The sequence below is a fragment of the Sebastes fasciatus genome, chromosome 17 (assembly GCF_043250625.1).
Source record: "Sebastes fasciatus isolate fSebFas1 chromosome 17, fSebFas1.pri, whole genome shotgun sequence".
Classification (NCBI taxonomy): Eukaryota; Metazoa; Chordata; class Actinopteri; order Perciformes; family Sebastidae; genus Sebastes; species Sebastes fasciatus.
Window position 1 is genome coordinate 9,732,410 of NC_133811.1, and position 288,358 is coordinate 10,020,767.

A 288,358-nucleotide genomic window follows, 5' to 3' on the forward strand; every position below is an offset into this window, starting at 1 on the left:
CTAACTTTTGAGTTCTCTAACCTTCCATGCAGCACTATTATTGGTTCAAATGTATTTATGACCAAATACCTGCAGAAATAATGACTTTCCCATCAGCTATACTTTGTGTTTAGTGCTAATTAGCAAATGTTAGCATGCTAACACGCTGAACTGAAATGGTGAACACGGCGAACATTCTTAGGGCTGCAACTAACGATTATTGTCATTGCTGTTTAAGCTGTCGATTAATCGATTAGTTGTTTGGTCTATAAAATGTCATAAAATTATGAAAAATGTCGATCAGTGTTTCCCAAAGCCCAAGATGACATCCTCAAATGTCGTCCACAACTCAAAGATATTCAGTTTACTGTCGTAGAGGAGTAAAGAAACCAGAAAATATTCACATTTAAGATGCTGGAATCAGAGAATTTCAGCTTTTTTTTTATCATTCAAACTGACAGATCATCAAAACAGCTGGCAATTAATTTAATAGTTGACAACTAAATGATTACTCTATTACTCGTTGCAGCTCTAAACATTAGAACTGCTAAGCTTAGCATTTAGCTCAAAGCACCATTGTGGACTGAGTACAACCTCAGAGAGCTGATAGCATGGCTGTGGACCCTCAGTGATGTCTGAAAACAAGTAAATACAAATGATATCTTAACCTTTTTTCAAATACAAATCAACTTGTAAAAAATATATGTTTTTTCTTTTTAAATTAGTGTTGGTGTCTTGAAAGAACACAAAATAAAGCAGAATACCACCCTGAACGCATGAAAAAAAATTATAAATGAATTGCAGGAAATTCTTGCAATATATTGATTTATATTAGAAACAGGTTAAAATTATCTCACCATACTGTAATTTTTTAAAAGTTGTTTAAAGAAAGAGCCTAAGAGATGATAACAGATACAGACAGTATTACAAGATAAGATGAGGATTGTCGGTGTACAGTAACCCAGAGTGCAAAAAAAACCCTGTGCTGTCTTTCACTCGGTTGATAATGACAGATGACTCATGGGTCACATATCTTCACAGTGTAATTACACATGAGATGCAAGCGCACACGCACGCACACACACACACCGTCACACGCACACACACTATCATTCTACAGACACAGTTGCGAAGTAATGTGAGTCCTCATTCATCTGCCCAAGTCGTTTAGGGTAATAGAGCTTAATGGAGTATATTAACCCTGTCCAGCTTGTGTGTGTGTGTTCATGCACGTGCACAGGGAAAGGGGAAACCTGCCAACTGTTTATCTGCAAGGGACACACACACGCTCTCACACACACACACTGGGGGGAGTAGAGATCTGGTTTCCCACTGTCACAGATGCTTACCCGCCTCTCCATTAGTGATGTGATTGGAGTGGACATAGAAAACCAGCAGCTTCGTTCCCACAGGGGCAATCTGAGGAAATTATTGCCCCGCTGCTCTCCGGGGAATGTCAGCGCTCCGGCGAGAAGCACTTAATCGACTGCTATCACATGCAACTCTCTGTCAACTGCATAGCATGAGTTTCTGAGCATATTTTGCTGTGGATTAATACTTTGTGAAATAGCGTGTGATGATATGTGATCAGTCACGGCACACAGTGAGCGGCTCGCGGGAGCTGCAGGGATCTCTCCGGATGCGGAATCAGGAGATCTGACGCTCAGCGGCGTTTACTGGGAAAGTGACAGAGAGATAATCACTGGAGAATGAAGATTGATACGATAGTGAAGATCTTCAGTCTGTGCTACAAGGAGAAAATCATTATGTAATCTATAAAGAGCATTATAGTATTTAATCAGGGGTTGTCTGCCCTGATGCAAATGCTAGGAATGTGACAAATATGCTGATTAAGACGTAGCAAAGGACATTGAAACAAAAGGGTGTTAACTCAGTTGGGTATAGGAGGGTGGACTCTGCTGGTGGCCAAAAGTCCTGGGAGGTCCAGTGACAGACGTAACATGACAACCACACCCAAGTGTGTGCATGCAGACAAGCAGATCTACTGTACTGACTTTGGTTAGCCACAAAACTGCGGGTGACCTTTTCACCCCGGTCAATAACAACTGCAAGTTGAGCCCACTGCGCCCTCAGGCTAACACCACCACACACACACACACCATCCAAACAACGATGAGGTTGTAGTTCCCTAAACCACCAGAGGATGGCACCTGAGGTCTAAGCAGTGGTAGTGAAGTGGTCATGTGAAACAGGGGGGAACATTTACCTCTTTCATGGTATTCCCCAATCTAACAATCTTAAATGGACACTGGTGTGATGATCTGAGATTAAAGGTGGTCTCCAGTTTTCTAGGATTTTCAAGAAATATTCATTGTAACTTCCATTTGGCTCATTGAAGTTCTGTCATGAGGAAATAAAAACTATTATTCTTAACCAAAGAAGTAACTCAAAGTACAAAGATGTAAGTATGACTCAGCCCTCTGCAGACCCAGGGCCCTCTTTAACTAAATTAACCTACTTCAAGGTTTCATCACCTTGATACTTCAGGACTTTTCCTAATTTATGAGAATTGCTCATGAACATGATTTTGACGGCGTGTTTTAGACAGTGGTGGAAGAAGTACTCTTTTACTTAAGTAATAGTAGCAATAGCCACAGTGCAGAAATACTCAGTTACAAGTAAAAGTCACGCATTCAGAATTTTACTCAATAAAAGTACAAAAGTATTGGCATCAAAATACATTTAAACCACCAGAAGTGAAAGCACTCGCTGTGCAGAATGGCCCATTTCAGAATAATGTATGGGATCATAATTATTGATGTTGCAGCTGGTGAAGGTGGAGCTCATTTCATTTACTTCAGATACTGCCGGGGTAGCTTGTTAATTCCCCTCCTGGGATCAATAAAGTCTTATCTTAAAGGTGCTAAATTATATATTGAAAGTATTAATATAGCATCAAATGACTATTTGCTATGTAAAGATATAGAGGGGTAATGTCTCCCTGAGCAGAGAATGAAGTCTCTCTCCCTCTGTGTGTGTTGTAATCCAAGCTTCTCCGTGCTTTGTTGACATCACCAGGCTGGCCACGCGTGCTTTTAGTGCATGTTCACGAGCGTGCCCCATTGGCTAGTTCACAGCCGCCGCTCTGCACTGCTCTCATACAACTGTTACAGTTGATAACGCCGTCCCGACTGATGGCGTCGTCTTGGAAACGTAGCACCTACCCTCTGGTTCCCCCTCAGGCTAACACTGTTAGCTCTGTCAACACCATTACCGTTGTTTGCACCGTTAGCTGCGAGCCGCCGGCAAGTTGAGAGCCGTGCGGAGGCAATAGAAATGCTCCCAATCTCGCATTTAGCACCTTTAACCTGTAATATTACATCCTAATTTTTTTTTTTTATTATATTTTTTTATTATTACCCTGAATCTGCAAAGTAAAGCCTGATTTATGCATGCCGCATCCGCGAGGGTCGCGAGTGTCCGCACGGCAAAAGTGTCATCACACCATCAGACACGGCACGGGGGTTACGTGTGGCAGGTTTTCACCCGTCCGTGCACATCCAGATTTTTCTAACTACGCGGACGTGGATGGGGAGAGAAAATGGAGAACTTTGAGGCGCTTTGAGAATGCCGGTTTGCTGCGAGGAGAAACCCGTTATATCCAATGTTTCCTCATCGGCTCATGCCCGTGAGACTGTGCGGAAAGCATAACCGAAGCTTAACTAAAGTTATCAATTAACATTTTATAAATAAATATAGTGCTGTAAAAAGTACAATATTTGCCTATGAGATGTAGTGGAGCAGAAATTGAACTTATATTCAATGCCATATCAATTTAAAAGGTGATAATATGTCAATGTTGTGTTCATAGCTTGTTTCCACTACCCCCCAGGTGGCCTGTTATTGTGGATTTGAAGTGAAAAAAAAATGTGATTTTGCAATTGTTATTATTTTTACACTTACTGTACAGCAATTGTAAAACCAATGAGTCAGAAAACGGGTAAAAGATGAGTTATAGGAGCAAAGAAAGAATCTAAATAAACAGAAATCAAATGAACAGATAGGGTAACGGACAGAAGATCAGTGAGAGAGTTAAGATAGGTTCAAAGTGTTTGTTAAAGGCTCTATCGGTCCCGGTGGACTGAGGCTTGAAGAGCTGAATAATGTATGTCCGCTCCCGGAGTAATGAAGTGGAAGTGATAGGGAAGAATACAGCTGGCCTCCCAGGGCTCAACGCAAACTGTACACACTCTTAAGAGCTGCCTGTAGCCTAAACCCGTCTCCCTCTCTGCCTCCGTCTGTCTCCGTCCACTTCCTTCACACACACACACACACACACACACACACACACACACACACACACACACACACACACACACACTTACACGCACGCACCGCACAGCGGCTAAGAGGGTTAGCTTGTCTCTGTTCCCGTATTCCTACATCATTGATGAGGAAGACCAGGGCATTTATAGTATCCCATTCAGCAGCTCCAGATCCTCCATGAGGCTCTTATTAGACAGGAGCTGGAGGATGCAGCGGATAGCATGGCCGCTGCTCGGTGGTCAGACAGGTACTCGGCGTCGGCAGCCTTGTTTGTGGATCAGGTCGAGCCTAGTTTGCACTTGTACTCGGTAGGTGCTATTGTGCTTAACAAGAGGCAGCCCACTGTAGGCCGTGTCATGTGGTGAAAAGAAAGGGCTATTTTCTTTCCTCATGATCCATTTATTGCCCGTCCTCCTCTTTCTTTCTCACAGAGCAGAGGCTTGAAAAAAAAGGTGGAAAAGTTACCTCGTGTTACCCCTGTGTTCATGTGTCTGATGGTAGAACACTGTGAGCGCAGGAAGTCTTGCATGGAAACCACTTTCCTCCCCATCACTTCACCTTAAGATAACAGTTCTAACAAAGATTCAGAAAAGAGATCCCAGACCACACAAATACTACCTGAATAACTTTCTTATGTCTTGTTGTTGTGAGTTTTATAAAGATGATGTTGAAGACATAATTTGACATTTGGGGAAATACTTTTATTGGCGTTTTTGTCAAGAGTTGGATGGGAAGATTGATACCACTCTCATATTTGTCCAGTTAATATCAGGCTATACAGCCAGAGGCCAAGTAGCTTAGCTTGAAATAAAGACTGGAAACAGGGGGAAACGGCCAACCTGGCTCTGCCCAACCGTAACAAAATCTACCTACAAGCACCTCTAAAGTTCATTAATTAACACTTGTGTGTTTAATCAGTACAAAAACAAAGTATAAAAAAGACAAATTGTGGTTTTACGAGAGTGTTGTCTCTCAGGTTGCCAGGCAGCCAGCGGAGAAGTCACTATGCCCGGCTAAGAAATAGTCCTAAATTCACCTAATTCCCTGTTCACGTCATTTCATTCAAACTATTACGAACAGCCAAGTGGAGAAAACTGTTCACATAAGCCTCCGACTTATTATTATGTTATTCTCAGTCAGCGATATCTTGAATTCCTGACAAACTGAAATTTCAATATCTCCAATTGGAGAGAAAATCACAGTGGTGTCAACAAACTGGCGGCAAAGATGCCATCGCTGGCAGTTTCATTTAAATAAAATCTAATATCAACACTAATGCAATTCATTCAACTCATTTATAAGGACCTATAGGCTACACAGTTTGTTTCACTTGATAATAACCAAATAAGCAACATCGCATAGGTAGTTAATTTATGCTCTTTAAATAATGTAAAGTCTAAATCATAAACAGAAGTGGACGTAATCAGCGTGACGTCACCCATTGGTTTGTGATTTGCCGTTTTTGAAGCCTCGAATTTGGCAATCTTGTTTTTTGGCCTTCACCATCTTGTTTTTTTGCAACCAAAAGTGACACGAGAGGGTGGTGCTAAGTACAACCGAACGCTGAATAAGATATTTTTAGGCGACCAAAAAGGTTATTATTAGCTTTCATGAACTGAAAACACACTGTGAAAGAGTTAAAGTTGTAAGACGAAAACACGTACAACACCCAGACCGGACAACGCCGTGGTAGCGACCTGTCAATCACAAGGTAGCCACGCCCTAAAGCATCCCCTGCTTTATGGTCTATTTGAATCTAAATGGGACCATAATTTACTCAATGAACATCATGCTGTATTGAAGAAGACTTGAAACTAGCGATTGAAACCATAAACTCATGTTTACAATGTTTACTGAGGTAATAAATCAAGTGAGAAGTAGACTCATTTTCTCATAGACTTCTTTTTGCAACCAGAGGAGTCGCCCCCTGCTGGCTATTGGAAATAATGCAAGTTTAAGGCACTTCTTCACTTTTCAGACAACAGAGTTGCCCACTGGTTGGAATAATGGGACGTTTTGTTGTTCTTCCCATTCTGCTGACATCACAAATAGTCATTTTTACATTTCTGTTTTTTTAGGGGTTAAACAAACATTTAAATTAGTGTGCTTTAAGAGGTCCTCGTAGAAGGGTTTTGTCACCTTTGGATAGAGCCAGGGTAGCTGATTCCCACTGTCTGTCTGTTTCCTCCAGTCTGTATGCTAACCTAAGCAAACCAACTGCTGCCTATGGCTTCATATTGAACTAACAGAAACAAGAGTGAAGAAGAAAGTAAATGTAGTTTCCAAAAATGTCAACCTTTTCCTTTAATCACTATTTTTTTTGTAACCAGGAGACCATACATGGGACCATTTCCTCTCCACTCTGACAAAGAAACAATAACGTCATGTTTTCACTCAAGTTGTTAGAAGCATTCTCACTCCATTGTTGGCCCTTCAGCACCATCCGCTGATATATTTTTTTTTCAAGGTGGAATAGCTTAAACCAAGACGAAGGCTCAAAAAGCATCTACATGTTAAACAGTGATTAAAATTGCATAGATTTCAGACTTTAAGGTAGAAAAATATTCAAATGCGGCGCACCGTGATTGAAAGAACTTGTGATTGGAGTTGTTTGGCTCTCTCTCCCAAACACTTTGTGCAACGCCTAGCCCTCCTCCTCCTCTCACATTAACATGCTTCTATCATTAACCCTCACGCCCCACCTACTGCATAATAGCTCGAGCTGTGTGCAGGAAGGAGAGAAGAAGAATGTGTTTCCTTTCTCTTTTTTTCATTCTCTTTCTTGAGGAGCATCTTGAATGAATGATTGATGTTAGGGGAGCGAGATCAGAAAGATATAATCACGGTCTAACGAACGCAGAGCCTTAAGAAATATATACTGGAGGAATGCCATAAATTTATAAACACACCATATATTAATATAGAAGTAGTCAATTGAATATTCAAAAAGAGGGAAATAACATAATCCAAGCCCCTCCATGTGTAATGCATGCACCGAGAAGGTAACAAAAGCTCGGAACTTTACCGGCCTCTCCGTAGTCTGCTCTTTCATCTATACAATATAAGTTATTTTCCCATGCATGAACTATATGAAACCAAGATTAAACACAGTCGTGTTCATTGTCACTGGCTAAACAAATTGCCATTCTCTGTGAGTGACATGTGTTTTGTGTGAAGACGTGCAACGCCGGCGTGGGGAGATAACTTCATTTCCGAGCTTTGAGCACAGATGAGGGAGAGACAGTTAGTCCGTGTTCAGTATATGAGCACCTTTCACGGGACAAATGGAATGTCAATCAAGCGGCGGTACACAGATGCCTTCTCCCCGGTGGGGCCCGGGATGCTTTCTGGTGATGCAGCTCTGTTGTTCCAGGCCTACTCTGGGTGCACTGGGAATATTTTGTCCTTTTACCCCTCCACATCCCCTCGCTCCATTCCAGATCCCCTGACTATTAGCGATTCCTTCTGCTCCCCAAGTTCGCCTCTTTAGGCTTACAGTAGGCTCTTTTCCACATTCATCTCTTCATGTGTGGTTTCTCGCACGCAAAGTTTCTTATCCAACTCTCCTTTTGTCTTTTATTTCTCCCCATAACCTCCAATGGATTTCCCATTTTAATTCTCCCCTCCATTTCCACCAATATAAGGGACTGTACAAAAATGATTAGCATGGGGAAGGGTGATGATTCTTATATTTAATTTTTATAAAAAAATAAATACCCTCCTTAACATAATCAACATTTACTTAGGACCCTCCACTTGACCTAGAATAATGTCAAAGGGCTGCTAATCAAACAGTCATAACAACGACAGAAGGAGTGAACCGGGAAAAGGCGACAACTCTGTCCCAACCCGTCTCCTAGAAATGATGTTTATATACAACTTATTTGCAAAAGCAAATATGTTTTTTAAGGAAACGTAATGCCGACCGGATTACATCTTCTATTAACATAATGAGGAATTATTACTGACTAACTATCAGGAAAGTCGAGCAAAAAGTTTCACTGACAAAGTATTTCATTTGTTTGCTGCCAAACTATCCAAGCTTGCAATAATACAATATCCACTTTTAGTGATTAAAGCATTATTAAACCTTTTATAGTTATGTTGAGACACTCACAGCTCTTGGTTAACGTTAGAAAAAGACAGCCCATTCTCATTCCCAGGGTATAAAATAATGACGCTTTGTCATGGCCGGCGGCATTTGGTACCGCCGCAAAAAAAAAAACTTTAGCGCCGGTATGAAATGCACCGGGCGTTCCATTAAATACAATGTAAACCCATCTGTGGCAACAGTAAAAACACTCCGGTAAAGTGCGCTGGGAGTGTGGTGATGTAGTTTAAAGAGCAAAAAGACACACACCGGACAGGCGGGAGGGGAGGTGGATGGGTCCAACAAACACAAGGCTTTCATCCAGGAGACCGCTCTTCGTGTCCCTGTGTCACGTTAAAAGCTGCTGTCTGTTCGTGTCCCATGTTCATAACGTTCAGTGTCATTTTCACTGTACAAATGTAGTAGTTTTTAGCCCAACCATGTAGTTCTTTTCTAAACCTAACTTAGTGGGTTTGTTGCCTAAAATAAAGTGACGCCAAGGGTAACCATCGTGGTTATCATGCGGAAAATAAAGTGACGCCAAGGGGTGCGACAAAGCGGCGGTATGTGACGAGTTGGGATGACTAAAAAATGCTTTCACTGACTAAACCAGGACCAAAAGGAACACTTTGCACATCTATTTCTTGAGACAGGTGTGTAGGGGGACGAGTCGAAAGTTGCAAAACAAACTCCCACACATTGTCTAACTTGCTTAATGTTTCGGTGCTAGACCTTCATCAGGCAAAATCTGCTGCCGTTGCAGCTGACTGAAACAAACCACATACCGTAGTCTGGATGCAAACTCCACACTCATGGTGGCAAAGTCCTGCGTTTAAAAGTAGTGCCTCATTCACAACATTATCTAGCCAGCAATTACAAACTGTCACCACAATCTAATTGAGAAAACAATTTAGTACGCCGTCAAATATCGGACCGTCGGTCAAGTCAGGTGCATGATGCTTGAGGCACATGGCCGGTGTGCTGGCTTCCAAACCACGCAGTCAAATATCTACGAGAGCCATGTTTGCGATATAACTATTTGAGCAATACCATAAATATATAAAAGTAAAACAAATATAGAGGGATGAGAAAAAAAAAGTTCTCTCAATAAATACAAACTAACCTCCCTTCACCGAAAAAAGCCTCTTCCTTCTCTGGAAGAGGCTAATAACTTAATAATCTAATAATTTAATAATTATTTAATAATAATTTTCCTCTAATCATTTTCATACAGTCCCTAACTCCTCTCCTCCCTCTCTATTATCATTAAACCCCTAAAAATATTCACTTCTGCCCCTTTTTCCACAAACATATCCAATTATTTTTAACACCACAAACTCTTCTTACATTTCCCCCCATCCCTTTTTCCCACTTGCCCTATACTCTTCATCCTCCCCTTCTTAAGGGTGGATTGAGAGGAAATGAGAGAAATGTTTCCACTTCACTAGGACGGCTTAAGACTTTGTTATTAAAAACATGACAAGCCATTCAGTTTGGTAAAGGTGCTTACTCAAGGGAACGCACAGAGAGTGTTTATTCTTTGATTAATTTGCTTGGAGGAGACCTGAAATTTCCCCACTCATGAATATGTGGATGACAGGGAGATTTCTCCATGGTGACAAGTTATCTAAACTACAGGGCAAAACGATTATGCTAATATCAGGTTGTAGTCATCAATCATCTCGTGTCAATGTGGTGTCAAGGCATCACGTTCCTGATCCCCCCCTCTGGCCATAGAGCTGTGTGTGAGTGTAGGAGTGTGTGTGTGTGTGTGTGTATGCAGCTGTGTGTTTACTTGGAAAGGAGAATTGATCACATTCTCATTACGCCTGGGGACTGTCGGTGGGGTTGCTCTTTGCGCATGCGTGGAGCTGAAAGAAACCTGGGAGGGAATTAATTAGGTGAGTTTCTTCATCTTGATATGAACACCGGTGCTACACCCACACACACACACACGCACAGTCCGGACTGAGTGACGTCAGAGAAGACGCGCCTTAAAACCAAAGAGCGCATCACAGGGAGATGCATGGTTTGATCACACACACTCACATACACACACACACACACACTTTCGCTTTGGATTGTAAGACAGCAGCAGCAGGGATACTGTAGAAGCTCCAGCAGCTCGGTGCATGAGGTGGAACTGGAGGAGGACGCCAAGAAGTTACTTTTTTAAAGACTGTTAAATCGTGGTGCGTAAAATGAAAGTGGTGCGTAAATGTCTGCGCGGTAGATGATATCCATGTTTGTTTTTTGAACAAAAACTGAAAAAGTTGTCTGGAAAAACAGCTGTGAACTAGTTAGTGTCAGAGTGCAAAAGTCTACCCTTGGTTGGCACGGATGCTGTTGGCTGCTTTTGATCTGATTTGAGCCATGGCTTACTCTCAACTGGGATACTCCTACTCCACCCCACCGCAGGTATACACTCACTATTTTTTATTAACATGTTTTTTGTCATTAAAGTTATTGTAGAAAATAATGCACAAACAAAATGTGACAGTTGCTTGGCAGTATTTGTTCTCTATGCATTTTTTACAACGTTTTTTTTCTCACTTATGTAAGATATATAAGAGACTTTACACTTACTTTACACTATACATCCTATATATGCCACTTTATAGACTGCACATATGCACATATTACATTTATTTACACTATACATCCTATATATACCACTTTATAGACTGCACATATGCACATATTACATTTATTTATTGCACATACTACATTTATTTATTGACGGACTGCACACACTATATATTTTCACCCATTCACTCTGTATCTTTTATATCTCTATTATTGTTTTTATCATTTTTGTATACCTTTACCTCTCCTGTTTTTCACTCTGTTTGCTGATGTTTGCTGATGTTTGCTGATGTTTGCTGATGTTGCTGCTTTGACACCTGAATTTCCCTCTGGGGATTAATACAGGTTCATCTTATCTTATCTTAATAAAAGAAACACTAAAGAAAAACCACACTTGAAGAACTAAACTTGTACTGTTAGACTGTTTTTTGTTGCACTACTTACAACACTTTTACACTTCTTTAAAACACCTTTCATTCTCGCCGATAATGTAATATGGGACAAGTAAGGTTAATTTTTTTTTTTTTTTTTACAATTTTTTCTTGCCAAAGTTTCTGATGACCTCCAGCTCTCTGGCCGGTTGTCTGGAGTCGGGTACGCCTCCGTCTCACCCGGTCACACTGCGCTCTCCAGGCCACCAGCTCACCTCTTCCACCGGCATTGGAGTCTACAGCGGAACTTATCCAAAGAGCCAAGGTTACTATAACACCTGCTCCAGCGACGCCACCGCTCTCTACCCCAGAGTGAGTTCCACACTTCACTTCTACTTCATTATCACCATCATTTTGCCTTTATTTAAAAAAATGCATAATTGTGCATACTGATATTGGGAGGAAAGAAAGGTTGAAAAAGAGACCCTGTAATTTTTTTTTAAGATTTTCTAGAATGATGTGGAAATATTATTCTTAAAAAAATAAATAAAAGTAAACAAGGTAAAATCAGGCTAAAGTCACTTTTATTATAAGACTTAATCAATGTAAAATGTTTTGATTAAGCATATGAATGACATTTGAAAACACATTTTTTTTAGGATAGCATTCCTATAAGTAGAAGGGTATAAATATATGTATGTACACATCCGTTTCTGGACGCATGTGTACATTTATACACATTTATGTATATTTTTTTATGAACTTGTCCTACCATTTTACCACTTCTATTATTATTGATATGTTCTGTGATGTTCTGTTTTAACAGTTACCATATCTTTTACTTTATTTATCTGCTTTTATTGTCTTGTGAAGCACTTTGTAACATCTGTTTTGAGAAGCGCTATATAAATAAATGTATAATTATATATTTATATCTTTTATTTGCCAATATTTTCAGGGGCCACTAGATCCCAAAGACGGAGCTGCATCTGTGGGGACATCTCAGACTCCTGCCTACTATCCCTATGAATACGCATTTGGACAATATCCATATGACAGATATGGGTAAGTTAAAAGTTATTGCCCTTCAATTACACCATATTTTCCTCAATTCAAAACTGTAATATCTTCACTCCACTTAGGACTGCAGACTCTCTGATGAAAATATATTCCCAGTGTCTGTAGCTCGTTTGTGGTGACCTCATAGTCTTTTAATGTCTTGGCATCTTTACAAGTAGTACAATGTATTTTATGGTATGGGCTCTCTCCCAAGACATCATTAATATATGATTTAAAGTCAATCGTTAGTCATAAATGAGGGAGGCCTTTCTTTATAGCAAAAGTAATTTATGTATTTTTGGTATATGACATAGCTAAATATGATTTGGATCGTCACCATTTGGCTCAGGTATTCCTGCTCTGACGGCGCTTCCCGTCGTAAAAATGCCACCCGAGAGACCACGAGCACCCTGAAGGCTTGGCTGCAGGAACACCAGAAGAATCCCTACCCCACAAAGGGAGAGAAGATAATGCTCGCCATCATCACCAGGATGACCCTTACACAGGTATAGCTCTTAGTCAAATATTATAGATTTAAAGGGCAAAATTTACTTTAGCCCGATAATCTTGTTTTCCCATCAATCCGTTTCCAGTAGTAGTGTTAATTGATTTTCCCTGTGTTTGCTTTACTTATTTCACACTTCCTCATACTTTTGCTCCTTCCTTCCCTGTCTTTTCTTCACTCCTGTCCTATCCATATGGTTTTACGATCCTCTCTGACCTGCATTCCCTCCCTCCCTCCCTCAGGTGTCTACATGGTTTGCCAATGCACGCAGGAGGCTGAAGAAGGAGAACAAGGTGACGTGGTCACCGCGGGCTTGTAAGAGCTCTGACGATCGGGGCTGTGATGATGACAGTGACGAAGCTGAGAAGCCACTTAAAAATGACAAAGACCTTCCTGGTAAGTATCGGGCCTAAACCGGTCAGCGCTTTTAGCTTGTTTTGCTTAAAATTAACCAGCATGCATAGACTCAGTGTTATCTGTATGATTCATTATTGCAGATCAACAGTGTGCAGACCTGCAGAGTGACCTTGAGGACTTCGACCTGCTGGAGTCAGATGGTTCCGACTGTGAACCGAAGCCACAGTTTCTAACTGAGGACAATGACGCAAACACAGACCTCCCACACGGGCATCTCACACACAACCCAGACCCGCTGCACGGAAAAGAGAGATTGTCTCCAGACTGCCCCAAACTCACGCCGGTCCAACAGCAAAACCACACCTTCTATCCTAATTCAGACCCTCGAAGCACAGACAGCAAGCCGAAAATTTGGTCCATCGCTCACACCGCTGTGTCTCTGCAGCCAGAGTACCCTCCCTGCATGCTGTCGTCGACCGGGTCCTCCTCTCCTGGGTATCCATCAAATATGGCGCTAACCAAGGCAGACAGGGAACAGGAGTCGCCAGTCGCCACGCTCAGAGAATGGGTGGATGGAGTTTTCCATGGTCCTCCTTTCCAACAACTGCCCAAACCAGCAGAGGTGTGGAAAGGCTTAAATGATGCCGTGGTAGACAGCAGACAGTCCTTTGAACTTGTTCGGTCTACGTCATCGTTGTAGTCCAACCAACGCATCGTCAACGGAATATAATAAGACTGCTGGACTTAAAAGAAAAAGTCTATATTTTGTTGTTGTGACTTGACCAATTGACCGTTCGCAAAGCGCCAACCCCCTTAGTTACTGTTGCTACGCCTATCAAGCTTTCCATTCTCGCACAGCACATATGCAGTTTACAATGATAACAGTGGCACTCAAAAATTATTTTTTGTAATTGTAAATTTTTGTAAACAATGGGTCCTTGATTCCAGACAGAAGTAGACAAATTCAGGCTTCTCTTATCTAGCCAACAACCATTCATTTTGACGTCCAAAATGACAACTGTTGGTGGCAGATTTCATTAGCTGCTTCCAATTTAAGCTAATGTTAACGCCATATTACGTAGAAAACCTAGCCGACTTTCTAATGTTTCTTGCAAAAGGGGTCTTAAAGGGGACCTACTGTGCTTTCTCCCTTCCCTTTAGTGTGTTATATATTATTTTGTGCATGTAAAAGGTCTGCAAAGTTACAAAGCCCAAACTCCACGCCAAAAGGAGTTACTCTTCCCCACAGAAACACTGCTCCTGAACTGCCTGAAACGCCTCGCTTGAAGTCCCGCCTTTTTTCCATAATGTGGTGATGTCACCAAGTAACACATTTGCGTAGTTTGGCACACCCTCAAATAAAGCTGGTTAGAGCAGAGCTGGAGCGGAGTCCGAAGAGTTTGGTTCGGTTGACCAATCACAACAGTGGGCCAGCTGACCAATCAGAAAAATACAAGTACGAACCTGAAAATAAGCATAATAGGTCCATTTTAATTGTGCACTTGTTGGTTACATATGTGATACTGTGCTAAAAGACTGAGGCTAAAGCATCATGTCACGGGCAAAAAGTGTGCATATCCCGATCAGTCGATGATCCATATAGAAGACATGCAGGCTTTTAGAATGAGGACTAGCCAATGCATCTGGCAAATGTAACGCTATCTCAGGTAACATTGCTGGAGTGTAAACCTCCCCAAATCCAGTAAAGAGCTGCTAACGTTAGCCAAAATGGATGGATGTACTAGTCGTGTAACGAAACATTGTAACCGCACAAATAATGTAGTTAACGCTAGTCAACGTATTCTCATACAACGGTTTGTATGATATCTTATGAAAAAGTTAGTTAGGTTTAGAAAAAGATCGATTTGGTTAAGTTTAGGCAACAAAACTACTTAGTTAGGTTTAGGAAAAGATCAAGGTTTGGCTTCAAATAACTCCGGAAGTGGTATTACTTAAGTACTGAACTTAATTGACAAATACATGAATGTTGAATTCTGGTTTCACACGAATGCTGGTCTATTGGGTGAAAGTCCGATATTGTTTTGACTCGCCCATCCACGCCGACCTCCTACCTATGGGCGTTTGCCACTATTTATATTTCCTGGTTCACGATTACGATAATTACACACAAATTGATTTTGTGGGATATTCACAAATTACAGTGCTTTACTTTTCATAGGTATAGCTACGAACGGCGTATGAGCAGCCTGCGCTAGTAAATGGTGTGCTCCTTGGCTTTGGAAGTAATGCTTGGTAACTGCGGGTAGTGAGCTAGTTAGCCAGACATTCTAATGATCGCAGCTTACGTTAGAGCAAACAAACATTGTTTAATCTATTTCTTAAACTTTTGCTCTGGTGTTTTTGATTTTGGAAAAGTTCGTAAAACACGACACCACCCTCTTTAAAGGCAGTGTATCGCTCTTACTGCGGCCCCATGTACATGTGGAGAAATCCAAAGTTTGACAGACCTGGTTTGCCCCAGTTACGGTTGCTAAGCTATGATTGGACGATTGTTGTTCGGGGTTGGGGTTTTGCGAACGGTCAATTAACAATGTATGATCCTATTTTGGCATTTTGACAGGCCCTAACTCTCTTTCAACTCACAAACTCTCATGGGCCCATCAATGGTCAAAAATGTCTTCGAGCTTCGTGTCACCACACACGTTCCTGCAGCAAGGTTGTTCACACACATGAAAAATATACAATATTGTACACTTGCACTATAGCCTGCACATGCACTGAGTCACAAAAATAAAAGGTGTATTCCGTAGAATGGCAAAGTTCTCTGATTGTACCTTTACATTAACTGTGTGGTATCAGTTAAGATGATGTAAATCCTGTTCGTGAATAGTGGAATATACCTCCGCAGGCTTTGGATATGTGTGTGTGTGTGTGCAAGTGTTTGTGTGCATGTGTGTGTGTTTTGAGGGAGCGAAAGGGGGGAAGTGGGCGGTATTCAGCCGTGACTAATGGAAACACACAGAGGAGGGTGCTGCTAAATTGTTAAATCGATGCCACTTCCACCTCGGCTCCAGATATAGCTGCAATCAGCGATGCGTCCCTTTTCATTAGGCGGCTTTTGACTTTGTCAACCTGGGACTGCAAGAAAATCCGCCACGCGCAAAATGCTTCATAAAAGGTCTTAAGTAATTTTAAGTAAGTGTCACATCTTTATCCACTTCGGTGAGTATTTGATACAACCAATAAAAAGAAACGTCGTTGAACTAAACGGAGCATCATTAGGCCTAAATGTTTGATACAAAATACATTTCCATCAAATACAGCCATTCAAAACTTCAATTATTAAAGAAAACTTCTCAAATTTAGCACTGAAAAACATTTAACACTTCCTATAACAAAGCATAACAAGAAACAGTGAGAAGTTGTTGTTTTTCTTCACCCCCCATCTTTCTGCTCCTGTTTTCGATTTAGGAACAGTGATAAAGTATTTATCAGAACAGAGGAGGGATCTTCCTGGGCTTTGTATGGAATTAACCATTTCGGATTAAATAATTCAGGATGAATTCAACCGAGAATTTCATTCTGTTTCTGCCTCATAAATAAGTAAGATTTAGGATGATAAATAATGACATCTGACTTCTTATTTCTGTAAAGTTTTCTTTCTTCCACTCCGCTGTCCGACAGGATCTCATTGTGGTTGGCTGCTGCAAATATATTTTTTTTATGTTTTTGCTCAGGTTCTTTCTCCTTTTTTTTTGATATCTAGGTTTAATGTACTAGATATTATACAATTTAGTTTGCTTTTTAAAAATCTTGAGGTGGATTTGACAACAAAGGAGGAGGTGGTGGTGGTGTCATGAAGGATATAGAATGGCAGTCAGATAAGAGGTCGACCCGGCGCTGAGTGGGGTTAAGAGATATGAGTTCTCACCTCTAGCTGGTTGAGACATGAGTCGTCTCTTGGGTGCAGAGCACTGGGGGAACTGCAGAAGTACATACAGAATACATACTGTATATACACAGCAATTTAATATTGAGCATAAATCCCACCTGACTTTGATTCAGAAAGTTTAAAAAAAAGGGCCACATCCACTTGTTTTCAGTGTTAACTAAGATTTATTTTGGAATTCCTTTTCTGTTTTTTCAAAATAATGGCATTTGTTTCAAGAGAATCCCAAATCTGTAAGGCTGTTTTGTACAATAATGCGAGCAATTTTCATTTAAAAGTTTTTCATTTAATCAATAATCAACTAAAATGATTTGTTTAGATTTCCATTTCCAAGTCAGCGCAAGCTTAAAAATTTACTTTAAAACTTCAATAACAGATTTTTTGGCCACTCCGGGGCAGCTGAAACAAGCTGTGACCGCAACACTATCATATTTTAAGTTGATTTGGTGAACTAGAAGTTTCCTATTTACACATGGAGCATCATTGTCATTAATTTGAAGCCATGCTTCAGGTCCAATATTCATTCTCTGTTTTTAGTCACAACTAACTGGCTCTTTATCTGCTAAATGCTCCATATGTTTATGTGTTAAGTGTAGAAATGGTGGTGTGAACTTTAAAATGAATGATAATGTTTAAACAAGTAGAATTATGAAGCAAAATACTGTCAAAACTTAAAATTCGATCTTTCTGGCTGGTAATTTACATTGTTTCCTTGTGAGATTTCCCCTCATCCTCCACTGAGCTATCACACGTTTTCCCCCCTTTACTCCTCCAGCACATCACCCATCTTCTCTTCTTCCTCTTTTCTTTCCCTATAACCCCACATCTCATTCTCATTCCCCATCCTCCATATCCCCCCCTCCCTCCTTCCCTCCACTCGTCTCACCTCACCTCTGTCTGCTCTCGACACACAAGCGAGCCACTCAACAGCCCGTCTGACACGAAGGCCTGCTCCCTGGGCCATATAATGTGATTAAGCCTCAGTGTGGTGCTGTACAGGTCGGGGACTGTTAGAGCCACTGTTTACTTGTCTGGCTCATACCACCGGCAGTTATTTGGCCTTTTTGTGTCTTATGGGAGAACTGAGTGGGGGTGATAGGCAAAAGACTTTTTTTCTCCACTCAGAAAAGTAATGTTTTTCTTGAATTAGTTGCTCATACGATTCACTCTGTGGCCTCTTTTTTTTTTTTTTTTCTGAATCACCTCTACTTTTAAAATTTCAGATGGAATATCTGCACAGGAAGTATTGACAACTTCAAATTACTCTGCACCCTCTGTCTGACACCTATTTCCTTTCAACACTGTCTGTGCCTCTGTCGCGTACTCAAACACACACACACCCTGGCATACATATACACACAGTTCTAAGTCTCTTGCGTCTTGTCACACACACTTTGGTTTCCCGGGGCTATCAAAGTGCTGAGTGCAAACTCTCTCCTCCAAAAACTGTCACATGTCGCCAGAGGTGTCTCGCTCCCCGCGGTAACCCTCTGAGCTCCTGGCACAAGTACAAGTCATTATTTCCATGGTAAAGGTCAGAAGCTCTGTCACCTGACTCTAAAGTGGAGCTGAGTGGAGTTGCCCCGAGACAATGGCCAAAGGTCAGTTTTCTGTTTTGCCTCTCATACAGTAAGTGTGGATATGAAGAGGACGGGCTGCTCCCAGATCTGCCTACGAGCCCCTTTTGGTCACAGTGGCTTCTAGACATGCAGGTTCAGATAATTGGCTGCAGGGAGCTTCATAATGAGCCTGAGGGTCTGTAATATGACACATCTTCAAGGCGGAATATTTTAATAGGGCAATTACAGCGACGAGGAGGATGTTTTGCGTGGAGTGAGTGATTGTTGTGGAGGGGCGCTGTGTGTGTTAAGGAATTCAATGGCATTTAACTCCATTATCTATTGTGTGGCTCAGCAGTGAGGAGATTTTCAATATGATTACAGTCTTATTTGAGCTTATCTTGGTCTGACCCAACAGTGCGAGGTCACATTATGCCTAAGAGTTGTATTTGCAATTATTACTTAATATTATGCTGAAAGAAAGTGGATAACTGACTGTAGCCATAAACCCCCCTGTGGTGATTTGACAGTTTAAGGTTGAAACGATGAATGAGTCTTTGCGCAAATTGGTTGAATCCAACTTCATAATCTGGAGTTACTTGACGTATATGATGTTAAAGGATATTTTATTATGCCGGCTGGTGCATTTAAGAGCGGTGAATAATTAAACAGTGCGGTTAAATCCAGCACAAAAACACAGCGCTGTTTAATTCAGCACAATTCATATGCTCAGTTTCATCTGAAGATTTTGCCCCCGGCAATGCCTCTAACTCAACCAACCACTCAGACTTACCAACCGCAAGACCAACCAGTCAGCTCTCTGACACTGACCCGGCTCGCCTGCCTCATTTTAACAATACACCTCTCTCCCCTTCAATCATCCAAAGTGGTCTGACTATAGATGAGGTTAACTACAGCATAAGCCTCACTTCCAGGAGTCACCGGGGCCAATTATATCAGCCTGACTACTCTTCCCAACCTGAGCTCTACGGTGTGGAAAATGCAGTTCCACTGGCTGCATCACTGGGGACAGAACAGGCTAGTGCTGTCTGGAGCCTGAGCCAAGCGCGGGCCAATTTGGCATGCAGAGGTCTATGGAGAATAAGCCCGATGAAATATATATATGATCTTCTTCAAACATGTATTGTTCCGCGCTACTGTGTCTTATCAGGCTGGCTCCCTTCTGATGTCCTCCAGGCTTGGCAGCGCGAGACTCTACATCGCAGATTGTGTGGGGCCGATGCACAAGGAATGCTAAGGTTGGGCTCTTTACGGTAAACAGTAGAGATGAGACATAGCTTTCCTGCTTGTTGATAAAGGAGCGTTAAAAGCACTGCAATCACACAGAATCAGTTATTCATGTCCTCCAAGACGCAGGAAAGAAAATAAATCCTATACTCATGCAGATTACAACGGAGCACATTTTTAAGGTGCAGTGCAACTTTCATCAGCTCTGATTATAGTTCAGACGTAATACAGTTTTATTGCACAAAACCCTTTATATAAAGAAATAGTTTTGGTTTGTGCAATATAAAAAAAATGTCTAAAACTTGGCATTTGTTTCTGTACATAACTGCCTCTCTGTCTTTGTACTAGCAGACCAAACACATCTGCAGGACACTGCTGACCTCTGCCTGTCACAGGAGGAACTACATTCAGCAATATAATGAAACCAGTATCCCAAAGTTACACTACTAAACAAGATATTCCCTTAAAAAGATGGATGCATAGTGCACGTACAGTACTATGTAGTTATAAACTACAGATGTGTTGCAACATTGATTTCCAACAGTCTTCATTAAGAAGAATGCACTCTCATACAGACAGTCAGACAACATATAATTTATTAACCAATATGGCAATTTATACAGAGAAGCAGAGACAGGGGAAAAGTTTCAGTGATGATGAATCTGCTTGAACTGTAATCCACAGTAGCCACACGTGCCCACTTTTGTCTCTTTATCCTGGAGAAAGAGAGACAAAAAATGACAGTTAGTATCTATAATTTGGGACATTTGCATAATCTGCTGTAAAGATGATTATAGGAATACTCAAACAAACAGAACTATCATATAAAAAACATTTTCAACACATCTTGTTTCCTTAATCTCTGTATTGGCATTTTCTGAGAGTAATACGGCTTGGATTCAAGGGGGTTCATGCATTTGACTGGATCTTGTAACTGGATCTCAAGTATCCCAATTAAATAAATACAAGTAAACCTAAGGAGGATGTGCCACAGTAAGCCACATAAACACTTTAATTTGATTCACAGTACTAACCAAAGTATTGGCTGCTGGTAAAGAAATGGTAAATAGCCCATATGACACACAATGACCTATAAAAGCACTGGTTGGATTTATCAGATTTTGTCAAAATGGACAAAATGGACAAAATGGACCACTTCAAATTAGGCTCTTACCAGGTTGATGTAGACCTTGGGATGACCCAGGGCTCCTCCACCTCCATCACAGGACACCACTCTGGCCGCAATGTCAGTCACTGGCTCCTCTGCCACCAGTTTGATGGCAAAGTTCGTATTCACCTTGACACAAAGAGTGTGATTTCTGTCATTACTGGCTGCGTAAAACTAGGTTTATATGCCACACAAAGGCTTAAGAAACATTACACACAGTGAGATTGTATTGGTGTGCATAACTGATGTTTTGATTATGATAGCTATCCAGCCAGTCATTGTGCTGGCATAAACCCAGTTATTAAATGGGTAGTGAGTAGTGAGCATGGAAAGTTTTCAATATATAATGATTTTAAAAAATGTGTGCTTCATTGAATATGTGTGGTAATGTGTACTAGTTTGAGCATATGGTGACAAGGGGAACAGAATTAAATTTGAGATTAAAGGTCCCATATCGTGCCCATTTTCAAGTTCATACTTGTATTTTGTGTTTCTACTAGAACATGTTTACATGCTGTAATGTTCAAAAAACCCTTTATTTTCCTCATACCGTCTGCCTGAATATACCTGTATTTACCCTCCGTCTGAAACGCTCCGTTTTAGTGCATTTCAACGGAATTGCAACTGAATTGCGTTGCTAGGCAACAGCTGGGGTCCATGTTTACTTCCTGTCAGCTGATGTCATTCACATACACTGCAACAGGAAATAAACTGGGACACATTTAGAATGTTTACGTTACGAACCGTGTAATGGTCTAAATATTGTATATTGGTGACATCACAAATGGACAGAAATCCTAAAGGCTTGTTTCAAACGCACAATTTCTGAACACGGGCTGTTTGTATTTCTCCGTATATTGGGAGTTTTGATAGTTTAACAGTATTTATATAGCACTTAAACCTGCTTTATAATATAAATGACATGACAATTTTACTTTTTACAATATGGGACCTTTAAGATATTTGACAAGATTTAAGGTATTGGCAGTCTCGTTTCATATTTCTAACGTTACTATACCTCCAACAACAAACCTAGATTTGGTCAGAGGTTACATATAAATGAGCTGCTGTCTGAGCTTTATTACGCTTGTCTGTCAGTCACTTCTTACCTCTTTCTGTCTGCCAACGAATCGGGCTCTCCTGGGATCATTTTCATCATACACCTGAGAGGAAAAACACTCATGTTATGAACTGGAGTAAAAGGCAACAGTTAGCGCATAACGTTAATCCTTTTTTTGCTACTGCCCAGCCAACATGGTTATTTGGGCCCCACGTGGGTTATGCTGGGGGTACCTGGGTACCAAGTGGGTACCAAGTGGGTATGGGCCCAAAATGGGCATCTTATCTGGGGCCCACTTGGATCAACTAAGTAGGTCCCACATGAGCTCCCCAAGTGGGTTCTAGGTGGGTCACTAATGGGGAAATTAGTGCATGGGCTCAGAATGGTCAACTAAGTTGGTCCCACATGGGCCCCCCATGTGGGCTACCTGTGTGGGTCCTAGTTGGGTCACTAATGGGTAATTAGTGCATGGGGCCAACATGGAAACTGTGGACAAACCCACTTACAACCCATCTTTCAGGCCATGTAGTTCCCACATAGAACTTAAACCTGGGGCCGAGATGGGTTTTGGTTTATGTTGCCCAGATGGGGCCCATATAACACCCAGTGTACTCCTGCAGGAAACCCACAAGGGCAATTGTTTATGGAACCCATGGACAATCCCATATAGGGCCCATTTTCAGCCCATTTACTACCCACATGGGCCCCACATACAGATGTTGGCTGGGTGATTTGGAGGTCTGTTTTGGGGCTCTACAAACAAAAACATCTGTTGACACACTGGATATCAGCCGTGATCCAGTCATCCTGGATGGCTGTCCGATAATGGACCTAGTAGCGTTAGCTGCACTGATGCAAGGCTAAGCTAAAAAGCTTTAAGGACGCTGACGTAAGAATCAAAGAGAGAAACAACACTTGTTAAGCTTTACCTGTCCGGTGTGAGTAATGGCCTCGCCGGTACTGGACACCTCTACGCTGTAGCGGTGAGCAGGTACAGCAGAAAGCCTCAGAGGTGAAACCAGCAGCTTAGCATGTTTACTGAAGGACAGAACTCTACCCGCTGCGGCCGCCATGGTTACTACTGACTGTTACCCAAGGTGCCTTGCAGGGTAAGGATGGGAATTTCGGCTCTTTTTAGTGAGCCAGATCATTTGGCTCAGCTCACCAAGACGAGCCGGATCTTTAAGCTCCCAAACGGCTCTTAATTTTACCACTTATGCCTTTTATAATTCAGCCAAATTTAGCTTTAGCTGTTTTGACCTATGATTAGTAAGTGTGCACATATATCACTTAAATTATTCAATATAATTATACTAAACCTTATAATTCCCAGAATACCATAATTTGACATGCTGCTTCGTTTCCGACTGTCACTCATCTTGTCTGCTATTCGCGCACCACACTCCTCTCTCTCTTTCTCTCCTGCTCTGTACCTGTAGATCGTCAGCGCGCCATGCACCCCCGCTCCTCCCTGCTTGATGGTATGATCCTCGTCTGTCATCACCTGATTGATCGCATGGACGTCATTAACACAACATTCACTTCTCTGGCGCGGAGAAGATCGTCATATCATTCTGCCTTGAATTAATAATAATTAACGTCTCTCGGACGGGAGCCGGCTCTTATCGTCACTTAAAAGAGCCGGCTCTTTGAACCGGCTCGTTCGGGACGACACATTACTTTGCAGGGAGCAATTTTGTATTTTAATAATACCCTGAATTTTGCCTGTCAGGTTCAAAACACTTTTATATTGTGCTTTTCATATGTCTTCATAGACTTCAAATTCAGGTTTATATTATATAATATAACAAGTAAGACTACGCCATTTGGGATTTTGGCTCTGGCGAGATTTGGCCAAGCCAGAGGAGGGAAACTGACTAACTGACAGGCTAAACTGAGGGCAGGGAAATACACAATACACTATCGCAAACCGGAAGCAGTTACATGATCCTCACAAGCAAGAACAACATCACGGTCGCAACAAAACGCGACATTCAGGGACTTTCTCCCTGTTTTAAACCTCCAAGGGACTCCTTAAAGGTTTGTTTACGTTCTTTGATTTTATGATGAGACTGTATCATGTCGGGGGACTGATATGTGGGCTATTTTTATGTCTGGCTTTGGTGTTAGCAGGTCAACTCTATGACATGCTCGTCCTCTTTAGCACAGCTGTCCTACAGTGGTGAAAACTGTTAGATATGTCACACAGGTGCATTCAAGGCACCATGTATATTTGCATTAAGTTGCTCAATGTTTTAGGAATCTGGCAGTGTAGCCTACATATGATGTCGATTTTTAAGATTCATAGAGTAAGGCTATGTGGTCAAGCACTAAATGGTTTAGGGCCAAAATACATTTCTGATCTTCTGCTATGTTCTGAACCTTCCAGACCTCTCAGGTCATCTGGATCAGGTCTGCTTATTGTCCTCAGAGTCACAACTAAACAGCAGAAGCAGCGTTCAGTTTTTATGCACCAAATATTTAAAACAAGCTCCCAGGAACCTGCAGGACCAACTCCAACTCTGAGGTCTTTTAAATCAAAGCTTAAAACTTTCCTGTTTGCTGCTGCTGCCTTTTATTAAACCAGTTAATGATCTTCTACTGCACTATAACTTTTACTCTTGTGTGTTATATTCTATTTTAGCTTCTATCCTATAGTTTTTATTTTTGAGCTTGTTTTTATTTTCTAATCTTTTTAATGTTTTTATAACTGTTTTAATTAATGTTCTTTTGCACTTTGTCGCAATATTCTTGAATGTTTATGTAAAGCACTTTGAATTGCTCTGTTGCTGAAATGTGCTATACAGATAAAGCTGCCTTGCCTTGCCTAAATATTGACTCTACAGTATTGACACCTAGGGTATTCGTATTGATAATGGGTATGATTACTTTTGCTTTTATGAAATAGTTATCTTGTGGTAAATTATAGTTTGGGAAAAAAATAATATTTTGAATGTGATGGGAAAGCAAGTAAGGGATTCATTGTTTTTCTCTTTCTCTAAAATAAGTTATTTGAGAGTCCATAAAAAGACAACACTTAAAGCACATCACAACATGACATTAACCAAACCCCAGAATAATAATAATGCAGTTTTATGTCTGTTACTGTAATTACATATGAATGACCTCTCTTTGTCTCCCTCTGCAGCCTTTGTGACACCATGGCATCCCTCCTCTTGAAGCACCTGGCTTCCTCCCTGACCCGCCAAGTGGCCCAGATGAGCCGGTTAAATCTGAGCCTCTCCTCACCAGCAGCTAGCGCCTATAGATGTCTCTGCACCCTCACCACAGCTCCCCGCACACTGCTCCTGTCATCACCCAGAGTCAGCTCCATCCAGCTCCCCTCGTCTTCTGGCTCCTCTGCTCAGTGCGGACCACCTCTGTTGGGACAGTGCCAGCATCTTCCCTGTATCCAGCCCTCTGCGGGGATGAAAACCAAGTCTGCCCTGAAGAGGCGCTGCAAAGACTGTTTCATGGTTCGACGCAGGGGGCGTTTGTTTGTGTTCTGCAAGACAAATCCGAGACACAAGCAGAGGCAGGGTTAAAAAGTTGAATGATTATTGAGAAGATTGCTTTGAGATCGTGGAAATTTAGCAGAACTGTGATGCAAAAATAAATTGTTTGGCTGAAGAATGTGCATAGGTTTTTTCCATTCCTATATTCTGTTTCCCTTTTAACAGCAATGGCCCAAATTACATCATTCTTTCACAGTGAAGAAACTGAATTGTAGCTTTCTGTTAACCATCAGATTCTTTAACTTATACAACATTTGAACATGGCTAATATAAGATTAGTTTAAATTAACCTTCCAAAATTCTTGTAATACCTTTCTCTTAGTAAATAAATAAAGGCATAGTCAGTAAAGCTTTGAAATTACAGATGTATTTACAAATATTAAGAGTTTGACTTGAACTGGGAAAAAAATGCATCCATCAGTTTCTTGTCTTTGGACCATTGCACATTTAAATTATTAGTCATTGTTTAATTTTAACACATTAAAACTATCATAATTTTCATACACAGCAACACATTACACAGTAGTCATCTGATTATAGCCAAAAAATCATTCAGCAAGTTTGTCCCTCAGTTATCTAAACCATTAGAGTAATTATATTTGGATATTGGATCTAATATTTTATCACACAAACATTAGCCTATTTTATGTCAGATTCCTTTCCATCGTTCTTCCACACGAGGGAGCCAAAGTCTATGCTAAATGAATACAGGATCTAACCTGCCATATAATACCCTCAGTCACTTTGACTTCCTTTTTCTAACCACTGTAACCTATTGTAAGTTGTCCATATCACACTGTGGTTCCTACAGATCTTTTATCAGTGTTTTGACAATATTGACTCAAAAACTACAGAATTGTATGTCGAAAATTGCCTGTTATCAGGCTTACATAGTTTTGAGGTCATGTCAGAAACTAGTTGCTTATCCTAAAATCTATGGCCGCCTTTTCTATCATTGTATTATGACTGAAAGACAGAGAAAGCCCAATGCACACAAAGGTATTGACAGGCTGTAACATTCAACCTGTGCAGGCATGAAAAGCTGACTGGGTTGAAAGGTGTTTGGCAACAAACACCGAGCCTACGACTGCCACCCTGCTTGAATAGTTGTCCTAAAGGTTAATATTTAGTGATGGAGGAACAACAAAACACCTGCCTGTGTGCACTTATACTATATTATTGTATCTGTTTGTATGATCAATTTCAAGAGAGCGCACAGACAAACTGTGGCTCCAAAGATGTCGCCCTACATGCAGAAGAGATAGTGAAATATCGTAATGAAGTGCATCAGTATGTAGGATTATTCCTTTGAAAGAAATGCACCAGAGCTGACTTCCTATGACTGTAGATCAGTGAGCAACTAGTTTATATTTGCAGGTGCACAATAGAGGTTTACAATGCCAAAATAAGCACATAGATTTTTGGTGATAAACCAGTCAGCACCATGGTACAATGTAGATTGACCATCTGCAGCTTTGAGATACAACAAAGTCGTTCTAAATGAGCAGTTGCTGTTCTGCTGATCTAAAAATAAAAGACACTGTGCAGAAATTGATGGGTGGATCAAATGTAGAACTCAACTTCAAATGCATGTTGAATCTCTCTGAAGGCAAATCACCCAAAACATCTCAAACACACATTCCACAGACAGTCACAGTTCTTATCTTCTTATTAGTGTGTGTGTGTGTGTGTGTGATTGTCGCTTAGATGACTGACTAAACATTTCAAATGTCCACCCCTCTTCAAAGGGTTCGTGTTGTTATAAAAGTATTTATAGTTGTATTTGTAATGAGCTAAACTAGTTCATTTTATTATTAGATTGTACTGGATTGGGCCCTTACTTTCATAAGGGAACCTATGTGACAGGGACGTGTGCGTGGGTGCGTGCATGCTCCACCAGGTTTTCAGATTTGGTCTTTGCTTTCAAAATAAAAGCTTGAACACGATGCTGCTAACAGTATTTCGTAATGTCTGAGTGTAGGCCTACCTGTAGTTTTAATGTATATTTCAGAATACAACACAAATCTTTCAATTCCAAATTTTGGAGAAATGTTATCACAAATTTTAAAGTTTAGGCAAATATGGTATTTGTAAACATGCTCAACGATACTTTAGAGCATTATAGACTTTAAATCAAGAGGTGCTTTCACAAACTTGCATGCATCTTTTCAAATGATTGTTTTTGCCTTTTATTCCACCGTATGTGGAACATATTTGGGCAAATAGGAGCAAATATGATTAAAAGAAGGTATTTTTATACAACGGTCACTATATCCTGACAGTAGTGCATGAGACAGGTAATCTGAAAAAAACATGTGCCTCTGTGTCCTCCAGTGCTCCTAATGGCATCTGCAAGATTTCACAGACTGGAGGAAATTAACTTGAGATCTCCAATCAAACGGTCAAACTAGGCAGCGCTGATCAAATATGAATCAATATTCTGTTACTGTAATGCCTATTTCTCACCCTCAAATGTTTTCAGAATTATCTTGTAGTGTACTGTTTAACTGTAAATTGAGAACATTTTTGACCCAGCAACCATGTTGAGATCATTTGAGGGAGATACCAAGCACCGCCCACCAGCCGGAGCACAGCCAATAGGAACGCTCAATAGGAACGCTCTCTGTGAAATGACCTGTGATTGGCCAAAGTCTCCCGTCACAGGCTACATTTTTTAAAGGTTCCATATTATGCTCATTTTTAGAATTATATTTGTATTTTGTGTTTCTAATAGAACATGTTTACATACTGTAATGTTAAAAAAAAACTTTATTTTCATCATACTTTCGACCTGAATATGCCTGTATTTACCCTCTGTCTTAAACACTCCGTTTTAGCGCATTGCGATGGAATTGCGACGGAATTGCAACAGAATTGCTTTGCTGGGCAACAGCTTGGGTCCATGTGTATTTCCTGTCAGCTGATGACATTCACATATGCTGCAACCAGGAATAAACTGGGACACATTTAGAATGTTTATATTGTAATGTCTAAATATTGTATATTTGTGACATCACGAATGGACAGAAATCCTGACAGCTTGTTTCAAATGCAGAGTTTCTGAATACGGGCTGTGTGTACTTCCCTGTGGATTGAGCATTTCGATATTTTCACAGTATTTATATAGGGCTTAAGCCTGCTTTATAATAAATAAAAGTGAAAATCTCACTTTTTTTAATAATATGGGACCTTTAAAGCCTGAAGAGCTTTAAAAGGAGGGGGGGTGCAGAAGTCTAGTTTTCTCTCAAAGCACTTAAATTACAATATGCTGAAATGTTATTATTTGATGCTAAAACATTGTGCCTTTTGCAGGTTTAATGCCTGCCACAAAAACAAGAGCTTTATTTTGAACACAACCGGAAGTCGTTACATCTGGCTACCTTGCTTAGTGAGCCCAGCCCTCCTCCTCCTCCGCCCAGCAGGCAGCACCAGTCTCTCCTCTAGTCAGAGGAGGGTAGACTAAAAAAAACTGTAGTCGGAGGAGGGCAGACTAAAAAGTGAAGAGGATACTCTCCTAGGGCTAAAAACAACGAGCTCAAACTAACATTACGGGACGTTTTGTACTCCACTTTTCGACATTTGCAGGTGTAAGTTGCGCTCGTCAGCCATGAAGTCCTCCAGCAGTCGTCCCTCCAGAGTGAGTAGAAACCCCTTCGTCCACGACCTGAAACTCACCATGACAGAGAAAATCAAGGTAAGACTATTAAGAAAACGAATGAGTGATGATTATCATCCTTCAGTCATCTGATGCTGCTGTCTAAGTGCCTTGTTTATGTTGTTGTCTTCTGTATTTACTAACTCAACTTTACCCTCCACCACCTTGATTGGGCTGACAGACACTTTTTAGGATATCCTGTTTTTGTGGGCAAGTTTACTATCTAGTGATATCATTTGTAAACTTTGTTTTATAAAAAGAAAACACTGGAAAGAAGTTCTTTAAACTTAGAGGAGAAATGTATCTAGGAAATGTAGTTCTAAAAGGTTTTCCTGGTTGTAGTCAGATATAATGGATTATGTATATATATATGTATATATATATATATATATATGTATATGTATATATATATGTATTTATATATAGATGTATGTATATATATGTATGTATATATAGATATGTATGTTTATGTATATGTATATATATGTATATATGTATATGTGTATATATATATATATATATATATATATGTAAATATTATGTCAAATATTTAATACTCTTATCAACATGGGAGTGGATAAATATGCTTGCATAATGCAAATGTATGTATATATTTATTACTGGAAATCAATTAACAACACAAAACAATGACAAATATTGTCCAGAAACCCTCACAGGTACTGCATTTAGCATAAAAAATATGCTCAAATCATAACATGGCAAACTGCAGCCCAACAGGCAACAACAGCTGTCAGTGTGTCAGTGTGCTGACTTGACTATGACTTGACCAAAACTGCATGTGATTATCATAAAGTGGGCATGTCTGTAAAGGGGAGACTCGTGGGTACCCATAGAAGCCATTTACATTCACATATCTTGAGATCAGAGGTCGAGGAACCCCTTTGAAAATGTCCGTGCCAGTTTTTCCTCGCCAAAATTTAGTGCAAGTATAGTGCGTTATTTCGCCTCCTTTCCGACAAGGTAGTATGACATGGTTGGCACCAATGGATTCCTTAGGTCCTTTCGTTTCATATGATGCCAGTATCTTCACACTAGCTTTAAAACTGATCCCGCTACAACCTAAAAATGGGTTGGGTTGGTAGTATCCACAGAGATAAGAGCAACACATGTGCAGCCTTAGTTTTAGCTCAGATTTAGGACACATAGTTTTCATGCGTATCATTTTTGGTCATCAATCTGCCCCACATCTAGCTTCATTATACGTGTTATCTGAGACTTGTTTTGTCACTTGACTTCTCTCACATTCTCCCTCTGTCAATCTAAACTTACCTGTTTCTAGCTATTTCTTTTGACTCTCATTTAAGGCGTGCACACAGTGTTTACACTGGGGTGTTAGCACAGCCGACAGCTAAGTTTCATGTGTACTCAGATAGTCCTCATTAGAATGGATCAGTTTCCAGGATAGTATAGCAAGAGTGGCTAATGGTTTCGGTTAGGTTAAAGTCAAGGTTAGGATCTGTCCGGTTAGAGTTGCTCCATCCTAAGACTGATACTTAAATACAGTGGTAGCACATTTAGGCTAAAGAAGAGCCCACACCTCGTTGAAGCATGGTATGTGCTCTAGGCCAAACATGAGCGTGGAAGTGTGGAAGCAAATAAGACTGATGAGTATTTGAATTTGAACAACCACTGCGTACTTATTATTGAAATTTAAACACTGCTGAATTCATAGCATTGAAATATTTTACTTTGAAAACAATGTGTCTGACTTAATTTATCCTGAGGTCAACTCCTTTTCTTAAAATTAAAACATTTTGATTTGCAATTTCATAAGCTGAATTTGAATATGCTGTACAGTATGTTTTTCAATGTTCACAAACTCAGATTATAAAATACAAGTTTCAGAATTAAAAAAAAAAATATTCAGGTTCACAGTTTTTTCCTCACCAAAGTTTAGCGTAATTTTGTAGCGTTATTTAGCGATCTTCCCGACAAGCTATAACATGACAGAATAGCGGCCGGGCACACCTGAGTTTAAAGGGGGTACATTTCAATATTAAGTATTCAGTGGCTGTTAAAATTCAAATACTTCTGTCTTTTATTTGCTTCCACATGGAGGTGGTATGTGAGTTACGCTGCTGGTTTTGATACAGATGGACAGCTGTGGCTACATCCTAAATCAACCTTTGAAATCAATGGTTTCTCACTGCTGGAGGAGGGCAGTCTGACTGAAATGCCTCTTCATCAATCAACCAATGGATCAATGGGTTCTCATGCTTAGTGATTTGTGGGGACTGCAACTAAACAAGCAATTTCATCTAGTTTTATGTAAATATCCATTTTTCAATGTGTGTTTGTTTTGAAGGCGGGGTTAACTCTAACGTATTTTCAATTGTTCTCTTGTCATTCTTCCTAAAGAAATCCCCTGAAACAAGTTACACTGAAAAAAAGGTATCAAAGATGTGTTTTTCTGTATTTTTTGCAGTCACACAAGCAGACAAGAGGAGGAAGTTTACTCCCTCTGCACTACCCCATCAGGTTGATCGGTTTCCCCATAGCTCCAGGGCCCAGAGATGCCTGCTTTCATTCAGAGCAAAACACACAAAGCAAGGCTCAGGATATTGGCCTTTATGTGGGCACCGCCTATTTCCAACAATCACGTTCCGCTGAGTAAAGTGGTAAACCCCTCTTGCCTTTTTGATTTTCCATGCTTTCAAACCACGCTTTTAAGCTTGTGAAGACCTTCTAAACACTTCAGTTTATCTAGCTGAATGCTGTAACTACACTTTCCCCCCCAGTGTTGTTCTTGTTGAAAGAAAGTCTTTATTAGTACATGGCAGTTTTTCTATCGGAGCTTGGAAACAGTTGTGTGTCTGCGCCAAATGACAGCAGCAGTCTAGTGAATGTAAGCTGGACCATGCGTGTGTCTCTCTGTGTCTGGTTCACACCTCCCAATGCCTGCTTTTTAATGTGGCAGCGAGGTGTGTTTTTCCACTTCACACACACGTGAGGACCGAGTCGTGTGCACGCACACACACACAGTCTCCATGTAAACAAACACGAGCTCTACCTGAACAAAAACGTTACTTCCTACGCAGATGCCAAAGGCTTTAGATCAATACAACTGCATGACATGGTGTTTTTCTCTGTGGATGTCAGCTTTTGAATCTGTCTGTCATGTTGAGACAACACATGCTGCTTGATGCATCAGCACATCCTGCCCCCAACCCCCCCTGGCACTTGGTCTTCCTGAATATGTTTTCTCTAACTTCCAGCAAACATGATCAGCAGCTCTGTAGACCAACTAGGTCAGCAAGTGAAACAGACAGGCGGACAGCTGAGTCACACATTGCTGAATGGTGAACATCATGCAAACATGGCTGCCAACTCTCCAGCTCTCGCCAGTTTGCAGACAAAAAATACCTGCGACATTCGATAGAGCTGCAATGTCCAGAGACTGTATTGGGGCCCTTCTCAAATCTTAAATAATTCTCGATAAATTACAGATATTTTGGGCTCGTTCAGTATTAAAACCTCATCTACTGGTGCATCTATAAAGTGCTGCAGGAATGAGTCCTAAAACCCAGAAATGAGTTAACATTTTAGAACTTCCGGTTCCCTTGTCTCGAAGTCAATATGTTTTTTGAATGGGTTTTTTAGTTAGATGCTTGAAATAAGGTCTGTGGAGATTTTAATGTTTTGTTCTACGACATAAAATACATCAGAAAATATCCCGACCGTGAATTTTGAAGCTTTTAAATGTCTTAAAAAAGGGCGGTTGCTAACAAGTGGCTAAATGAGACTATACTAAACGTCATCACGCCAACTCGTCCGCCTTTACAGCTTCCGTTACTCGCGTTCATGTGACCGCTGTGTAGTTTGTCTAATAGCCTAACGTTAGCTTTTTACTTCTGGCGATTGCATTGCATGCTTCAGAAATCGTAAAAGTGGTGTTTATTTGTGAAGATTATCTTGCGTGTAAGTATCATAAACGTTTGATTGCCACAAAGTTTCTTTTCTCCAATAATCCAAAAACCAAATGAAACAAATCCCATTGGCTTTTTTTTCTCAAGAGAACCAGTGCAATGCTAACTTCCTGGTTGACCTACATAAATATGTCATCTCTGCAGCACTCTATTGGTTGTTGTAGATAATAGTGTCAGCTAGATTCCTTTACAAACATATTTTTAAAAATCTATAGTATAAAGAGTAGAGTGTAAAGATATTGCAAATTTCACCAGCACACATTTTTTTCTGTTTGACTTATATAATAGGTGTGACACATTCTTCTGCTTTTTGACTGGGTGGACTGCATGCTTGTCTTCTCTACTCGCTGCCTGACACGCAGCCCAAACCTGTACACCGCCCAACAACATGACAAACAGGTTGAGAGCTTCCTGGGCACCCACGTGGAAATCAGAGCACACTTCCCTTGGCTCATTGAAAACAATTAACCCAGAGCAATTAGCATCCACTGCAGGGTGTATAATAGAGCACTTAAAGGTGTGCTGGGCCACATTGCACAGGGGAGTTGTGTGTTGTGCGGCGTGGCTATGGAAAACTATGCAATAGTGCAGTCAGTCAGTGTCAGTGCAGGTCTGGAAATAATAACAATCAAAATTGTTGAACCAATACATAAAATAGTACAGCATATAATAAGATAATATGGTTTTATGTTACATTTTCAGCCTGTAAAAGAAAGAACCTAGTACTGCTGTACTCATCCAAACGTTAAGTGGCATCATCCCCTATCAAGTACTGATCCAATACCAGTGTTTAATTAATAAGCTGTATGCCTCACTGTGTGGAAGTGAATGGGATCCGTCTTTTATGTGTAAGGCAACATCAGGCCTGACGTAAACATTGCTTTCCTAACTTTGTAGAACAAAATGTAACAAATAAATACATAGATCTAAATTTACTGAATTGTTATTTGTTCTTAAATAAATACAATAAATCCAGCAACTTAGTAAAAAAATATTCAAAATTAACAGGAATTACAATTCAAGTGGAAACCTTATTAATTAAACAACAAATTGGTAAAAACTTAAACAGCAATATAAAATATAAACATAGAATTGAATTGAATAGATCGGCCACGTTGTCACTGATCCAGCTACAGTACATGTGTCAGTGTCGGCCCGATATCCGATCCAGTATCGGTGCATCCATAGTCTGTGGTTGGCTGCGCTTTGTTTGTGCGGACTGAAAAACTGTATCTCGACAGCTTTTGCATGGTTGTGTCTAAAAGGGATCCTGGAAATTGCGAAATCTGATCTGAGAGCTGTAAAAACTTGCAAAAGCTCTTGCGAGACTCGCTGCCCAACGACCTATCCTAACCTTAACTATTCAAAGTCAATGCCTAACCTTAACCATCTTGCGAGAGCTTCCCCAATTTGCTGTTTCCCTTCTTGACACAACCCTGTTGCATGGATTGCCATGGGACTTTGTACAGAGGATGAATTGTACCAACTTTGGTGATCCCCTGACTTCCCCCCCGGCACCACCATGAGGTTGATATATATGGTTCAGAGTAGTGAAATATCTTGACAACTATTTGAAGGATTGCCATGAAATCTGGTACAAATATTCAAGTTCCTAAGAGGATAAATCATTGGTGGTGCTCTGACCTTTCTCTTCTAGCACCACCAACATGTCAAAGTCTTCACTTATTCAGTGAAATATCTCAACATCTTGATGGATTAGCACCAAATTGTTTTCCAGTCTTGTTTCCTAGACAATATATTCTACTGTCTTTGGCGATCTTCAGGCTTTCTCTGTAGTGCTATTGAGGTTGACATTTCTGTTATTTATTGAAATACCTCAACAACTGCTGGATGGATTGCCGTGACATTCTTGGTCGCCATGATGACGAACTGTAAAAACTTTGATCCCCTGGCTTTTCATCTAGCACCATCATCAGGTCAACATTTCATATTTTCGCTTCATGACCAAATACCTGCAAAACTGATAACATTAATATCAGCAAGGAGAGAATAAACATGCACATTCTCAAAATTGTTTGTGGTGCTGGGAGTAGATCCCCTCCAATATGTACTTTTTCCAAAAAAAAATGACTTGTTCCCGCACACACTTTTCTTTGCTTTATTCATCAACGTTTCGGTCAACAAGGACCTTCATCAGGACATTAACAAACGTTAATATCAGCCTCAGCTGAATTATGTGTTTCGTGCTAATTAGCAAATATTATGGTAGATGGTGAACCTTATACCTGCTAAACTTGTTTGCAGCCTGACAGAACTGCAGGCTTTACAGTCTTGTTTTCTCAGTATGTTAATGTACCCAGCTACTATCTGTTCTCTTTAGTGTTAAGAGATACTGTAGCGTTTTCTAACCTGCACTTTAGAGATCACTTGTCAGTCAGGGTGTTTTTCTATTGGTGAGTTTTTGTAGGCGGTGCATACAGCATGTTTGTTCGGTTCAGTCAGGTATTTCAAATAAGGTTTAAGGTTTAAGAAATATCTAGATTATGTAACATAATTGAGCCATGTGTACATGCAGGAAGTGTGTGTTTAGAAAGTGGAAGTGCCCAGCTGGAGGATGGGCTGAGTGACTCTATGTCTTAATGGCCCATGACAGCTTAGTGTTGCCATACATACAGAAGGTGTGTGTTTGTGTATATGTATGAGGAGACAATGGGGCCATCGCGGCTTAAGATTCTCCTGAATATTTTAACAGAACGGCCTAACAAATCACTGAACTTCACCCTCAGGTCGAAAGACATTCGCCGCTATTTGGTCTGCACAACCATTAGGAGCCGACAAAGGGACGTTTTCTTTGTGCCTTTGTAGCTTTTCTGATTTTACACTTACAGTTCTTAAGTAAATACTCTTAAGGTGAAATGGTGTTGACGATCTGGTGACTTTTCATCATAATTAATCATTAACTACCCTGTGGAGACCCAAAATGTTCAATATCAAATTAATAGATTATATATTAAGAAATAGATAATGGCACAAATATGTTATTATTATTATTATTGTGAAATGGTCTTTTATCTGCGATTGGCTCTTGCTTTCGTCTAAATGAGTGAACAGCTAACAGCATCTCTACCTCTGGTTTGTTTGTCTGGATGAACAGACAAAGACTTTGTGATGAAAATTTGTATTGTGGAAAAAAATGGTAAAAGTTAGCAGAAAGTAACATTGTTAAATGAAAACAGACTTTGGAAGATGGACATTTAAAAATATAAACTGATGGAATGAAATAAAAACGAAGAAGAAGTAGGATGAAATAAAGTTTAATAATAATGCTCAGCTGAGTCTTAAAAATGTATTGATTTATTTAAAAATGTCATAGTTATATTAATTAACCACAAACATCGGTGGGTTCATTGACTCTGGGTAGAAGTATTCTTGCTTATGACGTATCTTTTCTCACTATATTCTTTGTACACTACAAACCAATAGAGGGGCATTCCAGCTATTTAGCATTATAGTGGCATTAAAGGGGAACGCCACTGATTTTCAAAAACTTATGTCACACACTGCTTGTGTGGCATAAGTTGTTTAAAACACGTTTCATGTTTCAGAGGGAGCTGCGTGAAACCTGATAAGTTGGGTCAAGTGATGTCACTTCACCCAACTGTCAGTGGTTGAGTTGCATTGTGGGTAATTTAGGTGCCAGATTAAGCTCCAAAGCCAAGCTCCAAAAATAATTCAATACAATACAGTTCCCAAAAGTGCAACTCAATAGCGCCTTTTGTTAGACCTGCCCTACCTAGTAAATACCCACATTTTGCAAATCCTACGCCCAAGGTTTGTAACACAGGCTTTCTGTTAAAAAAGTCACAAACCAAATGTATTTATATTCTCTCACATCTAAGAAAGTTATCTTCATAGCCACAGAAAACAATATAAAACAGTTAGGCTGAGTAAGTACTCCTTGTGACAACCATGCGTAAAAACCGGTGGAGTGGCACTTTAATGCACTGTGTCCAATCTTGCACAAAAGAGGAGGCTTTTGAGGGCTAAAATATAAGGAGTAGAGTAACAAATGATTGCACTCAGAGAATAACACTTTGAAGATACATGTTATATTAGAGGGAGGATGTGCGCTACAAGGGAGCCCAGCACTGCAGAAGCGTATTTTTACAGCGAATATCAAATCATCAGAGGAGGATGAGCCGGTGCTGTCATAAAACACTAGAAATTGCTCCCCTCTACCCCGCCCCAGCTCATTCTTATGCCACCTCCTGAGAAAATGTCAGCGGATCCTCCCAGATGGATTCGTTAAGCTCTGATGATGAGTGCACTGTGCGCCAGGCATTGGGGGTGGGAAGGCAAGGAGAGGCGTTAGAGCATCATAAATCTCCCCCATACTGTTTATTTATTAATACCGCCCTGCAGTGTGCACCTGGGCTCCTCCGTCGAGAGAAGCAGACAGGGAAGACGGGACAGGAGGGGAGGGGGGTTAGATATGATTCCCCAGAGTGGTCACAAAAAGCACATCAATGCAAAGTAGGAGGAAAACAGTCGAAGGGAGAGCAGCATGATAAATGAAGGTGCAGCTGAGCAAATAGACACGGGGAGTGAAAGATTGATGGATGGATGGCTGGATGGATGGATAGTTGAGGAGAGGGAAATCCTCCGGGATCGGTGATTACTGTAAGGGCAGGCCGGCAGGTTGATGAGGGAGTGCGATGAAAGTGCGGAAGATCGAACAGAGGTCGGACAAGGGGGAGGAGGAGGCTTAGAATGTCATAGTCTGAATTTACACTGGAGGCCGTGACTTTGTGACCCTGTTGGTACGTATACACACACTCTCCTATTACACAGTAAGAGAAAAGGTATGACAGGTCAGTCAGCTGATTTCTTCCGGGGCACTCTGGCTTCAATGATCTGTATTTCGGTGACGAGACTTAAACTGTATGACCGAAGGTTGAACTTATCATACACTGTTTGCAAAGTCGCCTTATCTTTTTTCCCACCTTACTATTTATACAGCGAAACCTCACTGGTGTTGTGCAAAAGCAAAAGCCCCTGTCTGATAATACCAAACGGTCAGCAGACACTAACATTTCTGAACAAATAATGTATTATTTGCAGCTTGAGATGTATCGTCCTTCTAGAAAAGGGTCCCTGACAAGTTCTTACATTTGACCAACTATTTGATGGTCCTCACAAAAAAACATACACAGAAAGAACCATGACAAATAGCTAATGAAAACAATAATACAATTAACAACACATTAATTCATAATTATTAGGGCTGTCAATCGATTAAAATATTTAATTGCATGATTGGAGAGCCTTTTCCACTCTCCAATATCAACCTTTCCCATTATTTAAAGGTAAAAGATGGGACCTAGTAGTGTTAAGACACACAATATCAGGGTAAACCAATATAGGTATAGCGAATCAGTTAGTTATTTTCTTTAAATGCAAAGAACAATTATGTTTGGACTTAAAGAGCAGTGGTTCCCAAGCTTTTTCACGTCAAGGACCGCTAAATTAGACCCCCGTTTGATAAGATTTTGTCCCAGGGTTTCCCATCGGATAGGATTTTTGCTTTATAGATGTTTTATTAAAGAAAGTGTATGAAACCCATGACCAAAATAGTCATACATTCTGTCATTGTGTTACTTATTGATGGAATTATAGTGAAAATAAATGATAAACTCCCCTTTTTGCTGGGGACCCCCTGGAACTCCCTCAAGGACCCCTGGGGGTCCCCGGACACAAACAGCGCGACAGTGCAAACTACGGCGAAAGAGCTGACTGAGATAGCAGTGTTTACCTGAAGGGTAACTGGAGGGTGCGGGCTACGCTTCAGTGACATCGCCGTCGGTCAGGACGCAGAGCAGCGCCTGTCAGCTAGCCAGTTCGGGCACATTCACATGCACTAAAAACACCTGCAGCCAGCCTGGCTATGAAAACAAAGATCGGAGAAGCTCCTATTACAACACACACACACACAGAGGGAGAGCGACTTCATTCTCTGCTCAGGTAGACATTACTCCTCTATATCTTAGGCAATAGTTGCTTGATGCTATATTAATGCTCTGGATATTGAATTTAGCACATTTAAACTCCTCGTCCAGGGGCTTTAGGGGCAGCTGGAGCTTGGTGTTATTTGCGTAAAGGTTTAATGATGTAGTATTGATAAATAAATATTTATATATCGGATATATAAGCATGTGAACTCCAGGGGTTCCTAACCAGGATCGTGTGATAAGAGCATGACTGTTGTTCCTTCCTGAAGACACATGTGGAATGTGGTTTTCCTCCTCTTGACCCTGTTGGACAGGGTGCAGGCATATTGTTCTGCCGTATAGGAATCTACACTATGTTAAATGACAGTTGGCTGTAAAGCTATAGGAGTGTCGAGCGACGGAGCAGTGAATGACGGGTTGTGAAAGGGCAGTGGAATGACAACAATGTGACCGCTCATATCTCTCCATCTCTATTCTCTCTCTCTCTCTCTTCAGATAGGACTGATGTCAGTCACAGTGTTTCCAGTGCGGTTGCTACTGGTTTCCTTCCTCATGCTACTGGCGTGGCCCTTCGCCTTCACTGCCTCCCTGGGACGTTCTGATTTTGTCATGGAGCCACAGTCGTGGTGGAGGAGGTGTGTGTGTGTGTGGTAAAGTGTTAAAGTGCTACTAAGACATACAGGACTACACAGAAATGTGTGAGAATTCCGGCATCCTGTAAATAGCATTATGATAAACAGATCCAAACAAACAAGCCCTTTGATAACCACAGTCTTGTGTTAGGGCTGAGCGACTTTGAAAAAATATCTTATAGTGATTAGATCTGACTGATATTGCAATTGAAAGATCATTTTATTCTTAATTTCATTGAAAAACCAAAAAAAATGATTATGTGATTTTCACGGGGATCTGTGCCAGACAAAGACATTTTCTTAAGTCTGTAGAATATGATGTGTAAGCCAGGACATCTCTGCAGCATGACAATATTTCTTTTAAAATGGTATTTTGACATTCGCCTTTCACAAATATTGCACCTCCTGCGATCTGAAAATTACAGAAGGCCATATTGCTATTTCGATAAAATGTTTACTTAATTGTACAGCCCAATCTGCTGATTGTTTATTGGTGAAAATTATGTATATGTCTGTTTATTTAATTTCATGAGCATACAGTGTCCATAGGAGCTATATAAACATATTTAAAGTGAGAATGATCAGATTAAAGCAACAGCATTAACATGTCAATTTTGGAGATATTGTATAATAAAACAGAAATAGATATTTTGGCACCGGTAAGCCTAAAACATTGTTTTCATGCTGAAATTGATTTTTTAAATTGTTAACTTTCATTACGATAATGTGACTACACTTTGCATCAACTGTCTATGTGTCCTTTATCAGATTCATAGACCTGAGTCTACGTGTGATCATGCGGGCCATGTGGTTTTGCGGAGGTTTCCATTGGATCAAGGTGATAGGGGAACGGGCGCCGCCCTCTGAAGCTCCCATCCTCACCATGGGACCACACTCCTCCTACTTTGATGCCATCCCAGTCACCATGACCATGTGCTCCATGGTCGCCAAACTAGAGAGCAGGAGCATTCCCGTCTGGGGCAGTGAGTAATACACTTCTTCCATCACCTTTTTGACCCTTAGATTTACCGAAAGAAATTTTCTGTGCTATAATAACATAAAACATATTTTCCAGTTAATGCAAACTGCTGGTACATGGTTTAAAATGCTGTTTGGAAGTTACCAGACTGTAATATGAAAAGAGTGTAAAGCCAGACAAACTTTGAACTACCCAAATTAAAAAAAAATGTATGCTCATGTTGAACTTCTGAATTACTGTATTATGTTGAATAAATACATTAAAACAGAGAATTTGCTTTAGTTTTGCTTTAAGTTGATAAGTCTGGTTTAAAATATTTTGAATTAAATAATGAACAACAGTAGTTTCAAATCTGATGAATCTGAAATATAAAATCCTCTTTATTTAGATTCAACTTTCTGAGACAGACAAAAACTACGCTGTGTCCCGGATGCAGACACATGTTTTAGTAATATTTTACTGCATTTAAGCATGAGGGTGCTGCAGATAACTATAGGACTACCACTAGGTGCCTGCGTAGAGAATGAGTCCTATAACTCGGGTCTGTGCTCAGAATGATGCTCTCTGAGAAATGAATTAAAAAAATATTGAAAATCAAATAATCAATTTAATATACCGGCATATAAATAATACAGTGACAGATTTAAATGTTAAAATGTTGAATGTTAAAAAAAACTTTTTAGAAATACTATTTGCAGCACATGCACTCTAGTTTGAAACATCAACTTTTGGAAGCATTGGAACAAAACATCAGGCTGGAAATTTGTGTAAACCCAATTTGCTCTTAATTAAAAACAAAAAGGAGAGATATTTTTGTGAAAATCTGTAAAAGAATTCTTATTAAAACCATGATCCTTTCGTGTGCATAATTCCTCCCTTTCTTTTTACCTGCTCAACATGCATCTCTGTGGCTCCATTAGCTTGTCTTCTAGTTGGAAAGTTCTGATGATGAACTTAAACATTTGTTCTGACATACATCCTAAATCTTTGTCTTCACCCTCGTCCTCCCAGCTCTGATCAGCTTCATCCGGCCGGTGTTTGTGTTTCGCTCGGATCAGGACTCCAGAAGAAAAACAGTAGAGGAGATCAAGCGGAGAGCCCAGTCTGGAGGGGAGTGGCCTCAGGTAACATACATGAAGCTGCACTTAAAGCCATATGTACACACAGAGAAACAACTGATTTAACTTCAGCTCACATGAATCAAGGGCAATTTAAAATAACGATTAAGAGCCAGATACATCTGTTTTTGTGTGTGTGTGTGTACCTTAATGTGTGTTTATTTGTTCCAGATCATGATATTCCCAGAGGGGACGTGCACCAACAGGTCGGGGCTCATCTTATTCAAGGCTGGTATGTGTTCAGTCCCCTTTCTGGCCTCATGAAACCAGGTGGAAGGTAGCCGTGTGTGTGTGTTTCCTCTTAACTTTAAAAGACCAGTGTGTAGCATTTAGCAGGATCTATTGGCCGAAATGGAATATAATATTAATAACTATGTTTTTATTAGTGTATAATCGACTGAGTCGTTATGTTTTCGTTACCTTAGAATGAGCCGTTTATATCTAAATAGGGAGCGGGTCCTCTTCACGGAGCAGGCCGCCATGTTTTATACAGTAGCCCAGAACGGACAAACCACTGTTAACTTTTCCTGCTTAGGCCGGTGTCGATAACATTACTCGCTCAGGAGTTAACCCTCGCTGTCACTCCACTCAGCCGCTTTGAAACAAGACACGGGAATCCTCTGTTGGTCTTGAGGAGCTGCAGCATTTATTTCTCCACAAACTGCAACTTCCACTGTACATTCACTTGATATTCTCAAAGCTAAACTAACTCTGTCCTCTGCTCCACTCTGCTCACTTGTTTGCTCAACACATTTTATTATATCAGAGCTGCTTGGGTGGACTCTAAGGACTAAGGAACAGCAGGTAGCAGGCAAAAGTTTCCCACGTCGGACAATTATCAACACACAGCACACTTAATCCACACTTGATGCACACTTCTAATTCAGCTTCAAAAGCAGTATTCAGAGCTAAGTGTATCCCTCAATTCAGCGCGGCCTGTTGTCCCAGAAATAATTGCGATAAACGTTTTTATTATTGTAATTTTAAGACCATTTTATGCCACTGATATGTAGCATAAAAATGCAACACCCTTTCAAAGAGCAATGAACTTTTAATTCTTAACAATATTCAGACATTGGAATTGAAATGTGAAAAAAAGACATTTAAATATTCTAAATAAATAAAACATAAATAAAATAAAATGGCACAAACAAAACAATAAACAATAGACTCTGGCTCTATTAACAAAAATGCCTGTGCAATGCCCACGCTGTTGGTGAACTTCTTATGTAAATAAACATGGGAAAGGTTTAACGGAATATCTTTATTAATCAAGCGTGTCCTAGTGAACTTTAGTAAACTTTCACATGCTTGCGGTTTTAACAGGCACTTGGCCACTGTGGCATATACTAGTAATACATCACACAAGTATGTGGCGGTACTGAGTGTGGCAGCTGCCCATTCTCTGGTGCTTGCTGTTGTTTACCTTTTCCCTGGTGCTTTTTTGGTGGAATTGCTGAGTGATTGGAGAGTCATTCAGTTCACCTGTTGCGCAGGGTGTGGGGAAATGATAATTGAGAGCAGCTTGGTGCATTCCCCTCTTGGCCAATCAGGGTGTAACGACGCCCTTGCTGTAGGGCTTAAAAGAGGAGGGAAACTGCACACTCAGGGTCTTTCCCATTAGTGCTTTTATACGGCTTGACTCCTCGACTCCTCGGCTCCTCGACTCCTCGGCTCCTCGACTCGCGTCTTAGTCCCGCCCCCGGGAGATGCGAGCGGAGGAGGCGAGGAAAAGACTCGAGGAGAGAGGAAACGAGTAAATATGTTTTTAGAAACATGAGATGTCGTTTCCTCTGAAGCGTCACGTGAAGCGACGTCCGTTTCTGATGACAGCAGCAGCTGATAACAGCTGGATCAGCTGTCAGTTGGCTTCAACAGCTGTTTATGTCTGAACTGATCTAATAGTAATAAAGAAACAGAGTTATCAGAGCAGCAGTGTTTCCTCTCTGTAGCCTGTTACCTGTTTAACAAACACCTGCACATGAATAACAGCTGCAGTCTGTATTTCTACTGTGGACTGAGTCCTGCTTAGAGGACCAGGAACCATCTCTACTGTGGACTGAGTCCTGCTTAGAGGACCAGGAACCATCTCTACTGGCACAATATCTTTATATTATTTATTCATTATTAGCGTCTGTATTAATTTATATTCTGACAGTATTAGTTATGTTATGTATTAGTCTGAATGTTTGAGGGGAAAGTGAAATGATATAACTCATATCAAACCCGACGCTCAGGAATTATCAGTTTCACATGTGACTGAATGGAAATGAGGATAAATGATGTAAAAGGTGTAAAAGACAGACTCTCCTTCTCTCTCTGACTTTAACTGTATCCATAATAAAAGTGAATGAGTGAAATAACAGATCATCAAAAGAAAACTCTTTCTAATAAATGAAGAAAGTTATTTTAAGTCTCTTCATTGTCAGCTTTTATAAACCCCTCTCAGTGTCAGACTCCTTCAGTGACGGTGTGTGAAGCAGATATACTGCAGGTCCTTCTGCTGCTGGAACACTTCACCATCAACATGATCCGTTTGTTGTTCACACCTACAGTTAACAAAGATTATAACTAGACGGTGAATCAGAAGACAACTAAAATATAAAACTGTTAATCTGTGATCCGTCTTCACTCTGGTATGAAACTCTAGTGATGTTGATGTATCTGATCAGTCTGATCGGGCGCAGCGTCCAATCAATAACTGATATCCAATAAGGGGGCGTGTCGGTCGGTGATAAACTTCCGTGCAGGAAACACTGGAGGATGCACTGGTGTATCCTCGCTCATAGCTCCTCCAGCAAGCCTCCTCGCTCCTCGCTCCTCGATGCGCATTTTATGAATTGGGACGTCCTTCAAGATGGAGGACTGAGATCGATTTCCGGGTCACAGCCGGAGGATCGAGGAGCGAGGAGTCGAGGAGGCGAAAAATGCTGAAATGAGATGCAGCTTCAGTGTCATTTTGATCTATTGATCGTTATCAGCCAAGCCAGAAACTCTGGTCTGTTTTAGGCCCTTTTGATATTCTGTGCTCTTTGTGTTTTGCTTATTGAGAGTGTTGACCATCCTAGTTGGGGAAACAAAATAAATACCCTTCAATTAGGTTACCTGCACTAGGATGTTTAGGTGCTATTTGTGCAAGGATCTGGCTTGCCTCACGATAGCCTAGCGCCTGCAGGCTGTATTTTGTTATTCTATTTTTTTTGTTGATTTTCACTGAAACACCTTTACACCTATTTTTTTTTAGTCTATTTCATTCGGGGAAACTTTAAAGGAGGGTAAAAGGAAAAATAAAACCAATATTTCAGTTTCCTTAATTGTTTGTTATTCTAGAGGCATTTGTTCATTATTATTATTATTATTATTATTATTAAGGAGGCATTTTATTTTATATTATTATGTGGATGGGAACTGGTTTCAGTCTTCTGCCTGATTCCCCCAGACTTTAGTTGATCAGGCAGAAGACTGAAAACGAGTTCCCATCCACATAATAATATAAAATAAAATGCCTCCTTAATAATAATAATAATGAACAAATGCCTCTACAATAAGAAACAATTAAGGAAACTGAAATATTGTTTTTATTTTTCCTTTTACTCTCCTTTAAAGTTTCCCCGAATAAAATGGGTATAAAGGGTTTCAGTGAAAATCAACAAATGAATAGAATAATAAAATACAGCCTGCAGGCGCTAGGCTATCATGAGGCGAGCCAGATCCTTGCACAATAAGCACCTAAACATCCAAATGCAGGTAACATAATTGAAGGGTATTTATTTTGTTTCCCCAACTAGGATAGTCAACACTCTCAATAAGCAAAACACAAAGAGCACAGAATATCAAAAGGGCCTAAAACAGACCAGAGTTTCTGGCTTGGCTGATAACATCTGTTGCAATTAGTGAAGGAGAGATCAGAATGACACTGGGTGTGCAGTCGTCACACTGGGTGTGCAGTCGTCACACCCTGATTGGCCAAGAGGGGAATGCACCAAGCTGCTCTCAACTATCATTTAAGAGCCAGTCCCCACACCCTGTGCAACAGGTTAACTGAATAACCCTCTAATCACTCAGCAACTCAACCAAAAAAACACCAGGGAAAAGGTAAACAACAGCAAGCACCAGAGAATGGGCGACTGCCACAAGCAGACACTTGATTACTTGCGAATACTGCACCCTGGAGCTTTATTCTTATTCAACCTACACATAACTCCAGAGGTGTTTTTATGTATTTACTTACAGGTGATGAGCAGAACAATATTAATACATAGCCATTATTCAATGGGTTAGGAAGGAAACCAACTTCTTTTTTGTCCAGTGGCTCAAGTTGTTAATAATAGGGCTGTCCCGAATAATATTTTTTGGTCTCCGAAGCTTCGGTGAGAAATATTCAACGGTATTCAAAGCTTCGCGGCATGTTCTTCTGTCTGTCTGTCTGTCTCCATCTCCCCCGTTTCAGTGCCCGGGACAGTGACGCTGCCGCACTACTGCGCACACACACACCTCGACATACAACAAATAGCGATATCCGCCTGGGAATAACTCATAATAATTAATGATGAATATGAATAATGTATAATGATGTGGGATTATTCATTATTTCATGAGCTATATGAGTGGTTCCCAAGCCTTTTCTACAGGGGCCCCCTTTTGTAGATAAAAAATATTTTCAGGCCCCTCCCCCCAGGCCAGTGCAGAACCAGGCATCATTAATATTTAGCCTCGCTGCGTCTTCCCTTTTATAACTCTGGGGCCCCCTTGGGGGTCCCGCCTCTATATTGAGATGTATACATTATTAGTACATACTTATGTTAACAAAAACAAAAAGAAAATAACCCAAAGCATTCGAAAACTGATTTGGAGGTCGATTACCATGGCAACGGTCGAAGCATCGAAGTATTCGGGTCAGTCCTAGTAAGGATATACTAAAAATTATTACATAATTATACATAATAAATTATTATGAGCTACCTGAAGTCAAAATGAGGGTTGTTGTTCTCCAGAGTAGCTGATACAATCATATTCCAAACCACAGCTCAGAAGAGTATTTGAATGTGGTTCTTGGTAACATCCAGCCGAGGGTGCGCCTGTCTGTTAATAGAGAGCCTTTGTGGGATCCCTTTGTTCAGTATTAATTTAATTCCGTGTGCCTGGAGTTGACTGCATAGCTGCCAACTCCAGGTGTAGCTGTCTGGACAAGTTCATTTTCTGTTGGCCAAGCAGGTTTGGGTTTCAGTGTCTTGCTTAGGGACACCTCAGCAGGACACAGAACTGTTGCACCCATGTTTTGGGGGCTTGTTTTTCTGCTCACATCCCGTTTGTGTTATGCTGTCAGCCATTGTTCCCTGCCTGCTCTGTCTAATCCCCTTTCTTCCAGTCTGTAATTCTGTCATTCCCAGTAAGCCCTGTTGGTCACACTCTGTCCTGCATTGGTTGTGTGTGTGTGTGTGTGTGTCTGTGTGTTTGTCCAGCGTGATCTGTCTGTTGTGTGTTAGCAGTCCTCTCTGGATGTGTCTCCTCTAGTTATGTCTCTTCACTGGCTCCCAGCGCAACAGAGCGACAGTGTTTGCGTGTTTGTGTGTGTGTGACTGTGTGTTTTTATTGTGCATGGTGCCACCTGTGCAGATACCTCCAGTACTTTTGTCGTTTTCAAAAGGCCTTTTTCATAGAGCTGTCACTTTCATGTTCTTCCTCCACTCCCTGTGTGTCCCCTTACTATAGTCACATTATTCAGTGGGTGTAGACAGTGATCACTCTTTCACAGTCTCATGTGCAGCTACACCAATATGTGGGGCCAATATTGTTCTGTTAAAAAATAGATATCAGCCAGTCATCCGTTTTTTTTCAGTTTGATGATGGAGGTTTCTCGTTGACTATAGCTGCTCTATTTTACATGTTTTTCTATCACTCCACCACCTTCACAGGTGTTGTGTTAAAGCGGTAGTGAAACCAGCTTCTCCCTGCCTTAAGGACCTATTAATTATATGCATATTTACACATATTTAAGCTAGGTGTTAAATGATTATTTTGCAGCAGCTTTCTGGCTGTCCAATCATAATTCATTTTACTTTACTTGTAATTTCATTTTTTAATTAACTTTTACAAAATGTGTCATGTAGTTTTAATAACATTACATCTTGTTGCACTGCCCCCAAGTGGCCAGAAAAAAAACAACAATTAAGCCTTTAATGTGTAAGCCTTAGATCCTCTTTACACCTGGCATTAAAATGCGTCTCGTATCCAGATTGTATCTAGATATGATTTAACCTGATTACCTTTAAACCTGGTATTAATATGTGTCTCCTGTGTCCACATTGACCCCCTTAACACCTGGCATTGAAGTGCATTTTAGGTGATCAGATTGCAATCGGATGGTGCTCGACAACATGAAAGTACAGGTGTAAATCCACATTGAGGACAGATTGTGATCCGATCGGACAAACCACCTCCAGGGACGCATCGTGACCACATTGAACAAGAGTGTAAATGCAATCACATCCACATATAACAACTACGTGGGCGGAAATACGGCTGTACCGGTCAACCCTGGTAGTATTCTGCAGCGAATATTCGAAGCTTCGGCCTGGTGTGTGTATGTGTAGGGGGCAGGACTCAACCTGCAGCACGCTCCCAGCTCTCATCCAGTCACTGGACCGCCATGACCAGAGAGATCATCGCCACCGCTCTGTGTGTACACAGTGTCTCCTCTCCTCATCCCTCTGTGTGTGCGAGTGTAGACGTACCTCAAAGTCATGTTTACGGGCCCTTTCCTCCTAAATGACGGCGTTTTGAGGTGTATTACGCACCTTCTCTCCAGCAGTACCCCGACTGTAAGCCCGTGCACTGTGAAGCCTTCCTCTCCGGCCTTTCAGACAGAGCAATCAGTCTCAATCGGAACTCAATGTGGACACTGTAATCAGTTTAAATCATATCTAGATACAATCTGGATATGAGACACATTTTAATGCCAGGTGTAAAGGAGGTGAGTGAGAACCAATTGGAAACTGATTGCTCTGTCTGAAAGGGCTGAGAGGAAGCCCCTGGAGGCTACATTGCTCACGGGTTTGCAGCCGGGCACTGCCGGACAGGTGGTGTGTAATGCGTGAGAACAACAGGCTCAAAACGCCGCCGTTTAGGGGGAGAGGGCCCGCAAACATGACTTTGAGGTACGACTACACTCGCGCACACAGGGACAGGATGAGGAGAGGAGACGCTGAGCGCACACAGAGTGGTGGTAGTGATCTCTCTGAGCTCACTGCACACCCGACAGAAGCTCTGAATATTCGCTGTTGATTACTACCGAAGCTGTGGTACTCGGGACAGCCGTAGCATTACGTATTTCCGCCCACGTAGTTGTTGTATGTGGACTGCAAACGCAATTGCATTTACACTTGTGTTCAATTTGGTCACAATGCGTCCCTGACCACCTCCAGTTGTTGTTTGACCGATCGGATCAAAATCCATCCTCAATGCATTTCTGGTACATTTACACCTGTACTCTCATGTGGTCAAGCACTATCCGATTGCAATCCGACCACCCTGAACACATTTTAATGCGAGGTGTAAACGGGGTCTTACTCTCATTAGTAATATCCGTATCCCATTTTCTATCTATTCAAAGCTCACACAGTTGCTTGAATAGGACTCCGTCCAATAATAAATACTGTATGCAGCTTCCATCAGCTCGTCTGTCATCAGCAAGACATTAAAGAATCTCAATAGAGAGCTTGTCTGCCCGGGCTGGAGGTTATCCTGAGGTAGAGAGCTTAGTTGTCACTCATCTAAACCAGTACACGACTCAGCCCAGTACGTTTTTCTGTCTCTTTGTTGCGTTCGTCAGTTAAAATCTGTTGCCAAAAAAATGTAGTATTTGGATCATTTCATTTTTTGCTAATAATGGATGTAGTATTTGAATAAAACATTTCCTTTTTCTCTTCTGTTGTCGTCTCACCACCTCCCACCTATCTTGTCTTTCTCAGGTGCTTTCATTCCAGGACTCCCAGTGCAGCCTGTGGTGCTGCGCTACCCAAACAAACTGGTAAACACACTTTCTTTTCATCTTTTTGACACCTGCTTCATACCTGTAACCGTGGATATAGTTCAAGTTTAGAGCCTGACTCCAGCTGTACATACACCATGTACACAAACCTACACATACTGACACACCTGGCTGTGATGTAATGGTTTCATTCCCCCCAAGTTAGTGTGTGTACTCTTCTTGTGTTGAATGACTTCTAGTAGGATGATATTTCATCCCCTTCTTTCTCTCTTAGTATCTCTCTCTCTCTCACTCACACACACACACACACACACACACACACTACACACACAGGTGTCATGTCTCTCTCTCAGCACCTCTCCTCATTTTCTCATGAATTATGCAGTTCTTATTACCTAGTTTTTCTTGTCTGTTTCCCCAAAAAGCTTTTGTCACTGTTTCCCTTTGTGCTGAGTTTAGTCACTGTGCTGACTTCAGTGACAACGTGGCAGTACAAGGCAGTTAAGTGAGGCACAGAAAACCTGAATAACGGTCCTTATTTCAAACCCAGCAGAAGAAGTGTTTCCATTCCATCTGTTTCCATCTGTTCATTTAGCTGTGGAGAAAACGTTGCAACTGGAAAATGGAAACACCGGTTAATAATCCAGCCACGAACGTATCACACAGAATACTGATTGTTAGCGAGCCAAATCAAAAGCATTGCATAATGTTTTTGGACTCACGATGGACAGTTTTTTTAAAAGTAGCAAAATCTGTCTTTTTTTTTTTTTTACTGCACACATTCTTCTTCCTTGTCAAATCCTGGTGCCTGCATTACCCATAATGCAACTCAACTGCTGACGGTTAGGTTGACGATTCAAGTATGTTATACTAAGAGCGACTAATGTACCATCAATCAACTGGCCTCAAGTAGTGATGAGGAGAAGGTTGCAAAGAGGTCAGTTAAAGCAGCAGTAAGTAAAAATGGAGCAAATATGAGTAAAAAAAAGTTATTTTTATAAAACGGTCACTATATCCTGACAGTAGTGCATGAGACAGGTAATCTGAAAAAAAAATCATGTGCCTCTGTGTCCTCCGGTGTCCTCCGGTGCTCCTAATGGCATCTGAGCAGCTGTCAATCACTCGAAAACCCCGATCAAACGGTCAAACTAGGCAGCGCTGATCAAATATGAATCAATATTCTGTTACTGTAATGCCTATTTCTCGCCTCGAATGTTTTCAGAAACATCTTGTTGAGGAAATACCAAGCACCGCCCACCAGCCAGAGCAAACTTTCTCATTTTACAGCTAAACAGTACTCTTCAAGATGTTTCTGAAAACATTTTACAACAAGTTTTTCTTCAAGAACTCAAGGTAACGCATGGTGAGTAATTGATATACAAGTGGTCATTTTGTGGGTGAAGTATTCCTTTAAGTAATGTAGAACTGCAGCACTCAAACAGTCAAAGTGTAATTTGAAATACTGGCTAAAAAGTGTTGCAGCATTATCAGAACAAATCAGTATGTCAGTATTAAGGCCTTAATCAGCAGTATTATTATAAAGTGTGTTGGGTCTTCAGCCTTCCTCAGAACCCACAGACACACAACTGAGGAAAATAACAATCAGCAGTTCCAGGAAGTTAGAGAAGTTGTAGGAAATTGACCTTGTCTTGAGCCATTTCCTCTTTCTCCGCCCTCTCCACAGGATACTATTACATGGACGTGGAAAGGTCCCGGAGCGTAAGTGTTTGTCTTTGTCTCACACACCTACGCTCTTACATACAGCACTAACACACACACACACACACACACACACACACACACACACACACACACAGCTTCTACTGCCCTCAGCTAAGTATGTAGTTAAAACACCAGTGACCTCTTTTCCATTAAGAATGAACACGGTAAGACGCTGTAGGGAAAACCTCCATTATCTCCCGTCTTGTCTCCATCCATTATATTATTTTCTCTTCCTGATCTCGTCATGTATAGACAAAGCCAACTCTTCTGTGTTCCAGGTTCAAAATCCTGTGGCTCACTCTGTGCCACCCTCACAATCCCATGGAGATAGAGGTGAGTGGTTTAGTAAACCAGAAGTCAGTAAAACTTTATTTACTTTTTCATCACAGTATCTTCAATCTTCTTTCCAAACTGAGAGAAATATTCACTTAAAATATGTAATGAATGTGATTTTCTGTTATTCCATATTTATTATATCATATAGCGGATCAGTACACAGTTTAGTGACAAAACAACTGCATTAAAGGTGCAGTGTGTAACATTTGGTGACATCTAGTGGTGTGGTTGCAGATTGCAACCAACTGAGTACCCCTCCGCTCACTCCTCCCTTTCTTAGACTGCGGTAACGTGAGCCGCCGAGTGCAAAACCGTGGTAACGCTGTTTGCCTCGGTCAGTGGCCGTCCTTACTATGATAACAGAACTTTAGGAGCAACGGAAGTCAGACGGCGGCCCAAGCCCCCAAGAAGTGTGCCAGGCGTTGAAGCATTTTTTTTTTAGTGGCCAAACGGTGGAATTACGTCTTCCAGGTCCGTCACGTGATGTCATTGGGCCCGAAAATACTTTTTTCCCATAGACTTAGATTGGAAAAGCGACGTCTGTAACTCAGTGGATCATTTTTTTTTAGGTAAATCAACTTCCCAGTATGAACACTTGAATAGCCCTTATTTAAATCATTAGGTCCTGAAAGTTATAAAATGCACTAATAGCCGAATCCACAGTTATTTCCCTTCCTCCGTTCATGTGAATGAGCCCCAGACCGAGGCTGGAGCGAGGGCTGGGAGGCGGGGTTAAAGGAAATGCTACTGCGCCTGCTCTATGGGCCCAATGGATGCGGAAGATCACCGGATGATCTGGGTACTTTATCACCCGGCAGTCGAGCCATTTTGGCTTCATGCACCACTGAGCAACTCTCAAACGGAAGCCCGCCTCCAACACTGTATCCAGTTTTATTTTTACATCCATGGCGGTACCACAGTTTTGCACTCTGCGGCTCACGTTACCGCGGTTTCACAAGCGTGTCGGAGAACTACGTTGGTCTTCAGGTAACATAAACCTGGACTCCGTGAGGAGGACCTGCTACCTGTTTAGATATGAAGGGCTCATTCTCAAAACACAATGATCCTTAGTTTCAGGTGATTATACACTAATGAAAACACAGTTATGAATATTATATTCCTTTTCTGCTAATAGATCCCCCCCGAAATGTTACACAATGTTCCTTTAAGTTGACATTCTCTCTCTCTCTGTAGTACTTGCCTGTTTACACTCCATCAGACGAGGAGAAGGAAAACCCTGCCCTGTTTGCCAACAATGTCAGAAAGCTCATGGCAAAGTAAGTGTGTGTTTGCATAAGTGTCTTTGATCAGCGTTTGATCATCCGCACATGCTTGTTTTGGATGTTAACAACACCAGTGTGAAGTTCCTCGTAAACCTTACCCTCCGTCCTGATAGGGCGCTGGAGGTGCCGCTCATAGACCTGTCCTTTGACGACTGTGAGATCAGCCTATCGCGGGGCCCGCTGGGCATATGTGACTACAGCAGCCTGCTCGAGTTCCACAAGCTGGTGTGCCGCTTGGGGTGAGTGAAGGGAGACTGGACCGACTGGTCGGACTGGGTGGAGGGTGGTTGGAAGAAACAAATGAAGAAAGCTTTGGCATTCTATAGCACATATGTTCTGCCAAGACTGAATATGTAAAGAAAATGCACAGACATTAGTTCTCTGCAATCAGGATTTATATCCAGGGGAGCCATTCAAATAGGGAAATGATCAGATATGTGTAAGCACATCATGTTATTATGTTGTTAATTAGAGAAGATATGAGTGGTGTAAAGATAAAGATCCGACAGGTTTTTTGATTAGAGAATATTTATAAAATCATCTGTTATTGTGTTTTTCTCATTTGAGCACACAAATGTTAAAGATACCCAAGGGGAATCCTTTTTTTCACTTTCTTTCCTAATTAGCTCTAATGTGGGAGCAATTATCTCATTAGAAATAAGCTGTATTAGTACTAGATGGGTAGGATGCATGACCATTCTTTTGATTATATATATACTGAATCTTTATAGTGAGTTTTATGATTCTGTCTGAAACATATGACTCACTTCATCATGTTTATGAAAACATAGAGACACTTTTCACCAGCTTTCGCTCTTCCACATGTATGTATTAGGGCTGGGCGATATATCGATAATGTATCGATATCATGATATGAGACTCGATATTATCTTTTTGATATCGTAATATTTTGTCTTTTCCTTATTTTACAGTAAAGTGATGTAATTTTCTGAACTTACCAGACTGTTCTAGCTGTTCTATTATTTGCCTTCACCTCCTTAGTCATTATATCCACCTGAATGGTAATTATTTATCTCAGTAAATATTTTGTAAAAGCACCAATGGTCAACCCTACAATAATGTCGCAATATCAATATCGCGGTATTTGGTAAAAAATATAGTGATATTTGACTTTCTCAATATCGCCCGGCCCTATTATGTATTGCTTTGGAATTAAAATAATTGAACATGTTCCTAAAATAATAAGCTATTGTGTCAGTGTATAGTTATCATTATTATAAGTAAAGTAGAAAATGACGTTCTTGCAACTTGTGGCCCTTCATTAGTTAATATTTATTTTGAAAGGGCTTTTATGATAGGTACAAAAGCCAATCAAGGAATCTGTCGAGTTGTGATAAGACAACATCTTGATAGAAGGAAAATAAAGTCTTGCAGATAAATCTTTGATAGTTTGTACATTTAAAAAAAAGTAGAATATATAAACAAGTTCAAGGCAGAGGGTAATAGTAGGCCAAACTGAGACAAGTCCAAGCCAAAATACTGTAGGTTTAAAACTGACAGACCCATGTGAGCCTGGGTGTGAGGGCTGTAAACTGAACAGACAATAGAAAATGAATGCATTACTCACACTTTTTTCTTTTACATATTTATCTGCTTTAATCTTTCAGATGTTATTGAAAGGTATGTGGGTTTTTTTTGCAGGTGAAGATGACAAACCTTGTTTCCATATATGTCACACATGTGGTTAACAGTATGACTAACTTTGTATTTTCTCTGGTCCACTGTGTATTACCAGGCTGAGAGCAGGAAGGACAGAAGAAGGGCTGGAGGAGCAGGCCAGAAGAGTCATGAAGCTGCAGGGAGAAAGGCTGAGTTTGGAGGATTTTGCTCAGTTCCTCAACCTGCCAGTTACAGACACACTCACACAAGTCCACAGCCTCTTTGACCAGGTAAACACAGACATATTCAAAGTACAATATAGTTATTTAAAACAATTTAAAAAAGAATGAAGGCAATTATGTATAATAATAGACAGTGAGATCACTGGTCAAATTCTCTGATTCCAGCTTCTTAAATGTGAATATTACACCTCTAAGACAATAAACTGAATATCTTTGAGTTGTGGACAAAACAAGAAATTCAAGGACGTCATCTTGGGCTTTGGGAAACACTGATCAACATTTTTCACCATTTCTGACATTTTATAGACCAAACAACTAATCCATTAATCGAGAAACCAATCGACACATTAATCAACAATAAAGATAATCGTAAGTTGCAGCCTTATTGTATAGCAAGATGTTCCAAACATTGGGAGTTCTAATAAAAAATACGTAGTCATGTTTAGTTACCAGCCATATCTGTTAAAAGACGTTTATATGGAGCTGGAGGCCAGACCTCGCTGTGTGGTACAATTTAGCAGTTTAAAGATCCTAAAATCATAAAGAAGTTTCAAATATAGAAAAAGAAATATCACTTGGCAAAATATATTATGCAGAAATGGAAAAAAACGATCCACTCCCATCCCCAAAAGTGTAATTCATATACAATTTACTTAATATAGCTGGTGGATGAGTTCATAACCAACAACTGCGATGGGACAAATCTTTTGTTTTCTTTCATGAGAGGGTTCAATATGATGGGAATATAACCGTAAGATGATATTCATAATAGCTAAATTATTTGGGCTGATGGTATAAATGACTTCTTGCAACACTTTGGTAAAGTCATTCCAGTTTTTAGAAATCCCACTTACATCTGAGATGTTTTCTACTCTTGCATCCTGGACAGGTTTATGATAACTTCAGTGTCCAGTCTGGAATTTATTCATTTTCAGTTCTTGTTTGGCCTTCTTACGTACTGTTTTTAGATCTTGTGTGTATGATCATATAAACAGGGTAGATTTTTAAATGATCGATTCTCTACCTCTTTCTTAAAAGAGAGCTTCAGTGTTTAGCGACGACACAGCGCCACTGATCAAAGCACCCAAAGGTCTAAACTGCTGCTTTTACTTTCCTATCTTACGGGTGACATACTGCAGGTTTCATGTGTGTGAACTGGTCTGATTGATCAGCTCCCCCTTGTGGAGAATAGGAAGCCTGCTAAATGTCCTTATGTTTAAATATGTGTGATTGGGAGCTTTGCATTTATACACAACCAAGCTAACTTTAACTTTTGGGTGAAAATGTGTTTTAAAAATGCAAGAAGTTCTTTGTTCAGTTAAATATTCATGATTTAAAGCTATAGATGCACATTTTCATAAAGGATTATATTTGTCCCTTTGCTACTTCTCCTTAATAAGATCATTTTGTTCCCAGCATGGAGACGGACAGATAGACATCAGACTCTATGTTATTGCTCTATCTACCGTTCATCGACCTTCAAAGTCAATGGAGACCCTCAAATTGGCCTTTAAGGTGAGCACATTTACCTCTAAATCTGGTTTGATTTAGGTTTTGTTGATGTCATTGCACTAAATATATATGTTATTGCACAGATGTATGAGAGCGAGGAGGACGGGGACGTCCTAGAGGACGATATCGCCGCCATCTTGGAAATAATGTTGGGAGTGAAAAAGGTGGAACTTCAAGGTCTTTTTTTATCGCTCGACAGACCTGACACGGGGAAGATGACATATGGTGAGACTCAGCTTTTTGTCTTTCTACTTCACTCAAATGAATTATGATACCTTTTGTACATATGAGACCACCGTGGAGATGATTGACAGAATCTATGAGTGTGTGTCCCCGCTTCTTCTTCACCATCACATTTGATTTCTTCTTGGCTTTACTGAAGAGGATGAGTACCGTCTGTTGTTGATTTTCCCGAGTTCTTTACATCCACCATCTGCCTCTTCTAGAAACTGTCAAAGCCTCTCCGTACACTTTCTCTTTCTTTTTTTGTCCAATAAAGCAAATTTCTCCTTTTTAACATAAAACAAATCCAGCAGATTTCCCCATCTGCATATAATGTAAAATGCAGTATACAGATGAATGGAAGCTGGTCTGGAATCATCATAGTAATTGTACTAATGCTTCTAAAGAAAAAACTACTAACATATTGATGTTAAAATGCTACACATCAGTCCTTTAATTTAACATAAAAGCTTTATTCCCATCCCCTCTTTACCAAACAAATAAAAAAAAAGATATCAGACATTATAATAATGTAGAAGACCTCATATTCACTGACTATTAAAAACATTCAACACTTTTTATATGTTCCAGATGAACTTCATCATTTTATAGAGCAGCACCCACGCTTCGTCCAGGACTACCTCGATTTTGAAAACCATCCGCGCCAATTCTCCTCCTTCGGCCGACCTAAGAGCTGCAACGGCCAGAGCCACAACAAAGACCAATAAAGAATGGACTATAATGCAAACACTCTATTGACCCTCTCTATCCGATGTGACGGCATCTCCAAATGCGGCAGCTTTCCTGCCACCTCTGTGCCTTTTTAAGTGCAGGTAGAGTATGAAAGTTGTTAGGAACGGTGAGGATGCATCAGTGCAGCACAGATCACTTATCTCAGTTCCGCTCTGAACTTTTTTTTTGCCTTCCTATGCATTTTTGTCCTCATTATGATACAAAGAAACATGTTTTTGTTTTTTTGCTCTGCAGATGTATTATTTATTTTTACATTTATTTTCTTATGTATGACGTACATATATTTAAGAAATTAGTTGATAAAAAGAAGGGTATTTTTTTTATGGATCTCAGGCAAATGGACACTAGCACACTGCCCTATCCTGCTGCTCTTCATATACATAGAAGGGTAAAAAAGGATCAGGATATGCATCATGCTGCCATTCTATAAGACAGATAAAACACCAAACTATTTAACAAATACCAAAAAAATCTGCCACGTAATCCAGAGAAATCATGATTTATTTAAAGCTGCTATGTCACTGCCATAGATATATATATATATATATATTTAAGATCATTTACAACCCTTTGCAAAAAAGGGGTTGACAGCTGACAAGGACCAGGAAGTGACTTATTATATGAAGACCAATCAAATCATCCAGCTCTGTTATTTTTTTTGTTTTTTTAAATGGTAACATGATGAGTAATGTTATGCCTATTATTATTTTTAATGTCCATACTGTTCTCCAAAAAATAGTTTTTCTCCACCTTCAAGGAAAATCATGTTTTTGTTTGAAAGAAAAACATTTGAGAGGAGGATAGTTTAGAGAAGGAAACCCTTCCTTTAAACCTCTGACGGATAGATATTACACATACTGCATCTTCATTTTTCCTTAGACTGCATTTTTTCCGCTGGTTTAAATATCGATCTCGGATGGTTTACAACTGGACTGACACATTTTGTAGCCTACCTTATGGCTGTAATGTTCCTGTGAAGTGTCATTTCACAATAAGAGTCTTAAATGCAGAAATCAACGCTCCTTGACTTTATTTTACAAATAAAAGAAATTAAAAAATCAGTTTTGTTTTGTTGTTACCTGCTGTCTTAATCCACTAGATGGAGCTCTGCTTTCACACATTCACTTCAAGATGGTTTGACTTTTGGACTTCCTTTAAAAGTCAATCGTTCTCAAATTTCATAAAGCCCTTTTTGCTATTTTGTATTTTATTATATTATTTATAACTTTATTTACTTACTCAGCTGATTATGTATTCAAGTTTTTCTGCTCCCCTTTAATCAGTTTTCTTTCGGACTATACCTCCCTGCTTTCATAATGGTTGATCTATTCTGAGTCCACATGGTGGTGCTAGCTCCTTAAGCTATACACACCAGAGAGCCCATGCACCGCTGCCCACCTGATGGACAGGAAAAGCATTACCTCATCCCTTCCTTTTCATTCCTTCAGGTAAAAATAGACAGATTAAGCCCAGGCTTTGATGAGAGAAACCTACAGAGGAGGTGTGGAAGCAGGGAGAGAGGGATAGGGATGGAGGAGAGAGACTAAATGGATCGTTCTGCTCCAAATCCAATTCCTAATAGCTGGAGGGAGGGTGGGTGGGAGGAGGGAGAAGAAAACAGTCAAAGAAAGAGGAGAGGCAGAGGGGGAGTGGAGATATCACGTCTAACAATTAAGACCTGCCTTCGGGGTCTAAAGAAGAAGCTTTGTTGAGAACATATAAATTGCTCATTGAGCAGTGAATCTCTGCAGTCTCTCTCAGATACTCCTGCCTCAAAGGAATCTGCCATAAAAGACAGCAGCCACAGCCCGCAGCCCACCACATAGCAGGGCTGGAATCGGTCCACAGTATTTGGGGATGCATCTCCAGCCGTCATCCTGGCCGAGCAAAATCCCCCCTACAGTAAACACAAACCTGGATCTAATCCCAGTGACTGTAGTTGAGGAAACATCACAGTACATCCACTAGAGATCCCTTGCGGTTACTGTACTTTGCAGGGTCAAAGATCCAGCTGGGCTAACAGTTGTTTTATTTATTTTTGTTGTACAGGCCAAGTGGATGAGCCTCTTGATAGAACTATGCCTGGCAATTAGCCTGTTTGCTTTTCTCTGAGCCAGGTTGTGGAGGTCTGCACTGGCAGTTATATATTTAGAATCAAAGTTTTATGATGTGTTTAAAGGGGACCTTTTATGCTTTTGTGGTTTTCCTCTTTCCTTTAGTGTGTTACATAGTTTTTTTTGTACATGTAGAAGGTCTGCAAAGTCATAAAGCCCAAAGTGTACGCTAAAGGGAGTTACTCTTCCTCACAGAAACACTGCTCCCAAACTGACCGAAACGCCTTGCTTGAAGTCCCGCCTTTTCTTCCGTAACACCGTGATGTCACCAAGTAACACATTTCCATAATAACTGCCTATAGCAGCTAGTTTGGCACACACTCAAACAAAGCTAGTTCGAGAGGAGCTGGAGCGGAGTCCGAAGAGTTTGGTTCAGTTGACCAATCACAACAGCGGGCCAGCTGACCAATCAGAGCAGACTGGGCTTTTCGGAAGGGGAGGGTCAGGAGCTGAAACAGTATGTTTCAGGCAGAGGTGCTGCCGAGATCCCAGCTGACACAGGGGGGCGAAGGCGGGGTACAAGGAGAATTCTCGTGAAATCTTAATATCCGTATACTCTGGCTCGAATAAATACGGGCATCCATTGAATTCAAGGACCTCGTCCACATTGTCGAAATCATCTAAATATTCAACCATGACATTGCAAATCTTTTAGATAACACTAAGCTACACTTTCTGTACTCCAACACAACAAACTCTGACCGACCCGCACTCGCGTTTCCACCTTGGATGTATTCAACTATTCTACTGTTGTCTTCCAGCAACACGTCACCTCGCCAGATTTCAGAACAAGACTTTTCCTTGAGCGAGACTCTTTCCATAACGTCAGACACATATGATAACAATCAGAGCATGTAATGGCAAAACAAGCACTTTTAGTGGACGTGAATGACAGTGCCAGCTTGCCCCTATAGCACAATATTGCAGCCCCATTAGCAGCTGCCGTCTACACCGCTCGCCCTCAATACTGGAATAATTTCAGAAATTGTCGTCCCCATTAGTCACTTAGACACAAAATCATTGGAAAATAGGGTCTGGTTTGACAAACCCCAAAGTTACCCATTAAATGAAGATAATCTCCCCTTTAATTGACCCAGTAACTGTATCTATGTTTAATTCCTGTTCAGCTGTCATTAATCAATTAAACTGCATTTCAGTGGGTTTGAGCTGTGACCTGATTCTGCTTAACTATTCACTGCTAGTGTGAAATGTATTTTGGGTGGAGTGATTGATGACACATCTGAGCAAACATGCCTCCTGCCACTCAGCTTCATGTTGTGGTATCATCATGCTCATCAGCCCACTGAGTTCACTGACAAATATAGTACATTTAATCATCACTGGGGAAATTCAGTTTTTTTTTACTATGGCACCGCTAGTTTACAGTCAGTCTCCCTGTTCAGAAAATAAGTCAGTTGGAAATAAAATAAAGTATTAAACAAGTGTGAAAGATGAATTCATTGATTTATTTATATTCCTTCTATTATTTACAAGGAAATGACAATTTTAATGGGGATTGAAAGGCCGTGTCAGACTGAAAGACAGTGTTCCCATCAGGAAAGAAATGCCCTTGAGGTGAATTTTCATTTAAAATCATATGTAGTGATTACAAATTGGGGTGAGTACTTATACAGCAAATTCCACCTTGTTGTCTCTCAATGCCCATTTCACCTCGTTAAAGAAGTTGTTGTCCAGCATGTTTCAGCTGATAATAAACCACTGGCGAATTTACTGATTGTGCAGCCGGACAAAATCCTGATGAGGCGTAAGTTCCCCTCTTGTGTTGTCCTTAACCAGCTGGGCGGACCATCTTAGTCTAGCGTGTTACCATGTTAACATCTGCTAATTAAACACAAAACACATCCCACCAAACTAAACCACTTTATTTGGCAAATTAAAAGGATGAAAAATCAGAGAATCATCAAAGTTGCTCAAATTGATCCTGCTGTGGGCAACATGTACCAAAATTTCATGACGATAAGTTTAATACTGCATTCGCATGGATACTTTACCGCTTTACTATTGTAGGTGAGCCCTCTCACATTGACCGGTTAACACAGTCTTCCTGAGCGGTGTTGTTAATGACTTTGGTGAGCGCAAGGCCCCTATAGGATGAACTTGGTGAGTACAGGTTTTTCTTTGTTATTATGGAGTGGGATCAGGGATTTAAAGGAACATGTGTGTGACATTTAGGGGGATCTATTGGCAGAAATAGAATATTAATATGTAATATTAAGTATGCTTTCTTTAGTGTATAATCACCTGAAAGAAGATAAGAATTGTGCCATACACCATGTTTCTACAATCTGCAACCTCAGATGACCTTAGACTAGACGTCGCCAGATTTTACACACTGGACCTTTAAATCTATAGCATTATAATTGTTACCTCTTACTGTATATGTTGAAAGATGCACACTTGAGTCATTACAATTGTTGAGAAATATGTCTGGACCGACCAACAGACTGATAAACTGATGACTTTGCCGTCCCAGAGTTAAAAAACACCTTTCACCCAGAAGAGGTGCAGCGTACTGACTCTACTGAAGAAGGTAGGATGCCACTCCTCCTCCTCCTCATCTGTTTATCTCCATCTCCTCTTTTTCTCAATGATACATGACTACATTTAATGAATTACTCAACATTGTGGCTTCTATGTGATTGGCTGGTTGGTTTCAACTCACTTTGTTCTGGTTGGGTGTTTTAGAGCAGCACGACATCTGTGGGCTGTCTGTGGAGGTTTCACACTCTTCCTGTGTTTTTATTTGACTACACTCCTCTTTCTCCCTCACGAGGGTTTTTCGTGCACTGCCTGCTCCAAAAACAGAGTGATGTAGGTGTTGAAGGAGGGATCCACGCTTGTATCAGATTCTTCTGAGTCACTTTCCATGTTTTCATGGTTTCCAACCTGCTCAATTTTGAGCAATCCCTCCTCCATGTTATATCCAAACATGTTTTTTTCTTTTCTTGTGATAGTGTCAGAGGCAAGAAACTAAAAAAAAAGTTTCACAGGCTGCTTTTCTAGAGAACTTCATGTTCTACATTTTCATTCCCATTAAAAGCTTTTTCGAACAAGCTGGCAATGCTCAATAAGTGGGTTTGAAATTCAAAAAATGACCTATGTTGACAAGCAGCCAACCCTTTCACCTCCCATCCAAAACATATCCAAGTAAAAAGCTGTTGAATATGGATGCATGCATGTGCCTGCTCTCTGAGTGCTGCATATTGATGGTCAGTGTGTTGAACCCTTAGAATATTGCCATATAAGTATAATTCATCCTTTATGTTTTTTCCTCTGTGTTGCATACATGTGGCATTGAAACATGCACATGATCAAGGGACCCTCACCATAAAAAACACGCTGCGCTGTGTGAAGTCCATTAGCCACCGGGGAGGAAATGCTTGTACTCCCGAGATGGAGAGATGTAAAGAGATCGAAATTGTGGCTGAAAGGTTCAAGGCGAGTACCAAGAAAATAAATCAGAACTTGGCTGATGCGATTGTCAGTGTGCAAACAGGATGTAGAGCCTATCGGGTAGAACCGCCTGTCAGCAGCATCAGAGAGCAGCCTCCAGCATCTTCCCATACAAGAGAAAAACACTATAGGACAAGGACAATTACAGTGATGACGAATGTTGTGAATGGAGATGGGATACTACAGGGCCTGGATATAAACACTTTGAGTGAGGGTGCTTAAGAAGCATTCCTGTTTTTCATGTTTTCATCCATTTGCTACAAATCATGAATGCTATTTTTCAAACCATGTTCTAGTGCTTCAGATTTGTCCTATACCTTCAAGGCAGTCTTTGCAAGAAAAACAACATGGCAACGTTCAAAATGCCAAACTCGAGGCTTCAAAACGGCAGTCCACAAACCAATGGGTGACGTCACGGTGACTATGTTCATTTCTTATATACAGTCTATGATCCCGACTAATTCACATTTGAAATTTGGTCTGGCGGTGTCATGCCTGTGTGTCTTTGGGATTGACTCAAACTAAACGACATGGAAGGAACATGTCACTGACAGTGTAGCTTATTGACGCGCCTTTAAGACTTCTTTTTGTTTTTGACAACAACGGATCTCTGTGGCACAGAGAAATAAGCTTTATCAGGCTTTGGATACACAGAAATTAGTTGTTGGTAGAATCAATTCATTGTTGATTTTGACCGCTGAGGGGTATTACCGTCACGCATTGTTTTACAAACCAGGCTTTACCTCCGTCTGAGTAAAGGACAATATTTTTTTTGGTCCATTTAACACAACCTATAGACTGTTTTACTGGCTGTTAGGAGATGTGATGTTCAAATGTGGAAGCAGTATCAAAATGGGTGAGTTACATGATATGGCTGACTTAAAGGGACTATTTGTAACTTTCAGAATTGCTTGTTAACAGCGATACCTGCGGCCTTTAAGTCAACAAAAGTCAGCGTCGGGCTCGCGCTTGCTCGCTCTAAATAGACATGAACGAGCACCGCTCAAAACAGTGAGGCGACACACGTCAGCTAAAACCACAATATCACTCTATATTTCACCTGCTTGGCAGTAATGTTAGCTGACCAGACGAAGGTCTCTCCATGAATCAATGTTGATACTAGTGTTGGCTTTTCCTGCTTCAGCCCAGGAGGCTGAAGCAGCGGGGCTCCGCAGCGAGTAACGTTGTCTTCTCCGACTGCGCCCGGAGGGAACAGTGGAGACACCAGCACCCGGTTGGAGACGACAACGTTTCTCGCTGCGGAGCCCCGTCACTTCACAAGACAACCTCTGTTGGTCTGGAGGAGCTGCAGCAGTTATTTCTGCACAAACGTCACTAGATATTCTCAGAGCTAAACTAACTATCCTGCAGTGTGTAGTGAGCGCGCATGAACGCGAGGTTGAGCGAGAACGCGCGCGTTGTGTGAGTGAAGGCAGGCAGGCAGCTGAGCAGAGGAGTAGTCTGAACAGCGTAGCCACACGCGAGCGCGCATGGGATCCCGAACCGGTAGATTTATACGTGTAAAAAGTTACAGTCCCTTTAAGAAAACCTTTTTCTTGCTTTTATAGGTAGCTCTTCGCATCATGCTGTCTTATATTCAGTTGTTTTTTTTATCAGTTTTGTATTGACCTGACATAACTGTAAATGTCCTTCTGGTGTTGAATATTATAACAGGTATGAAGGTTTTGTAAAAGCTGATTAGAAAGCGGATTCAGTGCTAATTTATCATATCCAGTTAGCGGCATCCTATTCCCAACCCGGTTGCCAAATGGACAGGTCGTCATTTTGCCTGCAGCAGGCTGTCAGAGGGACTGAGGCCCTGTGTGTGGCGGAATATGTTAGTGTGTGTGAGCGTCCATCCTGCCTTCAGCATCAGTCCTTTTCACTGCAGCCATAATTACCACTGTCTGAGGGTAACCAACAGTGGCGGATCTCATTATGCCATGATATGGGTCGCGTCTGCATATACAGGCACACATACACTGCCTATTTACATATGAATGCATCCAGTTTTTGCACACACACCCACCAGCAGGCACACACTCATCTATCCACCCACACACAAACACAGCATTTACATATAAAAGCGTTAATGTGCGACACACACGTTACATAGTACACACACACAGCAGCCTATTCATACATGCACCTCACACATATGGGCTACTCATAAATTTAGACACTTCCGTCAGAAGGCCCTCGCCAGCCGACAGGGATATGAACCCAATATAGCATCCCAGAGATAAGCCAGTGACTCTGGAAGCAGAACTAATATTATTTGCACGGTGTCGAACGTTTATCTGGCGCCGCCTGCAAAGTGATGGTTCGGTGTCACTTTTGTTTAATAATGATGTGCCAATAGTAATATGCCTGCTGGCTGGAAACCTATTACAGTTCAAAAGATTATCCAAATACAATCTAATTTGGAATATTGCATTTTGACAGCCTGTGACTGCAGGAGGTGGGATGGTAATGCGATACTTTCTTTCCTTTTTAAAAATTCCAATTAACATTTTTAATGCTTAACAAACCAATGGTGACTGCAAATATGCAGAGGTGTTTGACTGTGCCAAATCTCCTGATGGGTTTCAGACAAAGGAGAGTGGAAAAATAACTTTTACACAATGCAAACTTTTGATTAGGTGAGTGCCGTGTTCGGGCTCTCCTGTCAGTTGACTTTAAATTGACATTGTGAAGAAAAGATAATCTTTAAATGTACTGTAGGAGAGGAAACACTGTCACACCGTTATACCCTATAAACACAAAAATACTTATTTTACATTCATCATTCTTATCAGGGATGACAGAGCTGCCTTCTGTTGTCACATTAAGTGGAGCAGTCTTACATACTACCTACTTTAATATCACATAGATTTACATACGCAGCCTGTAAATGAGTATTGCGCAAATACTGCTTATCGAGGAGGAAATTAGCTTAGAGTAACTGGACATTTACTGGAGATCTATGCTTATTACACAACACATTTGTCTTTTTCAATGATCACCTAAAATGTTACTTACCACCAATATCACTTTATTAAGATCCGTCTTTGCATACCTTGATTTTAGCTTCCTTATTATTACCTTCCTCTCATAAATACTTAACCAAGATAGATCAACACAGTACAGGAAATTGTTGAAAAAAGGGGAAGACTTTTTCTAGTTATTAAAATTAAGTTATTAAAATTGAAATTAAGGTCCACCTCAGATCATCTGACATTGTTATATCATCAATATCTAATGTTTAATGTATTCTTGGAGTTATTTTGTGATGAAGTGTTTTAATTTACTTTTTTCTTTTTTTTTTTTACTTCCCCTCCACTCAGTTAGTGATTTCCTGCTTTTCAATGAATGACTTTTGGCATATTAATATCACAGCAGAAGAATTACCGTCTGAGGTTTCATCTGACTTTTGGAAGGTTTTAAGATCTTGAGCTTTTAATTTTTAATTTTCAGTACCCTTAACTTTGTCCTTTCTGTCTCGTTTCTTATTACATCATGTAGCTGTGTAAGATGTCTTATGAAATAAAAGTGCAGTGGTGAACACTTGGTAGAAATGTGAGCTGTTAATTTATGCACAGATTGTTCACAGGTTTGTTGTTGATAGTATATAACATCTGTATGAAACAAACAAACAAACAAAAAGTAATGGATTGACTGAATTTTAATTACATAAACACAAATCAGTGAAACTATAAAAGTATTTAAAAGAAACATTAACACTTTCAACATTTTAAACATTTTAGCACTGCTGCCTCACAGCAAAAGGGTTGCAGGTTCAAATCTGGCTTGGGGCCCTTCTTTGTGGAGTTGTGAAGTTGCGAATTGGATAAGCGGATAAGTGGAAGTTGTGAATAGGATAAGAGGTTACAAATATTGTATAGATGGATGATGTTTCCCTAAACTTAACCAAGTTGTTTTTGCACCTAAACCTTATCCATAGTGAGATAAGATCAGAAAGCAGTTATAACAGACAAACAATGTTGTCCTGCCGATATTGGGAGTCAGATCCGAAAATGCTTATATGTGTCGTTCTGGAAGGCATGGACAAATTACTTATTTTGTCATTTCATTTGGAGGACTTGTTGCACAATGACAATGCTAACATGCTGATGTTTAGCAGATATAATGTTTACCATGTTAACCATTTTAGTTTAGCATGTAAGCATGCTAACATTTGCTAATTAGCACTACAACACAAAGTACAGTTGAGGCTGATGGGGGGAGTATTGGACCAATTCAAATTTTGTCCTGATGATGGCGCCACATGAAAAAGTCAGGGGATCTTCGTAGTTCTAATTCATCCTGATGCGGACATAAATGTGTATACCAAATTTCATGGCAGTCCCTCAAATAGCTTTTGCAATATTTCACTCAAAACCAACCATGAACGTCAACCTTGTGGTGGTGCTAGAGGAAAAAGTCAGGAGTTTGCCAAAATCATTAGCATTCATCCTCTGAGCATCGTGGATATCCATGCAAAATTTCATGGCAATCCATCCAATAGTTTAGTTTAGATATTTAAAGGTTCCGGTGTGTAGGATCTGGCGGCATCTATAGCGGTGAGGTTGCAGATTGCAACCGACTGAAGCTTCTCCCGTGTGCCAAGCCCTTTTGGAGAGCTACAGTGGCCGATGCAAAAACGTGAATGGCCCTCTCTAGATCCAGTTGTTGTAAGAGTATAGCGTAGATCATTTGGAGCAGAGCCAGTGCTTAGATTGTGTGTGTATGTGGGAAGTGAGTGGTGAAGCAAGAGAGAGAGAGCGACAGATGAGTAAAGTTAAGCAGGAAAACTCAAACAGAGTTTGGTTTGTCCGTTCTGGGCTACTGTTGAAACATGGCGGTGCAAACATGGCGAACTCCGTAATGAGGACCCACTCCCTATGTAGATATAAAGGACTCATACTAAGGTAACGGAATCACAATGATTCTTATTATGAGTTGATTATACACTAAAGAAAACATACTTATTGATATTATATTCCATTTCTGCCAATAGATCCCCTTAATTGTTACACCAACATCCCTTGAGCTATGCCAAGTTCATTAAACATTTTTAACTTTAAAAATAACTACAATGATGATTAGGGTTTAACACATGTCAGTGTAACAGAACGTAGGTTGATAACTAATCAATATTAATTCACTCTAAATTAAGTTCATTTTGGTTTGATTTCATTGCATTGGTCAGGTTTCTTAATGAGGATTTACTCTATGAACAAGTTTAATAATCAGTCGTTTTATAGTTGAAATTTTCCACTCAATTTCTTTAAAGTGAGCTTCACTCTTCATTTGTAAATCAACGGTCTGATTGGAAGATATAATATCAGCTATAAATATCTTCTTAGCAGATTCTCTTTTTTTCTGTTTGCTGTGGGAGGATGTGCTTTGTGTAATGAGACTTTTGGCTGATGAAACAGGGTGTTGGTCTGCCCACCACATCTTGTTTCATCTTCAGAGCCTCTAACATCAACGAAGCAAAGGCTGATTGGTTTCGGGATGTAGAGAACTTCATCTTGAATGCACGTATAGAGTACATCTGAGGGCTGATATGGGCCTAAAATGGTACATGTTGTACCAGAATGCTAGAGTGCAAAACTGTAAGGACTCGTATAGTCCTCCATATCACTATGCTTTCTGTCAAGTTCCTGCAGTAGCTATGTGGCCTGCAGTTGAGTATTTCATGGTGATGGACTGTATATTGCGCTGCTCGGATAAGAACTTGGCCATCACAAATGCTTTAGATTGAGTTGTGCTTGCGGAGGGAAATAACATCTCTTCATGTCTCGATGTGGGAGACATCAGCATGGTCAACCATAACCATTTCTAGAATTTTGATGAGCTCATTGGCAATGTGATTGCCTGCTGTTGCTTCACTTGTAACGTAGCAATGTGCACGTTTAGCACTTTTAAAGGAAAATGCTAATTTCAGCCTGAAGGCATGTAATGACAAATGAGAGTGATAGAGCGACTGCTATCCCTGCCTCTCTTCTCTTATGGCATTTTTTTTCCCCTCTGTAGCAAATGACTCATATTCCCTGTCCAGCTCTTATGTTCGTCACAACGGTCACATCTGTCTGACGTTGGCTTATAAAGAATTCTTGTTTTTAAAACATCTTTATCAAATTCAATGAAATTTCAATATACTTTTGTGTTTGTTTAAAGGGTTTAAGACCATTTAAATTGCACCAAATGTGGATGGTTACTCCTTGGCTGCTCAGCAAATGAATCAAAGCTGCACAGGATTTTCAGGGAGGCACATAAAATACCCCCCGAGAGCTACACACATGAGCAGATACATGAGCAGATACAGAACACTGAGATATCAGAGACACATAAATGCACAAGGCAACAGATGTCATTGTAAGTATGGTAATAAGCAGAGAGGGGAGGAGGCGGGAGGGTGGAGATAAGAGAGAGAGAGAGAGAGTAACAGCAGCGAGTAGCAGGTAGGAGCAGGCAGTGTAAACAGAAACAGCAGCAGCAGCATGAATGACTGTCAGGTGATAAACACCACCTCATCGACTTGTAAGAATGAGATTGCTGATTGAAAGAATCTGCCTGAGTTAACTCTGTGCTCCTCTTGTGTAGCACGGCAATTAGGGAATTCCCAAAATATAATCTGATTTCTGCAGGCATGTGCAAAGGAGTGAGCAGTGGTGTAAATATCGACGGTGCGCTGGGGCCCAGAAGCTGTCAGGGGCCCAAAAAATCACCTTCCTACACCGTGTCCACACTGAATCCATAATATGCATTTCTGTTACGTCATGTAAACAAACCACGTAGGCTACCTATCAACTGTGCACTTGAGATCAGACTGGAGACGTAACCACTTATCTTCCTTTGTTTGTTCTTTTTAAACTGAGAACACATATTTAATATTGTGATATTTACTGGAAACTTTCAGCTCTCTCGCGATCTCCCTCCAACCAGCTGCCACCTTATTTAGGTTTTTGCAGTGAAATGAGAAGGTATTGTATAGAAAACTCCTCATTTCAACTTCACCAATCAGCCGATCCCGGTCCATTGAGGCGATTTCAAGGCAGGTATGGGAGTTGCATAGTGAGCCTCTCCTTGGTGGCATTGCAATTGTCTGGAGTGGTTGTGTGTCCGCACGAGCGAGCGCTTGTGTTTGGGGTGAGGGCCCAAGAAAAAAAATTTGCACCGGGGCCAATCCCAATTCTGTTATGCTGCTGGGAGTGAGCATGGAGAGTTTTGGTTGATGACAAACATTCCGCTTTGTTTGGCTGCTTGTCATCACCTGTTGCCACTCCTGTTTGTCCTGGCTCTGTTTGTATCTCTGTGTATGCACAATGTGCAATCCACTATTATCTATATGATCGTCAAACACTACTGAATCCAGGCTCAAAACACACGTTTACTCTCCAGAGTTTGAATTTTCCTGATGTGGCTGATTTTGGACTCTTATGCCTATGTGTTGTTTATTTGTGCCTATGAGTTGTGTGCAATGATGTTTATGTCGGTGTTTCTTTTCTGTGTGATTTTAGGTACCTGATCTGGTCTGTTCAGCACTTTGGTCAACATTGGTTGTTTTTGAATATGCTTTATAAACACATTTGATTGATTGATTGATTGATTGTAAGAGTCTAAGCAAATATTTCAGTTTTGAACTTGTTTAGTGCTAATTAGTGATTAGCCAGTTCTAAAACTAGGACAGTGAATATGGGAAATAGAGTTGTTCCAATACCGATACTAGTATCATAAACGCGTCCGACTCTGCCCAAAATTTTGGATCGGGTATCGGCGAGTACGCCGGTCTATGCACCGATCCGATACCATCATTTATTTACCCAGGAAAAAATCAATTCTTTTTTGCCACTCCAAAACAATAGCCTTCACTGTGCTGTCGCCCTGGATGTACCATGACTGCTACTGGCAACTACTGTTTTAGAGCAGCGAAGAAGAAATGATTGCAGGTAGTTTTTCACAGCTGTTAAATAATTATAATAATAATGACTATATATTTTTCTATCACGCTGGTATCGGATTGGGACTCGATATCGGCCAATACCGCAAGTTGGGAAGGTGTTGGGAAGGAAAAAAATGGTATTGGAACATCTCTAATGGGAAACCTACTTGTTAAACATCCGCATGTTTGTATTGTCATCAAGAGCGTGTTAGTATTCTGACATTAGGATATTGTCATTATGTGGCATTTTCCCTTTAAGTAGCGTTTCAGAGTTAGCTTGGCTGTGGACTCTACGTCTTGTGTTTGAGCAGCATCTCTGTGTAAGACTTGGAACGTATTTTAGACCCTGTAAGCAAAGCATGCATAAAATGAACAAACCCCTTAGTAATTTTTGAGCATGCCTATAATCATAAACACACCTCTTACTTGAATCATAACATGAGCTGTGACCGCACTGTTGGTGTAAAATTGATTCTCAAAACACACTTTGGTGCAAAATAGCAGCTTTTTTATTCTACCTGTTGATTTTTTTTTCCTGCCACCCGCCTCCATTGAGTCTTTCTTGTAAATATGTCAACATGGTGTCATATCATCTGCATTGCCATCTGTGGGAATAGGAAAAATGCAACACCAAACAAAATTAAGCCAACACAGCTGTTATTTACACAGTGTTTAAGCTTTCGTTCTCCTTAAAAATCTGTTTGCAACACATTTTGCCTCCATGACCTTCAACAGAGAATATTGAAATGAAATGCACATTAGCTATTGTAGCTCATAATATGATTTTCTTATTTATTTATGTTTTTATTTTATTATTGCATACTGGTGATGCATGGTTTCGTCTTGTTTTCTGTCTTTTTTCTCAGCTTTTATAACAATCTTGTATCTCAGTCAAGCTTTCAAGGGAAAATAATGATTCAATAAAAAATATAGATTGATTTATTTTTTCCAGATGACTGCCAACAGACCTGTTTTTGTCCAAAGAGTACCCAACCCCACACACTGGCTGAGAGACATTCCAGCTTCCTATCTGTTTTCCACAGCAGATGAGATGTTACAGTGTCATATCAGTGCAGCAGACTCCCAGGCACCCAGGAGATACAGCACCCTCGCACACACACAAACGCACACACTGGGATGGATGGGTCTGCCAATCAGCCGAGCAGACTGCGGCCCAATCCTCGGCTGTGTGGTTCTCTCCCACAACAGTGTGACTCACACTTCGAGCTTTGCAGTCAGTGGAGCGTATACCAGCCTCCATCTTCACAGGAAATGCTGCCACCGCTTCCACTTTTCTATCTCATTATGGACTTACATACAGTTGCTAATAAACCCAGCATGCACAAATCAGCCGTGCAAACATTCACTCAAAGTGTGCGAGGAGCATGTTGACAACACGGACAGAAAATAGTCCCTGTGATGGCACTGACCCTATGCAGGCATGATGTGTTAATGATTTTGCCACAGGAAGAAAGAAAAAAATTACACAATTATTGTTTTTTAAGGATGTTTTATAAGGGTGAGCTTTAATAAAAAAAATTGTTTAATTTACAATCCAAAATTTATTTTTCCCGGCAAAGGTCACAGGAACCTCCAAGACAGAGCTTGAAAATAAACAAAAATGCAATATGTGATAAAAGGCCATCATCAGCTCGATATAGGATGATATGGATATCAATCCAAAAGTAACGTACTTTTCGAACAAACATCAGCTGGCCAATAAACACAGCATATAGCTGCACGTGCTGCAAAACAAATATGATTCTAAAGGACAAGTTGTGATCTAGAGTAAGTGTGTGTATGAATACACTGTCTCTATTAGCAAATGTTAGGTGTCCCTCCTGTTGGTGTGCGACTAGTGAGACAAGATGAGATGAGTCACTCTCACAGCTGTGACTCCTCTCCACAAAGTAACACAATGTACTCATTCAGACAGAGCACAGTCCTGTACCCACAGCTACAACTCACACGCCAGATCTCACAGGCAAATTATATGACTACATGTTGTACTGTATATATATATATATATATAGTGCAATCTCTTTTAGATACGCTACATGTGCTGCTCTCTACATCATTCTTTGTTAGCAAAACATTGGCAAAATACTTCAGTTATGAAAGCCAGAGCTTTAAAATGTCACTGTTTCAGGATTTGAGAAAAATTAGTTGGCTTTACATAGCATGTACTGAGAAGTTTTAGTTTTGTTTGGCCCAAATTCTAGATTTTTTTTTTTTTTTTTTTTTTTAAAAAGGAACTTTTAATTGCATCTCAATTTTTGTAATAATGTTAACATTGTCAGTGTGAGCATGTGAGCATGCTGACGTTGACATTTAGTTCAAAGTGCTGTGTTCTTACGTAGAACAAAGCCTATTAGCATACTGGCTGTAGACTATTAGGGCCCTATTTAAACATTCTATAGCGCATAGTCTAAAGTGCATGGCGCAAATGCGTTCAACTCTAATTTTAGGCGGCACATAATCTGGGTGCAAAGTAAGGCGCAAGGGGCAAAGAGGTTGTATTTAGTCTCTTAATTAATCATAGGTGTGTTTTGGGCTTAACAGGAATTAAACCAATTAGTGTCATGTGCCATTCCCTTTAAAAACTAGGTGTGCATTACTATTTAAAAGGCTGATTAGGCAAATTGGAGAAGTGAGCCATTTTATGCTGAGAAACTGGATCTGCTCATGCGTGAAGTGAAAGTGCACGAGCAGATGTATGTGGTCCTTGACCGGTGGACCCTCTGCCACCACCATCTCCCAATCCTCTATCGCCTCAACAACTCCATTTGAATGGATATGAACAAATGTAACGAACACTAATACAGGCGGGACAGGTTATCGGTGTTTCCACATATATATTGTGTAGAAAAAAGTCATAAAAAGTCATAGATTAGTATGCCCAAAAAAGACATAAAAAAGTACTACAATGATTTGTCAAAAAAAGGCATAGTATAGTATGTCGAAAAAAAGTCATAAAAAGGTAATAGTATAGTATGTCAAAAAAAGTCATAAAAGAGTCATAGTATACTATGACTTTTTTTCATGAATTTTATCGAAATACTATACTATGACTTTTTTCATGAAATTTTTCAACATACGACTATGACTTCTTCTCAGCAGGAAACCGATGGATTGCCTACTCCGGGTAGGGAATGAGTCCTTACCCCAAGGGAAGGAGTTCAAGTACCTCGGGGTCTTGTTCGTGAGGGGCTATGGAGCGTGAGATTGGTCGGAGAATCGGAGCAGCGGGGGCAGTATTGCATTCGCTTTACCGCACCGTTGGTACGAAAAGAGAGCTGAGCCGGAAGGCAAAGCTCTCGATCTGCCAGTCAATCTTCGTTCCTACTCTCACCTATGGTCATGAGGGTTGGGTCATGACCGAAAGAACGAGATCACAGGTAAAAGCGGCCGAAATGGGTTTCCTCAGGAGGGTGGCTGGCGTCTCCCTTAGAGATAGGGTGAGAAGCTCAGTCATCCGTGAAGGACTCGAAGTAGAGCCCTCTGCTCCTTTGCGTCGAAAGGAGCCAGTTGAGGTGGTTCGGGCATCTAGTAAGGATGCCCCCTGGGCGCCTCCCTTGGCAGGTGTTCCAGGCACGACCAGCTGGGAGGAGACCACGGGGAAGACCCAGAACTAGGTGGAGAGATTATATCTCCACTCTGGCCTGGGAACGCCTCGGGATCCCCCAGCCAGAGCTGGTTAATGTTGCCCGGGAAAGGGAAGTTTGGGGTCCCCTGCTTGGGCTGTTGCCCCCGCGACCCGATCCCGGATAAGCGGTTGAAGATGGATGGATGGATACTATGACTTCTTTTCATGAAATTTATCAACAAACTATACAATGACTTTTTTTCCACGAACTTTTTCAACATACTATAGTATGACTTTAAAATTTTTCGACATACTATACTATGACTTCTTTTCATGCAATTTTTCGACATACTATACTATGACTTTTTTTCATTAAATTTATCGACATACTATACTTTGACTTTTTTTTCACTATAATTATCAACATACTATACTATGACTTCTTTCATAAAATTCATCGACATACTATACTATGACTTTTTTTCAAGTAGCTGAAAAGATGCTAAAAGCAGCTGAAAGCTGAAAAAGACTGTTATTCCTCAGTGGGTGCAGCACTACATATAAACCTTTCACCTTTTCATTACAAAGAACCATTTGATTGAGCATAAATATCAAAGATATCCGTTACAGTAGATTTCAAATAGGTTTATATTCTTGCCACAGTGGACCAGGTTGATTAAATGGAACCAAACACTAACAAAGTCTAGAGTTTACAAGTTTACAAGTCACAAGTTTATTTGGGTCATTTGTTTTACGCCAGTGACACTTGATTCTCATTTTATTCCATTATCTTCATCATAGCCAAAAACACAATAAAACAACGAAACATCAATAATAACATCGAGTGAAATCACTGCAGTTGATCAATCAGGACATCATGATTATTCTATTTTTCCTTTCTTTCTAACATGCACTCTCTATTATTCAAGCTATTTTGACAAAACTGGAGGACCTAATCAAAAAGGTGGCCTCTAAGGTGCCAGTGCAAATTCCTCTCACCGCCGCTTCACCACTCACTGTGTATGCCTGTAAACAAAAAATCTGATTGGTGTGAAAATAAAGAGAGGGGAAGTGCCGGGCCAATCAGAAAAGAGTCTTTGTTCGGGTTTGAAAATGGAGCACTTGAAGCCCAACTGTTGCCTGGCGACACATTGCAAGCAATTACAGAGCCAGATTACAGTGGGGAGAAAATAGGTGATATTGTCAATGGAGCATGAATTTGTGTGTGGGCGTGTGGGTGAGAGGATGAGTGAAAGTGCATGTGGCTGCACATGTGTTGAATACAGCGGGCTGAGCATTAGTGGAGATACAGTCTGTGGAAATTTAGATACAGAATTGTTGAATGATTCTTTTCATCCTAAACCTTCTTCTGCATGTGGGCAGCTTTCTAAATATAACCCCAATATCAATATCAATACCAATATCACCACCTTGTCTAACTACGTGGAAAGCTGGTAGCACTACTATTTAAAAAAAAAAAAATGTATAAAACATATTGAGCAAAAATACGACAAACACTATCAAGTGGGAGGTAAAAACAGCATTCTCTACCATCAGTCAGTGGGATTCTGCTCTCTTTGAGCGTTGAGGTGGACTCTGTATTTTTAAAATAACACTAGTGCACTGAACAAACACAGTCTATGGTCAACAACTATATCCCGGTCCTGTAATACAAGGTGTTCCAGAAAGCCTCAAGGTCTCTGGTTGAAGTCTTAGGGCCTCGCCTATACATTTTAATTTGGATCTATCAAAAAAAATCTATGGACTACAGGTAGGCAGATCAATTTGTGCTTTAAATGTCAAACAGGTGTTTAAAGCACCCTGTCTATGCCCGTCTAGCTGGCGACTATTAACTTGCTAACCAGCAAATTTTTGTGATGGCCAAACGGTGGAATTACGACTTTCACGTGATGCCATTTGGCCTAAAAAGACTTTTTCCCATTGACTGAGATTGGGAAATACACGTCTGTAACTTGGCGGTTCATTTTATCTTTTTTTAGGTAAATCAATTTCCCAGTACGAACTATGGCTAAATCACTATGTCCTAAAAGATGTAAAATACACTAATAGCCAAGTTATTTCCCTTCCTCCGTTCATGTGAATGAGCCCCAGACCGAGGGTTGGGAGGCGGGGTTAAAGGAAACCCTACTGCGCCTATGGGCCCAATGGATGTCGATATTGCCGGAAGATCCGGATACTTTATCACTCGGCAGTCAAGCCATTTTTGCTTAATGCGCTACAGACCAACTTTCATAGGAATCTATGAACCGTCTCATAACTGTCTGCACCATTCCTCTTTTGTGGAGCAGTTTATACTCTAACAGGAGGATTAAATAAAGGTAGATGGTGCAATAAGCCACGATAACTTCCTCTATTTTGGAGTCTCCGGCTCTCCATCCCCTCAGAGGTCAGTATTGTCAAGACAGCTTGCTATAAGTCAATGGTGTAAATTTGCGCGTGAAAGCTGAACTCAACACAGAACATTTGAACAGATTAATTCTACCTCCTTTGATCGCGGCAATTTTGCCTTTTTAAATCCTGGTGTGTCCAGATCTTTATGTATAACTGTAATATCCAGGTCACAAAACAGAACTCCAATTTCCATGCTAAAATGACACTTGGTTGGTTCAACAACAATAATAAGAGCAGGTAAATAAGGCCCTGGACTAGAACAAAAGCCTGCACATCATGTAGCTCAGCAGGGATCTTCTTTAAGAAGTGCACTGCACATTTTCCACTTTCGACAGTGTGACGGGTATCTTCCCCTCCTCTATACCTGGCGGCTTAGTGACCACATCCACAGGATCCCTAAATCCCCTCCACTTTGACCCCGACTCTCCTCTCCGTTCCCCTTCCCCCGGTCTGTGGAAAAGCCTCTCCTTCAAGTTGGCCCTGGGGAGGATCCAAACGACAACCCCCATCGCCGCCAGGGCCGAGCCCAGGCAAGAGAGCCCGATCCCGGCCGCGGTGCTGAGGTGCAACCCCCTGTTGAAACTGACGGCCTGGCTGTCCACGAAGAACAGGTCCCCCTCTCCGAACGACTCAATTTTATGGGGAGTGGAGCAACCAACTGACAGGCTGGCAATACCTGCAGTCAGGATCAAGAGACCCACGACCAAGGACACCTGGAGAGACAGTGAGACAGAAAGCAAAACCAAAAGTGGAAATATGTGCAGCCCTGGTCTTGTTTTTTTCTATAGGTGGCCTTATTTGCTCAGTGCTCTTCACTCCTTGTTAGGAAAGGTCATTTTGTTGTGTGTGATGCTAAAAAAATCTAAATTGGCAAATGGGCAGGGGGCTTACATGCAATCCTTCACCTTTACAAATACCACCACACCACTGGTTGCACTTCATCATGCAGAGACAGACCAAAATGCACTGTTTGCACAATATGTGTATAACAGAAAGAGTTTTTTAGAGTTATTACACTGGTGAAGAACAGGCGACACCATGTGTCACAGACAGATGAGGCACATCTCTGTCTGCAGTGCTCTCCAGACCAACGGTGGGGCTCACAGTGACAAGGACAGCAGTGAATGGGGAATTTGGCAGTCTAATCTTGAGCCGCTTTCTCACAATATCCAAGGAAACAGTGTCGGGAGTACACCACGGTCACGTAGCCGCTTCATAATTTGGTCATGAACAATAATCTCCTGCCATTTCTTGGATTTGTCTGACGATTTCGGTGTCTGCCCTTTACTGACAGAAGCTCCTGAATCTCGTTGTTTCTCCAGTTACACATTTTTGTTGGCGTTTTCATGTAAATAGCCCTTCTTCTTCTTCACCTTCGGATGTTTGTTTTTCTTCAAATTTCACGCCAAGGCTATTGAATGGAGGCGGGGACACGCTGTGTGTTCAAATACCCATAATAACATACTATTTAGTATGCCAGAAAAAAGATTTAGTATGTCCCAATACATAGCATGTCAAATGCAGTATGTCAAAAATACCAGGATGTCCTAGTACATCTGGTCGCATTGTGCAGTATGCAAGCCAGCATGCTTTTCTGGCTATTCTGACCCAAAATCCTCTTTGCAGCGGATATATGAGCAAGAGGGTCAAAGTTTAAGGCAAAATGTTATGACGATAAGTAGTACGTCCCAATTGTATGCATACTGCATGCAACAGTACATACTTTGTAAGGGCAGGGTAAGTACTAAAAGTATGCGATCTGGAACATAGCCATGGTCTTGAGCTATGGGGTATGACACGTGCAGTGTGACTGGAGCAGAGCCAGCTATAGTGAGCCTTTTATAGAAGTGCACACCAGATATTACTGAACATGTGTTGTACCATAATGATATGACGCAATATGGCGCTCCGACATCTCCTCTTTTAACCCTCCTTGTTTCATGCCAGCCATGATAGAAACGTCATCGACACGCCCACTCGCTTGCTTGCTTGCTGTGGATTCTCCGGACAATCATCAGTTCCGGCTCAGTCGGACATTACACAGACTTTTTCCTAGAGAGCTGGCAGGGTAAAGTCTGTTTAATATGATTTCGACCTTTTCTATAACTGGATCTTTGTGTATTGTGACAAGCACTAAAGGCTTTTACAATCACAGTAAGCCTCAAAATAGCATGTTATTGATTGATGTAGAGCAAAGAGAAGGCCAAAAAAGATGATTATTTACGACAATTTAAAAAAAAAAAAAACATGCTGTACCCAGTAAGGGTAACGGGAAACAGAGCTGCATAAAGAAATACACTTATGGGACATCACCCACTGACTATACTATATCAGTGAACAGTTTCATACTTAATAGGATGAGTAAACTTTCTATGAACAATGAGGGCACCTGACCCTCCGTCTCTCCGGGGAATTCTGCATGCAAGTAGCATGCATCACTTCCTGTTTGCCTTTAGGATTTCTCATGGGATGCGACAGATGCTAATTGTGGATTTAATCTCTATTGTGTTATATCAATTAGTGACTGATATTTATTTATACATGACATATCAGAATATAGGACTGATTAAGGGAAATACACAATAGGTTTCACTACCAAATAATGCAAGAAATGTCAGAGAGGCTGAGCACTGAAAACACGAGTGAGGTGTTTTAAAGACCAAGGAACAGAGATTACAGGAAGGAGTAATGTAAACAGATGGGAGAGCGTAGTTGCTCTACCTTCAGTATGTAGGGCTATGTATTGGAAGGAATCTGGAGATACGATACGTATCATGATACAGAGGTTACGATTCAATATATTGCGATATATTGCGATACTGTAAGCAAGGCGGTGTAATGCGATTTTTAATCTAATTTTAGGAAAACTGTCATAGTGTAAAGAACACACCACCATGTGCATAAAAACGGAGTAAAAAAAGTTTATGCAATCAGAACAGTAGGATCTGCATTTGCATTTATCACAGTCAGGGTAACATCAACATCATAGCACTACTATACAGTATCATAAAAAACTGAATATTGCGATACTTAATATTTTTTTGATATTTTCTTACACCCCTACCTTCCAGACTGCTGAGTTCCACCACAGGGTTGACCTCTGGCTCTGGACGAACCCCGGATCCTCTGGGTCTCTCTCCCACATGGAGGACGAGCACTCTTCATAGAAGTGGTGCAGATAGGAACGAACCCCAAACTGAAGACAGCTAGAACCCGCCTGGATGGAAGGATGTTGCGCACAAAAGGGACCAAATTACATGACATATCAGATGTCCTCTGGTCTGTACATCTGCTTAAAATAGAGTTTTATTTCTTGTTTATATTTAGTTGTTTGCCAGCTCAGCTGTGATCCTAATTTCTAGTTTGCAGTCATTTTTGTTTTATAAAGTTATTGATTTCGGCGCCATTAGAAGCCAATTAACATTTTATGTCAACACTTGTGTTGTTTTTGTTTGCTGCAACTTTGTTGGTAAATTGCCTGCAGCCTGTTTTCTATCATTTCAATTGTGCATTTAACAATAAACGGCTACTGTACGCCTGATACCACCGGCTCATGTTGCTTCCCTTACCCCTAGACCTTACTGGGACGTAACAGTTGATCCCAAGACTCTTTTAGCTGTAATAAAAATCAAATAAATGTAGATCATCACCCAGGGGAACTCGGCTCACCTCACTCCCGGAGGATTCTCCTCCTGAGCCGGAGACACAGGCCTCAGAGCACAGCGCCATCACACCTCGTACACCTATACAGTGAAAAGACACAGATACATACTGTAAGTAATACATATTCAGAGTCCTGGACACATTGATATGTGTGCATGTCAGATAGGCTGTTGTAACACAAACACTGTCTATCTGCTGAATATGGATTTCCCTCAATAAAAGCCCGCCATCCCTTCAGAGGCTGGTTATAAATCTTGGCCTGCGTCGTCAGGTTGCCCCAGTTATTGTTGCTGCATGTGAACGATTGACGGCTACCGTGGCCCTGAGGTGGCTCTATTACCACCCACGGATGAGTCACACGGATGCAAGTGCGTGCACGCTCTATTCTTCCTCATACGCATATGCACACATGTCCCTCTGTTGTTATTCTCCCGAAGGCAGTTTGATTGATTTCTTTCATTCTCTGCCTTCAAACGCCTTCTCTCAGCGGCTACACACGGCTGATCTCAGTCTATACTGTACAGTGAGTTTAACCCGACTGCAATTTCAAACATAACCCTGAAAAATGAGTCAGTAATCACCAAAGGAGAACATCCTGCTCAGGTAATGTTTTTACCCTCCTCTATATACGGCCCAAATCTCGAACCTGACAGGATGAGCTTTTACCAAACTCTGTCCAATTAAATAAGCTTTTTGTGAGTCCGTGTGATTTGTGTTTACAAATCGTAAATAGAAATGTGGAGATGTAAGCAAAACTAATACGAAAACATGAGAAAGTAAACTTTGTATGCCGACAAAAGAACCTGTGTGTGATTGCACCACGTTGAAGAAAAAGCTTATTCAAACAGACCGAATATCCAAACTCTTTCATTCCAGTACCTGATGCAATTTGTGCTTTTTACCTTATCGAGTGAAGCTTTTAGAAATAGCATTTACAAAGTCGTCTAAAAAGATTTCTGAATGTGGCATCCAATTTATTTTTGTTAGGATTAGATTTTCCTTATAAGTCGATCCGACCTTTTCTGGGTTTATTCATGGTGAATGTCAACACAATTAAAAGAGTGAATTCACAAGAAAAGGAGGTAAGAAAAAGTCCATAACATCATTTCAATGGAAAACTTCATGCGACTCCAGCGGTGGAGAGTAACTAAATAAATTTACTTGAATTTAGGATTCCACATTAAAAACACAAGATCAGTTCATAACATGTAATACATGTCAAAGATTAAACCATTAAACCACACACACAACAATTGTTTTTGCATTAAATTTAAAGTTATAAAAGTCAATCCATCATCTGCAACCGCTTAGCCCTTTAGGGGTCGAGGCGGGACTGGAGCCAATCCCAGCTGGCAGGGTACACCCTGGACAGGTCGCCAGCCTAACGCAGGGCTGACACATAGAGAAAGACAACCAATCACACTCACATTCACACCTACTGGCAATTTAGAGTCAACAATGAACCTAACCTGCATGTCTTTGGACTGTGGGAGGAAGCCGGAGAAAACCCACGCTAACAACATGCAAACTCCACACAGAAGGGCCCCAAAGCCGGATTCGTCCCTGTGATCCTCTTGCTGTGAGGCGCCAGTGCTAACCACTGCACCACCTTGCAGCAAGTTATAAAAGTTACAAAACAAAACAAAAAAAAAGGTGTTACCACCAATCCCGATCTCCCCTACTACTGATTCATTTATTTTTCAAATGAATTTTCAGATTTTTGATGATCATAAAACACATCAAACTTAGTCTAAGCTTTGCTTGCTCCCTATCCTATCACTGACACAGTAACACAGATGTTTGTTCTCTTTAACCAGAGCGCTGTCCATGGTGCTAGTTCAGTTTGCCCCAACTTTCCCCCTGACTGACTCAAAGACAGAGTTAAGTTCACATACTGCAGAGCCCCGTTTAAAAATGCAAATCTAGCATTTTATTTCTCTTATTTCACTTTTGATTTCTATATATAGCTTACTGTTAATGTTGTATTTTGATCACATTCTTTCACAGCAGGCAGAATCAAAAGGCATGGTGGTCATTTCAACTCAGCACAGACTGAAACTAACAGCCAGCAACCAGTGAGTCATCGCGGCCATGCAGCAGCCTCAGTTCATGTCACTCTTTATCTCCATCGCACTTCATCTACAGCTGTTCTTACGTTTTCTACGCACCGGCAGCCTCCTCTTTTCACACTAACCGAGTTTAGAACCACGGACGGACTCAGCTCTTACCCCCTGCGGCCGGAGTGCTCGCTCTTCTCACTGGGGATCCATGTGCTGTCGGACCGCTGGAGCTCCAACCAACGCAGCTTCTGATGGGAATCAGCTGAACATGAATCACACTGAGCATGCGTGCAAGTGGAGGGAAAAAAACAGTGTAAACACTAGATCAGGGGTCAGCAACCTTTACCATCAAAAGAAGCATTTTAGGCCCAAAAAGAAATAAAAAATCTGTCTGGAGCCACAAAACATTTGAGCATTGTGATGTATTAGGGCCACATTGAGGGAAGAAAATGGAGATTTCCAGAATTAAGTCATAATATTATGAGAAAAAAGTCGTAATATTATGAGAATAAAGTCATAACTTTACCAGAAAAAAAGTTTTAATATTACGAGAATAAAGTCGTAATATTATGAGAATAAAGTCATAGGTTTACAAGAAGAAAAAGAAAATAACACATAAAATTACTTCTCTATAATATTATGACTTTATTCCCATAATATTACGACTTTTTTTTCTCGAAAACCTCTGACTTTATTCTCGTAATATCCGATTTATTTTTTTTCCCTCAATGTGGAACCATCGTACCATAGACCTACAACAATGATAAATAAAAATGGAAAGGTAAACAAATCATTTTCAATTTTCCATTTTTAAAAATCCACAGGGAGCCACTGGAGAGGGGTTAAAGAGCCGCATGTGGCTCCGGAGGTGCAGGTTGCTTAGAGACCCCTGACCTAGATGATATAGATGTGTCTGTTAACCCAGGGCTTCTCAACCTTTTGCAACTTGAGGCCCACGTCTGATTGTTAAAGTAATTCCGAGGACCACCTTCCCAAAATAAATAACAAACTGGGCTATAAATATGTGTCCACTGTCAGGTGTAATGTAATATTCAGCTTACCCTCACCCGTCACTGCCATCCATTATGAATCCAAAGTATTCAGGGTCATATTACCTCACCAACATGCTTTGGAGCTTTTACTGGTGCAGGGTTGTCTCCAACATCACTTTTCATTTAAAAAATGCTCCATTTTTGTGTCACTGCATCTGAGACATATATGTATGTAAAGGGGAGACTCGTGGGTACCCATAGAACCCATTTTCAGTCACATATCTTGAGGTCAGAGGTCAAGGGGTCAACCCCTTTGAAAATGACTGTGCCAGTTTTTCCTCGCCAAAATTTAGCGTAACTTAAGTGTTTTTATAGCCTCCTTCCCGAAAAGCTAGCATGGCATGGTTGGGACTGATGGATTCATTAGGATTTTTAGTTCCATATCATTCCAGTATCCTTCCTCTAGCTTTAAAACCCGCCCGCTACAACCTCTGAAAAACATTTTTAGTTGGATTTTAAAGAGGTTAATCTAACCATTTGTCAGTACCTCCGCGGCCCACTAGGTGGTGCTCTGAGGCCCACCAGTGGGCCGCGGCCCAGTGGTTGAGAATAGCTTTGTTAACCTATAACCTGGGTCTTTATCACACAGATGGTTCAAAGCGTTTCGTCCATATAGTTAGTAAGCAGCGGTGGAATGTACATTTACTCAAGTACTGTACTGAAGTACAATATTAAGGTATTTGTACTTTACTTAAGTAGCCCATCTTAACTTTAAGCAACTTTATACTTCTCCTCCACCACGTCAGATCGAAATATTTTACATTTCGCTCCACTATATTTATTCGACACTAATAGTTATGCCACTTTTTTACATTAAAGGGAAAGTGTGTAAGATTTGGCAGCCTTTGGTGTGGTTGCAGCTGCACTCGATTTGACTGTTAATCGGGCCATTAAATAGACATTTTCAGTCACAATAAGCACCATAGATGTGGGTCATTAGGGGCCTACTATGCCTACTATGTTGTAAAAGTGAAACTTAAAAGTTCTAACACGTTGTAAAACTGAATGAAATGTCACCTTTTGAACTCAAACAAAAAGACTTATTTAGGTTTAGGCAATAAAACTACAACCTCTTTAGGTTTAAGCAAAAAAAAAAAAAGTTAAGTTTTGGAAAAAATATTGTGTTTTGGGTTAAAATAACTACGCAATTGCTACACACATTGTTGGTTTCACACAGGATGAGCATTCAGTTTACCTGGCTGAAAGCCCTTTGTTACACTTTTACTTATAATGCAGTGTTTTGTAGTAGACCCCTACTGACCCACATCTATGGGGCTTGTAGCGATCGATAATGCCTATTTAATAGCCTGACAACACTCTAAGCGGCTGGCGGATTGCAACCAACTGAGTACCCCTCCGCTCACTCCTCCTTTCCATGACTGCAGTAACGTGAGCCGCCGAGTGCAAAACCGTGGTAACGCTGTTCACCTCACTCAGAGGCCATCTTTACCATAATAACATTACTTTGGGAGCAACGGAAGTCAGACGGCAGCCGGCGGTACCACAGTTTTGCACTCTGTGACTCACGTTACCGCAGTTTCACAAGCGCGTCGGAGAACTATGGTGAAGGGCTCATCCTAAGCTAATGAAAACACACTGATTCTTAGTTTCAGGTGATTTTACACTAATGAAAACAGTTATAAATATTATAATCCATCTCTGCTAATAGATCCCCCAAAATGTTACAAACTGTTCCTTTAAAAAAACAAAAAACATATGATATGCTTATATGTTATGATGCAATACTATATTAGTTATCTACCTAGTAGTATGCAAGGTATACAAAGTAAACTCCTCTTATATGCATTTGTTAGTGAGAAAAACTGAATAATATTATATTCTACAATAATAAAACATTATGAAAGGAAAAAATTCTGCATAACGAGTACTTTTACTTTTGATACTTTAAGTACATTCTGCTGATAATACTTCTGTAACGTACTTTTATTTAAGTACCATTTTGAATTCAGGACTTTTACTTATAATAGAGTATTTTATACTGTGGTAATTCTATTTTCACTGAAGTTTTACTTGAGTACTTCTTCAGAAGTTCTAATGAGGTTTGTCACTTTTAATTCAACCCACTGACTTCTAGTAGCATCCGCACTATAAGTGAATCAACCAGATAGCACACAATTTATTCTTTGGAAATATAGGTGGGTGCTCCAGAGTGAGTCAAGAGCAATCACAGCAACACTTTATAATGCTATAGGAAATAAAAAAACAGGAAATATGTGTCTATATACCACAGGAGATTAAAGCATTAGCCACTCAACTCATGGAGTCACTACCCGCCTAAAGGAATATTTAGCGGTATTATATGAAAGCCAGATTAAGACTGCCTATATATTTATAACCGCTCTGATAGTCTAGGTCTAGCACTGTTATTCAGCTGGGATGAGCTGTTTGAAACTTCCCCCTTTGGCACATTCTGCACCTGTCTAGATATTATCCCTTTGAAGTTTGTTTAGTCCGAAGGGCTTTTGGTGTTTGGCCACAGTTGCTTTTAAATTGGTTCAAACTTTTTCTTGAGTGACCTCGTCTTCAACCCTTGTCTTCTGCAAACTACCTCTAAGTAGCAAGTCAGACAGCAATTTTTTTCCAACGTCCCCCAATGTCCATAAAGAAATTGTTTTCTGGGTTTGGTGTAAAAAGAACTAGACCGGCTTGGGCAGAGCCCCCAACCTCCAACCCACCCAACACCTTTGGGATGAACTGGAAAGCCAATTGTGAGGCAGGCCTTATCGCCAAACATCAGTAGCTGACCTCACGGTTGTTTGATGGGAGCAAATCCCCGCAGCCAGGTTCTAAAGTCTTGTGGAAACCCTTCCAAGAAAAATTGAAGCTGTTAAAGGGCCACTCTACCAATTTTACAATCAAAAGTGAGTTCACTCATCACTGGTAATCCTGATCATCCTGTGAAAACAGTTGCATAATGTAGTGGTGTAATGATTCAACAAGCCCATGGTTTGCTTTGTATTTGGGACACAGTTTTGGTTCAGATGTTTTGCACTTTGGGGAGAAGAAAACTTAACCATTTGTAATGTGTTTGAACTCCAAAATATATAAATTGATTGATTGGTTGATTGGTTGATTGAATGGTTGGTTGATTGGTTGATTGGTTGGTTGGTTGGTTGGTTGGTTGGTCGGTCGGTTGGTTGGTTGTAAGGAATGACATTTCTATATTATATGAAGCCAAAACACTGATTTTATTCATGAAATAAGGCAGGCTACTAAATGGTCAAATCGGCCTATGTTCAGATAATTGCCTCTTCTATGTCTCTGGCACCTCATCAAATAATTAGGAGGCCTGTATTTAATAGTGGTGCAACGGATCAACAAGCCCACAGTTCGCTTTGTACATTCATTGAACGGTTAATAATTTTTTCGGTTTGGTTTTGCATCCCGAGTGTAATGTCTTCTGCTGCTCTGGAGAGAGCTTTTTTTAAAGTCTGAGGAAATGTCATGGTTATCTTGGCTTGAAAACAAATTTAGGTGTGGCACTTAAAAGAGTTGATAGAAGCATTTATTGGGTGGATGAAATGAAATTATACTATTGGTTGCATCACAGTAAATGTGTTTTGGAGCCTGAGTTTATTAGGTTCCACAACTTTATGAAAGTGCAACAGTAAATCCCTGGAGTAACCTTTTAAATCAGCATATTAATGCCTATGGTTTTAAATGCTCAAAAGTCATATATAGGTGTGATGTTTATGTCCACTTTGTGTAGGGGATTGTCACAGTTACATCCTTCTAGATGTCATCATAGCGTATTAAAAGTGATTTGAGTCAACCTATCCATCTATAAATCTGAATTAGCAGACATTACATGTGGAGGGCCACAGGGTTCTCATTTTATTCAATGGATTTTTTTATGTGTCCATCGAGCTACGTTATTCTTACCTTGATTTTTTTCTGTTGTTGTTCGTTTCTATATTTTTGCTTTTGTTGTATTTGTATGTGCATTTCATTACCAATTCAGTTTGAACAGAAATGCTATAATGGTTTTCATTTTGAAGGTAAGTTTTTGTCTGAAAAGCATAAAAAAGGGCTCGCACAGCAGATGGAGAACTCTTTTATAGAGTTCTTAATGACAAAAAAAAATGCACAGACGTTTCATCTATGTGCAACCGTCCTTCAGTTTCATGGTTGAGTCCTTTCAACTTTTTACCACCAAGGAGATAAATATTGGAAGGTAAGGTAAGTTTTTGTACAACTCTGGAGTCTCTAAACTGTCCATCAAACGCCAATCTGACAGGATAGTCTCCTTAAATTGAGTGCTGCATTCAGCAGCTGTCAATGGCTGATAATGCCTCCGGGAATGCAAACTAAAGAAGCGTTTCTGCCTCTGTAAGCGGTACCTCTCATTAAAGGCAGGCTCCCTTCAAGGCATGGTCCATCTCTGAAATAATGTTAAAAGAAACAACCTCACACACACACACACACACACACACACACATAGTCAGATATGTGCCAATATGTGTTCTGTAAATATTTCAGTGTTTCCTGAAGATGCATTATTTATGCAGACTGTCATAACAGATCCCAAATGAAAAGAAAACAAATACTGTCATTTTCACATATTTATCCGATCCGATTTGCTACCAGGCAGAATAAGTTTGTGTGTGTGTGTGTGTGTGTGTGTGTGTGTGTGTGTGTGTGTGTGTGTGTGTGTGTGTATGGGGGTAGTGGTTCATCATATTTGTTATTTGGACACAGTATGGTAAGCCATAAAAGGCAGGATAAGACTGTTTCCAAGGTGCCCTTGTGAAAGAAAGACATGGAAAACTGGTTGTGTTTGTCGTCCATACACACACACACACACACACACACACACACACATACACATACACACACATACGTATACACACACACAGGTTTTTGTATGACCAAGCTGTGCTCTATCAGAGAGAGAAAGAAATTTCCATGGTTACGAGTCCAGCAAGGTCAGACACAGGAAGTGAGTGCTAGGTGTTGATTGGCTGTTAGATAATTACACTTCCCTTTAAGATGATGTGCAAACAGGATTTTTTTTTTTTCATCTACTCTATTTAGAGGCTGTTGTAAAGCATTATCAGTCATTTCAGCTGCATGCCTGGCTGCCCTTATTACTTCCCTTTATTCACCAGCTTGGGAGGGTTATCCTTTGGTGTGATAAATTATGCATTGTGCTTGTCTGGTATCTTAAAAATAACCCGTGCATCAACCCACACCAGCCTATAAAGCCACTGTCAATACCGCGGAACATCCGAGGCATCATGTTAATTAGTTGTGAAAAGCCTTTCATTTATTGGCTTGTCAAATAGAAAGGGTAAAGCGTTTTCAAAAAGCCACAATATTTAGGTTGGTTGACTGGGAAAGACAGTTTCAGTGTTTTATTTTCTGCATCTGTCTAATCTTTGTCAGGGTGGTAGGGATGGTGGCCGCTATCCCAGCATGCACCGGGAGACACTTTATGACAAGTTAGCAGTTCAGTGGAATGCTAATAGAGATATAAAGAGACATTCAAACTCAAGGACAAATTTCCAGTCCACCTCATTTTCTTCTTCACCCTTCTGCCTTGAAGCCTTTGCTTCACAGTTATACATTTGAACGCATCAAATGTTATTCTTAGAACTCAACGCAATAGTTTGCCTTTCAGGGAAATACACTTACTCAGTTTCTTTTTCTTTATAACTATTTTTCCAAGACGTGAGCCACCATCGTGAAATATAACCAAGGTAGACATAGAAATAAACAAAAAAAAGGATAAAAGGACACACAATAAAACAAACAAATAAGAATAAATAATTAAACAAACCAACTCAGTTTCTTGCTGAGAGTTTCATGAGAATATTGATATTCTCATGTAGGTACAGTAAATTGCTGCCAGCATACCGTTTGCTTAGCTTAGCATAAAGAATGGAAACGTGGGGAAACAGCTAGCCTGGCTGTGTCTAAAGGTAACAAAATCTGCCTACCAGCACTTGTTTCTTTAATCTGCACAAAAGCGTAAAACCAACAATTTCAATTGTTTCAACAAATTTCAACAATTTTTCATGTCGGCAAACTGTTGTTTTTACACTTTGAGCTACCTGGTTCACCCTGTTGCCAGCCAGAGTGGTACCGATCTTTGCATCTAATTCTCGGCAAGAAAGCAAATTAGTGTATTACCCAAAATGTCAAACTACTTAATTTAAATTCCCTCCCTCTTTGCGTCTTTCTCTCTGCCCATCTCAAACACATGTGTTTTGTGAGCTCACATTTTTACAGCTTGTTAAAAGTCTACCAATTTTCCTTTTCTTCTCTATATCTCAAACCCAGACATACCTTATGGATTCACAAAAGACATATTAAACCTCAAAATCATTCCGTCCTTCTATCTCAAACGCAGGCGGGCTTTGACTTATCTTTTAATTGCACTAAAGGCTTGTTAACTCAAATTCCCTCTCTTTTCTCCCTTGTGTCATATCTCTCTTAAATTCAAGCATACAGTCAGGATACATCACTCTATCTCAAATACAGGCATACCTTTATAATTGCATAATTAAAAGCTGGTTAAATTCACTCTGCTGCTCTCTATCTCTTTCTTTAAAGCAAGGTATTGGAGGCACACAGTTATGGATGCATCAAAGCTGTGTTAAAAACCTCATATCTTTTGTTATCTTCAATGTAGCTGTGCTTTTAGTAAGCACACATTTTAATTGCACAATAAAGCCCCTGTAAAGCACAAATTTACTCTCCCTCTGTATGTTATATGGAGCGGAGCTGCTGCTGCACCGCTGCAGGCAGGGTGATGGCAGTGCACAGTTCAGAAGGTCACTGGATGTGTTTGTGGGTGCGGGGCCGTGGAATGGCTACGTTACATCACGCAGAGCGTCAGATAATGGCACATTAACATGAATAATGCATCCCATGTTGACAAGCGGAGGGGAACACACAGAGTCTAAATATTCTATAAGGAGAAGAATTCATAGAATAGAATAGCACTTTGGGAACTAATGGGCCGTCAGGTGTCACATCCTATGATGAAGAGGCAGAGGAGTGCGTGCACGTGTGAACGTGTTGATGTGCGCCTGCATGACGGTACTGCTCGTTATTGCTCAATACGGGTTATAAAATCGTGTCTCAAAAAACCTTTTTATTAAATGTATTCTCATTTTGGGCTTTATGCTTCTCACTTGTGCTTGTCAGGAGGGAAAAAATCTGTTTTGGAAAATATTGTAAGTAGTGCATGCGCAGTATTCACTGTAATTAGATTGCCAGTCGAGTCTGGAGGAGACATAAGGCAAAAATAAAGCTGTCACAATATGTCCATACTGGTGCAAAACTTAGACAGTTACTTCTATTGAAATATGTTTTTTGACTGTGGCTGATTGATTTGTTTGTCTGTGGTGGAATACCAATTTAGATGTTTTACTTATAGGCACTCCATTATAAGTAAAAGTCTTGCATTAGGTGCTATTTAGTAATACAATAATAGTAATACGAAATGTTCTTAAAGTATCATTCAGGCAGAATGAGTGGTTGTAATATACTGTATCATAATGTTGGATTATTATTACAGATATATTATTGTGTATAAGCAGCATTTTTTAGGGATATTAAGGCTGTTGACTATATTATTGTCAACAAATCCCATTAAAAGACCAAAACCAACAATGCATTAGTTAGGCTCTCGCTACTTTCTGACTTCCCTACCTTGTCTGTGGCACTCAAGGCCAATGCCCATTGGTTCCTACTGAAGATGTAAATCTTAAAAAAGGTCACAAATACATTGACTATTTTTAAAAAAGTAATTTCCTGCTGGGCACTGTATTTTCCAGCAAACATTAGTCAAACAGGAGTAAATTCAACATTTATTGGGGACTATTTTCAGATGCAGATTACTACACATTTGGTCCTCTAGGGAGTATTTGTGGCGGCAGGACGATGTATGCGGGATTGAGTCAAAATAAGAACAGTAACTGTGTTCGTGGTAAGGACGGAAAAATGTCACACAGTGCAACGGTGTGGCTCATATTGATGACATTCATGGACAAGAATGGAGCTTTATAGAGGAATATGTTAAATCTGGCATTGGCTATACAGACACAATACTTGATAGTAGGATCAGCTCATTATTGACTAACTCTACTGCATCGTATTTATGAGGACCATATATATAATAAATACAATCTACAAAGCAGCCAATAACTATTGCTACCAAATAGATGTAGTAAATTAAAGGTACAATATTTGCCTCTGAAATTGAGTAAAAAAATAAAGTATAGCAGAAAATGGAAATGCTCACGTAAAGTACTTCAAGTACCTCAAAAATGTACGCAGTGTGTAGGATTTGGCGACATCTAGCGGTGAGTTTGCAGATTGCAACGTGGCAACGTGGCAACGTGAAAACGTGAAAACGTGAAAACGTGAAAACGCGAAAACGTGAAAACATGATTGGCCCTATCTAGAGCCCGTGTTTGGTTTTCCCATTACGGGCTACTGTAAAAACATGGCAGCCGGCTCCGTAAAGAGGACCCACTCCCTATGTAGATATAAACGGCTCATTCTAAGCTAAAGGAAATGCTTATTATTATTATATGCTCTTATTTTCAGGTGATTATACACACATAGAAAACATAGTTATTAAAGGTTATATTGATAATATTTTGAAGGATACGAATAATCCTTAAAAAATAATACATCCACAGAATTTTGAGCAAAGGTCACAAATAAAAGTAGGGCTTTTTTTTCGAAAAACTTATTATGGTTGAGAATTAATCATTTAAAATATTATTTGAGAAGTCCAAAATTAATGTTTTGTTTATCTCTATGGAAGATATTTGACATTCGGTGCCCACTTCCGACAAGGCTTGTGAGCCAATGTTGCGAAATGACTTTTACTCTACCATGAAAGATTCATCACTTGACATGACTGTCTGTCTGAATCTCACTCTACTAGACCCTAAAATATCCCAAACTGGCAACCATTTGTTGTGAAGCGAATGCAATGGAACGGGGGAGGGATAATGCAACATCTAGGGGCTGAATGCTATCAAATTTAAATTTAATATCCCATTTCTGCCAATAGATCCCCCTAAATGTTACACACTGTTCCTTTAAATGCAGTACTTGAGTAAATGTATTTAGTTACATGTTTCAATCATATCTATGGCAAATACAAAGAGTTAGCAGGCCAGCATATCACCCACCAAATCTTTACATCATTTGTGACATTTCTACGCTACATACTGATTTCAGTAGTCACCAACGTGATTTGAAATTATAGGATAAAATCATCATTATTAACTATTCATGTTTCAGCTGCAGGGGAAATTGTTTTACATATCCCGTTAGATTCTATATGTTACAGGATGAAACATACTAAAACCTGCTTCCATTAAGCCCTGAAGCATGGCTCCTCTTCATCTTTCGCCCCAAGAGGATAAATTTCATCATTCATCTACCGATTATCATTTTAATGCACTATATTACGTATTCAGATGTGAGGCCTATATCCTGGGAGCAAACCCACTTACGTAATCCTGCTAAGGATTGAGCTCTATCTGTCTATCTATCTGATTCGATCTACAGTATTACACAGCTCACGTCTCATCTCTCACATCTCAGACAGACTGACCCACTTCTCTTCCCTTTACCCGGAACAGACTGCGCCTGGAGGGAAGGCTAGCCACGACATAAGGCCGCTGCAGAGCTGACTGGTTCAGGGGTCCATCTCAATGGGCTCCTTTGCCTCCCCGTCTTCCCTCAAGTCATTACAGCGGCGGAGAGCAGACAGAGGGAATGGATGGGTTTCATTCCAACGCGGCGCTTCCACTTGTCTGATCATTCAAGGTCATATCGAGCAGATCAATAAGACTACACTGATGTATGGGGAAGTGGATAACGTGTGTGTGTGTGTGTGTACGTGTGTCTGGAGGAGGGGGTTCACAGACACACACCTGCACAGGGTCAGACACAGTGTGTTATCTCAGTTCCCAAATCTGGCACTAGATGTCAGTGGAATGCAGCCCAGGGCTTTTTTTGTTCACTTGAGTTTATCAATGCAAGATCCTTTGTTTCTTTAGTCTTCACACAGTAGAATAACAGCATACATATTTGAAGCCATATGATGTGTTTATCTATTAAAGATCTCACATGTAGCTGCTTCAGTTAAAACTTGAGGACACCAATGATTTCTGCGAGGTAATGTCAAGAAAAATGCCAATGGGATGTGTCAAATTCTCAAGTTTCTTTTTACCCTATAGTAGAATAAAAACATACATACATCAGACTAATTTATTCATTTCATATGAGGTAATGTATTTCCTGTTCTAAGAAGCAAATGCCAAATGTGTTTATGCAAGAAAAAAATCCCTTGTGTTTTATGCTGTCATACTAATAGAGTTTAAAGTTCAATCGTCATGTTTGTCATTATTGGAAGCATCTGTTTTCCTCCTGCGACGGCACAACTACATAAATATTTAAAAGTCACATAACGTCTTTATACCCTCCATACGGCTCCTTCAAAGATACCTTGAATGCACCAGTGGTTTCCATGAGGCTAAGTGTGTCATCAATATGAAACTTTCATTTAAGATGGTGTCTGCTGTCACATTACGAGACATCAAATTCTCAGAATATAGATCCACGGGTTTCGGTGTAATCACATTACAACGGTAGAATATGATATGTTGGGGGCGAGGAATCATTATCATATCAATAACGCCATTTATCATTGATAATTAGATAGCTGCCTGTATGTCATTCCAAACTGGCACATATAAATTCTACCCTACATCGCCCCCCACCTCGCTCCCCAAGAAGTCATTAATGTATCCTAGTGTAATATTATCACATGGCTACATCCCCCTTCTCTATCTAATCTAATTCATCAGTCTAATAGGTCATAATTAATTGCTCCATTATTAATCGAGTGATGTCATACCTACATGCCTGAGGGTGAAATGAACTGTCTGTCACCAGGAACGCCGCCTTTGAGCGTGTGTCTGCTGGATGTGGCGATCATAGTTTGAGCTTTTTGCCTGACGCGCAGCTCATCAGACTCGACCATCTACAGATCAAATTTATCACTGTTCGGCGTGACCGTGTGATTACTGCTGATTACCTCGGGTCAAAAGGTTCAAACATCATTGAGGAGGATATTACACCGCAGTGGGACATGAATATTTAACTGTCTCATTCTGGTGATGCTCTCTCTTTGGCTAACTTGAGCCAGAGGAGATGATGATTAGCCTCGCAGACAGGGCTAACGACCTAGGATGGATTGGAGTGGATGGCCATTGAATATGCCAATGACATGGAGTGGACAGACTCATTCATGTAAAGAAGAAGTCAGGCGAGGAAGCTGGAGGAGAGGGCTGCAGCCCGCTAATTAAACCCGATTTTTTTATGAAATTAAAACCCATTTGTGATACAATTTATGGTCTGCATTTTTTTCTGCAATACCCATTCAATGTGTTTACATTCAGTAATTACCACTCTAAACAGTTGTTTTCATTGTTAGTGGAGGAGTCTACCATAACCACCATAGACTTTAAATAAAAAGTAGATGTAGTCACTGTGACAACACCCATTGGTTTTGGGACTGCCGTTTTGAAGCCTCGATTTCGACATTTTGGCCATCGCCATCTTGGTTATTTGCAACCAGAAGTGACAAGAGAGGGTGGAGCTAAGTACAACCAAACGCTGAATACATTTTTAGGTGACCAAAAAGGTTATAATCAACTGTCATGAACTGAAAACACACTGTGAAAGGGTTAAGGTTCTAAGACGAAAACACGGACAACTCCCAGACCAGACAACGCCGTGGTAGCGACCTGTCAATCACAAGGTAGCCATGCCCTAAAGCATACCCTGCTTTATGGTCTATTTGACTCTAAATGGGACCATAATTTACTAAATGAACATCATGCTGTATTGAAGAAGACTTGAACCTAGCGATTGAGAGCATAAACTCATGTTTATAATGTGTACTGAGGTAATAAATCAAGTGAGAAGTAGGCTCATTTTCTCATAGACTTCTATACAATCAGACTTCTTTTTGCAACCAGAGGAGTCGCCCCCTGCTGGCTGTTAGAAAGAATGCAAGTTTAAGGCACTTCAGCATTGGCTTCACTTCTTAGACCCGGAGGTTGCCCACTTATTCCCACATTGGATTCCAATTGCCTTCTCATGAGAAGGGAATCACAAGAAAATGCAGCACGTAATCCAGTGCTACTTTTAGTAATCTCATTTCATGTTAGCCTGCTTGCTGTGTTTTCTTCCCCCTGAATTTTGGGACCTGTGGTATTAAACCAACCACGGGTGTTGCCAAATCAACCAGGACTGAAATTGTAAGGGTTATAACTTGAATGTTTGTTTCCCCAAAAATATCTCAATGGGAAGAAGTTCTAAGAAACATTACACTTTTACGCAATCTCATTTGTTTTTTTCCATTTCCCAAAAACTGTTTCATATCTGCAAATTCCCCCGTATTTCCTCAAATGATGATTCAACACCAGCAGTGGTTGAGATTATAGCTCATCACAACATTTCAAAGTATATTACAGCAACTTTTGGCAAAGCACTTGGCTTTGCTGTGGGACTGGAGAGACGCAAACCCGGCCAAAACAAATACACACATCTGCATCATGAAAACACGCTGTTGGGAGAAGTTTAGACTGATGTGAGGCGTGCTTTAGCCCAGTAAAAGCTACCTCAGAGAGATGTATGTGTTCGGGACATATAAATGCGCACACAAACAGAAATGCATATTTTAACCACCCTGCCAGTGCTGGCACTGTATCATTGTCAACCATCTGCCCCTTTGTTTCAAGCAGCATTGTAACCTTTCCCAGAGAGTGTGTGTGTGTGTGTGTGTGTGTGTGTGTGTGTGTGTGTGTGCGTGTGTGTGTGTATTTCTGTGAGTCGGCGTGTGTTATCACTGGCGTGCACACATGCTTGTATATCCAGTGTGTGTTCTGGCTGCCAAACGTCCATTTGGTCGGGGAGCATTGCCAAGGTGAGGTGGAGGTCAATTCTACACAGCTGAATCATTGAACAGCACTGAGCTGAGTGGCTGCCAAGGCTGGCAAAGCAACGCATAACACAATGTCATCATCTGGGTACAAAAAAAAATCTCAGTGAGGACTGTGCTTCTATAAATGCTGGGGGTGAGTAAAGATTCACACCATTTCACGCCTTTAATTTCATTTTACATAAATTTAGCTTATTTACTTTTGGGGGGTTTTGGTTCAATATGGATTAAAAAAAGATATTTCCTTGTCTGTTTTCACACAGAGTTGTCGGTCAAGGCAGATTTTTTTTGTTTTGTTTTTTTCTGTGTGGGGCCAAAGATGCTCAGTCCCCACTGAGCGTTCCTGCTTTCATCCTTGGATCTGATCAATAATGGATGGAACTCCCACAGCCTCGCAGGCAGGGATAGCTTGGAGAAAAAAAAAACTTGGAAAAACCAGCCACAATTCTGCCAGCCCCGGAGCGTCGCGCCGGAGACAGGGCCGCGCTTGGCCGCCAATTAGCACCAGCATTTTACAGTCACTTGCTGGGTGTGACTGTTTGGAGGCACGCTCAAAGACACACACACACACACACAAGCACGCACACACTGACAGCCACCTCTGGAGAGCCGCTGACCTACTCCCCTAACCACTTTATTGATCTGTGGGCCAAAGATGTGAAAGCCTATTGAGGTCATCATTAATGATTCATCATATCCAGAAAATGTCAAATGTGGCTTGGGAGCGTAAACATGAATGCGTCAGATGTTATGGACTCATAAACATGTGAGAGCTTTGAAGGAATCCTCCATGCATCTATATGAATCATACATGTGAGAAGAGAGGATACCGAGTATAGAGACGGCTATCAGATAGCTGTGATGCAACCATTTCATCACCATTTGCTCTGATGCTGTCACTCACTCCTCTCAGGACTCACACATACAGAGCTATATGTTATTCTGAATAATCTTCCACTTGGCCCTGTCTCTGTCTTCTGTGAACGTTGGCCCTCCGGCGTCGTGCAAAGGATGGGGAATCAATGGGACCGATATAAGAACAGTATGTGCATGCGTGTAAAAGTATGCGACCTTTGCTTATTTGATGCTTTTAGTCTGTGTTGTTGTCCTTTGATAAATATTCTAGCACACAGACATGTATATATACAATGCATTAGCTATTCCACCGAGACCCACACGCATGCATGATATCCCACAGGGATAGATTGAATGTAGCAGCCTTGCACTCTGAGACATGCAATCGCTGTGGATTTTCAGACCTTTCTTGCAGCCATTTATTCACCAAATACACTTAAGTAACAAATAAACTTGGATGCCTCTACGGCCTTGCGGTGTGAGGGTTCCCTGCCGTTCTTGGAATGATGTGATAAACTTCACAGTTGTTTTCCTACTGGACCGCTCGTGGAGGTTCTGTAATTTGGGGCCCTCCCTCCATGGCCTCGCAGACAGGGGCTCCCGAGTCCAGCACAGAGGTCCATTCAAAAGTTAGGATTTATGGGTTGGGCCGAGCACAGGCCGGCCTTGTGTGGGAGCCCCAGACAACACCCGAGCAGGGGACATAAATTTTACTTTATGAGGGGAACTCGCTCAGCTCTAAAAAGAAAAAAACAAAACTTGAATGTCCATTTAATGCAGAGCATGATTATGCCCTTTTAATATTCCTCTTTCTCACTTCTTACACATCTCTTTTGAATTCATTGTATGCATCAAAATCTCATCAAAAACAGATGAGTTTTAAGACATAAAGTTATATTAGACTGCAGTTTTGAGATATGGAGCATCAACTATTTGCTACAGCAGCAGACAAAATGGTTAGGTTATGTTTAAAGGTGCTAAATGCAAGATTGGGAGCATTTCTATTGCCTCCACATGGCTCTCAACATGGCAACAGCTGAGCCAGTGGCTCACAGCTAACAGCGCTAACAGTGAAAACAATGGCAATAGTGCTGACAGAGCTAAAAGTGTTTACCTGGGGGGGGACCGGAGGGTGGGTGCTGCGCTACCGCAACTGCGCCGTCGGTGCTATCAACTGTAACCGCCATATGAGAGCAGTGCAGAGCGAATGCCATGAGCTAGCCAGTGGGGCACGCTCACATGCACCAACATGCACTAAAAAGGCACATGCGGCCAGCCCGTCTATGTCAACAAAGCACAGAGAAGCTCGGATTACAACACACACAGAGGCATTACTCCACTATATCTTTGCATAGCAAATAGTTGATTGAATAGTTCAAATAGTTGTTTGCTGCTAAATTGATGCTCTGAATATCATATAGAGCACCTTTAAATAAAAACAGACCCAATAATACCACAAACTAACATTCAAACATTGTGCGTGTCGATAAAATATATTGTATGTGGACTCATTTTTATCATTTATGATATCATTATTGATATCATTTATGCTAAATAGAGATTAAAACTGCAATTCAAAGCTCACACACAAAAGATATCCCCTCCAGACATGTTTTAAGACACAAAAATATTGTGATTTGAATAATAAACTGTGTCTGATTATCTCACATAAAACTTAAAATGATCTACTCCTTCATTGGAAAAATGCTTACATTATGAAAGTGCAAATATGTTTCATGTTAAACTTTAAAAGGTTTTGTTTTGTTTTAGCACAAGGCCGACGTGTCTTTTAGTCGGTTTCATACTGTTCCACAGTTGCTGGTGGTAAGTTGCAAAGAAGTTTCATTTTACAATCCAGTGTTTGTTATGTCTCAGGGAGATTGCAGGTTTCCACATCACACTTGTGTTATGTCACACTGTGATGTCACAAATCCTGCTCGTAGATAGACGTGTTAGACTGAGATTTAAGGTGAGAAACTTTCCTCCATCAGCAGATGAATGTGTAAAAACAGCCTTCCAATGTCAAAGTCTGCACATACGTCATTCTGAACGGCGAAGCTCAAACATCCAAGTCGAGCAAAACATATTTCTGAGTGGATCGGGGACACAGTAATACTATACTACAGGGACTGTAGGATGTGACATGCAGTGCAAAGAGACAGTGCGAGTCATTCACCAGACATTAGCAGACCCCTTCCCTGTAATTTCGTCCCTTTCTCTCCTCGCCACTCCACAGTGTGAGCTCTTATTAGAGCGGGCCCATATCTCTAACTGAACAATGACTTCATGTCTCTGCAGTTAATTATCTGTCTGATCCATACCATAGAGGAGAATGAATGAACTCCAACACTGTGTTCCATACATAGGCCGCACTAATGTTCTTTCCATATAGGAAGGCACAGGCAGAGTCACGAGACAGAGCTATTAGACCAATGTAATGAGTTTACGTATGAGTAATGGCCGCACACTTACTCGCACAGAGAGCTGTTTCTAAATCAGTTCCTCTCCTGATCCGACCACAGCAAATCTTGTGACTAATTTCGCAGGTTGGGGAATGATCTCCGGCGAGTAACTCCTGCATACAGATTGGGTGTGTTGTACCGTGTTTGCAGGTATAATCAATGCACGCTGTACAAAAAAAAGCAGTCATGTACACCACTACTGTACGGTATATAAATCCGAAGAGGCTGCAGTGAGATCTCCTGTCTGTGTCTGATCTAATACTTGTACACTCTATTGGCCTGAAATGCCGTAATGGCCCCAGCTGTGATGCAGTGTATGTGCTGGTCCTGCATCAGTGCTTTTAAACACCTCAGCCATCATTCTGCAGCACTGGTGTTTATTTAAATGGATTTGGCCTGCTTAGGCTGTAAAGAGAGGGGGCATAAAACACTGAGGGCTAGTGAATTACCGGCAATAAAGCTGCGAGCCGAGCCCGTTGACGGAGCTAAGCCGAGGTGGGCCAAACTAGGCCATGCAGGACCACCAAATCCCAGAGCTTGCCTCTAACAACTGCCTGAATTCTTGCTAATTGTCTCTCCTTGTCATCCCTGTTTACTCAAGCCTCACCACTCTCCCTGCCATAATGGATTCAGGGGCCTGACAAGCCATGTTTGATTGATTTCTCTCCCTGACCACTCAGTGGAAGGACTCCTGGCCGCGTGCCAGCTGTACAGTCGACCGTCCCTGGTGTGTGTGTGTGTGTGTGTGTCTGCGCTAGCACACACAGCTTGATGTGTGCGTGCACAGATGGAGCCACTATAGCATAACCGCCACACTATAACTCTACAGTAGGATACTGCGGTGCACAGCGCTCTGCCCGGAGGGTGTCATTAACATTTAGAAACAGCCCCGGCATCAGTCACAATGTCTCTGCTTAGGTGTGTTTAACCTTTCTATATGGGGGGATACAGCAGCCAGAACAGAGGGGATTTAACAAAGAAATAGACCTGCTAGAATGGAGACAAGTATTAAAATGTAAAGCAAAGTTTACCAGAGGGCACTACAAAAAGGAAACAGCACATTTCCATATATATGTTTTGGGTGCGTGTATGACTCTGAAAGTCGAAGCAAAGTCACACGAGTTTGATTGATGTCCTGTAAGATTGGGAAAAGTTATCAAATTGAAACTTTTCGGTTCTATTGAGTCTGACTCTGTGCCGTTTCAGGTTTTTATGTGTGTCAGGGCTGAGCAGTTCCCATGATGGATGTGCAGGGCTGTCATCTCCGGATCGCCTCAGTTAAGATGATAGATCCGAGCCGGCAACGAGGTCGATTAAAGTTCACGGCTCCGGAGTTATCTCGCCTTGTGCTTTCCCTCAAGTCAGACATTCTGCGCTGATGACGACGACGGCGAGCCTACTGGTGTTTACTCAAGTCTTACTGAAGGACGGGCATGCGTCCAGTTGGCACGACGTGGCCAAGAGCTGATGGTTTAAATCAGTGTTTCTGTTGAACATCTGCAGGAGATGGCTGAGTGTTTGTAAGAGAGAGAAAGAGAGAAAAGGCCATTCTCATTATCGCTGAATAACTAAGCATGCCCTGGCCTGCCAATTATGGAGTGTGACTGTCAAAGTTGTTAACATGTCTATGCGCAGATGTTGTGCCAAATCACTTATATTGATATTGAGTAAATCTACTTATTGTATTTGGCTTTCAGGTAACATTTAGCTTCATGTCCAATCATTAGAAGCAGCTATATAATTAGATTCCTTATAGCACATTTTCACAGATCAGCATGTGATTTTTGACTCCGCTTATGTCTAATATGCCTCAAAATGTCATAAAATGACAGTGTTTTGTGGCTCAGAGTGTGCATCACAATTAAAGAGCACTACAAACAGCACGACATATGCTGCATATGATCTAAACCCAGTAATCTAATGGTAAATTATGAAGCACGGTTAAATAAAAGGGGAGCATTAGCCATAGCTGTCAGCTTACTCTGATTGATAGACCGCACCAGTGGTGGCAGACAGGGTGAAGTATTGAGTGTGGGAAGCTGTGTGTGTGTGTGTATGAGTGTGTGTGTGTGTGTGTGTGTGTAATTGCAGGCGGACGTGTATTACAACTATTATCAGAGACGTAAATCACTTCATGAGGTAAGCTTACATTATGATGAATGTAATGCAGCGTACTGTTCAGTATGTCAAACACAGGAAGGTGTTGTATATAAAATTCTAATTAGGGCCTAATCCTTCCATGTGTCTAATGATATAAACGGATATATATCAGAGTGCAGTAGAGAGTGATTTCTGAGCTAAGTCCTCAGTTATGAATAGACGCTCTGATACTGTACCTAGTTTAGAACAGGCTTAAAGTAAAGCCCATTAAGAAAAGACCCCAGATTAGCTGCTTTCCTTAATTTGGAATGCGTTGGGAACAAGACCATTAAATGACAGATTATAAGGTTTCATTTTGAGTTTGCATTTTTGAGTCAAAGCCACATGGAAGCAGCCTAAAATTGGAAATATATATTCTGAGATTGTCAGGTTTGAGTGTGAAATGTGAAGTGGATATTGGTAGGCCTATACCTTAGGGTGCTTTCACAAGCCATAGTCCGTTTGGCCAGTCCAAATCACAGAGAAATTGAGTTTGTTTTCTATTTAGTCTGGTTCGGTTTCACAGTGCACAAATTAAAGCGAATAAAAACATAAATTTTCTGAGGTGTGTGTACGAAGGAGCGAATTATTTTTTTTCGTCTTGAGAGCTGCGACTTCTATGCAGGGAATCGAGTACTTTGATATATTGTTGTCTAAGCTTTTTCACTTTGACTCGGCATTGATCTACTGTGCACATGAATCCCTTCTCCTCCAGTTTATCTCGAATGCCTTTATAAACGTCTCTATTTTTGTGGGACTTTATTTAGCATATTCTATATGTTCTCTTCGGCCCAGATTTCAAGCAAACACCTCTACCTGCGTCCAGCACACGCGTTTTGGTTCCCTTGGAAACGGTCCGAGACCGCCTGTGAGAGGTTGTTTTGGTCCGCACCAGAGTATGATTACTACATTCACAACTGCCAAAACGAACCACACCAGAGTTTGATTAAAACGGACTAAATGTTGGCTGGTGAAAGCACAGTCCGTTCTCATTCCCAGGGTGTAAAATAACAACGCTTTGTCACGTCCCTCAGCATGTCATACCAACGCACAAGGCACGTACCTTCAGTGCCTGTAAGAGACACACCAGGCGTTTCGTTAACTACAATGTAAACCCATCCGTGGCAATATTAAATGCTCAGAGAAAGTGCACCGGGAGTGTTGTGACATAGTTTAAAGAGTGAAAGAGACACACAGTGCGGGTGGGAGGGGAGGTGGATGGGTCCAACAAACACAAGGCTTCCATCCAGGAGACCGCTGTTCATGTCCCATGTGTTAAGTTTCACTTTCACTTTACGATCAGCTGTTCATTCGTGTCCCGTGCTCACAACGTTAAGATTCATTTTCACTTTACAAACGTAGTAATTTTATAAGCCCAACCACGATGGTTTAAACCTAAGCAAGTGTTTTTGTTTGAATTCACAACATTTAACACGTGTTTACTGCGACCGTAAAGTGACGCCAAGGGGTCTGACAAAGCGTCAGTATGTGATGAGTTGGGATGAGAGCGTGTTGGACAGTGACAGTGACTTTTGGTCAGAGCCAGGCTAGCTTTTATACTCTGCTTCCAGTCTTTATGCTGAGCTAAGCTTCGCGCCTCATGGCTCTAGCTCTGTTCCCAACACAGAGGCATGAGAACGGTATCAATCCTCCTCATCTATTACTCTCAGAATGAACATGAATAAGCGTGTTTCCCAAAATGCAAAACTGTTCCTGTTACTGAGAGCTAATCAGCGTTCCGGTAAGAACAAAGATGATGTGATTGAAATGATATGAGATATAATGATCTCATGATTTAAAATCATCCTATTAGTCAGACTGAGTGAGGAACAGGACAGGCTGTGGTCCACATCTAAGAGGGAAGCATCATCCCTCTGAGACAGAAAATTCTCGGTATGGAGTACAAATATAACACGATAAGAGTAAATGTATGGCTTCCCTAACTATAAACTGCTTTTTACCTTTAAGTAAAGATAGATATTTTCTAAACCATTTCGAGTTCACAGACAACCAGCAGGTTTCAAAACCAGCCTTGACACCTCTTCTCTCTCTTTTTACTGTCTTCAAAGCCGGACCCAGTCTGGCTGGGTCTGGTGGTCCAGTTCCCACACTGGCTGCAGAGGAAAAGGAGAGGTGGGGAGACCTCCACTCCAAAAACAAATCAAAGAATGAGAACAAGGACACTTGGATGTAAAGGGAAGAGCAAACACCTGGAGCCTGAGCCTGTCCAAATGGACCTGGAGAGGAAACACAGGAACATTTAGGTCTGACAGGAAGAGGAGCATGATGAAGAAGAAAGAGAGCTGGCAGATTGAGGTACTGGCCTCTGCAATCTATCACTGTGAATCTAATGGTTGCTTTACTGCCATTGCCAGCACTACAAAACATGAGTTTTTTGTATGATGTGGTTAAAAATAAGAATCCCTTTTCTCTGCAGTGTGAATTCAATCAAAATAAAGGATATTTTTTCTGTCATAAATGGTCCTCTTTTTTTATTGATTTTGCCGCGCTGACATTTGAGATGACTGCAACAAACTTGAAGCTGTACTCGAGGCCACTAGAGGATCACGTTCTACCGCTTTAAATGGATATTTCCCATGTGGATTGCTAGTCTTTTATGACTTAGTTTCAACTGAACAACAACAACTCTCAGCATGTCGCAAGTTAAAAAGTGCATTTTATCCGCACACACACCAAGAGGATGCTGAACACAGCAGTCAAAGCCCAGCCTGAGATTCTTCATGATGTGCTCAAAGAAAAGAAGTATAAACACAATGAGATGCACACGGCAGTTTGAAGAGCCAAACCAAGACAGGCGGTCCCGAGGGGTTTGATTACAAATGCTGCGAGCTTTTTCGCCATCACAAACAAACAAGAAGCGGTTCAAAGAGGGAGTCTAATTCAAAGTAAAACAAGACACCAACTTTCATCTTCGGGGAGCCTTCATCAGCATTTTGATGAGTAAAAAGGTAAATGCTTTGGTTCTGAGAGCAGTAATGCTACAAAAGTCCTCTGTTCCTAAATTCACTTTTTTTTCTTGCTTTGACATAACAGATCAATTGTGCTAATTGAGGCTGGTGAAAAACTCTGGATCGAAACTTGCTGTTTGTTTAAAAATGACAAACACATTGCATTAAATCCATATGTATGACTAATAAATCAACAGGTTCTCATCCCAACTCGTCACTTTGTCACGCCCCAAGGTGTCACTTTAGGATTAGGCAACACAACCATTAGGTTTAGGAAAGAACTACATGGTTGGGCTTAAAACTACTACGTTTGTACAGTGAAAAATGACACTGAATGTTGTGAACACGGGACACGGACAAACAGACGATTGTAACTAGGGCTATCAAAGTTAACGCAATAATAACGCGTTAATGCAAATTTATTTTAATGACACCAATTTCTTTAACGTATTAACGCAAACGATCTTTCGGAGGTTGTAGCGGACTCAGTTTTAAAGCTACAGTGAAGGTGGCATCATATTAAACTAGAAAACCCAAGGAATCCATTGGTACCAACCGTGTCATTTAGCTTTGAGGCTTAATAATGTTCCAAACTTGCGCTAAATTTTGGCGAGGAAAAACTGGCATGGCCATATTCAAAGGGGTCCCTTGACCTCTGACCTCCAGATATGTGAATGAAAATGGGTTCTATGGGTAGCCACAAGTCTCCCCTTTACAGACATGCCCACTTTATGATAATCACATGCAGTTTGGGGCAAGTCATAGTCAAGTCAGCACACTGACACACTGACAGCTGTTGTTGTCTGTTGGGCTGCAGTTTGCCATGTTGTGATTTGAGCATATTTTGTATGCTAAATGCAGTACCTGTGAGGGTTTCTGGACAATATTTGTCATTGTTTTGTGTTGTTAATTGATTTCCAATAATAAATATATACATACATTTGCGTAAAGCAGCATATTTGCCCACTCCCATGTTGATAAGAGTATTGAATACTTGACAAATCTCCCTTTAAGGTACATTTTGAACAGATAAAAAATGTGCGATGAATTTGCAATTAATCGCCATTAACTATGTACAATCATGCGATTAATCACGATTAAATATTTTAATCGATTGACAGCCCTAATTGTAACGTGACACACACGGGACACAAACAGCAGTCTCCTGGATGAAAGCCTTGTGTTTGTTGGACCCATCCACCTCCTCTCCTGCCCTCCTGGTGTCTGTCTTTTCAGTCTTTAAACAACATCACCACACTCCAGGTGCACTTTCTTGGAGCGTTCACTGTTGCCGCGTTCACTGTTGCCGCGGATTGGTTTAATGGAACGCCCGGTGCGTTTCATACTGGCGCTAAAGGGAGCCGTGTGCGGCGGTATCAGATGCCAACGGCCGTGACAATGCCTCGGTATTTAATGCCCTGGGAATGAGAACGTCCTGAATAAATGCAACCGCATGTGACTGTGTATGTGTGACCTCTGCACCGAGACAACTCTGATTATTCCTGGAAATGGAGTAAATGGGAATAATTTCCTCTTTGATGAGCTTTTGCTTGAATCTGTCAGACGCCTGCCTTCATGCTTCTGCAAGATAGAAAGATGACATCATTTTTGGGCGCGCGCACACACACACACACACACACACGCACACGCGTGCTAAAAGGTGAATGCGTTGAGATCTCTCAGATATATTCAGGTCAAACGCTCTTGAAATATTCACTGCCTGTCTGAGCCTCACTGTTTTGAATTACTTGTATGGTAATTTTCGGAGAAACTATACATTTAAAAGAGCCCATTTCTATGGCTATGAAGAGATACGGGCGGTTTAGGTCAGAATTGCTCGTGCACCCATTTTTTTTCCCATCAAACACCCACCGAGTGAGCCATTCAAATCTATACAGCCTCGCCTGCTTCTCTATTCAGTGCTCATTTAGCGATAGAAAGATGGGAGGAGATGAAGGCAGCCGTCAGACCAGCCAAATGGTGTGGGCTGGCAAAATCACACTACAGTATATCCAAAAGGAGGTAGATCATTTGAAAGAATATTGCAGCTGCAACTTAAACCTGGAGCCGAGCCAGCAGCCAAAAGACTTGAATTTCACTCTTAATCTGTTACTCGCTCTCTTTCTCCCTCCTACCAACACATTTTTTCCCTCTCCTTTCCAATCTCACTCACTCTCCCACCTCATCATCTAATCCAGCCTGAGGGTAGAGGAGTGTGTGTGTGTGTGTGTGTGTGTGAAAGATGAGCCGGTCTTAGCCTCGCTCTAACCCCTAGCTCCCTACACGCACACACACCCCTCAAACGTGCGCTCATATATACAAATACGAGTCTGTCAGTGCACATGCATTTATTGCTGCGTCCACCTACACAGAAACCACCATCCTGACTCACACATTGACATATTGATACACATAAACACACACACACACACACACACACACACACACACACACAGCTGGCCTGGCTGGCTAGGTGAGGGTACGCTTCGCCTGTGATTAGAAGGGCAGGGGTTATGATCTAGGCGCAGAGGTGCGACGCTGCATGTATTATACATTGAACAATGAATCTTTGGAGAAAAATGGTAATCCAAACACAGATGAAATATTCATGGCGCATGGCTGTGTGGTTCACCTCTTTTCGCTCTTTAACCAGATAAGATCCATGCGGGGTTAAAGCAGAGGTAAATGAGACAGGGAGAGGAGGGGAGATAGTGCAGAGAGCAGAGGAAGAAGGAGAAGTAATGTAGTGAAGCATGAAATCATGGCTGGCTTGTGTAATTTAGCTCTGGGATGGAGCTCACTGGCTGGAATTTCATTCCCCTTAGGCCTGCTTTTAACACACACTTCTGCACACACACACAAGTGCACCTACATAAAAAACACAAACAAATATATTGCAAATAATTATACGTGCTGTATTCCACTTATCTTCGCAAGGCCTTTTCAATCTGTTCATCTCTCCTTGGGAAACATTGCTCACACATTTCTTTACGCTTCTTTTTACCCGCTCATCCTCTATACTGTGCTACATTGATTATTGTTGCACTCAACAAAGAAAAATGCGCCTTTTCCCTCTTCTTCTGCCTGTCAGAGTCTGACAGACAAGTCTATTGTGTCCGTCATAAAGAAGGCTACCTGCTTCTATCGCCTCGGCCACAATAGACGGTTTTCCTCTCCATCCGCTGTCCTGGTTTGCAGCAAACTGTAAAAAAAAAAAAGAAGTAGTTGTTTAGGGTTTTACAGGACTCGATGGATGTCTAGTAAAAGAAACGCAAACTGATCAAGCGGAAAGCGCGGCAGGAATTCAGGTTTCAAGGTAGATGAGTTCCACCAGAGAGAGACGGCTGGTAAACCTTCATATCAGGCAGGGTCAGGAGGTGGTACATGTGTGAGTGTGTATGTGTGTGTGTTTGTGTGTGTGTGATGTATCTTGGCATATTCAGAGGGATAGGGTGTAATGCATGGGGTCGGCCTCCATCCATAACATTTACGTGAACTGCAGAGATCTGATATTTTGCTGCCATGCTGATGCGGATAAGCATGACAGCATGGCAGTAAAATATTACTATATTGCTGTGGACACATATATACGGAAGCCCTGAAAAGCAAGTAGGGATTTTTTTTTTCTGGTGATCCATTTTCTAAGTCTGATCTAAATCATTTTCTCTCCTGTGTTTATGACTTAAAAACAGGTGGAAAAAACATGTTTTGCCAGGATAATCTTTCTAAGTTCCTTTTTTTTTGTCAGTGAAACAGGTGAAAAACATGTTTTCATCCCCCTGTTTTCCCTAAGAGGCAAAGAAAAAAAAAGGAACTTAGAAAAATCAGCCTGAAAAAGTTTTTTTTGTTCACCTGTGTTCCCTAAGAGGCAAAAAAAACTAAGTAAAATCTGCCTAAAAAAAAGGAAAGAAAAAAATGTACTTGTTTTTAGACAGGAAAAAAATGTACTTATGATCAGATTTTTTTTTACCTGTTTGACAGACAAAAAAATAAGAATGTAGAAAGATTATCCTGACAAAAACATGTTTTCCACCAGTCCTTAAGTCATAAACACAGAAGAAAAAATAATTTAGATCAGACTTTGAAAATGGATCACCAGAAAAAAAACAATTCTCGCTTGCTTTTCAGGGCTTCCGTACCCACACACACACACACACACACACACACAGGCCCTCTAAAAAGAAATATTTATTCACATGTGCTCGCAAACACACACAACGACCGTCATCCCGCACAGACACAGCATCTATAAAACACCCTATTAGGCCTCATCCCATCATATCTGAGCCCAACTCATCACTGACCGCACACTATAAAACTTTTAACACACCTTGGTGTGCGTGAACACACTCCACCGTGTCATTACAGCGGCTCTAATAGGGTTGTGCGTCGTGTGTCGGCTCCTCTGGGTTTATTTGCTCGGTGTTTCCTCTGCAGATGGAAGCTTTACAAGCCCAGGAGCCTGTTATTGGCCTCCTGTCACTGTCCCAGTGAGCTGTGTTAAATCTATAACCAGCTGACAGCTGAGTAGATATTGGAGGACTCTCCAGAAACAATGGCACAGCGAGAGAAACACTGTTGCTATCACTCGGGGGGGTGTAGAAAAAAGACAAGGCTTTACAAGCTACTCAGCGGACAATGCTGATGATGATTATTATCGCGAGCTGGTTTGCTGCTGTGCTGCGCTGATAGATACCTGGTGTGTGTGTGTTTCCGTGGAAGTCAATTCTTCTGTTTGTTTGTCAAGAAACCGACCACAATGCTTACAACAATGTGACCTGACTAACATCACACTTACGAACATACTTTTCACCCTACACGTTAGCCTCTGCATCACAATTAATGTATGCATGTTTCCTGCAACACACAATGAGCACAGATGCATTAGCGGTCGGGGCCCCGTGCACATTACAGAGGATAATTGCCTTTGCATATTTCCTCATGTGCCTGACTAGCAGTGGATTGGATTGGAGCGCCAGTTGCAGAGCCATTAATAGAAATTAAGTGCCAGCGAGAGCTACTGGAGAGAGACCAGTGGAGCCGGAATGGAGTTTATGTGAAAGATAAATACATTTCTACAGAAGAGTGCCTCCGTTTATTGGTTGGGAAATGCACTGTGATATGATAGAGGGGCAACAAATGAGTATGGAATGGGACGATATGGCTGAGAGAAAGGAGAGTGTTGTGGAATTAGAGGCCTGACTTGAATGGGAAATGCCGCAAATAAAATTAGGTTGCAGCTCGAGTTTTTATTTTGTGATTAGAGTGGTGAGTTGAGAAAGATCAAACTGGTACACTTAGATTTGTCATCAACACTGTAATTTACCAACAAGCAACTGTAAAATAAATCAGAGCCCATGCTGCCATCCAGTCACTCCGGGTTGCTCCCTCTGTTCTGCGAACGCCGACGAGTTATTATCCGTCATCCCTCGAGTGTCTCTCCCTCTTGGCTGGCTGGTGTCAGACAGATTACATACTCATCACACACACGCGTGCAAGTGCACACGCATGCACACACATTCACTTGAGCTAATAAGAATTCAACCTCATCCCGGGCTGTCTAATGGGCCTAATAACAGAGAGTCACTGGGGGCCTCGCGCGTGTCAGGCAGATTACAGGACGCACTTGGACTAGACGGACAGGTCCTTGGCAGCGACACACCCACACTGACACGTGCAAAACACACACAAGCTCTCATCCTTCACTCGAGAGGTGCAACCTACTCCCTCGCCACTAGGAGGCAAGGGTGAGCTTTGCCAAACGGAGACAGAGAACCACTGAAGCTCCTCATAACAGGCTGAAATGTAGGATCTCCAATTACACACATGACTTGTCCCATTGTCGTGTTGTTCTACTGAGCAACAGATCATGTTATGCATACTTACTGTATATTAGCCTCTATTGTCAGCACATTGTTCTAATAAAGTTTCATTATTAAACTGTTCTGTGGGTTCCTGATTATTCTTGATGCTCTTTCCCTAAAAAGCATGGATGGACTACTGAATGGGCCTACCAAGCTGCACGCTTGATTATTTCCTTCATATTGCAGCTGCACAGCATACTGATGATAGAGTAACATTGCATGCAATTACAGTCACATTGGTCAAACTATTTTAAACATTTTGACAACTTTGCTTAAAGAAAATAGAATCTGCATCTCAGATGGTTTCCTATAATATTCGGTATAGTTTGCTGCTATTTAGTAAACTACCTGTGAAGACGTGTGTCAGAGTGGAGCTGCTGCCACAGCCTCTCTTCATCTCAAGTGTGAATTAAATACTGAAGTTCATCTGCAGTTTTCAATCAACAGCAGCACCTGAGAGCTCTGGTTCACCTGCAAAATGTTGCTGAAAGAGACACAAAATTACTACAAATCGACACAAACCAAGCATAAAGAGACTCAAAAACGTCTATATAGAGATACTATCTAGACTATAGATGGATACAAAGGTACTAAAAAGACACAAAAAACAACTACAAAGAGACACAAAGCAACTTAAGAGAGACACAAAACGACTAAAAACGCAAAACAACTTCAACAACAGAAAATAACTACAACAAAGGCACAAAGAATGGCTATAAAGAGACGCAAAATTTGTACAAATAGACATAAAGGTACTAAAAACAAACAAAAAACAACTACAAAGACACACAATTAACTGAAAAGAGACGCAAAACGACTAAAAAGATGCAAAACAACTTAAAAAGCACAAAAAACTACAACACCGCATGCAGAATGGCCAAAAAGAGATGCAAAACGACCAAAAACAAACACAAAGGTACTAAGAAGAGAAAAAAACAACTACAAAAAGACACAAAACAACTTAAAAGATGCAAAAGGATTATAAGAATACACAATCGATTAAAAAGACGCAAAACAACTTAAAAAACACAAAAAACTACAACAACGACATGCAGAATGGCTAAAAGGAGATGCAAAATGACCAAAAAGAGACACAAAACAGCTAAAAAGAGAGAAAATTACTACAAATCGATACAAAGCAGGTCACAAAATGACTATAGAGAGATGCAAAATGACTAAAAACAGACAACAGTACTAAAAAGAGTCAAAAAACAACTACAAAGAGACACAAAACAACTATAGAGACACAAGATGACTATATAAAGAGACACAAAACAACTACAGAGACACAAAATGATCACAATGGCTGCCTCATTTGTAGTTGTTTTGTGTCTTTCAGCCTGGGTGTCTGTAGGAGATGGGGGGCCTTCTACGTGTTGCTCAGGGAATCATTGTCTCATAATGCATCCATGCTAAAAAACAAAGAGAAAATGCCATTAAACACATATGAGCCCAATGTCAAACATAGACGCGCAGCAGCTCATTTGATCAAACACAAAGTCCGAGCCACAGGGGACTGAATTACGATTGCCATTCTGGGGGCTTTGAGCTCCGAGGCTGATCCCATGTCAAGAAGAAGCCAGGGGAGACTTTCACGTGTCGGCTTAGACGGGGAGAATAGAGAAAGGCTACCGGGTCTGCGTCTGAACTCTACCTGAACTCCAAATAACTTTCCCTGTAGTCATTTAAAGTCATCGAGGGAGTGAGAACGGGGGGGGTGGAGGGTTTGGGCTGAGGAAGGGACAGACAACAGAGAGAATAGATGAGGGAAGAGTGGCAAAGATGTGACAGGGTGAACAAATGTGCATCATTCCAATAGGACTGAGGTACGAGAGAGAGGACAAGCAGAGGACGAGAGAGAGAGCCATGGGAGGAATAAGCACACAAGCCTTCCTTGAAATACTCCTCCGGCTCTCTTTCTTCCTGGGCTTGACCCTCTATAATTCAAGATTTTGGCATAAAAGTGCAACTCAACAAGTCTCTTCTTCTCAGTCTGTATGTGCTCTATTGATCCGCGGAATCTAACACATATGGATTTCGACATGCGCTCATATGATTTCCCACTTGCACTATTATTATTAATATATATTGATTCAATCCCACTCAATATGAATAATTGAACCCAACTAATCGACTTCACCTGTGAAGAATTGGGGAAGTGGAGATGTCAGGTTGGGACTGGAAGGTTGTCGGGTCAAATCCAGGGATCAGAAGGGAAAATGGTTGTTGTTGGAATTAAATAAGTAAAGCGCTCTACTTCTTCAACAACATATATGGGAGAGGGAGAGCTTTGGAATTGGAGGTTAACAGAAATAGAGTTAAAGGAACAATTTGGTGTACTACAACTTGGGTCTTATTTTGATACTTTTGGCCATAATTTCTACTACTACTCACTAAGTAATTGCTGAGATCTGAAAACAGGGTGATATTGCACTTCCTACAACCCGATCTCACGGAAAGGCGTATAAATAGCACAACATTACAAGGACATTTCATGTGTCATGTGATTGTATTTCAGGCTTTTCGCTAAAAATAAGTACGGAAAACACAACACAAACGTCAATAACGTAAATTACAAAACAAGACACCGATCTCGAAACACTAGTCTCACGGTAGAACGTCCTGTGTTTGTTGGACCCATCCACCATCTCATTTTTAATTCTTCGTCACTAGCTCTGAGCGTAGCATATTGACGTGGATGCGTTTACATTGCAGTCAGTACAGACTACATGGCGTACAAATGACACGCCAAAAGGAAAAAAACGGCGTTCTCATTGCGCGCTAAATACCTTGCGCATTATCATGTCATTCATGCACCTTTTTGGTGCGACCGGGCTGCTTCCCCGGAGTACCTGGGAATTATGTTAACTGATTCTGTATTGCAAGATTTATTCCACTTCCAATGCCAATGTTCAATGTCAATGCAAGAGGTAGTGTGCCCTTTATGTAGCAAGATGCTAAGTAAGGGTGTGGAGGGCTTAGACTGGAGTGTGCTAGACCTGCAACTAACATTCCCCCTTTTATTTACCGTAACCACGATCTTTCCCTGATCTTAACCATACAATAGTTGCCATGTGCAGATATAGGGTTTAGTAGAATTATCCCCTGGCTGGCGATAGGGTTACATTGTTACAGCAAAGTGTAACATGGCAAAAAAAAAACATGAGTGGTAATCTGACTGCTTATGTTTCTCTTTTTTTGGTGATGTTGCCACCTTCCCAGATATCATCAATTGACCTGGTGAGTAAGATGGACTGCAAAAATAAGACCTAGTACAGGATTATCCTTTCAAGGCCCTCTTCAGAAACATTTGAAGACCTTTAAAAAAATACTCTGCTTTGAATAATATTGTGTGACTGATGGTGTTTCCACAAAATCTAACAAAGGATTATTAAAAGCACATCTTCTCTTTCTTCCTCATTGGAAAATCCAGAATCGTTAGGATATCGGCATATTCATACATGCAGTATGTTTCATTTCAAAAGGGCTGCCGTTGACGTCTAATCCTTCATTACAAGTCCATTCACAGTGAATGTGTGTTTGGTTGAATATTGGACCACGATTGGCTTCCAGACTAGTTGCGATATCACAAAATCCTCCACGTACGTACATGTGTTAAACTTAAAGGTCCAGTGTGTAGGATCTGGCGGTATCTAGCGGTGAGGTGAGGAGATAACAACCAACTAAAGCCTCTCTCGTGTGCCAAGCATGTGGGAGAGCTATGGCCGCCGATGCGAAAACGTGAAAACTAGAGCCATTTGGAGCAGAGTCAGTGAGTAGACTCTGTGTGTACGTGGGACATGAGTTGTGAAGTAAGAGAGAGAGAGCGGCGGCAACGGGAGCGAGTAACGTTATCGACTTCAGCCCAAGCAGGAAAAGTTAAGTTTGTTTTGTCCTTGACCAGCTCCCTATGTAGATATAGGCGGCTCATTTTAATGTAACGAAAACACAACGATGCTTATTTTCAGTTGATTATACACTAAAGAAGTTATACTTATCAATATTTGATTCCATTTCTGCCAATATAGATCCCCCTTAATGTTACACACTGGTCCTTTAAGGTTTAAGGTGAGCGCAGAGAAACTTTCCTCCTTCAGCAGACGAATGTGAAAACAGCCTTCTGGTGTCAAACTCTGCACAGCGAAGGTCAAACATCCAAGTGATGTAACAATAAGCAAAACTCGTTTTTAAGTGGAGGGGGACTTTAAGAGGGCTCTTAACCCCAACTGCTGCAATACTCTGAAAGACAACATGGTGCTGAGCCTGGATGCATACAATCAGAAAAAAAAAAAAAAAAAGATATTGATGAAGGCCAAAATCTTCATCACATTTTGTCCACATCTCAAAATAAATATTGCAAAAAAGCATCCCTGCTGTTGAGTCTGACTCCCCTCTGTCAAGATAGACATTTCATACGAGCCGTCTCCCTTCTCCCTACAACACCCCCCAACCACCCACTCATCCACTTACAGCACCACCCCGCCCACGCCTTGCACCCCCCCACCCCACCCCATCCTGTTAGTAAGCTTGGACATGCTTCCCAGCCCGCTGCCCACACATTTCTCAGCTCCTCTTCATTTTGGACACTCATACATTTATGGAGTGATTCGGTGCAGCTCTCCCTCCAAGGCATCCAGGATTACTGCACATACTGAGCTGTGGCGAGCTGAAGGGGGGAGGGGGGTCTGGGGTGTGGAGGGCGTGAGTGAGGGGTTGGGGGGCGGTCAGTGGAAAGAGGGGAGGACAGGGGGATCTTTAAGTGAGGGATAAAAAGACAAATGGAAGGCCGGCAGTGGAGTGATTTCCAAAACATGAAAGAAAAATGATAAGAGAGAAGATTGTTTTTGGCCAATACAGGAACACTTTATTTGTCCCATAGAGTATGTGTGTGTGTGAGAGAGTCTTCAGTATATAGGCATCCCTATAGTATGTGTGTGGTTACGTGTGTGTGTGTGTGTGGGTGAGCCTTGTTTGGGATGTCACCAGTAATTTAAGGCCCTCTTTTGGTGCAACACCCACTTTTCTCTTGTGATAAAACACTGTCTATATCACCTGTGAGCCTGTGCTCTCTCCTTGTGTGTGCACGTGTGTGTGTGTGTGTGAGCGAGAGAGAGGGTGTGTGTGTTGTACTCTAATTAGCACCTAAACACACAGGAGAGTGCTGAAGCCAGACAGCAGATAAATCAGACGAGGCTATAAGATCGTAACACACTAACAGAAGATATCAGCTGCACCGCAGCTTTAACACACTTGATAAATTGACAATACAGCGGCACGCTATAAGCAGCTGGCTCCTTTCCCAATTCCAAAGCATTGGATTGTAGAGTTCAATTTTGTGTTTGCACTGCAGCTTTCTTTGTCCCAACTACAAAGATGCAATAAGTAATGAGACATGCACCAGGAAAGTTTTTTTTTCTTTCCACATTCATTTGCTAAAACATGCCCACTGCATTTCTATATGTTTCCCTCCAATTACCAGCATTACTCAAAGTCAGAGCCTCTCCCAGCACATTTTTCATCTTTCACTTTCCTCACTCTCATTCATTAATTTGAATATCGCGATCCCGACCGAGCGGTTCCAGGCAAACACAGCGGTGGCGGCGGAAATGAGCGTGCTCCCTGATGTGTGTTGTTTCCCCTCTTTTCTCTCTCTGTCTTTGTGCGTCTCCTTGCCTCTCTGCCGCTCTAAGCACTGCGGGCGTGAAGGAGACACATCCAGCATGGTCTGGCACTGGTGTGTCCCCGCCCCAGGGGAGTCTGGGAGAATGAGTCCCAGTGGTGGTTTGTTTAAATGCTAGAGGGAGTGTTTGCCCCGGACTAGCCTCTCTCCCACTAATGGATATGTCTGCGTTATTGATAGTAGGACTGCAGGAAAAAAATGTGTATAAGCTTTTTTATGCATTCATTATACTGTAGCCATGACGTCTCATTGCTCTTTGCAGGTGAGATCTTTGTGTTGGAGCAAACAGTTGTGGCATAAAAGAGTTCTGATCTGCATTACAGTTACATATTTATGAAAAATAAACCCATAAGATCAGTCTCAAACTGAAAGTTGGGTTACACCAGAGGAGAGTTTCAAATCCCCTTTAAGACTGACCAAATGTAACTGAATAAAACAGTAGTTTCAGGTATGACCACTGGCAGGAAATTGTATACATAAACAGGAAAAGACAAAGAGTTATGTTATAGTGTGATCCCAGAGCCTCAGCCTCTACATTACCACCACACCAGCCACTAAAAGGAGGACATTAAAGCGGCTCTAATCAATAGATTTGTGTTATCAATGAATAAACTATTAGATATAATGTGAAAAGGGTGGCTCGTAGTGACAAACCCACAGAGAATTATTAGGCCAACTCGTAGTTCCCCTCAGCTCTATATGGGACGTTTAAGCATCTCAATGTATTCTCATGCAACTGTTCATATGATATCTTTGCAAGAAGTTATTCAACCTTTTCCGTTGGTTTTTCTACAAATGTCCATCAACACGTGTCAATTTCCTAAGTTACACGCATTCAGTCTTTTCAAAATAAACTTTGTTTTCACAGCAAACAACTTCCTTAGGTTTACGCAATAAAATTATTTAGTTAGGCTTAGGAAAAGATCAACTTGGTTAGGGATTACGCAACAAAACTACTTAGTTAGGTTTAGGAAAAGATGGTGGCCTAAAATAACTCCGGATGTGACGTTACTTAAGAACGTAACTTATATGACAAATACATCAATGTTGACTTCTGGTTTTACACGGGACACAAATCCCCAGGGCGAAAGTCGGGTATTTTTAGACTCAACCATCCCCCCCCCGACCTCCTCCGCACTCTTAATATTTACTGGTTCACGATTATGTGGATTACACACAAATTGATTTTGTGGGATATACATGATTTACGGTGCATTACTTTTCATAGGTATATAGCTACAAACAGTGTTATGAGACCAGCCTGAGCATCTTTAGCATCCATAAACGCTGCCAACAAAGTATCTCTGCCATCCGCAAACTACTGGCTCTTTCAGTCAAACCCCACCTCCTACTCCTTCCGTATCGTAGCCTCATTGAACCCATCCTCCTGTACTGTGCCACCACCATGCTTACCCTCACCAATAGAAACGAGTTCCTGAAAATCACCAACATATCCTCTAAAATAATTGGCCTCCCCACTCCCAACCTACCAGCCACCATCTCTCCACGTTTCACCCTCCTCCCCTCTGGTCACAGATATACTGTAGACAACTCCTCTGGAATAAAGACACAGCTTTGAGAGGAGTTTTGTGGCATCAGCGATTAACCAGCCTGGGCACACTGTGTTACAGTCTTGTCTTGTGTTATGTTGATTTGATGTTCTTGTTGTTTATACCCTGTCTCTGAGTGTTCTGGGTGTCTTATTGTGTATGGACTGTGAAAACAAGAAGAGGACAAGAATGAATCAGAATCTTTTAGCTCATTGTTTTGGTTTTACTCTTCGCAATGTTACTGTTTTGGTCGACACAGACCACAGCAAAAACACTGATAAACCCATTGTAAGCTATGTGTCCAATGCTAAACAACAGAGAAAGTTAGCAGCTAGCTAGTGAACATAGTGAAGCATTTAGCAGCTAAAGAGACAGATATTTCCCTCAGGAGTTTGTGGAGACCAAAACAGAGCTAAAAGCAAGGTGAATATCCGACTTACATTCACCAAGAGGCCAGAAACATGACTCCAAATCAATGTTACTCTGTCTGTAAGATGTTTAAATACAAAAAAAAATTAAATAAACTTTATAAGGTCAATGTTGTGTTTACAGATTGATGTGCTGCCCCCAAGTGGCTAAAACAAATGAATGAATACAGGTTTAAAGGGGAATATCACCTAAATTAAGAATCCCAATATGTTGTGCCCATGGCCTCGTAAAGTTCAATTAATATCTGTGAACACAAGCTACTTTCTCTTTAAAGCCAAAAACCAGAGAAGTAAGTCTCAAACTTGTGATGTCAGAGGGTATAAAGTGTGGAGCTGCTCCATATAGACGATGTATGGGAGACTGATTTTGTGAACCCACAGGATATGTTTGTTTTCTTTTTCACACCCAAATGAGCTTTATTCTACTGTAGTGCTCTCAGTTGTGAAACAGAAAATGTTCCCATATACTCAGAAAACATTCCCCTGGGTGCTCTCAGTGTCATCTAGAACATCTCTCCCCATTCATTGTCTATGGAGCAGCTGAAGTTTGAGTTTTATCACTCTAGTTTTGGGATTTGTGAGATAGTTGGTTATGTTTACTAATATTTTTTGGAGTGTCTTAGACCATAGGAATACCATTTATGAATTTTGAAAATGGGTGTAGTTCCCCTTTAAATTTACTAATACATCTACTGAAAATCAAACAATTACTTGCAAATTGGGTCACACACATTTACCAGACATCTACAGGTTTGTGGTGCATTCATGCGCTGGGGGGAAACTCCTGGCATTTGGACTATCAAGACAGCTGTGAAACTGTGATGCATTAATGTGTTATATTGTCACACCCACAGGACAAACTATAAAAAAACATATGTTGAAAAAAAAAAGATGTAATGTGGCATTGGCTGCTTCACTTTTTAGGTATTATACAGTAAGTTAGGCTATAGCAGAAAATGTTCTTTTTCTGACATGAAAGTACAGATGATCCAACCAGTGTGTCAATTTGTACACGGCAATAAAATAACAAAAGTGTCTAAAAGCAATGTGTTTACAGCTGAAGTTGAAAGCTGAAAGTGTCCTTTAACAAGTGTTACAGTGACACATTTCTTCTTGTTAATGCTGTCAGACTGTTTGTTTCCCCACTACGCTGCTGTAAATGCATGCTTTTCACTGTACTGTACCTGACATTTATGTTGAACAGCCTTTATCTCTCCTGTCTGTATAGTTCAAACCACTTTCATCTCTCTGGTTTCATAGTGGTAATAGGCAAGATAAAGAAAGCACAATGAGAGAGAGAGAGAGAGAGAGAGAGAGTGAGAAAGAAAGAGAGAACATCCTGTGAGTGAGAGTTTACCCAAGAACAATGCTGTCTGCTCTTAGCTGAGGCTGTCTGCAGGAGACATTATGTCATGTGTTACGCCTGCGAAGGCGAGAAACTGTTGTAGTCAATATCTCGCTGCGTGCATCTCGCTCTCCTTTTCTCTCTCTCTCTCTCTCTCTCTCTCTCTCTCATTGTGAGCGAAGAACCTGAGGACTTGTGGATGTAGTTGCGGGCTGACACAATACACATTCACATGGACCTCCTCAGCGGCAGCGGCAGCTCCCGCTCGCTACTGGCAAGGTTAGCTCTGTTTATAAAACCATCAATTACACATATTTAATTTAGTAAGAGAAGAAACGCCGCCACACTGACTGAATCCAGACCGAGTGTCCCCCTGAGCACTGGGATAAATAGAGCAAGGGAATAGGAGGAGGAGGAGAGAGGGCGGGAGAGAGTGAGAGAGATATAGAGAGAGAGACAGACTTCATTAATTCTGTCGTCCATCTAATTGGAGCCCTGTTGGACCCTACAGCTAAAATGAAGTCCGAAACGAGTTCTAATGAGAAAAAAAGACGCGAGGGGGGGAAAAAAGTTGGAGCTACTCATATCTAGAGAACAACCTTGGGCAAAATCAAGACTTCATGTACAATACAGACCCTTGGGATGCCCTCAACTCCCTCGGCTGGACGCTGATTAAAATTGGACGGTATTCATTCTAAATAATGAGACCACAGGCCTACCTGGACTTTCTAATCTGACAAACGGATGTTGTGAAGCCGAAATGAAATTCGCCATCACGCTGCGATTTGCATCAAAGGTCGACAAGCTAAAAAATGTTGTGCACTTCAGCACAGGAAATTATGTTCAACATATTTTTACATACCGGGACTGTTGGAGACGCTTCAACCCTGATGAAGTGTCCTTAAGCGAGGAACTTATAGGCAGCATCTTCATGGTTCTTCACCTGACACTGAAGCTCCTGTGGATGAGAGTAAGAGAAAAGAGCATTCACCTGGTATGCCCTTTATATGAGAATGAACTAGAGATGAAGGTACATCATATCATATCATATGAAACTAGAAAAAACATTTCCACCCAAGAAATCCATTGGTACCAACCATGTCATGTTAGCTTGTTGGGAAGGAGGCTAAACAAATTTTGGCGTGGAAAAACTGGCATGGCCAATTTCAAAGGGGCCCTTGACCTCTGACCTCAAGATATGTGAATGTAAAATGGGTTTTATGGGTACCCACGAGTCTCCCCTTTACAGACATGCCCACTTTATGATAATCACAGGCAGTTTGGGGCAAAAACCATGCAGTTTTTTTAATGCAGTATAAATGTGTTATTTTCCCCTTTCTTAAAAATGATGTTTGAATATTTCTGTATACTGGGATCCCTAAACAATATTGGAATTACATAAAATTTGGTATCACTGTAAAGCTGAGACTCTTGTGGATCCAATGAGCCCAGCTGTATTCATGTGTGATGATGTTAGTCCCCATAGTAGCCATTTCATTTTATTGAGACCATTTTTTGGAACTTGACGTCACTGTATAAAATGACCTGTGGTGACCTCTAGGATAATCACAGCCTCATGAAACTTTACAGCCACAAACTGCAGACCTAAGGCATTCAGAGGATAGATGGCTTTCCTAGGTAGATTGTCAATAAGGGGGTTTCTGAGCAGATCCAGAAAAGAAATGCTCACGATATAATCGCCAAAAAAATGTAATTCTAGCAGAAATCTAGAAATGTCAAACGTTTTTTATATCAAATCACTGCCTGGCTTTTTCTATGGTGTTCCTCAAGGTTTTGGTGGATGTTTTGGAGAAAAACAGAAAAAGTGGTAGTAAAAAAAAGGTTAAATTTAGCACCTAATCTGTGTAACAAATGGTATCAACCCAAAAACTTCCAAGACATAATAGAGCATGGGAATGGCCATCATATACTTCTATCATAATGTTCTAAACTCTTATTCACGTTTACAATCTATTTTAAGTAATTATTAATTCATGTTTATTTCTGATTTATGACAAGAAGAACTTGACACACATTGCAGAGCTGCATCTCAAATTAATCTTCAGGTTCCCAGCTTTCAGATGATATACACCACTACTATGTGACGTCTGTTGACCTGCTACCTCCCCCTAAAGTCCCAATGTACCACCCTAAAATAGACAAAAATAGGTCTGTTGTGGGTCTCAGATGGTTGAGATAAGTATTTGCAGATCTATTCTACTGCAATTGTTGTGACATAAGATAAAGCTAAGCAAAAAGGCTGAAAAACATGCATTTTGGGGTAATTACATCCCCCTGGATGCATATCAGAGCCCCACCCCAAAGTCCCAGTCATAACAAATGTGGCATCATTGGCGACTCTGGCTGTAATGGCATCAGTGCATTAACTCCTTGTCTTTCATTATGGCTGTGATCAAAACCAAAAGCCAGACCACAAATTAGAGGAAACGGAGCTGAACAAGAACAACAAGCACAGCCAAATAAAGAAAGAGAACTGTGTGAAGGAGATGAGAGGAGATTACAGTACAATAGAGCAGGGCTGAAGTTTGGGTAGAGCAGAGTATAATAAAGAAGAGTAGAGTTAGGTAGAGAGTAGTAGAGGAGAGTAAAGAGAAGTCAAATAGAATTGAGTATAGGAAAGAGTACAGTAAAGCAAAGAGGAGAAATGGAGTTGGCTAAAGAAGGGTGAAGCTGAGAAGAGAAGAGTTGATTTGAGTACAGAGGAGTAGAGTGAAGTACTCTAGAAGTTAAGACAAACAGAATATGGTAAAGCAGAGTAGCGGGTGGTGAAGTATAGTGAGTACCATAGAGAGCAGAATAAAAAAGTAAAGGAATGTACAAAGGAATAGAATAAAATATAGGACAGGAGAGGAAAGTAAAGAAGAGGAGAAGAGTATGGTAAAGATGAATCAAGAAGAGGAGAGTAAGAGTTAAGTCAAACACAGAGGACTAAAGTACAGTAGAGTAGACAGAGGCAGAGTAAAGTACAGAGGAATAGAGTAGAGTGAAGCACAGTAGAATAAGGGTTGAGTAGAGCTGAGTACAGCAGAAAGGAGTTAAGTACAGTACAGAGGAGTATTGGGCTGTAGAGTAGAGAGGAGTAGAGTATAAAGGAGTAATGAATAGAGTAGAGAAGGACAAAGTGTCAGTAGAGTGTAGAAGGGTAGATTATACAGTATAGGGATGAGTAGAGAAAAGTAGAGTAGGGAGCAGTGGAGCAGAGTACAGTATAATAGAAAAGAGTCACACATAGAACAGTGTAGAGTATAGGAAGGAGTACAGCAGGACATATTAAAGTAGCAAGGAGTAAAGTACAGAGCTGAGAGCATAATATAGTGGAGTTTGGAGTAGAGTAGATCAGTAGAACAGGGAGGAGTAAAGTACAGTAAAGTAGAAGTCGAGTAAAGAGAAATAGAACAGTGTAGAGTGGGTAGGAGTAGAGCAGAAAATAATAGGTTTTATCATCTATTCACATGGTAGATCACTGAAAGAAGGTATAAAACAGCACGACAGCGGCCTCTAGTGACTGTAGAAATTATAGAGCAAAAGCGGAAGTCGAGAGCTGTAGTGTGGACGGTGTGAAACTCTATAAGGGTGGAGGCTGGGGATGATGGATGGGACACAAAACACAGGGTTTTCACCCAAGACCGAAGTTTGCATCCCCTGTGAAACCAATGACGTGTAGTTGTCTTTGTGTTCAAAATACAATGTTTTCCCCTAAACTACCTTTTTGTTTATGTTCAAAAGGTCACGTTTCATTCAGTTTTTACAACGTGTCACTTTTAAGTTTTACTTTCACTTTTACAACGTAGTAGGCCCCTATTGACCCACAACTATGGTGCTTATAGCGACTGATAACACCTATTTAATGGCCTGATAACAGTCAAATCAGGTGCATAAAGTAAGGAAGAGAAGAGCACTATACAGTGGAGATGAGTAAAGTACACAGCAGTAGATTCCAGTAGAGTACAGTAGAGTACAGTAGAGTACAGTGCAGCAGATCTCAGTACAGAAGCCATGCTGAGCATCACATCAGAAGCAGGCTGCACTGTGTGAATGTGCTGAGTGCAGGCTGCTGTACAAACTGTGTCTTGTACAGGATGTTCAGTTCATTTGTTTGTGTGATGTGACGGCAGGGTGGAGTGAGGTCTGGCTTCTGCTGACTGTCTGCATGCTACCGGCACACATGGGAACCGTCCTCCACGCCAAAAGCACCAAGTCTGAGCTCTCATACGTAGTTAGTCTAATCGAATTGATCGCTCGGTGTCGCCTCATGTCCATCTAAAGCCTCATTCACACACACACAATGTCCCGAGCTGTACGTCTCCGTCCCAGGAAAAGACATGCTGTTCAGTGGCATTCCTACAGCAATCCAATTAGGTTTGATTTCAATTCAATTACTGGACTGTTAGGGGAGTAGAGTGGGGATCCATTGGATGAACTTTACTTGGGAATTCCATTACTACTGAGAAAGTCATTCAAGTCCATAATCTGGATGGGAATAGGGTAGTAGACGAGAGAAAGGCTGATATTAACCCTCACTATATTGCTCAGAATGAAGTGGAGTAGTAACCGCCTAGAGTCGGCTGTCTGACGCAGTTGCGCTGCTCGTCAAACAGGGAAATCATTAAGGCTCCGGTTCAACAGAAAACTGCAGAGCCTCACACAGGAAGACATCTGCTACATGTGAGACCACAAACAGCAAACTGTCAACAACTATCTATCCCCACAACCTCCCTCACTGTGTGTGTTTCTGTGTGCGCACGTGCAGTTCTGCACATGTGTGTATGTGTGTGTGTGTGTGTGTGCAGCTCTGTGACTGCAAGAACAACAGATAAGCATTAACGCATCTCGGTGGCAGCGTGTGCAGCCATAAATTACCACCTCCTGAAGATAAGAAGCCGCTATCACTTCAAACCCACTGCAAAAAATGTCCATCGCAAAAAGCTGTTTTGTCTCATGTTTAATATTAAAATCTTATTTTTTTGTGGGAAAGATTATTAAAACACTTTTATTGTATGGGTTTGCTATTTCTTCATAATTCCCTTGGAAGTTCTCTGGAATCTACTTTTGGTACTGATTAAAGGGAAAATAGAGACACAGTGAGTGGAGTTTATCAGCAAGTTGTTCATTTCCAGAGGAATTTCCTTCGAAGAACTACTTCCAAATAAACCATAGACTGTTTATAAGAAGTGGACTTAGTCACCGTGACGTCACCCATTGGTTTGTGGACTGCCGTTTTGAAGCCTTGAGTTTTGGCCATTTTGGTCGTCGCCATCTTGGTTATTTGCAACCAAACGTGACACTAGAGGGTGGAGCTAAGTACAACCGAACACTGACACGACCAAAAAGGTTATAATTAACTTTCATGAACTGAAAACACACTGTGAAAGGGTTAAGGGTTAACGTTTTAAGACGAAAACACAGACAACTCCCAGACCGGAAAACACCGTGGTAGCGACCTGTCAATCACGAGGTAGCCACGCCCTGAAGCATACCCTGCTTTAAGGTCTATTAGACTCTAAATGGGACCATAATTTACTAAATGAACATCATGCTGTATTGAAGAAGACTTGAAACTAGCGATTGAGACCATAAACTCATGTTTACAATGTTTACTGAGGTAATAAATCAAGTGATAAGTAGGCTCATTTTCTCATTGACTTCTATACAATCTAACTTCTTTTTGCAACCAGAGGAGTCGCCCCCTGCTGGCTGTTAGAAAGAATGCAAGTTTAAAGCACTTCAGCATTGGCTTCACTTTTCAGTCCTGAAGTAGACCCAAATATATATTGTCCATTTATCATTTATTTGTTTAAATTTCACATTTTTGTATGTTCAGCTGATCTAATGTGCACTGACTGAAAGACTTTCTTGGTTACACTTGAAGTTCAAAGAAGAAAATTGGAATTAAAATTGGAAATTGAGCACATTTTACCTCTAATTTGTGCCAAACTATATAGAAACTTGAAACTGGAAATTATTAAGATACACAAAAAAAGAGTAACCAAAAATCTTCCCATAAGGGGAAAACATATGTTTCCAATGCAAATTCAATTTTCAAAATGCAAGTCAATTACCTAAGCCGAATCAGGTAGAAATTTTGACATGCATGATGAAAAAAAATCAAAGCTAAAAATCAAGATGGAAGAAAAAGTAGTTTTTTTGTTTTTTTTCACGAAGTTACAGATTTAAGAGTCAACCGTTGACTAAATGACTTGTTTAGGTGGATATTCTTTGCAGTACGCAGGATGGTAATATACCTTGGAGCATAAAGGAAGTTCCCAGACAGGGGGGCAGACAGTTTCTGTCACAGATAAGAGCTGATTTAGATCTAAGACAATGGGCTGTTTATGGCACCGTATCTATATCCAGAAGAGGAACAATGACTTCACTAACTTTTTTAATATCACGCTTTTAAAAAAAACTAAAAAAAACAGGATATTGTTTGTGTGCACAAACAGCAGCTCCAAACCCATCTTTATTCTCCCCGAATCTTCCTTTTCATCTCATGCACAAACACGGACACACAAAACCCCCCTATTGAGGGCTCTTATATTTGAGTTTATCCATTACCCGTATCCATCAGCATCAATCACTCACCCCGTAACTGCTCCCCGTCCACAGACACACACAGGCACACAGACAGCAAAACTCAGACACACTTCACTGCCGGCGAATAGACTATCAGTGTGGTTTTTACTGGCGTGTCTGAGGCGCTGACACCTCTGCGCTTGGTCTATTGATTTTGTTGTCTTATCCTAATGAGCCTTGCGTCATCCATCACTGCTCCGCTGGTAGCACTCAGGATAGCTGGGAGGACTGAATTAAGGAGGGACGGGGACTATCACCTTGCCACTGGGTATATATCAATGAGAGTTTCCTGAATACCATTTCTGAAAGGCATCAACAGTAATAAAAAAAACGTGCTGCACATCTGTTTGAGCTATGTGATGTGAGGGCTTTGGAATAGGATAAGTGCAGTCTGACATGATTTCAGGCCCCTCGGCTGATGACTTCTGACCCCTGCAGGCTCTTGCCTTTAACACTTGCTTTCTTGTGTCATGAAAGTGCTTTCAGGTTGTGTTTGCGTGCAGATATGAGTGTGTATGTTGTGCAATCTCGAGTGCAGGTGTTGACTAAAGTGATGATGGGGATGTTAGAAGGCAGCCATAGCACCCATTACTTACTTACACCTTTTCGGAGTACAGACTGGAGATGAAACACTTCCACGCCCTGTAGCTCCTCTACTCCATCCATCCATCCGTTCATCCACTCAGCCGTTATGGAGGTTGTCCCCCTGCTTTAAGTCATCTCTGTGACTCCAAATGGTGTTTTGATATTGCCTCTCCACCCTGCGTCTAAAACTAGTCAGCCTCTATCATCATCCGTGTGAGTGAAGGATACAATCCGCTCAGTTGTAGGTCTTTATCTTAGTGATCCACAAAAATCTAGACCACTGCACTGTGTTCAATAGAGTAGTTGTATTTCATGATCCCAGAGCCCAGATATATACAGAAACTCTCAATATACATACTGTATAAGATACAGCTTGTGTCATTTGTCCTATATCATCTTCCATGTCCTGCGTCTTATATCCATTACTCTATAACCTTAATGTGATTTACTTCATCCTTCTTTCTGTCCCACATCCTACAAACTTCCTGTGGTACATTCAACATCTTATATGTACAATATACCTACTACACTTGAACATCTTGTCCTGCATCCTGTATCCTGAACATTTGCATGGGCAAATCACACTATCTAAACTTCTGTATCTTATATCCTTCTTTCCTTTTTTTCTGTTATCCTACATCATGTATTGAAGATCATGTTTTCTACACTGTTCAATAGAGATCCTAATGCACATTCTTCATCCTACTGTAATGCCTCATTTCAGTTTGATGCATCCGTGAGGGTCGCGAGTGTCACACCAGCAGATATGGCCCTTTGCGGGGGGGGTTACTTACGGCCAACGTTCTCATATCAACACGTCACCTACTGACACTTTGTCAGGACCCCTTGGCGTCACTTTCTAAGGTCGCACTACATGAATTCAATCAAAAACACTTGCTTAGGATTAGGCACCTAAATCATTTAGCTAGCATTGGGGAAAACGTCATGGTTTGGCTTAAATTTACTACGTTTGAAAAGTGAAAGTGAAACTTAACGCACGGGACACAAACAGCAGTCTCCTGGATGAAAGCTGGACTCATCCACCTCTCCGCCCACCTGTCCGGTGTGTGTCTTTTCGCTCTTTAAAATATGTCACCACACTTCCGGAGCACTTTCTCTGAGCATTTAATATTGATGCGGAGGGTTTACATTGCAGTTATTCTGCAGAGGTATTTGCCCCCGTTGTAATGAGAACAGACTAGTACTGCAGGTTTTCGCCTGTCCATGCACATCCTACATTTTCTAACTACGCGGATGCAGATTGGCGGAAAAGATGGAGAACTTTGAGGAGCTTTGAGAATGTCGGTTTGCGGATTCCGTGTCAGCTCAAGTCCGTGCAATCACCCTTGCGAAAACTATAACCAAGGCTTAATTCCGCTACATCTTAAATAAATGCACTATTATTGTGTCAAATACATTCCACATCCTGCATCCTACATCTTATGTTCCAACTTATCCTATCTTCTGCTTCATAAATGTTTTACAAATCCCTCATCAAATGTCTTATATCATACATCCTACATGTTACATTATATATCCTTCCATTGCCTTGCATCTTACAATACCACCTACATCATACATCTAACATTGTGCGTCACTTCTTGCCCTGTGTCCTGCATCCTATGTCTTACATCCTACATAGATCTTATATTCTATTTCCTCCTCTCTACATCCAATTTCCTCTACTTTTAAGTTCTTTGTCCATATTATCCTTTCTGCCCCCAACATCTGAAGATCTTTGAGCCTACATCTTCATGTCGTTCATTTTACACTCCACATGCTACCTATTACATCCTGTGTTTTACATTATATGCTAAAAGATGTCATACATCCTACATCTGCTGACAGTCAGTAGGCCTATGTGTAGGATGTGGGCAATTTTTAGAACGTAGAATTGGATGCAGATGTCTTTGAGTGGCTCTTCCCATCAATACACACACTATCACTCAAAGCTGCAAATGTTCTCCAAAAAAGAACCAATCCTCAACGAGAACATAACTGCGTGGGGTGTTAAAGTTGAACCCAACAAAGACCAAAAATACCCTGTCCTCAGGGGGGCACTTTGGTGAAAATGACTGGTCTAATCTTATTAAAACGGAGTGTTGCCACTATTTACTGGTGTTAAAGAGGATAAGCTACTTACAGAGTGGAGCGGTGGGGAATGAAGTGAAACTCTGTTGTTAGAGTATCTCTCAATGTCACTCACCGCACATACTGTTCATCTCCATGCCATGCTAGCACATCACACACCAACACAAGCCAAATACTATAGTTTACAGTGTGTATAAAAAGATTACGCGCAGGCTGTGCTGTCATGTGACTCCAGTTCGCCACAAAAACAGTTTGTGACTTTCCCGTATCATTAGCAGGCGGGGCTTCACGCGCCCTGAGGCTAACACACATGCAAATGCCAACACACACATTCAAGGAACACAAAGCGCATGCATGCACAAACACTTGCTTTCACACACACACACACACATACGGGCACCAAAGAAGCCAGCAGGCTTTGGGAGCCATGCCCTGACCTCTGGTTCCCAGTCAAAGGGGTGCTGTTCACCAGTATACAACAGCGGCACTGATCCCCTGTGTTCCTCTTGTAAATTTTGCTCTTTCTCCTCGGGGCTCAGAAGAGCCCTGTGTTGTTTTGTGAAAAGGAGGAGGAGGAGGAGGAGAACAGAGATATGAAGCCACTGTCTGTGTGTGTGACCGCTAAATCGCTGTGTCTGCATGAAGGCTGGGATTGTGCATGTGCGTCTTTGTGTGTGTGTGTGTGTGTGTGACCCTCTACAGTACATATAAAAAGAGCGGAGAACAAGGGACCTTTAGTCTGGGATGAAAACATAGACCAATGTTACAGGCCAAATAAGATTAACTGGTCTAATGGACACACTTATTTTCATTATTCTGCATCGTTGCTGCAGCCCGGAGAGAACAGGCTCGCTACTACTACTAGCAGCCCCGCGGCGACGATGTCCCGATAAAGGAGTCTTCACTCCATCCACTTCTAATTTCCAAGACTTCATTCATCCTCTCATTTGGCCATATTAAAATGTTACCTCGACAGGATTTTCCATCTGTCTTGGCAATTTATTCATTTAAAGTACGCACAAAAGCTACTTATATGATTCGTGACAGTACGCTTTGCTTGCGATGTGTCCATGAAATTTAATACAATCCCTTCCTTATTACAGATCCGGAATGCAGATCTGTGCAATTCAGCTTAATGAGTATAAATAAATCAGTGATATTGAGGGCGGAGCCACTCGCGTATACCCCTCCTCCCCCTCTTTAATCTAGCCCTCCTCATTAACACAGGCGTAAATATGTAAATGAGATGAGACAGCATGGAAATATACAAGCCTATTACACAATTAACATGACTGCTTGATTAAGTAATATAAAGGCTTTATAATATCGCCATGCACGCGTGTATATATGCTCGCACATTAAAGCTCATTTATTGGGTGTCATTACCTTCACTGCAACCACATCCACTTACAGTTTTTCTATTTCAGATTTTTTTTTTGGTTTAGATAATCAATGATCTATAGTTCAACCTTGAACCCAACACAAAGCCCCGAATCCAGATGTCACATATCCCGCAGCCAGATGACCTGTGTGATGCAAGCCCATTGAGATTAACAACGTAACGTTACAACTAATCCCATTCTCCTGCTGATTACCTAAGAGCCAGATACCATCTAAATCTGCTCAATAATTGCAATGCAGATGATGATCAAGCGAGATGGAGAGAGAGTGACAGTGAACGCTATCGCCAGTTTGACATGATTACAGCACCGGCCTCGAGGGAGCCATATCTTGATTTAGATTAAACCGCGCTCGTCAAACGGAAAGCACCCGTCTTTAATACGGCAGTATATCAGCCGTCGTATAAAAATCGGAGGTTCCATCAAGTCCATGAACGGTCCATGGGGGGGTTGATTAAATGAAGGAAGACGGAATGAGGAAAAAAAAATTTATATACAGCGTTGATCAGAGAGAGAACGTGAAATGACACCCAGCTAATATTTTGACGCTGAGAATAAGTTGATACGACAGCATACAACAGGAAAAAATGGACCTGAAAAACTGGGTAAATATGGCACCACAAGGGACCACATCAGCAGTCATCCATAGCTGTGTGTGCATCATTTCAAAACATCAAAATGTAAATGTATGACTATGATCAACTCAAAACAAAGACTTTATAAAGGGTTAGTTGCCCCAAACTTTCCCTAGTGGTATTTAGACACACAGATCGGGTAGTTTTCTGGCCAATTACTTTTTATATAATTGGGAGGAGACAACTAGTTTTGGGCAGCTCGACATAATTTGGGCCACTTTTTTGGATCGATGAAAAGTTGTAGATACAGTCAGTGAATCGAGTCAACACGTTCTCATCTCGACTCATCACATACTGTTGTCCTGTTGTCAGGACCCCTTGGCGTCACTTTCTATCGCACTGGATAACCCAGCGCATCAAACTATGACACTCCACTATGGTCGCAGTGCACACGTGGTTAACATTGTGAATTCAAACAAAAACACTTGCTTAGGTTTAGGCAACAAAACATCGTGGTTGGGCTTAAAACTATTATGTTTGTAAAGTGAAAGTTAAACTTAACATTGTGAACACAAAGACAAACACGTTGTTGGTTTCACACGGGACACGAACAGCGGTCTCCTGGATGAAGGACCTGTGTTTGTTGGACCCATGCACCATCCCTCCCTCCTGCCCTATGTGTTTTTTTTGCTCTTTAAACTTTGTCACCACACTCCCCGAGTACTTTCTCTGAGCGTTTAATATTGACAAGGATGGGTTTACATTGTAGTTACTTGAAATCCTGGTGCTAAAGGGTGCTTTATGTGTTGGTATTATACGCCAAAAGGCGTGACAAAGTGTCAAGTATTTGCAACACGTTCTCACTCCCAACTCATCAAATACCGCCACTTGGTCAGCGCCCCTCGGCATCGGAGACTGACGGACAGGTTACTTTTGGATATACCAGGGGTATTCATAATCATAGTGTTCTCTCAAAATGAACTTCCGTTTTCACAGGAAGTTAGGTTTAGGCAAATTAGGTTGAGGACCATTTCCAGTTGGCGGTATTTGACGGGTTGGGAGTGGGACCGGGCTGGTATTTGACACCCTGGGAAATTTTTGGGGGGTGAACTGACCCTTTAAAATGGGTTTTACTACGTCACAAAACTGAAAATTCTGTACTCATTGGGGTTGACGTTGAACTTGCATAAGCCAGACTGGTCTTTGCCACCACCAAACGCTGCGATCTGACATGTGACAAGTGAGACTGACGAGGAAACACTGAAGGAGACGCAACACCGAGGGAGATAGTTGACAGAAAACATCACCACACAGTGGGTTTTTTCTCCTCAAGGGATGCCTGCGCAGTGGAACGACTTCATGAAAGAAAGAGATGGATGATGATCACATGAAAATGTTCTTTCACATGCAACACATTAGCAGCGCGTCCACAGAGAAGCAACTGTGACCCGCATGAGAAATTCTTGCCGTCAGTAAACAATGCTGTGTACTGTGTGTAAAAAAGAACTTTGCTGTTTAAATGGAGGAAACTGAACACATACTGTATGTCTCGCACAATGATAACGGGCCTGAAGATTGGAATTAGCCTGGGACAGAGTGTATGTGTAAGTACCAGTGTATGTGCTGGTGGCATGAGACCACCTACACAACCCAGACAACAGCCGTATTAAGAGAGAGAGAGAGACGCTTTTCCATCTCTCCTTCAACATCCATCTTTCTCTCTTTTCTCTCTGTATCTTGCACTCTTTTTCTCTCTGAAGAAAAAAAAAAATCTGTCAGGCAATCAATATAGTGATGAGGGCTGTTGTTGTGAGGCCTGATATACTACACGCACACCAACACAAGAGTAATGACTACTATCCACGGGCACTGTAACAGTCATGAATTATACTTTATTGGCTGCACTTCGTCAGATATATGACTCTCCTGCCTCCTCGTATGTATTCTTCGGCTGACAAGATTTGATACATGCACGGGTGCACATGCACACACACACACACATACATACAGGTAAAACACACTGATCACAGATATTTCTATAAACTTCTCAACCATGACCCGAGGCACTCCGCCAGCTCACAAAAAAAACACACACACAGATGAAAGCTTCAGAAATAACAGAACAAGACATTTTCAAATCAATACTTGTGTCTATTTTTTTTTCCATCTTGAATAGTGCTTGATGACCCACGGCATTAGAGCAGACTGCGAGGCGCGTCGGGCGACGTGCTCAATACGCCGAGCGGCATGAACAATGCCGGGGCTGATTGTAAGAGCCTGCACGCACCTGGGGGGGTTAATAAATGGGATTGTTCTGTGTTGTATTTTCTCTTTACTCATTTATGTTCAGCTAGGTGGAGGTCAGACGTAGTGTCCCTGAAGCCATACAGTAGGGTGTGTGTTTCCAGCTAGATGAAACTCAGCGGCCTTGACCAGAGAACACAGAGAACAGTGTGAATACACATTCTCTGCTTCACTGACTAAATCAATCTTTAATACACCGTGCTGCTGCTTTCTAAGAAATGCTAAGAAATAGAGAAACCATGGACCATGTGGCACATACATGTACAATACGTGTGTGTGTGTGTGTGCCCACGTGTGGATGTGTGCTTATGTTCATAATAAATTAATAACACAATACACCGTATAAATGTTAAAGCATGCTGTTTTATAGCAGGTTCAAAGGTTGAATCCGACTCACACTTGCCAAAGAAAGTTACAGTTACAGCAGCCAGGTCAGCAGCATGAAAAATACACACACACACACACACACACTCTCACTGCGACTCACTCACACATGAACAAACACCTGGCTGCAGAGGCTGTGGATACTCAAGCCCACAGAGAGTATATAAGAAGTGGACGTATAGTCACCAACACGTTCTCAAACTCAAAATTCCTGTGAAAACGGGAGTTTATTTTGAAAGGACACTAAGCATGTAATGAGCGTATATTGACACACAATGTGTTGGTATATAAGAAGTGGACCGTTACGTCATCCATTGGTTTGTGGACTGCCGTTTTGAAGCCTCGAGTTCAGCATTTTGGCTGTTGCCATGTTGGTTTTTGGCTGGCACCCGCTTCACTTTTCAGACCTGGAGGTTTCCCACTGCTCACATGCAGTCCACATGCTCCGCGATCGCACAAAGCACCTCAACTCCGCACAGCTTGAATACCCGAGCAGCCAGTTCATTCATTTCGCACTGCTTTGGCTGAGAGAGTTGGCTAACGACATGACAGAGGAGCTCCATGCAAATAGCCAACATCTGTCACAGCGCGAGCTCCACTCCATATATTTATTTGCTGATCCTACTTAATATTTCTGCATATTACTGGCTGTTTGTTGGAGGCGGACAGTGATGCATGTTCCTGCATGACGCCGTACAAAAGAAAGCAATCTCCTGCAACCCTCACATCCACCGCCGCCGCTGCTTCTTCTAAATGCATATTTTGTGCTGGCTTTGCAGCCCTGCTGAAGGTCAGAGGAAAAGTAAGGCCCCCTTTATTGTGGAAATAGGAGAAACACATTTGGTGGAGTTAATGTGCGCTGCATTTATCACCGACACAATAAGGAGGGCTAGATAATATATCTCATGCAATGTGGAAGGAATACATTACATGGAGGTGTTGTGATGGCTGAATCTGGGTGTTATCTGTGGGGGTTATTTAGGTTTATCTTGTATCACGGTGACATTCAGATTGTGAATATCCAAGGTGCCCGCTGACTTAGTTTAAACTCATTTCACCATGTAAATGCATACATGTATATACACTAAAACTTTAATAACTCAGATGCCTCTCTCTTATCTTTAAAATAGGAGCCAGTCCGATATGAAATCCTCCTGAGACAACCTATTTGGCATTTAGCTGTCAGTACCTCATCACCTTACTCCGCCGTCTTCCCCAACCTCTTCTTTTTTTTTTACCGAATGTGGGGGTGGGGTCAAACGTCGACATGGCTGTTTTTTTCCCGTCTCTGATCCAGTGTCAGCCTTCAGAAATGATCCCTCACCGACACGGGGCTGTCTCAGGTGCCCCCAGCGCTGACTGGCAGCCCTTGGAAGTGGAGAACTGCTTTAGCCCGGCGTTCAGTCAGACTGCCTGCTCGCTGACACATTCAGACAGATACATCACTGAGGGCCAATGACAGCTCGTTATTGCTAGAGATGATAGAAGCTCACCATGGGGATTTGTATCAAAGCAGGAATGTTTGTGTGTGTGTGTGTGTGCATGCATAGAGGCATTAGATGAGAGAGGGGAAGACACAGGGTATGAGGACTGCTAGCAGTTTTTCTATCCTGAATATGAAGGGAAAGGATCCCTATTTTTGAGCTGGAAAGAATTCAGAAAACATCCAACCAGCTTTTAAACTCAAAGACATCATTCTTCAATTCTAATTTGTTTTTTAGGATTGGAGTTAAGTTTCTATCTCTGTCAATTTGAAGTTCATGGCTTCAAAAATTGTATTTGCCTAATAGTGGAAACTACTAAAAATTGAATTACTTGTTCCTTGTCCGATCACTTCTGTGGACATGTGTTCATATCTAATAAAGGACAATCGAATCAGCAGATGGGTGAAAACAGACCCACATGGGTACAAATAAACCACAAGAGAAGATGTTGAACATTTTAAAGTTAAATGCATCAATCTGGTGCTATTTTAGAGCAAAATTAAGAGGCTTGATCTATGAAGAATTTTGTGCTCTAGTAAACATTTTAATCATAAACACATTGGTTGTATTTCTCCGGTTTCCTCTCACAGCCCAAAGACATGCAGGTTTGGTTAATTGTTGGCTCTAAATTGCCCGTAGGTGTGAATGTGAGCGTGAACGGTTGTCTGTCTCTATGTGATAGACTGGCGACCTGTCCAGGGTGTACCCCGCCTTCGCCCAATGTCTGCTGGGATTGGCTCCAGCCTCCTACTCGCAACCCTGAATAGGATAAGCGATTACAGATAATGGATGGATGGATGGATGGACATTGGTTCATATGAATGCTGATGACACGGCAAAACAGTTACACCTACAAAGCATGGGAAACGAGACAGGGTGCTTGTTTAAGATGGGTCGAGTGGGTTTCCGGCATCGCTGCAGACCGCCCCGGTTCACAGTCAGCTGGGGAAAAGGGAGCCCCGTCCCTCCCCGCAGGGACAGAGGGCCCAGCGATAATTAGATAAATCCACGGCTCCGGGAAGCGGCGAGCTTCGGGTGAGGGGAGCTGTAAAGATCGCGGACAGAGCCGCGAGCCACTTTCACCCCAGGGCCTCTGCGAGCCGAAATACAGTCGGTCGTGGCGCACCACTGCAGAGGAAATGCACCCGGCCAAGGGCCAGCCAACCCACCATTGAGAGGTGTAATAATATTTTTGGTTCATTATGAAACTGGGGCGGGACAAACTAGACAATGGGGGGCTGCCACAGTCTAGAGGTAATTAATGGGAAACACTGCTGTATGTCATCAGTGAAGCCAATTTACTGATTAGATTTGTAGAATGCATAAAAGGCACTATAATCTACATTTTTTTATATCAACAATATGAAAAAAGTTGTTTGTATTCAGGAATCCACAGAGAATTATCACCACCTCTGCAGTTCCCCTCAGCTCTACAGAGCTTTTCAGTGTTTTTTTAACTCATTGTGTTGGTTTTCTGGTACAACTTTACTGTTTTGGTTCACTCTCACCTCTCTCATAGCGTCATTTTCAGTCACAACAGGCAGCCGTTTTCACTGCACACTACCAGCTGGTGGACATAATGGAGCATTTAGCAGCTAAAGAGACAAATAGTTTTGGTGGAGACCAGAAACAGAGCTAAAAGAGAGTTACATTTGCCAGGTGGCCAGAAAGACACATGTGTGACCGTGCCCTCACAAGGTGATAATATGTCAATGTTGTGTTCACAAATTGTTTCCACTGCCCACATCGCCAAATAATCAGTTTAGGGAATAGTCTGACATTTTATATTTGTTTACCAAGAGTTAAATGTGAGGATTGATCAGTGGTATTGATCTTCTCCTCTAACTCTCCTAAAGTCCTAAAAGTCAAACTATTCCTTTAATCACTTTATGTCGTCTGCTTTACAGAAGGTGCGTGTACACCCTCGCCATATAACCTGACCTAACAGAACATACTATATGGGGAACTTTTATCAATACTCGTTAGAGTGTCTCGTCAGTGTAAATGTATTTTCATGCCTCGGTATGATTGTCTGTATGAGGTGTGTCTGTAACCAACTCACATCTTCAGTTCTACTTTCCTCAATTTGTTGACTTCATCTCTACATGATGTACAGTCTGCTGTATAATTCAGTGTGTGTGTGTGTGTTTGTGTGGGACGCATCATCATCCTCATCATGCCATAAAACAGTCAATCCCGGCTACAATCAGCCCTTTTCATGCGAGGGCCGGGGCAAAATGAAGCCTTCATGCTCAGACAGTGAGGGCTATTGATCCCGGCTATGTAATCTGAAATGTCTTCTGTGTTATTATTTCTCTTGTACTCTGTGACCCAGATAGAGCATGAAATGAGGGAGTGTGTCTTAGGGGATGATGGGCCTCTTTTTATATCTGACCTCTGTTATGCAACACAGGTTATTCAACATGCTAGGGCAGGCCAAGGGGAGGGTTACACCCTGGAGTGAGTGTGTGTGTGTGTGTGTGTGTGCTGTTGTGTTTGTGCGACTGCTAGTGTGTGTTCGTCAAAATTTGCTTTTTCCTGTGTCGCTTTTTTTTCTTTTTCTTTTAAGAATCATTTGTGCTTACCAGTTTAGGATCAAAAGTGGTGAACAGCAGAGGACAGCGGAGGAGGAGGAGTGGTGAGTCATGTTCTATCTGAATCTGTGATACATATATAACCACTGTGAGAGAGAGAGAGAGAGAGAGAGAGAGATAGAGAGAGAGAGAGCCCTGCTGTTAGATTGAGTGAATGATGTGATAGTAACCAGATCCTCCATGGATTAGCCTCTCCCTCTCTCTATAATAACTTCTGCTGCTCTCGGCACAGCCAGACCAAAGCTCAGACTCAGTGGTGACTGGCATTGTGTCAGAGACATGCTGCAAGAATATAACAACTTTATCATATTCAGATTACATCTCATTTTCATAAATACATGTTCAGTCTCCAGTTCCTATTTTTACAATAACGATTTAATGGAGCAGTGTGTAGAATTTAGTGGCATCTAGCGGTGAGAATGCAGATTGCAAACAACTGAATACCCCTCCGCTCACTCTTCCCTTTAAAGCGTGTCAGAGAACTACGGTGGCCTTTAGGTAAGATAAAGATTCTACAGGGCTACTGTAGAAACATGGCCTACTTCGTGAAGAGGACCCACTCAAATATGAAGAGCTCATTCTAATTCCTAATGTATACTTCTGCGGAAAAGCTTGCGCAGAGCTTCATCAGAGCCCCAGAGTTGGTTTGCAGAGCTCGCAGAGAGACGCAGTGACGCGCCTTGTTAAAAATGTGACTATACGCACCAGGCGCTGTGTACGCCGCAGAAGTTTGATTGGACATCACAGCCGGGAGGTGGGATTTCCGGTATACATCACATCCATTACAACAAAAAACGTGTTAATTCTAGGCACAGGAGCTCATTCTCATCATCCAACTCTTCCATCATTTTGTTTTTCAGCCATAGAGTTGTTTTTGACCAAATTTATACAGAATCCCACCTATCAAATAAATGAAAGACCACCTGAAAAAAGATTTGAAAACTGTGGGTCCAAATCAAAAAATAAATTACATGATATGCATAGTCTGCTGCAGTGCTTTGTATGCCTGGCATGCGTGAGGAAGGCCCGTAGCAGCCTGCAAAGAACGCATAGACGCACACCTGCGGGAGTATAAATCAGGCTCCAAGATCCAAAAACACAATGATTCTTAATTTCAGGTGGTTATACACTAATGAAGTAGTTATGAATAGTATTTTCCATTTCTGCCAATAAATCCCCCTAAATCCTAAACACTAGTCTGTAATGATTAAAGAACCAACACTTTATAGAGACCTGAATGTAGACTGAAGTTTAAAGTTGAATCTACATCCAGGTCTTTAGAGTGTGCACATTTGCTGGTAGATCTTACAAGTGACCCAAACAAAGACGTGTAACAACAGCCACCATGGCTGAACCAAAAAAGAAAAAAGAAAAACCCTCTGAATTTCAAACAAGTGGCAAGCAGGTATTTTCATTTCCAGTTGATTAAGAAGAAAAAAAGTGTTGCTGATTATGACACCCTGTAGTTAAAGGATAACTTGTCCTCTTATTTCCTCTTTGGAGGTTCTCAGCAGGAGGTCTCAAAAATCAACTGCTGGAGGCTCTTTTGACTTAGAGGTCCATTGGCACCAGCCCGGTTGGCCAGGATCAATAGGAATGCTTCGGAATGACTATGAGAGTAAATAAAATAAATAATATAATAAAATAAAACTGTTGATTGGTCAACGCTCATCAACAGGAAGCTTTACAGACAGTTGGAGAGTCGTAGGCATTCAAACCTCTGCACCATGGTTACCCAAGAGGCCAATCACCACCTTGATTATAGGGACCGTGATGATGCCAGCGCCACATACGTAGCCACATCGCCATCACACCTGTAATCAGAGTACAGAAATCCCCCGTGGGTGTTGCTGCAATAATGATGCATGACTTCATTTCTGAATTTCATCACTCGAACTCGAGCGTGCGACTCCATTTCTCCATATGTGAGCATGTTCGGCATCCTTTGGGAGACTGGGACTGTCAAGCATGCAGAAATCGTGGCTTTAACTATAAATACTGCTGATGTCCCATATTTCAGGTGAACAAACAACAGTCAGCTTACAGTGCGGGTTTCAGCTCTGTACTTATCAGATTAGTCAAGTTTAAGTCTCTCAGATGGGAACCGTCATCCCTTTCACGGTTTGTTTTTCTGCACAATTTCAATCGCACAGGGACTGGACCGCCACACGTGTGTGTGTACGAGTGTGTGTGTTCATGTATGTCTACAACGCTCATCAGTATTCATCTGCCAGAAATATGCATTTTTTAGAATGGGCAGTCGTCTGGCTGTAAAAGTAAGATAACACGAATATTGCACCTTTATGAAAAAGACTGAAAGGGGACAAATCTTTAAGCACTTGACCCTCTGCCCTGCTAAAGAAAATAGCTAAGTATGTAATTTAAAAGTGTGAAACGGGATTGCATGTTTTTTAGCGGTAAAACCACTTGCAAAACCATTTTGAGATTTTCCCCGTGCCTAGATAAGGAGACTTTGAAGAAGCAATTTCATGTGATGTTAGTCCAAATCCATTCCCCCGAAGCCTTTAAGCTGGGGCTGAAATCTCGCTGGTGTGAGGAGTTTGTGTCTTACTGATCGGCTAAGCCCCGCGCCTCTTTAGCTGCCACTATTCACCGCAGCACTCCCTTATTGGGACACACTTTAGCCCTGCACGAGTCAGAAGTCAGGGCGGTAAATGGCAGGGAGACAGAGTTAAAGCAGCAGTAGGTAGAATCGGAGCAAATATGATTTAAAAAAGTTATTTCTATAAAACGGTCACTATATCCTGACAGTAGTGCATGAGACAGGTACTCTGAAAAAAATCATGTACCTCTGTGTGCTCCGGTGCTCCTAATGGCATCTGCAAGATTTCACAGACCGGAGGAAAACAACCAATCAGAGCCGAGCTGGAGCCTTGCCGTCTCTGAGCAGCTGTCAATCACTCGCAAACTTCGATCAAACTGTAAAACTAGGCAGCGCTGATCAAATATGAATCAATATTCTGTTACTGTAATGCCTATTTCTTGTCTCAAATGTTTTCAGAAACATCTTGTAGTGTACTGTTTGGCTGTAAAATGAGAAAGTTTGTGACCCGACAGCCATGTTGAGATCAAGTTGGGGAAATACCAAGCACCGCCCATCAGCCGGAGCAAACTTTGTCATTTTACAGCTAAACAGTACACTACAAGATGTTTCTGAAAACATTTGAGGCGAGAAATAGGCATTACAGTCAGGTCTCGAGCTTAAGGACGTCCCGTCGCGCAGCTAGCAGGGAAGGTTCTCTTTTTGGGGGCCAATATGCAAAATCTTGTTTTTTGACCAAAATGCTATACTTTTTACAAATAGAAAATATTTAAATTTACTTTAGCTTCATTGTTAACATCAAAAATCAAAACAAACATGCAAATTATACATAAAAAAAAACAATAAAATTAGTTTTTAAAATATTTTTTGTTGGGTTAAAGTATTTGAATTTGATTTATGTTAAAGGACACTTTGAATGATTAACTAATTAAAATATAGAAAAACAAAGATTTTAAATTTGGAAAGGTCCACTTCCATTTCGGGACGGCTAAGGTTGTATTTTGAGATGGTTCCAGGAGGATGGTGAAAAAGTTAGTTTAGAGCCCTGATTACAAGAACAGGATATTCAGATTTGATCAGCGCTGCCTAGTTTGACCATTTGATGGAAGTTTGCGAGTGATTGACAGCTGCCTCCGTTGAATGAACAGCCAATAGGAACGCTCTCTCTCTCTGAAATGACCTGTGATTGGCCAAAGTCTCCCGTCATGGGCTACATATTTTAAAGCCTGAAAACAGAGCCATGAGGAGGTGCAGAAGTCTAGTTATCTCTCAGAACACTTGAATTACAATATGCTGAAAGGTTATTATGGAACTTTTTGCCCAATGATAACAACAACATTCTGCAGGTTTAACTGTGAGGTTCTGGAAAGTGAGGAAAGGTGTGTGATGTTTTCAGATAAACTTTTTTAAGCAGTCAAAACAGAGGAATAGCCTTTAGCTGCAAACAAATCATGAAGCATTAAAGATGAAGAGAGTGAAAACAAAACAAAAAATGATTGAAAGAGCATCAGAAGCAGACGTGCGCGCTAAATATTCCATACGGCCCGATAACATTTGTTCATCGCTCCCTCTGTATTGTGCTCAGATCTGTGCGTATCCCTCACAGGAGTTCCCCCCATACTTTTAATTACCAGCTTGTCTGCCGCCAGAAGAACATCGCGCCTGTTCAACTTTCTCTCCGGCTTTTATTGTACCGCGCTCTGTGATTCTCGCCGAACTCGCCAATCTCCGCTCTCCTTTGCCTCTCCGTCTTGTAATCTCTCTCAGTTTCCTCTCGTCTTTCTTCCTGATGACACGACGCAAATAAGAAGAGAAAAAAAAAAAAAAAGATTTGAAGGCAGTCGAAGCGTGCGAAACAAGAGCCGCTACAAGCGAAGGATTGCAGGGCAGTTGCACGAGAAACAAACATCAACGACGGCAGCGACGGTCATAGATCATCATCTGCGGCAGCTGCACACGAGCTTCCAGATTACATTTACCTCAATTTACGCTGTTAAAAGAAGAGAAGAGGACGAGGAAAGGGATTGCAAATGACATTACATGTTATTTGTTGTGTCTTTGCTGCCAGGCCGGCGGGAGAGAGAGAGAGAGGGAGGTCAGATGGTTAAGTGAGGTTAGAGTGTGTGTGTGTGTGTGTGTGTGTGTGTGTGTGTGTGTGTGTGTGTGTGAGAGAGAGAGTCATCCACAGACACAAATGCCAGCACATCCGCCTCGGGGAGGAAACATAACGGTAAACCTGATGAACTCATGTTATCTAATCCCTACTGAAATACACTCTCTCTCTCTCTCTCTCTCTCTCTCTCTCGCTTTCGGTCTGTCTCGCTCTTTTTGGCTCTTCCTAAAAAGAGCCTTGGCATGCTACCTTCAATAAGAACGCTTTTCATCAGTACCAACACCAGACTGATGAATCTTTTATTCCTATCTGCACCCAATGATTATGACACTCTGGCTGAAGCAAAGACTTGAGCATTAGTGTCAATAATTAATGCTATCCAAAGGAACACAGTCTCCAATAAGGACGCGGTTATGAGAGCTTCCAAGCCAGTAGGGAAAGAAGAATTACCGATTATGTGACGGTGCGGAAATTTTCCCACCGGTTAATAAACTTGGGAAAACACCGGTGTTACCTATTACACCCGACATTTTACAAGAAAAGATGACGGGTTCAATATATGTAGAGGGCTTATTTTGATCTTTAACGTCGCGTGGCTGTGTGTCTGGCCTCTCCGGTAGAGCTTTCGCTGCATGGCTGCAGGTTTCCACCTTTTCGCTTCGACACCAAATCCTCCGCCAACATCTTGTCTGTCAACTCTTTCTCATCCCATGTGTGTGAAATCTGACTCCGGCTACTCTTAGCTGAGAATCCGTACGAAGCAGACGCATTCACTTTCACATTGTAGCGTCCGTCGTCGGATTATGTAATGATAACACGGCGCTGATGCGCGAAAATGAACTAAATGGTGTTATTTCTGTAAAAAAAGCAAAACGGCGGTGGGTACGTCATGTAATCGGCATATGCCCGACCACCGTGTAACACCGACTACCGTGGCAACCCTACCGATTAGTCAGCGGTGCACACAAATTGTACAGTGATGCTTGGTTAAAACTATAACTATATAAATAAAAAGTTTAAACCCCAGGCTATTTGCCAGCTCCATGCTGATGTTGGTGCTGTTTGGCCTCGTCTTCATCTTTTAAAAAAGTACACAAAACTCTGCCCCTGAGCACTTGTGTGAGTGTGTGTGTGGTTTTAGGATCCCTCATCTTTCATTTACACGGTCAAAACACTGAAGTCCAGTAATTGGATGGGCATATGTACCCTAACTCCACGCCACGTTTACCTCACCACCGCGTGCCCTCAGGCAAGGTCTGAGCATAGATTAACAAAACTGTCTGCAGAACTCTGTACTCATCTGCGGCACTGGGGCTTTTAATGTGAAATCCAATAGTTTCAGGGTCAACTGATCTCTGACAGCATGTCTGGATGTATTATTCAACGCCAGTGGAGGTTCGGGCAGCGGGAGGATGGACACAGACTTACAGGCAGGGAGATCTGTACATACTGAACAAAAAAACAATCCGAGCGCATGTCCTTCAAAGATGCAACGCGCTGAAGTACACAGACAAAAACAACAACTGTTTTTTTTTCGTCTGCAGTGTGGTGACACATTATGCAACAGATTGAAACTTTGAGTCAATCCACAGAGCAGAGCTTCGAGCTAAAGCCAGAGAGTATAGAAGCAAAGAGGCAAAACTCTGCTGCTTTTTTGACAATAGCTGCTAGATGGCGCTGTGGTAACGCCGCCGCCATTTTGGAATGAAAACTCCAATGAGTCCATTGCCATAGATGTATAAAAGAGATGTCTGTAACTCAGAGGATCATTTTTTTTCGAGGTCAATCAACTTCCCAGTACGAACACTTAAACAGCCCTCATTTAAATCATTATGTCCTAAAAGTTGCAAAATTCACTAATAGCTGAATCCAGAGTTATTTTTCTCTGCATAATGAACGTGCATCAAACCCACGGGACTGCACCTTCCTGCACGCTCATATGACATATCCGGTTCTGCCAGCTTCCTGCTAGCTGTATGTGGCTGTAATAATGGATATATTGGCTGTAATTCATCACTTTTATTATCTTATAATACACCCATGGGCTGTATGCTGTAGCCTGTACCTTGGTGGACGTATTAACGTCTCTGTTCCCAAACAACCGGCTATCGGCCAGTAGCTAGTAGTGCTAGTAGCATGACATAAACAGAACATAATGTATTTGTAAGTTATTTATTAAAACGCAGGGAAAATGCACGGGACACAACCTCTTATACATCCATGGTCTGTGGTGTATTGGACATCGATTCTGGAGGTCCTTGACATGAAAAAGTTTGAGATTGCTCTCAAAATCTGTGTGATTGATTTTCCATTCATGTCCATTGCTCACTTTATGCTCCTCTGGGAAGCAGTCGGGCAAAAACGTTTAATAAATAAATAAGTAAGTACGTAAGTGGTTATGATAGTGTGCATATTTATAATATTTGTATTGTTCAACACAGGCCATTTCGGTATAGACATTAAAATCATGACAATAGAATATAAATAATTTAGTTTTACTTTTTTTACGGCACTTTGTATGTGAATGTTTAACTGGCGTACAGTAGTCATTTTCAGTCCAAAATGGCTGCTGGCCGCTGATGTTGCAGTGGAACGAACAATTGACTTTTCATTTCTTAGCAATAGGTTCTTTGATAAAGCTGCAGTTCCCAAAAAAATAAAGATGATGTCTGACCCCAGCAGGGTCCCACTGAAGTTCTGCTCCATAGATCCTGTTACAGCTCACGCATAAGGTCTCAACATTTGATTTTTGATTGCTGTCATGTTCAATCAGCTCCCTTGAGAATTGGGTCACTCCCTCCTTCTCCATCTCCTCCCGTCTCTCCATCTCCATCTCCATCCTTCATTCCAAACCTCCATCGCTTCCCCTCCCCACCCCCCACATCGACACAAAGAAGTCCTCCCTTAGACGTAAACCATGCTGTTAATTAAAAGATTCCTCAATGGGCATCTGTGCAGTAATCTGTGTTCACTGCATCCCAGTCGCACATGGATCATTTGACTAACGCACAACTACCCATGCATTAATGAATGTATAATCATCCATATACAAAACTGCTCCGGGAAGAGAGAGACGGAAGAAAAAGGGGGTAAAAAAGATTGATTGTTAATAGTTTTATGACTGATAAACAAAGCAATCGATCAATCTGTGTGTAGCCGGAGAGGCACTTACACGGGTTCCTGGACGGTTGGGGAATAATTTGTCGTCTCGCGGTGTTAACCCTTCCAAGCGTGGAGGATGTGGATTAATTGTGAGATGGGTGAGAAGGATGGGCGGATTTCTCCACCATGCAGAAATGATTAACGCTGCAGTTAGGCTGTGCCACAAACATAACAGCTGCAGTAAACGTCTGAACGGATATGAATGATTTTGTCTGTGCATGTGCAATTATGAGCGTGTTACATGAAGATGGTGCAGAGGAGAAGTGATACAGGATGTGTGAATCAAATTTTTTTTTACGCAGGAAAAGTAAGAAAACACCTGATTATGTTAAAAACACAAAGTTGTATTATCTTTATCGATTGCAGAGGAGGCTAAAAACAATACAATGCAACACACTTTCATGGGAAGTCTAATATTTTTCACAAATGATTATCGCACACTGTTTGGGTAGGACTGAAACTGTCCCAGTAGAGGCCAGATCATGCGACCATCTGCAACATCCCATCTGGGATAGTCTATCATGAATGTTGATTTGGCCAAGAACGCACACTCTCTAAACATAGTGCACTTTGCCAAAGAGAACAGTTGCCAAGACGAGGGAAAACATTCGCACAGTTTTCACAGCTAATTGTAAAACATCATCATTAGGAGAAGACCGCTATGCCAAATCAGCCAAATCAGCATCGAACAACAAGCAGAACTTTTGTCAGACGGACTGTGGAGCGGTCTAAGGAACTCAGATGGGTACAGGAGGAGTCATTTCTATTTTCACATATTAGTAATTTGGGCTCTTGAATGAAGTTACCGTAGCAATTGTAACTGAAGTTACAGGTTGTTGTAGCTAGTCTGGTAGATTAGGAAGGAGCGTCCCAGCTAGGTTGCAGCAGGTTATCAGCTGTGTTTTGGTGCCTAAAAATGCTGAGGGTCATATTTACTAAAAAAAATGGTATCAAATCTGAACCTGAAAAAGAGGCCTTAGTAAATCTGAAAATGAATACAGCTCAACCGTGAGGCTCCAGAAGAGATAATCCTATTCATATTCTGAGTGGAGGATTTTGATTATTAGTAGGGCTGTCAAAGTTAACGTGATAATAACGTGTTAAATTTGCCTTAACGCCACTAATTTTGTTAACGCATTAATACAACTTGTGATTTTTAGGTTGTAGCGGGCTCAGTTTTAAAGCTAGAGTGAAGATACTGGTATCATATGAAACTGGAAAACATAAGGAATCCATTGGTATCAACCATGTCCATGCTCCAAACCAAATTTTGGCGAGGAAAAACTGGCATGGCCATTTTCAAAAGGGGTCCCTTGACCTCTGACCTCAAGATATGTTAATGAAAATGGGTTCTATGGGTACCCACGAGTCTCCTCTTTACAGACATGCCCACTTTATGATAATCACATGCAGTCAGCACACTGACACACTGACAGCTGTTGTTGCTTGTTGGGCTTGAGTTTGCCGTGTTATGATTTGAGCATATTCTTTATGCTAAATGCAGTACCTGTGAGGGTTTCTGTTTTGTGTTGTTAATTGATTTACAATAATATATACATACATTTGCATAAAGCAAGCGTATTTGCCCACTTCCATGCTGATAAGAATATTAAATACTTAACAAATCTCTCTTAAAGGTAAATTTTGAACACATAAAAAATAAGCAATTAATTTGCAAAACAATGGTATATGCCCCTGTAGAAGCCACAAGTCCATATGATATCCACCTTGTTTTAAGAAAAACACGTTTTATTCACAATGCCATGGTACTACACTACCCACAATCCTATTAAGGGTAGGTGCTCGTACGTGCTGCTCCGTGGTAGGCAATGGCAATAAGGCACGCAGTTGCTGAATCTGTCTTCATTTTAGGCCGACAACGGTTAGTTTCAACGTTTTTCAGGAGTTTCCAGAGGTGGCGAGTTGCCGTTCGCAATGGTTTATGGGATGAGTAGTTCCCTCAAGATAATTATGTACACAGTCTTGTACCTTGCCTTTTTCTGTTTTCCAATGTTTTTTTTTCCTCCAGTCAAATGTTTTAATGTCAGGACTTATCTCGTAGCTGGTTGGCTTGATTCAATGCTGTAACTCTTTATATAAGGATTTTCTGAAACCTCAGTGGAATGAATGAATGGGAAACCCCCATCCGGAACCGGAGTCGTTAAAATAATTTGGTTATCAAATTCATTACATTCATTCTTATCTCCTTTATACAGATGTGATGCTACATTGAACATCTTTTTAGCAATACTGACCAGGTTTGGTTGTTGTCAGTTAGGTGTGCATACTGAATATAACGGTTTAGCCTAATCTAGTGGACAAGCACAGTGAAAATAGTCCATTTCCATGAATATACAATCTAATCTAATGTCCCTTTTCAACCAAGACTTCCAGGACCTAAGGAACCAGGAAGTAAATGAAGAAAAAGTCCCTTCTGTGCATAACTGCTTGCATTTCCACTGCATGTCAAGAGCTGTGAAGATTAGGTCAGTTAGTCTGCTAATGGATTCAAAACATCAATTTTCACACACAAGGAAGCATCAACACAGAGTTGTTCTTTGTATTTACTGTTGCACAACTCTGGTGTTTTAATGGATGTAACGAACGGATGTAAATGAGGATTCACAGGTGTCTCAAAGTAACTACGATCTGCATGAATCTATATTTCTTTGAACCATATTGATATCTTTTTCTCTAATTTGTATGCGCTCTTTTTATCTTGCTCTTTTTTAGACATGTTGGGAATTCAAACAACATTTCACTTAGTTTTTACGTCAATAAGCATCACAAGAAATGTCCACCCCTTGTCCTAATATTGAAACAAGTGCTTGCTTAAGTTATAGCAGCTGCAAGGTTTGTGTTTGACCAGTGAGCGATGTCCACCCTGATTCTTCCTGGAACTTTTTGGGGGCAGAGGAGCTAAATTTAAACCTCTGGCTGAATCACAAGTAAGGTTCCTGAGTTTCTAAAAGGGTTCCTGGAGAGGTGTGTATTCTGTGGTAGAATATTCTAAATTCAAGGATTTTTTAATAGCATAGCTTTTCCTTTTGGACTGTATCCCACAGCCCTCTTCATACAATGGAACTTGCTCAGATCTCCCTCCCATACTTGCCAAATTACCACTTGTTATCCAATGACCCAACCCTGTCTCCTGCAAAATTATGTTCCCATACAACTAAACTGCATTCTCAATTACGTTTGGAGGGAAACATATTTTCCCTTGGATTGCGGTCGCAGATTTAAACAGTTTCAAACAGTTTCAAACATGTGGTGAACGTTGTTAATTGAATAGCCCAGTCTTACCGCAAAGTGTGTAATAGACCCGCCTGTCCACCAGAAGGAAGTGTGTCAGTGTCACGTTTTGTGTCACCTAGATGTGAATATTACGTTTGTGTTTTGTAGTGACGGTTGTCACATGCTGTTTGTCACGTGTTGTGTCTAATAAGTCTAAGTCTATTCTAAGTCTAACTTCTAGTTAGGTAGTGTATAAAGTGAGAAAAACCACTTATGGTGGGCGGGAGGTGGATTGGTCCAACAAACACAGGACTTTCAAGCGGAGTTCAAGACTGGTGTTTTTGTATAGCAAGCTTCTTCAATGACGTTTGGCACGTGTTTCCCGTAGTGACGTTACGTTGTTTCCGTACATGTTTTACTTATTTTACATACTTATTTTAAGTCCAACCATGACGTTTTCCTTTAACTTCACAAAGTGCTTTTCTTGCCTAAACCTAAGTCAGTGGCTTTGTTGCCCACTGCTGGTACCGCACGTTAATACAGGCATATAATATTCAAAACGTGACACTGACACGCTATCCTCTGATGGAAAGGCGGGTCTATTACACGCTTTGGCGTGATATCGGGTTGAAACTGAAACAAAACAACAACAAAAAACTAAAAAGTACTTCGTTAAGATTAGGCAACAAAACTGCTTGGTTAGGTTTAGTAAAAAACATCATGGTTTGGCTTAAAATGTCTATGTTACGTTATTGAGCTAAACGTAAAATGTAAAATACAATAAGTGAATGATGACTTTAAGTTTCACAAGGGACACGGGACAGCCGTATTCTGGGTGAAAGTCCTGTGTTCGTTTGACCATCCGCCACCCCGACCTCCTCCTTGTGTGGACTTCTGCGGGCTATCATTATAAACATATTTGTGATACATCAAAAACAAACATAATCCACAACAAAATACATTTCCCTCGAAAAAATAGTTCACAATGCAGTTTTGTTGTATGGAAACGTAATTTTTAGGGGACAGGGCTGCATGACCAGTGACAAGACGACAAGTTAGCAGGTTCCATTTGCTGAATAAAGAAGTGTGATACAGCTGTAACCTCTGGAAAAAGCTCCAGAAAAGTGAACCTTGAGTATTTTGGGTAATATTTGACCACGGATAAGGTTTCCCAAAGCCAAGAATGACCCTCCACAAATCAAGTTAACTGAATTATTTAACAGTATGTTAATTTAATTTTAATTAGAAAGTCTTGTTTGTGCACAAACTATTATTATTTTTCCTCCTGATACTTAGTGAACTCCGTAGCAGTCAGTAATGAAAACAATAAAATAAATATTTTTGCTATCAAATAATGCATTATCAAACCAACTGTATATTAATCGACATTGTCAAGCCCATGTTACCCAAACAGTGACTCTCCTGCCATAAGGAAAATTAGCATTTAAATTGGACAACATCCTTTCATGTTGCACAAGGGCGGCTGGGCAGCAGAGATGTAATGTGCAGGCACACCCAGTGGCAACCAGCGGACTAATTCAGACATTTTGGTCATGAATGTTACAGGAGGCGTGGCCGGCGTTACCAGCAGCCAATAAAGCGAGTTCTAACACCAAACTGTCTGCGCCACTTCTCACCAAAACTACAGGCCGGATGCCAGCAGCAGGTGAGGCATCTATCGGGGGCAAACACTGTTGACAGTGAGTCAAAGTGACAGACAGATCACACTTAACATCAGCAGCAATCCCCAACCACAGTCCTCCGCACCAACACCTTCAGTTTCACTCTGGTGTCATCACCCTGCTTCACCCTCCTCGCCTCACCTAAACTCACCCTCCAATCGCTCTGTCTTCTCCCTCCCCAACACACAAGAGAGGGGAGCCGTGGGGCGCGTTCAAGAAGAACAGCAGTCTACAACAACGATGTTGAAATGTCCATGAACGTTCAAACATCAAGGCCCCCGAGGCGACGTTCTATTGATCGCTCGCGATCAATGCCTTTTATTCCTTTTGTGTTTAAAAAGCAGCATTAGATATACGCAGTAGGCGGGAGACTAATTAAACGTTCCAACAAAGAGATCTTGGACTAATCACTGGTCCGACCGCAGCCCCTTGTCATGAATACTTCATCTGAGATAGTTTGTATTCATAAAATCATCCTAATGACCTCAACTGACTTCACACTGCAGTAATGGGAGCCTCTGGGTGTCAGGTTTACTTTCTACTTCAGCATTTCTGTGTTTGTTTGCAGCATACTGCATGCTTTTTGTATATACGTAAGTGCACTGTAAAATTCATCCTAACAAGTCTTGTCGTAAAATCGTAAAAGAGTTTTTTGCTTCTACTACGGCGGTGTGCTGTATTTTGCTTTGTTTCATGACACTTTCAAAAAAGTTCTCTCTTTATTATATAATGGTAATACATATGTATATAAACATACGGAGTATTCGTCACCTGCACCTGTCCCGGTTAAAAACGCCAATAAATTCTGTTTACTAACTGAAGGTGACGCATTCTACATCATTTCACACCTCAAATCAACAGCATAAGCCCAGTAGTATCACACTTTGTCAGACTTCATCTTTCAAGTTATGGCTGCTACAGCTGATTCAAACAAACAACAGGCTTTCACACAACCTCCAACAACAAGTCTGCCATTTCATCTGTAGTCTGACCTGATTCCTCTCACCTCTTCATGCTAAAAAAGGCTTGTTTTAATCTAAGAAACATATATTTTTTACAGCTGAATGATGCTCAAATAGACATTTCTTGCATGGTGTATAAGCAACCTTGTCTCTACTAATTTGCAGCAGTAAGCATGTTTGAAGAGAAAAAGATTTTTTATTATTATTTCATGATTAGAAAATACGACGATGTATAAGTGTTGTAGGTAAAAAATAAATAAATTATGGAAGAGGAAACTTAGAATTTCCGAGATTAAAGTCATAAATTCACAAGAAAAAAATGTACTAATTTATGAGACAAAAATTTGTATATTCTCTGAGATTATAAAGTCATAAATTTATGAGAAAAAAAAACTTGGAATATTGTAATGGTAATGAAAAATAGAGGGGGATGTTTTTTTAGGAACCACATCGCCTCACTTTGCAAAGTTGGATCAACCTCATCCTACTTAAATGCCTCTCTTAAACACTGCGCAAATGTTTACCTAGAATGGCCCCAATACACTACCCTAAGGAAATGCCTTTAATGAACTGCAAAGTCGCAAAATGTTCTACTGCTACTAAAAAAAACATAATGTTTGTGTTCAAATGATAACATAACAACATAGCGTAACAACGTAGCGTAACAACGTAGCGTAACAACGTAGCGCAACAACGTAGCGCAACAACGTAACAATGAAACGTGACAACCATAACAACGTAACAACTGCAAATAAAACACAACCTCCTTTAGCATGCTTTCTTGTACAACATTACATAACAAGCATAAAGTCAACGTTTACTTATGGTTTCACATGAGACACAAACAGCGGCCTTCTGGGTGAAAGTCCTGTGTTTGTTTGACCCGTCCACCATCCCCACTACACTGGACTTTTTTGCTTCTTATACGAATTATTATACAACATAACTTCCAATAAAGGTTGCTTTATATTCACTTGCTTTGAACGAATACAGAAACATTAACATTCAACGTATCCGTGGTTAGCAGAAACGTACAACGGCAAAAAAATGTCCTGCCAACTGAGCTGTCTGCTGAACGTGTCTGCAAAATGTTCACTGACAACGTCTTTCATTTGTTTTCTCAACAGAATCCACTCATAAAGCATGATTGATGTTTTTTTATGGTTATGTTTAAGCGCTTACATCACTTGGTTAAAGGGGCTTTAATCAATATTTTTCCATGAACACTGGATAACATGAGTATGTGTCATGTGAAAGGGGTCACTTTAAACCATAGTAATGAACCCACAGATAATCATCACCCGCCTCTGCAGTTTCCCCTCAGCTCTACGGAGTGTTTCAGTGTCTTTCTGCTAACTGTTTTGCTTTTATGGCCCGCCACCATAAAACTCTCACCGCTCTCGTGTGCACTGTACCGCACGTGGGACTCAGGACGTGAACCTCGGAGTTCACTGCGATTCGTGTGTCGTACGAGAACATAGCGCTTCCTGGACTGGAACACATGTTGCTACTGAACACAATCCAGGCAGCATTTGCTTTAACAGTAAAATGTATTTGGCAAAAGAAAGTAGTGGCATAAATATAATTTCTAGGAGACAGGGTTGGTGATTTTATTGCCTAAATATAGGCAATAATAAGCCTCTATTTTTTATTACCACAGTTTTGTACTCCACTATATTCCAAGTTTCTTTTCTCATAAATTTATGACTTTATAATCTCAGAGAATATACAAGTTTTTGTCTCATAAATTTGTAAGTTTTTTTCTAGTAAATTTATGACTTTAATCTCCGAAATTCTAAGTTTTCTCTTCCATAATTTATTTATTTTTTTCCTACAATGGCGCTGATACGCCGTCGTATTATCTAATCATGAAATAATAAAAAAAAAAAAAAAAACATAATTTGGGGTGGTATTATGTTTCTCTTCAAACAAATTAGTAGAGACAAGGTTGCTCATACACCATGCGGGAAATGTCTATTTGAGATATATAATTCTAAGTGTCATGTGGTTGTTTGTAACCAACTAGCCTTCCACTTAGGTGCTGAGCTGCATGGACTAATTCTTACATATCCTGCAGCCATATGTGGTCAGCTGCAGTGTACAAACGCAGCAGGACAGATCAGTGAGTTTTTTTGCACTTAGGATGAAAATGTTTTGAGGGGTTGTCATTTTCAGAGATGCGCGCACTTTTTTTCTTTGGATTTTTCTGCGACCGAGCCACGCTGATTAACGCCGGAGAGTGATAGATGGGTAAATTGTCACTGGCGTATGTCTCCATAGCTTCCCCGCCTACTGTCTTTCCATTCATCTCACCCTCCCTTCCCCTCGCGCTCCATCCCCACCCCTCTCTCCTAGCAGTAGTGGGGAAACTGGGGATGTGAACACACACCTCTTTGCCAAGCCTCACAGCTCCCCTGGCACCACGCTGCAACATAACACCTTCCAAACTCTCCTCCCTCGCAACCGCTCCCCTTTCCCTCTCTCAGCACGGAGGAACAGCATGTTTGATTTTACAGGAGCTAACTCTGCTAGGGTTTGACCTTTATGGGTTTTCAAGGCCGATACTGATATTTTTGGATGTAAACTGCTGATAGCAAAAAACTATATTTTCAGTGGCTCCTTCATCATTTGTTCAGAGTGGAAAAAAAACCTGTGGAACAGCATCAGACCACGAGGAAAGAAAATGCTCCAATAAAACTAATGAAATTCATGTAGTTGATTCAGCAGCTCCGTCCATCTGTCCATCATTTCTATCCCAGTTTTGGCTAATGACATGGTAGGCTAAAACTCTGAGACTTAAACTTTAATAAAATCCGGAGATCCTTAACCAATATGGGGAAAATACTGCTTGGCAATGAAAAGAGAATCACTTCTGTCAGTTACGATAGTATTGAAATCCCCAAAGTGACTGATCTTGGAGAGACAACATTGCTAAACAAGCTAAATCACTGAAAGTAAGCACACACGAAATGTCACTAACAGCCTATCATTGCACAGGAAAGCTGCACAGCAAGCACAAATGTGGTGGGTCAAAGTTAAACCCAGGCAGCAACCTCCGATTCGGAAAAGTGAAGCCAATGTGGGAGTGCCTTAAACTTACATTCTTTCTAACAGCCAGCAGGGGGCGACTCCTCTGGTTGCAAAAAGAAGTCAGATTGTATAGAAGTCTATGAGAAAATGAGCCTACTTCTCACTTGATTTATTACCTCAGTAAACATTGTAAACATGAGTTTATGGTCTCAAACGCTAGTTCCAAGTCTTCTTCAATACAGCATGATGTTCATTTAGTAAATTATGGTCCCATTTAGAGTCAAATAGACCATAAAGCAGGGGATGCTTCAGGGCATGGCTACCTTGTGATTGACAGGTCGCTACCACGGCGTTGTCTGGTCTGGGAGTTGTTTGTGATTTCGTCCTACAAATTTAACCCTTTCACAGTGTTTTCAGTTCGTTAAAGTTAATAAGGCCTATAACGTTTTTGGTAACCTAAAAATGTCTTATTCAGCGTTTGGTTGAACGTCTTGTGTCACATCTTGTTGCAAAAAAACAAGATGGCGAAAGCCAAAACACCGAACTCGAGGCTTCAAAACGGCAGTCCACAAATCAATGGGTGACATCAAGGTAACTACTGTACGTCCACTTTTTATTCACAGTCTATGGTTAAACCAGGAAGTCAGTCCATAAGCTGCTATAGGGAAAATTAAAAAGGGAAGTTTGGTTAATAATTTAACTTTTTGTTAATTTTCTTTTTCCAAATAAGTTTGGCAAATAACCTGCTGCTTTGTTTAAAACCTGGCTGATTGACTGCTTTTGTTTTTAGAGATGTTGCCACATTTCCAGATATTGGCAGTTAACTTGTTAAATAATAATGATAGTAACACTGATGGCTAAAAGAATCAAGTCCTAATAAACCAGATCGTTTAAAGTTTACTGGGCTGGATGATTTCTTTGATCAACATCTGACATATAAATAGAAACACATTCTCTCTAGCTTTGGCCAGGCAGGAACCTCTAACATCAGAACCATGACAGACCAATATCTGACAGGCCAATATCGGCCCAGGATATTGGTCTAAACCAAAAGTCTACACGCCAGCCGCCCTGACAGGATGTGCTCTCTCACTCGTATTTTTTCTCTTACTCTCTCTCTCGCTCTCTCTCGCCCTTGCACCTCGCCAGCTGCCTCCAACACGGTAATGACAGTTTTATCAGTTTAACCACGTTTGCCATCTCCAGGACTGGGCTGCTCTCCAGTCCTGTCTGCTGTGTGCTCAGCTAAAACCAGACACTAACAAGAGCCCCTTGTATATCCATTATGGAGGTCTAGCGTAACTCCCAGCATCGGCGTGCGTGCGCTGCTGTACTGTATATGTGTTGAAACCTGTCCAACTTTAACATATGGAACCTGCCTGCCAACACCCTTTTCACTGACACTTGGTCTCTTCCAACTACAACCTGACCGTGATGTGTTCTGGGCCGTGGAAGCTATAGAGATTTACATTTTAAAAAATCACAATATAAATCATACAAATGAGAAGCACATTTTTCCAGTTGTGCCTGATTGCTTTTCATGAAAATTCCAAGAAATATAAGAGGTTCGACCGTATTGCGTCATTTTAACAGAAAATTAACAGTGCCTTCACAATGCGGTTGCCTTCACACTGTAAACATTGTGAGAGTAGGAGGATGAATACCAAATATAGTTCAGGTCAATAAAGTTTAAACTCTAATACCGCCTTATTACGTCTTGAAGTCATCACTAGATCTGAACCAGCGTACACACCGCAGTTCTAAATCTAATCTCCCTCCCACCTAAAGATAGACTCCAGCTCTTTTTATAGCGGGTCGAGCTGCAGAATTGCATATTCTATTTCAGACGGCCCCGGCTCACATCATTGTTTGTTTTAGCAGGCTAACCTTCCCCGTGTATTTATAGGTGTCGAGGCCAGGAGAAAGACCACAGTAGCTCCATAAATAAGCTGCCCGGGCCTCAAGCGAGCCTCCCGACCAACAAAAGCCCAGTCATTTCACAGGCCATTACCTGGAGCTGCCTCGCGGGGAGGCTGGCCTCCGAGGCGAGGGAGGGTCGCACGGCTTTGAGGGCAAGTCGACCCGTCGGGAGGAAGGGAGATGTTTGGATTAATAATAAATATGGTGATGTGTTTTCTGTGACCGGAGCCTATGAAAATGCGACGGGAGTAAATGGAAAATAACCAACTTGCGTCGCATGTGAAGCTGCTCATCACCATTTTCACCGTCATCCCACGTGTCTTTCATCCCCTTCCCTTTGCGTTCATCCACACAAGCTGCCACTCGCTCCTCTCCCTCTCTGAACTTTTGGCCCCCAGGATCTTGTTGGAATCTCACCCAGATGCCCCCTGGCTCTTAAAAATAGATGAACCAAAAAAAAGCACACACACACAAAATCCACCCATGATGTCATACATCAGTGTGTGTGTACCATGTGTGTGTCGCTGCTTATCTCTGCCTCCACAGACGCTGTGTAGAAAGCCAGTCAGCAGAGGCCACAGCCAGCGCGCTCCACAGCCTCTCTGGCAGCCAGACCTCGCTGCACTGAGGAAACTGCACCCTGCAACACAAACAACCCATCAGCCACAGCAGCGCTTCAGTGCCGACTGCTAATCCCGGTACCTCCCTGTAAGGTACAGCGCTGCAACACCCACACAGCTTTAGGAAATGGATGTCATCTTTCCCACCCTCTGGCTTTAATATGACTTTTTTTTCAGAGTGATGAAATATTCAAAAGCATTGTTTCACAGGGCCATTCGACAGTGGCATTTGTCCTAAATATTGCTGTGCTCATTTGCTGGATGGCGACAGTGATGATTCCATAAAACACATGAATGGAGAGAGTTGTCATGTGGATGTGGCTGAACACTGAAGGCTCATGATCTTAAATCAGAGGGGAGCGCCGCTGACTGGCACAGTGGGGGATCCAGCGCAGCGACTACAACTGCTAATTTGTCTCAGAATGGCCCTTTACGATTTCAAGGGCACCATAACTGTTAGATGAAGAGATGTTTTTTATTTTCCGATTGTATCCTAGCAGCATGCAGTGTGTGTGGTACGCTAAGATAGCAGTATGAAGGCCATTTATTTGCCTGTTCTGGTAATATCTTGAGGATTACCAGCAATTCCAATTTTCTATAGACTGCACAGTTAACGTCATTGTAATAGTCATGTATGGCAAAGAAGACGTATATCGCAGGTGTCCTTGCAGGGTGGCCATTCATCATTAGCCTGTTATGTAATAACCTCAATCCAATCCATGCTGTGCATAAAAACTTTCTGTGGGGAAAAGTTGTAAAATGAGTGAAAAGATCATCTGAAAGAATGTAATTAAAAGCAGGCAAGGAATGACACAAACAAGCTACTGCTGTAGGTGGAGTAGCACCACAATGAGAGGGAAACCCTGAATGATTCATAGTCCTGGGCCCATGGCAGAGCAAAGACTTCAGTCTGGCTACCCCATTGGCCACCGTGGTAGGAAGTATCTATTGAGGGTTTATGACAAACTGTCATATATGACTCCTAACTGTAAGTTTGCCACTCATTTAGCTGCAACATTTTCTTTAGTAATGCAATGAAATGCAAAAAATGTCCATTGCAAAAAGCATCTTGAGATAACTTCTGTTATGATTTGACGCTACATAAAAATAAATGGAATTGAATTGAATTGTTTTTTCTTGTTTAGTATTAAAATCATATTTTTTTTGTGTGGAAAAGATTATTAAAAAACAAACAAACAGTAATGCTTTATTGAATGGATTTCTTATTTCCTCATAATTCCCTTGGAAGTTCCATGGAATCGACTTTATAATTTGGTGCTGATTGGTTATAGGGGGGAAAGGAGAAAAAATGTGTGGAGTTTATCAGCAAGTTGTTCATTTCCAGAGGAATTTCCTCGAAGAACTACTTCCAAATAAACCATAGAGTGTATATAATAAGTGGACGTAGTCACCGTGACGTCAACCATTGGTTTGTGGACTGCCGTTTTGAAGCCTCAGGTTCGGCATTTTGGCCGTCGCCATCTTGGTTTTTTGCAACCAGAAGTAACATGAGAGGGTGGAGCTAAGTACAACCAAATGCTGAACAACACCAAATTTTATAATTAACATTCATGAACTGAAAACACACTGTGAAAGAGTTACAGTTCTAAGACGAAAACACGGACAACTCCCAGACCGGACAACGCCGTGGTAGTGACCTGTCAATCAAAAGGTAGCCACGCCCTAAAGCATCCCCTGCTTTATGGTCTATTTGACTCTAAATGGGACCATAATTTACTAAATGAACATCATGCTGTATTGAAGAAGACTTGAAACTAGAGATTGAGACCATAAACTCATGTTTACAATGTTTACTGAGGTAATAAATGCAAGTTTAAGGCACTTCCACATTGGCTTCACTTTTCAGAGGCAGGAGTTGATTTCTGTGTTTACCCAAAGTGAACACTTCTCAGTACATAATAATTGCTTGGCTGAGTCAGCAGGGACAGACTGGAACAGGCCAGGGAGTGAAGATATTTATTGTTTCAAGGTCCTAAATGTGCTGATTTGAAGGACACAGAACTAAGCTTCACCCACTGCAAAAGGACCTTTTAAACATGTCTCAATAATCACTATTCTAAGGTTAGAACTACCAGCTAATGTAGAAGAATGTGATGATACTTCAAATTACTTGATATTATCAATTTATTTTAAGAAAATGTGGAAGCAAATGTGAAGAGGAGACTAAAATATGTGCTACGACTAACCTGGAGTTGCAGAAAAGCTGAAAATAATCAATGTGGGAAGAGATCCTACACAGTGAAATGTCCATTCTTTCAGAAAAAAAAGTACAAATTGAGAGTAACTCGTGAGCATTTTCTCGAAACGGGGACCCACAGTCACCGGAAAGTATTTTTCTGTATGAAATCATTTGACTTCTGGCATTTAAAATCTTCTCATGGCTGTAATTTCTTTGTGAACATAAAGAACCTATATGGGATGCGGCTTCATGGAGGAGATACGGAGGTGATAGTTACGAACACATACACACACACACGGCTTCAGAAATGCCAATCCGCCCCACACTTTTCTTTATAGAGCGAAACAACAGTCATTAGAAGATGTAATGGATTAGCCACGGATAGAGTGAAGGGAGACAGAGAGGAGAGGGAAGAGGGGACAAACCAAGATCGAAATGATGGAGATTGGCAGATGGGTAAAATGGATTGGATAGACCGCTCTACGGATGAGAAGACAGGACGCAGAGCTGATGCCATACCGCCGCGGCGAGAGATAATGGAAACTGATTACAGAAAAAAATCAACAAGGTTTCTCTCATTCCAGGAGCCCCGCTCGAAAACGTGGTAGTAATATGATTGGCGAGGTCCCAGATCCTGGTTAAAACCGATTGTCACTGAATTTGGATCCGCAGGCTCAACAAGTTCTAAATACTGAATGAATAAAACACAAGAGCAAGGTGACAGAGGATAGAAATGTGAGCTGGAGGTCCTGACTGACGGGGATTGTGGTTGTTTTTAGGAGTTCTTCCGTACCGCCTTCTCCTCAGAAACTGCTCTTCTGTTTACTCCCTGGCTTATGTTCATCTGAAGGAGCAGAGGAGCTGCAAGAGACAAACAGGATGTCTGTGGGAGGACGAATGAGAGGGGGTAAATCTGACGGGGAAGTTTGTGTATGTGCCTCTCTGTGTGTGTGTATTAATCTCAGGAAGGACTTCCTCTGAATCAGAGCTGCTTGGGAGTTCTGTGGGAGTTCCAGACGTTGACACGGGAAGAAAAGCAGAGGAAGAGAGAGAGAGAGGTACAAGAGAGTGAGAGGGATCAAGGCCAGTAGCACTATTGAATCCCGCTTCTAAAAGAACACATACACATACACATACACATACACACACACGGGGAGGAAAACCACCCACAGAGAGAGGTTGCGATAACAGCGGCGGTGCTGGCGTCATTATGAGCTGATGATGATGAACATAGGCCCACCTCAGTAACACACAGCCTGAACCCACTCAAACGCTTTGCCTCAATCAAAGCTACTCCAAACCTCTGACTGAACAAACACGCGGTCTGAGCCGGGCCAAACAGTGTGCGCAATTAACCCTCGCTGTTTGTTTTAATGTTCTGGGTGTGCCAGGCGGGTGGGGGTCACGGCACAGCACGATGCTTCACGTTAGAATATTACAGTCAGGTTTAAATAACATCAAAAATGTTGAACCGACTGAGATCCAAAAGATTTACACCAGGCTGGGGCTCAAAAGTAAAAGTGTCATTAAAAGGCAAAGATATACTGGTAACAAAAAAAACGTTGTGCCACACTAACAGCACAGGCTGTTCTCATACATCGTTTGTAGATATACCAACGAAAAGTAAGTGCGCTGTAATCCGTATATATCCCACAAAATCAGTTTGTATGTCATCCACGTAATTGTGAACCAAGAAGTAGGCCTACAAAGAGTGACAAACTCTGCATAGGGAGGAGGTCGGGGTGGATGGGTGGGTCAAAAAACACCAGACTTTCACCTAACCGCTGTTCGTAGACCGTGTGAAAACAGAAGTCAACGTTGATTTGTTTGTCACGTAACTTCCGTACTTAAGGAACACCATTTTTTAACCTGAAACCACGATCTTTTCCTAAACCTAACTAAGTAGTTTTGATGCTTATACCAAACCAAGTCGATCTTTCCCTAAACCTAACTAAGGAGTTTTTGTCACGTAACTTCTGTACTTAAGTTACACCACTTCCGGTGTTATTTTAACCCAATCCACATTTTTTTCCTAAACCAAACAAATTAGTTTTGTTGCCTAAACCTAACGAAGTTGATCTTTTCCTAAACCTAACTAATTAGTTTTGTTGCCTAAACCTACCCAAGTTGATCTTCAGGTAAACATTACCAGCTAAAATTCTGCCATCTGTATAATGTCATCTGTGGCTTTGGATGGGGTTCTCTAAGGTATGACATAACAATCCTGATGATGTCATCATGACATCATCAGGACTTTCTTGAGGTCAGGTTGAGGCTTCAAGATAGATGGATAGATTAATAGATACTTTATTAATCCCAGAGGGAAATTTCAATTTTACAGCAGCAAAAACACAAAAATATTGTGCAAACTATACAATACTTATCAATACAATAACTTATCAATATACAAGAACTTAGCAAACTTCTGTTAAAAATATTTGACAGAAAACCCGTGTATCAAACAGGAGGTTGGGGGAGGTCTATAATGAAAGAGAAGCTTGACTCGTATTAGGGATGCAAAGTTAAAGTTCTCAACCTCTGCTGTTTCAATTTTGATGGTTCTTTTTTAATCTGTCTCCTACAGGTCTCCTAACATTTTGAAAGTGCGATACTAAATCACTGGAGTGCCGTTTTAAAATTAAACAATCCAAGAAGGGAACATCACTCTTTGGTTCTCACGGTTCAAAGACATCTGGAACCTGTGACGAAGGTTTGAGAGAGGGCTATAACCAGTAATATACATCACTAGAGTCTGTCCTAAATATAATTTAATGCAGATAAAAAAGAATGGAAAACGTTAGGAAAGTTTAGGTGAATTCATCCTATCCTTGAACTGGAACCAAATCTATGAATAATTCACCCAGATGTGTCATGTTGAACGTATCGCTTCTTCACCAAGGAAGTCTTTAGAGGTTACGTAACTGGCAGAACCCGCAGCTTGTCCTCTAATTAGACAGGGGGAAAAGTTTGGCCTGTAAAACGCTGCGTAATATATATTCCAAACTCCCTCGTGGATCCCGCCTCTGAATTTCCTCATGGCCATGTGTCAGGCAGAGCTCTGGATACCACACACATACCCACTCCATCATATGTGTGCTTACTCATCATCGCAACACCACATCACAGAGGACTCGTGCACAATGCACTTGTCTGCCAGCCAAATGTGGGGAAACCACAGCAAGGAGACCAAAGAGACCAGAGAGGCCGACCCCCTCTTTCTAACTCAACCTCCTGAGTCATAAACTGTCACTGCCTCAGAAGTTCGGCTTCAGAAACTAACCCTCTCGCTCTCCAACCCTGCTTGAAAGAACAGCGTCTCCACTCTGAATGCATCTGTCACGGAAAAGATAATGATAAAGAAAAACACTAATTTAACACTTATCCTTGGCACGCAGAGGGGGGGGGGGGAGGGAAATGAGCGACATCCGATGCAGGGACGCGTGTTGAATGTAAGAGCTGCGTGGTCGTGAGATGTCAAGAACTATGACAAGGTTAATCAACGCCCCGCTACTTCCTCTCCCAAAACGTTTCAGGGGCCTGCGTGAACAACATTTTACAAAACCAATTATCTCTTTTGAATAAAAGGGTGTTCGCCTATCAAGAGCGAGCCCACTTAAACAGGGTCAAATACAATTCGCTATCACGCCACTTTCAAACAACATATCAAATTGTTGTCACTTCCATTTACGACAGTAATGTGTACCTAGCAAATTGCACTACTGCCTTTGACTGCTGACAACAGTTAATTGTAAATGTCAGAGTTATTCATGCGTGTCTCACCACAGCGCGTGATTAAAAATCACCTATAGTTCTGTGTGATAGAGAGCATCTCATATGAAAGCTGTAAATATATATTTGAGTGGGAGATAGCGAGCCTGGGAAGAATACCTTGTTAATTTGCTGTGATGTATAAAAAGACTGGAGACTGGTGAGGATACAACAGTGAGACAATGAAGACCTCCTGTTAAAGGAGAGCCACAGCTCTATTGAGCCATGTATTCCTACAACCCTCAGTAGTAGTGACTTCATGAGTTTCTTTAATGATAAAATCATAACTATTAGAGACAAAATTAATCACCTCCTACCGTCAACTGGTACCAATTTATCCTCAAACTTAGGAACCTTAGAAACAGCTGTACAACCTGATATATATTTAGACTGCTTTTCTCCTATCGATCTCCACAAATTAACCTCACTGATCTCCTCATCTAAATCATCTACCTGTCTCCTAGACCCCATCCCAACTAAACTGCTTAAAGAAGTTTTACCTCCAGTTAGCACCTCTTTACTGGATATGATCAATGTGTCTTTACTAACAGGCTATGTACCACAGTCCTTTAAAGTAACTGTAATTAAACCTCTTCTTAAAAAGCCCACTCTTGATCCAGAGGTCCTAGCCAACTATAGACCTATATCTAACCTTCCCTTTACCTCCAAAATACTCGAAAAAGTAGTTGCCAGTCAGCTGTGTGACTTTCTACAGAACAATCATTTATTCGAAGATTATCAGTCAGGATTTAGAGTGCACCATAGCACAGAGACAGCACTAGTGAAAATTACAAATGACCTTCTAATGGCATCGGACAAAGGACTTGTCTATGTACTTGTCTTGCTAGATCTCAGTGCTGCTTTCGACACCATTGACCATGACATCCTATTACAAAGACTGGAACATTTAATTGGCATTAAAGGAACTGCACTAAGTTGGTTTAAGTCCTATTTATCAGATCGATCTCAGTTTGTACATGCCAACGATGAGTCCTCCATGCACGCCAAAGTTTGTCACGGAGTTCCACAGGGTTCTGTACTTGGACCAATTCTATTTACCTTATATATGCTTCCCTTAGGCAATGTTATTAGAAAACACTCCATAAACTTTCATTGTTATGCAGATGATACCCAATTATATCTATCAATCAAGCCAGACGAAACAAACCAGTTAACTAAACTTCAAGCATGCCTTAAGGACATAAAAACCTGGATGACCTGCAATTTCCTGATGTTAAACTCAGACAAAACTGAAGTTATTGTACTAGGCCCTGAGCACCTCCGAAACAAATTATCTAATGATATAGTTACTTTAGATGGCATTGCCCTGGCCTCCAGCACCACCGTAAGGAACCTGGGAGTTGTCTTCGACCAGGATATGTCCTTTAACTCTCACATAAAACAAACCTCACGGACTGCCTTCTTTCATCTACGTAACATTGCGAAGATCAGGCACATCCTGTGTCAAAATGATGCAGAAAAATTAGTCCATGCATTTGTTACCTCTAGACTCGATTACTGCAATTCCTTATTATCAGGCTGCTCCAATAAGTCTCTTAAGACTCTCCAGTTGATCCAGAATTCTGCAGCACGTGTACTGACTAGAACTAGAAAAAGAGATCATATTACGCCTGTATTAGCTTCTCTGCACTGGCTGCCTGTAAAATCCAGAATAGATTTTAAAATCGTCCTCCTCACCTACAAAGCGCTAAACGGTCAGGCCCCATCATATCTTAAAGAGCTCATAGTACCCTACTACCCCACTAGAGCACTGCGCTCACAGAATGCAGGGTTACTTGAGGTTCCTAGAGTCTCCAAAAGTAGAATGGGAGCAAGAGCCTTCAGCTATCAAGCTCCTCTTCTCTGGAACCAGCTCCCAGTTTCAGTCCGGGAGGCAGACACCGTCTCTACATTTAAGAGTAGGCTAAAGACTTTCCTCTTTGATAACGCTTATACTTAAGCTGCTATAGGCATAGACTGCCGGGGGACTTCCTATGACACACTGTCATAAGGAACTTCCTATGACACACTGAGCTCCCCTCTCCTTATGTATATACTCATGTCCCATGTCCATGTTGTTACTAACTTCATTCCTTCCCGGGAGTCCTTGTGCCTCCTTGTCTCGCAGCTAACCGTGGAGCGGGGTCACACCTGGAGCATGGGTACACTTGGAGCAGGGTTTCACCTGGATCTTGGTGGTCTCCGGTATTGTGGCTGCATCTGCTGCCGCGTCGGTGCCTGCTTGACACCAACTGCTACCATCCCTAATTAACTACGTCTGTACGAGGGACTACCAATGCTAACGAGGGATTTCCAACACCTAGTGACAATGTGGCAGCCTGGAGAATAACACTTCTCAATCACTGCCAAAGACATCAAGAGCTCCCAGCAAGCATGCTAATGCTGCAGGAACCAACGCACGGGCATCGATCGCAGGGACGTCCCACACCAATACACATGGACGTACTGAGGAGAGATGCTGGACAGTGCTGGCTTTCCGATAGTTGTATTATCACTCTTTCCATCCACCACTATTGGTTTTGTGTTATCAGTCCTACTTGTATTAGCTATTACAGCTGCTAGACCTCTCTCTCTCTCTCTCTCTCTCTCTCTCATATCACACTGGTTCCCTCGACAAAAAGCCAGTGGGATTTTTCCATTGGGTTTTGGATTATGGCAGAAAATAAGCTCTCTGGCAAGCACACATTTATGATACTTACACATTTTGTTCAGCAAGATAATCTTCACAAATAAAGCACTTTTATTATTTTTGAAGTGTAAATGCAATCACCAGATGTAAAAAGCTAACGCTAGGCTACAAATGAACTACACTACTACACATGACCGGGTGTATACTCAACGAAGCTACAAAGGCGGACGAGTTGACGTGATGTTTAGTAATCTCATTTAGCCGATTGTTAGCAACCGCCTTTTTTAAGACATTTAAACGTTCAAAATTCCCGTGATATTTACTGATGTATTTAATATTGTATAACAAAAACATTAAAATCTCTTAAGCTTGTGTTAACCACAGAGCAGGCATCAAACTATAAACCCTTCAAAAAAACTCATTGACTTCAAGACAAGGGAACCTGAAGTGCTAAAATGCTAACTCATTTTCGTGTTTTAAGACTCATTCCTGTAGCACTTTATATCCTGGCAGAAGTGCATGACACAGGTAATCTGAAAAAAAAAATCACATGCCTCTGTGTCCTCCTAATGGCATCTGCAAGATTTCACAGACCGGAGGAAAACAACCAATCAGAGCCGAGCAGGAGCCTTGCCGTCTCTGAGCAGCTGTCAATCACTCGCAAACTCCGATCAAATGGTCAAACTAGGCAGCGCTGATCAAATATGAATCAGTATTCTGTTACTGTAATGCCTATTTCTCACCTCAAATGTTTTCAGAAACATCTTGAAGTGTACTGTTTAGCTGTAAAATGATTGACAGCTACCTCCGCTGAATGAACAGCCAATAGGAACGCTCTCTCTCTGAAATGACCTTTGATTAGCTGATGTCTCCCGCCTCAGGCTAGATTTTTTAAAGCCTGAAAACAGAGCCATGAGGAGGTGCAGAAGTCTAGTTTTCTCTCAGAACACTTGAATTACAATATGCTGAAAGGTTGTTATGGAATTTTTACCGAATGATGCAAAAAAATATTCTGCCTACTGCCACTTTAATCATTTTCCTTCCTTAGTAGAACATGTTACTTCTGGCAAACAGACTCAAAGACAGGAAACACGGAAGGATACACATTTGAATTTTGGTATTTAGATTTTATATTTCCTGTTGTCTCTGGTCACCGAATCTTTTGTCCTGAGTGTGTATGTGTGTGTCTGCCCACATGTGACGATGATTTGTTTTCTCTCATGACCATGATTACGGGTTGTCAGCTATGCTTTTACCAGAGCTGATGGGTAATTTCACTCTTTAACATGGTTTAGAGTTGACGGATAGATTGGTACACACGTGACACATATGCACAAATATCGCACACACACACTTGAGCACACAAGGGTACACACGGCCCCCCACACACACACACACACACACACACTGACAGACAAACAAATCAAGTGCCATGTCCATTAGAGTGGACTAATCAACAAGGCCTACATGTTCTGTCACAACTCACACAAGAACATTATGGATAATTTGTGTCTATAACATTGCACACAATTATTCCCGCATACATTCCTGTGTGCATGGCGTTTAATGAGCCAAGCTAATTAAATATGGAAATTAATGAGATACAAAGGAAATAGGGAAAAGCACAGTCCTGATGCATTTGAAGGAGTTGCTAAAAGCCTTTTATTACATTAGGGACAGGGAAGGGAAACATGCCTTCCTCTAAGGAGACTATTAACAAACACAGCGATTAGCCCAAGCCAAAACACCACAAACTATGGCGTTGTAGGTTATTCTCAATACGGCGCAATCCAAACATGAAATATTAAAAAGTGAACTGCAGTTGTGCTCTTATGTTGCTCATTCCCACATTCTTTAATTCGAGTTTTTTAATAATGAATCTCGCCGTAGTTGGTTAAGTCAACATGAAACCCCTTAATTGCATGTTTTTTTCTGTTTGTAAACAGAAAGAAATTATGTTTCTTGCAGATACACAACAAATCTTATAGCAAGTATACATGTAGAGTAGATTCATTGCCAGTTGTGTCGTGAATCAAAAGTGTATGCTGTGTGAATCGCTATTGTGCGCTCGCTTCTTTTCACACGCCATTTCCTTCAGCGAGCATCGCATGAGATGATGGGAAGCTCAACCCCCCAATCAAAGAGGCCTTTCACTGAGAAACGAGTCATCATGCTGCAAGCGGTGTGTACCCCACTAAGGGAGCACTGGTGTGTGTGTGTATGTGTGTGTGTGGGGGAGAGCCCTCCAGATACACAGGGTCAGACACAGTTTACAGACGGGACGACTCCATCCCAAAAAAACACACGCGCCATGGGACACGAGCCGGCCCGAGAGTGTTTAAGCTCAGTTGAAGCAAAGGGGGGTAACGGGAGGGCGGATGGAGGCTAAAGTTCATCTAAAAATCGCCTCAGCCCTGGGGGAGCACCCGACAGGCTGCCCCGAGGACACCCACGAGCCTTCAGGTCAAAGCAAACAAAGCAGAGCGATCGCCTCTCGGGTCTTCACCTCCGATAAATTCCAAAGGTTTCGACTCGTCCTTTTTCTGCAAAAACAAAGTATCATCTGTTCGACCTCTGACCTCTCGTCCACCTGATGTCACCGTTGATGTCACTCCTTCCTCCCTTCATGTTTCGCTCCTCTTATTTAATCTCTCCTCTCGCCGTCTCGCCCTGGAAAGAGAAGTGATGGAGGATAGAAGTGAGGAGGAGGAGGAGGAGGAGGTTGGAGGGGTTTAGCAAGTCAGCGCAGGCCTCTCCCATAGGGCTTACCTCATCCTTCTTTCCGTTCCCATCCCTCCCACCTCTTTCTCTCTGTCTTTCTTTATTTATACTGCACTTTTTTTTTCCTTGGCTATTTCTTTTTTTTCCCCTTGCAGCAGAAATCTTGGCTGCACAGCTGATAGCAGCGATGTAGTGGTACATAATAAAAGAATAATCCCTGACCTTCTTCATCAGGACCGTGATCAGCCTGGTCACACTATAGCACTTAAAATCGAATCAATGCATTCCAATGGAATCACCGCAATTAGTGGATTTGGTCATGGGCCAAAGTAAATCTACTACTACTACTTGTTAACTTTGCCACACAAATTTGTGCCGTTGACAGCGGCGACGTAATGAGTTTTGAAGAGGTGGGGGCATCCAGCTTTGGATGATGTAATACAGTGTTTCCCACAGGATTTTGTGAGACTGTGCTGGCTGAACCTGTGATCCTCTAGGGGGATCCAGGGGCATGCTCCCCAGAGGAAAATTGTGTACATTTTAAAGTTAAATGCATCAATCTGGTACATTTTGAAAGCAAAATTAAGAGGCTACATCTCTGAAGAACTTTGTGTTCTTCTTCAGACGAGGTCCGCGATTCAAAACGAGACGGCTGGGTTGTCATTGACAGACACCCCGAGCTTATAGGTTACACAATGGTTGATTATGATTGGATAAAGGTCCATCATATTAGACGCTATATAGACATTATCGCCAACCTTCTCTGTGACTTCTTCTACTTTCTTCTACTGGTGCCTTCAAATCGGGTTGTGTTTAACGCGTTCACGAGAAGAGTCCATATGGACGCCCCCCCTCGTGTGGTATTCACAACCTCGTATGTGGAAAGTTACTGAAAGCTCGGAGTTCATGAGCCGTGACGTGTTTGTTGACTTTTTCAGAAATGGCATTTTTCGGTGCATAATAAGTTAATATATTGTAATTTTATTTGCATATTTTTTTTCTTCCTAATTTTATAATAGGTCTGAGGAAAATGTTTATATTCCCAACGGCATCATCTTTTTCCTCTGTCATGCCTTTGCATTTCCTGCATTATGTTACCCACTTGCTAGCTTGCTAAATTGTTAGCCTCTGTGGCTGTTAGACGTCAACAGTAACATTCATATTGCCGTTGCTTAACAGCTGTGTTCTCACGAGCTAACCACTTGAACGCCGAGTATACACAACTTCCCATGTTGTAAACACAAGCTCACAAGTTTCATTTGAAGGCACCATTAGACTTTACAATTTTATTACCTTAACATCTGAAAGTGGGGGGGGACAAAAAGCCTCATTGTTCGTTGACCAATAGCAAGCAGTCGTCTCAGCGCTGACCTTTGAGGGAACGGAGAGTTGGAGAGCCCGAAATGGAGCAAGCTATCCTAACTGATTAACTGTGTGTCACCAACCAATTTTACAACAGAGATGTGATTCACATACAGTCATGAGACAGGAGTTAATGGTAGCCTACAAATACGTCTTTTGCATAAACTGTGTGAACTTATTGTCCTGTTAGTGACCGAGTTCAGTTCAGGGAAGCTAATGTGAATGACATGCTAGCGACAGTGTGTCCTGGCTTGCGAGCATGGATGTATAATCCAGCCAAAAAAAGCATTTTCCCCATAGACCACCATTGTAAGAGACGTCTGTAAAACTGTTGGCAGGACACCTCGAACTGCAAACAAGGACAATCGTGACTCCTTCCATTAGGTATTTTTGATCCATGGAGTTTTTTTGTTAAACTTTCCTCGAGCTGATAATAGCAATTTTCATCTGTGACGTCATCACAATGTAAAGTCTATGGGCCGAGCTGGAATTTGGGGGCGGGGCCAGCGGCAAAAACACTATTGTGACTATTCAGTGGGCCGCATACCTCGGAAGTAAACCCGGAAGCTACAAAACTTTTTGGGCGTATGTGCCGGGCGAGCAATTCTAATTGGACTGAATAGGCGCCAACTGGGGTCTGATATCCAGTTTTTATTATACATCCATGCTTGCGAGCCTGTTAGCGGTTAGCTCCTCAACCGCCCTGCGAGTAGTCAGTACACCAAGTTTCTAGAAGCAAATATTTTGCAAAGGCATGTGGATTAATTTTGTAGTGCCACTTTCGGCAAAAAGGGGGGAAAAAAAACACTTAAGAAAAAAATCATTATTTATATGCGCTTTGCGCTTGCTGACTCAATTCTTATGTAAATTACTAAACTTTTACACACTGAGAAGTAGTTCATGTAACTACTTCCAGGTGGGTTCATGCTGCACTACATTCCTGGGTGACACTAACACAGTGATAGTAATAAGAGCGCTGCTTGGATAAGTTTGGCTGGTGGTTGCACCTCTCTGAGGAGCTTCATTATCAGCCTTCAAAGAAAATGTCAACTACAAACAAAAAAAAGCATCATTAGTCTCTTTTCCTCTCTGTGGCGGAAAAAAACATAATCATTAGTGTGTTTCTCTCTCTATCTCTCTCTTTCACCATGCCTGCAAGACAGCTTTTCTTCTTCCGCCGTTACTGTAAAAGGTATGTTGAACATCTCTCCGCGAGTCTCCTTTTTGCTCGCAAACACACTCGCTAACTGATTAAAACCATCACAAACTACTCACATTTGCATAGATAGCAAAAACAAGTGATATGAAAGGAAAAGTTATTGCTGCTATAGCTTTCACCCTGACAAAACACAGAACGCTATATATGCTAATTAGCCATTTAATATGAATGTCTAATTAATGGTATGCAAATGAGACAGTGCCATTATTGGACCTGTTTGATATGGGGATGGACGCGGTATTGAAAATCCTTGGGAAAACAGGCATCCGGTGCTGCCGCTCAACACACGCAGGAAATCAATTTGGTTAATTGTCAAATATGCAAACATGTAAATTGAAGTCATGCATTGCCATGGCCGAGGCACCTAACCATTGTCCCTGGAGCATGAATGCAAACGCGGGAGTGGGGCACACACACACACACACACACACACACACACACACACACAGCCACGAGCGCAAACACACACCTCTTATCTCATCAGCCCTTTAATGTCGTTGGTATTCAGCGCTCTGTCCTCTGACACAATGCATGCCACTAATTACCAATTCCCATGATAAGAGCATTGCCCATAGAATACATGATGGAAGATGAAGGGTCTGCCTGCTAGGCCGCAGCTATTGAACACTCTGACTACACACCACTTTGAAAATTGGCTTTCAATCAACATAGTGAGGACTGTTTAATTCCGCCACAGTTAGGAACCCGTGCTGTCTTCCCACAATGGCCCTCTAAAACAGCTGCCACCCAGCCGCCACAGACAGATAATGGCAGAGGACAAATACCTGACGGTCTCCTTCATAACACGTGAGGGCAAAAACATTCTCATTCACCCTGCGCAAGGATGTCTGGCTGCGCTCTGAACTGCATCACCTTGCGAAAAAAAAAAAAAACGAAGCATTCATCAACAAGCTCCGAAACAGAGAAAGTCACCGCGTTCTCCTCCACTCACTGTGACTAAGATGAAGATAAAACGCAGGAAGAGTCGACATCACACAAAAGATTTGTTTTCTTTCCTTCCTCTCTTCTTTTTTTTTTCGCAGTGAAAGTTAATTGAATTTGTATGTTAATGAGGGCTGTGCATAGCTAACGAGCTCAGTGTGCGACCCATTAACATGTTGAATGATTGTTATGCCCGGGGCAAGAATCACCTATAGGAGCTCCAAACATGGAGACAAAGAGCCAATCTGAATATATTATGGATTCATTTACATGTTCATCTACATTACATACATGTTACACTGATATTTGTCCCTCAGTTCAATCATCGAGACCTGACTTTAAAAGATTTTTGTGTGCTGAGAGGGCAGAAGGAAAAGAAAGGAAACGGAATATGCAAAAGAACAAAGAGGGAAGGTATAATGTGAGGAAAGAGCGGGCCAGAAAGCAGAGCGGCCATTCAGAAATACCACCAGATAATTTGCTCCTTACTCATTGAGTGTTTTAGCTCAATGACGACAAGTTCTCACCTTGTTGGAGATGAGGAATTGGTGTGATTCTGTCGCCCCCCTCATCACCATGACAATGTGTGAAGCACAGTGAGATCTCTCACATATCATTACGATGAAAGCAACACTTCTTTAAATAGCCGCTCGCTGCGAGTATGAAGAAAAACAAACGCATGTCTACGTAATCGCAGCCACACCACTGCCCTAATACATCAGTAAGTCTAGTAGTGGAAGTGTTATTTTGTTATCTAACATATCATCACTGCTGAGTTTTAAAAAAAAAATAGCAGGCCTTACTTTGCAGGAGCAACGCAGGCTTAGATGTTGGCATTTTTGACATTTAACAAGATGCATTAGATGAGATATTCAGGTCCAGTCATGCAGTCCTCTCACTGAAGTTGTAACACCATGATAAGATAATCATAAAACAAGCAGGAATCCGCAATAGGTTTTAACTTCCGTTTTCGCAGGAAGTTAGGTTTAGGCAACAAAACCACTCAGTTAGGGTTAGGAAACGGATGTGGTTCACGATACAGACGATTCAGGTGACTAACGACTGACTAAGCAAAATAAGTCAATGTTGACTTTTAGTTTCACACGGGACACCAACAGTGGACTCCTGGGTGAAAGTCATGTGTTTGTTTCCACCACACCACCCACCCTTCGCGGACTTCTCACTCGTAAATACTACGTCAGTTGCTCTGAGTGTCTAATAATGATGACGTGGTTGGGTTTACATTGGAGTAAACCAGGAGGCCTGTGTTTGATACTAGTGTTTTGTAAGCAGTGACATGTTTTTTTAGTGACGTGTTTTCCGTGCTTATGTTACATTGTTTCCGTATATATTGTTTAGTTTTACATAGTTATTTTGAGGCCAACCATGATGTTTTTCCTAAACCAAGTGATTTTGTTGCCTAAACCTAAGTGAGTGGTTTTGTTGCCCCCTGCTGGTACTGCACCTTCATACACGCATTTGATATTCATGAATCGAAGAGGCAAAACGTGACACTGACACACTATACTCTGGTGGACCGGCGGGTCTATTGCACGCTTTGGTGTGATATCGTTGTTCACACCCACACACTTGACAAATTTTAGCCTTCTAGGGTGAAAACTGGCTGCCAAACGGTGGAGACATTTTTGTGGACCGACCAACCGACAGAGTGAGCTATAAAGCTGCTGGTCACAGCTAAAAATAAAGACTTTGCTAACTCATGATGTTCTTTAGCCACACACGGCTCTGAGGAAGGCCGCGACAGTCGGTCGGTCACTTTGTTCCAGACTGAAATATCTTATCAGCGATTGGATATTGGAAATTTGGTACAGATATTCATGGTCACCAGAGGATGAACCCTAATGACTTTACAATTATCACTACCGTGAACTAGACCACTTTGGTTTTTAGTGAAATTTCAATCTCAACACCTGATTGACGGAGTGCCATGAACTTAGCTACAGATATCATGCTCCCCAGAGGATGATTCTGACTTTAGTGATGTATCCTAATTGATTTGGTGACCCCTGACTTTTCACCCATGCAGCACCACCATGAGTTTGTGGTTTTGAGTGAAATGTCTAGGCAACTATTGGATGGATTGCCATACAATTTAGTACGCACATTCATGTCCCCTTCAAGATGAAATGTAGTAACTTTGGTGATGTCTTGACTTTTCTTCTAGTCCCATGTCCAACACTTTATGATGAAATACCGGCAAAAATAATGACATGCCCATCAAACCCAGCTTTACTTTGTATTTAATGCTAATTTATGTCGAAAAAAACCAAAACATTTGTCATTGCTCCTTTTGGTCAAGGTCATAAACACGTAATGTTTCATCAGCCTTTTACTTGTTCCACCATCTGCCATTATGAGAAACACTGGATGCCATACACTGATTCTGTTTGAAATCAAAGAATGTGCACCTGGCTGTTTTGTTTGTAAATGAATCTATCTGGTGAAGAAATTAAGTTTATTAAAATATAATAAAACATGCATGCTTCTCCTTTGTTTATAGTAATTACATTAATAATTGAATGTAATCAGTCATGTTTCTGTCCTTCAAATGAACTGCACAGCACTGGAACTGAAGATGTAGTGTATTCATATTCGCTGTATTCATACTGACAAGGTAAACCGATAATGTGTAGGCTATATACAGAAACATTATCTCTATTCACTCTGCCCTCATTCACTCTCCTGCGTGATGACTTGATAGGGATTTGACTCCTGCTATTGGTCTGTTGCATAAGGCCGCCGCAGCACTTGGATTTGCAAAGTGAATATGAGCCTCTTCATACAGTATAGTTGCTGTACAGCAGATAATAAAGCTTCCTCTCTGAATAAGTCTAGACATCTTTGCTCCCCTGGGTTCTTATTCATATCGCAGAGACATAGACAGGCTAATCACCACGGGCTTTCATAATGCACACACTCAAAGCACATCAAAAGGAATGGAGTACATGGAAAGTTCAGCTCAACCTGAATGTATCATTCATTCCTCGCTCTCACACTCTCCTCCCTCGCTGCCTCAGCTGTTATATAAATTTACTGTGCATCCACTGGCTCCCTCCCAGCTCTCACTCTGCCAGCTTAATGGCCGAGTGTGTATGTATTGACACAACTCCGCAAAGCCACAGCAGTGTGAGGGCAGCGCAGTCCAGCTGGGGGTCAGCTTAATGATAAGGTTAATGAGGGTGGCCGGGACTCAGGCATGCCTCCGTGAGCTATTACAGGGAGGAGAGAAGAGGGGAGGAAATGAGGAGGAGAAAGTGGGAGGAGAGGAAAGAAACATAAATGATGAGAGAGGAGAGGAGAGGGAAGTAGAGAAAAAGGAAAGAAGAGGACAGGAAAGGAAATGGTGGGAGAAAAGAGGAAAGGGGATGAGAGGGAAAGAAGGAAAGAGGGAAAGGGAAAAGGAAAGGAAAGATAAGGAAGGAAGGGACAGGTAATTAAGGAAATGGAAGGAGAGGAGGATGAGGAAGGATATAGAGTGGAGACAACAGGGACGAATAAAAAGGAATGAATGGAGGAGAGAAAGGAAAGGATGAAAGAGGAGGAGAGGAAAGGAAAGAAGAGGACATGGAAAGAAATGTGGGAGAGAAGATAAACAAAGGAAAGGAAACGAGAGGGAAGGAGATGAGAGGGTAAGAGAGAAAAGGAAGGGAAAGATAAAGAAGGAAGTGACAGGTAAGTAAGGAAATGGAAGGAGAGGAGAACGAGGAAGGATATGAATGAGATGAGACAACGGGGAAGAAGGAAATAATGAATGGAAGTAGAGTAGGGGAGAGGAGGACAGAGGAGGAGAGGAAAGGAAAGAAGAGGACAGGGAATGAAATGTGGGTGAGATGAAAGAATCAAAGGAAAGGAAATTAGAAGAAAGGAGACGAGAGCGGAAGGGAGAAAAGGAAAGGAAAGATAAGGAAGGGACAGGTAAGGAGAGAAGGGAAAGGAGGACATATGAGGAAAGTAAAGGAAATGTTGGAGAGAAGAGGAGAGGACAGGGAAGGAGACAAGAGAAACAAAGGAAAGGAAAGAAGGTGAAAGGGGAAGAGAGAAAATGAAAGCAAAGATAAGGAAGGGATAGGTAAGTAAGGAAATGGAAGGAGAGGAGGATAAGGAAGGATATAGAGATGAGACAACAGGGAAGAAAGAAAGAATGACTGGAAATGAGAGTAGGGGAAATGAGGACAGAGGAGGAGAGGAAAGGAAAGGAGAGGACAGGGAAGGAGAAAAGAGAAACAAAGGAAAGGAAATGAGAGGAAAGGAGATGAGAAGAGAAAAGAGAAAAGGAAAATAAAGTTAAGGAAGGAAGGGACAGGTACAGCAAGGAAGGAAATGGAAGGAGAGTAGAATAAGGAAGGATAGGAATGGAGATGAGACAACAGAGAAGGAGAGTATGGGAAAGGAGGACAGAGGAGGAGAGAAAAGGAAAAAAGAAAACAGGGAAGGAAAGAAATTAAATGAGACAAGATAACGGGGACTTACGGAAAAGGAGACAGAATGATGGGAAGGAGTAAAGACAAAGGAGAGAGGAAAGGAAAGAGTAAAGGAAAGGAGAAGGCCAGGAAAGGAAATGAGAGGAGAGGTCAGTGAAGGAGAGAAAAAAAATTGGAAAACAAAGTAAAGGAGAGGAAAGAAGAGGAGAGGAAATACAAGAAAAGGAAAGAAGTGGACACACACAGGCTTAATCATTCACCATCAATAAATACCCCCACGATGCCACGATGCATGCCTTCCGCTCTATGCTTGTGGTTCATTTTACTGGATGGACAATGGAGGGAAGTTAATGAGCACATGTGTCACTTAATCATCAGCCCAGTTGCTGGTAAAGAAGCGGTCATGCTTCCAGCAAGATGCTGGCAGTCACACCCTCAAACTAACTGACACACACACACACACACACACACACACACACACACACACACACACACACACACACACACACACACACACACACACACACACACACACACACACACACACACACACACACACACACACACACACACACACACACACACACACACACACACATGTCCGTTCAGTGCACATGCTCCTCTCCTTACAGAGCCCAGACAGCCCTGTAGGTGTAAATCCTCAGCTGACAGACATACTGTAGGTGTCCGGGCAGAGATTAGCCCATTTCCTTCTTTAGTCTGGAAAAAATTCCTGAATCAGCTTTAGAATACTGCTGATGCTCATCTCTAATAGCCTAATCTGCACTAAACTCTCATTGTGTGCATGTGTGCGTGTGTGTGTGTGTGTGTGTGTGTGTGTGTGTGTGTGTGTGTGTGTGTGTGTGTATATACTGTATGTGTGTATGACTCTTTTTTGAGATTAACCCCAAGGTGTCAGTGAGGAGTTGTGGATGTGCGCTTCAACTTTGAGCAAAATCTCAAAAACGGCTTATGCTACGGATCAGACCAATGGAAAGAATTCAGGGATTTTCTGTTTTTCATTTACATTTGGGTATTTAGCTGATGCTCTTATCCGGTGTGACATAAAATGGGCTCAGATGTAGAATAAGCTCAGATTTCTAGAAAAGCTACAAGCAAACAAAAAGTGCAAAAGGGCAAAGTTCAGGACATGAGTGCCTTTGTAATATTCCCAGTGGGAAACCTCCAGATCTGTGAAGTGAAGCCAATGCAGAAGTGACTTAAACATGCATTCTTTCTAATAGCCAGCAGGGGGCGACTCCTCTGGTTGCAAAAAGAAGTCTGATTGTATAGAAGTCTCTGAGAAAATGAGCCTACTTCTCACTTGATTTATTACCTCAGTAAACATTGTAAAGTTTATGGTCTCAAGTTTCAAGTCCTCTTTAATACAGCATGATGTTCATTTAGTAAATTATGGTCCCATTTAGAGTCAAATAGATCATAAAGCAGGGTATGCTTTAGGGCGTGGCAACCTTGTGATTGACAGGTCGCTACCACAGCGTTGTCCGATCTGCGAGTCGTCTGTGTTTTCGTCTTACAACTTTAACCCTTTCACAGTGTGTTTTCACTTCATGAATGTTAATTATAACATTTTTTGTTCCACCCTCTCGTGTCACTTCTGGTTGCAACAGACCAAGATGGTGACCGTCAAAATGCTGAACTCAAAGCTTCAAAACGGCAGTCCACAAACCAATGGGTGACATCACGGTGACTACGTCCACTTCTTATATACAGTCTATGAATATTCAACACATTTACACTCCCAACTCGACAAATATCGCCGCTTGGTCAGTGCCCCTCAGCATCGGAGGCCAACACATGGGGACCCCTCTTGCGTTACTTTTTGACAGACCAGAGACGGCATGTCAATATACGCTCGTTACATGCATAGTATGCTTTCAAAATAAACTTCCATTTTCACAGGAAGTTTGGTTTAGACAACACAACCACTTAGTTAGGGTTCGTAAACGGTCGTGGTTGACGTTAACTTCACTGACTAACGACTGACGTGACTCACGAAACTCATGGGACTAACGATACCAACGAGTCATGTGACTCATGAACGACTAACGTGACAAAATAAGTGAATGTTACTTTTAGTTTCACACTGGACACTAACACCGGTCTCCAGGTTGAAAGTCTTGTGTCTGTTTGACCTATACACCACCCCTCCTGCCTGCCCTGAATGGACTCTCACGCTATCACTACTACGTCACTTGCTCTGACCGTCTACGCCGCGGCAGGGTTTACATTGGAGTTGGCTGAAAGCCCGGTTTGTCACATACTGTTGCTAAAGGGTGCCTCCGTGCGTCGGTTTCCGATGCCGAGAGGCACTTACCAAACGGCGACATTTGATGAGTTGGGAGTGAGAACGGGTTGGTTTATTCCACAATCGAGAAAAAGCAGACTTCCTGTAGAATAAGACTAAAGTAAAGACAGAAGGACTCATTTTGAATTTCATTTCAGCAGGAGAAGCAAATAGAGCTGATGTGAGATACAGCATGAAAATATTTTGTAGCCTATAGTGCAATTTGGAGAGCAACAGGCTGCTTTTCCTAGAATACCTATTAATAACAAATATATTCAATCACAAATAGAAAAAAGTTAATTAAAAATGTCCAATTTATTCTAATAAATGGTTAACAAACTCAGTGACTGTGGCCTTCCTTGTCTGACAGAGCAGATGAGTCAAGCTTGTCCGTGACCTCAAGTAGCACAGACTCTATAAACAACTTAATTAACTACCCGCTCAATACACAACATGTGTATGCCTCAAATGTTGACTGTATAACTGGACAAAAATCCATAACTCAAAATTTTAATTTTGAAATATCTTTTACTATCTTTTAAAGGCATGGTATTCAATTGATGTCAGTGTATCCCTCAGATAGAAATGACTCCTCCATTATCTGGAAGGTTACACCACTGATAGGCGTAATACTTTCCCAGCTGATTCAATTTGGAAAATACCCACACTGATAAACAAAAGTATGATAGCGTTCCTGACAAACTGAATTATGTGGGGGTAAGACAGTGAATCATTTCCACAGTGTCTGGTTTTCCCCTTCAATTGCTTTTTAATCCATCTGTCATATGATATCTGAAACATGGACTATGATGTATTTCAACACGACGATCCAGCTTTTTCCTGTTAATGCTAATTGGCCCAAAAGGGCCCTATAAAATTACAGGTCAAATCAAGGTGACATATTGGCTGCTGATTGGCCCAGAGGGGGATCGTATCACATATGGGAGATGACATGTTTGCCGTTGCCACAGACATGTATGTTACTCATGTTCCCCGAGGAATTTGCAGCTTATTTGGGTGTAAAAGGCTGAAAGCATGAAATCGGGTTCACATAGTTAGTGTTAGAGGAATTTCTCCAGGATGATTATGAGCCTCGAGTTCGCACACAAATCTTTCGACAGGCACGTTGAACTGTAGTTTCCTTTGGTACATCATGTCAGTGTTGTCACGTAGAGAGAGCTCCAGTTTCTGTGTTTTTCAAATTATAAGTAAGATTAAAGATTACATGGCTGGGCCACTGTGTGAAACAATTTCATCATCATTCCTGAAAAAAATGACTTTTTGGAGATAAAAAATGATCCTTAAAGTCTGAAACTGAAATTTGAATTCTAACTTTTTGTTAGATTACATTTGTTAGTTAAAATCCTTTTTGGATATCTCTGTAAGATGGGACCAGTGGGCTACCGCCGGGTCTGAAAAGTGAAGCCAATGCGGAAGTGTCTTAAACTTGCATTATTTCTAATAGCCAGCAGGTGGCGACTCCTCTGGTTGCAAAAAGAAGTCTGATTGTATAGAAGTCATTGAGAAAATGAGCCTACTTCTCACTTGATTTATTACCTCAATAAACATTGTTAACATGAGTTTATGGTCTCAATCACTAGTTTTAAGTCTTCTTCAATACAGCATGATGTTCATTTAGTAAATTATGGTCCCATTTAGAGTCAAATAGACCATAAAGCAGGGTATGCTTCAAGGAGTGGGTAACTTATGATTGACAGGGGTTACCACGGCATTATCAAGTCTGGGAGTTGTCGCCTAAAAATGTCTTATTCAGCGTTCAGTTGTGCCTAGCTCCACCCTCTCGTGTCACTTCTGGTTGCAAAAAACAATTTTTGGCAATGGCCAAATTGCCAAACTCCAGGCTTCAAAACGGCAGTCCACAAACCAATGGGTGACATCACGGTAACTACGTCCATTTCTAATATACAGTCTATGGACTAAGCAACATCATCCCCAGCTAGATAACGGCCTGTGTCGCCGTTGGAGTTGAAGTGACACAACAAAATATTTTTAGCGTCCACACCAATCAAATTACTGCATGAACAAATCACAACACCTGGAGACCTCTAATGTAGGGGTTCTGTCATTAGTAAAAAAATAAATAAAACGGAAACATCTTCTTTTCGGTAATTACGATATTACCAAATAAGTGAAAAGTCAACACAAACAGAGGCTATATTGATTTCTTTGCAAAAAGGAATTCAGTTCAACTTTAAAACTGGTATTTGATTCCCCCTTCAAGCGGTCTTGACCTTGTGATCAGCTGTCGTTTTCAAATTCTAGACCAGCTGGGAAAATCTTGTCCGGAAGGTAGAAGTTAATAATGAACCTTGCCATCCATCCTCCCACCAGACACTTGTGAGTGTGTCCTTGAGCAAGGCACTTAACCCCCAATTTCAGCGTGTGAGCTGCTCAGTGGCCAGAAATGAAATGCACCGGGAAGCTGCCGGGTGTGAACGTGTGAAACGTGGCACTGCTAAAAAAAGAACATGCATGCCCAAGTACTCTGTTATATAGATTTACTTGAAAAAACTTTGATCGGGCCATTTGCCATGCTACCAAATGTGTGCACAAGCCTGACTGACCAGCCTTAATGCCCAGGCGCTCCGGATTACACACACCACTAGTCTGCTGGCTCCACAGCTCCAGTCCATTGAGAGGAGATAATTGAGTGTGTGTACATAGACCCGTATACAGTGACACTTCATATGAGCAAACACAAAGCCTGATCAAACATGTGAACACGGCGATAGAGAATGCTGAAGTGCTTTCTATCTGTGATCTTCTGTGTGTGGTAAAGCTCTGCGTACCATGACACATTGTGCTTTGTACGTTGTTAATGGGATTTGCTGATCAAATATCCTCTGATCGTTGGCGGGGGATATGAGGGTGACGTGAAGTCGATTGACCCTCATACATCACAGTGTACACTGGCATCTCCATCTGCAGGGAGGTAATTCATATGGTTTTAATTTTATTTAATGAGGTTAGATTGCCTTTGCTGACATGTAATATTACAGTGTTTCAAACTGAGAGTTGCCCAGGACATCTAGAGTCCTCTTCCAGTGTCCATAGCACCTCACCTTAAAGGGATAGTTTGGGGGTTTTGAAGTGGGGTTGTATGAGGTACTTATCTATAGTCAGTGTATTACCTACAGTAGATGGCAGTCGGCACGCCCCCAGTTTGGAGAAACAGACAGGAGTACCAGCACCGGAGCAAAGCAATGTACTGCTGTGGACAGGGTCAGCAGCAAAAAGGTATTTTAGTCACCTAAAAGAAAGGCTCACCTAAAAAAAATATCAATATCAGTTTAACTGTACGCTATATTTAGAATATTTTCACTGCTTTATCTTGCCGTCCACAGCAGTATATTGCTTTGCTTCTGTGCTGGTACCCCTGTTCGGTTCTCCAAACTGGGGACGCACTGACTGTCATCTGTAAGTACTGTAATACACTTACTAAGGATAAGTACAACCCCATACAACCCCACTTCGAAAACACCCAAACTATCCCTTTAAAGCTGAACTGAATTTAATCTTCCCCACACTTTTTGTGTAAGGACAAACTATAATGATACTGCAGCTGTTGTGGATGTTTTTCAAAAGAGGATGACAGCGTTGCATGGTGCGCTAATGAGTGAAGCACATCATAGCCCTGCATCTCATACACATATTGATACCAGATGTGAGTTCCCCAGTCCAGCAATAGCATCTCTTTCATGGGTCCAGATGTGGTGACAGCAAATGATTAGATGTCACACTTACCCAGTGATCGGAATCAGAAAAACAGAACAGAAGAAACTAAGCAACAGCTAACACCGTAGGCCCCACACAACACTAATGTAGGGGGTGCTATCATGGCAGAAAAGTAAACAAAACTTAAATTTCTTCTTTTCAGTAATTGGAATTATGACCAAATAGGCACACAAGCCATGTATTTTAGTTTTAGTTTGACTTTAAGCAACTGTGTTGAAGTGCCTTGTTCAAGGCAACGGGAAACCTCCGGGTCTGAAAAGTGAAGCCAATGCTGAAGTGCCTTAAACTTGCATTCTTTCTAATAGCCAGCAGGGGGCGACTCCTCTGGTTGCAAAAAGAAGTCTGATATAGAAGTCTATGAGAAAATGACCCTACTTCTCACTTGATTTATTACCTCAGTAAACATTGTAAAAATGAGTTTATGGTCTCAATCACTAGTTTCAAGTCTTCTTCAATACAGCATGATGTTCATTTAGTAAATTATGGTCCCATTCAGAGTCAAATAGATCGTAAAGCAGGGTATGCTTTAGGGCGTGGCTACCTTGTGATTGACAGGTCGCTACCATGGCGATGCCTGGTTGCCTAAATATGTCACCAAAACAGCAGTCCACAAACCAACAGGTGACGTCACTGTGACTATGTCCACCTCTTATATACAGTCTATGGTTCAAGGTTGCCTACATAGTAGCTGTTCATGTGCAGGACATCATTTCCACTGCAGTTTTGGGGTTTAAAATCAGTGACTTTTTGATTATAAGTCAGCCTTTAAAAACAGTACACGACCCCCATGCAGGTTCATGTGGCACAATACCATGAGAAATAGGAAATGAAGGTCAGGGTTGAATAAAAATAAAGGAAAAATTCAAACATCCTTCCTGGTTTTTGAACCTTGAGGAGTGTTTGTCTGCTGCTGTCAGCGACAGGATATGACAACACAAACCTGTTGTGCGAAACCGATATCGCTTCATCACACTGCTGCTGCTGAGCAGTATAAGATCCAGATGAGTGAGCTGGATAAATATTTATGTCTCCATGACTGGGCCTATCCTGCTCATCTGTTTACGGGGGTGTGAGAGTCTAATGTGGGTGGAAGTGGAAGTAAAAATAATTAGTGTTCCCGGTCAAAAAAGAAGACTATATAAGGGGACCAATCTAGATAAATTACATCCCCTGGGATTACTGGCCCTCCAGCCTGTATCTGATAGAGTTCAGTTTGACCCGAGCATCCAGAGGACTTGGAGTGGCTTCAAAACCTTCAGAGGGACAAAGACAGAAACATAACAACACAGCATAACAACCTTAACACGGGGACAGAGAGAGAGAGAGAGAGAGAGATATAGATGAGGAGAGACGGAGAGAGAGAAGGAGGTGATGAATGGTGTTGTTTTTCTCTGTAAGGAGGATAACTGTATCCTCCTCTGGGAGCAGCGGAGCCAGAGAGCGTCTGTGAGCACCAGTCATGTGTCTCGGAGACAGCCAATGGAAATACGGGGATTTGGTTCATACGCGAGTTTACTGGGTCAGAGTCAGAGCAGCGGAGGAGGCAACAACCAATCGGAATGTGCAGCAGCGTCTGGAGGATTAGCCAATGAGGTTGGAGTCTGGTGTCTGGTACCAGTTGATGTCTGACAGTTAGACAGACTGTATCTAATTACCACAGCCGAGGCTCAGCATGGGTCTGCGTGCACGTATGTGTGTGTGGGTGGAACTGAGGAAAGAGGGAGTGAAAATTAGAAATAGAAAAAGGAGGAAGGTGGTTTGGAGGGTTGGAGGTTTTGGAAAAAGTTGAAAACAAGGAATCAGATCTGGAGAGCTGCCACATGAAAATGTGCCAAAACACAGAGTGGATATAAATATACAAGCCCCCGAATTCAGAATTTACTTATTAAATTAGCCATATTAGGTAGTGATACATCCCCATTGCTCTGCGTGCCTATTATCTGGTACTGTGTGTGAACAAAGGAAACATGTGTAATGGCTGGATGTTGTGTGGATTTCTGTATATCTCTCCATTTCCTGTACAAATGAATAGATGCTGAATGGAGCGTCCAGTTTCCCACAGTGTAATAATGGTCTATCATTGTCTCTAACACAATGTTGCTCTCACTACAAGCAGCTTCACCCCATTCAGCCACTCTATTAGTGGATGGACAAGACAGAGACCACCAGGTGTTAATGGCGCACACACACACACACACATACTGTATGCACACATATGCATACACACTCTTATGTGCTCAAACTCAGCTAGAGGTGAGTGGGGGTGACAGACAAGGGCAGCTGCTTGGTGGGTTTTTCCTGTTTTGACTGCCTCTGTCTGGGCTTTACACACACACACACACACACACACACAAACACACAATGCTCCTCAAGTGTCAAACAATGGTGTCACACAGAGGCTGCCATGGCCTGTTTTTCCCTTCTGCTTATTTGCAAGTTTTTAGCTGTGGAGGAAAATGACGTCGCATCGAGATAAAACCAGCTCACTTTTCCTGATGTGAAGAAACTAAATTAAATAATGTAATTTTGGAAATATGCTTATTCCCTTTCTTACCAAGAGTTGATGAGAAGATTGATACCACTCTCCTTCACTAGCAGAACGCCAAATATCTTTTGAAATATGAATGATTCTCTATCAAAATCAGCATGCGGAGGCACTTAGAAACAGCTGTTTGCCGTTTGCAGCTTGCTCTCTTTACCACCATACATCAGACCGGCACATGCGGGTACTTCCCCAAAAGTCAAGGCCCCGCCCCCTTTTGGGGATTAGAAAACCAAAGATCCCATAGACTTCAATGCAATTGGACGTATGTTTGGATTGTAATTTTGACAAATTCGTATGCATTCATTATACAAACATTTGTTTTATACACATGTCTAATAATTATTTTGCGACCTTGACTAAACCCGTCACGTCGCAATAATTCAAATTAAGGTTGATCGCCGCCACGTCCCTTCCTGTCTTCCCCCGTCCAACACTGTGGCCGGATATTGCTTATCCAGACTTCTATACATATTTGATTGAATCCCGTCAGGCTAAGTGTTGTCTGTACATAACCAACCAATAGCCAACTGTTTGATCTACAGGCTGAGATTTAGTTGGAGACGACAGTCTGATGCTGCTATAACGTTAATGTACGACTGTATTACTGCAGCAGCCTCACACTCAAGCTCACGTTAGCTAGCCATGCTAGTCGCTGTCACCAGCATCATTTGGTGATTTACCACACTGACAGTGAATACTCACGTATCGTATGTGCCTCAAATCTCAGTGTGAAAGTCTCGGTTAACCCGCTACACAACAGCTTTTCGTCATTTTCTCTCCTGTGACAGGGAGTTTCTTTCCCCCAAAATGGGATAGAGCCTCGGTGGCGATGACGCCACGCTGGTCTGGTCTATAGCTTGGACCCATATTGGGGCCCTCTATTATATCTTTTAGGACACGGCAGGGGAACAAATCAGAGATCAGCGTTTTGGGATTTATTGTTGGTGCAACCAACCACAGCAATTCTTCAGCTTAGCGTTATTACTATTACCAATTTGTTTAAAGTAGAAGTTTGGAGACATGCTTTAACTTCTGTTTACGCTGTTACCGTCTACGAGGGACACGGAATTGTTTTCCCCCAAAAGGGGGCGTGGTCATGCAAGCCTACTCTGGATGACGCTCCGTTTCAGTACTACGGACAGCGCCGCACCTACACACAACAAACAGCACCGTCCATGGTTCCGAAACACTATAGCTAAACAATAGACACATTTCACAGCAGACATTTTGACACGTCATAACAGGGTAATCACAGGTAAAATTTATCAAATCAATTATGGTCCCTGTCCAGTTAGTCTGTCACAGCCAATATCAGGGCCACGGCCTAGTTAAATGAAACACGGCCATAATCAATGTTCTAACTCACACAGGCTCCGCCCTCTACTGGACTCTATGGGTAATACTCTCCTCCAATCACACGCACGCGTTCGTCCACTGAGATTTGCATAAACATAGTCAGACAATCAGGACGTGCCTACCGAATTTGTGCGTCATCACAGTATATAAGGCGGCTGCCTGGTCATTCCTTAATCTTCAGCGATTGACGATTGGCCAACGACTGCTACATCTCCATGGATGGAGGCGCCGTCAAGAACCTCACCCTGCAATGACATGTCAGAATGGCTGCTGTGAACAGAGCTTATAGTCACATGTATCTCGTCCAATCATTTTGTTGTTTTTGCTATTTTTCTAAAAGGTACATGAAGCTTAAACAGCTTAAACAATATAGTTTGGCTTGTTTAAAGTACAAGTTTTGAGAAAAAAACACAACAATTCAGGCTTTTATTCATAAAATATTATATCAGACGTCAAAAGTTAACCAGGCTGCGGATCCCTGGCCTCCCTGCTACCACGGTTTATGACTTTACTGTACTGTAGAGGGTAAATAGTGAACAAGATACCTGTCCTTGAAAAATGTATAAAACTCTGTGCAGCAAAGGGAAAACACAACCTGTCAAGTTTCTTTATTCTTCCACCAAAGTGAGCTGTGAGTTCAACAATGCAAAAATGTTAAAATGTAGGAAAAATTATTAGAGACAAACAAAGAGGAAGCCGACCTCCCTCCAATATATGTCCATTATGGATATTAATTCACACATAACTTCTGGTTAATGAGGTTTCAAAAGAACATTTAGGGATTCCTTTCATATAAATGTGGGCTTTCTTTCAAATTCTGAATTTAATTTTTGTTAGATGTTCATTTAGTAAATTATGGTCCCATTTAGAGTCAAATGGACCATAAAGTAGGGGATGCTTTAGGGCGTGGCTACCTTGTGATTGACAGGTCGCTACCATGGCGTTGTCCGGTCTGGGAGTTGTCCGTGTTTTCGTCTTACAACTTTAACTCTTTCACAGTGTGTTTTCAGTTCGTTAAAGTTAATTGTAACATTCTGGTCACCTACAAATGTTGTTTTTTTTATTATTTTCTAATATTTATTATAAATTATTCAGCGTTCAGTTGTACTTAGTTCCACCCTGTCGTGTCACTTCTGGTTGCAAAAAAATAACATGGCGATGGCCAAATACTAAGATGGCAATGGCCAAAATGACTACCTCGGGGCTACAAAATGGCAGTCCGCAAACCAATGGGTGACATCATGGTGACTACGTCCACTTCCTCTATGGTTGCAGCTTCATTTATAACAGACAGATATTAAAATGGTATCAATGTTCTCTCAGCAAGAAAGCGATGAATGTATTCCCCAAAATGTCAAACTATTAAACTTGTATTTGTAAAAAGCTAAACTGATGTCTCCAGTTTATTGTGGACAATAACTGGTGTAACTATAGGAGGCACAACCGGGAGGGTTGCATTCAAATAAGAAAAAAAGACCATGAGCATGTGTTCATTTGTCTTCCTGTGTTTGTTCTGACTTTGATCACTGACGGTGTACATAAGTTCCTCGTCCTAGCGTGACAATACTCAATTTGTTGTGGTGAAGCGTAATTAAAACAAGCTTGTCTTTTGCTCACGCTGGCCAACGTTGGCATCAACACGGCAGGGTTCGAATCCATCTGGCCAAAGACCTTCGTTTTAACTCATCTCCCTTCTCTTCCTCTCTCTAGGTTCTCTCTCTTCCTGAATATAGAAACTTGGACCGTTACACCAAGCAGCATTACACCATTAAAGAGATGAAATAATAATCCTGTGTTATCCAGTCAGTAGAGAGCATCAGTGCTGGTAGTGCTCCAACCCGGCGAAGGGCTGTTGTTGTTATTCTTTGATCAGACCAGCAGGAATAACAATCTATAATTCATAACTTCTCAGTCTAGTCTGGGAACACTAGGCACTGCACCTTTAATTATTGATCAAACAGAACAGATTTAATATCAATCACTGGAGCATAGGCAGAAGTGAGCAAAGTAGGAGGAATGGAGGAATCTCTGGGGCGCTACTGTCTAACCCTCTAATGAAAACCAAAAAGAGGTACAATGCAGTTAGTACTGCGGTGGTGGTTGTGAGCAAACAGGAACTCAGGCTTAGCTTGGACACTGGTTCACTGAGACTACGGCTCCCAGGATGCATTGCTGCTCTTTGAAGGCTGCTTCTGATAGTTTGGATCTGAAGCTGCCAATACTCAGTACTTTTACAAATCATTCTACACTATTCAGTGATTTCCATGAATGTGATTCCAAGAGAGATGGAAAGAGCTCATAGGCTACTACATAGGCACTAGTAGTACTACTACCATAACTACTTCTACCCACTGAAAACAAATGTAATACTATAACTATTTGTACTACTACAGCTGCTAAGACCATAAATACTTCTACCCACTGAAAACACATGTAATACTATAATTACTACTAGTACTACTACAGCTACTACTACCATACCTACTGCTACTACTATACATATTACCAATATTTCAATTACTGTTACAACTACAACTACTAATACTACTAAAACCGATGCTTCAACAACTACCACCACTTCTCTTACCACCACTGATACTTTTACAGTACTGCTATTAATATTACTCCTTCTGCTACTAGTACTACTCATATTGCTATTACTGCTGCTTCTACCATTGCCTCTGCAATTAAGATTACTACTGCTACTACTACCACAACTAACAGTAGTAGTATTACCAGTACTGCTATTACCACTACTACCACCACTGCCATTAATGCTACTACTATTGTTTCATTACTGCCATTACAAATACTCCTACTGCTTCTCATACTACTGCTACGTCTGATTTTGCAACTACTATTACTATTAACAGTGGTTGTAGTAGCAATAGTATTACCAGTAGGCTACTACTCCTACTATTATTACAACTACTACTGCTACTCCTCCAATATTATAACTACTATAGTTACTAATGCTACTACGATCATGACTTCTACTATTAAAACTATTACTACAAAACTACTACTACTTCTACTATTAGTACTAGTGCTACCACTACTACTACTCCTACTACCATTACAACAACAACTTTTATTACTTTTACTCCTACTAGTAGTACTAATTCTACTATTAATACTACTACTTGTATCAAAGTACCACTATTATTACTTCCACTGACTCCTATTACTACAAAAACTACTACTAATACTACAGTCACAGCTATTGCTTCTGCTACTACTACAATTACTATAACTCATAGTAGTAGAGTTACAGTACTACTACCGCTATTTATACTATTTCCCCTCCTTGACTCCTATAACTACTATTACAACTACTAATACAACTAATTTACTGTTGTTACTACTATTTCTACTACTACTTCTACTACTACTACTGCCACAATACATCCTACTAATCACAATGTTTGTACAACAACCTCCATGTGTACCTTTGTAGAATCCAAAAAATGTGTTTTATTGAAATTAGTTCACATTGAGGGCTCTCCATAGTCAGTTCTTCCATTAATAACACTGTATGTAATCTGTAATATGATGTGTAATAATAAACATCATGTAAAACACAGCAGTGTTTCGGTGAGTTGCTTTAACTCTAAATTGAGACGTCAGTAAGGAGAGTAGCAAAGCAAAATGGCTTTAGTCCACTGAGTGGGAGAACAGTGCAGCTGAAGAGTACTGATTACACCGGGCCTGTTAGGGGCTCGCAGCTGTAGAAGCAATTGAGCACGACACACACATGCACACACACAATGCAAAAACCCACATATTCGCAGCTTCCTGCCTTTTACTGTCTATTGTTATATTTAGTGACACAGCTCTCACAGACCTCTTTCAACACTCAGGGCGCAATTAGAAATGGACATTTTCTTACACTCGCTCACAGTTTGACACACAAACACAGCAGAATTCCTGCAGCGTGAAGGGGCCCTCGCCTTCCACTCAGTACAGGAATGCAAGGAGAAAGACATAGCGAGCGAGAGAGAGAGAGAGAGAGAGAGAGAGCGACTGGGACTTTCCCCAGGATCCCAGAAGAAGGAGGGAGAGAGGAAGCAGACAGTGGGAGCGACGGACGACAGGAACAAATACAGGAGGAGGGAAAATGGATGGGTTGTGTGTATGGGCTCCTTTCTGTTTCCCACAGTGGAAATGACCCAGTTATTACTGCACACTGTGTGAAGGAGGCCTTTTACAGCGTGAAACACGAGAAGACCATGAGAAATGTATCAGAGAGATTGTACATACATATATATGACAACTTTCCCTCCACTGTACTGAAAAGCTGGGGAAGTTCGGAGCTGCAGAAACGTGTCTCACTCTCAGTCACTCCCTGTGCTGTCTGTCTCTCTCTATGTGTCTTTGTCAAGGTTAATGGTGTGTCTCCAGAGCTTACTGCGGTTGCCACCGGTGTTCCCATTGATCCCACACACAGCCACCAACGCTGCTCCCCATATGGCACCGCTGAGGGTGTGTATACGTGTGTGTGTGTGTGTGTGTGTGAGTGTGATAGGGATCAGCAGTCTTGATTGTGACTCAGTTTGCGGCGTGTGTGTATGAGCGAGTGTGTGTGGTCTTCTCGGTGAGCCAGCTGCTGGCATTCAGGGTTGCATGTGTGTGTGTGTGTGTGTGTGTGTGTGTGTAATAGTAGAAGAAAACCTTTCTGACATTAGCAAACTTGCCATGTCATCTCAACCCAGGGAGGCCTCACTCTGATAAAAGAACAAGGAATCCTTTCACCCCAGTGTGTGTGTGTGTGTGTGTGTGTGTGTGTGTGTGTGTGTGTGTGTGTGTGTGTGTGTGTGTGTTCACATTAGTGCATAAACATGTGCACATCAGTACATCTGTCTGTGCATATTTGTGTCTATGCATGTGTATATTTAATGTATGTCCACGTGCTTTTGAGTGTGTGTGCAGGTATGTATGGGCGCTTTTGCCTATGCATGCTTTTAAGAAAGTACTTGCGTGTATGTGTGCCGTCAGTGAGGGTGGTCTCCACCTGTGCGTTACACTGGATAGGCCTGTATGGAGTTGCAAAGGGAGGGGGGGCTTCATGTTTTTCCAGAACACACAGTTTGCCCACTAAATAAAAGTCCAAACATTGTAAGTATGTTTAAGCTACTAAGATATCAGAGAAAGACATAGAGAAAGTGAAAAGGAAGGGAAAGCCCCTCGTTCTGCACATACTAGAATAGCTATTTTAATCCTGTTACCAACTTTAGCTGATTATAAATCAACTGATTCACACAGGAATGTGTTGGTTAGCTAGTGCTAGCTGGTGGTTTGTCTCTTGGGTGTTCTGCAAAGACATAATATGAGAACTTGATACTGGTTGGTGTTCATTCATTCCAGCTAAAGTTGATCACTACGCTCCAACATACTTTCTGCTTTGCTTCCAAATTGTGCCACTCATGACACATGCTCATTAATGTCATCGGAATCGGGGATGTCACAAAACAAAGGATGTACTAAATATTAGACAGTAGTGACTGAGCTCTAAGCAGCTAAATGAAAGCTTCTTGCTGTCATTCATTCATTGGCCCCGTTTGGGACTAACGTTAGCGCTGTCCATTGCACCGACATAATTCATTCAGTTTTGTCTTGTACTGCGAATTTTCACAACGAATAGAATAATAAATCCCATCGGACTCAATGTGCAAGGTTTCTGTGCGTAACATTTTTTATCGGTTTTAAAAAACGCATACAAAAAATACAGACTTGATGTGCAAAGACCTTAAGCCAGGGTCTTGTGCAAACCCAGTACAAATAAAATAGGGAACCACTCTTAGAAACATTGCTCCATAGCACTACTAGTGGTCAGAAACTCCAAAGGGTACCTTTAACTAAAGGAACACTGTCAGAACCTCATTGGAGCTGCAGTTGTTGAATGCTGACACAATTTTCAGTCTTTTCCACTTTTTCAAATAGTCTTAACTTATAAGGTCCACTTAGCTTTTCACTTTTACTACCTTTACCAGATCTTCTGAGCTTTTTTTTAAGTAGACCTAGATTATTTGTCTACTTTTCCCAAGGTTATGAATTTTACGCTCAAATCTCAGTCTTTTACTTTGGTTAAAATTCCAAGCTTTAAAAATGTTACCAGTTAGTAGAGACACCAACTATGACAAAAAAAAACAAGTATCACATTTCATCTTTTCATAACGAGAGATGACAGAAGCCCTCTAGGAGATGTAATTACATTGAGCAACAGTAGCTATAGAAACAAAAACTAACTGAGAAGTAGACCAAGCTTTAGGCTTCCTATAGAGTTTGACTGAAAAAATCCGCCAATCACCATCATCATGAAGTGATCATCCCTGACCACGTGGGTATATTTTGGCATTATCTTATACCCTTTTCATGATCAAAACTTGTGAAACTATGTCAGAAATAACTTGTAGCGTGGGAGTATTAACCCAGCCTTCAAAGCGGTAAATCCATAGGAACTGCATCAGTAATATAGCCGCACAGGGAATCTTTTGACATTGAAACTGTTACATTAAAGGCTGAAAAATATCAAACCAAAAAAAATCAGTATTGGCCTTCACAAAACTCATATCCGTCTAACCCCAGCTGGCGTGTGAGAGAAAAAGAGGGAGACTGCAAACCACATCTTAGCCTGCCAAAAATCACATTTCCCCTCTACAGTATAGCTGGTTTACATTAACTCTCACACATGCATGGCGGAGCCCGAGTCCACCCACTTCACATTTCATTACCAAGAAAAGCTCAAACTGTTATACCAGCTTCTACAACACAGTACAAAACTCTAATGCGATTCATCAAAACGTAAGATGAAAAAGAACTGTAAAAAGTGTTGGTTAAGTGGTAGGGAGAAGGTATAGGAGGGGAGTGAACCACTACAGATTCATCTCATGGGACTAGGAGCTGTGGAAACTGGAGAATCTGGGGTCAAACATGGCCTCTACATGTGTGATCTATTGGCCAGAGCAGTACAATACTGATGGCAGGGGAATAGCCACATATCACATGTCTCTACTGCTGTACACTATGTTCATTTCTTCTGTAGCTTCACTATTCATAGTTCTACATTTTAGTGATGTGAATGCTTTAGGAAAGTGCTTAATTCCATGTAGAGAGCTGCAGGAATGAGTCCTAAAACCGTGACCCGTTTAAAATACGTCAGTAAATATTCCATTTGTGAATTTTGAAGCCTTTATGTGTCTTAAAAAAGGTGGTTGCTAACAAGTGGCTAAATGGGACTATACTAAAAGTCATCACGCCGACACGTCCTCCTTTACAGCCTCGTTGTGTGTACTTACGCTCATGCCATCGCGGTGTCGCTTATAGCTTAATGTTAGCTTTTTACTTCTGGCGGTTGCATTCACACTTCAAAAATCATAAAAGTGTTGTTCATTTGTGGAGATTATTTTATGGTGTTTGCCACAGAGTTCATTTTCTGCAGTAATCCTAAACCAAATGGAAAAATCCCATTGCTAATTTCCAGGTTGGCCTACAAAAATACATCATCCCTGTAGCACTCTATTGAACCAGGTTGAATAGGTCCAACTCAAGTTTTTTTGTTGGACCCCTTCAGTTAACAGTGTATTGTTAAAGAGGCTATGTACCCTATATGACCAAAAGTACATAGAAAACCAAACATTCACTCATTACTGTTTGCTGAACATCTCATTCCAAACCACTCCGAGATAAGCCTGATGATGTCATCAGGTATGTCTCAGCTTGAAACTTCAAGTTTTAGTCTATGTTACAAACCTGGGGCATTTTGTTTGATAAAAGTGGGTATTTATCAGGCCAGCATAGAACAAAACACACTGTTGTGTTGCATCAAGGGAATTTTAGGATACAATGTTTTTGGACTTTGACCCATACTGGAGACTAAAAGTCGGGGTATCTTGGCCTCTGCAGCTTCAATTTTGGCCATTCATTTTTAAACCTGCTTCTCACAACTTGAAGCCCCCCTCCACTCAGGGATGTGTTCCACTTATTGTTACTTCACTTGGATGTTTGACCTTCACTCTGCAGAGTTTGACACTAGAGGGCTGTTTTCACATTCATCTTCTGAAGGGTGATAGTTCTTCTGTCCTCACCTTAAATCTCAGTGTAAGACGAGTGCATACCAGCATGATTTTGTGACTTCACGACTACTTTCGAAGTCAGTCGTGGTCTAGTATGCAACTTTATGCAACTATATGCAACAAGTGTGATGTGGAAATTTGAAGCCTCCAGTGCCCACATACTGAAAATGGACTTTTCAGTAAAGCAGTAGACATCCTGTGTCCGACTTCTCCTTGCGATAGACCCCTGTAACCATGGCAACTGTACAATGTTGACAAAGATGGCGACAACTGTAGCAGACAAAAATCACTGACGGAAACTAGGTGGAACAGTGTGTAACAATTAGGGGGATCTATTGGCAGAAATGTAATATAATATTGATAAGTATGTTTTCATGAGTGTATAATCACCTGAAAATAAGAATCGTTGCGTTTTCGTTACCTCAGAATGAGCCGTTTATATCTACATATGGAGCGGGTCCTCTTCATGGAGACGGCCTCCATGTTTCTACAGTAGCCCAGAACGGACAAACCAAACACTGGCTCTAGATAGGGCCATTCACATTTTTGCAAGAAATTTCAGTTGGTTGCAATCTGCAATCGCACCACTAGATGCCGCCAAATCCTACACACTGCACCTTTAAATGTCATAAGCTGTTGACTAGAACTAGACTAAGTAACTAAATCAGGTCCTATAATTAACATGCTTAATACTGAAGTGGATCTTTAATGAAAGTGCTAAATTGCCGGAGTACCCCTTTAAGAGTCCCTCTAATTGGAACTAAGAGTCCCCAAAACAGCCCAGACCATACAAGAAAACTGTGAAAAGAGGTGTCCATATACTTTTGGCCATATTGTGTATATATATAAAAGCTCTGTCTTGTTCTGTCTTCTGTCTCCTCTCTTGTATGGATTTATTTATATACTATATTGGCATGTGTTTTAATCAGAAACACTACTGCCAAAACAGTGAGCGAAACCTCATATTTCAAAAGCCAGTTAATACTGTACTGCTATATTTCAAACTGTATTAAGATGATAAAGTCTCTCCCTCACAAACCCCATATGGATCAGTTTAAACACACCCGGGTTTGGCCCACTTTCAGAATGTCACAGGACATTTATCTTTATTCCCTTCTTCCTCTCCATACCTTATAGAGAAATGGCTTTTACAGATGTGCTCTCTGTACACTCACCGTACACTCATCTACCTCTCTTTCCCTCTCTCTCTTGCACTTTACTTACATGGTTTTCTGCCCTGCGCCTCGCACTGGGCCTGTGTACACTTATAGAGCTTTCCATCTGGAAAATATATCCTTCCACTCGATGTATAGGAGCATAAAAGGAGAGGAATTTCTTCTTCACTTTCCTCCTCCTCGCCTTCTCTTCCTCTCCTAATCAGAGGTACAGTATACAGGAGGGTAAAGTAAACTAAATTTAGAAGTCTGTACACGATGACAAATGAGGATGAAAAATGTAATATAAAGCAATGTTTAAGCATGCATTCATATTTTTCTGATAGAGTAATATACATATTATAACATAATGCTATATGTGAAAAAGAATGTTAACTTTTGTTATTATTACTAGAGCTTAAAGGAAAATACCATATTTCTATAAAGTTCTATTTTAGCTCCAATCTCTGCCAACAAATAGTGACTTTGTGAAAGCTTTTTGTTGAAAACATCTCTGGCTCAGAGAAATCGATGAGTTTCGCAACATCAACATTTACCACCCACAGAAAGGTAGGATTCATCAACGGAAAATATAGAAAAGATGTTCAGTAATGAACATGCTGCTTGATTGATAGAAAGGCCAAAGCAAAAGCACCATCGCCACTTGAGCAATAAAAGACAGTAAGTAGAAGTTACTGCTTTTATTTCTTTATATGCCGTTAGTAGTCTGGGATTCACTATACAAGAATGAGCTTTTTTGACAAACTTCTCCAAGTAGCTGATGTGTTAAATATACCCATTAAAGTTCAGCCAAGCCCCTAGGACGCCGATGTCCTCGGTCGACATTAGTGTCTTTCAGAGGCTGCAGCTGGCTCGGCTTTAGTGAAGATGCTCGTCTGGCTCGTCAGGAAGGAGGCTACATAATGTTCCAAGTTAAATTTTAGCGAGGAAAAACTGACATGGCCATTTTTAGAGGTGTCCCTTGACCTCTGACATCAGGATATGTGAATGAAAATGGGTTCTATGGGTACCCACGAGTCTCCCATTTACAGACATGCCAACTTTATGATAATCACATGCAGTTTTTTGAAAGCAGTAGTATTCTAAAAAGGTGTATTTGAATATGTCTGCATACTGGAGTCCCTAAATGGTCTTGGATATACATAAATTGTAAAACTGTAAAGCTGAGACTCTTGTGGATCCAATGCAGCCAGACGCACAATAACAAACAGACAAAAGGTAAGAAAAACATTTTATTTCTCTATATAGAATCCTTTCCATAATGTTGTCAGACACGTATAATAATCCGAGTCCGTCAGCGGCAAAAAAAAACGAAGCACATTTAGTGGACAAATACCGAAGTTATCCTTTAAGACCTATGGTAACACCCTCTTACTACAGGATTAACCAAACCACCAAACTAGAAATATTATATTATGTTGCCCACACAAATACTTCCACAAGAACTTTGAATTCAAGAGATTTTTTTGATGCAACAGTGATAAAAATATAAAGAGCAAAAGCTGTAACCTAAAGGCCAAAAACACAAGATGTTTCAGGAAGTGCAAAAGGACCTAATAATGACATGATAGCACAAGATGATTGTGAGAGGAGTTGAATTTCCTTTTATTGGCAGTTGTTTGCCTCGTGATGTTCTGTAGGTCACACACTGCTGGCCTTAATCTTTATCAGCTACATCCCTCCTCATACCAAACCTGAATCCTCCTGCTTCCAAACTCTTTTCTAAAAAAACAACAACACGAAACTCTGAAGAGCCTCGGTGCCAACTCTCATAAGTTTGCCAATATTCGACCCTGATCAGCGTCTAGACGAGCCGTGACACACAAACAAAACCCGAGTGCTTCTCCTGAGTGCACTGTATCAGATGTAATGACCCCGGCTGCCTCCAGTCCACTTATATAAGGAAAGATTACACAAGCAAAAAAGCACCGCAAGGAGCAGACGAATATAGCTTGGTGGATCTCCGTGTATATTTGATCAAGCGTGTGAGCTACAGTATATGTGAAAGGGAGCAGTGGAGTGTGTTTGAAAGAAAGAAGGCTGTGCATGAGTCTATATGTCAGAGAGGGGTGGAGGCAGAGATGGAGGGGAAGGAGGCAGGGGGTTGCGCTCATTCTCTGCGGTTTTGGGGAGCAATTTATCATCCCGGCGCGGCTTCAACGTATAAACTGTTTGGGCTGTTGGAAAATTTACATTTTATACAACTACTTTGGCAGTATTGTTTCAGATGAGAGTCACAGCAGTCAAGTTAATGCATTGAATTAGTGTGAGAACAAAAAGGGAGCTGGGAGGAACAGGAGACAGGGCGAAGAAGAGGAGGAGGGGGTGGAGGTGTGGGAAGTGGAGGTGTGGGTTTGACTTAAACAGCAGAAGGGCTGCTGGAGCTGCTTCCACACTTCAAGGGCTTCAGTGACAGGGAAGCTGCTCTATTCAGCACCGTCAGCAGTTTTGCTTACGCATGTGTGTGTGTGTGTGTGTGTGTGTGTGTGGTACATGTGTGCCTATCCACGGGGAATGAAAACTCCCGGTGTTGTTGTTCCATAAAGCAAGGACACTTTCATACATAGGCGCAAAGGACAAGTACATACAGTACATACTATATGGCCACATACTATCCAGTACACTGATATATATCGCTGAGCTTATCCACTGTACAGATATTGCACCTTTTATTAAAATTCAGCCACATTCACCTTTTAATGTACATGATTATTTAATTTAATATTTTATGACGAAAAAGACCTTAAATGTAATTAATTATCATGTGACATTTTGATTGGATTCCACACAAGTATGCATGAATATGTATTACTAGTCAGTGTCACTTGATGTAATGTAATTGATTTCTCATAACATTGCCCTTTTGAAAGAGTAATTACATTACTTTATTAATTTACTGACAACAGCAAAAGTGATTACTTACACTACTTTCACTACTCGACACCCACACGTCACAGTCTGTATTTAAAGGGGACATATCGTGCTCATTTTCAGGTTCATACTTGTATTTTGGGTTTCTACTATAACATGTTTACATGCTTTAATGTTCAAAAAACACATTATTTTTCTCATACCGTTTGTCTGAATATACCTGTATTCACCCTCTGACTGAAATGCTCTGTTTTAGCGCCTGTCTCTTTAAGAACCCCTCCTGAAAAGCCCAGTCTGCTCTGATTGGCTTATGAGAAATAATATGGTGCACCTTTGCAAAGGTAGTTCTCAAGCTGTGGGCCGTATATTCTAATGAGCTTGCATGTGACATAAAAGGGGCGCCAGATCTGAATGTCTTGTTGAATAACGTTTTCTGATCGAGGCAGCCCACAAAAAACTTGTTTGTCTTATTTCACAGTTTGAGGGTTGGTAGGTACTCCAGTTACTCAAATGTATGAGCACAAACACTGAAAAAGTTTTTTATGATATGTCCCCTTTGACATGTAGAACTAGAAAACACGATATTGTGGTTTAACTAGCGGCCAGTCTAAAGTCAGAAGGTATTTGCTGACCATCAATTGCTAACATAGCTTCACCCCGGTGACTGATCCACCATCAAACTCCTGGTAAGACCTCCTCCTCCTAGCTGGATGCGATGCGAACGAGCGAACATCAGATAGTTTCATTTTCTCCCAGTGAAGATGTCCTAACCTGCTTCGTGCGTCAGCGAACCGGCAAAGTGACGTGTCACTTGTTTGAAAAAATGCTCGCCCTGGCTCTATTTATGCAAAGTTTTACGCACCTTCAACCTATTTTCACCGGTAAAAATCGACATCGGCAGTAACAGCCAGTTAATCAATATCACTCTCTCTATATAATAGAGAGTGACATCGCTCGTAGTATATCTATATATAATTTTTCGCGCTCCATAAGTCGACACAAACGACTGATTATAAAGTAAAAGTGAAACTTTAGACACGGGACACGAACAGCGGTCTCCTGGATTAAAGCCCTGTGTTTGTTGGACCCATCTACCACCACTCCCACCCGCCCTGTGTGTCTCTTTTTCGCTCTTTAAACTACGTCACCATGGCACTTTCTCGGAGCATTTACTGTTGCCGCAGATGGGCTTACATTGTAGTTAATGGAACGCCCGCTGTGTTTCCCACAGGCCGTATACGGTGCCTTGTGTGTTGTATCAACCTCTGATGGGTGTGACAAAGTATCGATAATTTACGCCCTGGGAAAGAGAATGGGATTGTTGGCCACATTGGTTTCACTTTGCCCCATGCTGCACAAATTCACAAAGAGACAAACAACTACCAGGAGAAACTCCCCACTGTGTAGTGTTGTCAGACCCCCACTGACTGTTACTAAACGATAGCGAAGGAACCATAAAAGAACACTTTGTATCATTCAGGAGGCTGAGTGAAAAAAAAAAACGAACGTCAAAACACACAGCGAGTCCGTAGTACGGTGGCACGGTGGCGCGCAGCAGTAAAGTGCAGCCATCCCTGGCTGGCACATAGGACACCCATTCACTCTGTGACAGGGTGTCACACCACATGATTTATGATGGGTAATTATGGTTATGGAGGTGACATCATATCCTACTCGCCGGCTCCCGCATGTATCCAATCTGTGTATGTGTGTGTCTGTGCATGTGCGTGTGTTCGCATGTGTGTTCCTGACTAATTAGTTATGCTGTCTGGATCCAGCAGCGACTGTCTTTGTTTTTCTACAGAACGGAAGACAAGGCATGTCACAACAACATATCTCGCAGTTCCTCCAGACGTGCAGCAATGCACACGCGTTCACATGCGCGCTTAAACACACAACGCGCTTGCACATATGGCTCCACAAAAGAATGCCTCTACCTCACTTTTCTTACTCAAATTTTTAATTCTGTGTTCATTTCAAGAACACATTTTTTTCTCATCTCACCTCGACGAGGACGGGCCAAAAGCAGCGAGGGAACAGGAATGATCACTCACATTTCTTGACAGAGCAAACCATCAGTTTACCACGGTCTGAAATTGGCGGCAGTGAGAAGCAAACAATTAGAAATCATTACTCTGCACCTAACTGCTGCTGACAGGCATGGGCACGACAAATGAGGAAATGGAAAGATTATAACACAATTTATCCCTCCTGTACACATCTGCTAATTCATTTGCCAGTTCTAAATAAATGCATTCATTTAAAAATGATTTGACAAACCATGCTTATACCTCTTAGATTAGAGACACGGAGGCTGCTGGGGAAAAAAAATTGTATATTTAGATGAGGCTTTGCACAGTTAAGTTAAAACCATCAACAACCTGGAGGGGATTTTTTATACGGATATTTTTCCCCGATCTTGACGGAGCACTTTTATGTTGTTTGAGGAGTTTGGAGGCTAACAAACTCTGCACAGGTCACTGACTGCAGATAATGTGCGGAGGTCACTGTGGGACACATGATTGTCTTTAATAAGGCAATTTGGATAAAGTTAAATGATGACATACAAAAAGGAAAATAGATCAGACCCACTTCCGTGAGTCACCAGAATGAGTAGCATTACTTTGTTTTGCTGTTGAGTGGACTCATTTCAGTGTTCACTCTGAAGCACGGCCATAGCCACAGGGGCCTCATTTGGGAACGGGCTTCAAAAGTCCATATTTGAACTTTAAACTGCTATTAAGGCAGCGGCAGAAAATCAAAACAGCACAAAAAGTCTCCACAGATCAGCATTTAGATGCTGTGTAAAAAAAAATACAATATATATATAAATCCCTTTGCTCCCTGAGCCTGCAAATATTTTAACAAAAGTGACCTTTAACCTTGGCTCTCACGGATGAAAACTTTTCAAACTCTCTAGCCCTCGCTACTGTTGTTTTTTTTCCAACCATGGCGGGTTACAGTAAACAATGCACCCACTGGCCTCGTTTTAAATTCACAAGGTCATAAAGAAATAGTATTCATATAGCACGGCTGGGCTGATGTCCAAAAAACGTTTTTTCCATCCCTGTATTGGCATTAAATATTATAATTACAACATAAAGCGTAAGAACCAGTCTACAGTACCTGATCTAGTCCGGTCCAGCTCTAAGAGGGCAGTACGGTTCCTGATGTAAAAGGCGACAGTTTGTGTGGCTGACTCTCTACTCTCCTGCTCCCTTCCCCTTTATGAATCACAGAAATGTTTTGCTCTTTCACCCTCCTCTGCTGCCGGAACATCAAACTGTACCTCTTGCCGTCAAGCTGCGTAATTTTGTGGACGGCACATACGCTGAATAACTCACTTGAAGTGGCGCTCTTAAAGGGATCGTTCGCATGTTTTGAAGTGGGGTTGTATGAGGTAGTTATCCATAGTAGGTGTATTACTTAGAGTAGATGATGGTCGCCGCGTCCCCAGCATTGAGAAAATACATTTATCTGCCGTCCCCATCCTCAGCACTGTATTGCTTTGCACCGGTGTCGGTACTCCTGTCCATTTCTCGATGCTTGGGGCATGCTGACCGTCAGGTAATGCACCTACTATGGATAAGTACCTCATACAACCCCACTTCTAAACACCCGTACTATCCCTTTAAGGCGGGGGTTTCCAACACGTCGCTCGCGAGCGACTCGTTTGTGAGTTGCTCGCCAAAGGTTTAAAGAACATGTAACAAATTTGATAAGAAAAAGTCGCTTGGTAAACCTATATTTCTATCCAATCCAATTCACAGACATCCCGCCCCCTTCTGATACAAACTGATTATTTGCCAATCAGCTGTCAATTAAACAAGTTACGCTGCTGCCAAGTTTGGTTACATCAGTGACGCCGTAACATTAGGCGATGTTAGTAGGCTAGGAAGCACACACACACCAGATTTGACAATGACTGCGGAAAATAGCCAGGCCAAGAAAAAGCAAAAAAAACAGACTATTTTCATGAGGAATGGAAAACAGAGTTTTTTTTCATGAATGTGAATGACAAGTGTGTATATGTGTCTCATTTGCGGTGTGAGCATGTCAGTCGGTAGAAGACGTAACGTCGAGCGCAACTTCACCAAAGTCCACTGCAACTTTCCACGGGACTTTCCGGCTGGTAGCGGTCTACGAACAGAGACGGTAAAGGAGCTGAAAACAACACTCAAAAGACAACAGTCTTCGTTTACCAAACCGACAAAGAAGAAGGCCAATGCAGCAACAGAAGCTTCATTTAAAGTGGCGCACATCCTAACGAAGCACAAAAAGCCCTTCATCAATCAAGGGAGGAGAATACCACCCTGTTGTCTGATGCCGAGTGTAGTGGCTACTTGATCTTGCATTCCTGACGGATGTAACTGAGAAACTGAACCTACAGTTACACGGTAAAGATAACAAATATATGTGATACGATCAGTGCTGTTAAGGCGTTCAAAGCAAAACTGTCATTTTACATTCAGCAAGTGAAAAACAAAAAGGTTTTAGCACTTCCCCCTCGGTGTGAAAGATGTTGGAAAGCCATGCAGGGGCAGCTGACGTTGTGAACATACACGAGTATTGTGACCTACTGTCTGAGCTTGGGCAGGAGTTTTCAGACAGATTCAGCGACTTTGAGAAACTTGAGGCTTGTGTGACATTTATTGCCAACCCCTTCACGAAGATGGACACAGGTGAAATTTCAGGACAGATGGCTGAACTGTTCTGTGTCAATCCTGTGGAGATGGAGATGGAGGTTATAAACCTCCAAAATGATGTCCAGCTAAAATCTCAACAGCATTCACAGCATTTCTGGAACCTAGTAGAGCCAGAAAACTATAAGAACCTTCACCAAGCAGCTCTGTTTGGGTCTACATACCATTGTGAAGCAGCTTCTTCTGACATGAATGTCATGAAATCTAAGTTCAGAACAAGACTGACAGATGAACATTTAAATGACTCCATAAGAGTGAACCTAAGTGGATACACTCCAGCATACAGCTCTCTTGTTGACTCCTTGCAGTGCAAGTAATCTAACTAACTGTTAAAAAGACTGAATGCATGTAATACATGCATGTGAACTACAGATGGTGAAGGGAAGTGATGTGCTAGTGATATTTGGACAAACAGAAAATAAGGACAAGTAAAATAAGTAACATTGTTTTGTTTTCTATGACATGAATCTGATGTGATTTTTTATAGTGTGAGCTTGACACATTGAAAATGTAAAGAAATGCATACAGAAAAACAAAACATGCACATGTTGCTGAATTTAAGATGTTTGATACAAAATGTGAGTGTTGGATATCAACATTTTCTAAATGTTCACACAAAAGAAGCTTATTCAGCTGAGCAATGTGAATAAATGTTATTGATAATATAAAATATGAGTAGCTCTCGGTCACTTTCATTTTGTCAAAGTAGCTCTCAGATGAAAGAAAGGTTGGAGACCCCTGCTTTTTAAAGCATCCCAAGACATAAGCAGAGTATCATTGAAAGCACACAATATCACACTTTTAACTAAAGGTATGTTATTGTTTTGTATTGAAAGAAACAAGCATCATACGCTTTTTAGGACCGTGTTGCATTTGCGTCCATTTATCAGGAGGTGGACAGCCTCTCGCCATGGGGGAGGAATAATAACTCAAAGCTGAACCCTGAAACCTGCAGGAAACACGGAGGACTGACTTGAAAGAAACTGCCCGCTCATCATCCCTCGCAGATGAACGAACGGCTCAACGGTGAACCTCGGCCTCGTCTGTAATGTTTTGATAGTCCACCATCATCCCTCAAATAGCGTGAACATCTCCTAAAGCCCACCAGAGGATTTCCTTCCTGAGGACACCGCAGGTAGCTCAGAGCTTCACAACCGATTCTTGGGTTTAGTAATCAAAAGCATCTTCACGTCCTCCGTTTCCCGTCTGCCTGTGCTCTAAGCCGCGCTGTATCTCGGCTCAGTTGGCAGCCAGCTGAAGGAAAGGACAAGAGAGATTGTCATTAAGTCTCCCATTGCTGTGCTTCATGGAGGACTTTCATCTGACAGACAGCACTGATCCACTGAGAGCAAAAACAAACCACAACACCTGAACAGTTTGCTCAGGTGTTAGTCTGTCTGCCTCCGTCTGGTATTGACAGCCTTCCAACCACCTCAGGCCCCTATGGAGCTGTAATCCTACTACTGGAGCTGTTTAGCATATCCCATTTATTAGTAGTCTGCTTTCACACATTCCTGCCTTCTGCTTAATTGCTGCCTATATCTGAGTTTATCTCCTTCAGGATGTGACTCATAGCCTCTCCTGCACCAACTCCAGTTGACAACAAGATGAATTTCTGCTAAGTAACACCTCACATGTGTCTGGGATTTTTCAGGAGTTGGGTCTTAAAGAGACAGGCGCTAAAACGGAGCGTTTCAGACAGAGGGTGAATACAGGTATATTCAGACAGTATGAGAAAAATGTGTTTTATGAACATTAAAGCATGTTAGTAAATTAGGGCTGTCAACATTAACGCGATAATAATGCGTTAACACAAATTTGTTATAACGTCACTAATTTCTTTAACGCACAAACGCAATTGATCTTTCAGAGGTTGTAGCGGGCTCAGTTTTAAAAGGTATAGAGCGAAGATACTGGTATCATATGAAACTAGAAAACCTGAGGAATCCATTGTCCACTGTACACTTTCATGGCCATTTTCAAAGCATGGAGGATATGTGAATGAAAATGGGTTCTATGGGTACCCACGAGTCTCCCCTTTACAGACATGCCCACTTTATGATAATCACTTGCAGGTTAGAGCAAGTCATAGTCAAGTCAGCACACTGACACACTGACAGCTGTTGTTGCCTGTTGAGCTTGAGTTTGTCATGTTCAGCATATTTTTTATGCTAAATGCAGTACCTGTGAGGGTTTCTGGACAATATTTGTGATTGTTTTATGTTGTTAATTGATTTCCAGTAATAAATATATACATACATGTGCATAAAGCAGCATATTTGCCCACTCCCATGTTGATAAGAGTATTAAATACTTGACCCTTTAAGGTGCATTTTGAACAGATAATATGTGATTAATTTATGATTAATCCTGATTGCGATCAATCGGGATTAAATATTTTAATCGAATGACAACCCTAATGTAAACATGTTCTAGTAGAAACCCAAAATACAAGTATGAACCTGAAATTGAGCATGATATGTCCCCTTTAAGATACTTGTTTAAGTTCTAGACAGGGAAATGCAGTACAGTTGTTCCTCCATCCAACTCATGGTTTTCTGCAGTATAATCAAAGAAACAGATGCATACATCTGTGGCCAATACAGTAAATCAAACTATCCATAGATGAGGTAAAAACTGTAATCAAACATATGGTCACAGCATGATGCACACAATATAATGTCCAGAGAGAAACTCACATTGTCAGTAACGCAGGAAGGAAGCACAAGTTTCACAAGTAGCCAGTTTACAAGCTAATTTTGAACCAACAAAAAGCCACATCCTCATCAGAGATTGCATTTCAGCCAATGCGTTCCACCTCTTCTGCTCTCCACACAAACTGTTAACCTGTATTCAACCAAAGCCTGCTCGAACGTGATTGGTCAATACTACTCGGACTACAAACGGAAACCAGAAGGCTTCCGATGCAAAAATGTTGTCCCGTTGCCTTCAGATTCTACATATGAATGCTGAATCTGGTCATAGATACAGAGCTAGAACCTATTTACAAACTTCAAAGCTTATCTATCTCTATGATATATGATGTTAATAGTCAATAAGGACAATGAACAACAATAACATATTGTGGTTACATCTTACAGGCCATCTTATGATTCAAGTACAGTGGATTATGGCATGTGGTTAAACCAACAATTTGCTAACATACAGAAATGAGGCTTTACATTATATACTTTACAAAATACTATCCAGATATTGTTTATGGTGTGTGCTTAACTAATACTTACAGATACTTTCAAAGAAGGGAAGGACTGCAGCAGATGGTTATTGAGACCATTCAGCAAACATGGCTGTATACTGAAACTAAAATGTCCGACTTCCTGTTCTGGGTCAAAGTGCATGTCAAATTAGAAGAAACTTAAAGGGCCCTGGAGAGGGCAAAACCTGAAGGCAGAACAAATTGTCTTTGAGTCCTCTAGGGGCAGTGATGCTCAACAGCACAGAAGGAATCCACAACAGGAGAGCTCAACATTGTTAAAGTCTCAACAATACTCACAGGAGAGAATTTCATAATAACATGACTTTTAACTTTATAATATAACCACTTGATTTGTCTAACCCCAGCTGCTGAAGCTTCATATTAGCTTGTGGATTTTGACGGCCAATATGGACAGGAGGAATCATTATTTTTTTTAAACATACATATCAGAATCAGATTTATTTGTCAAGTACACACATACAAGGAATTTGACTCCGGTTTTACGCATCTCTCAATGTACTTACACAGAATAGAAATAATAGCTTGGAACAAGGACAACACAGCTGGACAAATAAATGTGAGGAATAGGCAGGACTGACAAATAGGTGTATATATAAATACATAAAAGCACCAATGACCAACAATAAAATAAGAATAAATTACATTAATTAAAATTAAATTAAATGTCTATGTCAACGTATTCTCATACAATGGTTTGTATGATATTTTATACAAAGTCATTGCCCATTTTTCATGTTTTCATATGAATGTCCATGCAGCGTCAATTTCCACTCCAGCCTTTTCAAAATTAACTTCAGTCTTCACAGGAAACAACTTAGTTAGGTCTAGGTAACAAAACCACTTAGATAAGTTTAGGAAAGATCTTGTTAAAGTGGCAGTAGGCAGTATATATTTTTGGCATCTTTGGGCAAATATTCCATAATAACCTTTCAGCATATTGTAATTCAAGTGTTCTGAGAGATAACTAGACTTCTGCACCTCATGATGGCTCTGTTTTCAGGCTTTAGAAAATCTAGCCCGTGACGGGAGACTTTGACCAATCACAGGTCATCATTTCATTAAGAGAGTGTTCCTATGTGCTGTGCTCCGGTCATGTGACTAGAACTTGGCGTTCCTTTCACCAGATTTCACAATGGCGGAGGCGTCACAAACTTTCTCATTTTACAGCTAAACCGTGCACTACAAGATGATTCTGAAAACATTTGAGTCGAGAAATAAGCATTAACGTAACATAGTATTGATTCATATTTGATCAGCGCGGCCTAGTTTGACCGAACTTTTTTAAATTATATTTGCTCCAATCTTGCCTACTTCAGCTTTAAGTTACGCCACACCAGAAGTGGTGTAACTTAAGAAGTTACATGACAAAAATGACTTGGTTAAGTTCAGGAAAAGATCGTGGTTTGGGTTAACGTCCGGTGTTTTTTGACCTACCCATCCACCCCGTCCTTACTCAGCGTTCGCCGCTCTTTATACTTCCTCGTTCACAATTACGTGGATTACATACAAATTGATTTCATGGGATATATACAAATCACAGTGCGTTTATTTTTCATATGTATAGCTATAAAAAGTGTATGAGAACAGCCTGTCTATATACAAGTGTTCTGGAAGTTGTAAACAATACAAATAAATAAATAGATAGATATGTATATGGACATTTGTGTATTGTGAAACCGTCAGATATACTTGGAAAGTATTAACTTATCCTTTAGGATAAGAAAGCCATTTAAAAAACCCAACTGGATTATCTAAATTATCCCAAAGCTGTAAACAGGGCTGTTTTTCTGAGCTTGCGAAGTTGACATGTTGGAGATATGTGGTTTTCACAGGGCGGTGACGCACTGTTGTTCAGATTCAGACAGCCACATGTCACCTCAAATACACAAGGAGTCACCTGCTGCTTCTTTTCACCTGCAGGCGAAGAGCTTAACCAGGTCACGCCAGCCATATGACAATGACGTGATCCCTCACTGCCAACTGTGTTCCATAGGAGGCACAGCCAAGCAGGCTCTACCACTGTCAGGGAATGAACGCACATGCCTTTGTGTTTATTTTTCCCCACCTGTATGCGCATGTGGCTGTATTGTGTCGACATTTCTGATGCAAGAATGTATTTTTAATTCAACTAAAATCTGCTTAACAAAGTCTTTATTAGTTTTTATTTTATCATTCCTTTTGCTGTCCTCCATGTTGGCGCTGCTTCAGACAAGCTGAGCTGCTGAAATTATGACAACTGTCCAAGGAGATGATGTAATTTAGGTTGTGTCACAGTAACAATGACACATTCCAATTTCAGCATTTAAATTCAAGCTGCATGTAGGTCGCCTGTCTCGGGATGCGGTCTTCTCATCTCATATCCATATGATGAAAAAGTACCACGTCTGTGTCACGTCTGTGGCGATAAACACATACAGGACTCAACTGCTGTGTCAAGTGTTACCTTACACAACATTGTGTTCTATTCCGTACAAACCAGACTGCACACTCTGCCACGTAAGCCTTCAGAAATTATGATCCAAGCCTCAGTGTTCTCAGAACTTGTCCCTATCTTTTCAAGCATACTACAGTACAACACCTACCACTATGACTCAGAATTTCTCTGTCATGCTTTCAGCACAGTGCTTAACAATGAGTTCTCTATGTGCTGTACACAGTGTGCCACGATGTCTGACTGCACACTGAGGCCCGAGCCTGGATGTAGGTGGAGTGATACTGTCTCTTGTGTGTCCTCACGAGCATGTATTGTGAGGACACGCTGCTATTTTGCCACCGTCTATGCTCACGACTTCTCTTCACCTAGATAAACTGTTATGAGCTTAATGGACTCACAAAACAAAAGTGATTCAGACCCTGATGCAGTAAGGGACTGTATGAAAAGTATTAGTAGGGGAGATGAGGTGAGAGAAGGAGGTTCATTAATTTTTTTCTTTCTGCTGAAGCGAAGGTGGCCTGAATTGTTTTTGGAGCTCGGGAGGGCAGTTTTCTTTTGTTTTCTCACCCATGATTTACATTTCATTTCAGGGTTCCCTTCATAAAAATACGTAGACAAACACAGAATACACTGGACCTCTACGGATGTAAGTGATTCACAAAGAGGAGAGAAGTTTAATATGTATTTACACTACTTAAGGAGCAGCGGAAGTCAGACGGCGGCTGGCAGTAACGCGATTTTACACTCTGCGGCTCATGTTACCGCATTTCACAAGCGCGTCGGAGAAGTACAGTGTCCTTCAGGTAACGTAAAAACGTTAAAGATTCTCTCTAGAGCCAGTGTTTGGTTTGTCCATTCTGGGCTACTGTAGAAACATGGCGGAGCAACATGGCGGACTCTGTGAAGAGGACCCTCAGCCTATGTAGATATGAAGGCCTCATTCTAAGCTAACAAAAACACAACGATTCATAGTTTCAGGTGATTATACACTTATAAAAACATAGTTAAGAATAAGATATTACATTTCTGGTAATAGATCCACACTGTTCCTTAAAGATATTGTGGTTAAAATTGGGATTACACCCCGCTGGAATTCTTTGTGCTTCGCCTCTTTTAGTTATGAATGATGAAATCAGTTGAACAAATTCAATAGTTTGATTACTTTTTATATATTTGGGGGAGGGTATTGACATGTTCTTCAAGCGGGAGGATCCAAAGAAAATATCATTAACTCTGTAGAGGGTTTGGCCTTCTTTAAAATGCAAAACACAACTTTCACCCCCCCTCCCCTTCCAAATAATTTGTGTACAGTCCCTAAATCAACACAACCATCAATAACTAAGCATCTGGGGCTTCAAGCAGAAAAAAAACTCTGCTCTGTCATATGTTTACAACTGTTGCAATTCATGTCAGTCCACAGTTTATCTACTGATAGAGGTTTAATGGAGGGCACTAGCCGGGAGCTCCGGGGCAAACATGTCCTACAGTATGCCCCCCTACCCTGCCAGACATTTAACATTTAACCCTGTCCTGGAACTGTTCACTATATTGGATTGTGATGTAATGTGCATCAGATTAGGTTAGGCAAACAAACTGTAATCATTGCTCCATGCACAACTGTTTTAACATGCTTCCAGACCAGCCGCTGTCCAGCCTTTTGGTGTGCTGAAACTGGGCATGTGAGGAACTCCAAACAGCATTTAATGGTCACAATAATGAACTTGACAAAACTTTTTAAAGCAGAAGTTACCTTTAAAGTCCAGATTTAGCATGAGACATCCTTGGATCTTCTACAAAAACTACCTTTACAGCACTTTTTATTGGCTACAACAATAAAAGCTCCTTTGAGAGGAAATGTTTCTTTACTGACTTGGAAGCCAGAGAAGCTCTTTATCTTTAAGATGGCTATAAAAAGAAACTTTGGGGAATATAAAGCAGCACATGGACATATTTCGTCAAAATAAAAGCATTATAGGACGTTATGAATAGTAGAGAGGTGCTTACAGCCTACCTGACAAAGTCCTGCTTTCTTCCAACTCTTGCTTGATTCCACTTCTCCGACTTTTACGCATCAACATCCCGAGTCCAACTCCCTTTCCTTTGTCTCTCCACTCATACATACCCGCTGACACATAACTCCGGATAAAAGTTTAGTCTCACTCCGCAAACTTTTTCTTTTTCTATCTCTACACTTCTTCTTGTCTGATGAATTATAAGTCGACCCTCCGAGCTGCTGCAAAAGACGGCAGACAGGAGCGCAACTGGCTGCAAATCAATGAAACAAAAAGTTGGGCTGCGTGCCATGACAGCGGTGTTTGTGTATTTCTTTTGTCTGTGCATGCCTTATGACTCCGTGTCCCGCCTTCAACTCCACCGGCAGCAGCCAGCGTGCGTAAAGATCACTGTGAAGCTCCTGTTTTATTCCTGTAGGGACTGTGGAGTGCGTCTGTGATGTTCAAAGGCGCGTTTATATGGAGCTTAATGGTGTTTCTATTTCCTCTACTATCAATATCACATCTTATATTATTCCTATAATGTTCCCATTGGGACTTGTGAGCAGAAGTGATCTCTTTTACCACTTTATGGTATGTTTATCTTATCATGGCATAGTATTCCTGGGGACTTCCATGTGTAGTAACAGTAGAAATAAAACCTTTTTCCTGCTCTCACGTATAGTGGAAATAGACTAGAATATTATACAGTAATGGTACAACAGACATATAGTGTAACATCCAGAGGAGGCATAATAGGAATATATGGTTTCACACACACAGTGGTGGAGTATTACCTTAAATAAAATGCAACAATCTAGAAATACTCCTTTACAAGTAAAAAAGTCCTGCATTTAAAATCCTCTTTAGGTAAAAGAACAGATAAGCAATATGTACTTATCAAAAGTAAATGTACTCATTCTGCAGAAAAGTTGGTCCTCTGACTGATATATATGATATTATTGAATTATCACAGGTGCAGATGAGTTGTTGCTAATTTTAAGCACTTTATATACACTTAAGTAGTCCGGTGGCTCCCAAACTGAGGGGTCGGGCCCCTCCAAAGGTTCACAACAAGGTAAATATGGAAGGTCATGAGATGAAACAACTACAAACTCAGACCTCCTATGTGTCGAACAGCTCAGCTACAGTTTGGTTTTGTTTACTGAGGTTCAGTGATAAATGGACGCTGTGCCATCTCATGTTTTAAAGAAGAATTTAAGAAAGCCATAAAGATTTGTTTTTATCTTCCCAATGTTTTTCCTTATGGATTATCTCTGTAAATTGTTTTTATTGATGATATAACAATGAGAATCTTAATTCTATTTCAGCACTTTGTCTACTTGCATATATGGATGCCTCAAGCCCCTCTGAGTTTTTTTTTTGCACCTCTCCATCACATTTGTTGTTGTTCATGTAATATCAACTTGTACCTTTTGTATATGTGTAAACAAATCAAATCTAAATCTAAATTAATGAAAACAAAGGGGGGGTTCTCTCATCTTTGATTTTTTGTGAACTATTGGGATGATTTAACCTCGTTGGGTCTCAAACAGTTGTTTAAATGAAACCATGTGAGACGTTTAGTGGAGAAATGTCTCTTTTGGTGGAACAACTCTAAACATGTGAGGGCTCACAAGCCAGAAAGGTTGATCTTTAAAAAAAATGCATTGTATTTTATAAACTCATGTTTTTAATGTAAAATCTTAATCCAAAAAGTAACTATATAGTTGCCATTTAAATGTTGTGGGGGGAAAAGTACAATATTCCCCTCTGAAATGAAGTAGGAAATGGAAATACTCAAGTAAAGTACCTCAAAAGTGTACTTAAGTGCAGTATTTGAGTGAATACTTATTCATTGCTGGTGATGAAAAACACACTATCAGTGTAATACATATTGTGGTATAGATATATATAAAAAGGAACAAAGACTTTAAGAGAAGATTCCAGTTGGAGTTTTGAATTTCTGTAAAGCAAATTTCATGTCAAACCTCAAACAACCCTATGTCAGTTTTTAATAGGTCAATTCTGGTACAAAGTTAAACAAAAACGAAAATGTGCTCTGAATTGCAGCCCACTGATATAACTGTACTTTTATTTTCCTGTATCTTAAGCAGACATGTTGATCTTCATCAGACTCACACAGGTTAACACAGGAAACAAAATAAGCTGTTGGGATCAACCATCGAGGTCAACTGTACACCTCCAGTATACCTCTCATGCATGCATCTGCTCACACTCATGCACTGTGTCTCTATGTGGGTCAGTGTGTGAACGTGAGCGTGTGAGGAGAGCATCAACATCTTTTTTTATCTCCCCAGAATCCATCAGACTCTGGGGTGATTGGACTCTTTTTTTTTTTTCTAAATCAGGGACACCTCAAACACTATTTCCTGTGTGATGCCAAGCTTATTGCAGACATCTAGGGGGCCGGCCGTCTCGTCTTTGGGACGGTGTGTGTAATGACCATGCCTTATCTTTCTCATTACCCAGCCAGACATGTCAGAGGAAAGCTGGAGACGACCCTGCTCTCCTGACAGAGAGAGAGATGGAAATAATTACCAACGTCTCTTGTGGAATAGGGCGTAAATTGATACACACTAAATACTGTACCTTAGGGGTCTCTCTCTTTCTGTCTCTCTTTCTCGTCAGATGCACCAGACAAATGAATGCATCCAGAAGGAATTAATTGGATTTGGGAGCAGTCTCCTGCACGATCCACCAGGACAGACAAACACCCCCTCTGCACCTTCTCCTCCCTCCCTCCCATTGGCACCCAGACGCCTCCTCCTACTCCTTTATTCCAGTCATGCCTTGCAGAAATGTCTGACGCCCCCCCACCCTACCCTACCCCGATGGATCAGTCTGTGTCCCTTTTACCTCACACACACACACACACAGAGCGGATTGCAGCCTCTCTCTCTTGGATAGTGTTTCCATGGCAGCCACGTTTTCTGCACGTGTAGAATCAGACGGAGTAAGAGAAGGGAGAAAGAGACCACTCCTATCGATTCACTGGCTGGCTATTGATTCACAGTCTGCAGCTGCACACTTAACCCACAGCAGCCAAACACATATTCATGTGCACGCATGCACCAGAGTGTAAACATCCGACATCAGATTGGATCTTTTGAATACGGCTGAAGCTGTGGAATGTGATAATGAAGGCTCACCTTTTTTCTTGAGCATGCTGGGGGGCGTCAATATGTGTGACTGCTCCAGTTATCTCCTCATTTTTCACACTGAGCTACATAAAACCGTGGGATGCTGAGCTCTTTGAAAAAGGGTTGTAATGTTATAATCAAAAAACCACAAGGAATAAACACTTTGTACTTTTCAGTTCCAGCTGATTTTATTTCCTTCTTGGAAGAAAAGAAAAACAAATAAAAAAAAACGACAATCTGTACAGAGGTCTGAGAGGCAGTGATTGACCCAAACATTGGCTGGTTTTGAGCTATAAACATCAAATGATATTGGCATGATTGGACAAAACATGATCATACACAGCATATTGCACAAATGAAAAAAGAAAAGAGAGAGAGGACGATAGAAAAAAAAGAAAAGAAGATGTCTCGAAAGGTAAAAAGAAAAAAGAAACTCCTGGACCACAATCATCTTCAACATAAGGATGTCCAAAGATGGCTGTCCTAGTGCCTGTCGTTGATCATCATCATACATAAAACACACAATCTTTGCTTATAGTACAGTCAGTTTACATAAATATCTTCATGTTATTATTCTTTTAAAAATCTTAAACACAACAGCTATAGCTACATATACCTGAATCTGAAATACAAATGCTATTTGCCATGCCATAATATAGGAAAACAATTAGCCTGCTATACTTAGCCAACAGGTACAGAAAGGTTAAATACTATTTTTTTGATGCAACTTGCGCAATAACAGATGAAGCACTTCATACATCTCCCTCTCCTCCAAAGTCTAGGCAAAGTGGAATGAGTGTGAAATTCCATCCAGTGGTTCAAATAAAACTTATCTTGATAAAAAGCACACAGAGGTATTAGCTCTATCCAAACAGTGACTCTCTCCATGGGATCTTCCACTCATATACTTTTAGGTCTATGTGTACTGGAAAACAGTCACCACTCAGGCTGGGAGCCTCAGTGGCGCTTTGTTTACTTGGCTGGTGAAACTGGAGTCACTGTGCCATTAAGAAGCATGTGGGTAAATACTGTAAACACTGTGTGAGGTCAGATTGTGCCAAACAAACCCCCCATCTGAACACCAATGTAGACCCAAAACAACAATGTTGTAGGCTACCCCACTTGCTGGAAAAACCCACCTTTCTATAGATTTTGTACAAAAATACAAGTAGAAAATCATGACACACTCAAAATCTCCTTAAAAGTGAGAGAAGTCAGACATGTTTTTTTTTTTTTAAATAAGATACACTTCTAGCCCTTCCGCGCTGGATACAGACAGGTGTATGTGCACGAACACAAACGAGACCTGTACGAGAACAATACTTCTATGTATAAAAAAGTTTGGCCGGTATAAATACATCAATATAAAAAAAACTTGTCATCTTGACACAGAGGAACTACAAAGTTGAAGCACTAGGCAGAAAGGATGCGCGTTGGAGGGGGAAACATTGGTCCTGAATTGTGCACTGAGTGTTTAAAAAGGTTCAGAAAAAAGGGTTTTCTGAAAGTTTGGAGTCAGTCTTTGTTTTTTTAAAGTCCTGCCGTTGAAAGAGAAAGCTGGTGATAGTGAATTGTGTCCTATATGGTCACAGAAATTGCGTAAATTACGCAGCAATGAACATTTTTTTACGCATTTTTAACAACAACAACAACAACTCCTTTATCTCGGAAAGGAAGGGCATGCGTGTTGATATTAAAACTATACTGGAAAAAAAACTACACCTGAATAGCAACTTGATGGTCTTGAATGTGAATTGGCTATTTATCTTTAACAAACATGACGAGCTTTGTCCAGTAAAATGTCCCTTTTTAAATGTCCCCGAAATAACATTAAAGATTCAAAGTTCAATCTCATGTCCTCCTCCTCATCATCATCATCATCCTCTCGCGGGATTTTGTTTGAACATTTGAGCTGAAGAAGTCCGTGTTGTTTCACTTGCTCACTTTGCTTTACATTCACTCCTCAAATGCAAACTAAGCATTTTTTTTCCCACCGTCTTGCGCGCTCCCGTCAGGCGCACGCGGAGCCAGCTGTCCAAGTGTGTACCTGCACGGGGCTTTTAACGCGCGCGCGCACAGGTAAACCTTTTCTTTCCTTGTTTTCACTCTCCCTTATTCAGTGGAAAGAATGGCGGAAATATTCTGGTCTGGAGGTCTCGAACAGTTCAAAACGCTCCTCTCCACCGTGCTCCTTGTTTTTCTTATCAGTAGGTGAACACCAGGTTGGAGATGGTGGACTCCAGCCAGTCTCCTGAGATCATCTCGCTGACTTCGGGCGTGCAGTAGTCGGGGAAGTCGAAGTGAGACCCAGCCCCGCACTCTCCGAAGCTCCAGTCCAAGTCCCGGTCCAGCTCCTCCGCGTCGGAGAAGCCGCCCATTCCTCCCAGGGACATGCTCTCAAACCCGGGGCTCGGGTTCAGCTCCACTCGCTCGTCTTCAAACTCCTCGTCCGACGAGGAAGAAGAGGAGGAGGAGGAGGAGACGGAGGAGGACGAGTGAGAGGCTGACGGTGTCGGAGAGGAGGCTCGAGCGTACCTGTGTGAGGAGGAGGAGGAGGAGGAGGACTCGCGAGACTCGCTGGTGGCCGCGTGCAAACTCTGCTGCTCCTCGTAGAGACTCAGCGGGTCGCTGGACTCCGCCGAGCTGCTCAGAGTGGGACTAGCCGGGACTCCCACGGAGGGAGGCCCGCTCTCCAGGCTGCCAGCACCGCCGAACATGTGTCCGCGCCGGAGAGGCTGCTTCTCCGGTATCTGCCTCGCTCCAGACCTGGACTTGAAGAGCGCCTGGTGGTCACCTGGAGACGCCGCGTAGTCCTGCAGCCCCGCAGCGCTCTTCATCTTGTGCGTCCTGCTGCCTCCTTTAGACGCGGTGCTCCTCTTCACTTTGCCGCTCTTCTCTCCTGCGCTCTTCTCCGCCGTCTGCTTACTCGCTCCACCACCACCGCCGGACTTCACCTTCTTCCTCGGCCGGTACTTGTAGTCTGGATAGTCGGCCATGTGTTTGAGCCGCAGCCGCTCCGCCTCCCGGATGAACGGGATCTTGTCAGTGTCTTTGAGCAGCTTCCAGCGTTTTCCCAGCCGTTTGGAGATCTCCGCGTTGTGCATGTCCGGCGACTGCTCCATGATCTTTCTCCTCTCGATCTGCGACCACACCATGAATGCGTTCATGGGTCTCTTGATGTGGCCCGTGGGAGTTTTGCACCACGCCAAGTCGCTCCTGGAGGAGGAGGAGGAAGAGGAAGGTGACTCCGGAGTTGGAGACACATCCATCTCCAGGTCCATTTCTCCCGTGTCCGTGGAGTCCCCGCCGGGAGAGTGAGCGTGGGCGCTCTCTGTCTGGCTCATGTGCTGCACCATACTGTCCTGGAAACACACTCAAGTGCTTTTGACAACAAAAGTTCACAAAAAAATATTCCTCACTTTGATTTTGAAAACCAGGTTAAAAAAAAAGTTCATCCAAGTCTTTTTCAGTTCAGTTCCGTTTTTCTTTGGAGACTAAAAAAACATAAATCCCCGAAACTCAGCATCAACTTTCAACTGCCTGTACGGCTGAAAACTTGCCCTGCTGCAAACCTCAAAACGCGCCGCTGTGCGCAACAGCAGTGCGAGTCCCTTAAGCGAACCTGGCTGTCTGCAGCGCAGCTTGTCTGTGCGGCGGCTGATGAGGAACCATGTGGCTGAATGGAGCTGCTGCTGCTGCGCTTTCTCATAGTCTCCCTGTTTCCTGAGCAGCTCTGTAATATTAACTGTAAACACAACAACGAGAACCTCGCCGCTTTATACCCTCCATCGCGAGATATAGGAGCCAATCGGCGTCTGTCTCCATCCCGATTTTGCAGCTGAGCCACGCCCCCTCGCCTCCCATTGGTGGAATAAAAAAAAACGGGTAATAATAATAATAATGTGCAATGAGGATCGGTGTGTCTGACCTCATTCCTGTCAGACTCCACTGAAGGAAAGACGAACTTGGTGTGTGTGTGTGTGTGTGTGTATTAAAGGAACACTGTGTCCTTTCCCCCTGCTTGCAAGGATATACTTAGAAACTTCATTACTTTCATGTGGATGAGTATTGACTAAATTTAGGTTATGAGTAACAGAGGTGTGTGTGTGGGGGACAAGGAAATGCTGAGAAAACACAAAAGCAGCCCACAACATGTTGTGTTAGTCAGCCCTGCAGTGTGGTGAGAGTTAAAAAACCCAAAACAACCAACCTGCTATTTACAAAATCATTACATCACAGCAGGAAGTATAAACAGATGCAAAAGGGAGGTTTTTCTTTACACTCAATAATTAGGAATATTATGAACCACACAGAAAATAACACCCCTCGCTCCAGCAGCAGCAGCAGCAGCGGCGGCGGCTTCCTGCTCCGCTCTACCCAACAATGCACATTCCTCCTCCTCCTCCTCCTCCTCCTCCTCTCACAGCTCCCATTATGTTAACATGTCCGTGTCATGTAGGATCACATTACAGCCTGTGTCGCTAGATGTCAGGCTAGAGCCAAAGGGAGCTGATGAGGCGTGCGTGTGTATACGTGCGTGTGTGTGTGTTAACATGCACAAGCGGATTTATCTCCGTCCTGTAATCGGCTGCTTTGAGCCAACGCCGTCGTTAAATCATGCAGGTGATGTCATCAGCTGAAGGCTCCCCCCTTGATCCTGCAACTGACTGACTTGACTGACTGGCTGAAGTGTTGTGGTGGTAAATAAAAGTGAACTCCTTCAGTTAATGTTCACCGATAAGAATAAACACCCAGAAATATCCTTGTCTGATTAGATTTCCATGTACTCTTAACATCAGTTATGCACTTATGGTGTCTATTCTTAATTTATGAGCCGATCTATGTCGGGATAAAAAAAGGCATAAACTCTTTAAAATTTCACAACCTAACCTCTCTAACCCCCCCCCCCACCCCACCCCACCCACCCATCGGTGCTTATATAAATCAAACACATAAATAATAATGAGCTCCTTCATCAGTCTATATCTTTAGCCGCTCCAATTACAAGTGTGCACCTGCCACTGGATTAGTTTGCCATCTCTGTCTCAGCACACACACACACACATACACACACACAGGGGTTTGTTTGAACAGGTGTAGCAGGTATATATACCTGTAATCTTATCTGATGTGTGAGAAGCAGCTGTCAGGTAGCTTTCCACTCTGTCACCGGCAGATGTACGCGGCTCTGGCAGCGCTGGGACGCCGAGCCCCATCACGCCGGCCTATCGCTCTGTCATCTTCAGAGCTGCCGGAGCCATGTGTTTACCCCAAATACACCGGCGCTCTGTTGACGCCTAAAGGGATGTTGTCATTATGAGAGAGTGCTGTGGGAGACTGGGGCTCTTCTTCAAAGTGTGTGTGCGTGAGTGTGTGCAAGCTGGAGTTAAGACTGGTGCGGGTTGTATGAGGATGCTGATGTTGATATTTCTGGGTTATTTTCATGAATAAAACCCCCTAAAATAGAACAAAAATAGATTCTCCTTTGTTTATGCCAGAATTGTATTGTGGAAAGCCTGACATTGGGACACTAAAACACTCCATTAAAAGCTGAAATTATTTAAATAATCACATTAAAAACACATTTGGTAGTAACCTCTGTTATTTCAGCGCCGGCTGACGCCGTGTTTAATATGCGATTTTTTAATAAAACATCAACATTAACCCGACGTGTCAGGCTATCCCTGGAGCAGACTGCAGGGTGAATGAGTGTATACAGCATGTGACTGTGTGTAAGTTTCGCAGGGAGTTGGATTTATTATAAAGAACCGAAACCACAGTCGTCACAGTGCGTCATAAAAGCGAGGGGTGACATTAAGAATCCGATAACAGGCAGCGTAGAGATGGAAATGGGAGACGCGAGGAGCGTGTGCTGAAGTGTGTGTGAGCGCGTGTGTCTCTGCGTGCAGTCCAACAGAGGTACTCATTACTATGCGCTCGCCTTTTTCAACCGCCGAGGAATGACGTGCCACTTTGACCTGCCTTGCTCGTCATCCGGGGGGTCACACACAATGAGGCCTTTGTGTGTGTGTGTGTGTGTGTGTGTGTGTACATGTGTGTGTGTGTGTGTGTCCAGTCCTAACTGAACTGGAGCTTTTCCAGGGATTGAAAGTTTGAAAACCAGTGGGAAGTCCCCTCCACTCTGCAGTTAAACAGAAAAACTGAAGACTAAGCACTCATTTGCATACACACACACACACACACACACACACATACTCATACTCTTTCTCCCTCAGTGTGACTCATCTACAGGCAGTTTGTGCTCGCTGTGTTTTGTGTGGATGTGGCAGACAGTGCAGGTGGCCATCTCACCATATCACCCACCTACTGCTGTCACTCCTTACACAACAAACAAAGACGGTTATTTCTAAGTTGCCACGGCACCTCGTACTACCTTGGATCCTTCTGTGTTTGTTCCTCAACTTTGACAATTGGGGCTAAAACAACAGGTAAACAGAGATAAGTGGACGCAATAACAGGAACATCTTACAATATACTGCAATGTAATTTGTAGTCTATTGGATTGCATTATATTGTACAGGTGCACTTCCTGAATACCATCGCTGGATGACCGCAACTTTTTCTTCTACTTCCTTCTTTACGTTTGACAATCAAGCTTCTATCTCGCGGAGACAGAAAAAGTAGTTAGGAGAAGCAGTTCTTTCGTTTTAAGTCTTTCCATCCTCATTTTCTTCCTTCCTTCCTTGCTTGATCCTGATGTCCTTCCTTCACATTTTGAAATCCTGGAGACACACAGAAACAGAGGAAGCGGAGGACAGAGGAAGAGCGAGTGAGCGTCACGTGCACGATGCAAAGACAAAAAAAAGAGCGTCCTTGACGGTGCAACATGAACAAACCAGAGGCGAAATAAAGAGTGACTGCAAAGAAAGGAGGGAAAAAAAAGGAAGCAGCAAATGTGTGATTTGGGAGTCCTCGCTTTCCCCTCCATCGCCGCTGTAATCCAGAGGATTCGGTCAAGGTGGAGGAAAAAAAAAGTGATGGGAGTCAGATGAAAGGAAATGAATGAATGAGTGCAAGACGGAGGCGTGGTTAGGCCGGCGACGCCACACCCCGGGAACTCCAAACATCCCTCGCACCGGATAGTGATGACGAGGCAGGTCAGATGATTGCTGTGTCACGGCGATGCAGACAAACTCGCACGAACAACACACTTACACACACACACAAATGCATAAACACTCACGGCGAGACAGAGCCAGCTAAGTAGCAGTGTACCGCTGCAGGACCCAGACGTGCTGCAGAGTCAAATCGAGAGCGCAGACACACACTCGCTCACACACACCACCAAACTCGCTCACACACACACACTCAGCCACTCTCACAGCTGCACTCTACTACTCTCAGACTCTCTGATACAACGATCGCTTTTTTGGGGGCATTGTCTAAAAGCCAGAGGAGTGGGAAGGAGCGAAGAATGAGAGCAGAGGAGAAGGAAGGGGGGAGGAAGGAGAGCAGAATCAGGAGATGGAGAAGTCGTCAACAGGGCTTTTCGCTCTTTTGCAAAAGTCGTCATCCTTGCACTCGTTGGTTTCCATCAAAAGGGCATTCGACGTACAACGAGTGGAAGAAGGACACTTTCGATATTCAGCAAATTCGGGAGAGGATGTCTCTCGGACTTGGATCCGTTTGCGGCAACCCTGGAATGGATGTACTGCAAAAGAAGACAGAACAGAGTTTTTTCTTGCTGTTTCTTTTTTGGGAGTGAAGTCGCATCAGAGTTTGGAGTTTGCCGGGTCGCTGTGTTTTTTTGCGGAGACGGCTGCAACCACGAAAGAATCGAGTCTGGGAAAGAGACAGAAAGCATCATGACGAAGTTAGGTAGCGAGTGGAGAAAGATGCACACAGAGTATGGAGAGAGTGTGTGCAGGAAGGACAATGCCGAGGCAACATTGCATGAAAATTCCCCCCCCAAAAAAGCCTCTCTGTAGTGCTGCACATCACCGAGGAGAGACAGACAACTGCAGCGCCTATCTCCCCTCCATCTCCTGCATCTTTACCTTTCGCTCTCCCCATCCACATGCACATCTACGTCTAGACATGCAAGCAACATACGCTGACTAAGCTTTCGATGGTACACAGACACCTCACATCACCCCGCACCCCCTTCCTCCTCCCCCTCCTCCTCCCCCTCCTCCTCCTCTCTCTGTTGCAGGCACATCCTCCTCCAGGCGGGTCAGGTCAGGCAAGCTGGTTGTGTCCTCACGTAGCCCATGGAGCGGTGTCCTCAGCTCGGGCACGGCGGCAGCCACTGCAGCCGCTCTGCAGCCGCTGCAGGGGTCGATGAGGACCAGGCGTGGAGCTCTGAGGCTCTCTGCAGCTCCAGACAGGCTCCAGACGCACTGACCTACATCAGTCTCAGTCAGACTGGGAGAGAGATGGAGAGAGAGAGAGTGGGATGCGGCGGGGGTGGGGGGTGCAGAGAGAGAGAGAGAGAGAGAGAGAGGGAAAGCGAGAGAGGATGGGCGAGAATGATTGAGAGACTGGTAAGCAGGAAAAGAGAAGAGAGGCTCGGTTTGCAGAACAACGTTTATCAAAAAAAAGGTGCGAGACGGTGGAAGGATGCGAGGGGGAGAGGAGGGGGGAATTAAAAATAAACTCTCAACCATCCTTTCACTCTAATAACGCTCAAAAATCCTCTTTATCGTCATCACTTTGCTAATCTGTATCCTCGCCTCACTTTTCCCCTTTTGCCTCTCATCCCTCCCCATGCAGCATCTCCCTCTCTCTCTCTGTCTGTTCAGCTTGGTTTTCATCATACATACAGTACCATCCGCATCGTCTCTCACTGTGGGAGGATTAGTCTGTCTCTGGCTGCCTGCTTATCTGTCTGCACTGGCTTTCGGCTGCAGAGGGAGAAGAGGAGGAGGCGGAGGAGGAGGAGAGGAGGTGGAGGCGTGTGCGTGGCGGGGAGGGTTTGGCATCTCTTGCTCAGTTGTTGTGGCTATATCAGCTCGACTCAGCTTATTGCGAGTGTGTTTTTTCGCTGGAGTGGAGCAGCAGTGGCTCTGCAGTGCGGCAGCAGTAGAAAAAGAACATTTTGTACTGCTGTGTGTGTGTGTTCAGGCAGGTGTGGCTGTGTGTGTGTGTGTGTCTTCCACGCTTAGACTGATTGTGTCCATTCCTACATTGCTGCGGCGGTGTATGTCCGACCGGCTATGTGTGATCATTACTCCCCAGTGCCGGCATCGACACTAAACACGGATCAATACCAATACTGAAGCAGATAGATCAGGCTAACGTTGGCGCGGCTCCCCCGGGACCCCATGTGGCAGTGGAAGTCAGTCTCTAAAGCAACATACCTCAGTCACACTAACAATGTCTTTATCCTGAGGTCTATAGGCCCCGGGGAGCTAGGAAAAAAAAAGGCGAGTGTATTAGAAGGTACTGTAAAATCCAGCTGGGTCAGTGGATCCCGGTAAGGTCAGTGACTCACAAAGAGATTTGAAAATTGAAGATGGCCCAGGTTTTTAAGGGGTTAGTTTAGTTTTCTTCTCTAAAGCCCTCCTGATTTATTTGGAGCTGTCAGTCTTCGCAGTTCATCTATGGAGGACTAACCCCCGTGTTATGGCTGTGGACATATTAGAAGAATTGGTTCGCTGAGATTGAAGAGATTAGAGGCAATCAAACGAAACATTGGTGGAGAAAATCCTCCATCCGCACCTCTACACAGTTTCCTCCGACAGTCAGTCACACAAGAAAGCCTTAAAAATATCATTTTACTGCTAAAAAATAAAAATCTATTTGTTGCTATTATCAGCCCTAAAATTTTATTTTTCTTAGTGAAGAAACTGTACTCAAACCGAAATGTAAAAATTACACGTTGTGGTTTTACGGGGAGGTGAAAGGTGAGGTTGCCAGGCAACCATAGAGACTTAAGGAAGGCACTGCAAGAAATAGTTACAGCATGTAACTCCTCATAAAACCACAACTTGTCATTTTTACATTTCTGTTTGTGTCTGGATTAAACAAAAGAGAGAAGTGTTGAGGTGCTGGTAGCCTTATATTTCGTACATGAAACAAAGCGGTGTTACCATTTTCACACCACTCTCACTCACCACCCAGCTTCATTCCAGACGGTCATGACGTTGTGTAAATATCCGTGTATTGGAACGATCAGATGAGATTAAGATGAAAAATGAAAAGAGCTTTCTGTGTTTTTCCTCTTGACTTTACTCGTTGGCTTGCTTTCCTCACGTCCGTCTCGTGCACTGATTCGTTTAGGCTGAACAGCCAATCAGAGTGATTTCTCTCACCGACGAGCGCCGCTGTTTCAACATGCTGAATCGGACGAATAACTTGGGCAGACTAGAGTCGACGGCGCGGGACACATCGAAAAAACTAGACCGACAGACGCTCACTGACGGCCCCAAAACTGTTGTACGACCGAAATTCAGCTCGGTGTGTCAGGGCATTTAGACAGAGCCAATTGTTTCCAGTCTTTATGCTAAACTAAGCTAATCACCTCCTGGCTCTAGTGACAAACTGAGAGCACAGACATAAGAAGGGTATGGATCATCTCCTCTAACTCTTGGTAATTGATTCATTTCTATGGAATCACAACAGTCAGTGGATTTGCTCACAGAGACAAAGTCATTTTTCGCAGAGCTTTCACGTAAAGTTGAACTTTGATAAACTCCAACTGATAGCAAAGTGTTCTTGACAACGCTGACCTTTGAGGGAATGGAAATGGATGGATGCTGTAGACAGCAGTTCACAACAATCTCAAATGAAGAATGAACTGTCAAGCTTATTCTAAGCTGACATGGTCAAAATGGTAAATGTATAGTGCTTTTCTAGTCTTAGTGACCACTCAACGCTCTACAAGTCATGCCAGCATTCACCCATTCACACACATTTATACAGTGGTGGCAGAGGCTGCCGTACAAGGTGCCACCTATCAGCCCTGTCTCCTAAAAATTATGTTCCCATACAACAAAACTGCATTGTGAATTTCGAGAGAAAAATGTTTTGTCGTGGATTACGTTTGTTTTTGATGTATCACAAATATGTTTCTAATGACAGTACACAGCATCCACAAACACAGGACCTTTACCCAGGAGACCGCTTATCGTATTCCGTGTGAAACTAAAGTCAACATTCACTTATTTTAATTTACATCCGTAGCTTAATAACATAACAAACATAGTCATTATGCTTTTTTTACTACACCTAGCCAAGTAGTTTTATTGTGGTTTTGTTTTGTTTCAATTTACAGCGTTAACCGTGTGTCTAAAACTGCTTAAAACTGTGAACGTAATCCGGGAGAAAATGTTTCCCTTGAAACGTAATTGAGAATGCAGTTTAGTTGTTTGGCAACATAATTTTGTAGGAGACAGGGTTGCACATCAGGAGTGAATAACACAGCCATCGCGAGAAATGTCAACAAGGACACTTCGACATATGGGGTCGGGGATCGAACCACAAACCTTCTGATAAGTGGACAACTGCTCTACCCCCTGAGCCACAGCCACCCTAATGTCCTATAATATGACAACTTAGCAAACTCCATCTGTTCATAGAGAGCCCATCAAAACCCCGGCTTATAAATTGAGATTGTTTCATTAATTGCCCATAGAGCTTTCAGCTCTGTATCCAGTGTCTCCACTGCTCAACCTGCAGTAAGTCATCACGTCACCAAGCTCCCGAACCAAACATTTTGTGAGAAGGCGTTAACACATTTCGCTGTGTCACTTTCTGGAGTTACTAAGCACTTATACCGTAGAATAGTGCTACAAAATCAACATCATTTCAAGAGAATTTAGGGATTTGATGGGGCTGTTGGCAGCTATGACGAAATTCAGGAGTGTACCTTTAAGAAGAAATCAGTGGGCAACTCCGGAGTCTGAAAAGTGAAGCCAGTGCGGAAGTGCCTTAAACTTGCATTCTTTTTAATAGCCAGCAGGGGGCGACTCCTCTGGTTGCAAAAATAAGTCTGATTGTATAGAAGTCTATGAGAAAATTAACCTACTTCACACTTGATTTATTACCTCAGTAAACATTGTAAACATGAGTTTATGATCTCAATCTCTAGTTTCAAGTGTTCTTCAATACAGCATGATGTTCATTTAGTAAATTATGGTCCCATTTAGAGTCAAATAGACCATAAAGCAGGGGTGCTTTAGGGCATGGCTACCTTGTGACCGCCAGGTCGCTACCACGGCGCTGTCCGGTCTGGAAGTTGTCCCTGTTTTCGTCTTTAACCCTCTCACAGTGTGTTTTCACTTCATGAAAGTTAATTATAACGTTTTTGGTCAGCGTTTGGTTGTACTTAGCTCCACCCTCTCGTGTCACTTCTGGTTGCAAAAAAACAAGATGGCAACGACCAAAAACCAAGATCGCAATGGCCAACAATGGCGAACTCGAGGCTTCAAAACGGCAATCCACAAACCAATGGGTGACGTCACGGTGACTACGTCCACTTCTTATATACAGTCTGTGGAAGAATTAGATTTTAAAAGCGAATGACTTGTTTGGATGACTAAATGGCAGCATGCAACCTCAATCCACTCAAAACCAAAACAATGGTGCGATTTCTTTTGGGATGGATTGAAAGCGCTCTCGGTTCATTCCATATGAAATGTAAACCATCCACTTAAATCACAAAAACCAAGAGCAGCTTTGAAAACAGCACCGGCCCATTACTGCAGCTTATGTGTATGTATCTATTATCCAGGATGGTGAGGAAGTGTGCTCCTCATTTAACATGGCACACACTCCCTGCCGCCTGATTATGGATGAAACTCTGGACTGCTGCAGCCAAGTTTTCAGAGTCAGTCCAGATAGACTGATAGAGATGTCACTGTGTTGATCTCTCTCCCATTACTGCCGGAGAGGGAAGTTATCAGGTCCAGATGCAAAGAAAAGTGGGTCACCGCACTCAACATGTGCCAGACCCTACACTTCCCCATATGTACAGGGACCCACTGCTTACACTAGTGCACATATGTACACTTGCCAAGTCAGACCGTTTTCTTCCCCATCTCCCAAAATAGCACCTAGCGGACTCAGAGTGAGTGTGTGTCTGTCTGCATCCATCTGGCGTATATCTTACATCTGCACATACATCCCTGCCTGTATGCATGGTTCCACTACGGTAAATCTCACAATTTTATCATAACTACAGGGTGTGCCTCACATCTTTTTTTTTTCTGTTTCCCCGCAGTCTTTTGTCATAATGTGTTTCTCGTATGACATCCAAACTAGTAGCTGCCCTAAACCCCCAGACCCTTTCATGCTGCGTCTCTGCCATTACAAACAACAGAAATCTGACAGCGGTGGAGGAGCGCGGTTTTGGCCCACAGATCTCTTTAATGGGGAGTTTACAGGCGAACAAGCAGTTTTTTTGTTTCTCAGTTAGGGAGTTTAGTGTTTCTGTGCTCCAGAGGTCATGAGGAATCTGTTGGGACGGGGCCAGCACCATTTCAGGGGGATTCAACATGCGAAGCGCTAGAAAAGTGAGCCATGGTATATCATCAGAATGGCTCAAATAGCCTCAGGCGGAGTACTATTTGTGAGCAGAGATGTATTTAAGGCCAAGAGTGCTCCCTCACAGAGTTTCCAAGTATTTCCCAGCGTGACCTTTTATTTTTCAGAAATAAAAGCTTGAAATCAATGACACACTTTTTTTTTCTTCCATCCTGCTGCTTTCAGCCTTTTTTATCTTTGCTTAACACTTTACAAGTTGTGACAAATTATGTTGCTGACAGCGCCGCAGAACAACAACAATATCTAGATGAACCCAGAGCATGTAAACACAAGGGCGAAAGACAAACACACACCACTGGGCCGCCTGGGAAGGGTAATATGATTGGACTGGACAGCGAGTGTCAACCCATGGGGCAAATCAGCTGTGTTATGATGCGTAATCGGTCGGCTGTCTGGGGAGGTGTGTGTGTGTGTTTGTGTGTGTGTCACCCTGCCACACACACGGGTCATTCCCTAGCTATGCCCAGGGTGTATTGCATTGATTAGTGTCTGAGTGTTGGTCCCGTCTTGTGCTGACGATGTGGCGGCGTTGCTGCCATGACAAGGGAATGACCCTTAGAGAGGCTGCCTGTTGTTGTCGTCTCCCCTCCTCTGTGTGTTTTGTCATATCTGTAAATTCTAATACAGTATTAATGCTGTAAAGAGAGGTATAAAGATTCATTCTTTCAACTTGAGTCTCATTTTGGTCGTTTTGGCCATCATCTCTACCGGTTGTGATGACGTTTGTACTCACTAAGTTTAGATCTGGGAACATGGTGACGTCATGACAGCAATCAGACAGTGTTGGGGAAGCTACTATGAAACTGTAGCTTGTGTAGCTACAAACTACTTTTCAGTGGAAGTAGTTAAGCTACACCAACGCTACACTTCAGATTGACGTATCTAAACTACAAGCTATACTCCCAAAAAGTAGCTTAACACATTGAAGCTATTTCACATTGAGGAATGTCTACGGTTAAGTGATACAAAATAATAGAGCTGTTTTATACTTAGAGAAAAAAAAAGTATATCATTGTAGTGTCTCGTCATGCTTTGTGGAAAAAATAGCACTTACTTATATATAACGTTACGTGATTTTGAAACCAGCCACCCAAAAGCTACTGGGAAATGTAGGCAGACTTGTGATACTAGTTGTAGTGTTGCTACTTACCAACACGGTAAAGGACTTTACCCAACGGGGGGCGTGGCGAATAAATGACACAAATATGAGAAATATTCGCAAGCGAGTATTTTGACGGACAACGTGATTGGTTGATGCCTTTATTCATCGTGTGAAAGCATCATGAATAAACCGGAAAAAAGTTGCTTTTTTGTTGTGTAATATTCACGTTCTGTGTGAAAGTACTAACTAATATTACTAGAAATACTGACTAGTATTAGGACTTACTACTTTAATAGGAGTAAATCTCAAAGTGAGCAATCAATCCAGTAATAATCCCTCATCGTCCCACCGTCTTTGTGCTCCGTCACACCATGATTGTTCAAAATCAGAAGACAGGTAGGTGCAGTTGCAGAATTTGTAGTGGAGTGAATCATTTTTGAGTGTATTTTACTTATTAAAAATGCAGCATTTGCAGGGGGAACATGTAGCATTTGCTCATGCAAAGCAGCATTTGTTCATGCTACCCTGCCACTTGTGGAAAAAAACAACATTACATGATTTTGAAAACAGCTACCCAAAAGCTCCTGTGGTTAAACTTTTAGCGTTGCCAGTTAGAGCATTGTTACTCCCCAAAACTGCAGTCAGATGATCAGCCAGGTTGTAAAAGAGACAACAGTTTAGCCACACAACCACAGCAAGTATGGTGGGTCAAAGGTGAAGTTGTGTAAACTGGAATCCGTGACTATTGGAAATATTCATTTTACCTTTTATTCTATAATGATAACACTTTTTTTTTTCTTAAAAGGGCAGTGCGTAGGATTTGGCAACATCTAGTGGTGAGGTTGCAGATTGCAACCAACTGAAGACTCCCGTGTGCCAAGTGTGTAGGAGAACTACAGTTGCCAATGCGAAAACGTGAAAATGTGAATGGCCCTATTTAGAGCCAGAGTTTAGTTTGTCTGTTCTGGGCTACTGTAGAAACATGACGGTGCAACATGGTGGAGTCCATGAAGACGAACTCGCTCCCTTTGTAGATATTCACGGCTCATTCTAATGTAAAGAAAACACAATTCTTAGTTTCACGTGATTATACACTAAAGAAAGCATACGTATTTTAATATCATTTTCCATTTTTGCACTAAACAGCTTAACGTTAAAATGGATAATTCTCCACTCTGCTTTTGGCTAATTCTTTAGAAAGTCTCCCCTGTAAAGTGCTGAAGGAAAAGGTGGATTTTTGCTCATTAATTTGACCACTGCAGGGCTGTACGTGAGATGCTGTAATCAAACAATTGCCAACATGAGCAGAGCAGTGGGGAGCGAGTCTATCTGTTTGTTACACAACACTGAGTCAACGGTGTGGAGCTGTATGTACAGTAATAGCAGACTGTTGGCACACAGAGAGAACAGGTGGAATAACTGATGACATTTATATGTAAGAGTGTGTGTGTGTGTGTGTGTGTGTGTGTGTGTGTGTGTGTGTGTGTGTGTGTGTGTGTGTGTGTGTGTGTGCGTGTGTGTGTGTGTGTGCGTGTGTGCGTGTGTGTGTGCGTGTGCGTGTGTGTGTGTGTGTGTGTGTGTGTGTGTGTGTGTGCGTGTGTGTGTGCGTGTGTGTGTTTGTGAAGGAGAAGGGACCAACCAGTTCACATTAGCCCAGACTGATTGGACAATGATAATAATAATAATACCATAACAACGCCGAGGCCTCGAGGGATTCCACAAATAGAAACTTTCAAGAAGGAAGGAAGAGGAGGAGGCAGGGAGCAGAGGGATCAGACAAGAGAAAGAAAATGGCTTGTCTGTGTTTGTCACCCACATACACGTGTATGTCTGTGTGTGTATGTGTGTGTGTGTGCGTTCATCGCTTCAGAACAGCACATTCTGGTTTTTGCCTCCATACTTTACACTTGCTGAATGTTTCTGCGTGTCAGACTCTTCTCCCCAAGCTCTTTGTTGCTTTTATAGCTCAGGCGGTCTTATCTAACCAGGTCTCCTGAGGAAACCAGAGACAGACACAGAGAGAGAGAGAGAGAGAGAGAGAGAGAGAGATTGAGGCTGCAGACTGTAGAGAGCATGCGAGGGAAGTGGAAGAGCTGAAAGTCATATCAACAGCACCGCAAAAACATCCATCCTAATGAGTCACGTCGTCTACCCTGAGTCTTAGAATAGTATTTTATTCTTAGAAAAAGCAACAATCTTGACAACTGAGTGTGGTGCGTTAATGACACATTTTCTGTGTTTTTTTTTCTCTCTCAACATATTGGTGCTTGTTTGTTAGAAAATTGCCGGAGGAAACAGAACCGCTTTTATAACAAGTGGCAGCGGGTTCATTCAGGTATAGTCAGACATTTGAAAACAGGGGAATTCTAGGATGTGGCAATTTTATTGCCTTGAAGAGGGAACTGTTATGTTTATGTGGACTAGTTGGACACTGACCAATCAGCTCTAAGCTAACTGTCCACCTGTGTGGCTGCCAATCACAGCGGTAGCTCATTAAAAACAAAAGCTGCTTACGCTAAATGGCGTGGTCACACACAGGTGAGAATGGAGCCCTGGGGGCAGTGCTGTTGACTCAGACTTTATTAGAGCTCACTACAGAGGAAGATGCTGTTTAAGTCTACTCTAAAAGCCAGCACGGAATCCATTTTTCTACTTTGGGTAATGCTGGTCAGCAATGATCATTACATAACATACAATATTAGTATTGACATGTGCATTAGACAGAGCTAATTACCATAAACGGGTGATTTGATTGGTAATCTTCTAATTCAAGGGTCACCAACCTTTTTGGTGACCCCGTCAAATGAAGTACGGTATGATATATAATTATGGCACTGACCTACAGCTCAAAATGTATGACAGCGCAGGCTGTACACGCTGATAAACATGTGTGAGCATGCGTGTGTGTATAGACAGCAAAAGTAGTATATGCCTTCAATGTGGACAAAAGTTGTGCACCGTTCAGCTGAATTTTTAGAGGCCCTAAAGTGATGGAAGAGAAAATATAAAATGTTCTTACAACATTATGATATTTTCAATTTGTTCTCCCTTTAATCATCTTGTGACCCCACTTATTTTATTTGGGACCTTCTGATGGGTCCTAACCATAGACTGTATATGTAGATGGACAACTTGTCTCCACTTCCTGTCACTGTACAAAAGTGAAGACAAAATATCCCGGATACGGGTTCTGCTATCTTGAGGTTTTGACATCATTTGGAGCCAGAGTCTGCGCAGTAGTGATCGGGTGGCATTTGGAGCCGCGGTATTGAGCCGAGCACCACAGTAGCTGTTTGGCTAGACAGACACAACAACTCACTATAATATCTCTTTAACTACATTTATGATCAAATTGACACATGTTCTATTACACAGACTGGTGACGGTTATGGAAAGTTAAAGTTACATTTCCTCTCGTACACTTCCCGAGCCTCCGGCTGCGCGACTACTTCACTCAGAGCAGCTGTCGATCACAGCTGTCATTCGTGACAGTTAGTCTCACCCCCTTTTTATGGCATCAAATAACTAATAAAACTTAAACTTATCAGAAAAATTAACTCTTGAACATACATCAGCGTGGTAAGAACTACTCAAAATGACAGATGCTTGCTTTATACAAATGTATGTATATATTTATAATTGGAAATCAATTAACAACACAAAAAATTACAAATATTGTCCAGAAACCCTCACAGGTACTGCATTTAGCATAAAAAATATGCTCAAATCATAACATGGCAAACTGCAGCTCAACAGGCAACAACAGCTGTCAGTGTGCTGACTTGACTATGACTTGTCAAAAACTGCATGTGATTATCATAAAGTGAGCATGTCTGTAAAGGGGAGACTCGTGGGTACCCATAGAACCCATTTTCATTCACATATCTTGAGGTCAGAGGTCAAGGGACCCCTTTGAAAATAGCCACGCAAGTATAATATATAGTATGACATGGTTGGTACCAATGGATTCCTTAGGTTTTTCCAGTTTCATATGACACCAATATCTTTACTCCAGCTTTAAAACTGAGTCCGCTACAACCTCAGAAAGATCGAAGGCATTAATGTGTTAAAGAAATTAGTCGCGTTATAATGAATTTGCGTTAATGCGTTATTATCACGTTAACTTTGACAGCCCTCATTTTTATCTATCCAGGCAGTTTTGCTGAACTTAAAATTCACATACACATAAGGGGGCTCAATGTGAATGCTCAGTGAAATGAATGATGTGCAGCCAGTCAGAGGATCCAGCTGATACAATTTCAGTGTGCTTCCAAAGAGCTGCCTCGACTGTTGACACGCTATCCGGCAACTCACTGCGATTGTTCAATCAGAAACATGCAAGCATTGTTTTATCACAATAAAGTTGTTCTTTATTTTTCCCTTCTCCATGCACTTTGGAAGTAGGTGCTGTTGTGCTAGAAAGCCATTCTCTGATTCTACTGATGACATCTTGTAGTGTCACCTTTTGTGCATTGTGCTAATTTGACTATTCATTTTAACTCGCAAGTGTCAAGATGGGGAAAAAAGTTAGTGCTGTCGTGATACATTTCCAGAATTTAAAAATCCTGCCTCCAAGGTAACTGATGTGGAGCATCATGGTGTCTGATAAGACTTCAAAGTGGACCTCCTGGTTCATGTGTCACCCTCTCACTGGTACTTTTAGCAACACTCCCACACCAACACAGTCTCTTTTTGTTCTGTATTGCTAATGTGTCAGTCTGAATGGGGCCCGCTGCAGATCCACTTAAATTGCTTGAAATTTCCACTCGCTTGGAAGAAAAAAAAAATCTCAAAAGACTGAATAAAGGACTGATTATTACTGTTGAGGATGGACATGTTTTGGCAGTGCGAGACCGTGTGTGTGTGTGTGTGTGTGTGTGTGAGGATGGCGAATGCACTGCAGGAATAATCAGACAGCTATCACATGCAGACAGCTCTAAATATCCGCATGTTCCCTCCTCCTCGCGCTGCGATGCACATTTATGTTAATGCCACACTACTGTACCACAGTGTTGCCTCAGCATCACATTACTGGAGCGTGATGTTCCCTGCTCCAGGGCCAAACTCCCTGACTCCCTGTGTGTGTGTGTGTGTGTGCGTGTGTGTGTGTGTGTGTGTGTCTCCAAATCTGTTTGCAAACTGCTGAGTACAAGCCAGGGAGTGGGTTCACACTGGATTAGCTCTGAGTTGGCTAAACACCAGATAGCAGAGATAACAGTGTCCATGTGTGTAGGTGTGTGTGTGTGTGTGTGTGTATGTGTGTGTGTGTTGTAGAAAGGAGGGGGCAGCTGATATCAGCAGGAATAGGGGAAAACACTGATAAGGCTTTTTCAGGATCTGCAGTTCTAATGGTCATGACGGTTAGATGCTAACGAACAGGGCTGATGTTTATTTACCTTTACTGTGAAACCATGTTTACAGAAAGCAAAGAAGAAGGAAGGAGGGATTAAGGAAGGAAAGAGGAAAAAGATGAGGGGGAAGAAAGAAAGAAAGAAAGAACAAAGGTAGAAAGACAGCAATTGGGATGGAGGAATTGGGAGGTAAGGAAGAAGGGAATAAGGAAAGAAAGAGGAAAAAGAGGACGGGGAAAGAAAGAAAGACAGAAAGAAAGAAAAGAAAGAAAACAATTTAAAAGGAAGGAGGGAAAAACTGGGATGTAAGGAAGAATTAGGAAGGAGGGAATAAGGAAGGAAAGAGGAAAAAGAAGAGGGGGAAGAAAGAAAGAAAGAACAAAGGTAGAAAGACAGCAAACTATAAGGAAGGAGGGAAAAACTGGGATGTAAGGAAGAAGTAGGAAGGAGAGAATAAGGAAGGAAAGAGGAAATAGAGGAGAGGGAAAGAAAGAAAGAAAGAAAGAAATATAACAGAAAGGAAGGCAGAATTGGGAAGTAAGAAAAGAGAAAAACAGGAAACCGAAAAACAGGAACGAAAGAAGAATGGATACACAAGGAAGGAAGGAAGGAAAGGGGAATGAGTTGAAGAAAAGATGGAGGGATAGCAAAGGGACACATAAGGGAAGAAAGGAAAACAAGGAAAGTACATAGGGGGAAAAGAAGAACATACAGATGAATTGGAGGAAAACAGTAAAAAGGAAAAGAAAGTAAATAATCAAGTAAGTAAGGATGGAAGTAGGAAAGGATGGGAGGGAGAAAAGAAGGAAAAATGGATGGAAGGAAGGACAGGAAATAAGAAAAAGCAAAGGAAGGAAGGAAGACAGGAAACAGATTCTCAGATCCTTCACAGATTTCCCCTCTTTTTCTCCCACCCACCAGCTGCAGCCGCCCAGTGGGAGGAAGCCGTCATCTTCACTTTCCCTCCTTTCTCCTTCCTCTCTTCCACCTTTCCTTCATCGTTTTCTCCCCAGAATTAAACCCCATCGAGATGAGGCTTCTTCGCCCTCTTTTCGTGGGAGGGGAAGGTGCATCTATGAAGGCTTCGCCTGCTCCCCAGCCCATCGATTGATGTTAAAGTGTTTAACTCACAAAGGGCTGCGTAAACGGCTCGGCAGCGCGCGGTTTATGCAGAACGCCAGGCAAGTATTTTACAGGACTCCATTGATGTTGCTTGTTTTACCTGAGAAATAAGACGCTAATCCTCTAGATGTGCACCAAACGGAGAGGAGGTGATATCTGCGGGGGCGAGAGGGGCGGACCTCCTGTCTGTCACCTCCACACAAGACAAACAAAGCTGTCTCTGCGTTCGCCTCGCAGCCAAGCTGCCTGAACCAGGACACTTGATGCCAATAGATCTCCCGTAAAACCTTCAGTATCTCAGAGAGCCAACAAATAAACAAAACCAACGGAGCTGTTAAACATCCTTATTGACATATGAATCACAGAATTTATGGCACTTCTACTTTAAACAAACAAGAGCATCACTAAGAGGATTGGCAGCCTCTACGGCCCTTTACGCTTGCACGTTATGTGCACTGTGTTACATGCGTTATTGGGTTTGCTTTAATAGGAAATCTGCTGCTCTGCTTTATGGGACAAAAGCAGTTTCAGGACAAAAGCAAACGGTCTCTGAAAGACTGTTTCCATTTAAGCAACTTTTCCAGGAACCATTTTATGTACTCAGAAAGCTTACCGGCATTTCAAATGGAAGAACTAGGGCTAAAATGTAGTTCCTGGGGCATAGTTTTTGGTCCAAAAAAGGCCTTTCTCTGGGGTTAGTAATTTCTGATGGTCCAGGTACTATTTAGGGCAGAGTTTGTAGCGTAATTTGGATGCTAATTTTGGCTAGTCAAAAGTTAGCACTTTGTGGTTTTTAGACAGTGCTCCTGTGCTCCAGCACTTTCACTTTGACTGTGTAAGGATAAAAGTTCTAAATCCTTGGTTATACTCGTAAATGGGTGCGTCCACTGACAGCTGTGGACACCATGGACGCATAGCATCTGTTTGTACTGTCCGCTTGGAGGACGCGTTCCACACGTGAGGTAGATTGCTACGCTACCACTTGTAGCATAGTGGCTGTGCGAACAAGTACGGACAGGTCACGCAGTCACAACAAATTGCAGCTCAAGCCACAGCCTATGTGTACACCCTCCGATGACGAAATTTATGTTACGCACCCCAAGCAGACGTGCAAAGTATAACTTTGGCTGAAGACGAAAACACGGACTCCCAAAAACAAGTTCACTACTATTTTACACAGTTTGGACACAGTGGTAGTCGACCAATCATCTTCCTACATAGCAGCATCCATGAGAGTCAACAAGTAAAGAGGCCACAAAAATGGAGACAAACTGGGATCAACACACAGGACCCTTAAATTATTGGACCGTTATCAAACCAGTTAGCCAAATCTTTACATTTCTACAGGTGTGCAAAAGGGAAGTACCGATTTTGCGATCACAAAAAAAACAACCTAGGCTCTTATCTTGAAATGGCGTTTTGCAGCTTCCTTTAAGATACAGATAGGGATCTGGCCTTTTGAGCCATTTACACAAAATCCAGTTTGTGGTCCTCTTAAAGGTTCCCTATGGAGTTTTAGTCCTTTAATAGCGCTATGGATTTGTGGGTCAATGGTTTCAATCTATTCCACTGATCTACAGGTGGCGATAATGCACCAAGATGTGCAACAATGCACCAGCAAAAGCAGTGAAGAAGAAGACTGCACCCTAGTCATCATTGATGTAAACAATGCAGGATGTAAAATACTTAGGGAAGGAAAGATGTTAAGTATATATACAATGTGCTTTGGTAAGTAGCACTGAATGTAAACTTTTCTTTTGAGGCAGCTTTCAGTAAAGTGGATAAAAAGGCAACATCTTCTTGGCAACAGGAAGCAAGAGATTGTCCTTGCTAGAAAAATGGCAGCATTGTGATTTATTCAAACGGCTTAAAATGAGCTGTCTTTTACATTCAGCAGAAAAAAGAGAGTGGAGTGATGTTGTTATACCTCAAGAAAAATGGGTTCTTTCAATCATCTTTCCCAAAACTTAAAGGTAATGTGTAACATTTCCAGGGATCCATTAGAAGAAATGGAATATAATATTCATAACTATGTTTTCATTAGTGTATAATCACCTGAAACTAAGAATGGTTGTGTTTTTGTTAGCTTAGAATGAGCCCATCATATCTACATAGGGAGCGGGTACTCTTCACAGTCCATCATGTTGGACTGCCATGTTTCTACAGTAGCCAAGAATGGACAAACCAAACACTGGCTCTGGAGTGAACTTTTTGCATTTTTACATTACCTGAAGGCCACCGTGGTTCTCCGACACGCTTGTGAAACTGCGGTAACGTGAGCCGCAGAGTGCAAAACCGTGGTACCGCCATGCAGTCGCCGTCTGACTTCCGTTGCTCTTAAAGTGGTGTTATTATGGTAAGGATGGCCTCTGAGCGAGGCGAACGCTGTTACCACAGTTTTGCACTCGGCGGCTCACGTTACCGCAGTGTTTGAAATGGAGGAGTGAACGGAGGGGTACTCAGCTGGTTGCAATCTGCAACCACACCACTTAGATGTCGCCAAATCCTACACACTGTACCTTTAAGTTGTCTTAGCTTGAAAAATAAAGTACTTCTGTTTTGTTAAAAAATATGGGCACCAGATCAATAAAACATTCAGCGGGTTATTGGCAAATTACAAACAACTTAATTTTGTTCTTTAGGTATAACGCGTAGTTTTAAATCTTTAAAAACACCAGCACTATTGGCGTCCAAGGGTAGCTGGAATTGTACTTTATGTCTTTGTCACCTTCAGACACATCCACATACACACACACACTCATCTTTATGTGTGAAGAGAAGGCTCAAGTCTCCACCAAATCCCTAAAAGCTGTCATTGACTTCAAACACTGTGAATTCTTCACAGTGGAGTGCCTCTGCTGAGCGACAGAGCGGTCTGTCTTTATTTTTCTATAGGATCCTTTTGATATGGCCTCGGCAGTCCAGACCCCGCGCTCTATAAGGTAAATCAGGGCTCTTTCAATTCATACGAAATGAGCTTTGAATCTAAAAGTGTACTTTATATACAAAAAGCATTTCTTTTATTACACAGCCATTGCAGTCATATTTACACTTATACTCAGGTAGGAACCTTTATAGAAAACATATATTAGTGAATACTGAATATTCATATGGCAGAAAAAGAAACACTGCTGTATCTACAGTACACATCAGTCTACAGAATGACCATTTATCAATTTAAATAGTGCATTCATTTTCATGAAACGTGTAATTTATGAGTGATGTGGGATTCGGCGTATCTATCAGTGTCAGAGTGACATGTGTGGGGTGATAATCTATTCTGTGACCCAAATTTATGTGTTGAAAGGCTACAAAACAGCACTCCCATCCGATTTCACAGCTCATCACTGTCAGGACGATATACTGCTTGTGTGTGTGTGTGTGTGTGTGTGTGTGTGTGTGTGAGGGAGAGTATGATAAAAGGAATGTGTTATCCATCTTATCCAGAGGAGATGTTTTGAAAGGAACTCTGTTATTAATAAATGCATGAGAGCCAACAGAAAAAGGAACATTCTGCGGCTTTGCAAAAATAAAAAAGAGAGGGAGATAAAAAAATGAAAAAAAAAGAAAGAAAACGCTGCTTGTTAGCATTCTCTTAGACGCCGCTTGCGCTAGGAGCTACGTCCTCAATGAGAGACGTATTATCTCTGGTCAGCTTTCCTATCTATTATTCACAGCTCTGTGAGAAACACTGGTGGCGAGATCAACAGCAGTCACTTACAATATATCCCCGAGCAACGGCGTCCTATTCATGTGCAAAAGAAACCTTAATAACCACGGACGGAGATAGTGGAGAGGCTGCAAAGTTGGCAAAAGCTTGTGGAAGAACAGGGCTTTGATTTTCAGGGCTGGTATGGAATCAACACACAAAAAAAATGTGTTTTGATGTATTATTTAAAAGCAGGTAATGTATGGGCAATGTATATTGGAGAAGTTCAATAAAAGGGAATATTGTTTGTCCTTTGGGTGAATCTCTTGTCATGTTTTTTTGTTGTTGTTGGTCTATTTTAATCTACAGCTGACTTTACAGACAACAAACAACTTCTGCAGTTTATTGCTTTATTGAAATCCCCCCAACCTGCAGGACACACCGAGGACATGCGCGACACATAGGCATACACGCGTGTCCGCAGATTGAGGATCCACGTCTGAAATGTTAATAAATTCAAGGGGAAATTGCTTTGTGTTTATCTGTAATATGACAAAACACCTCGACTTTGATCCCGAGCGCATGTTATAAGCTCACAAACATGGCATTTCAAATGCTAATTCCCCATTGTGTATGGGCTTATTAGATAATATGTGAACGCAATATGTGCCTTCCACATGGACAATGCAATACGTGACTTGATGCCGACAAACTCATCTTTTATATTGAATATCATAAGCAACTGGCCATCTTCTAAAGATGCAATCACTTTTTCTTTTTTCTTTTTTTATAAATAAAGGCTGTATTCATGTCCATGTTTGATATTCAACAGATAAAAAAATGTCAATAAAGTCACAGTTTGGAAAGAAAAACAGACGAAGTGTTGGTTTGTGTACAGCTCCGACCGTATGTGCTTTTTAAGCTGCATTTTCTAAATCTGGTTCTATGGAAACACGTTTGGCTTTGAGTGCTGTCCTGGCAGGCAGAGAATATTTAACAAGCCAAATAGCCTTGCTTTTTAGGTACTAGGCTGCTGCCTGTTGCTATGCAACCGCATCCTCCAAATTGTGAGGTTCAGGGCCACGTTCCCCTCCTTTTCCTCCCCCTTTCCTAAAAAAAAAAAGCTGCAGAGGGAAAGGTACTTTGTACACGAACTGAGGCGTTGCATTGTGCAGCACCACCCTCAGGATTCCTCATTTAAATAAATCCAAATATTTCAATATTTGAGTCTTCCCAGAGCTGGTTGTATTTTTACCAGCTCACCTTTGTTCAGCGCACATCCTGTTCATTCTGCATTCATTCATTTGAGCCTTACAATTTCTTCTCTTGTTCTACCCCTTTTCATCAAAAATCTCCTCCACTGTGCTCGTCTTTGTTTGTCTCTCACACACACACACACACACACACACCTCTCTTTCTACCCGTGTACATACTGTATGTCTGTGAGGCAGACTGTCTCTATAATTGGGTTATTCTTCTCTTCACCGGTCTGATGCACTGAGACACACACGCCGCACTTGCGAGGCGCACACACACACACACACAAGTTTGATGTGCGGAGACGTTTTCGTGCAGATTGTTGCTGAGGTAGGAGAAGCGCACCCATGCATGTGTTTTATTTAGGCCTATAAGAGAATGTAGCAGCGCCCGTGTTGTGATTGGATACACAAGTTGATATCAAAAACGACAACGTGGACGGCTGTAGAACTCTGATCCGTGCGCGGCCCGTTCTGCACCGTATACGACAAGGCCTGATTACCTCTCGTGCCGTGTAACTTTGAAACCTCTCCGAACAAATCAAGCCAATAAATCTGACATATCGTGACCATGTATACGTGTTTTCTCCAGAGCCATGCAGGGAACACAAATACATATGGACAGATGCACATGGGAATACAGTGATGAAAGGGCACATTTTCACAAGGTATAGTGAAGAGGGCACTCGCATGCAACCCCTTCTCCTCCCCCTCATCTGCGTCTCCCTACTCCTCTTCCTCCCCTCTCTGTGACGCTCTCCCACAAACCTGCATCTCAGTGAGGTGACCCTGTTTTAATGTGTGTTGAAAAGGTCACTCCGGTCCTGTCCACTGATTCAGAAAGGCCCTCCCAGGCCTGTATGCATGGCCGCGCTTCAGTGTAATACCTCCAGACACCGGGGACATTCACTGTTTACACCACTGACACCCCTCGCACACACACACACACACAAAGTAGAAAAAAACAAACTAAACACAAAATCAAAGGCAATAGCACGCCTGAGTGGGTGTCAAACCCAACCGCTCGGGGATTTAAACCTGTTTGAAATCATCCTGACACAGTAAACTGCACTGTGTGACGGACCGTCCTTTACACTTGTGTTTTCGGTTAATGAGGGAAAAGAGAGAGGAAAATAGGGCAACTGCAACCGAGCCAAAATGTGATCCGGGGTGCCAACAAAGTGTGCACACTATGGCGAGAGAAAAAAAAAAAAAAAGAAAGAAGAAAAGGAAAAAAATCCCAGCAAGCGTTTGATGGATGGCAGCAGACTGTACATGGAGGTGGCCAAGTCCAACCCATTAGGTTTGTATGATGTTCACACAACTGAAACAGATTTGAAAACTGTTTTCATATCACCACGACGTTTAGCGCCTGATTTGAGAAAGCCATGCAGGCAGTATGGACCCCCTATAGAAACTTTCATTTTGACTGCGTATTTACTGTCAACATCCACAGTTATGTTTCACACTGAACCCATAGTCCATCCTGTGTTCCAATAACTGTGCTGTAACGTGCACGCGTCCCGTGGCTTTGATGGTGGCTGTACAGTGCAGCGAGAGCATTAGTATGTATTAGCTGGCAGATGGGCTTCAGTGCTCCCCTGGTGCTCCCTGTAATGATGAGCCATGTTCCTGTTTATCAGACAGGACACACTCAACTCTACCCTCATCTGCTTTTGTCTCAATCACCCATTCCTCTTCCTTCTGTCTTTATCTTTCTGCCTCTACAAGAGTCTGTCACCGCATGCCACACACACACACACACACACACACTGTCTCTCTTTCAATCCGTCCCTCTGGGTAAGCGTCGTCTCGCAATGAACGTCTCCGTCTTTACCATCAAACGCAGTCGCGGAGTATATGTTGTGCATGTGCAACCCTCAGCTTTGGTTGCATGACAGCTTTGCAGAGCTCTGTGGAGAAGCCAGGGCTGCACTGACAACACGGTGCGCTGCGTTAATTATCCCCCCACCCCTTTTTTAATGTGTCGCGCCAATTTCTGTCCCCTAAGGTGAGTCACAAAGTCCTTACAGTTGTGTAACACAGATGGTTGACTTGTAGTAAGAAATACAGTGACGATAACTATGATAGCTTTGCTGTCTTAGGGATGGTGTTACTACGCTGAACGTCACTCATCAAGCAAGATATTGACTAATGTTAAATATCAGTTGACAAATATCAGTTTTTGAAAGCTCATCCTCATACTGATCATTTCTGTTTAACCGCAGAGTTTCATTATTTCAAGTTCAAATCTGAAACATTAAAACACCAAAACTCTCCAGTTAAAAATCAATGCTTACTTGTTTCAGAGGGGTTAGAAGGTCTTATGGATTTTTTGAGGGTCGGGTCTAGAAGGTAACACGCAAATTGTGAAACTCTCAGGAGACGGTAGACATTGGTCACAAACCGTGAAGTGTATGCAATGACCTTGAATGGTAAAGGTTGGAATAGGTTGTTGGGCAGCGTGTCTGCGGGTTACCTGCTAGACGCGACCCTTTGTGAGGCAGGTGTTTGTCGCAGGTTTTACGAACACAAAAGTGTCGTATCAGTGGACGCATATAGTTTTTGAGCAAACCTATATGTTATATGATCTCATACTGAATTCTGATTGGTCTCTAGGTGTCCATGAAAATCAAGCATCAGGTCCCCTTAAGCATACAGCTCAGATCAACAGTTTAAAGTAAGACTATAGTTTAAATTCGGCCGATGTGACTTTTGAAAGAACACATTTCTTTGTCTTATAAATGAAAAGCTGAATTAAAAAAATGCACCCTTCCTAAATTCAATACACACCTAACACACCTAACCATAGCTAGTATTGTTATCTAATGTCAGCAAATATTACTTACAGTTAAAACTATGTTTTAGTATTTACCATAATCTTGCAATTACTACTGTTACATAAGCTTGCTCTAACTACAATTTTTTAGGTATACCAAAGCTTATTAAGGCAAGTAAACATAGAACAGTTATTCTGCTTTGTGCTACAGTACCAGCAAACTAGTAGACTAGTGGAAACATACTTAATCACTTGTTTAACTGATTACAAACAAACTTGATAAAAATACATGACACATTTTAATACAGCTTCTGCTTGTGGTGAGGCCTCTGCTCCTATGGATGGGTTAAGTGCAGAGGTCAAATTTGTATGTACCTGTATGTATAAGACGAATGTAATAAAGTAATAAAGTAAATGTTGTAAGTGCAACAATATACTGTAAAGCACAGCACGGCTGGGATTTGCATCTCCATTACAACAGGGCTACCCACTTAAAGGTTTGTGTGTATGGTAGTAAAAGGAGTGGCTGAGAAATGGTGGATAAACACATTTCATTTCCTTTATTCTTCACAATAAAAGTTATTTTTTCTGCTTGTAGGCAACTCTTCCTCCCTGCAGTATATTAGTAGACTTGTTTTTAACTTCGCTAATTTGGTGATAAACACATTTAATGTCCTATAAATTCTTCACAGTTCAAAAGTCCCCTGTTGTTTTGTTACATAAAAGCTGTTTATTATGAAGCAGCAACAATCAGGAAATGTTGGGTTTTCATCAGCAACAACTTAACATGACTCCTTTACGGCTGAAAGCGTAACAGTAAAATAAAGCAGATACCTAAAAGTAGTAAACAGGGATGCAGGAGAGAAACTAAACCTCAATCCACAGAGATTACGTTAGAAGCTACGAAAATACTGAGAGCTGAACACAGAGAACGTCGAGACAAAAATGTCTTTCGTTCCGCAACACATGCTTGTTTGAGGGGAGAGAAGGGGGGATATCACGGGTTGGCCGCGGCTGGCGAGATGTCACCGGCCACCGGCTTGGGCGCACTTTGGCCCGATTCCGGAGACGGTCCATCTCGGGCGCTACTCGGCACGCTAAAACTGGTAGTGGAATTGCAAATCATGCTTTAACTCTGCAAGTGCCAATGGAAAAGCCCTAATAAAATAACAGTTATAACTTTTAAATAACTGTTTGCATGTTTTAAACTTCAAGGTGTTGTCCGCACCTTGTCTTTTTGTCTGTTTTTTTGGTATATAAAGCTTTATATTTAGAAATTTGGCTGCATGTGTGCATATGTCTATTTGTTATACACTCCCTCATCTCACGCAAAATGGCACACCCACATCTAGTACAAATGTGCATCCCCCCCCCCCACACACATTTTCTCACCCTTCACCCTCTTGACCTCCATGAGCAAACTACTCCTCAGGTTTACCACCCTTCCCCCGCTCCGAGGAACGGGTAAACAGCTCGGCTTTGAGTGATTATCCAGAGAATATCCTGACACTCTTCCTCGGGCTACGCTTGAGACGAGCCGCAGAGCTGCTGAACCCGCTCGCTATATGCCTTCCCTCCTTAACACACCACGCCGCCCTCAGGGCTCTTACTTCTAACCACCAGCACTGCCTCACAGGAGCCAGAAAGTGGTCCTGGTAACAAGTGTGTAACGACACTACAGCGATCCGGCAACAAAGCGGGCGACTGGAGACGGTGGGGAATACAGAGACAGTCGATTATGACAGGAGAGCTAAATTAGCATCATACTGGGACAGATGGTGGATGTAGCTGCGGGTTGAAACATATGGACATGCAAACTCGCAACGATTGGCCATCAATTCAAACACAACCTGTGCCACGCTTCCAGCTTGTACACAAGTGCCTGCACACACACATATGCGCACGTACACAAACACGCATAAAAAAAGAAACACAAACACACACACGCTAGTCGCCGTCTGTCACTTCAGTTACGAGTGCCTTAGGGCTTGAGAAATGTTGGGTGGACAGATGATGCAATAATGTCATATTATGGATCAGAGTAATAAATGTAGGCCATACAGGCTGATATCTCTGTTTCTACTGCGTAAAAACACGTGCTAAGAGAGCATTAGCAGCTGTGTGAGTGGAATCACATATGATATATGTGACAGTAATCTTGAACGATCTGAAAATGAAATGGGAGAAATGTGATTCGCCTTTGAAGCTCAGAGACGACTTCCATTTTTATAATTGAGATCTTTCCTTCCCCTTTTTCTACCCTTTTCCCATTCTTCTTCCTCAATTCTCCTCCTCTCTTTTTATAAAGTGTAATTTAGGGGAAGTGATTGTAATCTATGTGTGCCTCCGTGATTGACACAAACGCTTTTAACGCCACCCCAACCCCATACCATTTCTTACTCGCGCACGCACACACACCATTAAACACACAGGACCTATATATGTCACAACGATTGAGCGCTCACTCCACACCTTCAACATATACAGAGGGGAAAAAAAGAGCGAAGTGGAATCTAAAGCGAGGCGGTCGTCGCGGGGGCGTGTGATGTGTTTGGCATCTATACGTACAGAGCGGTTGAATGGCAGGGGCTCTGCGGATCGGCGTGTGCGTTCGCCAAGATGCCTGGGCCTCTTGCTGGGGAGATGGAGATGATGTGTTTAGCCTCGGGCCTGGAAGATGGGGTGGCACTCTTTTTGCCTCGTGGCGAAGTTCCTCAACGTCTCGTCACACGCTTCCGCACGGCTGTGGAAGAGATCTGACATTTCTTTACAGCGCTTCAGGTATCTGAGTACGTCAGAATTCGCTCTAACAGCCATGACATGTACATGACAAGAAGTGGGTGTTGGCTGATTGATGAAAGAATGGGAACGGGGATGTAGGGGAGGATAAACCCAGAAAAAAAACTGGGTTTACTTAGCTTTTTATTAGCAGGAATAGATTTTACCAACCTTTAAAGTGCTGCCATAAAACATCATGACCTAAATTCATGCAATACATCAAAGTAAGAGGAATTAACAGTAATGGAAGTCAACATCTGATGCATGTTATATGAAGATGGGCTGTCTTGGGGGGGCATTAGTTTTTATCCATATGATGATGATTACTTAGAGTTACGTACATTTTTATATAAAAGTTTGGTTCACCTAAGTCACACTACTTATTTACACCTAGTGGTATCTAGCTATGAAGGCTTTGAGAATTGTGACTCTTATGGGGTCAGTTTGATTTAAAGGTGCGGTGAAACATTCCATGTATGCCAAGCGTGTAGGAGAACTACGGTGGCCGATGTGAAAAAGTGATTAATCGGGTGATCTAGAGCCAGTGTTTGGTTTGTCCGTTCTGGGCTATTGTAGAAACATGGCGGACTCCATGAAAACTCCCTTTGTAGGTATAAACGGTTAATTCTAAGGTAACGAAAACACAACAATTCTTATTTTCAGGTGATTATACACTAGGGCTTCAACTAACGATTATTTTCATTGTCGATTAATCTGTCGATTATTTTCTCGATTAGTTGTTTGGTCTATAAAATGTCAGAAAATGGTGAAAAATGGCGATCAGTGTTTCCCAAAGCCCAAGATGACGTCCTCAAATGTCTTGTTTTGTCCACAACTCAAATATATTCAGTTTACTGTCATAGAGGAGTAAAGAAACCAGACAATATTTACATTTAAAAAGCTGGAATCAGAAAATTTCAACTTTTTTCTCAAACTCATTAATCAATTATCAAAATACTTGGCAACTTAATTTAATAGTTGACAATCTATTACACACTAGTCAATTACACACCACAGAAAACATACTTAATATTATATTCCAATTTCTGCCAACAGATTCCTCTAAATGTTACAAATGTGGCCCTTTAAGAAGAAGTGCTTGTCGGATGTCGAACAGCATTCTAAACCTGCTCCCCTCACACCTTTACGATGTGGAATTTGGGGGGTTTGCGTCAATCAGCTTTTGAAACTTTCCAAAATTGACAGTCCAACGAGAAAGCACACTTTCCGCATCGACTGGCAGGGTTTGAACTTCTCTCTCAAAATCTATTTTTTTTATTCTTCACACAAATACTTCAGTCATTTTTCGTGTGCACGCTGTTATCCCCATTTGAAAGAGGAGTATCAAGTCTGAAAATGCATTTTCATGAGACCTTTTTCCAAAAATAGGTGTTAGAAGAGGGGATGTCGTCTCGGGCGGATGTGGCTCAGAGATAGAGCGGGTCGCCCACCAATTGGAAGGTCAGCGGTTTGATCCCCATCTCCTACAGTCCACATGTCAAAGGGTCCTTGGGCAAGATACTGAACCCGAAGGCTGTGCCATCGGTGTGTGAATGAGTATTTAGATTAGATCCTGATGGGCAGGCCTCTGCCATCAGTGTATGAATGTGTGTGTGTGTGTGTGTGAATGGGTGAATGCTTACATGTATCGTACAGCGCTTTGAGCGGTCGGAAGACTAGAAAGACGCTATATACTGTCAGTGCAAGTCCATTCATAATCACATTGGTAGTTCGTTTTAACACAGGCCTAAAGATTATTGTCACCACCACAATACAGTGGAGATGAAGCTCAAAGTTGCATAAAGACATTTGAAAAACATTTTCTTTTCCAGACACAATGTCCCGATGACTCAGGATAATCCTCGGCTCTTAACAGTTTTCATTGGGACTATTTCTTTAATAAAAATAAAGTGTTACGGGTGAAATGATCCTACACTACATATGAATTGGAAAATATTCCCTGGCACATCTCCAAGTGTGAAGGACAGCAGCCGATACAAAAGGTCAAAAAGTACAACTCCATAAATAGCAGCCCACATTCCACATGGCCTCTAAAACTGCCAAATTACCTCCTCTAAATCTGAATCTCATTGGAAATGCAATGACCACTACTGCACCTACATATATGCTACTGTATACTGTATATATTAAGGTTTAATGAGCATGCATTACCAGTTTGCAATGAATCAAGAGATCAAACAGACTCACGCACACACACGTGCACAGATTTGGCAAGCTGACCTGGCCATGTGTGGGAAATATAAATAAAGAGATTGAGGAATCAAGGCTCAAATGAGGCTCGACACTCCTTTCTCTCACAATCCATTTCCCCATTACGAGTGGGGACACAGGCACCAAATGATCTCCCTCCATCTTCCCACTGGCTCTGAATAGAAGGAGACACCAGCAACAATACTCATTTACCTTCCGTCTATCTCATACAAACAAAGATGCAGGCCGCCGTTGACCTCCGGCACAAATCCAGAAACTCACTCAGCTACTGGGGAGAACGAAAGATAACTCGCTTGAACCCAGTGGACAGCTTCCAATTTCATTTCAGACAGATTTCGATATCATAAACACATCCAGCTTGTTTATGAAACCAAATCCTCAGAAAAATGTTGAAATAGAGAGAAAGCGCTGGAGTAAACAGGGAAATGTATCGGTGAGAGGCAGGAGAGCCGCGGCCTGGCAGCGCTCACCCTTACAGATTATGACTTGACATTTGGAGTCAGAGCCAGTGAAATGTCAGACGGGTTATGACAGGAATGGTGATAGGCAGATTATGGCTGACCTCTGACCTGGAAGTTCTGAAAGGTCACAGCTCACTCAGCCGTCTGTGAGCTGATGCGCTTTCAGATCACGGAATGAAAGGTGTCCGAGACAAACAAGGATACAGAGGAAAGTTTGGCAACATCGACATTTCAGAGCACAATTTTTTCTTCCAAGTGACGTTGTATTCACAGAAACTGACTGTTGCTATTCCACAGCACAGTTTACAATGATAACGTTGGGGATTTACAAACTAAAAAGTCATAGTCATTTTCAAATCAATGGGTCCTTGATTTCAGACAGAGTTAGACAAATGCAAGCTTCTCATTTCTGGCAGGTGACTTTCCATTTTGTCAACTGCTGCTATCGATCATTATTAGGCTAACGTTAGCTTCATGTCTTGGTGGAAAACTCTGTCTCTGGCCTGCTTTTTAACGTTTCCAGCTGGCTAACTTTAAAATGAAAATTGAACGTGTGTTCCCTCAGCTATGTTCCATGCCATGTCATTGTTTCGACGGTACATTATTTTGAAACCCCATGACCTGCCCTACTCTACTTCTGATTGGCTTATCCTTATTGGCTTATATTCTTACCTTAACCCTTACCAATCTCATTTATCATGCCTAACCAACACAACCAACCTACGTAGGGCTCAGGGAACATAGGGCTGACCCCATTAAGGCGTGCTAATGTCCCAAGTATGGTAAAGAAAAATGCAAGATCAGACTGTTATTTCATTCTAACATAATCTTGTTCGAACAAGCAAGAAAGGGGTTAGATTTAAGCTTTATTGTTCTTATTTTAAAACAGTGCGTTTCACTTTTAACAGGGCTTTTAGCTCACAGCTTTTAGGATGAAGACTAACCAATATGTATGGCGAACGCAACACTATCTCAAAAAGAGTTTGGCTGTTGTTGGTTGGGCGTAAAATTCTCCAAATCCCATAAAGGACAGGACAGAGCCGCTAACGTTAGCCAGGACTTTGATATTGTAGGACCCTGGAAATGTAGTATGACCCAATATTACTTCTTTACTACTAATGAAATATGGAATTGGATGGTTTAGGTTAGTTCTGTTGGTATATGCTAGTTAGCCAAACATACTAACGCTTGCAGCTTAAAGGGATAGTTGAAGTGGGGTTGTATGAGGTACTTATCTATAGTCAGTGTATTAACTACAGTAAATAACGGTCGGCACGCCCCCAGTTTGGAGAAACGCTGGAGAAAATACCAACACGGGAGCAAAGCAATACTGCTGTGGACAGGGCTGGTGGTAAAACATATTTTTGTCTCCTTAAAGAAATACCCACCTAAAATAATCAATATCCGTTTAAGCGTAAACTATAGGATATTTAGAATATTTTTCGACGGAGAACTGATCTGAAAGTGAAACGTATCTGTACTGTTTTTGTAAACGGAGTCTGGTGGCTTTAAAGAAAGTATAGATAAGTTTCACTTTCAGTTCAGTTCCCCATCTGAAAGGGCTGTTTAACAGCAAGATAAAGCGATGAAAATATTCTAAATATAGCGTATACTCGCATATAATATAGATTTTTTTCCGATGGGCCTTTCTTTTAGGTGGCTAAAATACATTTTGTTGCCGGCCCTGTGAACAGCAGTACATTGCTTTGCTCCCGTTTTCCTGTGTGTTTCTCCAAGCTGGGTGCTTGCCGACTGTCATGTACTGCAAGTCAAACACCTACTGTAGATAAGGACCTCATCCAAAACCCTTTAAGTTAGAGCAGATAAACACAATCCATTCCTTACACTTTTGGTTTTGGAAAAGCAAAAAAGCAAAAGAAACCACAAGGTCTTACGGTTGCAAAGCTATGATTGGACAGTCGCTGTTCGACGGAGGGCTTTCGTGTAAGATCAATTGGTTCCTGCTTAAATACCATAAAAGCATGACGTGCCAAACAAAACAACCTTTAACCACTTTAAGTTCTGCAGAGTTCAATTTGCAGGCCCTCTCTCCCTCAGCTCCATGATACTAACCAGGTTACGTTCTGCCATTACGTCAGCCTCCAACAATCAATATGTACCATTAACGCTAATCACTCTTTAATTAGTGATCGAGGCCTCGTTTGCCTTGTGTGTATTTCTTCTTGTGTGTGTGTGTGTTTAGTTGGAGTTTGCGTGACATCCGCCCACAGTGAACACTTCCAAACGCTCAACACTCTTATCATTGCAAAGCAGTATAACACACTCTATCAGATTAGGCTTTAAAGAGATCTGAAGCGCTACCTGTTTCACCTGGGGCAGTCCCTTGCCTCTATCTATAAAGCAAATTAACAAAACCCACAACGCTCCATCAAGCGGCTAAGAGATCCCCTTTCTTGTGGTGCTGGATTCCCCATCACAAGACACTGAGACAACACGGATCAACTCAAAAGCTCGCAGAGAAGAAAAGGAATGTGTTTGGGCTTCTCTTATTGCTCATACAGCAAGGCATTAGCAATGCCTCTTATACACTATGAATGATCCTCGGCACAGACTGAGAAGGGAGAAACCATTCGCCTTTGGGCATAAAGACGGTGAGCTTTGATTATTGATTCACTGTCTCTCTTCTTTACACATAAGGTACCATTTCGACCTGAAAGAACTCGCAAGCTTAAAAAAGAAGAGAGAGAATAGAAGAAAGGGGGTGAGTCCTTTGAGGGAAACACATGTCAGGGGAGTTAAACCCAAGCTGGATTGAAATTTAACAGTTTGGTGGAGTACGGGAGGAAAAAAGAGGCAGAAAAAACAACAGATCAACTTCAAGCTTCTGTTGTTTTTATAGCTTTAAGATGTAAAAAAAAAGGCAACAATATTTATTAATTTCTTTAAATTTGCCAACTTAATCATTCTGTTTCTGTTAAAAGCGCATGAACGTTGCAGGGTAATTTCATATGAGAGTGTGAAAATGAGCGCATCTCTCCTTAATTTATTATGTCTTTGAAGAGGTGGTAATGGTCTCTGTATTTCTGATGTTATGTTTGTGCATTTACATAATATGTTGTGCCAGAAGATGAGAAAAATTGGCTGTTTTTCTTCTTATGGCCGAGGCTAAAAATACCCAGGATGTTGCAACATGACGGCAACACATGCTGTTTTTGATTGCCGGTTTAAGCTGCCCTCAAGTACAGTCCTGGGATCGGTTTTCCCCCTAAAAACAAACATCTCAAACCTCTGGAGGAGCCCAGTTTTAAAACTGACCAGATATCAGCATCTCTGCGTGAATCCCTTCCTAAATTGTTTGTCGTGAAAGCAGCCGGAGAGGAGATTAAAGTGCTTTCCAACTTGAAAACAAGAAAATGCTCCACAATCCCTGCTCCCCTTTTAATGCCGAGATTAAAATGCATTCTCATTTGTGTGTGAGATGTTTTCCTTCATGAAAATATCTCCTCAGATTTGTCGGATGAACAATGGCGAAGACCACGTTCTTAGGAATCATTAACAAATGCTACAAAAAGGCCGCGCTGTCCTGGCTCTACAAAAAGTCTAAATTAGATTTGATCGGGCGGAGATATCGTGTGTTTTTTATGGTGGCCTTGTGTTTATCTCCTCTGCTGATGGTTCAATTCACTGTGGCTCAAGGTCACTGTCTGTATCTGCCTCTTTGGGATTACTTGGTAGATTCTCGACAGTGTGTGTGTCCGGTGTGTGTGTGTGTGTGTGTGTGTGTGGAGGGGGCTGGTCACTCGTTTCTTTTATTTCTGTCACACACACACACAGTTACAACGGTTAAATGTGAGTGGTGAGCAAACCGTGTTGCTGAGCAGAACTGTCTATTATGTAGTGTGTGTGTGTGTGTGTGTGTGTGTGGGAGGGGGGTGGTGGGGTGGGGGTGGACGTCAGTGCAAAACCTATTAGTATGTCTGAGCCTGCATCTCCAAATCTTGTTACTCTGAACTGATGCAACAGGAATGCAATACAAACTCCCTCTCCCTCCCTCCATCTCTCTCCACCAGCCTTCCTCTAGCGCTCTCGCCCACTTACTCGCTGTACCTGCGCTCCTATTGCAGCTCCTCTTCCTCGCCCCCTGGACACACTCTTTCTCGCTCTATCGTTCCAATTCCCCGCTGAAAATTCCCTCTCCCCCCCCACCCCACATCCACCCTCTCTTTCTCTCAATCAAAATCACTGTCTCTGGGTGCGTTCTAATCTGTGTTTCTTTGTGTTTTTCTTCCTAAAGCGAAATATTTTCTCCTCTTTGAAATTGTTTTGTGCTGTCCAGAGTTCCACATCACCTTGTAAATCACTCCTTTAAACTAAAAATAGAGTTTGTTCTTCTTTGATGTGATGTCTTTTATCCCATTATTTCTTTCACAATTACATTTCTTACTCTCTATCCTTTTATCTCGTGGCTACCTTCTTGTTACATGTCTTGAGTGTGATTACTATCGATTATTAAAGATCCAAAATGTAGCTCAAGAAAAAAATAAAGCCCCGCTCTCAATATAAGTGAAGTGTTTGGGAGAAACAGGGACTATCCACCCATAAAACTCACTGGATTTGCCCATGTGTTGATACCAGGGCTTTCAAATATCGTTTTAACGTCACTAATTTCTTTAATGCGTTAACGCAACTTGCAATTCTTTGGTTGTATCGGGCTCGGTTTTAAAGGTAGAGTGAAGATACTGTTATCATAGGAAACTAAAAATCTGAGGAACACCTGAGGAATCTATTGGTACCAACCATGTCATACTAGCTTGTCGCCAAGGAGGCTAAATAACGCTTTAAACTTGCGCTAAATTTTGGAGAGGAAAAACTGTCATGGCAATTTTCAAAGGGGTCCCTTGACCTCTGACCTCAAGATATGTGAATGTAAATGGGTTCTATGGGTACCCACGAGTCTCCCCTTTACAGACATGCCCCCTTTATGATAATCACATGCAGTTTGGGGCAAGTCATAGTCAAGTCAGCACACTGACACACTGACAGCTGTTGTTGCCTGTTGGGCTGCAGTATGCCATGATTTGAGCATATTTTTGATGCTAAATGCCGTACCTGTGAGGGTTTCTGGACAATATTTGTAATTTTTTTGTGTTATTAATTGATTTCAAATAATAAATATATACATACATTTGCATAAAACAAGCAGATTTGCCCTCTCCCATGTTGATAAGAGCATTAAATACTTGAAAAATCTTGATTTTTGAACAGATAAAAAAATGTGCAATTAATTTGCAATTAATCACGATTAACTATTTTAATTGATTGACAGCCCTAGTTGATACAGTCAATAACTCCCATTGATGGGAGATCATTTCAGCCTCAAAGAAAGTGACGAATAAAACTGGAAAATGTATGTTTCAAGACTAAATATCAAGTTACCTTCAAGAAAGAGGAAAACAGTTTTTTGTTTTGTTTCTCTCACCCCGCAGGCGTTCTTTTCTATGAAGTGACCACAGACCGGCCGGGTGGGTAAACATGACCTTGCTGAGTGGAGTTTAAAGATGTCACATTAAAGGATTTCTAGGAAATGGAGTCCTTACTATAAAAAGAAGAGAAAAAAAACATTTATCTCTGGATGGAACATACACAATGGAGCTTTGAATTATGGTTATAAATAGCTCTAAATATAAGCTAAAACTGAACTTTCCCCTCTAGGCCCGCTGGACGCCTTCTAAATCTCTGTAGCTCAGCAGGCGGCGCCGAGCTGCAACTCCAGCTCCCATTCACAATACACATTCAGTTTTTGAGTATGTATGTTTGACCACAAGAGGTCTCTTTGTCTGGAAAACATAAAAGTAGGTTGTTTTGAACAACATACTGTACCATGCTGGTATTTTTCTGGTGAGGAGGACAATCCATGTTTGAAAGAGACAATTGTGGATCTTGCACACTGAAGGAGGGGTTTGCCGAAAGGTTTGTGCTTGTTAGGCTTGTGCATGGTTCTTGTGCCGGGCCCTGCAAACTGGCTGCACATGTCTCTCAAAATTTTAAACAAGTAAAATACAACAACGGCGACATTCAGCTACTGTAAAAGTTTTCACTAAAGCCCCTTTCCCACTGGACAAAAAAAAATAACATCTGCCACGAACACCCACTAACATCTGGCTTTTGTCTTTAGTGGGAAAGGTGGGAAAGGTTACAATCAACATTCAGTTCTGGGATAAATGACTCGTATTGAAGTGAATACTGTATATAATAAATAAAATCAACAGGGATTTGGACAATTATTCAAATTTATTAACGCACAAAACATAAAATGAATATGCTCTACTCAAAGCCACCAGTCAGACAATAGTAAGTTTACCTCGCTGATCATAGAAACACACTTCAATCATTCAAACTCAACAGAAACAAAATAAAACGCATCAAAACTGTCTTTGTTAGTCTTTCCACAGTTCCAACAATCACCAACAATTGGTTGAAATAAACCCTTAATTCACAGAGTTAGATGTGAAAAGAAACAGTCTTTATATGAGCTCCTCAAAGCCACCAGACTCCATCGACAGAAACAATAATTTTACCTCGCTGATAATTGTAAAACACACTTCATTCATTCAATCGAATCAAAATTAAACGCATCAAAAACCGTCTTTGTTAGTCTTTCCACTGTTCCGACAATCACCAGCTCTGGTTTGGGAGTTTGAAAGAGAAACTGAATAAGTAACTGATACAAAAGAAGAAGTAACCATCGGAACATTTTCAATGTTTACTAACCCTGCTTGCCAGCCGACGTGTCCATGACGTTGAAAGTGACACACAAGGAAAAAAAAACGATGCAACAGCACCGGCATACTCGCAATGGGAAAGGAGTCTATCGCCTATTTTTAGCAGATTTTCCTGTGTTTAAAAATACTAACATAATTTTGATGGGAAAAGAGTAAAGGAAAGATCATGTGTTGTTTTTTCTTCTTCTTCTTCTACTGTGGCCTTCTTTTGTGCTCATTATTTGTCCACTGCAACCGTATACCGTATAGAGCAATGGAAACTCAAGGAGATGGTGCACGGTTTGATGTCTGGACCACACTGGGCCATTTATTTTTCTCCCCTGTAAATTAATACAACAAATGAGAACTAAAAAAAATTGTGAAATTCATCTTTTGAAGTGTTTTTGTATGGACACTGCCTGATTAAGTGGGATAAAAGGCACCAGTTAAACAAGTTTGAGTGCAGTGATCCGTTGATAAGAAAAGCTCGAGAAGAACATGGTGGGCTCTTATCTTCTGCCTATATGTCAAGTCACAGTGGTGTCAGAGTCATGTTGGTGACATATCCATCTTCCCAGTGGGATAACCAGTCAGTGTGAATCCCCCCCTTGCACCTACAATAGACTCTTCTCTTTGTCTGGAGAGTCTCCCCACCGCTGGGATTTTTCTAATACTCTCTATTCCCAACATGGATTGTCACTGTTTCTTTAAAGCACATGAATCCCCCCCGGGGGGGGGGGGGAGAATCCGCCCGACCTGCCTCCCCCTGTCACCACACCCCCGAGGATGCTGCTCTCTCCTCCCCGGGGAGGGTTGGACCCGTCTCCCCTAGAGTTAGATAAGTTATGAATCCCCTTCCACAATAATAACTCACGGGCTGCGTTGGCACTGGCGAGACCTATATCTTTTTTATTGACACCCATCTAATATCTGTCCGCTCTGAAATGTATGTTTCCATTGTTGAGTTCTGGCGTTTTTTCTTTGTGATGAACTACTTCATCATGTTCGCAGAGGCTGTGATTAAATGTGTGTTGTTTTATGACGATGGTGTAATTGAGGGGAGGGTGTAATAAAAGTTGCCCGGGGCTTTTTTTTCCAGCTATAGTGAATGTAGAAAGGGGCTAAATAAGAAGTGGGCTGCTGGAAATATAGAGGGTTTCTCCTTACAACTCCCCTGGCACGCCCGCAATGCTGCGGCTCTCTCCGATTTTGAAAACAGAGCAGGTATCACACACAACAGCCGTGAATTGTGTCCTGTCTGGGGATTTGGTGAAATAACCCCGACTGCAGAAGTCATAAATCTGGGCTGAAATTGGTCCTATATGCGGCCAAATAAAGCATTCGAGTGCCAGCGCCTTTTGCATTAGAATGTCTGCTCACCCTTGGTTGGAGAGAGGAGGGAGGGGGCGTGGGGGGGAAAAAGCCAGACAAACATGTAACATATAATTTGGGATATGCATTATACATGCTGTGTGAGCAAGAAATCATGTCACATAGGAGCACAAGGCGTGTGCTGACATACACTGCCAGAAAATACACACACACACACACACACACACACACGCAGATGTCAGAAACTAAACAATAGCAAGGAGGTAAATCATTTACCTAACATTGCCCTTGAGAGAGTGTAAAATCATTTATATGAGGCTCAGACAAAACCCTATCGAAACAGAAAAGCTGCACTCACACGCGGGTGTCACTGTCATACTCCAGCGCATATCACAGAGGCCAGGAGTTATCAGCTTGTTATTGGGTTAACACCGCTCTGCTATGCGGGGGCTATCAGATCCACTCTGAGAAAAGTGAAATAGAGGCAGCGGGTGTGGATGAGTGCTGAGGAATGAGATTTTCTCCAAACTGGGGGAATATTATTATACTGAGTCAAGAATTTCCTCATTACAGAGAGATTTTCCGCTCCGGTTTTTCCCTCAGCCGTGCACATACGCATCCCCACCTCTGCCTTTGACTTTACTGTATGAGTGTAGGCAGCTGAGTCTGTCTTCAATTATTCACCTATGACGGATTTTCAACTCAAGACGATCCCCCGGCTCCCCCCCCTTCATGTCGCGCTTTGCTCAACCCAACTTTCTCTCGTCCTTTTTTCTCCTTCACTTCTCTTTTCCGCCTCTTTTCACCCTATGTCTGCCTTCCTTTCATGCCTCAAACCTTTCATCCTCTCCTGCACCACCACCACCACCACCACCATCCCTCCCTCTATACATCTCACCCAATCTTGAGGTATCCCATCTCCACTCGGGCTTGACAAGTAATGGGTGTGTCTCTCCTCCTTTTCTCACCTCCTCCCACCACCCTCCAAAAACCCCACGCCGCCGTCGCTCTCCCCACCACCACCACAATCTCCTCTCATGTCAGGGAAACCTGTAGGCATCCGAGTGCTACTTTTGATCATTGCTTTCACTGGGAGCCCTCATCGCCTTGCTCTGCCTTGGGGTGGCAAGGAGAGGCACGGAGTGAAAGAATGAAAGGCAAGAACAGAGTAAAGTTATGTCAAGTCTGGCTGACATGTGCAGCCAGGCAGCTGCTGCATGCGGTGAAGAGCAAAGTTGGCACATGCAGCTCTCAGCTATGAGCAATAAATAAACCTCCTGTTAGAGCTTTTGTATATAACACAATGTGGGATGACATACACGCTCGCTTTTATTGTGGTGACACACTTTTCCAGCTATTCAGGTGTAATTGAAGGGAAGATAATAAGAGAGAAGGAACAGGGAAGTGTAAACATTGTGCTGCTACACAGCAACCCAAATGAGGCCAAACTGTAGCAACTCTCTGACACCTCTTGATTTATTTTATTAAAGTTCCTCCTCCAGAGAGTATAAGTGCAAATTTGGCTATGCAAAGAAGCAGTTATGAGAAGCATTTCTATATGTTAAGTCAAAATCTTATATCTGGTGCCTGAGATTAGTGCTTGGTATACGTGGGAAAACAGTTATTTAATAGTAGTAAAACCATAGACTATATAAGAAGTGGACGTAGTCACCGTGACGTCACCCATTGGTTTGTGGACTGCCATTTTGAAGCCTCGAGTTCGCCATCTTGGCTGCAACCAAGCATGACACGAGAGGGTGAAGCTAAGTGCAACTGAACATTTTGAAGACATTTTTGGCCGACAGAAATGAAGGAAGTAAATAAGCGTATTTCCAAAAATGGCAAAGTATTCCTTCAAAAATAAGTCACAAATAAATTTTTTCATTGTTAAAAAAATTAATGTTTTGTCCTACAACAGCTGGGCACCGTAGCGTTTGGCAAACATTACTCAAACAGCAGTAAATAGTGTGTATTTTAGAGACTTTTTCCAGCAGTGGATTAATACAATGGACGTGGTCACTGCGACGTCACCCATTGGTTTGTGGACTGCTGTTTTGAAGCCTCTACCTATAGCTCCACGCCCTAAAGCATACCCTGCTTTATGGTCTATTTGACTCTAAATGGGACCATAATTTACTAAATGAACATCATGCTGTATTGAAGAAGACTTGAAACCAGCGATTGAGACCATAAACTCATGTTTACAATGTTTACTGAGGTAATAAATCAAGTGAGAAGTAGGCTCATTTTCTCATAGACTTCTTTTTGCAACCAGAGGAGTCGCCCCCTGCTGGCTGTTAGAAAGAATACAAGTTTAAGGCACTTCCGCATTGGCTTCACTTCTTAGACACGGAGGTTCCCCGCTGATTTTAATCAAGTGACAACTGTACTATCACAGCTCACAACTGCATTTCTGTTAAGCTGAGAACAATTTCACAAATCACATGTACTTGAGTTAATGCAGTGAACTTCTATGTTCTAATGATTTCACTTGTTTGTCAGAAAAAACCCATCAACCATTGAAATGGTCTTCTAAGAAGAAGATGTCCTCATTATTCTTTTATTTGCCATTTCTGGACATTTTACAGACATTTCCTTATGCTAGATCAAGCCTATTTGCAATTCTATTCCAGCTGATTGCATGATATATTCATTATCATAAATGTGTTTGCCTTAAGCAAGTGTAAAACTTTTTTTTTTTATTGGACCTCTACTGTTTCCATTCAGTCTGTCTAATTCAATACCTCATAAAAGTCTTGGAGTTTAACCCAGCTATTGACAATATCATTTCTAATGTTCTCAACGTTATGTGCCAAAGGGTGGAAATTAAAGAAATACACAAAATGATCTCTCACGATTACCCAGATAAAGCGAAGATTAAAAACTTAAGACGCAGGAAAGAGGGATTTTTCTTGATTGTGAAATTCACTTGCTCCATGTAATACGATTCAAAAGGAAAACAGGGTGTTAGAGATGCATAGAGAAAAAATAAAGAGAGTTCCCTGAACTCGGCCAGCAGTATGGCGTGAGTAAAGGTTCACACAGCTCCAGTCACAGAGGCATTAAAATCTAACAGAGGTGTTAAACTTTGGACGACCCGTAGGACACGCTGCATAAAACAGCAGTAAATTATACCAATGAGGAGAAGTGCAGACTGCTGGAAATAAAAAGTTATGGATGTGGCTGAGAGTATGAGGCGACAGTGTGCACGTATTGCCCTCTGCAACACACACACACGCACACGCACACGCACACACACACACACACACACACACACACACACACACACACACACACACACACACACACACACACACACACACACACACACACACACACACACACAGAGTCCTCCTCTGTCTGTCAGTTGTGGAGTAAAAGGTTATAAGTCTGGCCTATAAGGACATTGTGATCGGCACAACCCGAGCCTCTTTATCACATTCCTGGAACGGGCTCTGCATCGCCATCACACTTTACAACACATTGAAAGATCCTACAATATAACATCAGAAGTATTCTCGCCGTACATAAACTGCGAGCTTCCATTGAAAAATTGCACAAAGCACGTAACTTTGACTATTACTCTGTCGGATGTCAGCGTCTGTTAACGAGACTTACGATGATGTTAAAAGGACATACATGAGGGAGCCGGCAAAGGCTCCTATATATATATATGATGCAGCACACCATAAGTCATGGGAGAGACACACACATAAAGCCTTATTAATGAATGGAATGTATGGAAGTGTCAAATCAAGACGCCTTAACAGCATCACACAAAGGAGACTGACCTACTTCAGATTGAATTTCATTTGATATAAAACTTAGATAATCTGTTCGTAATGTGTCAGCGGCGACGAAATAAGTTTTGTAGTGGGTGGGGGGCATCCAGCTTTGGATGACATAATACAGTGTTCTGTTAAAGACAATCTGGTGCACTTCAGAGGGAAATTAAGAGGCTAGATCTATTTATAACTTTGAGCTCTAGTAAAGAGTTTATTCAGACGGGTTCCGCGTTTCAAGACTGATCCGGTGGGTCGCCGACATCGCCGCAGATCCCTGACACACTGAGGACAGTTCGCCCCGGTCAGGGCCGGCAGAGCAGACAACGCGGACATCATGTATAAACAATATAAACTCCACAGTGACACACACATAATACAACAAAGGAGAGACTGCGCGTTTTTTACTATATTTATATGTTTTTTTACACACTGCATAGCGCGCGCACGCAGCTACGTTGTTAACAAAGTGGTTATTGACATCCTCATCTGGAGAGTTGAGCAGTGTGTTGTTGTACTCACCAGTCTGGGGCGCCACCGTGAAGTCCTCCACAATCTGCTCCTGGTTCAACTTCTCTACTCGTTCCTTCTCAAAGCATAGAACCAGTCCACTCGGCCTCTCTGGTCCCACTGCGCTCCTGAAATTCAAAACGTTTTGAGTTGAATGAGGTTCTATACTGTCACATCGGGGATTAACAGTCTCAAACAGCAGAAAGTCCACACACACCTCACTGAAGGTAAAAGTTCCTCAGTGAACACAGAAGTCACCATGAGCATGTTAGCATTTAGCATCACATGTAAACCAGACCAAGCGTGCCCCTACTGTACAGGTCAAGAACATTGTGGATGTGTCACTTAGCGTGCTCATTAAATCAGTCATTAATTAAGATTGATGCAACAGTTTTTTTTAACTATGCTGAGGTACAATAATGATAATTATAACCATCTGTGATTTGACTTTTATTGAAATCTTAACTTAAAAGTTGATATTCAATCTTCAACTTCTAACCACAGAAAATGATTAAGTGGCTGTCTGCTAGCACCTCCTTAACAAATACATGTTAATAAACACAATGAGAGTCAGTCTGGTTGGTGATAGAAACAGTTACACGGCTGACTTCACATGTTTGTTTTTTTTTGCCTTTTTTTTCCCCTCTCCTGCTATTCTTCCTCCATCACCTCCTCGGTCTTGAGTGAGCCATTTAGCTGTCGGACTCTCGGCGCTGTCAGAATCCCCGCTCATCTAAGACTGAAAGGCACTTATTTACCGCCTCCTCCCCTCCTTTAGTCTCTTTTTCGTCTCCTCTCTGTATTCCACTCTCCATCACCTCGCTCCCTTTCACCTCCCACGAATTGCAAAGTTCGCGACACAGGCCAACCTGTTGTTTTTGTTCGTCAAACGTCCGCCACTCGCCCTTGCAATCAAAGTTAATGAGCAAAGACTTGCACACGCAATCAGAGGACAAATAGTGACACTGCCCTATAGCACACACACACACACACACACACACACACACACACACACACACACATTCAGAACCTAAAGTTTTATGGGTGAGTGCTTTTACAAGCTTAAATGGGTTCTTAAGTACAGGGTATATACCTATTGAGACCAGAACTACATCAGTCACTCTGTCATTACTGAGCACACACACACACGTCACCGCTGACTGTGTGTGCGCATTTTTGTGACCATGATGGATTTCTTCTTCCCTTCTCCTGTCTTCCCCTCTGTCTTCCATTCCTCTCCTGCTTCTTTCATACCTCACTTTCCACCCCTCCCTCTCTTCTCCGACGCTAATCCCTCCATCCATCCATCCCTCCGTCCCTGACCATACAGAGTTCACTGTTGGTGTGGCTGCTGTGTGTTTTGGCAGGTCACACTGAGCCTCGCCGGTCCAACCAGAGTCGGCTCAGCGTGGGCTGGAAAACCTCACAGTGCTCGCTGTAGGCCATCACACACACACACACACACACACACACACGCACACACACACACAAACACACACACACACTCATGCAACCAACGCACAGATCCACACGCTTCTTATTTTCACAACACAGCTTCAAACGAGCGGGTTATAGACTGACCCCCCAATAGTCGTTCGTCACCGTGCCACTTTGGCAAATGATCATGGGAGATGCGTTTTTTCTAGAAATGCCATATAAAACCACAAGAGGTGGATTATGTGTAATACTTTAACCTGAACTTCTGTGGGCTTTACGGCCAATGTCAAGACCAGTGCTCGCCTTTTCATTTAAAGAAACCTTGTGCTGTGGTGGTGACTGAAAAATACTATTTGCATCATTTTACGTGCATAACAATTGGCCAATTTTACCACATATATAAGCGTATTTGTGCATTAGTGCAAGAAGGGGGGTTCAGCCCCCTGCTGGCCAGACTGAAACACAGAGGAAATATCATTTTACATTTTTAAATGACCTCCAATAAAAATAATAGTGCTGTCAATTGATTAAAATATTTAATCGTTTCACATTGCTTTATCTGTTCAAAATGTACCTTAAAGGGAGTTTTTTCAAGTATATAATACTTTTATCAACATGGGAGTGGACAAATATGCTGCTTTATGCAAATGTATGTATGTATTTATTATTTGAAATCAATTAACAACACAAAACAATGACAAATATTGTCCAGAAACCCTCACAGGTACTGCATTTAGCATAAAAAATATGTTCAAATCATAACATGGCAAATTAAAGCAACAACAGCTGTCAGTGTGTCAGTGTGCTGACTTGACTATGACTTGCCCCAAACTGCATGTTATTATCATAAAGTGGGCATGTCTGTAAAGGGGAGACTCGTGAGTACCCATAGAACCCATTTTCATTCACATATCTTGAGGTCAGAGGTCAAGGGACCCCTTTGAAAATGGCCATGCCAATTTTTCCTCACCAAAATTTAGCGTAAATTTAGAGCGTTATTTAACCTCCTTGGTGACAATGATGCCAGTATCGTCACTCTAGCTTTAAAACTGAGCCTGCGACACCTTCAAAATTGGCAAGTTGCGTCAATGCGTTAAAGAAATTAGTGACGTTAAAAATCAATTTGCGTTAACAAGTTATTTTCGCGTTAACTTTGACAGCTTCAGGTCAAGTGCTTGTGGGAGCATTATCCTGTTGTGGTTCAAGTATGAAAAACATGGTAAAGGATAAACATATCGGCTTATGTGGTTTTTTACCTAATCCCTTACTGAGCAACAGCTACCAACATCAGTCCCCAGCTGGTTAACTGTTTGTCAAGTGGTATTACAAACTATTTTTAGAGTCAATCCACATACATATTCCCCGAATCAAATTACAATACCAGCATTGTCAGTCGGAACCAAAAACTTGCATCCACTAAAGAACAATTACGAGCCGCTGTCCTAAATAAAACTCAAACTTCTTTTTGGTAATAACATGTTTAAACAAATACAAAGTTATATATATAAAGTATATAAACTGTATATAGATATTTATATATGTACTGATTTCTTAGCAAAAATTAATTTTGAAAACTGTACGCTTAACTGAATCCTGTAATAATAAGTTTATAGAACAGAAATGGATCAAACTTCAAGAAAAAGTGCTTCCGTCTGCCAATCAGAGTCATATTGATCAGCCATAATAAAGTATTTGTAATCAAGCAAACTGCCAACTGTCTAGTCAAGGGGGTTTGGAGAGGTGGGGGGGGGGGCAGACAGCACAGATTGCCTGATTTTGGATGAGGCGTCCAGCACCAAATTGTGATTCACTCTCCGGAGATAAAGACGGACTCTCTGGCTGTCTGTTTGTCTGGCATCTTGGATGTGACAGACAGATGAGTCATAACTATGTCCCAGAGCTGACAGGCTGTTGAGACGAAAAAGTGGAGATGTGGATGGAACAAGAGGTTGGACGAGAGGGGAGGACGGGAGAAGGCAGGAGGGAAGAAGACGCCTGTCTGCTTCTCGCTACAGACGGGTCGAAGAGAAAATGAAGTGAAAATGAATTCTGCACCTTGTCATCTTATTTTCGGATCCTAATGCAGAACATTTCATGCCAAAAATCTAATTTTCCTCCGTGTTTGTACCTTGAAACTCCATTACTTTACCTCGCTGCCAGGAAGACATGATGCTTTTCGTAGTTGTTACATCACATATCAGTAGATGTACTTGAAAATTTCAAACCAATAACACCATCACATTTTGGAATAATCCCTTCTGTCCCTCCAGTCCTACAAAAACTTTCAATTTCACTGCAGTGTGACATCAAATGCAACACTAGGAACAAAATATTTCACCTTTTTCCTCTTTCTCCTTCCTTCATCTACTGATGCTCAGAAGACTGAATATACAGTAGACAAGTAGGTTTCCAGTTCGGACATATTTCCTTATATATACTGTATATATAGAGTAGAGGAAGAAGTACTCAGATCATTGACTCAAGTAAAAGTAGCAGTACCATCATGTACTCTATTACAAGTAAATGTACTGCATTCATAATGTTACTTAAGTAAAAGTATTATCAGCAATCAAAAGTATCAAAAGTACGTTTTCTTTGATGGAAAACGGCCCGTTAGTATGACCATTGGAGTATTATTACATATACGCAGCATTTTTATGTTGTCGCTGGTTGAGTTGGAGCAAATTTGATCTACTTTATATACTGTTTGATAGTGTATGTGATATTTAGAATTTGTTCTGAGTGTTTGATTTATCTTATATATATTTTTTATTTATGTAGTATTTTGTTTTGCTATTTTTATTACATATTTTGTAAGAACTGGGCAGTACTGGAGACGCCTCTGGTGTCAAAGGCAACATACCAGCCATTAATAATGAACTTATTGCAAAAGCAAATATGAGTACAATTAAATAAAAATGTCTGTGCCACTAAGTGTAAAAAATATTCTATTATTATATTATATATAGTATTTTACAGAAATACTATGATTAAATAGTAACCCTCCTGATAACTTTCAGGGTGTGTTGTTTTTAAATGTTTCAAGAGGTTACTCGTGTTGCTGTTTGTGACACTTTATTGTCACAAATAGTGCATCTTGCTGTGTTTTTATCTACAGGTGAAAAGTAGCACTGCACCATGCTACGTCTCCTTCCGGCTATTCCCTCCTGTTTGATGTGGAAGTGTGCGACTGTGCGTCGCTGTGCGCTAGGTTCTGATGTTGCATGGTTTCCACAGTCATGTGACACGGGCCAGCTAAATATGTCGGGGTTGTTTTGCCACAAACATTATGAAAAAGCAGTGAAAATGTTTGGAAGTGATGCAGCCACTCGCATTTGTATTTATATAATTTTATTATTGGTATTTTTTTTAAAGTTATCGATAGCAAATGAGTAGCTTGTGAGTATCGATACCACAGTATAGATCCGCCTATCCCTAGAAGCCACTACAGGGATCCATTACAATACATTATATGCTATGAACTGATTATATCTGCAAAATAACCGGTAACTCAACTCGTCAGATAAACGTAGTGGAGTAAAAAGCACAATATTGATGTGGAGTAGAAGCATAAAGATGAAAATAATCAAATTATACTAAAGTGGAGTACTTGAGTAAATGTGTTTAGTTACTCCACATCACTGTATTTATGTTTGTCACCACCTTTTTAAATACAAAACCTCACTGATTTGATCATCCTGACAAATATCTGATGGAAGCTTCTAAAAATTCCCTCTTGCCTTTTTCTGCCTCCAGGCCTGAAATATTACATACAATCCAATCTGTACATGACTATACATGTGTACATTACACCACCGCTGCGTCTCTGTTGTATCCTCATTTGATTTCACGACCACTGTTTGGGACGTTTACCTCGTTATGTCTGTGGCTTTTTCTGCATGAGCGTGCATATGTGTGAATGTGATTATGTGCACTCGTGTGTGTGTGTGTGTGTGTCTGTCGTTGCTAATCTCGGTGGATATGCGAGAGTGTGTGTGTGTTTCTCTCCTATAGCCCCGGGGCCAGCCGCGGCGAGGTGTCCCCCAAGGCCCTTTCCCTCTTCCTCACATCTCCCCCCCTCGATTCCTCCTGTCTATCTACCTCTCCTCCTCCTCCCTTTCCCTCCTTCGCCTCCACCTCCTCGTCCTCCCACCCAGCCGCCCCTCCTTTTGCCCTCTTTAGCCACGACACTTTGAATCAAGCAGAAATTAATGCAGATGATGCATTCACTGTCTCATTGTCTCCCTCATCCTGTGGATGGATATTGAGATGACAGCGACATTGGGGAAAATACTGACGTAAAGCTTTTAGCGAGGCCGGAGGGTGTTTATGTACAATATGTGTAAATGCAAATACGTGCGTGTATGTGTGTTTGTTGTATACATGTGTGTACGTATGTGTGTGTGTGTGTGTGTGTGAGAAAGTATGAGTAAGTTTGCCTTTTGGCACATGCCTATATCTGTGAAAGACCATCTACGCATGTGTGTGTGTGTGTGTTTGTACATATGCTTGTGTTTGTTTAAGTGTATACATTTGTGCGTATATGTTCTTGTACAGCTACCGTTGTGAGGACCAATTTGAGTTTTAGACCTTCAGATGGAGGACAGTTTTGGAAAGTGAGGACATTTTGGCAGGTCCTCACCTTCGGACAGACCTTCAAAGGCCTGTTTGAGGGTTCAAACTTGGTTTTAAGGTCCAGGTTAGAATTAGGTTTAGGTTAGGGTTAGTGTAAGGGTTGAGGTCAGGCATTTAGTTGTGATAGTTAAGGTTAGGGTAAGGGGCTTGAGAATGCATTGTGTCAATGAGTGTCCTCACAAAGATAGAGGTACACGGCTGTGTGTGTGTGTGTGTGTGTGTGTGCATGTGCGTGTGTGTGTGCGAGTGAATATGACTAGGTTTGGTCCTTCCACCACGTGTTTGCGTCTGCGCGTGTGTACACATGTGTATGTGTCACATTGTAATCCGCCACCTGGAGAGAGCAGAAAGGGGTTATGGGTAATATGCGAACTGCTGTTTGATTGATGAGCCAATCAGAGGGACACAAAGGATTTCATTAACAATAGACACCCTGCCACAAATCAGCAATCATCCACACACACACTCTCACTATCAACACTTATCAGCGTACACACACACACACACACATCCCACGAACACACTTACAGTCACTTATCGACACTTGCGAGTGTGTCAGCCTACCCCACCCACTCGTCTACAAACACACACTGAGGGTGTGTGTGTGTGTGTGTGTGTTTGACATAAGTAACACAGTGTTATCACAAAGTCAGCAGTAATATTGTGGTCATTTCATCAGGACGGGCTGGGAGCAACGAGAATGCATATGGGTCACCGGTTTGCTTTTGGGAAAAGCCACGCGTGGCGGATCAAAACCGAGCATGTGTTCAACCCTTCCCTGCACATTTGGCCTGTTTCTCAATCACTGTGCTTTTGATAAAGAGTGGGGCTACTTGACGGCGGGGGGAAAAAAGAAATTCAGCCGGCAGAATTACTTTTTTTAAAGTAAATTAGTTTCTACGCCCCGTGAGCCCTTTGCTCCGTTTTGATCTCCTCGCTTTTTAAAGAAGGGGGACACAGCTGCTGAAACACACACACACACACACACACACACACACACACATACATACACATACACACACACACACACACACACACCAACAACAACACACAGAGCATGGTAATAGGCTATACTTTCTCATTAGGGTGACAGGGGTGTTATGTTTGTGTGTGTGTGTGTGTGTGTGTGTGTGTGTTGAGATGCTTCGTTATTATTGATTACAATAATAAGATATGTGGACACACAGATTATTTGCATCCCTGAGCAGAGTTATTGTTATCAGGGGGGATGATGTGATTATGATGGTCATATCCACACTGCCTGGGGCAAGACGCTGTCTGACTGCCTCCATGTGTGTGTGTGTGTGTGTGTGTGTGCAAGGGTTAGAGAGAGAAAGGCTGAGCGACACAGACTGCGAGTGTGTATCTGTGTGCGCCCTGCCATCTCCATAGCATGTCTATGTCTAATTGGCTCGGGCTGATTCCACCCCTGGAATCCATTTTACATGGTTACCAAGGTGACAGCATCCGTTGTCTCCATCGTCGGGTAGACAGAAGCATGTCAGCTCGCACACATATGAGCGTGCACATGCACACACACACAGATAGGAACAGTGGCAAACGTGCAAGAGCCCCAATCCCTGTTAATTAGCTCCATCTATTAGCAGCAAATCCACTAATTAAAGCCGAGCCAAGACATGACCCAAAGAAAGCTATCTACATAAGCCATATGGAGGGCTAAATGTGGAAGGGACCCAGTAATGACAACATGCACACACAGAGAGACACACACGGAGACACACACACACACACTCACACACACAGTGGTTCTGTACAGTATGTATCAAGGAAGGTCAATGGAAACCCTTGGCTCTTTCTATCTGCCAACTCTTCACAGAGCTGAAGAATATCGCGGGTAAACGGCTTCTGAATAGATGTCATACAGAGGTGTTTAGTGTTCTAGCCTTGATTCAGCTCATCATGGAGAAACACCACAGCGCACCATGAAAGCCAGGGCCGAGATAGAGACAAAAAACGAAACGGGAGAAAGGAAACGGAGTGAATACAATTAATAAATATTTTCTAAAAAAGCCTTTTTACACAAATAGCAAAGCGTCAAGGCCGCGGAGAGAGGCTCGGTAAATGTTCCTCTCTCCCTTATTTTTTATCTGCCATCTCTTTTGAAAGGAAAATAACCTCATGTAGTCGCGCGACGAAAAGTACCTATTGGTGAAAAGGTGAACTCAGCGTGAAAAGGGAAGGCAGGGTTTCGCATTTAAGTTGGGTTCTTTCTGCTTTTGTTCGCAGGGGGAGCAGAGAGGTTTCTGAGTTGGCTTTTAAGGCGTCGCGCTGTGAAATCCTGATGTTGATAAATGGAGCGGAGGCCCGCTGTGAAGCTCTTCAGTCCCCTCAACTTCCCTCCCTCCTCGTCCACCTTCAATGGAGACACAAGATGAATGAGAACAAACCGGGAAAATAGCAGAAGGACAACACATGAATGATAAAAAAACTTACAAGAGAGGAAGATGATGAAACAACAAAGACAAGATGACAGGTAGAATGTGTGTGATAGAAAAGTCAGGGTTCGAGTTAAGTGGGAGCTGAGCTGCCATGAAAGCAGTAAAATCATACATCTGTCAGGGTCGCTAATAAAAAATACAATACAAATAATACATTTTTCAATGAAATAAGTATTATTGATGAGATAAATAGGGTAAAAGAAACATGTTTTTCCAAAGAACTACACATCATATTCTCTCGTGAATGACAGCATGGCTGCACTTCACTGTCAAGAGATCCACCATGGTGCACAGTAGAATGTTAAGCGAACTATACCTGTTGAGAAGGTGCGAGCCGCAAATGCTCAGACACATTTAGAAGAAAAAGTCACCACATGTATCAGCCGACATTATCTTTAAAATATATTGAACAGAAAGTAGTAGTGTAGACTAGCTATACCATGAAAAAAGGCCGCTGCTGCATAGACTGTATACAAGAAGTGGACGACGTCACCGTGACGCCACTCATTGGTTTGTGGACGTTTTGAAGCCTCAAGTTCGGCATTCTGGCCGTCGCCATCTTGGTTTCATCTTTGGTGGCTGAATAAGACATTTTTAGGTGACCAAAAAAGTTATAATTAGCTTTCGTCAACTGAAAACATACTGTAAAAGGGTTAAAGTTTTAAGACGAAAACGCGGACAACTCCCAGACCGGACAACGTGGTAGCGGCCTGTCAATCCAAGGTAGCCACGCCCTAAAGCATCCCCTGCTTTATGGTCTATTAGACTCTAAATGGGACCATAATTTACTAAATGAACTTGAAACTAGCGATTGAGACCATAAACTCATGTTTACAATATTTACTGAGGTAATAAATCAAGTGAGAAGTAGGCTCTTTTTCTCGCCCCCTGCTGGCTATTAGAAACAACGTAATGCTTCACTTTTCAGACCCTGGAGTTGGACCCTGGGTCTACAAACCTGGCTAGTTTTGTTTTTTCGCAAAGAAACAAAAACAGCTTTAAGGCGCTGTACTATAGAGAGCCTGAAACTCCATATGGGGGCGATGGATGGGATGCTGGGATCATGGAGTCATAATTACTATGGTCACTAGAGGACACTGCCGTGTTCTTTTATACCTTCTTTTGGTAATCTATCATGTGACTAGATGATAAAACCTACTACTGGGTGTAGTAGGTCCCTATTGACCAACATCTATGGTGCTCATAGCGACCGATAACACCCATTTAATAGCCTGACAGCAATCTAATCGGCTGGCTGTTTGCAAAGGAGGATGGTCTTGGATGCCTTGCATAAAGGAAGCCTTTCTTACTTTCTGAGAAAAGGTTGGAGTGCAGTTGGCGGATGACTGGATCAATGGGACTGTAAGTAGTTCCATTCGAAAGCAAATGTACTTTTTTTTTTTACATACACCTCAACAGTATTGCTCATAAACAAGCTGTTGAAATAGCAGAGCTCAAATAAAAGGAAGTGCTTCCAAATTAAAGTTGCAGAACTCAGCTCCAGTATGTTTAAGGAGACGGATGTTTTTACAGGACCTACAGTATACTGTTGCCATAGAAAGGTTGCCTTATAAAAAGTTGATTCCCATTATGAACGGTGCAACAGTGGGCCCTGCTCACCGATCAGATCATTCATGTATTGCACAAGAGATGGAAAAAGAAATTTGATGACATTTACAGACATCTCGGCACTTTTGGGTTGTTGCGATCTACTTGATACAGTTCTGGCAACAGGATGATATAGTTCCACTCCATTCCAATGCAAATCAATTCGTCATCATGTATTTCCTTGAATGAACTTTGGAGTGATTTGCTGCTCTTTTCAAAATAATGGTGACCCAATAGTAATAACTTTTCTCTGCTACATTCTCTCCTAATAAGGTGTCAAAAGTGCATGATAACCACACTGTGATTGCCTTATGATTACCATAATCACATAATGATTTAATAAACATAATGTGCTAAAAATTAGAGGCTTGAATACTTTATGGCGCTAACTGAATAATTAACGGCATACCATTAATTCAAATGTAATTTTTTCTGACGCAGCCTGCAAGTTCCCCCATGCTTTTAATGGGCTCTCAAATCTACTTGTGATGCATCCAAACGCACTTCAAGCAAAGCGGGAAAATGCCGTTTCCCCAAATAAACATTTTAAAACGTCAATATTAGAGTACATGTCTCATTAAGATGGATATTTTATGCATTGTTACATGCGTGAGGTGAGCGAGAGTCTACGGGGGTAAAAACGAATGGAGAGGAAAAAGGGAAAAGGCTCGTGTTGGGGGTAGGGGGTGGCGGCGGGTGGCGGGGTGTTGCCACCCAGCGGTTTGCTGCATGAAAGCACATTCAGGTGTCAATCTCCTGGAGGAATTAGAAAGCTCTGCGGGATGCCACTTATTTTCTACCCTCAGCACGCTCCCCCTCCCACCCCCCTCTTTCTCCCTCTGTTAACCGAGTGATCAGCGCTGCATTAGTGTCGGCTTTACAGCGTCACATTTCTCTCTCTCTCAGTCAAGATGGCTTTACTAGCCATTACACTTTCTACAGTTTATTCATGAATCAAAACACAATAATAAATACCTCTAAGGGATTATGTTTGATTTTTTTAACAATTTGACTGATGTGCTCGGCAGTATCGGTGGTCATTTGGCGAGGGGTTACAGGAGGAACATACGTAGATATAGAGGTACATAGAGAGGATTTTCACTTTAGTGTAAAAGTTGCTGCATTGCTTTGTTGATCGTGTGCTCCCAACTTGTGATTTTAATACTTCCAACGACACTAGAAGGCAGCGAAACAAACCCTGTACATTTCACTTTTCTCAACGATGTTCTGGAGTGAACAATGAGAATTCAAGTTTTCAGGTTACAAGGAACGTTTAACTTAAGTTGGTTATTATCTACTTAAAGCTGCAATAGAAAAAAACAATGTCAAAGGGGTTGCTTGCAGAAAATGATCACCAACCTCTGCAGTTCCCTCTGCAGCGTTACATTTTAGCATCTTTCAGCTCATTGTTTTGATTTTATGGGTCGCAACTTTACTGTTTTCGTTCACTCACCATTCACTTAACACTACCTGCCAGCACCAAACTGCAGACAGACAAAATTAGCAACTATAGCTGTCGAATCTAGTGGAGCATTTAGCAGCTAAACAGACATATTACCCTTGTGAGTCGGTCGAGACTAAAAACAAACAACAAGGAAATTGAATATTGGACTTGCCAGGTGGCCAGAATTATGACTCCAAATGAATGCTAATGTTGCTCTGTGTCTGTTGGATTTGTTTGCAACTTTATAAATAATGTGGTAATATGCCAGTGTAGTGTGCAGCAGCTTGTTGCATTGCCTTCAAGTTATTAACCTTATTGAGGAAATACAGGTCTCAGCTTCCTTCCAACACATACAAAAGTAGTAGAGCAACTCATGTGGTGCTGTATCTGTTAAACACAGCGTGGGCTGAGAGGATGTATCATGTCGTCGCATTAAAATTACTGTGAGGAACTTTTAACTGGTTATGAAATAGTCTCAATTTAATACTGATGCCTCTATATGAGCTACATACTGTAGGTAAATGAGACCATCAGTGAGGAGATTATTATCTTATTATATTTCTATATAGTTATTCTAAAAGGAACCGTGTGTAGGATCTGGCGGTATCTAGCGTTGACGTTGCAAATAACAACTTCTCCTGTGTGCCAAGTGTGTAGGATTGCTATACGGCGGCCGACGTGAAAACATGAATGGCCCTCTCTAGAGCCAGTTGTTGTAAGAGTAGAGTGCGTAGACTGTGTGTACGTGGGAAGTGAGTGGTGAAGCAAGAGAGAGAGAGGTGGTGACAGGAGCGAGTAATATTGTTAACACCGGCCCAAGTAGGAAAAATGTACAGATTTTGGTTTGTCCATTATCCGCTACTGTAGAAACATGTACATACAGTATAAAATGACTCATTCTAAGGTAAGGAAAACACAATTCTTTTTTTCAGGTGATTATACACTAAAGAAAATATACTTATTATTATCAATAGATCTCCTTAATTGTTACACACTGGTCCTTTAACGCTTGTCATTGGTGCCACCGGGTCAGATTCCACGCAAAATCCTTCAGCTCAGGCTCCAGCGGGGCCTCCAGCAGACAGACCCAGATACGGCTTCACTGCCGCCTTCGACCTACACTCGGAGCTCTGGCAGCAGCGACTCCTCCTCCGGCCAGGAGCAGAGCTTTGTCTCGCTGCTCCGCTGGGAGTCAACACCGACACCACGCTGCTGGAGGCCTAGGCCGTATTGCTGGGCCCGCTGGAGGGAAGGGAGGCACGGGAGAACCAGGACTACACGGGGAAGACTGTCAGACCCTGCTGCAGTAAAATGAAAGGTTTTCTAAAGGGAGTCTGGTGCTCGGAAACACTACCACTTTTGTCCACAGGGACCGCCAAAATCAACACTAAATTAAAGTCCCTCGTAGTAGTTTTAATATTGAAGGCTGAAGAACATATTCAGCAATGTTGTCCAATATAATGACACTGAATTCATGACAGAATGTTGTTCAACCGGATCACATGCGGTAAGATGTCACCCTCTCTCTGGCAAATTAGCGTGGTATTTTTAGCATTGTAGGCGAGTGTCAGAGCAACAGGCCTGATCACAGCTCCAGCCCTCCTACAGATCAACAACTGGCCTTCTGGGTAACAACTAAGTGATGTTGAATTCAAATCCTTCCCCTGCCAGGCAGCCTAAAGATCCATCACCGTAGGGCACCAAGACATTTCTCTCAGCCCATTTTCCTCCTCGTTGTACCTCCACTTTAGTTGTCAGCTGGAGCAGGAGAGATATAAGGAACATTCGGGCAGATTATAGGGAAGGTGTGCAGATGGAAACCCCGACGCCCTCTACCTTTCCCTCACTGTGTGCCTTTTTTTTTCTCCACCGAGTCGAGCCTGATGAATGTTGAAAATCTTTCAGGGACTTAAATTGTTTACCGTGCAGCCTCGCGCTCACCACCACTCTATCTAATGGGCTGTGTGTAGGTGGCACTTGTATGGCCCACAACATTCAACACTATTAAACGTGACCCTGTCTTTCACACGGGTGCCGACCTCCAAGCAGTCACTCTGCTGCAAAGGGGGGATACAGGTATGCGCCGCTGTGTGTGTCCTTCTCCACGCCGAGCCTTTTCAATTCTTTACACTCCATTGCCTCTGCCCTCCCCTCTCCTTTCAGCAGACACAGCGGCACTCAGTCTCTCTCCCCTCAAATCACCGTCTCCATCTATGAGGGGGGTAAAAATCAATACAACACCAAACAATGGCTTATAGGCCTAAGGGTGCAGTGTGCAGAAAGGTCACTGCTATACATTATGTATGGTGGCCAGCTAATGGTCAGTGTGCTCGCAGACAAATGGACTGTGAGCATCTCCCCTGTGTGATGATCGCACACACACACACAGCCGCAAACACACACACACCAATACAAAGCCGCACAGGCACATATACCTATAGGCAGAAATGGATGTAAACAAGTACATGTAAGTACATGCATATAAATATGTTCAAAAGCCGCACACACACATTGATGGCCACACACACACACACACACATACAGTATCAAGTCAGCCTGAAATGGGTACACATTCATTCACAGGCACGCTCACTGGGGTGCAAACATATACACTTATACTCACACTCGAGTAAAAATGGAGAAGCACACAAGTACACACACACGTCCATTCTATAATTCATCCATCACTCACGTGGAGCTGCTTCAGAGAGCAGCACCCGAGCTATATATCTTTTATATGACTTGTGAAGACGTACAGCTTTGTGAAGTTTTCACCTTGCACCTGTTTTTATTATTGTTCTTATGTGTGTTTCTATACCTCGCTTGCGGTGAGTTCGTCTTTATTTTTGACCTCTTTCATTCTCATTGTGCATCTCGCTTATGCGTTATTTTCGTTATGTTATACAATTTTCTACATCTTTCTCTGAAAAGACCAAGACCAACGGTGCTTTGGTCAGTTTTTCAATAATTTCTGACCTTCCCACCTTGTTTGTGGCACTCAACCCCAGACCTGGAGTCTTGACGTCGCTGTGACGTTGCCAGGCAACCAGTGGATACTCTAAGGGGTTACTGCAACCGGCAAAGAAATAGTCCAGCACCTATTGACCGTAAACATACACTGTGTTGTTTTTAAGCTTCAGTTTTTTTGTATGGATTAACAGGATATTACGTGTCAATTAGAGAGATTTGGAGGTACTTGTTGGCAGATTTTTTTTACCAATAGACAAAGCTTACCATTGAGGCTGTTCTCATACACCGTTCGTACCTATGAAAAGTAATGCACTGTAATTATATCCCACAAAATCAATTTGTATAATCCACATAATCATGAACCAGGAAGTCTAAAGAGCAACAAACACCACGTAGAGGGAAGGTCTTGTCACATAACTTCCATACTTAAGTTACGCCACTTCTGTAGTTATTTGAACCCAAACCACGATCTTTTCCTAAATCTAACCAAATTGATCTTTTCCTAAACCTATAACTAAGTAGTTCTGTTGCCTAAACCTAACCAAGTTGTTTCCTGTGAAGACGGAAGTTTATTTTGCAAAGATTGTATGCATGTAATGAGCGGAAATTGACACGTGTTGCTGGACATTCGTAGGAAAACGCACGAAAAATGAGGAATAACTTTTCGTAAGATATCATACGAACTGTTGTATGAGGATACATTGAACTGTTACCAAACTTATAGTATTTACTGCCCAGGAAGCGAATTTCCAAAAATGTCAAACTGTTTCTTTAAAAACAGGACACTAATACATAGTTTCATTGTTAAAAAAAAAGTTGTGTCCTACAACAGCTGGGTACTGTAGCATTTGACATTGACAACATTACTCAATGAGCAGTATTGGTGTGTATTTTTTCCATCTGTGGATTAATACCATAGACTGTATATAAGAAGTAGACATAGTCTACATGACGTCACCCATTGGTTTGTGGACTGCCGTAATGAAGCCTCGAGTTCAGCATTTTGGCCGCCTCCATCTTGGCGAAGTACAACCGAACGCCGAATAAGACATTTTTAGGCAAACAAACAGGTTATAATTAACTTTCATGACCTGAAAGCACACCGTGAAAAGTTTAAGTTGTAAGAAGAAAACACGGACAACTCCCAGGCCGGGCAACGGCGTGGTAGCGACCTGTCAATCACAAGGTAGCCACGCTCTAAAGCATCCCCTGCTTTATTGTCTATTTGACTCTAAATGGGACCATAATTTACTGAATGATCATCATGCTGTATTGAAGAAGACTTGAAACTAGCAATTGAGACCATAAACTCATGTTTACAATGTTTACTGAGGTAATAAATCAAGTGAGAAGTAGGCTCATTTTCTCATAGACTTCTATACAATCTGACTTCTTTTTGCAACCAGAGGAGTCGCCCCCTGCTGGCTGTTAGAAAGAATGCAAGTTTAAGGCACTTCAGCATTGGCTTCACTTTTCAGATCCCGGAGTTGCCCACTGATTAATAAACACTCTAGTATTTACAACATCAGGATATCTGGATGTGGTGTATGTGGGATTGAATTAAAATAAACAACAGTCTCCATGTTCATGGCATAAAACGTGCAACAGTGTGGCTCATTTGGACAACAATGAATCTCTATGGCACAGAGGAATACGATATATCAGGCTCTGGATACACAGACAATAAGACAATAAGACCATTATCCTTTTAAAGTCTACTTAATTCAGATTATTATTTTTACCAATGGCTGTTTAATAGCTGCAACATCAATCAGACTGCATCATTCACATGAATAAATGAAACCATTTAGTCCCGTCAGCCACGGGGACTCAAAAAATTTTCACTTCATCCGTCAGACAACATACATTTACCTCCCTAATGAGCAGCCGTAAATCCCACCAATCAAAACTACACCCTGCACAGGGATTCATCCTATGGCAGCAGCATCACAATGGTGACCACGGTAACAAGACCAGAAAGCTGCAGCCACCAAAAGGAAAAAAGGAAGGGTGGAAGGGAAAAAAAGGAGTGAGAATGACTAAATCTACAATTATTGCCTGGTGGGGAGCAGAGTACATGCATCAGTATGATGTGGTAATTGCCTGGACATGCTAGTGGGGGCAGAGTGCACATTATTTATAGAGAAGATGGGAACAACATGACAGGAAACACTATGTATGTAAGTGTGTGTGCATGTGTGTGCATGTGTGCGTGTGTGTGTGTGTGTGTGTGTGTGTGTGTGTGTGTGTGTGTGTGTGTGTGTGTGTGTGTGTGTGTGTGTGTGTGCGTGTGCGTGCGTGTGTGCGTGTGCGTGCCAATACTCCAACAGGAGAGTTTGACCTTCATGTAGGAGTGCTGGAGTTGACACAAGCACGTCTGCACTGGGACAAGAGCTCAGGTTTAACAGGCATATTGAAAAGGTCAGAGCTGTCACTCACCCAAACACACACACACAAAGATGCACACCCAACCAAAGTCCAAATGTGCGTATCCACATACACACTCACACACACTCGGAGAGGCAGCTAGCGCATGCCAAAACGGTGAACCATGTCAAATTAAAAGAGAAGTTTGTGCGCTCTCTGCCCATCTCCTTTAGAGACTGACTTCAACACACACACACACACACACACACACTAATACACAACACACACAGAATTGGGCAGCTGCCAAAAATCCCTGGAGCTGGCAGTTTTTGCCTGGTCTTATTTTTCACCCTCTCTCCACACCCATACACCCCCACACACACACAAGCACACACCCAGACAGGGTCATTGGTGTATAAAGTTGTTTTGGTCTGTTTAGGGATTGTGATTGGTCGCTGTGTTGCTAGCCAAAAAAAGAAAAGAAAATCTTTCCTCTGTAGTAACAGCTCTACCTCACCCCCCGCAGCCTACCCAGCCTGCTAATCTGCTTCCTGATTGGCTGATTAGGCTCCTCACTCTTTCCTCTCGCTGCCTATACCTTTTCAAACGCTTCACACACACACCGGCTGGTGCGGTGTTGACACATGCTGGCACAATCAAAATCACATAGATAGAGAAAGACTTGATTGGCAGCCACATATTATACTGTAGGAGACAGGCTGTGAATATAAGTAACAATATTGTGCCTCACATCTGTGTATCAAACCATACCTAAATACAGTATTTTATGATTTGCATGGCTCAATTTTCACAACATATGTAGCACATGCCACAGAAAATGATCAAATTAGGTAATACATAACGTTGGTTTTTTTATCAGATCCTCACATTGTTGTATGTTTATCACTGAAAGAATTACAGTACCTAATTCTCATCAAAAACAGAGAATGTCTTGGTCATTTTTCAAAAGATTACAGATATGGTAATACAAAACAAAAGTGAAATGTATGCAGAAGTTGGCATTTGAAATGATGTAGATGAAGAATAACTTTTGAAAACATTCATATTACACAGTTGTGTTATAGTAGGGCTGTCAATCGATTAAACTATTTCATCAAGATTAATTGCACATTTTTTATCTGTTCAAAATGTACCTTAAAGGGAGATTTGTCATGTATTCAATACTCTTATTAAAATGGGAGTGGGAAAATATGCTGCTTTATGCAAATGTATGTATATATTCATTACTGGAAATGAATTAACAACACAAAACCATGACAAATATTGTCCAGAAACCCTCACAGGTACTGCATTTAGCATAAAACATATGCTCAAATCATAACATGGCAAACTGCAGCCCAACAGGCAACAACAGCTGTCAGTGTGTCAGTGTGCTGACTTAACTATGACCTGCCCTTAACTGCATGTGATTATCATAAAGTGGGCATGTCTGTAAAGGAGAGACTCGTGGGTACCCATAGAACCCATTTTCATTCACATATCTTGAGGTCAGAGGTCAAGGGACCCCTTTGAAAATGGCCATGACAGTTTTTCCTCCCCAAAATTTAGCTTAAGATTCAAGCGTTATTTAGCCTCACTCTACCTTTAAAAGTGGGCCCGCTACAACCTAAGAATAGCAAGTTCCGTTAAAGAAATTAGTGGCGTTAAAAATGAATTTGCATTAAATTCATTAACTTTGACAGCCCTTAAATATAGATAATTAATCAAATCTGTCTTAACACTACAGTAAATCCTTACAAGGCAAAATGATGATTGCAACTTCACTGCATCAGTTATTCATACCACTTGCAAGTTTAATTATCTAAAAATGCAGTAAGCTACAGTAATGCTGAAAAGCATGAAACAGTACTGATCAATAAAAGGAGAGAAATTACATTTCTTTTTCCTGTATTCCCCCCTCTCCATTACTGCCACACAATGCAACGGTGAAGTAGTTAGCAATTATGCTGCAGTGCTGCTCACAGGAGTAATGTTGTTCAAATGTGGTGAAATGCTTGCAAAGACATGTTGCAGCGATTCAGTGATCTGTACACTCAGTAATAAGCATTCAGGCTACAGTAATATGAGGTGACTGCATTTCACATTTTAGTGCTTAAAGGTTAAGAAGTCTGTTTTTACATTGAAACTCGGTTATGAGCCAAAAATAATCATTGAATACTGCATATCTAAAAATCTCTCGCCTCCTCTAATACCAAATAATACAAGCAAGAATAAAAAAGCTCATCACTTAGTGAGAGACGAAGACCTGTTTCTGCCTGCTTCACAAAGGTGTGTGATTAAGGAGGGCAAAGTCTTCCCTGCGTGCTGATGGACAGAGGTGACACTCGGCTTTAATGCAGACCACAAATGATGAGAGAGAGGCTGCTGAACTGAATGAGCAGGCAGGAGGTGCGCTCCAGTAGCCGACGCTACACGGACCGATCTGACTCCACATCCACACACAATAATTACACATAGGTGTACAAAACAATACATGAAAGAGACCCATGTGCCGTGATAAATAATATCCTTTTTCTACCAAAGTTAGTGCGTATATGCAGGTTTTTTAAACACAGGAATGCCAGCTAAAAACACACAATAGACGCCGTTCCCATTGCCAGTAGACGAGTATGACTTTTTTTTTTTTCTCTGGTGTGTCATGTTCAACGTCACAGACGCACCGGAAGCAGGGTTAAATGTTACGGTGGTTACTTCTTTTTTTATACATGTTACTTATTCAGTCTCTCTTTCAAACTGTCAATCTAGAGTTGGTGATTTGATGGCAATCATTCTGTTTCTGTCGAGGTTTGAATGAAGTGTGTTTTCCAGTGATCAGTGAGGTAAAATTACTGTTTCTGTCAATGGAGTCTGGTAGTTTTGAGGAGCGCATATATAACAGCTGTTTCTTTTCACATCTAGCTCTGTGAGTTGAGGGTTTATTTCGACCAAAGCAGAGTTGGTGATTGTTGGAACAGTGGAAAGACTAACAAAGACGGTTATGAGTTTTATTTTGAATGAAGTGTGTTTTACAATGATCAGTAAGGTAGAAAATTACCGATGGTTTTGATGAGTTTTATTTGTTCGGCACATTGATTTGATGTATTTCTATCATTCATTGCAGCATTAGAAGGTTGTTGATTGTTATATATCAGTTTTTTAAGACTCCCTTCAGAGTCTCTTTTGTGGGTTTGTTGGTTCAACACTGCCTTGCTTTTTCTTACATCTTACATGCATTTGGGAATGTATGTTTTATATTGACTTTAACTGATATACAAATGTTTGCAAAATAAGAGGATATATCATCTTATCATATATCTTTTTTTTCAGCCAAAACCAGCCTGTTATCCTGCAAAGCTTTTAACAGATGGTGAAAATGATATATTGAACATCATGTGACAAAAACACAAAATCCCCCACTAGTTTTGGACCAATATAGACAATGCTGATATCTCATTTTTGGTGCTTTATATTGTAAGACTTTTGAATTTTACATGAACCTGCATTTGTCAAAATATGTATTGGATTCTTCTGTTTGTCTTGGGTTTTGTTCTGTTAAAGTAAATACATCAGCAGGAGCACGAAGGAACTTGCTTTTCTCTGGTGTTGCATTAATATTGGCTCTTACTGATATCCATGATTGCTTTGGCAAACATAAGAGGATGTATCACCTTGTGACATATCTTCTCACTGTATGTTGCCAAAAAACGTCCTGTTATCCCGAAAAAAGCATTTGACAGATGGTGGGATGTCATACTCAACAGGATGTGAAACAAACACACACAAATTCCCATTTTGAAACTAACTATAGCACAGCTTTGAAATCGTTTTTTGACTGACATGAACAATAACTAATGTTTTATTTCCGGCCGCAATACTTGTTGGGCCTTTTTTTTTCTGCTTTTTGCTCGGTTGATGTAGATATCAGCAGGCGTCACATGCATGAATGAACCTGCTTTTTCTAGTGTTCATTAATAATGACTCTTCCTGGTATTCATGATTAGCTTTGCCCACAGAAGAAGATGCTGATAAAGCCATCCTGATTGTAAGTCGGAGAGAAATATAAAGGTGCAAGCCCACACATGCTCCTCAGAGCACAGTGACACACTCCCAAACACCTTCCCCGGTAATAATCTGTTGAAGGTGATAATTTATTCTCCGTCTTCGAAACTGTCCCCCCCCCCATCCTCCCTCCCCACCCCTCTTCAACTCTCTGCACTCCAGCTGGCACAGAATCCACCCGCGGTGTCAGATGGGCGGGACGTTACATTTTTTTGGAACAAGTTTCAGTGCCGCAGACGAGAAGTAATTGTCTCGCATTTGCTTGCCTGACACTGTGGGTGTTTTCGAATGCAGAGTGCCTCCAACCCCGCCAGCTGTCGACATGTAGCCCAACTGGATATTTCCACTGGATACCGAAAAAAAAAAAGCTGGCATTAGGCCAGGTACTCTCTTAGACAAACAGACAAACAGACAGACAAACAGACAGACAGACAGACAGACAGACAGACAGACAGACAGACAGACAGACAGACAGACAGACGGGCCGGCAGGCGACAGGAATGGGAATGCAATATTCATCAGGTGATACCTCCAGTAACACTCTATTATTTATTAAGTCTGAATCAGCTCTGTCATCATCCACACTCTAACAGGCTGAGCCTCGAGCACAGCCATGGGGAGAGTGTACGCAATATATAGATGGATTTCCCAAATGAACCAGTGGACCCGATGCAATCTGGTCCAAATACAGCTAATGAGAGGCCGGGCTTCATCTCAAATCCGCAGCGAGGGGATTACGCACGTTCCAGTGCAAATATTTAATTTCTCAGCTCGACTCTCTGGTTTTTTTCTTCTTTTCTTTTTCTTCAGGTGAACAGCGTTGATGTGCCTGCGTAATTTGTTTCTATTCCTGTTAATGGTATTAATCAAATCATATGGTTCTCTAATGTACTTCCAACCCGCTCAGTGTGTTCAATCTGGCCATTAACACATGAAACCTCCTGCCCAAATAGTTAATACGTGCAGCTTTAAATAGCCATGGGATGGATTAATGATGAAGGTAATCATTTACGGTATGCTTTATTAATCTGCTCTCCTGTTATTAGGACAGTTATTAAGGCTGTCAGTCGTTATGGGGTGGTGGTGGTGGTGGTGGGCGGGGCAGTCTCATTTAGACTGGAGGGATCTTTACTATTGATCTGATGTAATGTCTTGCCCTCAATGCTTTCACCTGCGCTCACTCTCACATCATTTCTAATGCTAACTGCTGACAACTGAGCTGACGTGTGTGACTTATGTACCATTGGCTTCTAACTACCTATAGAAGCCTGTACAGTGAACACTTTATACACTTTAAAGGGTCACACTGATTTTACACATACATCTCAGTTTACTTGTCCTACTCAGCCTGTGAAAAATAGTAGCATAACGTCTTCTGTGGCTCTTGAGGAGCTTTGTCAAGTCTGAGGGAAAAAAATCCTGATAATATCATCAGGGGTTATCTCAGCTTGAGCTTGGAGACTACACATTTATACCAGGAGGCCTTGGTTAGAAACTTGACGGTTAGAGTGTGAATTTACCAGGCAGGGTTCAATGAAAAAATGCTATTGGTTTAATTATGAGAAATTCAACCCTATTGACGGATAAGAACTGATGTTGAACGATTCTGCAAAAACCTGCATCATGTGCAATGTATGTTCAATTTAGTCACAAGGTTGTCCATCCAATTAATCACATACTTTGTATCTGTTTAAAATGTACCATAAAGAGAGAATTGTCAAGTATTTAATGCTCTTATCAACATGGGAATGGGTAAATATGTTTGTTTTATACAAATGCATGTATTTATGTATTATTGGAAATCAATTAACAACACAAAACATTGACAAATATTGTCCAGAAACCCTCACAGGTACTGCATTTAGTATAAAATATATGCTCAAATCATAAACTCATTCCAACAGGCAACAACAGCTGTCAGCGTGTCAGTGTGCTGACTTGACTATGACTTGCCCCCAAACTGCATGTGATTATCACAAAGTGGGCATGTCTGTAAAGGGGAGACTCGTTGGAACCCATAAAACCCATTTTCATTCACATATCTTGAGGTCAGAGGTCAAGGGACCCCTTTGAAAATGGCCATGCCAGTTTTACCTCACCAAAAATTTAGCGTAGGTTTGGAGCGTTATTTAACCTCCTTCCCGATGAGCTAATATGACATGGTTGGTACCAATGGATTCACTAGGTTTTTCTAGTTCCATATGATTCACTTCACTCTAGCTTTTAAACCGGGCCAGCTACAACCTAAAAACCGCAAGTTGCGTAATGCGTTAAGGAAATTAGTGGCGTTAAAACAAATCTGCATTATCGCGTTAACTTTAACAGCCATAGTTCGATAACTACAGGTTTTCACGGGTATGGCAACCAAAACCCTTAAGGATAGGAAATGATCGTGGTTATGATAATAAAAAAAAAAACACCACCATTCTTCAAACTCTGTGGCGACTAATCTGGAATGATGTTTGAGCGCTGCTTGGACGGAAACGGACGGAATTTGTGGCTGAGATGACAAAGAAGGTATTGGAAAAGGGGTAGAGTTTAGCGTTAGTTTCCCACTAAAGACGAAGATATTAGTGGGTGTTAGTGGGTTTGTTGTCCAGTGGGAAAGGGGAGAGGAGTTGAGGTCTGCCAAAAAAGTAGCTAGACTTGTCACTAGGTGCTTTTTTGAAGAAAATAAGTTGCTAACGGGTTTTAAAAGTCGCCAAATCCAGCGAGAAAGACGCTCAACTGGAAACCGATTATGTGGGCCAGGTACAGTGTAGCTAATAAATAAAGTCTTGTAATTATAAACACAGTAAACAAGTCTATCAGTGTTGAGAGTTGAGATAAATTCTAAATGGTTTCAAGATTGTCTCGGACCAAAACATGCTTGGCTGATTGTAGTGGAATCCAGCCATGCATTTGTCTCTAAAAACATCCTTGAAAGTAAAATAGCATTGGAAACAAGTTGAATCACAGCACCTTAGATCAATCGCACATCTTTTCTATTTATATTGCAACTACGTGAGGCTAAATGTCTGAATGTCTTCTTCATCATTAATTCACAATAAACAGCCTTCAATCGTCGATAATGTGCTCAAATTATACACCATGTTCAGCGAGGATTACATGGGGTTGCCAGGTTTTCACACATCAATACCACTGCATCATTTCTTTAACTGCTTCTCCCGACCACAAGATTAATCACCTCTTTTCGGAAAGCAGGAGGAGACCTGACCGGGAACCAGCAGCAATAAAAAGCTCAGGAACAGGACCGCACTCGCATCAAACTTTTTATTGGTGCACCAGATGCCCTCAACATCAGCGCCGGAGATGGGTATCTGGCCAAAAATGTTCTGCTCTTTGCCTTTCCACATCAGCAGAGGACGTCTGGCGGTGTGCACCGACGACACTGTGTCTATATTTAAAAAAGCGGATGGGACAAAAAAGCAGCGGTACACGATGTAGACCTAGACTGAATAAACATAATGCATAATTAATAAGCTAAACGAGGCAGTGCTATACACGGTGCCCCACGACTGCCCACTGAGACGAGCTTTCAGGCCAATCAAGTGTTGCCTGTATTGGCCTCTGTGTGCCCATACACTATGTATGCGGTTATGCCTCAGTGCACACACACTTATTCAGGAACTAATGAGGCCTTGGGAGATCGTGCACATCTAAAAACGTTTCTCTGTCTGCTTGACTCCGTATATGTTCATCTGTGCGTGAAGCTCTGCATATAGATACTGTACGTATACAGGACATCTCACAAGGCGAAGCATCATGCGCCCATTCACCACACTCGTTTACCCCATTTGTGTTTTTCCTGCTTTCTTCCATTACTATCTTTGCATCTTCCCATCACCAGACTCGGTGAAGCATGGGGAAGTTATTAGAACATTTTTGCTTGCTTTTTTTTTACAAAAACAACTCCTCTCGCGTAATTGCATGCAGCATCACTGCTAATGTACATGCATGGTAAATGATGAAGAGCCTCTTTTCAATGCAACACACTTCCTAGATTTCACATATAAAAAATAAAAATGACGGGGAAAAACAGATATGCGAGCGGACGCACACGCAAACACACAAAAAACACAGAGCCCAAGTGTCATAACTATTCCACATCGCGAGAGAGCCCCTGACTCCACTTCAAAGCTCTCTGGCTGACAGTGGCTAATGATGAACACTCAGATGAAGAGCAAAGAGACAGCGATCCAGACTCCACATTAAAAAGGCCTCTTCCCGTATTTTACGGCGAGATAAAAGACGAGAACTCGTGCCCGACTGCGGCTAATGTGCGTTTAAGCACTCATACATACATACATAAATGCGTACACAGGCAGACACACTTATCATGCAAATGTAGAATAATTACAGTCTTGTCTGAGGGAGGGAAGCTGTGGTGCCTTTTGAAGATAGCAACGCTCAAAAGATTCATTGATGTTACGCTGGGTAATGGAGGAGAGACACGGAACTGGTGTCTCTCTCTTTCTCTCTCTCTCTCTCCTTCATAAAATCCAAATATCTTGCATTTCTCTGGACAATGGTGTGTATTTGCATCTGTTGTGAGGATGGGAGAGGACATGTGCAGGTGTGCAGCATTAATTATTTATGCCAGATGTTTTCAAAGTGTGAGGTGGGACCTCCCCAGGGTGGCTCCAAAGTGATTCAGGGGAGGCTCAGTGAATGGAAGTGAAAAAATTCTGCATTAGTAATTTCATTAGTTATCAGAAGAACACATAGAATAGCCTAAATGTGTGTGATTTGGTTAAAGAGATGCCATAGTTTTGGGAATTTTACTGTTTTTCCCACTTTCCCAGGGTCAGAATTTAATTAATGCCTTAGGACAAACCTTTTTTTATGTATTTTGTGTAGTCTGAAGTTATGTCAAACAGCAATATTAAGCTATCTTGGCTCAATTGTTGAGTGTTTATAGGATCAAATAACATAATCATGATCCCATAGACATCCAGGAATTGAACGAAATTAAGCAAGTAAACTAACGAGGGGTGAGGGGGCGTCTTTTTCCATGTTTTTTCTCAGGGGAGGCCCCCAGTCTCAGACTTTGAAAACCCCTGTTTTAAGCAATAGCTCACGACAGGCCATGGTATGTTGTGATAATATCACAGCTAAGGGGCATTTTCGGCCCGACGTGAAGCGTAGCTCCACTTTCTCCGGTCCGTGAGTTTTGTTTGCCAATAGCTCTGGAGAGAGATTTCACCAGAGGGCAACCTCCGGGTCTTAGAAGTGAAGCCAATGCTGAAGTGCCTTAAACTTGCATTCTTTCTAATAGCCAGCAGGGGGCGACTCCTCTGGTTGCAAAAAGAAGTCTGATTGTATAGAAGTCTATGAGAAAATGAGCCTACTTCTCACTTTATTTATTACCTCAGTAAACATTGTAAACATGAGTTTATGGTCTCAGTCGCTAGTTTCAAGTCTTCTTCAATACAGCATGATGTTCATTTAGTAAATTATGGTCCCATTTAGACTCAAATAGACCATAAAGCAGGGGATGCTTTAGGGCCTGGCTACCTGGTAATTGACAGGCCGCTACCACGGCGTTGTCCGGTCTGGGAGTTGTCCGTGTTTTCGTCTTGCAACTTTAACCCTTTCACTTTGTGTAACCGGTTCAATTATAACCTTTTTGGTCGCCTAAAAATGTCTTATTCAGCGTTCGGTTGTACTTAGGTCCACCCACTCATGTCACTTCTGGTTGGAAAAAACAAGATGGCGAGGCCCAAATGCCAAATTTGAGGCTTCAAAACCGCAGTCCACAAACCAATGGGTGACGTCACGGTGACCATGTCCACTTCTTATATCTATGCGTTTCACACTTAAGGCCACTTATGGCCATAATCTCTCTTGTGTCAAGACCCGTATCAGATGGTTTCTGAATTGTAGTGCTGCGGAGTCAGTGGTTAGTGTATTTCTGCTGTGATGTCAGATGGGATCGGCTTCAGCCCTCCCGCGACCCTGAGGATAAGCGGTTACAGATAATGGATGGATGGAATATCTACCTGAGCAGAGAATGAAGTTGCGCTCTCTCTGTGTGTGTGTTGTAATCAGAGCTTCTCTGTGTATAGTTGACATAGCCAGGTTGGCCGCGCGTGCCTTTCAATGCATGTTCATGCATGTGAGCGTGCCCCACTAGCTACCTCACGACCGCCACTCTGCACTGCTCTCACACGGCGGTTACAGCTGATAACGCCATCCCGACCAACAGCGCCGTTGTGGAGGCGCAGCCCCCACCCTCCGGTTCCCCCTCAAGTAAACATTGTTATTTCTGTCTGCACTTTCTCCGTTGTTTGCACTGCTTAGCGCTGTTATCACCGTTCACT

At 41.7% G+C, this 288,358-nt stretch overlaps 6 protein-coding genes across 8 annotated transcripts; 3 read left to right on the forward strand and 3 right to left on the reverse strand.

Annotated features, from left to right (window-relative positions):
• The first annotated feature begins 11,464 nt into the window (after nt 1–11,464).
• On the forward strand, nt 11,465–14,218 carry irx4b (iroquois homeobox 4b). Its single transcript, XM_074613937.1, has 5 exons — nt 11,465–11,685; nt 12,272–12,378; nt 12,722–12,878; nt 13,120–13,273; nt 13,375–14,218. The coding sequence occupies exons 1-5, from the start codon at nt 11,500–11,502 to the stop codon at nt 13,932–13,934; spliced, it is 1,164 nt and encodes a 387-aa protein (XP_074470038.1). The 5' UTR covers nt 11,465–11,499; the 3' UTR covers nt 13,935–14,218.
• Nucleotides 14,219–20,529: 6,311 nt separating this feature from the next.
• On the reverse strand, nt 20,530–23,279 carry ndufs6 (NADH:ubiquinone oxidoreductase subunit S6). Its single transcript, XM_074613795.1, has 4 exons — nt 23,109–23,279; nt 22,229–22,282; nt 21,126–21,248; nt 20,530–20,667 (listed from the first exon to the last, which is right to left on the reverse strand). Exons 1-4 carry the CDS (start codon nt 23,250–23,252, stop codon nt 20,599–20,601), a joined length of 390 nt encoding a protein of 129 aa, XP_074469896.1. The 5' UTR covers nt 23,253–23,279; the 3' UTR covers nt 20,530–20,598.
• A 2,061-nt stretch (nt 23,280–25,340) lies between these two features.
• On the forward strand, nt 25,341–25,724 carry mrpl36 (mitochondrial ribosomal protein L36). The gene has a single exon (XM_074614346.1). The coding sequence runs from the start codon at nt 25,341–25,343 to the stop codon at nt 25,722–25,724; it is 384 nt and encodes a 127-aa protein (XP_074470447.1).
• A 3,326-nt stretch (nt 25,725–29,050) lies between these two features.
• On the forward strand, nt 29,051–58,735 carry lpcat1 (lysophosphatidylcholine acyltransferase 1). Of its 2 annotated transcripts, XM_074613622.1 has the most exons (14): nt 29,069–29,388; nt 39,761–39,900; nt 40,666–40,880; nt 41,888–42,000; nt 42,166–42,226; nt 49,965–50,023; nt 51,669–51,703; nt 51,985–52,039; nt 53,237–53,319; nt 53,439–53,564; nt 55,082–55,235; nt 56,604–56,702; nt 56,783–56,924; nt 57,513–58,735. In XM_074613622.1, exons 1-14 carry the CDS (start codon nt 29,302–29,304, stop codon nt 57,647–57,649), a joined length of 1,506 nt encoding a protein of 501 aa, XP_074469723.1. In that variant the 5' UTR covers nt 29,069–29,301; the 3' UTR covers nt 57,650–58,735. The 2 variants fall into 2 exon arrangements, with proteins under 2 accessions (XP_074469724.1, XP_074469723.1); XM_074613623.1 differs by lacking the exon at nt 57,513–58,735 and having other exon boundaries at nt 29,051–29,388; nt 56,588–56,702; nt 56,783–56,921.
• Nucleotides 58,736–75,293: 16,558 nt separating this feature from the next.
• On the reverse strand, nt 75,294–206,975 carry nrsn1l (neurensin 1-like). Of its 2 annotated transcripts, XM_074614553.1 has the most exons (7): nt 206,889–206,975; nt 121,123–121,215; nt 108,529–108,595; nt 83,063–83,191; nt 80,860–80,924; nt 80,255–80,407; nt 76,809–77,903 (listed from the first exon to the last, which is right to left on the reverse strand). In XM_074614553.1, the coding sequence occupies exons 5-7, from the start codon at nt 80,917–80,919 to the stop codon at nt 77,490–77,492; spliced, it is 627 nt and encodes a 208-aa protein (XP_074470654.1). In that variant the 5' UTR covers nt 80,920–80,924; nt 83,063–83,191; nt 108,529–108,595; nt 121,123–121,215; nt 206,889–206,975; the 3' UTR covers nt 76,809–77,489. The 2 variants fall into 2 exon arrangements, with proteins under 2 accessions (XP_074470653.1, XP_074470654.1); XM_074614552.1 differs by lacking the exons at nt 83,063–83,191; nt 108,529–108,595; nt 121,123–121,215; nt 206,889–206,975 and having other exon boundaries at nt 75,294–77,903; nt 80,860–81,002.
• Nucleotides 206,976–214,636: 7,661 nt separating this feature from the next.
• Nucleotides 214,637–219,377, reverse strand: sox4a (SRY-box transcription factor 4a). Its single transcript, XM_074614478.1, has one exon. It carries the CDS (start codon nt 217,828–217,830, stop codon nt 216,679–216,681), a length of 1,152 nt encoding a protein of 383 aa, XP_074470579.1. The 5' UTR covers nt 217,831–219,377; the 3' UTR covers nt 214,637–216,678.
• Nucleotides 219,378–288,358: the final 68,981 nt, after the last annotated feature.

Excerpts from the sequence above, each read along its gene's own strand:
- ndufs6 (XM_074613795.1), bottom strand. The coding sequence starts at position 23,252 with ATGGCGGCCGCAGCGGGTAGAGTTCTGTCCTTCAGTAAACATGCTAAG. Across the intron at positions 21,249-22,228 it reads TCGTTGGCAGACAGAAAGAG|GTGAATACGAACTTTGCCAT; the intron begins GTAAGAAGTGAC and ends CTTTGTGTCAAG. Across the intron at positions 20,668-21,125 it reads CCAAGGTCTACATCAACCTG|GATAAAGAGACAAAAGTGGG; the intron begins GTAAGAGCCTAA and ends CTCTTTCTCCAG.
- sox4a (XM_074614478.1), bottom strand. The coding sequence starts at position 217,830 with ATGGTGCAGCACATGAGCCAGACAGAGAGCGCCCACGCTCACTCTCCC.
- lpcat1 (XM_074613622.1), top strand. The coding sequence starts at position 29,302 with ATGAAGTCCTCCAGCAGTCGTCCCTCCAGAGTGAGTAGAAACCCCTTC. Across the intron at positions 42,001-42,165 it reads CTGGAGGGGAGTGGCCTCAG|ATCATGATATTCCCAGAGGG; the intron begins GTAACATACATG and ends TATTTGTTCCAG. Across the intron at positions 56,925-57,512 it reads CACGGGGAAGATGACATATG|ATGAACTTCATCATTTTATA; the intron begins GTGAGACTCAGC and ends TATATGTTCCAG.
- irx4b (XM_074613937.1), top strand. The coding sequence starts at position 11,500 with ATGACCTCCAGCTCTCTGGCCGGTTGTCTGGAGTCGGGTACGCCTCCG. Across the intron at positions 11,686-12,271 it reads CCACCGCTCTCTACCCCAGA|GGGCCACTAGATCCCAAAGA; the intron begins GTGAGTTCCACA and ends CAATATTTTCAG. Across the intron at positions 12,879-13,119 it reads CCAGGATGACCCTTACACAG|GTGTCTACATGGTTTGCCAA; the intron begins GTATAGCTCTTA and ends TCCCTCCCTCAG.
- nrsn1l (XM_074614552.1), bottom strand. The coding sequence starts at position 80,976 with ATGTATTACTTACAGTATGTATCTGTGTCTTTTCACTGTATAGGTGTA. Across the intron at positions 80,408-80,859 it reads GAGAATCCTCCGGGAGTGAG|GCGGGTTCTAGCTGTCTTCA; the intron begins GTGAGCCGAGTT and ends CCTTCCATCCAG. Across the intron at positions 77,904-80,254 it reads GGAACTCAGCAGTCTGGAAG|GTGTCCTTGGTCGTGGGTCT; the intron begins GTAGGGGTGTAA and ends CTGTCTCTCCAG.
- mrpl36 (XM_074614346.1), top strand. The coding sequence starts at position 25,341 with ATGGCATCCCTCCTCTTGAAGCACCTGGCTTCCTCCCTGACCCGCCAA.